The 241,458-nt window shown below is 36.9% G+C and overlaps 1 protein-coding gene and 2 long non-coding RNA genes across 5 annotated transcripts; all 3 read right to left on the bottom strand.

Annotated features, from left to right (window-relative positions):
* Positions 1–4,492: 4,492 nt before the first annotated feature.
* On the bottom strand, positions 4,493–6,222 carry LOC124412193. Its single transcript, XR_006929772.1, has 2 exons — positions 5,992–6,222; positions 4,493–4,883 (listed from the first exon to the last, which is right to left on the bottom strand). It is a non-coding gene; the product is annotated as an uncharacterized LOC124412193 (long non-coding RNA).
* A 12,877-nt stretch (positions 6,223–19,099) lies between these two features.
* On the bottom strand, positions 19,100–177,489 carry LOC124412232 (brain tumor protein). 3 transcript variants are annotated; one of them, XR_006929775.1, is made up of 3 exons: positions 85,474–86,266; positions 34,030–36,686; positions 19,100–19,663 (listed from the first exon to the last, which is right to left on the bottom strand). XR_006929775.1 is itself a non-coding variant. In XM_046891950.1 (3 exons), exon 3 carries the CDS (start codon positions 36,665–36,667, stop codon positions 34,373–34,375), a length of 2,295 nt encoding a protein of 764 aa, XP_046747906.1. In that variant the 5' UTR covers positions 36,668–36,686; positions 149,620–149,675; positions 177,332–177,489; the 3' UTR covers positions 33,452–34,372. The 3 variants fall into 3 exon arrangements, 2 of the variants coding, with proteins under 2 accessions (XP_046747906.1, XP_046747905.1); XM_046891950.1 differs by lacking the exons at positions 19,100–19,663; positions 85,474–86,266 and adding exons at positions 149,620–149,675; positions 177,332–177,489 and having other exon boundaries at positions 33,452–36,686; XM_046891949.1 differs by lacking the exon at positions 19,100–19,663 and having other exon boundaries at positions 33,452–36,686.
* LOC124412234 lies at positions 28,624–46,826 on the bottom strand. Its single transcript, XR_006929776.1, has 3 exons — positions 46,791–46,826; positions 42,466–42,468; positions 28,624–28,845 (listed from the first exon to the last, which is right to left on the bottom strand). It is a non-coding gene; the product is annotated as an uncharacterized LOC124412234 (long non-coding RNA).
* Positions 177,490–241,458: the final 63,969 nt, after the last annotated feature.

The following is a 241,458-nucleotide window of genomic DNA, read 5'->3' as shown; positions in this document are numbered from 1 at the left end:
AAGAAAAAAAGATTCCTTTTAAGAAAATTAAACCCCTTAGCCGTTAACGTAATACGAGATGTGGTAGAGATTTTTGCAAATTTTTTCAAACCCTTATGTTTTCAATTAACCAGCTGTAAGATTTAAAGGAAGATATATAATTTCTAGCTTGAAATAGACACATAGATTAAATTTTTTAATTTTGTTGTTTCATTATGAAATTTTTCAGCAATTTATTGTCGTTGGTTGTATCGCCTCAAAATTACAGGATCACCACTTCCCGTTTGAAATGTCGATGAAAACCCTCGTCAATAACGAAGAAGAAGTGCGTGCCGTTTTTTCCAACCCTCTTAAATCACTCTGCAGACGTTTTCCCGAAGTTTCGTGATGCTGTATTAAGTAACATCGTTCTATACACGATGCAGAGTCGAGCTAAATTTTCACGAAAAAGATCTCAAAGCTCACGGTTTGACGATGATTGAAGAGAAAAATCTCGCTAGTAACAAATTACGTCGCGTGAAACGATTCGGGCGCTCTTGACGGTTTTTCCATTTCAAACCTGTAATTTATACGACGGAAATAAGATGAAGAGCTCAACATTCCGGTAACCAATTGGACCATTACCTCCGTTCGCATCAAGTCACAATCTCATCTCGCATTACACGCATTATTCTTTGAAAGGTTACCAAATCCGAATTGAAGCACGATAAAGTATGTCTGTTGGAAGAAGAAAAAATGACGTGCAATATCTAACGTGCAATATCTAACACTGTATTCTGATTTGCAATGACTTCGTTGTAATTCATAACTTACGATTAGGCCACAAAAGTACGTGAACGCGAGTTCGGCGCAATAATATTGAGGGCTTGTTTTATTATTACATATATTGATAAATCGTTAATACGTTCAATTGAACCTGTTATTTTTGGATGCATAATTATTACTGTTATACATTTCGCACGTTTCTCCAATGCTGATTTTAAACTGCGTCGTTTCACGGCGTTAATTCATTTTATATTTCACCGTTTTGTGTTTTCCTTTCTGCAACCAGTGTCGCACAGCTTTCACAGCATAATACGGTTGAATACCTACGCGTGCAACAGGTATCAGCGAGGTGACTATGTAATTTGCGTTTGCTCTCCGTTTATGACGAAACCCGAGTAACTTGGGTGACAAAAACCAAGTATAAGGGAAAAAAGAAAATGCAAGCCATTTGTTGCGATTGACGGTAATTCAGAGCTAACCTGTAGAGGATCTTCGTGAACAGCCAAAAAAAACACGTTTTCTCGACACTTTCAGTTCTGTACATGGGAATAATCAGAAACTTAATTTTTTTTTCATTTGTTTTTGCTAGAAAAAAGTAACGATTTGGAATTTAATCTGATATGTTTAAATATTTCAGGGGTATAAAATATATTTAGAAAATTTGAGAGCAGATACCCATCTAATTATGATCTGGTTTTCAATCCATTCTGAAAATTTCAGGACATACTCCGGCAAGTTTACTTTATCAATTAAAAAATTCGGATCGTTGATTTTTTTTGTTACCTGAACGCATTTGACACTAAAAATAACGGAAAATTATTAGGTAGTTCCTGAGAGTCCAGCTCGACATGGATTTCGTATTCGGAAAGATTAAACCTTTTCGTAAAGAAAAATCGTATCAGATAAATTTTTTTTTCATACTAGAGAAAGTGTCAAAAGTTTTAGGCACGTTATAAAATCAACTTATTTCTCTTAAACAATGAGGTTTGAATGCTTGGAAAATTAAATCTTCATATCTTAACAATTGCAGTGAGATCTAAATTCAGACCCTTAAAAACTGACCGGAAGTTCACGGATCGGCTTATATCAGACAGGCAATACGAATAAAATCGCTTCAACAAGAAGTTGAGGGTTGTTTTTTCCAGAAAGCTTGAGGGCTCGATCATTACGATTCACACCCCAGCCGAGGGCAAGAAACGCCAACACCGACGTGCGAGAGCCTGGATAACTTCCATTGAACGGTAGACTCCCACGCTCGTTGTAACTCGGGGGTGTATTTCCCCCTTCTTACACCGGCGTTTTATTTCTCCTCCCTTTCGTCGGCTCCGTTACTTGCCCTCTGGCGTTACTTCGTCAAGAGTCGGCGATCCCCCGCCTTTAATCGCAATTGAAAATATCGACGCGTGCCTTGCGAGCCTAAGGGAGATGGCGGACGGGAAAAAAGGCGGTTGAATAATGGACGAGCAAAGTCTATCTAACGTTGACGTGATCCTGTCAAGGGGGAAGCGGTACGTGCCGGGTTGGCGAAAATAAAAACAAACAGTATGAAAGAAATGAGGGAATTCAGCATCTATGCGCGAATCTATACGGGGCTGATCGTGAGGGGATGTGAACCTTGTCAGAAGCTCAACCTCGTCGAGAGGTGTCAAGTCTTTGTTCGGATCTGATCGTGAACTGTAGTGACGTAAACAGGGAAAATTGTAGGTGTCTTTATTCCGAGGGGATGGTTTTAAGGCAATTCTAAGTAGAATCTATAATCTATTGAAAAATAACGCACGTTTATCACTTTCTTGGTGAAGTTTGTTCTGCAAATTTTTTATTCTTGTATTTTAACTCGAGAATTTAGCATTTGCGGTGAAAATCGTAGCAATAAATGATCAGATGTCAATAATAAATTTCTCTTGTGAATTTAAAAAATTTTCAGGAAATATGTTTTCAGTTTCTCAATAAAACATAAGATACCTCATTGTTACACCTCTAAGACACGTTATTGTGTCTAACATCGAACTTGAGATAAAACAGTCACAATGATTAGAGAGTTCACAAAAATTTGCTCACCTTCAGTTGTAGCACAGGATTTCCAATGTCTAATGGCATATACGTTAAGAACTTCAAACTTGTAGTCGCCTTATCACCACTGCACAGTCTAATTTCACTCGCGATCGTTTCTCAAGGATCCACAGCTCATGTGACGCACAGACAAGCTATCGCGGGTTTTTCCACGAAAACGAACTCGGCCGGTATCTGCTCTATTCGGAGTTCGAGCCGCGAATGTCACGCTCGCTTCTACGCCGCTCGAGCACTCTCGTTCGGTGCGCACACTCGCCGCCGCGCATGCGCAATACGGGTGCTAGTAATCCTCTATCCCCAGATGCGGGTACGCTACAGCAGCGCTTCGCTCGCGAAGGCGTCCAGTAGCGCTTAATCAAAATAAAAAGGGTTGCATTGAAAAATAAACTATGGATTTTATTCCTGAAATTAAGTTAAAAATTGTTGACAGATTGTCGTGAATATAATAGTATAAATGCTACGACCAGCACTTGTTGTAAACTTCGAACTGAAACTTCGACGCATATTCTGCGTCGAGTCGATTTCTGATATATCGTTTCTTATTTACCAAATCGATGATAATAACTCAGTAGGATAAAAACGCAGGAGTTTCCGCTTCTCGATCGTGAGAGAATTGCGTTGAAGGGGTCTTGTGGTTGCCCAAAATTATCCACAAGTGCTTAGATCTATGCGCGAATCAAAACAGTAATCTGTAGTTAATTACGAGACGATTTCCTCGGAAAGAAAAAATTCTCGATGTTAATTTCTACGCAAAAAATTAAATCGACAAGCTTCTCATAGTTCCGAGAATATTCAGAACGTTATTCTGACGATACCCGTTTTACTAGAATTATCTGGTGACTATCATAAACCAAATTTCTCCCAGTCGAGGGTTCGGATTCTGCTGGAATCACGAGGGTTGGCAGCATCGGGAGATATTTAACAAGGAAACCAGCTGTGCTTCGTGACTGACATGCTGCGGGTAGATTTATTCGGCCTCAAGATGAAGCAGCTTCGAGTTTAGTTGAGTGTCAAACACACGCCGGAATTTGAAAGCGCGATTCTCAGAGTTCCGAATATTGATCTTGAAGGCAATTAGCGAAATTTACTTGCCGAATGCTGCACGTGATCACGGAATGAGGTTCTCAGTGAATTCAAGTTGCCAATATCAGGGTCGCCACCGAAAATCAAATGTGAAATTTGATTTCTTGTTGATTAAAAATTTTTCACGGCCAAAATTCAGTTCTTTGACAAATTCGATATGAATTACCAATTTTACAGAAGGGGTTCGATGATTCGAAATTCCAAGAATTTTTAGTAGACTTAAAACAATTAAAACCATTCACTGGTAAATGAGAAATCGTTTTTTATACACTTGGCAAAATTTCCTGACCACAACCTTGGAATTAACAAATCGTGAGAATCAGGACGAAGGATTACACGGGTTGAAGGATAATTTGATGAAGGAAAAAAGAACTCGAATCACGTAGGTTTTTTTTCCTTGTTTTTTTTTTGAAGCAAACAAAATACTTTATTGTTAGATATTATTATATATGGTACAGTACGCGTAGTCCGTGACACATTTAAAAACAGACTATTTAATTGTAATATTCCTAAATAAATAGCCCTTATTATTATCATTATTATTATTATTATTATTTTTCCTTCACTTTTATTTTTATGCTTTATTTTTTATTTCTTAAATAACCAACCTTGATATGACAATCTCAATTATTTTTTTTCTTTCTTTTGTAACATTATTTCAACCGTTTATCTTTTTTTTTCTCAGCCAGCTCTTGCGTATTATAATAATAAGCCAATCGTTAAATCGTTATAACCGATATCATATATGTATAACAGTGACAACACATACACTCTTTCTTTCTCTCTTTCTTTTCTCTCTATTTCAGTCCGTTTGTTTTCTCGTTCAAAATATGCCCATAACAAGATGGAATTTTGTTTCTTTTTTTATTCGTTTTTCGTTTTTCTTTCCTATTATATTTCATATTTTGAACAAATTTTTTTTTTTACAGGCTACGTTCCATCCGTAATCGATTATCCTGTATTGATCAAAATATCGATCCGAAGGTCTCTCTCTCTCTCTCTCTCTCTCTCTCTCTCTGTGTGTGTGTGTGTTCGCATTATACAAGCATGAATAAAAGCCGGGGCGAATTTGAAGAAGACAAAATGCATCGGGGGTGGTATAAGTTTCAAGCTGAGCTTTCGTTCCTTCCGCATTTTCCTTCACCCGCGTTTACTTCGCACGGTGTGGTTGATTTTTGCAATAATTTATTTTTTTTCCTTCGCTCTCCCATTTTCTCTTTTTATCCCTTTTTTTTTATTTATTTTTTTTTTGTTCACTGGCCATTCGCACCGAGTTATAAAAATATTCGCGTCCGTCACAAATCTAGCGGTTTGACGGACACTACAAACAGACAAACAGACAAACAGACAGACAGACAAACGCGGGTATTAACAGTAAGTATAAAAGATTATACTCAAAGAAAAAACGATCGAATGATAATAATTGTTTGGTTACATAGTTTCTTGGGTACAGGAAATACATACATATATATTGTATCGTTATGAATTGCAAGGAATTTTCTTATTCTTACAAAGGCGCATGGAAAATCGCCCCGGCTCTTCTCTACTATGCACGTAATAAAGTTTTTTTCATGTAAAACGAACGGATGGCTTACTTTGTTTCTCACCTTACAATATTATATAAGTATGTAATAACGAGATGGGCAAAAATAGACACGTTATGTATATAACATTCGACCGTAAAATTTCGCGATATAATTATAATAGATCCATACTTTCGTATTGTTGTATAATACAATACATTATATGTATAACAGGTTTGCAGAAGTTTTTGAAAAGGTCAGACTATACTTGATCAACAAATTATTTTCATTCATGCTTTCCTATCGTTTTGCGTCTCGAATGGTAATATGAATAGTACTGTTATTATTACTGTCATTATCGTTGTTGTTATTATTGAATTTTTGTCTGTTTTTTTTTCAATCATTTTCTTTTCTTTTGTTTGTTGGTTTTTTTTTTTTTTTTTGTTTGTTTCACAAACATTACGCCACACGTATTGTCTATTAATTAACATGTGGGATATTTGACGTATTGATGTGGTTATAATTATACGCGATACCTATATCATGTATATAATAATATATGGTAAATAACGTGTGTGTGTATGTGTGTGTGTGTGTGTGTGTGTAGTGGACAATGGCACAACCTACAATAAATCCTACGTCACAGGGCAACATCTTCACAGTAAAATACAGCACAATCATTGTTGTTATCATTCTATAATTCATATATATCATATAGCTCATATAATATATACGCATGCATTCAATAGCTTATGGATTTATACCTCATTATACAATGTATGATGATAATGGTAATAGCAATAATAATAATCATCGTAATTGTCGGTATCAAATTAAATAATATAATATTGCAATAATATCAATAATATTAATGTTAATAATAATAATAATAATAATAATAATGACGGTAATAATATGCATGTATAATCTATATATATATATATATATACATATAGATCATACGTTAAAATTGACCTGACATATTCTATTGACTAGGCACACTTAGTTCATATTGTAACAAGAAAGTAAAGCAAAGAAATTATTTTCCTTTTCTTCTTATCCGTTAAATAACTCTCGAAATACATCACTCACATAACTTATCAAATATGACATATAAGATTATACTATATATTATATTATACACGACGTATATAATATACGCGTACGCAATTATCAATTCAGTAATTCAATTCTCCAATGTTTTCACCGGCAATAGTAGTGATAATAGTAATAATAATAATAATAATAATATCATAAATATCAGTAGTGATAATAATAGTAATAGTAATAATAATAACAACAATAACAATAACAGTAATAGATAATAATAATAATTATTATTTCGTATTACTAATGCGTACGTAATATATATATCCTATAATAATATTTATTGGTATTTATGTTAACATTATCGTTCAAGGGTTTACATTATAATTAATGTAATATTTTCCCTTTTCCTAATGATGATGATTACGATGATAATAATAATAATAATAATAATAATTCCTTTACTGCTTACGCAAGTTTTTTTTTTTTTTTTTCAAGTTTTTTTGTTGTTGTTTCTTCACCTCACTTACTCGTTACGTCGTATCAATAATATTATCATCCCTTATCGTACGATGGAAAAATAGAAGCTTCTGACAATTGAAAACCAAACAAACGTGAATATTATGTAACGCCTGTAGGGCTGGAACTGGGTGGGTCAGTTCGCCAATTAAAAACATTAAACTTGAAACGTTTTCTTATACAATATTTTCCATAATTTACTTTTACAGTGTATATTATATATATATATATATATATATATATATATATATATATATATAGATATCATATAAGATATATAGCATATATGTATAATATACGCCTTGACTTTGTCGAGATGTTTATAAAAAATTGTCGCGCAGTTGGTCGCCCTAATTTAATTACAAGATAAATATAAAAGATTACACGTTATACACCTAGGACGAAGAAATTATTAATATTTCAGCAGTATACAACAAATTCATAAATTGCTTCTGTGTAACGAATTCTTCTGTTCTCTCTCTCTCTTGTCATTAAAAATAAATTCCAACGAATTTCAGAATTCTGCATATAATGCCAAGGACGATTTTTCTCGCGCGTTAGCATATACCAATAATCACTTATTTAAATAACTAAGCATAAATTGAATTTCTTAAAAACATCTCGTCCTGTTACGTCATTACACCTATTCATATAGCAACTCGTTCGCGGCTGTGTACATATACATATAAATAAACGTTTAAACTTGTATTATTCAATAAATATTATATATCTAACCGTATTGATTTCAGGACTAACACACACCCAACTTCCTACCCCCGAGGACCTGCTTAACCATTTACATCCTATGTTTTTGTCTTCATTACTTTTTTGTGTTTTTTTCTCACTTTGTCACCTCTTTTTTTTCTAGTACATTAGTTATTAGTTGTACAAATATCGGTGGTATATCGATTCCTCACACGTAGGTACACATGTACGTGATGCACGTATAATTAATTAATCGTAGTGACTGTAGCTTATACACTTAAGTATATCTCACACACGATATTCGTTCGACTCGTGTGATACGTGCTTTACAGTATTTCTTTTATTTTCATTTCTCTTACAAAACCGTTTTCCTTTCTCTTCACTTCGTTACTTCGTATTACATGGAATACGTAAAAATTTGGAATATGTAAAAATTTCGAATCTATCAGTCCTGAAATTCTATAATTACGGAATCGATTATCGTTATGAAGATGGAAAAACGGCTTTACGTTTTCATACGTACAACATAGCTGATAAAAATGAATCAAAGGATCAGCGTTGCGTCCGTTGTGGACTATCGATATGGGTTATTTCCTGCTTAAAGTAATTACACCCGAAGGGTTGTTACTGGGATATTGATTAAGAATGAATGTTCGTCGAAATGTAGTTTAGTAAAAAAAAAAGTGGATCTGAAGATAGTTTGGTGAATGGAATTGAATGTACAGTCTGAAAATGAATTTTTAAAAAAAGGTTGGATGAAGAGTGAAACGTATGTTTCTTGAAGTTTGGAATAAAGAATATTCTTCATTATTAATCTGTATTGTATAGGAGAAAGGCAGGAGAAAACGTGAAGGGAAGGAAGTGGATTCAACCATTCGGTGCACTTTTTGGCCCAATTCAATAAATATAGTATATCATATAGTCTACAGTTTTCATTCATTGTATCATTATCGTTATTTTTAATACCTTCCGTTCAGAGCACGAATATGCAAATGATATATTGTTATTATTATTCATTATCATACGACCGATGTAGGTACTATTATTACTCGTGCATAACACCTGTAATCATTGTCAATATATTTACAAACTTTTGTTGATTTCTTTTTTTTAGTTTTCTTCCTGCCTCGCTAAATTGGTGTCCCAATGCTGAAAGCAGATTCAATTGACACATTTTTTGTATTGGTTTCTCAATGATTTTTCTGATTTTTTTATTGTTGTTGTTGTTATTGTTATTATTATTATTATTAACATTATTGTAATTATTATCACCATTATTATTATTATTGTTATTATTATTATTATTATTATCATCTGTAAAAACAGACGCCAACAGAAATAAATATAACGTCCAACGTCTAATTAATAAATGATTTGATCGTTGAAACCAGTTCCCAGCTAAACGACCTCATAAATTCGATATTATTTTGTGCATGATACAGTATTATATAAATATAATATAAGGACTTAGATAATCCATTGATTGTATGTTACATAGAATAAATGCGCGTGTGTGTGTGTATATAGAAAGACAGTTTACGTGTTATAAGGTCGTACAGAATATAGAGATTAAAATGTACAACACAACGTAAATCTTGAAACGTAACGCAAGCCTAATTAATAAACCTCAATTTTTCATATCTATATCAAATCGTCATCTCTTTACTCGTCACAAGTCGTCATGTGTGGTTTTACTTTGTTTGTCTCTTATGTTCTGTGTCATTGTTTAATTGGTTTTTCCTTTATTACTATTTTTATTTATTTATTTATTTTTTTTTTCTATTTTCATCTACACTTAGTATTTTATTCTTATTTTTGTTTTTGTTTCACCTCGTGTTTGAATATTCAAGCCCGCAACATTTATCATACTTCGTTAGAATATAATTGTATAGATAGTAAGTATAAGTCAACGTACAAATATAATAGAAAAATATAATCAGTAGTAGAAGAATATAGAGATAGAATAGAGCTAGAATAGGTTAATTGTTGGTATGTATACATATACATGCATATATATACATATATACTCATATAGTAATTTGTTAATCATAATAATTGGATTAGTAATTTGTAATATATCGCGGAATGTTCATTTATTTATATATATATATATATATATAATCATATTGTATGTATGTATGTATGTATGTATGCATGTATTTCAAGTTTCTCCTTTCTCTTTTCGACAATCCGACTTTAGATTCAATTTTTAAACGCCGCTATCAGAGTAAAGGAAGAAAAAATAAATTGTCGCAGCTAAATTGTCCATGAATAAAAAATTGTACAACGCTTTCGAAGTTTCTTTTCTGTCTGGCGCTCCTCTCAATTATTTTCTACTTCTCATACGAAAAAACAGTTCGGTCCCTTGACCAGTAAATTTTTTGTGCATGGAAATTTGTTCAAATTTTTTTTGCATCCGTAATTATTTTTTATTCTTGGACACGTCAACTATTTTAAAAGGGACAAATATTTTTGCACTAAATTTTCTACACAGCGTTTAATACAGATAGATATTAAGGGATGAGGGATGAAACGCGTGCAGGACAGTAATTTTTTGAGAGCTATATGTATAGGGGTGCAATTTTTAAAACACTTTTGTCATTTCTTTTCGCTCCATAACTGTAAATTACGATCATCTTAACATTTACGCAACACTTTATATTACTATGGTTATTATTGTTATCGTTATTATTGTTATTGTTATTATTCTTATTATATTAATATTATTCAATCAATATTACACGATAGATCATTATGACCATTATTATTACTATTACAAAGGTTAGAAGGATTAAAACTATTATTGTTATCATTATCATTATCATTGTTACTGTTATTAATGTTATTACGAATATGACTAATATTAACTTTTTTTTTTCCTTACACGATACAAAAATCAACTCTTCTGGCATGTTTTTTTTTCCCATTGGATTTTTCAACGCTTCGATTTATTTTCAACTTGATAAAAACGCGGATAACAGATTTTAAGGATTTTCTTTGTCCTTTTTCGATTATTATTATTATTATTGTTGTTACTAATATTATCATTATCATTATCATTATTATTATTATTATTATAACTTATATTTTTTGGATTTTTCGTCTATTTTTCATTCATTTTCCAATCATTCGTCAATACGTAATTGGTGCGTCAACATATATGTGATTGTTTTAAACCGAGGTTCTTACGCCGGTTTCAGACGTATTATAAACATTAATCGTTACTTACATATTAATTGCAACTTTATGATTTTTTTTTTTTTTTTCATTTTAAATATACACATCACTGGATATTACTGTATAATAATACATAGTTAACATACAAATTGAAGCTTAATCGCGCGTGATTTCCAAAGTCTGGGTACAATTTTGATTCAAGGGTTCAACGTTACGCAATTCGGATCATGACATGTCTACTATACCTCGTAGCGATTGTTTTTAGTTACTTTTTTCTTTTTCTTTTTTCTTTAATTCAATTTTCCTCTTCACTTTCGCACAAATCGGAGCTCGACTGATGGCCGATAAATTGCGAATATATGTGAACGACAATCGCGATTTTGCATGGAATCGATATTACGTCCATTGGCCATTCAGGCTCTCTTCGGAGTATATTTGAAATAATTTATCAAGCGTTTCGCCGCTGTTACGCAGCGTGCGTTCGTTCGTAAATCATGTGAAATCGAAAAGTGTTTACAAAAAAGTGATTTAATATAATATACGGTTTCTTCATTATACACGAGCTAGCGATATTAAATTTAAGAAAAAACAGTTCAGTCTTAGAGGGGCGGTAGAATAATTTATTATAAGGTGAGACGTTTAAAAAGTGTTTTTTTTTTCTTGCGTTTTCATTTTTTTTTTTTTTTCATCAAACTTTTTCACCGGTGAAAAGAATGTCTAATGTATAATAATGTGTTATGTAATAATAGAATAATGCGTATTCTATGTATATTATATATTATGTAAAACGAAGTAAGCAATGGAATTTCTATCTCGTATTTCGTAAATTAGAAAGCGATTCTCAGCGATCAGGGTACGTCGACTATAATGAAAATTCTTTGTTCCGACATTATAGCGTAATAAGTATCAACGTGTACCCCAAAAATATGAATAATTGAAAAGCTGGTCCCCGTCGAGTCTGCATAGCGTTGTTTCTGTTTTATCGGTATTTGCAATATCCAAATTTGGTTTGGCAATTTCGATGTAAAATAAAATGTAAAAAATTTCGAACAAACTTTTTCGAACAAGCAAGCATCTCGACAACGATATGATTATAAAAGCTTGTGGAAAAAATTTATCGCTTCGATTCACGATCATATACGAGATAGAGAAGCTACAAGTTGTAAATTATCGATATAAATTTATGCGGAGGAGATATTTATTTATTTATTTATTTATTTATTTTTTAAAATCTAGCCAAGCCTTGAAAATTTTTCACTTTATCCAAGAACCGGATCGATCCGGATTCTTTCGCTATGCGCTACCTCCACTATTGCTAAACTACACACTTGCTTGCGGCAAAATTATTCCCAATAACTATATAATTCTGCCGCCTAATCTACCGAGAAGATAAAATACGATATTAATTAATTCAAATATAATGTATAATTCATATAACATGTATGAAACTCAAGTGAAACGGTGAGTTTAGAGGAAAAATAATGAATTCAGAGATTATACCGTTGACGGGAAATCTTAAAATCTATCGATATTCCGCACATATTATTTAAACAAACAATATACGCGGTATATATCCGTATATTATGAGATGATTTACGCTTAACTTATAGAAACGCTACTCAATACATAGTCTAATACACGTGCTATTATTTTTATATATATCCCAGAAAATACGCTCGAGGATGAATAAGTTACAATTTGACGCATCTATATACTCATTTCTTGCAAGACCGCGAATATACATCGCGTGTATTTTAATTTCGCACCTCGTCGTTTAGGGTTGCGCCTCGGCCGGTTATAAACGGTAATATAAGGTATGCGTGTATTACTTCACATAAATTATTATTATTATTTTTATTATTATTAATATTATTACGCATTATAGAAAAAATAAAATTATCATACCAAGAGCCCAAGGATTCGGGGGGGAGGGGGGCTCTTTCGATAACAAATTAACAAAAACATTCCTATATGATAGATATAGGATTAGCTTATCTCGTCATCATTCACTTATCACCTATCATCATGTTTTCATCATGCCGTAATATTATTCAATATGCGATTATACGATTATTCTTACGTCTATATTAATAATCATGTTATGAGTATAATTTTTGTAGCATGAGTGTGTCTTCAATTACAATTACAAGCATAAGTCTGGATCTAGTTTATGCATGATCGTACTTTTTCGGTTTTCTTGGCAAGCGCGAAATTATTTAAAAAATGATAACGTTGAAACGATCAATATCGCATTGATAAATACACCGTCCTAACTGCATTATCGAATAGTAAGACCTCTCGCGTCGATTTTATAATTTTTATCTCACGTTGTGCATTTATTTACGATAATTTGTCAGATTACGAGTTAAAATTCCCGATAAATGGCCAGAAAAAGAGAAAAAAGAAAAAAAAAAACGTGATCGCGGGAATAGATTATTAAAAACTAATGTGAGATTATTTTAGATTTTTAATAACGGAGAGATGAAATCCAACTACCAACTCTTTAAACCATGGTTTTCTCAACATCTTAACACTGCGTTACGTTATGAGTAATCAACGCTCTGACGTAGATTCGTAAGAACGTAATTTCTCTTTTTTTTCCATTGAAACCGGAAAATTTTCCGACCATTAATACGTACACCGGAAATAAGTATCCGACCGTAAAACGAATCTTTAAAAATTCTGTGCAGAAATATCATTTTTATCCTTTATAAATTTTAGATGGAGGGTCAGAGGAAACCGGAAATTCCCCGCAAAATTTTTATACCGATTATTTCCATTCCGCAACTGTATATTTAAACGATTTACAGTTCGCGTTTCAAATCTCTTCCGGCGTTACAAAAACGTTCGTCGTTTTTATGAAACATGGAAATATTACTCGATAAATCAGAAAGCACAACGCAGAGTGAAGATGTGTTGATGAATTGCTGCTTTATAAAAAATGTGAAAGCATATTCGTGATATGTGAGAGAAAGTAAGACATATATACATATATATATATATATATATATATATATATGTATATGGATATAATTATAGTAAATGCAAATATATATTTTCATATTATTATTATTATTATTATTATTATTATTATTAAATCTTTTTACGGTTCATATAACGAGGCAATAATATCTTCATGTTTTCGGCAGGAATTTTATCTGACAATTCAAATTCATTCATGTATACTACGAGAGTTAAAATTTTATAACGTTGAAAAAGCTTGAGTGAAAAGAAAAGAGATTATCGATGAACAATCAGTTTTGCGGGGACTGTTGTAAAAATATTTGAATGATATTTAGATTTAAAAAAACTGTTGAAATTTTCAAAAAAGTCTGCGATAATATTGGGTTAATCAATAAGTTCCAAACAGTTTTAAAAAATTTTCTCAGGACTAATTTAACTTAAGGATCGGTGTTCCACATTTTTATTTTATATACCAGCGTTACATGGTCGTTGGATTTTAATCAATATCTGCAATTGTTCCAAATTTGATCGATTATTCGAATGAAATTGTTTATAACTATGAATAAAGAACTTGTATAATTTATGGTTATTTCGCTGCTTGTTCCAAATATGTGTGTATTTTATTCATGCATATATTTATAATGCAGGTATGTGCGTGAGATAAGGTCAATTAATAATCACGTTATAAGTGATGGGTATAATATATATCTTTATATAGTATTACGGAATTTAATTAATATAAATTGTTAAATTGTTAAATTGTTAAATTGTTAAATTGTTAAATTGTTACAAGGAATACGTTACAGCATTTGGTGTTCAGTTACAGTTCATCATTTGAAGGAGACCTAGCTAACACATTCACATGTTACGATATTAAATGATTAGTAATTAATAATATTAATTAATCATTATTACTATTATTAGTATTATTATTATTCGTATACCATTATGGTAATGCTAATTAGTTTTGAGTCATTCACTTGAGTATGATAACATTTATCATTATGCAGTATCGTTTATCTCACATTTCAATTAATATTACAGTTTTAGTGCGTGCGGTAATATGGCTTCTATTATAATATTATATGTACGTATGTATGTGTGAGTTGAGACGGTTAAATACGACGTACGCGCAGAAGACTAGACTTAACAACATTGCATCAATAAACATTTCAAATATTTCATAATTTGTTTGTGTGTGTGTGTTTTTTTTTTTTGTTTTTTTTTTTTTTTTTGTTTTCTTGAATATACCTAATTTTTCATTTACTTTATTGGCGATTCTTTCATTCATTTTTCTTTTCTTCTAACTTTGGTTCTGCTATAAGTAAGTGAATTGTGTGTAATAATTAGTGTTTTATGGTTGCACGTTTTTATTTCTTTTTCAACTACAAGAGTGTATCGGGTTTTTAACTTTGAAATTTATCGTTACCATTTGTGTGCATGCAATGGATTAAAAGCATTCCATCATTCGGCATTTTTTATTTGTTGAATAAATACGTTTACTTGTTCGTACGTTTTTTTTTTTTTCATTCTATTTTCATATTTTGTTTCTTGTATTTTTTTTTCTCCCCCCCCCCCGTTACGCAATATATCTATAACTTTTCTTCTTACGAACTATTCAATTTCCACATTTTCTTACAGGAATATCAGCTTTTCTTCTGTGAATTTCGGGGACTCTTGATTTCTTTTCTCGAGGGAATGTAAATGAACAGATGTTTTTATCAGATCTTTTTCGACAAATAAATATATATGTGTAAATATACCTGTTGAAAATATCGGAAAAAATTTGAACTCGTTTTGAAAATTTTATTCGATTTTCTTCTTCTTCTTTTTCTTCTTCTTCTTCTTCTTCTTATTCCATTGTTTAATTTCGGAAAAACGTAATTTGAAACATCACAGTCCGTTCTATAATATTACACAGGGTTGGGCGTTTTGGGCAAGATATTGGGTTCTTCACTTTTTTTTTTTTTTTTTTGCTTTTTTGTTTAGGTACCTTCGGTTTTTTTTTTTTTTTTTTTTTATACAAACGAAACGAATTATTGAACGTTTAATAATCGATTGCAGAGGAAATCTCGACAATTCCAAATACATAATTACTAGATAGTATATGTTGTTTTTTTTTCATTTTTTTTTTTTTCTTTTGTTACTTTTTCAATACTCAATTCAACAACACGAATTACCGTCAATTCAATTCAATCATCTAACATGAGCAAAATGCAGTTAATTAAAAAATACAAACATTTGACAAATACATTCAATAATAATTATTATTATTATCATACAGTATATCATATCTCATATATCATATATATATATATATATATATATATATATATATATATATATATATATATATATATATATATATGGATTTATGTTTATATATATATATATATGTATGTATATATATATATCAATAACTAATATTATCGCAATATTATCAGTTGATTATTATACAGATTAATGTTGTATCGTATAATATGGTCGCAAGAAACTATATTGCGCAATTTCCTGTTCACCGATCAACAATTGCATTCTTAATTTAAAAATATTTCCATTGTCTTCAATACGCGTCCCTAATTTTACCACCTCCCATACACTTGTCGCTTCTTTTCGTTCTCATTATTTTCCTCGACCATTTTCCCTCTCAATCCTTATTGGCAAGCTAAACTTTTCGCATCATTTCGTACGTGTCTAACAATATATATGCAAGCGATTCGAACTTATTTTAAGTAAGTATAAACGACTGGTCGCATTCGTATATACATATATGTGTATATACATATGCATATCTATATATGTATATGTATACCTATATACACGTAGGCCAAAACACATTAATTACATTACACTGTATTTCGCCGTTATACAATTCTCAGTTTATACGCCGCGTTATCAAGCATTGGCCAATATCGAAAACCTTTCGGAGTCAAAACTCGCTCACATCCACGTGTAGGTATATCAAGTTTCGAAAAAGAGTTGATGTCATCTCGCCTTTTTACACGATATGGCAATAACTTTGTCGCGGTTATAAAAACTGGGATAAAACGATGGTAAGTATACATATAACGTATAATCGAAATCACGCGTTGCAATTTCTAACGCGAACGTCACTTTCTTTGTGTATGATTTAGGTATATCGTATAGCTATTAGATTATAGCTTTCACGTGCATATGACACATTATATGTTACGTATAATATACATATTATACCCATACGGTTCACTAACGGCTAACAATTATTATATTATGGTAAATTCAACCCCCCGGCTGGGATACTAATTATTATTATTATTATTATTATTATTATACTTGGAACAAACACCTAGCTATAGAACTACGGTGTTTTTCATAATTGTTATCAAGTTTACCTAATCACCGATATTATTATTATTGTTATTGTTATCATTAATGATTAATGGATCATCGTTATTGTTGTTAATATTATTATACGTTAGTTTTAGCTTGAAGTGGTTAGGTAAAAGTCTATATAAGTAGAAAACTGGCATGTGGCTATGAAAAGTAGTAGTTTTTTGTGGTTTTTTTTTTTTTTTTTTTTGTTTCTTTCATTTTCTTTACACGGTTCATTTGCATTTCCTTTTTCACAATCTTTCTCTTAGCTCTAGTCGTTCCCAATATATATTTTGTTTTTTTTTGCTTTTCTTTATCTTTTCTCGTCTTTGCTCTCCTCTCCCCCTATCAAGTTTCGTATTTTCTTGTTTCTTTTTCCTCTTAGAATTACATAAATCACGAGTGTAAACTATACAATAATGATCGTTTTTGAACCCCGCGTTTATATTCTCACAAATTTATCAGTTTTCAAAGTTACGGTTTGTTTTTTATTTTTTTTTTATTTTGATGTTCCCTAGGTTAATTGACATGAATATACTTATATACTTTTCGCAACTCGTTCGTTCATATAATTCGTATTTCTTTTCATTCACTTTTCCACATCTCTTATTTTCCTCCTTACCCCTTACCCCTGCATTTCGTTCGTATAATAAAATTCCGACGCATAATCTGTGATATTTTCAATCTTGCATATATACGTATATATATATATATATATATATATGTATATATATCAAGGGTTAGAAAAAATTTTACACGTGTATACCTACTCGATTGAAATTTAAAATGAATTTTTGATTTAAATATTATTTTACGGCCTCGTACGTTTACTTAATTCCGCGCATCCACTGTAGCTTCTTAAATACAGGGGCTGTGAGAGTGAAACATAATCGGCAACTGTCTCGCAGCCCCGTCATATTTACACGTCACACAATTTTTATACACCTGCGTATGCAGAGTTGCCTGCATAGTGGAACATTTGTTGTTTATGCGACATGCGACAGTGGTCGACGAAATTTGCCGCTTTTACGGCAATGCTGTTCTATTTTCTTGCATTTTTATTTCTCCTTCTTCGTTCAATTTCAATGTTTCAATTATTGCATTTTTTTTGCAATTTGAAACTGATTGTTTGCGTACGCAGGTACGAATAATTGAAATTGTTATTACATATCATGGACGCAACTCTGTAATGCGCCGAAGTTTCACGTAATAAGCATTATGTTGGATTGAAAATTTTTCAAATTAGCCTGAAATATTTGGGGTCAACTTTTTGACATAATTATTATCAATTTCATTCATTTTTTTCTTCTCTTTTGTTTTTAAATTTATATCGCGTCTTAATTTATACTTTATCGTATTATCCTTTCAAATTTGAGTTTTTAGATCAGTATATTATTAGTATTTTTATCGTTATTAATAAATTGATTATTATTATTATTATTATTATTATTATTATTAATATTATTATTACAGTAAAACAGTGGCAATAGTTATAATAGTTATTACATACACATATGGTAAATATATAATGTATACCTACAAATATTTCTGTTCCCAGGTTTATTTATTTAGTTTCAAAATTTAAAAAAATACATATATGACAATCCGACCTCACAAGGATAATTATAGGGATCTGACTTATATAAACTCGCAACTTCTAACTATGTAAAACTTGTCAAACAACACTTTTTTCGTCTCTCAGCCACTTCGACTTTTAATAACCCCTAAAATATTAATTATCCTCATAAGTATGTGATAATAATAATAATTTATAGATATGAGTAGATTATACAGAGTATAATAATTAGGTTACGATAATCTTCATCATTAGCTTCATCAATTATTACTGGTATTTATTATTATTATTATTATTATTATTATTATTATTATTGTTGTTGTTGTTGTTGTTGTTGTTGTTATTATTATTCAATATTGTTATCATTATTACGTGTTTATATTATATCATTATAAATATATATTTTATATAACTATTCATTTATATTATAGACGTGATATATATACGAAATAGCAAAGATTCAAGAGGCCATGACTAGACATTTAATCAATCAATCAATCAATCAATCAATCAATCAATCGTTAAGTGGTTACGCTTATAATGTAATAACAAGATGGCGGGTGGGTGGTTCGACAAAATGGCCGACAAAAAACACTCGACTTATACGTTTACTTTCAATAAACCCTTGACGCCTACAATATGGAATATTATATTACATGTATAATTTAATGCATTATACTTGACTAAATATTAAAAGTTAAGGGTGTTACTCTTGAAACGTTCACAATAATTAAATACAATATACGGACATGGAATACTGGAAACTTTGACCATTAGTTTACATTAATATTACTTTACGTTTACTTCACGATACGATTACTGATACTCGAGGTATTTACTCAAACCCCATTTTTTTTTCTTTTTTTTCTTTTCTTATTCATTTTTTTTTTTATTCACCTTATACCTACTCGCTCGCGCCCTTTTTCGTTCTCCTTTATGTAATAATCGTTTCTCCCATCCGGAGATTTAATGCAATGTGTTCATTTTAAATCCACTGACACGTTAATACAAGCAGCTTTAGGTATTTTCATAATGTTCATTAAGGGGTTCTCAGTGTCTAATTATTAATTGGTTTTTTTTTTTTGTAATCAAAATTGAATTTTACCTGTTTATGATCAACGTATTGTTTGTTTCTGCTGTCACTTGCGTCACCAGTCATCATACAGATAAAATTTACTTCACGATTAGAAAGAAAACTCGTTCCAGTTTTGATTCCGAAAAATAAAAAACAAAATACCAAGCCACTGGATACCCATTAGTAATGAACATGACTCTGTACGTCTCCACTTCATAAATCGTATGCTCGATATCAAGCAGAGTTTGTTTCGCTGTTTGTTTTTTGTGTATTTTCTTTCTTTTTTCCTCCTTATTGCATAATTAATTTTTTTCGATTTTTTCATTTTCTTTTCTACTTAACATGCACCCCTAACTCCTTAAGATACTATACATATATATACCTATCATATACGTAACACATCGTAACCGCGACTTAATTTCACAATTATATTTACATCGTGTACATATATGTATATATATATATACATACGTATATATATATATATATATTATATATATGTATTATACACGTACATATAATGTTCACTTCTGTTATATACACGATATTTTTAGCAAAGAAGAAAGATATATCCTCGCGATTTGTCGCGAAGAAACAAATTTTCGCCAACTCATCGTCATCGTGATCCTCGTCGTTATTATTATTATTATCATTATTATTATTATTGTTATCATTGTTAACAGAGTTAACAAACACAACAATGTCACACAATTTCTCATTCTTAAAGATATGAAGTGTATTGTTTTTGTTCTTGTTCTTTTTCCTCTTCGTCTCGTCATCTTCCAGTCTTTAGAATTTTTTTTTTTTTTTTTTTGTCTCTTTGTGTTTTTTCCTTTGTTTGTATCATTAATCTCAATGCATTTTATTTTACAACAATATTTATCGTTCACACAGTGTGTTTCACACACACAACTACGTATGTAATGTATGTGAACAAAAATTCTGACCACACAATACAATATTTGGTCGTTTTACTACACATGTATAATAATAATAATAATAATAATAATAACACAGTAACTACGACTGTTTGGTTTTTAAAAAAGAATAAAATTTTTCTTACAAAAAAAACTTTATGTTGTTCTTTCTCTTTCTCTTTATCTTTCTTCCAATCTATATAATACCGCGACAAGATTTTATAATACAACAAACAACACAAGCTTAGTTTTTTTCTTTCTCATTCTTATTTTTTGTTTTCAATTATTTTTTCATTAACCTTTGATTTTTCAGTCTTACCGGCAATTAAAGCATTCAATTTGTGTCTGTATGTGTGTGTGTGTGTGTGTGTGTGTGTGTGTGAGTGTGTGTTTTTTGGTTTCGTTCGTCGTGTATAGTTTTTTAAAATCAGTTAACTCGAACCGTCGTATCGCATGGTTCTTTGATGGATTTTAGGGGTGAATATCGGCTGACGAAATGATCGAAGGGAGATTTTATGATAAAATCATTTCAGCGCGATATCGATCACCGATCGTTAAGGGCTTGTCTCGGGGAATTGTATCGCCGTAGTAACGCAAGGGTTAACGTATTGTATGGATTTATAGTCAAGTGTTATAGAAATTTAGTTTTAGATCAGCGACGCGTCTAATACCTTACTAGGTACGTAACCTAAAACCCTTAGCCTAAAACCCGATAGATATACTAAATTTTAAGCTACCGCCTAAAGCCTACGACTTATTCTATCTATCCTAATATACCTATCCTACCTACATCCTACATGTGGCGTTACAAGAATAGGTCAATTATGTCAGAAGTTGAGTTATCTACAGGGGATGTAATAGTAATATGTAATAATATTACACTTTGTATCTGATACGTAGTGTGGTAGGTATGACGATGCTTTTGTCGTTGTGAAATTTCATTTCCTACTTCTTCATTGATAATTTTCCGAATTTTGTGAATTTTTTCGTTACGCAAGGGATGAGGATGAACCCTAATAGCTTTGTTGAAAGTTCTGGTGACGAGAAATTTTACGGAGTTGAACCGGTTGATCGAATCGGAAAACGATCTGTTTAAGCTTGGATTTTCAAGTTCGAAATTCTTGTTTTGAGATTCGAGAATAGAAAGGTGGTGTCGAGTGACGATTTTTTGACAAATTGCGCGAAGATACCTCAGAAATAAGAAGGAAGCTTCGTGATGTCTGCGAGACTTTCATTTCCATCCACAAAGTTAATGGAGAATGATCAAAGATTAAAAAAGAAGAGTTTCACAGAAGGGTCGCGTACTTTCTGCCACCATACGTCATATTTCCAAGTAGGGAAGGGTGGGGTAAAGTGGGCACCTTAAAATTTTTGATATCTCAAAAAATTTGGGGGCAAAATGGACCTCTGAGATTTTTTAAATAACAAGGGATAAAATTAATCACCTGAACTTTGTATTAAATATTAATTATTCGGAAATCATTTGATCGAATAATTGCACAGCTTATAACGCGAAACGTTTCAAATTGTGCTTTACTCTCAACTCAAAGTCAAAGTCAAATAAATTTCCGAACTTGAATTAACGATTACTTCGTTCTCGAGAAAGCTAGATAATAATAAAATATAATTGTTCATATGAAAAGTAAAGATTTTCTTCTGACTTCAGGCATTATTTTCTTAAGGGGTCCACTTTGCCCCAACCACCCCTATATTAAAAACCTGCTGAAGGTTGCACGAGTCTGTATATGAAAAATGCAGAAATTGATAGGGAGTCGATATGAAATATCGAGGGGATTGAAAAATGAAAAGCTGATATCGAATGGAGGAAGTTTAGATTGAGGAACCGCAAATCTACAAGGATATTGGCTTTCGACATGCAACTTTCGAACATCGTAAGTCGGTGGTGCACTACAATACCCTGTTTACTACAGCTCACTTCACACCGGGGTGAGATGGCCAAAGCCCACGTGTCTTGGGTACAAGAAAATGTTACCTCCTTCTGACTCCTTCTCCCCCCTTCTCCCTCTCTCTGGCGCTATTTGGCTCGTTCTCTCTCACTTCCTGTATTCCATCTACTCTTTTTGTTTCCTCGTTCCTTTTTCCGGATTAAATTCTCAAGCTGAACTTGAAAAGTTTGAAGTTTCAATTAACTCCGAAGAGTTGCTGCGGCCACCTACGTCATTCTTATATAGGCATGTAAATTTTCTCGATCGACAATCATTTGTTTATTTATTTATTTATTTATTTATTTATTTATTTATTTATCATTCCGGTTATGTAACTACGAGACAGTTGATCGCTCATGATTTGATTGAACGCGAAATTTTTCACACGGAGATAATTCCGCAACACCACATAACGTGAAATCATTGGAAGATTTTTTAACGATCTTAGATCTGAATTTTACAATAGATATTACCGATTTTCAACTTGTTTACACAACAGCTCAAGTAAAGAGTGCATTTGCACTCACGTGAAAAGCAAAAAATCATTACACGCTAGAAGTAAAATTATCCTGAATAATTAACTAGCAAGCTCAAGTTCACAATCAGCGGTTGACTTTGTCATTAGACTAATCTATAGATATATCACTACATAATTATGTACGCAATGCAATATACATACTGTATACGTATACGTTTACTAGGCATGCAATACTTTATGACTATACCTATGATGCGCACATGGTCGTACAATATATATATATATACTATCAATACACAATGTTGCAGTTAGAAAGTGGCATAAGTGATAATTAGCCGATTAATTGACCGTTAATTAATCGATCATTTCATTTTCATATAAGTAACATTAGTTGGGCCCGGGAAGAGTGTATTTAATTATTCAATTTACCAGAATCGCCGCGCGTCGCGTCCTCAAGACGCTCGTATATATTATACATACATACATACATATATATATATATATACATATATGTATATATAATTATAGTCTACATACGTGTATTTATAATAGGTATAATGATAATAATAGTTGTATCGCGGACGTCTTGTTTTTCGTTTTTCTTTCATTCCTCCTTCTTCCTTTCTTTCTTTTTCTAACTTCACTTCGAAATTCTTTTCCTTCTTTTTTTTTTCACTTTTCTTTCTTTTTCTCGTGTTCCCCCCCCCCCCCCCCCCCCTCTTTCGTTTCGTCACGTTAATACAGTTCAATATTATAATTACAATGATTACTTAAGCGTCCCATTTATGCGAATGTACAAAAATATATCATCTATCCACACTATCAACTTCTAAACAGTATCTAACACCAGTTTAAAGACGATGGACTGATCAGGCCAACGGATTAATAGTTCTATTCAGGCATCCTCGTAACGGGGATTGATTTATCGATTTCATTTAATTTCACTTTTTTGTTGTTTTTTTTTTTCTCTTTTTAATCTAAAAATTTTTCACTTTCAACTTTTTACAGTCTAAGAAAATTTTCCTTCTTCGTCGATTAAAACCGTACGCAACATACATGTAAACGGTATGATTTAATCGAATTTTTGATTCTCCAGCGCTGCACGTTGCGTTGTCAATTAGGTATAAAATAACAATAAATGAGGAGATGAATTTTTTCGAGTGTACTTTTCTTTCTTTCTTTCTGGTTTGTCTTCTTTGTTTTTTTTTTTTTTTTCTTTTGTTCTAGTCTATTCTTTTCTTTTTTCTTTCTGTTCCAATCGTGAAGCTGACGTACGAAAGATTGAAACACAAGCACTTTGTTAATAAAATAAGAAACAAAAAAAAACATAAGACGATTCGCGTGCATGTCTAGTCCTACTTACTATTACGTATATAAATACGTCACTATCGAGAAAGTGGCGTCTTTCATTGATAACTGCATCGATAAATCGTGCCGACAGTTGTACAGGGTTTGGTTGTGAATCAAAGTTGATTTTTCTATCCTTTTCAATTTTCTTTCAATACTAAGGCTTGGGGAGTTTCTACAACCACTGTATTCCCATTTATTCAATATTCTATAACCGGTTTTCAATATTCAACTACCTTTCTTGACAGGGTAAAACAGATCGTTTTATTCAAATCATCCCTGCTCAACTGAAACTGCGAAACGTGAAACGCGTGCCTGAGATTAATTATAAAATTAAATAGTTAAAGTATCGATCGATTAAATTTTTTAACCGGTATAGTTGAATTTTTTTTTAAGAAGGTAAAGTTGCATCGAAGAAAGTGAAATTTAATACCGTTCGTCTCGTTTTAATTGTAATCATCAATAGAATAATCATTGTCGTTGAAAATTGATGTAAGATATGTAGAAAAAAAACTTTTTCTTTGTTTTATTATACGTTCCTCGACTTTTTGCGGGACTGGATATTCTTTTCGTTACATTTTTCTCACGTACAAGACAAAAATAGAAGGAGAGAAAGAGAGAGAGAGAGATAGAGAGAGAGGGTTTAGAATTACACCGACAGGAAGTCCGTTCATCGTTCTCCTGGAATAACAAACGTGAAGTTGAGTATATCGGCGTGTGATTTTAGTCCCTCTTTCACAAACTGTTTTATCCCTTAAAATGTTACACGTCTATACCTACAGCCACGTGTAATATCCGAAGATGGGACGAACGTTCGCATATTTTTCTTGGCAAGCACGTTTCCTGTTTCACGACTCCCCGCGTCTGCAGTTATTGTTATTACTGTTATTTTAGTTTTATTTTCTCACACCGGAATTCTTTTCAGTATTATACCTACCATAAGCTTTTGTTTCTTGTAAATTATTTTATTCAAGCTCAATTGAAAGGGAAAATTTTTCGCGATATTTGGAAAGAAAAAAAAAAAAAAAGAAAAAAATGACTCAACTCTACGAAAAAACAATAAATCTACATTAATAATTTACACGAAATAAATCAAACTTAAAATCAATGTATAAAAAATATAAAAATTATTCCTTCTTTTTCAATCGCGGTTAATATAAACGCATAATTAATTTATTTATACGAAATACAGAAAACGACCGGATTTTCAAATCGGATAATCCTACGGAAAAGTGAGTTTTTCTTCTCTTTACGTCATGTATACATATATATTGTATGCATACACAATATGTATATACATATTCGTTCAAGTAGTTCACTTACCTTTTGCACTACAGGTATAAGCTACATTAGCTTTTTTTTTTATTTATTTTTTTTTGAATACGAATGGAAGCCGCTGCTGAAAGACGCATATTTCATTCGTTTTTCGTTCTTCTTTTTATAGCTTTATGACTTTTGTCAACCTACTTCGTATAACGTTTTATGCTTTGAACGGCACTAGGTGCATATATACTTTTGGGGATTTTGTTAGATCATCGCGATTTATATGCCGAAGGAAATAGAGCATTGATCGATATTGTCGAATTGATTGATTCGTAATGAATGAATTTTCAATAATTCAAATCTAATTCCGGTTTGCATTTTGTGCACAAGTAAAATGACGATGAAAAAGATTTATTGATTTTTTTTTTTTTGCTGCTGCTGCTTTTGTTTACTGATCACTAGAAAACAATTAAGCAACAAATTTTTGCATGTATATGTATATAATCTGTAGCTTGAAATATTGTGAATAGTGTGTTTTTTCTTTCTTACAACAAAGACGCCACAACCGATATATTTACGCATGTAGATATTACAAGAGAATAAAAGAAAAAAAAAACAAGAAAACCACTGATAGCAAGTATAATAATACTGACAATGTTCTAATCATATACAACAAAGAAAAAAAAACCCACAAATACGCTACGAATAATAAATTACTTTGGAATGTGTAAAGCTTAAGGAGTGCAAACAGGGAATGGGGAAAAGTATTATTGTTGATCATCGAAAATAAAAATTGACAGAATTATAAAAAAGATCTAATATATATGTATATATAGTATATACATACATACATAAATGTATATGCGTAAGTAATTGACTTGGGAACGGAGAAATTTTTCAACACAAGTTATTAAAAATTTATCCAACTCATTTCTCCGAATAGACATTTAGCAATTGTTGAATATAAAACACGAGCAATTCGTCAATTTTCATTTTCACTCCAGATCACACGCATACATTGCATGCAGACTGCACTTATGCATACGTGTGTAAGGTGTAATTGAAAAAAGGAGCATATCGGGATATTACATTAATAATAGGGCATTCGTATAAAATAAGAAAATAAACACCAAAAACTCGAGGGTATGTATAATGTGAACTGAAAATATTATTAAAAAGCATTTTACAACAAAAAAAAATAACTAAAAAACAAACAAAAAATACGATTTACATTTAAATTAAGAACAATTGGGTTGTATCTTTTAAAAATAATAACATAACAAACCGTACAAAAAAATTATTTCTTCTATATGTAAGTATGTATATAATAATAATAATAATAATAATAATAATAATAATAATAATAATAATAATAATAATAATGTAACTAGCACATCATCATCTCGATTTTACGGCGTGTGTGCAAATTGTAGGGGGTAGAGGAATTTCTTATTTCTCGTTTTTTTGTCGCGTTTTTGGCTAGCTGGCACAGTGGGGGGACATTCTTTGTCATTTCCGACCCAACGTAATATTAATAATGATAGTTAATAGTGATATTAATGATAATAATAATAATAACTAGTAGTAATAATAATAATAATAATAATAATAATAACTAGTAATATAGGCAAACACATAACCAAATATTATATAATAGGCAACGTTATACATACGAGGACGATTAAATAATATAATATTAATAATAATAATAATAATAATAATAATAATAATAATAATAATAATAATAATAATAATAATAATAATAATCGTGATAAGAATAATTGTAAAAATACAAGACTGAGAGTGAGAAATGAAATGTGTATAACATGACGGGCATTTAAATAATATATATGTGGGAACGTCAATATGGTTTCTCAAAAAAAATATTGGCATTTTGACGCGCGTTGTCCAGCGTGATAATTAAGAATAATTTGATAGATTGTTATTATTCATTACGTGCATACGTCGTTTATATACGGGACGAGGGCGAATCTTTCGTCGTCGTGGTAATTATAATTATTATTATTGTTATTATTACGAAGCGTAATGCAACGCTTCTATTGGATATTGACTCTTATTTTTTACACCGCCCTCCCTCCTCCCCCACCCCGCCCCGCTGAATTTTTCTTCGTATACACAAAGCGGTTATTAGATATATTATATTTATATACACATAAAAGTTGAGAAAAATTGAATAAAACAAAATCGATATGTGAGTGTGTATAGTAGAACCGATTCAACCTCCCAGGTTCTCTTTCACATCTCCTTCTTTCTCTCTCACTTTTCCTACCACTTTTCCCGTCATGGCGCGTCAACATTATTCTGGCAAGTATTAATAATACAACAATACCATCAGTATTATACACACGCACACTTGCTGCATAACTACGTTCTTTTGCATGCGAATAAGAATAGCACGACTTTAAAACGATATCAATATTAATAGTAATAATAATAATAATAATAATAATAATGATAATGATAATAATAATAATAATAATAGTTATAATGGTAAAAATTAGCGGTAATAGTATCGACAATAGTATATAATAACAATTTTATGCTAACGCGTCTCACTGCATTCGTGAGGATTTTACGTCCCCTATTATGCCGCTTGTCGTTTTTTGTTTCATTTTATTTTCATTTTATTTTCATTTTTTTTTTTTTTTTTTTTTGTTTTCTTCTTCATCGAGATCGTTTTGTTCGTATCTATGACGATTTTTCTTTTATTTTCCGTTTTATTTGCAAATTCTTGTCCGTATACGCGTATACGAGAGAAGAGAGAAGAAATAATAATAATAATAATAATAGTAATAATAATAATAATGTACACGGGTAAAAAAAAAAGAAAAAAAAAAAACCCGAAAAGACGTCGTAAAACAAACACACGGGATGTAAATGTTAACAGTAATTAAGTAACAACGGTATACAGTACCAACAGTGCGCCGGCTTTTTTGATAGGATTCCTTACTCTCATTCTTTCCCTTTCCCTCCATCTCTTCAATTTATTCAATTTATTCACTTTTAACTGTCTCACTCTCTCTCTCTCTCTCTCTCTCTCTCTCCCTCCCTTCCTCTCTCCCTCCGTCCCTGACTCTCTCTCTCTCTCTTTCTCTTTCTCTCATACACTCTCTTTCGTCGTCTCGTTAATTATTCTTCATAATAGTGTGAGAATTTGTGTTACTGCATTACACGTTACAGAATCTATATATTATACGTTTATACACACGTTACTCTACAATTTTTCTTTTCATTCTTTCGATATTGGTTAGTTTCTTTGCTTTGTTTGTTTTTTTTTTTTTTTTTCTATTTCCTTCTTCATTCAAATTATTTCTCGTCTTTTCTTTTCAGAGATGTGTTGAGTTATCGACCATACAACGCGAATTATAACACCTATACCTGCATAAGGACAATAATAGTGATAATAATAATAATATTAATAATAATAAGAATGGATTAAATTTCGCCGAAAAACGAAGAAGAAAAAAAAAGAAAAAAGAAAAAAAAAGGACAAGTAAAGAAGAAAGTATACGGTTATAACGACCCGCCCTAATATTTATAATACGCTTAAATATATCTATTATACATGTGTATATATCTCACTGGATGCGATCCGAATCGATAATAAAAAAAAAAAAATTGATGTTGTCAAGCGTGGAGGGAAAACGCCCCTGTATTATCATAATAATAACGCCACACGAAGTACATATATAAAGTATTTACAAAACTGTGTTTTATTTTATAAGTTACTAAAAAGATTTCGTAGTTGTCAAAAAATAATCAAAATTTCCGAGATTACGGTGAAGAGACGAAGTTTGGACGCAAGTATCGAATTGAGTAATAAATTGTTTGATTTAAGAGGGAAGACGAAAAGAGACAAGAATAGCGAGAGAAGCATAGAAAATAATAATAATTTCACTCTTCTGATCGAGAGAAAATTAGAAGTAACGAAATGAAAAATGAAAAATAAATAATATCAATTGTTAATGAAATATGCGCTTTCTATCTCAGGGCTTACATTGTATATAAAAGATGAGAGAATCTCTCGTCTCGCAGGAATTATTATACGGCAGTGTGGATAACTCCGAAGTGGCCCGGAAGTTCTGGACGATAAGAATAATAATTATCAGTCCGCAAGTTCCGGGAATATAAATACACGTATAAGTATACGTTTTATATGTATATAGACAGAGAGATATATATGCAGAGTGCATGTGCCTACATATGTATATGGTTAGGCAAACGTACGTACGTACATGCACGGCATATGCGCCACGCCTAGAAAATGCTAGACTCGATCAGTTTGTAATATAGTAATAATAATTAAACTTGATCCTGAGTGTAGATAAAAAGCTGATGATATCCTCCAACTTCAATAATATTATTCTCCATTTTTCATTCTTCCTCAATTTCGCCCCCCTCACACCCTCCGAAATCGTCGACTTTAATAAAGACAAGGCATGATAATAATAAAAAAATTCTCTATAAGAATATTATATATATATATACATATACATATAAGATCTAGCTGTTTAATTTATGTCACAATCTATCAGCTCCCGCTATCGTTGTATTTTAATTAAAACAATTCGAACTGACGATTAAGAACAAGAGAGAAGAAAAACAATTCTGGGTAAAAAAAAAAAAAAAAAAAAAAACAATTTGAAAGAGAGAAAAAGAAAAAAAAATCACTGATATTTATAATTACGCGAAAAAAAATTTACGTGTAAATTAAGACATGTTATCGCTTCGGGGGTGGGAGGGGGGAGGCGACAAGTGTTGCTAGCTAACCGTACTTTCCCATTAATAATATGCAATGAGAATTTTCTAAACTGTCTGCGGCGATAATTAATTAGTGCGATAATAACTTTAATTCGGGTCAGATATTGTTATTCAATTATTATCGCAGCTGCAATATTACAAATTGTACCAACATATATATGTATAAGATATAATTCATACACCTACGATACGTGACATCTTTCACCGTGGTGTCGTCATACTGTCTATTATATAGCTGGGGCAGTAACCGAACATCGGGTTAACTGGGTAAAAATAATAATAATAATAATAATAATAATAATAATTAATAATAATTAATAATTAATAATAATAATAATAGTGGTAGTGAACATGCACGAAGTCGAGTTATAAGCCCGCGGATACGCGCTTCGGAATTTATTCACGACTCTCATCCAACAAAATATATTAATACTATATATTCGAATAAGGAGGAAGTAAAGCACTGCTAATACGATACAATCACTGGTATATGTAGGGTAATAGAGAGGGGGAGAGAGAGAGAGAAAGAAACACTTAGCAAAAGATGGCTGTAATAGAAGAAGAAAAAGAGGAGATTTTCGTCTCATCTCATCTCACCTCATCTCATCTCGTACTCACAGTGAGAGAATTATAAAACGAATAGAACTGGGAGCAAAAAAAAAAAATAAAAAAAAATAAAGGAAACGAGAGAGAGAGAGAGAGAGAGAGAGAGAGATAGAAAAAATGTCCAGCATATAAAACTAGAAAAGAAGAGAAAAAAAAACAAACAAACAAACAAACAAACGCTTAAATACGCAATAATTAATTCACTACTATATACTATACTCTCTATACGTGCTTGTCCGATATGTTTAAACTATAGACACACGGTATATATAGGTGCGCTGTTCGTGCTCTCATTGTACATAGGTATTAATATATAATTATTTATAAGCATGTGTGTAACGTGGCGGGGCAGAAGTGTGAGGGTGCGGAGGATGTAGATTCGATTTTGCAGTTTTCGGTGAAACGATATCGATAATCGGCGATATCGAATAATTATAACTACATAGGATCAACTGTCGTCGGTGTGATATACTCATATACCTGCATATACGTATACATACATATTTATGTGCATACAATGCATACGTGTGCTAATTGTGTGTAGGTTAATAGTAGAAGTGCGTAATACTGGGAACGATAAAGCTTATTATAGTCATTATTATCCGTTTACACGAGAGGAATGAGTGTGTGTGTGTGTGTGAGAGACAGAGAGAGAGAGAGAGAGAGAAAGAGAAGAGCAACGACGACATTCTTTATACGCTGAGAATCCTGTTGAACACGCGCATTGCAAACTTTGCTACAACAAACTGGTTAGGTTTGTATTTTCGTTTTTTTTTCTTATCTCATTATTTATCTGAAAAAAAAATAAAAAAAATAAAAAAAAAAAAAACACCCGAAGCGAACTGCAAAACTTCATTAGGTTTAAATTTAGACCCATCTTTGAGTAATGTCATGATAAACTCTCACGTACGCATGTGCATATCAGAATGTCAGAAAGAAAATGAGAATAATCACGATTATACGTGTGTCATTGAACTTGAGGAATATAACGCGAATTTTTCTCTTTACAAAATTCCGTTAACAACCGACAATTTGTTGACTTTTTTTTTTTTTTTTTTTGTCTGCACCGGTTGATCGTTTACCTCGGTATCTAGAATGCCTTTATTTTTTGCTCTTTCTTTTTCTTTTTTCTTTTCACTTTCTTTCCCTCACTTGTCGACGAACGCGCATAATTAAAACATGTATATAATACATATTTATTATGAAGTACTTTCTCGATCTATCGCGAAATCGCAACGCAACGCAACGCAACGCAACGCAACGCAACGAAACGCAACGCGTGTAATCTGAAATTGCGAGTACATTTCCATAAATTCGATTTCGGTGTATAATTTTCACACCAATGCATAATTTAAAATATTCCGTCGTATTCATGATTTTCACGTTTTTCTTGTTTTCCGTTTTTTTTTTCTGTTTATTTTTATTTATTTATTTATTTTTATTTGCTTTTAAATTATCCGATCAACTAGACAATATATAACAAATTCAGGTCTTGTTGCGGAGTAGAGAGAATTACGAGGGAGAAAGAGAGTCATCGAGATGTGTGTAGAGAGGATATCTTTCGATTTGTAAAAACAACAACAACAACAACAATAATAATAATAATAATAATAGTAATAGTAATAATAGCGATAATGATAATAATATTATTAATAATAATGATAATAAAATTAATAATACGAATGAATGAATGATAAAAAAATGTGAGACGATGAGGCGGGGAAACGATTTACAAACTTACATTTATTACGATTGTGTAAAAATGGTGAATATATAAACAACTTTCATTCGCACCACCGTTTACATCGCGGGGGAGGAACAACGGAAACGATATGTGTACGTCGGAACGGAGAAGAATGAAGGAGGGATGGAATGATCGCGTATGCGTGTAGAAAGAAAATTCGAAGTGGAGTTTTGAATTTTTTTTTAACGAGAGAGAGAGAGACGGAAAGAAAGGTGTAGTCAGATGTGAAGATAAAGAACGAAGGGAAAAAATTTGAGTGCAGCAGACGCCACGCCGAATGCCGATTATTATATAACAAAGTAGTAAGTATATATTCGTAATAATGATAGATATAAAATATGACGATGATTGTATGTGGATGAAAAATATGACGATCGTGGACACGATGATTGATGATTGTAATACACGAAAGATAATATTTTCTTTCTATATCATTAAGTGTGTGGGTGTTTGCTTTGTTATTTATGTTTTGCTTTTTTTCTTCCTTTTCTCTTTCTCTTTTTCTTTGCTTTTGAATCGTAACTTCGTTAATTATTTTTGTTTCGTTTATTCTTATTTTATTTTATTTTATTTTTTTATCTTTTTGTCTCATGCTTCTTCTTATAATCCATTAGTTTTTGTTCGTGTGGAAGATGAGATGGGAGCAAAAGGGAGAACAAGTGACTAGCGGCGGCGAGCTCTACAACTAAACAACAACAACAGTATTATCAGTTATAACAACATTAACAAGTAAGTTTCATTTCATTTTTTTTTCGTTTTTTTTTCGATCATTTTTTTTTTCTCTTCTCCTTCTTCTTCTTCTTCGTGGTTTCTTTCATTTCGAAAGGGATTTTACGTTTTCCTTTTATTCATACGCTCGTGTGGATGCACGTTATTAAGGGTGGCTAATACACGCGCGTCTGTGTGTGTGTGTCTCTGTGTCTGTCTGTATTTTTGTAATTTTTAATATTTTGTGCCTTGGCAATGTAATGCCGTGTCATAATAATATTAATTTTTGGAATCATCAACCTGCATGACCCAATAATCCTAGCATTGAAATGAACAAACAAACAAACACCTTTGAACGCTACATTTTTTTTTTTTTTTTTTTCTTTCTTCTTCTTCTTACTTACAGACACGGCATCTGGACACGTACGCACACACCGATTCAAATTACGTATAGTAGTAGCGTAGTAATAATAATAATAGTAATAATAGTAATAAGTAGTAGTAGTAGTAGTAGTAGTAGTAGTAGTAGTAGTAGTAGTAGTGGTAGTAGTAGTAAAATAGGGACAAATATAGTGTGTTTGTGTATGTGTGTTGTTTTTTTTATTTTTTGTTTCGTGTTCTGTTCCTTTGCCTGAGTGATGGAATAATGAAAAGAGACGAGACGGCCAGAGCTCGCGTGGGAGTCGAATTGTTGGCCGGTACGCTCTGCGGTTACCAATAATTAATAACAAGAGGACTCTTCCTCCTCTACATTCCGATAGGCGGTACCTGCACGTAACGATAAATATAAAGTCGATAATCCTTGCTCGCAAGTACGACGGAACCATCGTCCATCAATGCTACGTCGAAGCACTGTGCGTGCTTGACCTTGCTCTCGAGAGCGGATACGAGTTGTCCATCCTGAGTGAATATTGTTAAATTGAAATTGTTGTGATTGTCGGCGATGAGTATTTCACCGGCGGCATTGATCCCGACGCCGATTGGATAATTCGTTATCCCCTCGCCGCCGATTTGCCTTAGGTAGGCACCCTCGTAGTTGAACACCTTGACGCAATGGGCACGGTTGTCGCTGATGAATATCTCCTGCTTGTCGTTGACCACGACACCGTTTGGAAACTCGAGGTGCTTCGAGCAGCCGAACTTCTGAAGAACGTTACCAGCCTGATCGAATATTATCACTCTCATGACCTTGCACTCGACCACGACGATCCTTCCCTTCGAGTCGACGGTCACCCCTCGTGGATGCTGAAGTATATTGGCCCCGAACTTCCTCACGAACTGACCGTACTGATTGTATATCTGTATTTGATGGGTCGGCGACCTTTCGGTGACTATTATATCCCCGGAAGTGCGAACGACCGCCACTCTGTTGGGATAAAGTAGCTGACCGTCCCGTTTCCCGCACTCTCCAAACTGGAACTTGAAGCGTCCCTCCTTGTCGAATATCTGTATGCGATGATTGTTCGTATCGGCAACGATGATGTCGTTCTGAGCGTTGACCGCGACCCCCGATGGTTCCGTAAACTGTCCCTCCATGACCCCGAACTCGCCGAATTTACAGTGATAGATCATCTTCTGCCGTTTGATCTGTGACTTGGGTGGAAATATCGCTGCCGACATGAGTTTGGACGTGAGATCAAGGACCGAATCTGCGGGTGCTTGGGGTAGTGGAAAGTGTTCGTTAGCCGAAACCGGATAAGCGTCGCATCCGCCGTTGCTCCACTTTTCGTACGGGTTCATACCGTTCAGGTTCAGGTCGCTTATGGTGGTCGAGAACGGACCGAGACTGTTAGCCGTGCTGAACCTCTTCGATATGACGTTGCTCTCGAACGGTGACGGCGACGTCGAAACGGCGCAGGTCGTGCTCGTCGAGACGAGGCCATTGCTGTACGGTCTATCCAGTAGAAGTCCACCAAGGGATCCCGCGCTTCCGGGTCCGCTACTGCCGTTGCTGCTTCCGCTCGACAGGGCTGTAGGTCTAGCGATCGGGGGTTGCTTGCTGGGTCCAGCGTTGCTCTCGCTGCTGCTCCTGACGTAGCCGAAGGTGTTCCTGACGCCAACCTGTATGGCTTGATAATTGCTGACGAACTCTAGATCCGCCGTGTGGTTCGTCACGTCGGGCGTGGAGTTTATCAAAGCCTGGAGTTTCGTGTCCAGCAACTTCTTGACCATCAGTACTTCCGTGACCGTCGTGTACTTCGTCAGTCTCTCGACGAAGTCGCAGGTCTGTTGTATCTTGTCCGCGGTATCGTTTGCCTTCTGTGTAACGACACCTAGAGATATGTGCTTCGCGGAGAATACAGACTCCAGTTCCTTAAGGAGTTCCTGTTTACGCTCCTCGAGCATCGATCGGTAGAATTGGAAGGTGTCGTTGATCTCGTTCTGAGCCTTGTGGTATTGTACTTGAAGTCTGGCCGCGCCATGATCCGCGGCTTTGACCGCCGTCCTGATGTCCGAGGCCCTCGCTCTACCTTCTTGAACGGCTCGTGCAACCGCTTCCAACTGTTGAGGCCCAGCCTCCGAGATGTGCGCACAGTCGTGAAGCGGTGCGAGATGATCCGAAACGGTGCATTCCTTGCATACGGGAACACCGCAGGGCTTGCAGTAGTACTTGAGAAGTTCGTTTTTGTGCCTGGGACAGAGAAGTGTCTTCTCCCCGTTTCCACCGTTGACCACAAGGTTGTGCTTGGGCTCGTCGATCTTTGAATCGCCCAAATTCAGGACTCGGTGTCCTTCGAAACAGTGCATGAATTGGTGTGCCATCACGCAGTTTGGACAGAGAAAGTTTGCGCAATCGAAACACCGCGCAACAGCGTCGGATTCGGTTGATTTACAACCGGTACAGCGTACACCACCTAAACGGCAGTGCGGGCAAGGTGCGTCGCCGGGTTTAGCGTCGAGGCAAAGATCACAGCTGTCGACGTCACAGATCGCGGAGTCACTTGCTGGTGGAGAGCTTCCACTCACCGTCAACGGGGACAGCGAGGATAACGATCCAAGTGAGTTTGCACGTGATTCCAACGATGGTGTCGGTGAGGCCATCTTCAGTCAACCGGCATCCCTGTAACAATTAAAGAAAAACTACCGTCAGACGTGAAATTCGTAATTTGTTCAAAAATGGTTTGGTCGCAATTAATTTAAGAACGTTACGCATGATGGAAAGGACTCGAAACCATCGAACGGAATTGAGTATATATTTTCGGGCTTGGCTGTTATTTCCAGCTTTGCTAGGATTACATAACTTTCAACAAGGATTCGATAATGTTTTGTGCGTCTTTTATCATAGTGAAAGAAAAACATTAAATATTTAATATTCTTCCGTAGTTGTGGACGTAAGTGACGTAAATTTGGGGTTTCTTGGAGTTCAAATGAACGGTGATTATAACTATATTTGTCATTTGTCGAAGACGGTATGATTTTTAAATGTCTTTCAACTGCAAGTTGAAGTTACAAATTTAGTATTCACCTATCGACTTTCAAAACATAAATCGTTGTTGGTCCCAAGGACTGACATCACTTTTCAGAAATAAAAAAAAATCACTATCTCACTTGGATCACCCTATTCTAATCACTGGCATCAGACATCATTGGAACATGTTCAACAATGAGCATAATTTGCAAGTTTATATGTAATTTGTAAGGTTAATATGTACTGAAAAATGTCTGAAACTGACCAATAAAGACTAGGTATACGACACAAAAGAAGCTAACTTAAAAAATTCAATGTCGAATTTACTTTTGGTAGATAAGATCTGATAGCAAAGAGTGGTAAATAACTTTCAGAAGATATACATCCCCGATATCATCAGGAAAAAAGAATTCTCTGTAACGAGTACCGAAAGACGAAGAAAAAGACGAAGAGACATCGCTAGAATCCAAATGACCAAGAAGATTCGACAGTGGATTTGTCACGGTGACAAACGTGTCTGAATAAATATAGACTTCCATGTAGGTACTTTGCGTATATTCGGAAAGGATGCTGTAGACGTGAACGTGAGTTGTGAACTGAAAGGTGAAGAAATGAAGTTTCGCGGGATGTGGAACAATTATACGGCCGCATACAGTCTTTAACGACTTCTTCGGTTGACCGTAATGAGAGCTAAAACCTAAAATGTGAGGCAAACTTCCGTGATCGATGGTTAGCTGATGCGGGCCATCATTTACACCGTCACGTAGGCACCCGCACGTAGCATCCTCCTCCCAGGTGGTAGCCAAGGACACATTGTGCGAAGGTCATGGAACTCACGAGTTCTTGCTCCGTCGGCTCTCGAGAGGTTGAGGAGAACCGGATGGTGCGGGGGCCACGTGGCTTCGCTCGCCCGAGTCTCGGAGTAAGACGGGGAATTCACCTGGAAATTCGTCATCAACGACCTCGGCGTAAGCGTGATTCTATGTCACTTCACGATGGTCGATATAGTATAGTGATTCATTAGCCTACGTTTCATTTTACACACATGCAATATTTCTGTATGAAAAATTCACAAATCTTTTGTGTCTATACATAGTAACAATTCTCTCTAACGACGATGTGTAGAAACGACGATCGATAATTTCTAACCGCGGATTCGATGGGAGAGAATTTTAGAAAATTGTTTATAACATATATCAGTCACTATCAATTTCAGGAAACGAAAGTGAAAGTTGTAGGTACGTGGTGGGTATATTATAATAAGCCACTATATGAACACTTTCGCGAATATTATATTTCGCGCTCTATACACCTTCGTCTCAGGGACTATTAATACACGTGAGTATAGTAAGTTGACTGTTATACTCTATTAGTGTGAAAATAAGGAGAGAGACAATTCCTGCGTAGTTTCAGAACTAATGTATCACCGATTCGACGCATAGCTGTTCATACACATATAGCCTTTGTCTATAATATATGGTATGGGAATCAGTTCCAAGGACACTGCTAGAATCTAAAAAGTACGAAAAAGATTTTTTTTTTTTCCCAACTGATGATTAAGTTGGCACTTACTCCTTGGAGATATAGCCAAGAGAGGAAGAAGCGTTTCCTCACCTATTCCAGTTTTTCGAAAAAGAAACGTCCACGGTATAAACAGAGATAATTTTCCTTTTTTAATACGTATAAAAAGAAAAAGAGAGAGAGAACCATAGAATTCCGTCAATGCCCTGTAAAGACCAAGTTACCAACCCACAATATTTTCGAGGTTCAATATCCAACCCCAACAACGAATGGCTTTCTATTTATGGAATCACCCTTCCCTCATTCCGACGCATTAATACATGTATATATATACATATATTATATACATATATATACATATATATATATATATATATTAGTATGCGTTGGTATACGCATCTGCTCAGTAAAGAGAACTAACACACACACACACACACACACACACACTTGCATGCAGACCTAGAAGGACAAAAGCGTGCGCGCATTGAACCGGAAGGTTTCCCACACGCACTTACGCAGCTGCAAGCCGCGTGCACCCTGGATCGATCACCGGAGCTCGGGCGACTCGAGATCCGGATAACAGGGGCTGAGGGGTGGAAATTTCATCCCCGAGGGTCGAGTTTCGACGAGTAAAACCTCCATTGGGGTTCTTCGGTATCCATGGAATTAGGGAGACACTCTCGTTCGGTATTTTCTTTCACCGCTTGAACGCGTGCTGAGGCCAAGGAAGGTACCAATAACGGGAGAGAGAGAGAGAGAGAGTTTCGATGACAATCACAGGTATTTGGCCCAAGGATTGTGGTTTTTGAGGTCGATGTTCGCGTCGCTTGGCAAAAAAAAAGTATCCTCGACTTTTGACTATACTATCGATTCTATCGCTAGATAACCTTTCACAGGATTGAACAACTTCGCAAGGCAGTTTCACAATCAACGACAATTCACCTTCGACGAATTCATCGTCATGTAAGGATATTCAAGTGAATTATGAAAAAGTTTGTCATAGAATTTAATTCCAAGTCTGATGGAGGTTTCCGAAATTTAAAACCTCAACTTTGAATTGTGCTTGTTAATAATAATCTGAAACCAAATCGGATTCTTTAGTGACGGAAATAGCGTTATATTGTACATACTAATGTTCACAGCAAAGATCCATTTCCCAGATTTCCACCAACTTTGGTATACCTTCTTCCACCATCCATCCTAATTAGATTTCGGAAGCTATGTAGGTTGGTACTTCTAGAGCGAGGCTGTAAAGAACCGTAAAAGTTCTTCAAGTACTTCTATTAGGTGGCTGGTGGATAAGCTAGCTTCTACGGTAAGTTGTTGTTCAACTGTAGAGGGTATAACGTTGGCGTTACGGTCTTGGCTGTTTGGCGTAATTACACCTCGAGTCTTTGCCAGTGAGAATAATAATTATTGCTCGCGATGCGCGGTGATACTCACAGAGCAGAGACACAGCCTTAGAGTACCTCATCCACACACCACACGTCACAGAGCCAGACGTTTCGAAGAGCGAAAGTAAAATCTTTTACCACCACCCTCCCCCCCTTCCTCTTCTCGACTACGACTGTCTGCCTCACGACTATCATCGCGTCGGTCGATAAACCACAAGGTGCAACTATCGCACTCGTTTCATAATGTCAGACGAGATATTATCAACATCTGCGTTACGGAGGTAGATACTAATTGCAAAGTGCCCTCCGACGACGAGCTCGTTCCGTCTGCTGCATTGAAACTTCGACGAGACCGCGTTTTAAGCGAGCTGGCTGGTGATTTGCGAGAGAAAATATGCTCGGCAAAAAACTTGGTATATTTAATATTGGCAATGAACGTGGCTTTCTAGGATATTGAAGTTGGTAACATTGAAGAGAATCACTATACTGCGACATTGAAATATTTGACTTTTCTAAATAACGTTTTTTCATGCCGTCTTTCAAAACTATTAGAGAGTTAAGATCTGCAGTTTATGCAGATTTCCTCATCACACGACATCGGAATATATTAAGGTGTCATTTGACAGAACTTTCATCGTCAATCTTCACTAACTTGTACGCGAGGGGGTAGCATTCAGTCATAGATCGAGTGACGAGCGATTGCAATGATTTCAAGCGATTTAAAGTGGTTAAAATTGATTTGTGATTTCAACGAGTGAATGCACATACAATCCCACGCCATTTCATGTGATTTAATGTAACGTGCTTTCCAAAATGATCTGCGATATCAACAACTGAATACCCCCGTCCCTTATACCTAAATCAAAATCAACACCTCTTTATCATCTAACCAGTGCAGTTTTATAAACGAAGTAAAAAAAAAAAAAAAATTCGTACAGTTCAACAAAGAAAGAAAACTCAATCAATTCAAAATTTCTCCGTCATCCGAAATCCGATACTCCGAACGCCTCAACGACAGCCTTGGAATTGCACTGGCCTATGGATCTCGTGAGTAAAATGTCTTTGAATAAACCTAACCAACGTGTAAATGCTGTTTGAACCGTGAACCTTAAACTAATTGCCGTTTAAGATGATTATGAGAAGGAAGACCTCGTCTCCCGGTCCCTTCCAAGAAAAATCATGAGCATCCGCGTCTAGTCGTTCGCGTTACGATCGTCTCTCGTATGTAGCGTGCATGTGTATGAGTGCAGTTGAATGCACCAACCGTGGTGTGAGATATCGAGGCAGTCTGGAGGTTGGAGGTTGGAGGTTGGAGGGAGCGGCGACGCCGCGAAAGAAGGGAGAGGCGAGAGGCGAGAGGCGACGCCGTCGTCTCGTTGGCATGGCAACTGCATCGACCGCCCCAAACCCTTGCTCCCCGATTGTGCCGAGGGGTGGTTTGCCCCTGGGGAAAATCGGGTGGTGCATCGCCCTTGGCGTGTTGCCGTGTTATGCATTTGCCGCGGTGATGTTCCTCCCCATGTACCCGGTGTCCGAAAACCAAACGCACCGCTTGCGCTGTCTCGTTTTGTTCAATCTTACAATGACGAATAGTCGTGATCGACACTTGGATTGTTGGATTGTTGGATCGTTAGATGGGGGTTGAGGGAGAAAAAAGTTCCCAAGCTTTCGCCTTTATTATTACTTATTTTTTTTTTATTATCAAAGAAACAGATTTTTAATGGATTTTAACACGATTTTAAATTATACAAATATCATCAATTTCTACGCAAGTGTATCATAAATTCTATCTGCTGTTTGCTATAGTGAAGATAATTGAGTTGTTAAGCATATACGATGTTTCATGTGGAATGTAGAAAAAAAAATCCGAAACTTCCCTCGAATTATAAGAGAAAATTTTATTTGAACACATTTCCCTATATCTTCAGGTTAAAGGTGAAAGAAAAACAAAAACTCGTGATGATGAGAAAAAAGGATGAATTTTCCTTAGATTCGTAAATAATAATTTGCAAATACAAAGACCGTATACATACACAAGCTGCGCGCGTGAAAACGATGCATAACTTATTGTAGAAAATTAATAACCGTTCGACGAAGAAATTTCCATGATATAAGATCAAATCCAAAGACCTTTCGAAACGCAATTCATTATAACATCGGGACTAATTCGCATCTTTTCGTTTTATTTCGGTGTGTGGTTTCCGTTTGTAGTTGTTACATACGATAAGATAAGGTTTTCGCCGCAGCGGACAATTATAACAAACCGGTTGATTCTACGCTTAGAAATAAATTGTAAAATACTTATTTTGTGATTCGCAAACTTTCATAACTCACTGTGAATTATACAATTTTTTATTTTCAGAAAAAACGCTACATTCGCGTTTTCAGTTTTGAAAAAATGGAGGGTAGATCTCAATTGATAATCCCTCTCCCTACAACAATCAATTGCAACAAATGAACGATCCACTTCTTTTCGATTTGTCGAAATTGAGCTTTCACTCCATTCACGTTTCTACTTCCTTCTAGCTCCGACGCCTTTCTACATCCGGAGTCATATATTCGAGCCCAACGTCACAACCTGTTGCCAAGGCGACGGGGGGTGTAGCAGGGAAGGCGAAATACTGGAAGTCTTCTTCGACGAGAAGGGCGAGGGTTCGGTTATACCGGGTGATCCGGGTCCCGCGAGTCTGACAAAATTTCGCCATTTCAAACACGATATTTCCTCAGCACCCAGCGACTTTTTTTGTGATTTTTTTATGATTGAATTCGATGAGATTCTTGAGTAGGGTTTAGTCATCGTTAATTGATAAGCGTTTATTTATATCATTAATTTCCTTCCCTTTCCTTTCCCCTTGATGGCGTGCAGTGTGAAATAAATTAGCATTCGGTTGACCGATCGTATTCCGAAGTTCGAATTAATTACACATTCGGCTCGTCCAATACTCCAGCGGATGTGAGTAAAAGTAATTCAGTTACACGACGTTAATTGAGAAAACGATCAAACAATCATACGTTATCATATATTCGAGCAAAATTTTTAACCTTAAAGTTTGAAAAAATAAACAAATAATAAAAAAAAATCATATCTGTAAACAGTTCTAAACAAAGATATAGTAAATCATAATGAGAAATTGATTGATTGATCAAATGACTATTATAAAAAACGTGTACTTTTTACGTTCATTGTCACTATACGAGGAAATATTGTGTCTACTTGTCGGTATAAAAAAAATCATATCATCCGTGTCTACGCGCACCTATTTTACTGGATTAATAAATCCATCATCATCATCATCATCATCATCATCATCGTCATCGTCATCGTAGAGATATTATATATGTAGATACATATTGAATTACCACGCCTATACGAATATACATATACACAATATGGACACATTTATGTATATACATACAACAACGTTGGGGTAATTCGAGCCCAGAATCGTGAAGCTACACAGAGTCTAGGTGAAACGTGTCGCACAGGAAGTGAACTCGAGTTGGCCATTACCCGCTGTCCATTGCGGATACAAAAATCAATACACGCCTCCATCAGGTGTTTAAGAATGTTTCTTTCTCATGCCAATATAATAGAAAAAGAAACGGTATACGAATCTGATGATGATAATACTCGATGTAAATTCTGTCCGAAAATTTTTGCGAAAAGAAAGATGAGATTATATTAAAACGTGGCAAGTGTAGATTCGAAGAACAGATATTTAGGAATAAAAAATGTTTGCCACAAAAATCTGTTGGTTTTCGTGAGTTTTTCAATATATATATATATTATACAAATTGGATCCTCTAACCCAGATATTTATACATTATTTATTATACACAACGATGCGAAAGCTTTGCAAAATTTCTTCCACGTCACCGAATCGTAAATATATATATATATATATGCATGTAAATATAAATGTATATAGAACTTGGGAGAGAATTTAGTTTAATTTCATGTGATCTTGAAAATTATAATGAGGGATTTTAGATTAAGGTCGTCTTCGTCGCGTTGCCGAGCTTCTAAAGAAGCTGACTACTTGCTCTGCGTGTCAGTGTGTAAGTGTGTAAGAAATGCAAATTTATTTTCTAACTCGGTTAATCCGCGCAGGGATATTTACCTTAATTCTAAAGTAAACGACTTTAGTATTCCCCCGTCGCTATTTTCTCGTCATTTTCCATCCGTCCATCCCTCTCTCTCTCTCTCTCTCTGTCTCTCTCTCTTTCTCCGTTTTTCCGCACCTTGCAATATTCCTCTCCTGTATTACTTTTTTTTTTTCTTCTTCGTTTTTCCTTTTTAATCAAAAGACTTGGGACTCGGTACTGAATATTTTACCGTTAAAAATTACCCCCTTTTTTATAGCTTCTTATTAACATCAAGAATCCCGGAGCGGAAGAGTATAAATTCATTTATTAATCTGCAGCTGAGGAAATTTCCGCCCAACCGAGAAATAAACTCTCCGCCGCCGGCCAACCAACCCGCATGCAGGCGATCTACCGCTATAACTTCATTTTTATAAATATTATATATCATCCACAAAGCGTTGTTGCCGCGCAAACGTTGAGCTTCGTTTTAATTACTTTTACCAAGTTGCTTAATCCTTTTTTAATTGAAAAGTAAATACAATTAGCTTTATATACAAGCACGAGCTGGCTAACTCACACCAACCTCGGCCATGATGCATTATTATTACCTCGTGTGTAGGTACGTAGGTGCGTAGGTAGGTAGGTACCTATCACCTTATACCGGTTATAACCAAACGACGTCAACGGGAACCGTGGATCGATTTATCATTTCACATTTAAATAACTATAACGTTTGAATTAAAAAGAATTTTAACTCCAACAACGACTAGTTGAACGACGTGTTCTGATAATAACAAAAGCGAACTCGCTTTACGAAAAATTAACAACAGTCTGCGAATGACGAGAGTGTGCCTTATACATAAATTAAGGAAGTTGATATATCTATAGATATAAAATTAGGCTGATCATCGATAATCGATAATTTGCGAATAAGGCATTTGTAATATACAAAATATAATATTTAAATCCTGTTCTCGTCGTAAGGCGTAATATCATTTGTATTTAAATATTTTTCATAAAGATTCATTCATTTTATAGCCTGAAAGAATCAATTCTCGAACATATAATTCAGAATCGGTAATTAATTCTGCCTTGTATACGTAAAAATTAAATTTAGATGTATGTATGTATGAAACATAGGTATGATAGGTAGACGATAATACCTATACCTGATAAATTGTTACGCTATATGCTCACCGAATCAATTGATCTATATTTATTTACAACGTATGGATATATACGAGTGCAGCATTATTCTTTCGCAAAGAATAGACAAGATTTACGACGAGAAGAAGAAGCGAAAGAATAAGAAAGAATCAAACAATTTACGATTAGATTTAGAATCACACACGTATTATCATGTGCGGTAATTTGACATACTAATGTGAACGGTGGGAGGAGGCTATTAACTTCTTGTCAAATTGACGTAAAGATCGAGACGTGACAAGGAAGGGTCTAAAAGAAAAACCGAGGAAGAATAAAAAGAATAAACGTGGGAAAGAAGCGATAAATAACAAAGAGGGAAAAAGTGCTAATAATTTATCACATATGTATATATATATATACGAGTATACAATAATTATTTATCGATATGTCTTGCGAGGAACGATTGATAAGGGGATAAATTTTTTTTTCCTTCCTTTTTTTCCCTCTCTATTCCAGGAAAAATAAACGAAGGTTTCAGCCTGCTTTTACAAAAATGATGATAAAATCGTGGATATTAAAAATTAAAACATTAATGAAATACGCAAATGTAATTTATACCGTTTACATTAACGAGAAATAAATTGAGACGAGATTGTTTGTACGATATAATAGATTTTGAAAATTTTCTTATAAATATTATTCATTTAGCGATAATTTTTTCGGTTATAATAACAGAATACATGCATCGTTGCGTTCCGAATTTGTTGGTAGAACAGTTTTAACGTAAAGGGATTGAAAAATTGTGTCAAATAATATAATTGAGTATACTAGGCGGTTTTCTATATTATGGATGAAAAAAATCTATAGCTGAAAAAATAGAAAAGTAGTACAATTCTAGTATCAAAGAAGAAAATAACAAAACAAATACTTTTAAGATATTTTATCAGGTCGAAGTTTGTAGCGTTATTGTGACGGTACATTTTTGGAAAAACTCGTTGTTTCGCAATTTTAAAATCTTCTATAATACAGCATAAATAAACTAAAATTTGATAAATTCAACTCCTTCGATTATCCCTAAGCTTCAAAATGACAAATTTTAAATCTCAAAGTTTCGTTATACACACACTTTAACGTTAATATTAATCTCAGTCTCACATATTTCCATTAAAGTTATAATACATAACCAACTAAAATTCCGTATGTGTATAATCAAAAACTTTGCAGGAAATCCAATCCAACATACAATTTCAAGTTAAACGTGTCGAATTTTCATTCTACCATTTCACTTTTTCAACTAGACTGTCCACCTCTGACGGTAGTAATAAATATATCCAAAAACATTAAAATTTATTGATTCACTCGTATCTCCCGTTACCTCGTTGTACACGTAAAACAACCATACACACAGAAATTTCTAAGGTGTGATTTCAAACGAGTCACCCACGCGTGAACCCGTTCATCTGCTTTTCGCGCAATTTTGCAATTTAACCAGCGAAGTGGGCGCGAACCTCGGAGTCTTGGGTTTATTCGTTTTTCCTCAATGATATCTCTCCACCTACCTAAATGTGAGTATATAAGTATATACCATATATGAAATACACGCTCAAACTCTCTCTTTCTCTCTCTCTCTCTCTCTCTCTCTCTCTCTGTATTACGTACGTACTTACAGTTGTATCAACTTCGCTGTGCGGACACGCGTCGCACGAAATCGTCGAGGATAGTTTTTTTTAACGCTCGGAATACAAATGACATATTACACAATGAGCTCGCACATGATATCTGCACGAGGTTTACTCGGTGGCGTGCCTTAATCGCCTCGCCACCCACGCATGCCGCGAAGAGAGAAAGAAAGAGAGAGAAAAAGGGAGAAAAAGAAAATTACCCAAGAACTGCTCACAGGGTAAAGTGTTGAAAAAAAAAATACGAGCTGTTTCACGTTGACTCAAAATTTCAAGTATTAATAAAGTTTCACGAAACTTCCAACAATATTCTTTTGGCTGTTTCAATTGATATAAATATTCTGCAGTATATAATCTTCCTATACAGACATTGGTTCCAAATGAAATAGAAAATTGATACTGATTTTCAAAAGTTTTCGCCCTCTCACAATTTATTTATTTATTTATTTATTTATTTCCAGCAATTTGTATGTTTAGTCAGTTATTCTCGGTAACAGTATAAAGAAGAGCAGTTTCTAGATACAATTTCCAATCCGATGATCAGCTATCAAAATGTTTCACTTGTTTGCATACAAAAAAAAAAAACACCTTTAAATAACCAAAAATTAAAATAATAAGTAAGAAGGTAAGATAGTATTGTTAACAATAGTCGAACGTTTGTCACTTGAAAACTTGTGTGAATACTGCCAATTACAGATGATAAGTAGTATATATCAATTCTAATCAATCACGACGTTGCAAATTTGATGCAAATTTTTCTTTTCTTTGCCAGAATAACCGTGATATTTTTTTTCTTTTTTTTTTTTATTCGGCTCGAAAGTGCGAGGCAACAAGCTTTTCGAAGAACAACAATTTCCGACGATGTTATTACTTGAACAAATGTAACGTACCGAATGCAAAAAAAGGAAGAGAAAAAAAAAACACCTCTCAAAAGCACGGACAAATACTTGATTCGTGTAAAATTTTAATAATGGTTGAAATTTCACACGAATAACAAAAAAAAAATCTGCTTGTCTGCTGATTTGACGTTTACTGCAATATTAAATTGAAAAATTTTCAGAAAAAAAAAAAATGGACAGACCTTAAATACACACGATGGGTATATAATAAGAAACAGTATTTCAATATCAAAATGACAAGATAATAGCCGACTCGAAGTACAAAACGAAACGTGGAGACGTCTGTGTAATAAACGCTGTAATATTATACGTCTGTAATATTATTATAATATGTTTACAAGTGCGTAATAAATAATAACGTTAATGACAAGTGATGATGATGATGATGATGATTATTTTCACCTAGGATAATAACTTCGTTGCAAATTATGCCGTACATCATGCCAAGTGTTTGCATGATGCGTTACAGTCGACGGTTAGTTCCTTCATTTCCAACAAGAAATCAGAAGTATAAGAAAAAAAAAACGAATTAATATAAGAAAACAAGCAATGAAAATATGTTTCTTTAGTAATTTGTCACTATATGTATATTTATTACTACGCAACGGAATGAAAACAATCAATTAATTGATTAATTCGAACGTTTCGACGATTTTTTTATACATGCAACCGTACACGTTGCACATCTGACACAAATTTACGAAACTTGATACTCAATTTTGAAGAATAGAGAAAAAAACGTGATGACGGATGACGCGATTTGAAAAAAAAAAAAAAAAAAGACCTACAATTACATGTTTTATGGCAATAAAAAAAATGTTACACTTGCGTCTGTGTCTGTGTGTGTGTGTGAAAAAATTGTAAGAAGAGTTCAACGAACTGTGTTCTATTGGAACATTGCATTATTATAGGTATACCAACTATAACGTACATATATACACCATCCATTGCATGCGTGAAAAATTATAATCAATGAAAAAACTCGCTGGATTGTTTGTTGCATAATACGCTGATATATTGGCCGATACTTTCATACGAAATAAAGAAGATTCAAATATATGTATTTAATATGTATTATAGATATAATCTACGAACGTCGTGCACGTCAATTGGCGAGAGATGCCAAGTCGAGCGAGCGAGCGAGAGAAAAATGAGCCAGTCAGTATAGTTTATTTTAGCGATCGTTATAAATAATTATAATAGTCAAGTTTACGGTCGTCGAAACTCGCGGCGGCGTGTCAATGATCTGAAAACCTTGATACATTAGGTGTAACAGGTACGCGTAACTCTGCTTCGATATGTGTGCATATATGAGCGTCGTACGTTTTCAAATAAAAATTTCAACAAGTATTCTGCAATAACCGGAAAAGTGTATTTACATAGGTAGCTAAGAAGCGCGTTGAGCGTCAAAACTGTGAGTTCATCGATCCACTACGTTATAAAGCAATTAAAATTGTAATGTCGATTGGCTTTTCGTGTTTTTATGTTTATTTTTTTCTTACTTCTTTTTTCTTCTTCTTCATCTTCAAGTATAACGTGATACGTTTGCGATGTTAAAAAGAATTATCCTAGTAGGTATATCATATTAGCAAATTTCTCGATATCATACTATACATTGATACCTTAAATACGAAATTAAAATTGGAATGATTGAAATAATTGTTTTACACATGTATATGTAAACAAATGAGCATGGCTTATACCTCATAAATTATGCACTGCATTGGATGGAGTTGGAGTTAAGGATGATAAAGAAATGATCAAAAAGATATAATAAAAAAACTTGATAAGGGATATATTTGAAAAAAAAAACCAAAAAATTTCTTTAATAAGAATCGGTGTAACGTCGGTACACGGTATACACTTAAAAAAAAACGTTTAATTCGCGCTATCAAATATATCGCAAATCTGAACATGGAGACACAACGATACTTGCTTCGTTCAAGTTGCATTTGTAATACAGACAGCAAAATACAAGTTAGAGACTCTCTCTCTCTCTCGTGTATAGATACGAGTTGTTAATAACAATTATGATAACTTATAAGGTCCGTGTATATATACAGAAAACTACGAACTACTACGCAATCAATTTTCATCATTTGTTTATTAATTTTTTTTTCTTGATGCGGTTAGTTTATAACATCTGGCTAAAATACCATGGCCAAAAAACTATACATCGTTAAAACCAGATCAATAATTTTTGAGATATATAACTATATTTGTAATAATCCAAGTCGAATAAGGGGATCAAAAGCTTGGATATAGGTATGAAAACGCTGACTAAACCCTTAGATACAAGAGGAAAGTCACGTTCAAGAGTTTTCAAAGTCTAGATGATCTCTAGAAAAAAATTCCTACGAGCGCATATCGCTATGTCTAATAGTTTTTCCACAAAAAGCATTTGATAATATTAGCTGTCGGAGCCGCAACCGGCTGCTATGTATTATACATAATATATATGTATATATAATGAATGGCAGCGTAGCTTACGGTTACTTGTTCCACGGTATGCGCATATATATCTATCTAACATACATAGATAAGTCTGGAGTACAGTAGATGTACCATAAAGCTTAGACGATACGACTTGAACTACCAGCGAAGAGGTGAAGGAGGAGGTTCTCCAACCACCCTTACCGCGCTGCTTAATAACGTCTTCACCTCTCATAAATTTTAATAGAATGTATGTATGCATGTATGTATGTGTATATATATATATATATACATACATACATAAGCCCGCATAATTCTTCAACAACGGGGTGATAATTAAACCGACGAATTCCTTGATCGTCACAAAGACAATGCCTACTCGAAGATGTGTGTTCTGTAGATCGTGTGTGTTGCTTGTACCGACAATGAGTATATCTATAATGTACGTATGAAAATATCGTCGCGTTTGTTAGTGTTGTTTATGTATTTTTCTTTCCTTCTTTCTTTCTTTTTTTTTATCTGCATTATTACAACAAATTCATCCTATCGTGTAAGAAAATTACTTCATCATACAACGTATATGTTATCATCGTTAAAACACTACAAATTTTCTCTTTTTCGATAATTATAATCCATAGTTTTCAGATGACTGCAATATATGTTTTTATAATAATAATAATACATCGATACTTTGTCACAGAGGTTTGGAAAGTTTTTACAAATAAGCTTGAAGGATCTATACACATAAAAATTTGTAAAATATTCAATATTTTACGGGTATTTTATCCGTTAGAAAAAATTATTAAATTTTTCCCACGTTAAATGAATCGGAGATAAAAATTTAACGGAAAAAGACGTAGGGAAAAACCAAACAAAATGGGAACAATTGAGAGAAACATTGCAAAAAGAAGAATCAAGATCAACCCAGACATACTTATGACCACGTCTACACCAACTCTATTCGTATAGAAGGTATAAAAGGAATATAAGAAAAGAAGAAAAACGAAAATAAGCAAAATTGAAAAGTGACGAAAAAACTCGACACTGCAGCCTCGCATCGCGATCGGTTATAACTGTTCGTCAAATAATTGAAATTGAAAACGTGATATTATATTTGCATGTACACAATGTATGATTCACGATTGTTTAAACATTGTTATACGATATAGATGTAGGTTAGTGGTACAGACATAATAATATACGATGGCATTTGTCTCTTGTCCGTATGTCGACTTTGTTCTGCACGCTCCAATCAATTCGCGTGTCTACATACTACAAAATAGGCAACGTGGGTAGGAAAAGTTTAATTCAGCAGCAACGAGTCTCGCTCTCTCTCTCTCTCTCTCTCGCTCTGCAAAGGGGTATTATAGAGATTGTAACAGCAATACATAACGTCAATAATAGCGACAATAATACGTGAGATTGATAATGGCGTGCAACAATATTATCAATCTCACATCGTTCAACAACCGCATCGGCAATCGATCATTCGAGCAAGTATCGTCGTTATTCCGAGGAACAAGTCGTGTACTGCGCGTGGGTGAAAATAGTGGATGATAAATGTCGATAGAGAAACGAGAATATTGTTCATTATGTATACTCGGTGAGTGTAAACTACGTATAATCGTAGTAAAAAAAAAAAAAAAAAGTAATCAATAAAAAAGTTGTACTTTTTTCAAACGTAAAAGTCCTGGAAAAATGAATAAATAATCAAATTTATGTACGTAGGGTGATGTAAAAAAAAAAAAAAGAAAGAAAAAAAAAGTTGCGAGTGAAATTTTCTCACTACATTTAAGAAGAGGTTCGTTTGCGAGTGAAATAAATTGAAAAACTCGTTTTAACGACAACGCGACATTGTCTTCGTTGACAAATTGTATATTAATAATCCTCGTTCTCTCGGAAAAAATATATATACAATGCAGTATTTTCACAAACTTTTATTACTTTTAAACGAGGTTTCGCAATACACCTTGAAATTTCCATGGACCGTCAGAATTTATAACACGGAATATAATGATTCAAATTCCTTCTTTTTTTTCAGAGAGCAATTATATAACGTCGTTAGTTTGTTTTTTCACGATTAATTGTCAATTGCTGTTGCGGTGTACGTGGCCACAATAATTCTTAAAAAATATCAAAAACAAAAAAACAAAAAAAAAAAAAAAAAGATACCCGAGAATTTAGCCTCCCCATAATGGAAGCTTCGGTTCCATCGAACTCTTTTTTTTTTTTTTTTTTTTCTCTCTCTCCACCATAAGAGGGACGCCGGCGCCTCGTGTGACGGTGCGTCGAGACGACGACGACGTCGCGTCGGTTCGTCAATCACGCGTACGCGAGTCTGTGTAAATATAATAAAATAAAGTCGTGCAGGGAAACACGTCAACGATGTGGAAAACGCAATTTTCCGCTGATTGATTGATTCACAGGGTGAATGTCGCGTCGCGTCACTTTCCTAATGATTCGTTCGGTATTTTAATGGCTTCGTGTCGGCGTCTAAATGCGGCATTTCCCGTCATTCATTCGTTCATTCATTCATTCATTCATTCATTCGCCTACCGTACGACGCAGCTATTTCAGAGTCGTTAAAATCACTTAACCAAGTCATTTGAATTTCATTCGATTTAGATAAAATGTTTTTTCTCCATCACTTGAAACCTGTATTTTAATTTATGTAGTAAATTGTCATTTCAACAAATTGCCTCGAGTCATTTCATTTGGAGAATGACTTCAAAGTCACTGTAAGTCATTCTCCAGTTAGTCACTGATATCTGCAAACTTCTATGGTTACCTTTCATAATCCGTTATCCAAATTTTCTCAAAATAATTTAAAAAAACAAGATGAATAAGGTATTCCCAGCTGTCTAAACGACTCAACGAATTTGCATTGTTATACAACAACACTGGAGGTTTTTACTCGTTCGTTATGTATATATACATATATACGATAGAAAAACACACGCGTGGGCGACGAGGCGAAGGTACAACATGTTTAGGTAGAAGGTCGGTGTGCTCGGCAACTTGCGAATCGTTGTCTTTACTGTTTGCCAGCTAGCTAAGCTAGCTAGTTTAAGCAGTTCCGCTAAAGTTTGGCCATATAGATTAGGAAGTGCGCGAAGTGATTGTCGAGTAGGTCGTTGTGCGCTAGAGAAGTACCTACGGTTATCGGCACCTCCGTAAGAACCATTTGTCTAGTGCCATAGTCAAGTTCATGCAAAACTCTTGTTATACTTCCATTATGCAGAAAAGTTTCGTGCCAAATAGTAAATCACGAGCAAATCGGTATGAAAAAGGCCGTTAAGCGCGAAGGTTTACTTTAATAAGTTACAGAGTCCAGCTATAGCAGAAGCAACAATGAATTTCATTGTATACCCGATAACAATTTTGTTTTTTCTTGGGAAGCGTAAGATGTAATAGAAATTTTAAATGAAACGACAGTAGGTGGATTAAGTAGTTAATTTCTAAGCAGTATAATTTATGAATCGCACAAATAAAAAACACTGAGAATAAAACTAACTTTTGAATGTTATTAGTTGGCATTTTTATTAGATAAAGTTGAGAATCGTTGGAAGCGTCGATAAAACGTCGTGTAATAAACGTAAAGGTGGTCATTGACATTTGTAGATTATTGTCAAAGTATAAATTAACAATCGAAAGACGTACTCGGCGGGTAGTGAAACGTAAGTAATGATACATGATGTTGAAAAATCAAAGGACCATTATAAAACCGGTCACAAAACGTTAACGTCAAACGACGAATACCTGTCAGTCTATACTTCAGGACTTAAGGACACTTTTTGTACCCCATCTTGGACCCACGCCTTTGAAATGAAAAGAGATGAGAAGGTGCATCGAAGTGTTTTGATAACGAAGTGAAATTTGAAACCTTCCAAGTAACTCCATTTCACGTTCTCTCGTTGCAGCACGACCGTTGGTTACATTATAGTCGACGCTTGTGTCCTCGCATCGATTTCGCTGAAACAGGTGACGAATGGATGACGTCAGATGGCAAGAGAACTGTTGAGGCCTCCGGCAGGTAACGGTGGCCATATTGAATTTGCATGAGAGTAGCGCAGCCCGTGGTGTTTAGTTTCAATTAGTCGCAGCCGAGCGAACAAGCGCGAGGGCGGTGGCGGCGACATTTTGTTAAAGCGGGGAAAAAAATTCTCACGCCATTATACATTATTCAAACTCGTTAATACAACAAGCGTCCGCCGACGAAGAGGTTGGATTCAGGGCTCGACTCGGCTCGGATCGGCTCGGATCGGATCGAATCGGATCGGCACCACCTGGTTAAATACCTTCGCTGGGCCTTTAGAAGAGGAAAGCAGACGCACGATATGCAGGCAACCTGCACTCGACTCTGTGGCTTTACACCTGCCTCGATGCAACGTAACGAGAGACCGATTTGCAACTGCGACTGACTAGAGTTTGCGTAAACGTTTGCCGTTATGAGGTAAGATTGTAGCTGACGCTACGTAATTGGAAACGGTTTTACATCACCTTTATTTTACGTTTCGAAATTGCGTCAGGATTGAGCATCTTTTTCATAAGAGGTCAAAGTCATTGATGGTACTCGAGATTTGCCAGAAAGAAAGGAAAGATTAATCAATAATTACGCTCGCGATGGTTTATCAACGATAAACCGATTTCCAATAATTGAGAAATAGATAATTAGGCTAAAGTTCACGATTTCATGCTCGCCAAGTTTCAATGATCTCTCCAAAACTGATTACTGAAACCGAGTGTTATCGATGATCTGAATTTGGGATCAGACTTAATCCATCGATACTTCGGATAGCTTGGCGATCGAGGATCGGACGTGAACGCAGCTAACACAAGGCGATTACCGTTTTTTGGTCTCAGTATGAATCATGCAACTACTGTAGTTGTGTCACGTAAAGAGCATTGCCGTGTTCTCTCCTCCAAGTTTAAGATCGAGAAAGAGGGGGGGGGGGGGGGGGGGTCCTTCAAGGTTTTGCATGATGAACAGAACTGCTAAAAATGAGGCAGGTATAAAGTGTACTTTCATTGTCATCGTTAAGCAGTAAGACTATTCACACTCTCCATAAGTGTGCGAAATAATTTTCGGTTGCGACATAGATGAATCATACTGTCCAGGTGTCATCGACCGTCGCAGTTTATATCTATATGATAAAATGTTTGACGTGTCATTGAATGAAAGGACTGTTGAACAAACCGCACTTCTCAGAAAACACTATAATTCTAATTTATTCACTCGAGATCCTTATCGTTACCTGCAAACGACCGCAGAGCGTGAGAAACTCTGATCATCGCTACGTTCACCAGTTGAGTACTTTATAATGGTCGACGACGATAAGCTTCTGGAGCACGGTGGTGCCACGTTAAGCGTATCCGGTACAATATTATACATCTGAAACGACATTGAAACATTCGCCAAGAATGCCACGATGATCCTGCAACTTGTGATATTGAATATGGTTGACGTATCCTGAATCTCAACAAACAGTTTCCAAATTTTAACAACTCAGTAATAATTTCTCTCTCTTTCTTCGATTCTCGAGACGAGACACTTATCGCTTCTCTCCGCAAGCTAACCCTTCTCGTTAAACTTTTCATAGCTTACGTACAAACTCGATGAACGGACGTTTCGATCACCCTTGCAAAATAACCCTGAACAATATATATTACACCTTCTCCTGGTTTGTCGTGACGATCGATGATGACCGAGCAAGTGTTACACGACCATGAAGCGACAACAGGGATAAAACCTGCAACAGTGTGAACTATATATGCAGGAACGTACTTGCCGCAGCTCTTTGTGCAGCAGTTGAATATTTGAGAGGTATGGGCAGCAGTGAAGGGGGGGAATCAGGTAGAATAGTCAGGTAGACAAGCACAGGCAGTCAGACAGGTAGGCAAGCAGGCAAGCAGGCAAGCAGGCAAGCAGGCGGGTAGGTAAAGGTAGGTACTTTATAGCCGCAAGCTGCACGGATCGTGAAGCGTAGGTGACCGTGCATACTCGGCAAGTTCCGAGTTGCAGCAGCGGCAGCGGCACCAGAGCACCGACATGCTGCAGCGGCTATAGACCCCAAGGAATGCAAAAAGAGTGAATCAGCGAGTGGGAAGGAGGCATGCAGAGTTCGCGAAGCAGCAGCCTGCTAGTAGCCATGAGAACCGATCCCCACGTTCTTACTTTCAGGGTTAAGGTTAGCTTTTTATTCCCAGGATTAGCCGGTTCTTTCTTTCGTTCAGGTTTGTTTGGCGGGCAACCGCTGCAGCAACGTCTTGGAACGTTTGTTTTCCTTCTGTGTACAGTGAGTGATTCAAGGCGATATGACATCCTTCCGGATGTTAAGTATCGTGGGTATGGAGACATGTTTTTGGAAACACTCGGTCACATCGTGATTTAAAAGAAAAAAAAAAAAAAAACCAACATTATAAAGTTTGGTATCCTAGTGGATGTAAAATTGAAAGCCTAACCATAAGATGACTTGAAAATTGGAAGAAAATAAAAATACTTAATTAAGAGATTAATATCCATAGTTGCAGCAAGATGAGAAATTGGGTTTCGAGAATACAGCAGTAGGTACCATCAAATCCCAGAACAAGAAGTCCACACTGCAGCAGCAAAAGCCAATCAATCTATACACAACCGGATATCGTCCCAGTGACTAAACCCTAGAGTATAACAACAGTTTCGGGAGAGTTGAACAAGATTCGTGGTTGGCTTTAAGGCTGTTGGATAGTAGCGTAGTATGAGATGAGATGAGAGTCGGATGATATACCTCGGAAGCTTACACGAGCAAGCCTACTACGTCGGTATTAAACGTGGCGAACTCCTTTGTCCAAACTCGTTGAGAAGAGACTCTGTGTTCTCATCTCCCAGCTCCGTCTCTCAGGCTCCCTCGTCCTCTTCTTTTCTCTCACTCTCTCTTCTTCTCTCTCGTCTCTTTCCTCCAACTTGAACCGCGCTCTGTTGCCGGTCGAACAGCTATGAGTCTGCTGCTGCTGAGTCGAGTATCGTCAACTGCTTCTAACGAGCGTCGAGATGAACGGACAGACGACCGGTCGGTTGGTGGGTCCTGAGCTTTGAAAATTAGGAAGTGAACCGAGCAGGAGAGAAAGTGAGAGAGGGAGGGAGAGAGAGAGAGAGAGAGACTGAAGGCCAAGAAAAATTTCGTAATTCGAGGCAGCGGAGTGAAGAAGCCGAGATTCCTCTAACACGATTCACCGTCTCTGTTGCTTGCTCTTTGTCGCTCCCTCGACTCGCTCTGGGATCAGTTTCATCGGAGCCTGCGTTCAACGCAACCAACGATTCCAGAACTTATTCCGAGGACGTGTGACTTGCGTTTTCATATTTCTTCTGGCGTGTCTACCGGACAGACTTAGACGTACCTACGCCTCGTTCCACGGATACTTTCACGGATCTAATCTTTGCTGAGACAACCTCCATTCTATGGAGCATTCCAGACAAGCTAGATCAGCCACTCAAAAGGATAACAACGACGCGGCGGTCTCTTGACTCTAAGACTATATTTTACACATTTTATTTTATATTTTATCCTTTGACACTGCACCGAGAGGATTTTCTGTTACATCTCTTTTTTCTAGTCTTTTTCTACTTCCGAATTCTACGAACTTGTCATTCTAAAAACTATGAATATTCACGATAATTTTTCATTCAATGTATTATTACATTGACAACAAACCAATGAAATTAATAAATTTTCACAGTATTAATTGTCTTGCGGATGTCTTTTTTTCAGGTGTGAAATTGAAGCACTGTTAAAAATGTTAATATTTTACCAGTCGATGATTCGGATTCAAGGAAAAAACCAAAGCGCGTCAACTCACCTGAAATCAGAAAAACGAAAAATAGATTTAGAACTAGTAACTTAAAGAAAGAAGGCATAAAACAAATTCAAAAAAAAAAACAAAAAAAAAAAACCCCATCGCTACGTAAAAGTTTCTTCTCGTCTGAAAAGAACTCCGATGATTTGTCAAACCATGACCTACAACACACACATGGTGCACAAACGGAAGAACTTAAAAACTTTAGTCTGCGAGGACAAGAAGCAATCAATAGGGTATAATATAACAAGAAGAAGGACGTACGTCTACAAAGATTGTCGACGATGATAACGTAGCCGTATGAACACATACATATATATGTGTGTGTACATATATGCACCAAAGATTTTTCATTTCAGATATCACTTTCGGAATCCCCTTCATTCATCATCCGTCTCTCAATCCTTGGATACCTATAGATTATCGTTTTACCTGAGAGTATAACGTAAGACTAGCCGTCAAGGAGAGGGTAGAAAGAGAGAGAGAAAAAAAAAAACCAAGAATACAAAACGAGACTGCCTGCACGAATAGATCAATTTTCTATTACACGTCGTCTAAAATATATTCAAAATCCCGCAGCGAAGGAGCGCAGGGAGGGGGGAGGTAAAAGTAAAATAAAAATTTACAGCAATGATGAATAATGAATATATCTATATATATATAGAATAAATAGAGAGCAAAGCTCTTCAGCCGGCGTAGCAGCTCAAGTAAAATCTGAAGCGCCGTCCGTGCGGCGTAGCATATGGCTTCAGGTTATATGCCTTGAAGGTTTGCCTCCTACAACGCAACGCAACGCAACGCAACGCAACACAACGCAACGGCGTGAGTTAAGAATGATTGATACCCGGTCTCAACACAACGTCAACCAATGTATAGGTATGACGATTGATGATATGCCGGATTTGAATAATACCTAGGATGCTTTTTACAGCGACATGCGTGGCTGCCTTTGCGTAGGTACGCAGGGAAGGGACGACAGGTAACTGAACTTTTTCTTCCAATTCCGTCCGATCGTGAATATGTAACATATGTATACACGTAAAAGTTTCGAAGAAAAAGAAAAATACAAGAAAGATCGAAATTTATCATCTTAGTTTAATTTTTATCAATCCATTATCTCCACGGATAAAATTGATAAAATTTGTAATTTTTTCAACGTTTTTTCAATCGTCAACAAGCATCTGCTAGATTTTTTTTTTTTTCCTATACTTTTGTTTCACCGTAAAAAATTTTTTTTACTCATATTCTGGCGGACTTTTGCCCGAAGAATATCGGAAAATTACGAAAAGTCGTTTTTAGGTACATACATCAAGAATTTTTTTTATTCGTTACAACTGTCCCGACTAAATTTTGCTCAGATTATTATTATTATTCTTCTTTATGCCACTCGAGCAGAAAATTTTTCACATCCATTCTCTGTATTCAAGTGTATAATTTAAGGAATATTATTTTTGTTTTCAACCGAGCAAAATTATCTAAATCTATAATGATATTTCATCTTCAGGTATTTCCATGTTCATACATCGATCGATCGGAACTACCGACGATGCAACAGATGATCCGTCAGAGCTAATGTAGCGATAACCGGGGGCAGCGATGTCGCCCTGGCAACGATAATCCTCATCGATGGCGTTACGACGCTGCTTATTTCCCCACGTTTTTTCCATCACTTTTTAGACCATTGAAACGACGCGTCGGTTTATTGGACTGAAGTTATAATACATATATAATGAAGTATCGCAATAACGAATTATCAAAAACTAATTATTCGAATTCGAAAACGTAGAAAATACGAGAAATGCAAAGAAAATCAAAAACCAAACACGTGAAAAGACAAAATGAGGAATCGTCAAAACAAGTTCAAGATTCTAAAAACATATCGAAATTTCCTTCGTATTTTTTCACCTTTCTCCTTTTAACTTTTTCACTAACCGAAAAAAGTCCAGAATTTTAAGGTTCGATGAGAGAAACTTTCACTTTTTTTCACTCTCAACTTATCCAACGATAGATTTTTTAGTTCGTTTCTACTATAATTTACAACACATTCGTCATTTTTCTGCGTTGATTTTTCATATTTTTCTTGCTCGTTTTTTACTTCACGTAGGTATATATAGGTATAAAGATCCCCGAAACTGATCGTTCAACGCTCCGTTGCAGCCGTTGGTCGTTCCCACGCGCGTTGCTTCGTCCTAAAATCCACCTGCTTCTTACCTATACCGTTCGTAAGCGAGAAACCCTCCACCATAGCGACGATATTTCACACCCTCCTAGTATACGAGGCATGGAAAGTATGGATAGAACGAATAAAATTACACGTCTGCACAAGTTTCACCAGAAAGCATTAAATAACTTCCATTTCTCTGTTTTCACAGAAAAAAATCAAATTCCAAAATTGAATAAAAATAATCTTTTCTTCCCCACAAGATAATGCAAGAATAAAAGAAAAAAATAGCGAATTGTAATTATTAGAAAACTTTTTCACATACAAGTATTATATATATATATATATATATATATATATATATATATATATATATATATATATATATATAACAATATTGTACTTGACTAAAAATTGTTCAAAACATAGTGAAAAAAAAAAGAAAAAAAAAATTTAATAAATTATTTCATCGGTGAAAGAAAGTGAGAAGAAAAAAAATATCCCGAGGTTTTTCCGGTTTTTCCAGGTATCGAGAAAGCCTGATAAAGCTTTGGTATATATATATGTTACACAGACGCACGTTTTATCGGAGAAAACGCGTGGAAAAAAAAACATCGATAAAAAAAAAGAATAAGAAACAACTAGACACCCGGTACAGTATCTATAGACACAGTCTCCCCCTTCCTCCCTGCTATTTTCCCCAAAAGTTATCGGCGCCACGGAACACACCCGCTGTGCACATATCGTTGTGTGTGCGCTACTAATGTCCAGACGACGCCGGAAACTTTGCCTCGGATATCGAGTTACCTACACCATCCTGGATATACAGTCCAGGTTAATTCTACTATGGGAGAACCGGCGAAGGCCGGAAGAACGGAAACTGACCCCCATCACCCCACCACCCTTGATTAATCATTATCACAGACGATGACGATGATTCGATCCATGCTAGATTTTTCTCGACACGTTTTTTGCTCCATTTTATTCATATTTAGTTTTTTTTTTGTTGAGACGTTGTGGGTGAAATTTTATTATTTAAACTGTAGAAAGATTAAGAAAGATTAAAAACGAACTAAAAAAAAAAACGGGTATCTATATTCCGCATATATAAAAAAAAATAGGTGAAATATTTGTTCGTTTTTTATTTTTAATTTTCAACACCTTTGGCGATAGAAGAAAAGTATTGACTTCGGTCGAAGGAAGTAACATTTTGCTAATTTCAACGAATCTTTACGTTCTCGACTGAATCAAAGTAAAAAAAAAAAAAAAAATCGGAACTCACAGTTACAATCAAACGATGGGCACAAAAAATTTCCATGTCCAGTTTAATTTGAACTTCCGGTTCTGCCGGAAATAAATCGATCTTCAATATTTTACCGACAAACATATACTTTTTCCTAAATAAACATAGTTTACATAGCTATTTAGAAAAAAAAAAAAGTAATTTACAAATTTTTCTTCTATTTCTAGAAATATTTCTTTTCCAATTTTTCTTTCAAAATCTTTTCATTTGTCTACCAAGTCCGATTAATATTAGATCTTTTACTCGTCCATTTTCAAAATCATCGCGGAAGTTTGTCGAACAATCGGACACAAATTCTTTTCTAACGTTTATCGCGAAAAAACTCTTTTTCCCGCTAGTTTTCCCGTGTTTTTTTCCCTTTATTTTCGTTCTAAAATCTGTCCTTTGTAATGTGAAATAATAATCACAGTTTCCGTATAAAAAATGTAAATTCGGAAAGAATCGCAGAGTGTTCGGATAAAACTTGCCCTATAATATTAGAACATTCCGGCAAAACATCACGCGACAACGAACAAACACATATACGTCGTCTTTAAGAAGATGGCATCACTAATGCCGGTTCAAAGCACCAACAATAATCTGTTTCTTGGCCATAAGACCGAGCGAAGAACGCCGTCACGAGGGCGTACAAGATGATGATGCTCGTGTTGAGTGCGTCATTTCAGCCCTATCCAAGCCTAGATCTTCTTCACTTATTCTCCTCCTCCTCCTCCTCCTCCTCCTTTAGACGACGACGATGGCGTTCCTCGCTTCGCCCCGCTTCTTCCGCTTCTTAAGGAGAAGGCAAATGTCCCTGGTCTTCCTCCTTCTCTTCCCCTTCCTCTTCCTTCCCCTCCGAAAGATTCAGTGTAACATTTCGTACAAAGAAGGAGTAGAAAAAAAATAAAAAAGAAAAAAAAAAAATTTCGACTCGCATCTGTATGTATTGATCAGGCATGAGGAAGTTTTCCATCAGTTTCATTCAAGTATAGATAACCGAAGAGGAAATCAAGGAGATATTTAACGGCAAAGGTGAAGAAAAAAAAAATAAAGTGAGGGAGAAAATTGATTGAAGAAAGAATTATTACGAAGCTGGATCATTGATTCAAGCTCGGATTCAAGATTATTTCTCAAGTCAACTGAATCTGTTGCAGACCGATAGTGCAGTAAATTGTGTATAATAATAATAACAACAACAACAACAACAACAAGAGCAATAATAATAATAACACTACACGTACACCTTGTGCAAATATGCATATGTATAATAAGCTGTTCCGTAAAAATATTCCTTCCTTCTTATCGGTTCTAATCAAGTTAGATTCGTGAGCTTTTCGTCTATACGTAAATCAGTTATACATATATAACCTATATAGCATGAAATACATAATATTCGGTACAGACGGGTAAACGATTCTGCGATAACCGCGGGAGGGATTCCAGTGTACCGAGACAGGAAGTTCAGCAGTAGGATGAAAATGGTCGTCGCGACGTCGGCGTCGCCGTAACCAGACTTCCAGGATATACAGGAACGCCGAACGTGCCGAGTCCCACGGGAGATAACGCAGCGGAGAGACTCCAGAGATAGCGAGTCCTTTGCTTTGCTTATATATATATAATACGAAGGTATACATATATATATATATGAACAAGCGAATATGATAGAGTCATCGGTTATATATATATATATATATATATATATATAGATAACTTGAAACATCTCCACTAAAATGTTATCGGCCTCGTTTTTTGCCAATTTTATATAAGGATACACGTAATTTATTATACGCTGCGTTTTTTGTTGTTGTTGTTTTTTTTTTTTTTGTCAATAATTAAATTATTGGGGAGATTTCTCAATCTGTGAACGACGGTCCGGATATAACTCATCAAAAAGGGTCGAAACAATACGGAATTGTATGAAATTTAGGATATTGATTGAGCACAATTTTGTTAACCTAAAATTAACGTTAATATATATAAAGACAAGTATAACGACAGCGATTATTATATAGGTAAGCAAAATAAAAAAAAAAATAAAATAAAATAAAAATCTATCCATAACAAACTATTTTTCGCCAGCATAGTAATAACTTGACTATTCTGTTTGTAAAATATTTCTTATAAAAAAAATATTCTTTTCTGATACCTGAGTCATATCAAGTGTATTATTGCACAAAGAACGATAATAATTTATCGACAAAGATCTGCAGTAAAAAGAATCAACTATAACAGCGTCTCGAGTGTTCTCACGTGTTGAGAAAATAGAAGTAGAAGTACGTTCTTCCATCTCAGGATATACTTATCTCGTTATCGCGTATTCGACACTAATAATAATTAAACGCAGACCTTTCGCACATTCCGCGTTGCCGTTGCACAACGCAGTCGGCGAGGCGACGACCACATCCGGTTGGTACCCTTCCTTCTTCCTCTCACCACCCCCAACCCCCCCCGCGCCCTTCAATTTACCCCCCCGACTACCGCAGGAATGCGACAATTACTCTGGATCGGAATTCCTAACCGTCATTGTTCTGCTTCTCAACCGTGAGAGGATCCCTGCCTCCGCACCCTTTCACCGTTCATGGTAATGAGCTTACCCGGTGTATAACAACAACAGTAACAACAACAATAATAATATTGTATTGGCATGTTAATAAGAATGGATCTCTCAAAATTTTGGTAATACTTTGTTGTAACGATTCTTGTCTTTCACGAGAGATTATCGTAAACTTATTATTAAGGATACAAGGTTCAAACTAAAAAGAAAGAAAATTGTTTAAACATGTATTTATAGATGTAAAAACAGTGAATTTTTTTTTTTTTTTTTTTATCATCAATTTTGAGTGCATTTCTTTCTTTTTGTTTTATAAACGAACAAATCAGAGGCGTGTAATCTTGGGCAAATAAAATTGCATTTCGATCAAGCCGTTGATTCACATTTTCGTTAAATAGATTTCATTTTCTAGAAAACCTTTCACTTTTAATTGTTATATAAACTTGTTAAAATAGTTTTATTTTAATTTACAGCCTTAGACAAAATGTGACTAGACTTTGTTTGATAAGAAAAATAAATAATAATAAATAAATAAATGAATAAAAAAATTTATACTGTCAAATTGTATATGTATTGAAATTTGCAAATAAGATTGAAAATGTGGATTACAAGGTATTGATTAGATATTGATTCTCCGGCGTCTCATCGGAGAATGCCAGCTCGTAAAACTCATTTATCCACGCAGACTACTTGTATTTGACTATTTTTATTTTATATACCGCACTATTTAAACAATTCTAACTTGTTGCATTAATTCCATAGTCCCGTATAGTTAACAACTTTTGGAGTAAAAATAATTTAGCTGTTTTGAACTGCTAAATATTTACTTTTTACTATACAGAATCAAATGTGAGTAGTAAATTTGAAAGTTTATTAACAGATTTGATCAATAAAAATTACATTATACTCTGATACAGATATATTTTCACGCGGATTAGATTTCGCATTGATTCCCAGTACGATGTGAACTAGGTAAGGTAAACTAATTCGTTCAAAGGGATGAGAAAATTTATTCACCTCTGTGAGCTGCTTAAGGGTAAAATTTCCTCGCATAGCTCGCCCTTATTTTGCAGGGTGGATATGAGATGAGGAGTTGGTTGTACCTACGGCAAGAATGCATGATTCACGACTGTTTGGTTATTCAGAGGTTGTGCCTCTCTCAGTCTGGATAGCCCGCGAATCCCGGAATAAAGATGGCCGCTACCTGGGAGATAGAGAGAGAGAGAGAGAGAGAGAGAGAGAGAGAGAGAGAGAGAGAGAGAAAGAGATTCTGCGGGTGTAACTTTAAGCCTGGAGGTTATAAATACCTAATGTCTATACTCTCTGGTTTGTTTTACCTTCAAGGAATCTTCCAGCTATATAGTTATATATAGGTATAGATCTTGTGTAAGGAACCGGAGCTTTATACTTGCCTAAAAGCTGATGAGTTTTCCTTCGCCTCGTTACCGTCCAAAAGCCTCATTAAACCCTCATTTTACAACATTGAAAGATAGAACGGAAATTAACAATTCAATTAATTACAAAAAGGCTTCATGTGCCGATTCGTTCTACTTTCATGCGATATGTTTCGTTGTTCGCGAAATCATTTTCTCATTTTATAATGTGTATATTGGATTATCGAGTTTCGAAGCCTCCTTGAGGAAAAAGACAAAAAATCTTATAGCAGACAATATTTCAAATTAATTATTAAATAAATTTAATCACGTCAATGTACCGTGTAAAAGATTTAAATTTTTAATTGAAAATTCCCGCGATTAAAATTTCAAATTATGATTTCAAATATTTTCAAGAAGTAAGACAAATGAAAAGAAAAGAAATGGAAAGCAAGGGGGAAAAATCCGGTTAAGCAAGGCGAAACCTGAGGTTGGATTACTTCAGTTTATTTCAAATTAGACGATTCATGTACCACTTCTTTCGTTATATACATATATACACCAAACCACTTGTGTACCTGCTACTTCATGCTAAGCATGAGGTAATCAGCTGAGCCAATATACGTAGGAATATACTATATAATACCACCTCCGGCTGTTGTACTTCGCGTGTCTGACATGAGAGGTGAAATGATTCGAAGCTTTTCTCTCGAACCGTTTTGTTTTGTTAGTCATGAATTTTTTGCATTCTTTTTCTAAGCATTAATTTCAAAAAACGATCGCTTCGAATATCACGATGCTGTAAGAGATTAAGAGATTTCGAAAAGAAAATAGAGCTAAAAATTTGTTTGTCACCTGGAAACGTGGATTTGATTTTTTTATCTCCACTGATTTCGAGTTTTTGCAACTAGATCTTGCAAGCCTGGAACTAAATACGATTTTCACAATTTTCTAAAAACGTTCAAGTAATTGTGATACATTATACACTATTCGATCGATCAAAAGCGTTATAATTTCTTCTCGTACTACGAATTTGCATTTTTTTTTTCGTGTTGAAGATTTCGAAAAAATAATTTGCGACGATTTATTCTGCACATATTGCGTAAAATCGTGAGATTTACCAACACCAATCAAGATGACTAAATATGCACGAATGATGAAAAAAAAAAAATCCAAAATTCATCGCAGCTAACTTTATAATCTTTCTCATTTTTTTTCCTCATTCTTTAAATTTCCAAAAAGAGCATTTTTACATGAGCTTTTCGAAGTAAAATTGAGAGCAAGAAGAAATAAAAAATTGCGAACAAATAAAACTACAATATAGAAACAATGACGGAGGTAAATCTGTAAAATAAAATATTGATCATCGAATTAAATGTTAAATTCAGCGTATCCATACGCAGGAGAGGGTAGTTTCACCCTTCTACCTCCACCCCGCGACTGCCTAGTTTAGAGACGCGTTTCCTGAATACAAAATTGAGCCTAAGGCGACAAATTAGTCCTATTCAATATCCCTTTTACGTATATAGAATAGCGTATGTGTATGTATATATGTATATTCGTAATTCGGTGACGTCCTTTAATCCAGAAGCAATCAGGACCTGACTTTCGAGTGGATCGGTACGTGTTCGATTTCACTGATGTAGGATGGGGTGGAGGTAGTAGAGTTGAAGCTTGTCATGTCGTAATTTAATACCTCGTTGCGTTTTTTGTAAAATAGAATTTTTCCTTTGCTTTAGAAGCACAAGCTGAGAGAGAAAGAAAGAGAGAGAAGACTTCTCGAACATGCTCAAAATCTCTGAAAGAGACGCGTGATCGAAATTGATTTGCTGTATAAAGAAAAAGTAGAACAGTAAAATGAATCCAAATAAAACCCAATAAAAAATCAGTTTAAAAAATCGTTTCGCAATCGGTTTCTAATCTTCAATCTGATTGCGCGACAAGTTTTGTAAATTCGACAATCGATTTCGGGGACCAATAGGAAGTAGGAAGTGCCAATGACGATGAGTGGACGCGTATATCCTGTCCAATCGGTTCTGCATGCTCCAGACGATGATGCATAGATGCGACTAGACAGGTTCGTTAACGCGACGATGGACAACAGGAGGTGTAATAACCGATCAAGCAGGAATAAGTGTCGTGCGTTGGTTATGGATCCCGGGCGTCCGTGTCTGATCGTGAAATGTCATGTAGCTTTACCGCAATCTGAACACACAATACGAGTCTCTCAAAGTCCTTTGTGTTCACGGCTGTTCACGACTCGAGAGCATCGGCGGATCGTAATTAACGGAGTTGGTAATTAGCGTTGGATTAGGATGGCCAAAGTGAGAGAGAGGAGTGGATGGAGGAGGAGGGTTGGTCGTCTACTTGTAGGTACATACGGCGATTAGACACGACAAGACGAGGAGATAATTGTGATCGCATTGCGTATTGCCGAGTAGGTATTAAGGTGTGGGCTCATCTTATGGTGGAGGATCATACTTGAACACCTTGCTACGTGCCTAAGCAATAGTTAATCACGAAATTGATCGGATCTGGATGCTCCGTATCACTATTATCATCGTTGTTATTATTATTTGCATTTATGTCCAGTGGATTGATGCATAAACAACCAACCGACAGTCTCTGAATTAATTTCCACATGTGTATCTACGTACATCACCGAGCAATACTTGCACTCTTTGAAATTCGTCACGTTTTCATTATCCTTCATTGTTTACGCTGCGAGTAATATTTTTTTCCGAATTTTGCATAGATTTGGTTTGATGATGTGTTGAAAAGCAATTTTTATTTAATGGGAAAAAATTACTATTTACACACGAGATTTAATAATTATTGATTTTTCATTTTAAAACATTTTGAAATTGAAAATTGGATGTTTTGTTTGAAAAAAAATCATTTTTCATCCCACTTATTGAAACGGGATTTTTTTTTTTTTTTTTTTACAGTCAATTCAAACTTGTTGATAAAAATTAATAGATACCAGCGCAATGTTGAGAAATTAAATATACAACAAAGTACGGATCTCCAAAACTAATTGAACAACAATCTCCCCTCTCTATGAGTTAAATTTTTTTTTTATTCTCGACAAAGTATTTTATACCGTATAAATTTCATCAAAATTGATTGTAACTTGTAAAATTGATTACTTTGATTCAACGCTTACAAGAAAACCAATTTTTTTTCCCCCTAAATTACCCAAAAAATTCTGTCATTCTTATTATCTCAATTCGTTTCGTAACGTTCTTGAATCTAATCTTTAACAAAAATCCATAACTCGTGAAAACCAATACCTACATTCGGTAAAACTAGATGGTATACGCGAGTCGTTAATTGCCGAGTTGCGGGTTGTTGTCAATATGGCCGATTAACTAATTCCCATCGTGAATAGCGTACAACAAATTCTACGGTTAAAGTTTGCGTGTTCGTTTTAGCTCGCCGGGTTTCACCCGTTTGTATCTCATCACCATTCCCATTACCGAATTCCAACCGCGGTCCATTTCCGTTCGGAAACCGCAATCGCGTCCCAAAAACGCAAATATTCATCTGCAAGCACGTGACACAGGATATGCGGTATGAAATCGCGTGATATATATATATATATATATAAAATACATATAAAACGACTTACGTTAACGATGAAATAAAGAGTAGAGAGTTAAAAACAGCTCCAAGTATCGTTTTACTTTTTTCAAAATAATTCCTTTCCTTTCTCTTCAAAAGTGAAAATAAAAATGTAATTTGTCGAATGTATTCTTCGTCTTCTTCTAGCCCTAGTCTCCGCATTTCGCACGCACCATACTTTCAAAAACTGAAAGGTAAAATCGCCTCGTCTCCTAAAGGGATTGATCACCCCTTACGCGCTATATGTGTAAAGTGTATATATATATTATATATAGGTATCTAGTTATATACGATGTAGTAATATAGATACGTATATATATAAGAAGCGACCCGCCAACCGAATTCAACGAATTTTCCCACGGGGAAATATAACGAGACCCTCGAAGCCCGGTTTTTTTTTCTTTTATTTTTTCCATGGCGTGGAGGGGTGGGGGGGGGGGGGGACGGGGTCTACGGTTTTCAAGCACATAGAGTCTAATTTTCAAGAACTTTTTAGAGCTCCGCTGTTCGTTTTGTTTTGTTTGTTTCTTTTTTTTTCTTTTTTTTCGTGGCGCAGCATTCGGGTGAGAAAAAAAGAACTTGCCGTCATTACTGTTTATTTGTGTTTTTATTCTTTTCTCCTTTACTGAATTAAATGAATGTGATTTTTTTTCACCTGGTATAACAGGTAGATTATCCGTATACTACACAAAATGTCACACATGCAGCAAAGCGCGTCACGTGCACAAATAATTTTAAAAACCAATGAAAGAAAAAAACAAACAAACGAAAAAAAAGAATGAAATTATGACAGTTATACAGCTGTGTAAGTTTTTTTCGTTGTCTACATCGACCGACTCGTAGAAAAAAAATTTCGGTTTTCTTTCACGATGGTATTAATTGTAAGAAAAAACTATCATTATAATATTGATATTTACAAAAAGAAAAAAAAAAAAAAATAACAACATTGATTCGTGAATATATTCTCGTATCACACATGCATGAAACTCTCATCACTTTATTTATCACATAAATTTTTCATCCATCTTGATTGTTTTTTCCTTCGATGTATAGTTAATAAATAAATAAATAAATCCGAGCTTCTTGTCACGCGAATTTTAGTGAGCTGTAAAGAGATTCTTCCATTATCTATTTACTACATCTATACTTAAAATACTTTAATTGCACCGATTAGGTTAACGAATGTCACAAATTCCAAGCCTAGCCTCGTTACAATAAATAATAATCGTCCCTCTTTCAGTCGAGGAATTTACTTCGTTCCTTTTCGTGCAATTCAATCAATAATCTCACGATATATTTCCACCGTCGAGTAACTAATGCTTCTTTCTTTTTTCAAACAGTGATAATAAATAAATTTAATATATTTTATTTATTTATTGTATTTCATTATTGAACGTTACCGTTCCTTTTTTTTCTTCCCAGACAATACACCGATTCCCGATGTGATTCTTTTAAATATCACGATTGTTCTATTTTTCCGTTACTTTCCATCGCTAATAAAAGATTCATCAGAGTTATTAATTAAATTCGATGCTTTTGTCGCTCGGTTTGCCTTTGCAGACGGTTTATAGGCGGCAAGAAATACCCGCAGATGGTGAACCGCTTCTAAACTCACATATCATATATCTAGGAGGAACTATACATATATATAATATTATATATACCCACGCGAGATAGAAATCCCCAGAGTATAAGGTTATATTATACGAATTCTCATTAAGGATGGTGATTAAGTTCCTCTGAATTAATTGACAATCTGCTCCCGACGATGACTTGTTAACTGGGTAACGATAGTTGCTACTCTTCGTATATAATTATTAATTATACTTCAATTTTATTAAAAGAACAAAATTTTTTTATAAGTTTTGAAAAGGTCACGTTATTATTATTCAGTATTTTGAATATAACATCAATGATGAAATATATATTCTTCGCACAAAGATTCTTCGATGTATAGGATAAATAATTATTATTCATTCCGATTGACTGACGAGATTTCAAGCACAAAAAAACTGTTTCACACGAATTTAAAGAGAATTCGTTAACTAATAAATAACAAGTTATATTTTTCATTAAAATTCTATCCAAGGTACAAACTTGACGGTAAAGAGAAAAAAAAAAGGAAAAAAAATGGGGTAACATTCTGTTGAAAGAATTGGAAAAACAAGGGAAAAAAAACAAAAGAAAAAAAAACTTCCAATTAGAAACTTGTATTTGCACCGGTTACGGCGAGAAAAAAAAAAATTCGAACTTTCAATTAAAATCAATATTTCAAACTCTTCCCGAATTTCACCGTAATTTATAATTCAGTCGACAAATGATATTTCGATACTTCAGAATTGTTATTATTCATTAAACTATATATCATCTTACTCTAATGGCGAAAAACGAGGTTCACATTTCGCAAACTCGTCTGACACACATATTATACATAAATTGTCAAAATATTGATTAAGCGAATAAACTTTTCTTTCAAGTTTCGATTACATATATATTATAATTATGGTTTAGCGACATCAATAGCAGCTTGAAAATCTCATTGAAATTCGTATTGAGTATATACGTGTACCTACGTAATTAAAATCGAGACATCCGAATTGCGCGTGAAGTGAGAGAGTGAAAGAGAGTAAGAGAGAGAGAGAGAGTGTGAAAGAAAGTCTTCGTCGTCGTCAATAATTTAGTCGCACGTTACGCGTTATTGCACAACGCGTTCAATTCGATTTTGAAAGTTTTTCTTTACCAGTAAGATACGTCACGAGGTTACGATGCGTGTCTATAATCTACAATATTGTATAAGGACGTGTTAGGCGCAGACGAGACGAGACGAGACGAGACGAGACGGTTAGGTAAGAATCTCAACTCGACGCGTGCCTCCCCCTTAATTCCTCGACGACGACGACGACGACGACGACGACGACGAGAGCTCGAATCAAAATTCCATTTCACTTTCATCCGTTTAGTGTAGTGTGATGTATAAACACATCTTGTCTATCCACCTCTGCTATATCCAGAGGCACACACGTCTGTATCTGGTATGCCTATATATTCTCCTGTCCTGTCCTCCTTCCCTCTCAATTCCTGACCAACAAACTTCACATTTGCATAATTTATTTCCGAATCAGATTCCGTTTCACCTCCTTATAAAATAAATAAGCAGGGCTTTATTATTAGACATAAACTTTGAATAACTTATATCGTCATTCATCGATGTAAATAGAAATGATGAATGAATTTAGTATACTGTATATTTAAATTTCAATTATTGTATTTCATTAAACGTTTTCGTACCTTCTTTTCTCTTCAGACCACCAAAAAAAATTTTCACAATTTCAATTGGAACTTTTAAAACTCCGAATTTCAATCCCACCCCAATATACAATACCAACCCCTGAGATCCCCACAGACTTTCTTTTCGAAAACATTAAATATCAAATACTCTTATCGCTGTTTTATCATCACCGCCGGAATGGTTTAGCCGATGAACCTGCACCGCACTAAGGAAGGCTTGGATAATTATTGTCAGTGAGTTAGCAAGCAGCCACGTTGGTATGCTGATACTTCCTCGACTTGAGTCCTCACCTTCTCATCGTGTGTGTCTATAAATATATTATTATATATCCAGTTCGCCATCGTCATCGTATAGTCAGATGGGTCATAGAGTGTTTAAGCCGCGAAAGATTTTGCACAGTGACGCATCAGCGCCAAGCAGACTACATATGTTTTGAGTATAATAAACTAGAACAACGTAAGTCGGAAGAGGCGAGGCACATAAAGAAGTGGGGAGAAACGAAAACAAGAAGAAGAAGAAAAAAAAAAAAAAAAACAGAGGAAAATTTGCCAAGGAAAAAAAAAACAACTTTTACGTAAGACGTGTCCGTGCGATTACGATTTTATAAATGGAGCGGATCGTCGCACGTTTCACGGTTTTAATAACACTTGAATAAACATTACTCGAGTGTGATGAAAGAAGAAAGGAAAAGAAGAAGATAAAAAAAAAAAAAAATAACCAATCGAAACTTGTAATATTGGAAAAGAAATATGCAATGAATATGAAACGAGTAAACGTTCCTTATCGTTTATACGATTTCAACGATTCTTTCTATCCACGGCACAATAAAGTTTCAAGATTTATCGAAACACGCAAGCTTGAAAAAGTGTAAATCTTTGGTAAAACAAAATCTCGCGCAATGAGATATGATGTTGTAATATTTTTGCAGTATCGGGGTAATAAAAAACAAAAATCGATATTATTGGTATTATATACTTTGTTTGTTAGCAAACGAAAATTATAAAACGTTTATCCTTAAATTATTTATATAATTAATACCTAAGAGAGAGAGAAAGAGAGAGAGAAAGAATCGTCGCATGTAAGGAGAGAATTTCTTTATTATCACGATACGAAAATTAACGTCACAAAAAGTTTGTTCAAAAGTTCAAAGTTTTCAAGGTAACTTATAACAAAGAATTTATATCAAATATCGCGTGACTGGTTCGAAGTAAGTAGAAACTATTTTTCATTTGTTCCATTTTTATTATTACGCTTTTCGTTTCGCGTTATACTTTCGTCGTTTAAAATATAAGCAACAACGGAATAACGATACCACAGTAAAATGATTTGTCCCAATCGAGATTAATTTTTTTTTCGTATTACATACTGCTTTTGATCAGAGAAGTTAATTGATCGATATATCATACAAATTAACATCTCATTTAATATTTTTCAATAATATTAAATTACCAACAATTTTTCTTTATCAGACGGGATGAACTTATCCAATGTAAATGTGGCTTCAGAGTTTGAAGTTGGATAAAAACAAACAAAAAGAAAAAAAAAAGATTTAAATAAAGAGAAAGGAAAAAAGAACCAACAACCAAGGCAAGAAACGTACTTTATAAAATTAACTGTTGTTTATTTATTTTCTTCTTAAGTTTAAAAATACGCCTCTACATCCCACTCAAGAGTAGCTCCCTCCGCGTTTCGAGATAGGTATTTGCGTAATAAATAATGTGTGAAACGCGTCGCTCAACTATAACGAGCTTCTCAGGCAAAGACTTGATATTCTACATATTATATTATATATATTATATATATGTATACCAACGTGTTACTATGTACTGTACAGATAATCATTAGCTATAACAAAACGTTCGAATCGTGACACAGAAGTGCGTAGATTCAAGTGAAATTCGATAGCAATATTTCAACTCTGATATTATTAATTACAAGAATATATAGCAAAGATATAAATATATATAATAAAATTAAGGTGGAAAATCGATGCGCGACACGTTTAACGACGAATCGCGACGAAGGCAGTTGGGCAACGTCGCTACGTAAGAATCATTATCATTCGTTATTACATATACGCGTAATATCAGTTATTTGACATAATCCTCATCCTCGTCAGCGTCAGGGAAGAAAAGGAGAAGCAGGAGACGCATGCCCAGCGGCGAGACTCGTTATTGCATATCCTTTCACTATCATCATCATTATCATTGTCGTCGTAATTCGAATTTCACTCTCTTTTAACGTGAGAGGTGTGCAACTTTCATAAAACGCCCGCAGCGCCCGATTATTCGCAGAGAAAAGAGCGGTCAAATATATATATATATATATATATATATATATATATATATATATATATTACACACATGTGTACAATACATGTTTGTTCTCTTTGGAAATTTATTTTATTTTTTATTTTTTGTGCAACAAGAAAGGTTTTATTCAACATTCAAGTGATCGGATACCCTAAAATTTCGATTTATTATTATACTTTTGATAGGTTGCTGTGATATACTAAAAAGAGAGATGGAAAATTGACATTTTCGAAATCACTAGGCTTTACCGTTAAACAAAAAAAGTAAACCCCAGCGTATTGCATAGATTGTATATATAGTTTTTTTTTTTTTCTTTTATAGGTTAACTTCAGTGACACACCGTGTGAATAAAACTTGAGGTCAAATGAAGGGATTCGTTTTAACAAGACTTCAAATCCTTACGTATATATGTATAATGTATATTACGTCGAATCAATCTGCCTAGCGAAGAAAGTACCTTCGGCAACTAATCAATCAATCAATCAATAAATCATTCAATCAATTATACAACCAATCAACGATCAATCATTGTGTCTGAATAGTTTACACTAGTTTGAACACATTTTCTTTCATATTTCTCGATCTTTAATTATGCAAGTTTGTTCGATCGGCAGTGTTTTTTGAGCCACTCTATGATAGTGGACAAATAATAGAGCAAAAAAAATTAAAATAAAAAAGAGAAATGTACAACGGAAAAAATTGTTACCGAATTAAAACGACATTATGAATTAAATTTATTCAAACTAAAATACAAACGTTTACGATTATGTGTCGGAGAAAGAAAAAAGAATAAAAATGTGAAATGAAAAGAAAAGAAAAATCGCTGACGGTTCATCGCATGTTTGAACCGGATATAAATTATCTTTTTCCGGGACACATTGATTTCACGAGTTTACGAATTCACGCGAATCACTTTAAATGTTATAAATATAGTACGATAATGGAAAAAATCAAAACTAAACGATAACTCACGTGTCGTAAATCAAAGTGAAAAAAAAGAAAAATTTGAACAAAATTTTAATAATCCAACAATAACATACATCCACACATAAATATTATATATATATATATATATATATATATATATATATATATATATATATATATATGTATATGTATAGTATTAAATCGCTCGAACAAGACAAACAGTTGTTATCTAAGGTCAACGGTTTATCGCAACATTGTAAAGTGTGCTTAAAGCGTTTATATTTTATGCATTTGCGATATAAATTTTAAAAATTTTTACGCAATAGGTGCGCATAATTTCTTAACGGGAATATACGAGCGATTAAAATTCAATATAGTCATTATAATATCACACACACACGCAAACACACAGCGCGTACAATGTATCAACAACGTATTATGCACATAGCGTATATGTATTGCTTTCAGCATAAAATAAATCACATATGCATCGTATGTCATTGCGTTTTAGTCGCCTTGCAGTCGCATGTCGAGGAGATGGCTCTCTCAATGTTGAGATAACGATGCAGATGCAGATGCAGATGCAGCAGCTGCAGCAGTGACCGCGTTTGCGTCCTATTGCAGCAGTCGTTTTGCAAACGCGAATGTGAGAAAGCGAGAAAAAGAGAGAGAGATAGATAGAGAGAGAGAGAGAGAGAGACGTGGTGATCACACCGTACGGAATTGCAGCTCTTAGTCATCGTGAAATCATGAAATAGTGTATAATAAGCAAGACTGCAACGCAGGCTGCGATTTGCAAAGTTGCATATGGCCGCCGCGGTGCAGGTTGGTTAGTTACATCAGGTGTAGTTGTATGTAGTAGAAAGGCGTGTAGTAGTTTAGCTGTGCTTAATTTTAATCCCATTGCACAAGCTTTGATTACATTAAATATATTATGCATAACACCTGACGAACGGAAAATTATTAATAAAAAAAACAATATCGAGTTTAAATATTAAAATGTGTAAAGAAATATAATTAAAATATATATTAATTAACTAAGTAATAATACGGTTAATTGCATGTAAATAGAATTAAAAAAAAAAAAAACAAACATTGCAAGTAGATTTATAAATAATTTAAATCAATTTTTATGGTATAATACAAAAAAAAAAAGTGCAATAATCCAATCGATCGTTCAATTAAAAAAATCCAACGCGACAAAATCATTGGGATTAATATTTATTATACATGTAAATACAAACAAAACGGCATAAAAACGATCGACGTTTATTTTCAAAACGAGACCATGGCTCATAGATCATAGATCGCAGACAGCAAGTTTCCTGCTTCTATTACTTGAATCGGCAAAGTGATCCGAGTTGCAATATCTGCAAGGACCTGCGTCACGACTTGCCGGAAGCTAAACTCGAGGACTCTGACTCGGATGAAAGGATTAATCACGCGGTGCATGTGTGTAGTCGAGAAGTTAGCCTACCTGTCAAAGTGCCGCAAGCTTGTTATCATTATCATCGTCATTATCATAATTGTAAATTTGTCACGTAAGAGGAGTGTAGATACAGATCATCCAGATTAAATCTATATCTCATCTTGATGATGATTCGTCGATTTCTTCGCGTCCGTCGATGTCACGATTACATATATATATATACATATTATATATAAACAAATGCGTGTGTGTGTGTGTCTATGTATATACATATACATCAATTTGTTCACGTTTCTTCTAGCAAATCTATATCCAACCATATATATATATATATATATATATATATATATATATATATATATACATACTGTGTTGATGTATTCATTCGCTAGACTGAACACAACGGCTGTTATCACGAAAAATCGTATAGTTTTATCGTTTTCACACACGATCAATATGATAATTATTATCGTTCATTCAACCCTTTTCTCGAAGATCGTTTAAATATGTTTGTTACGTGTCACAATGTCGACAGATTCGATTTTGTAAAGAAATCGAATCTGTATCGTAATCACGCGCGTAGTTGAAAAGTGAGAGATAAATACAATTGAAAAAAAAAAAAAAAAGAAAAAACTTTATACCAATCCGAAATAAAATTCCAATCAGTAATTGTAAATAAGTAAATAAATAAATTTGTTGGCATCATTCAATCAGTTATTATTGTTACTATTATTATCATTACTAAGTTTCTCTTTTGCCAGTGCAGAATTGGATGTGTTTAGACTGTCGAGACAATCGTTGGGATATACATTATTATACAAAGTACGTAGGTAATAACAACATGCTGTTAACAACAACATTCGTTGATTGTTGATACGCGGAAGTGATAACGAAGCAGGCGTACATTATTAAATATTAAATATATAATATTTAATATTTTCACCGACGAACCGCGAATCTCGAGGATAAGCATATAGGTACTATAAGCCTATAGAGTGTTTTAGAAAAAAAAATAATTTACGAATTTCCACCACGTCAATCCTTGAAAAAGTTTGTTCAGATTTTAAAAGAAAGGTTCTGTCAAAATATGATCGTTCTAATGTTACAGTTACGTGGAAGATCGCGTTCGATTGATTGTTTTTCTTTTACACATTTGTTTAAATTCATACATCAATCATTTATTTATATAAATTTACGTCAAGGAAGCTGATGTTTGAATGATGTATTAAACCTTATAAAATAGTAATAATTTAATATGAATTTTTAACTTAGATGAATAAGATTCTAGGATGATAAATTATTACGTTATGGATCGTGATCATTGGATTGAATATAAATGTCAAGAAAGAAATAACGATTAAAGTGGTAAAACGTGTTTCTTCGGAAAGTCGAAAAAAAAATTTAAAAAAAAAATGAAGAAACTGAAAAAAGTGAGAAATCAAATGACCGCGATCTTCCACACAACAACGTAGATCCCTCATTTTTTCACATATAATAATCTCTCTTTCATCCCAAAGAAACTTTGCATAGAATATCAGGGTGAAAAATCGTAGATTATTTATTTATTTTTTTTTCCCTCAAATACCCTAATATATATATATATATATACATAATAAAACATCAAGTACACAGGACGATGAGTGTATAATACGACTTAGGTACGCATGATTCGCGCAGCGCGTGTTACGATAGCAATCTCGTCGTATCGTAAACTTCCTGTAGGTCACATATAAGGAAGGAAACACGCTTCTGAATAGCACGTCAAGTTATGCACCGAGAGACGTAAGTAAGTAAGCAAGCAAGTAAGCAAGCAAGCAAGCAAGCAAGCAAGCGAGTGAGTGTAAGACCGTAAGTATAAGCAACGAGTTTTCTTGCGCAATCGGTGTTGGAGTTTCGCGCAAAGAGAGAGGCCGATAGACCGACGACACGTCAAATCGCTTTGCTCGCACGCACGCACGCACGAATACCGCGTCAGTATTAACGTGGGTGTGAAGTGAAGTGAAGTGAAGTGAAGTGAAGTGAAGTGAAGTGAAGTTGTTGCAGGCGTATAAATCGGCCGTGTGTGTTACGATGAACACGCGAGTGTGTTTCGCACTTTCTCCCCGCGCTTCGAGAAGCAGATTTCCAGCATTCGCTGCACGCTGCGCAATTGCGAGGGTGGCAGCAGCATTTCTCTCGGTCCAGTGATCGGCCGATTTTCACTTTGCATATTCAACGCGTTTATTTTTGCAGGCGGTGCAATTTATTGCGGCACGTGTATATACATTTATATATATAAGTATATTAATTTTTACACCATTTATACGCTACTGTACGTATAATCGAGAAAAAAGCAAAGAAAGTGAGTTTTGCAGAAGAAACTGAGAATTTGGAAAAAACAACCAAGAAAAAAAAAAATAAAATAAACTAAATAATCTCACAATTTTAATACGTATAATTTTCACTTATCGTTAAGAATCATTACCGTGAAATGATGCCAAAAAAAAAAAAGAAACAAAGAAAGAAAAACTCATAAAATAAACGCAATGCTGTTAATACCACGATCTGCTTTGTAAAGATCTTTAGATAGACTTGCACGTAAATTAAATTAATTGGATTTTTTTTATTTTTTATTTTTTGTCAGGAAGACTTGCCTCAGTAATCATCTCCGTAAATGATATTACATTATATCGTTACGATATAAAAAGAGAAAAGGTGGAATAATAAAATATGAATCCAATATATATATATATATATATATATATATATATATATATATATATATATATATATAAGTGGTAAATTAATTAATCATGCCTGATTAAATGAAAAAACTAATTATACGAAACTCAGATGAACAATTTTAAAAAGTTTCTTTACGACTCGCCAAGTGCCCCAATTAATGTTTCTACAATTTTTTGTGTGTCTTTTGCAGAAAATTGTTTTTTTTTTCAATCTGGAAAAGAGAGAACGAAACGAAGAATGGCAAAAAATTACTACGGCGACGAAAATATGCCTAAAAAACAGTTGAAAACAGTCGACCAACGTACGCAGATAAAAATTGTCGTTAAATTTCCGAAAAGGATCGGTTTATTTTCTTTCATTTATCTAAAGATCATCACAAGATAAAGAAACTTGCAAAACAACCAAAAATAAATAAATAAATTTAAAAAAAATTAATAATACAAGTTATGCTACAAGAAGTCAACAATTTTCATCAACTAGTGAATCGAGATGATTTCTTCAATGAGATAATAGGCGTTATCGAAAGGAAAAAAACCAGTCTTTTTTTTTTCTTATCTCAACACTCAATGGACGACGATAGAGTTAAATTTGCAATGAATTGAAAATTGAATTCCGTAACACGTCGTGGTTACATGTTGAGCCGATTTGTCGAGTACAAGAAGCTGTGCAAACCGACCGGTTGAATCATGCTGCAGGGTGAAAAGTATAAATAAGAAGAGAAAAAAATTAAGCACAGCGCATACACACAAAGATTATTATAATAAGCGAGATTCACCTACTTTTGTATTATTATTATTATCTATAATAATAATAATGTATAATAATAAGCTATATTTCATAAATTATTATTTCAGCTCTGTCCAGTCATGCAAGACACCAGAGATTAAAATATTTACGTTGCAAGTGCCGATCATATTTGTCTCATATCAAGGAAGTGGAATATTTTACGTAATATTGTGTTTCCAAGAAAATGATAATTATAAATAATCGAAACAAGGAAGTACAAGTTCATTGGTGGTTCGAGTAACATTGCGGAATAGATAATTATACAAAGAATTAATTAGGTTAATCTAATTTTACGTTATCGGTCAACCGATTCTTAACATTTCGTTTTTTTTACGTATTAGACACAAATTGTTTACGAATAAAGTTTCAAATCGCGATTGGCTATCGATAAAATGTAAAAACGAGAAAAAAATAAAAAACAACAACAACAACTAACGAAGCTGAAATCTCATACGAGCTTATATATACCTACTATTTGTAAGTATGACGAAGAAACTACAATTACGAGATCGGCTGGCTGGCTGGCTGGCTGGCTGGTGTCTGATGATTATAAAGAAAGATAATAAACGTGAACTAACGCTTAGCAAAGTTTTCTTGTTTCATTATTTTTTTATTTTTTTTTTCTACAGATATATATGTAACATGGTGTAACATAACGTCAAGTTATATGAATAAATATACAGACAAAGCTGAATGTTATTTTAAGGAATTATAAATCCAACGAGTTTAATTATTCGCAATCGAGTACAATGACCGGAAAAATTAAATCAAGTATTAAAATTTAAAAGAAAAACCGCAAAAATAAACGAAAATTCTACACGTATTTAACAAATAAAATATATTTTTCAAAACTTATTTAACATCGGTATAAGTACAGTATATATGTAATATTTTTTTAAACATCAATATCAGCTGTACTCGATATTAATAAATTAATTGTCATCTTTTTATTCCCACAAAGAATTATTATTTATATATAATTAAATTCACATCTGATTTACAAATTTACATATTACATTTTATTTACCGCCACAAGTTTTCTGTCTTTTTTCAAAATTTTACCGAGCATAAACTGATTAGTATTTGTGATATTTACATTGATTTCGGAAAGAATTAAGTGGAATTGAAAGAAAAAAAAAATGCTAAGCGTTGTTCGCGTTAGAATCATTTTCACTGATTTATTTATACACTTACTATCATCGAGTAACAACATGTAATATATATATATATATATCTAGGTATACACATCCGTATATTCTAGCAACGAACGAACGAACGAACGAACGAACCAACAACTTATGTACACGTCATTCGGGAATAAGAGGGGCTATAATAATAGGTACGACGCAAAGAAGAGAAGAGAAGAGAAGAGAAGAGAAGAGAAGACAAGAGTTCGATAACACTGTAAGGCTGAATTCCACGTGCAGCCCCGAAAGTTCGTTCGAACATTTGATTAGAGGTCAGAACAACGGTCGACAGGTTCATGGCCCAATCAAAGAATAAAACAACATACGAGTACCACGCGGTTCCGAGATCTTTTTCGGATAAAGGATTTAGATAGATAGATCCGATCCGATCCGATAACGATTCCATTTTTTCCGCCTGTCGCGACGAAAAACAACAAAAGTAAAATTGACGGTTAAACAGACAAGGAATCAATAAAAAAATATACATACGTATAATAATAATAATAACAATAATAACAACAATATGATATTGATATGAAAGGGTGGAAATAAAATAAAAATAATGCGCAACTTCCGATAAATTTTTGTTTCTCATCAAGTTTTTGTGCCTTCATTTTAATGACGATTTCAGACCAAATTGTTTTTTTTTTTTTTTTTATCGATTTCTATTTCATTTGTTGGTTACTCCGAAAAACTTTACGAGTTGATTCAAAACTTTGTCGACAATTTATATCCAGAGGTTTTTTTTCTTTTGACAACCAGTAGGGAGTAGACACCCCGTATAAATATCTCACAATTAGTTTCTTCCGTTCCTCTCTCTCTCTCTTTCTCTCTCTCTCACACACATTATACTTGCTTTGTATCTATTTTGCCCCAAAGTGTTTTAGGGCATAAAATATACGATCTATCTATCTATCTATCTATCTATCTATCTATCTATCTCTAATCATTGCACGTGCGCTAAAGTAAAAAAAAAAAAAAGAAGAGGGGAAAAAAAAAACGCACGTGTAAAAATAAAACGAAGTCAGAAAAACCGAGAGCGATAGTAAAAAAAAGATACAGAGAAATAGTATACGGACGGAAATGAAAAATAAATGAAAAAATAACGAAATCCGGAGAGGCGCCGAGAATTTGGATATATTTATTTTCATTCCGCTTTCGTTCTCTTCTCCTCTTCCTCCTCCTCCTCATCCTCCTCCTCCTCATCGACGTCCTCTACCATTTCATTCCTTCAGGCTGCGTTGCGCACATCGCCGCCTCAATCCGATTAATATTGTATTCAGAATCCAGAAAGATTCGACAGAGTTTCTCGAGAATATCAAAAGGGGATGAGGAAAACTTGACGAATGATTTTTTTTAACGAGATAAATTTTATATTTAAATCAGCCTCAAATTATTGTATAATATACGACATTGAGCACGGGGGGGGGGGGGGGGGGATTCAAATCAAACATTTATCTCTCTCGCTCTGCGTCAACCGGAAATTATTCCTATGATTGAAAATGAGACTGAAGTTACAGTAACGTTGACGTAACGAAACATTGTGGGCTATTATTTTGCAAGTTTATAGTGACTTTAAAGTATTCATAAGTTTCCAAAAAAATGATCAATTTTTTCTATATATATATTATGATTTTATGAATTTCAAGCATTCGTGCAATTGCGAAATAACGATTTTCCAAAACGTTAATCATTACAACACAACCTTACTTATATATATATATATAGTGAGTTAGTTCCAAACTTTATAGAAACAGAAACTCGCAGAGAAAGACGATTATTTTGAGGTGAAATTTTCTAGTTTTAAGCTTGAAAGCCTGACGCCGTCCAAAAATACAACCGAGTTGTGTACATATCGTACCAAGTCCCGACGGTGTATGTATACACATACATGTATAGAATACAACAAATACACACACACACACACACACACACACACACACATACACACACGTGACATACGTTGTAGGAAGGATGGGTCGACGACACGAGTCAATAGTCATTACGTACGTGCAACAACCTTTTTACTACGTTACGACGACGACGCCGAGGCTGATACTGATGAACATGATCATGATGATGATGATGATGATGATGACGATGCGTACCTTGTAAAATACCTCGGGCACGTTTTACAATGTCCGGTTAAAACCAATCTTCACAGGTTTTCGCAGCCGTGTTAAACCGTGCGATTGTGCGGTTAGTTTTTTTTTTTTGTTTTTGTTGTATTGCATAATTTTTTTCATCTGTATTTCTATTCTTTTACGGAGAAAATGTAGAAGGTCGAAATTTTTCTTAGAATGAAAAAAAAAAGAAAAAATAAAAAAAAAAAAGGGTCGAGCTTGAAGTCGGAACAGAATTTCTTACCTCCCACATTTCGTATCAAAACACACTTGACGATATTGAATTGAAAATATTTCTCAGCGATTTCGGTGTTCAATATTTCGAAGAATAACTTACTTTTTATTCCACTTTCAGTAGGTATATATATATATATATAGCTTGTTTCGTTATTATTTACGAATAGATTCTTACATTTACAGTGATGGAGTATTTTTTGTTGGGCATATTAGTCGAGCCTGATTCGACTGATCGAAATAAACAATGAAATAAATAAAAAATTATAGCGTTACGTGTATTGGAAGGTAATCATTTGAAATATTAACCTACGAGAGTCATTTTCGAAAAGGAATATAAAAACTTTTCTATCCAACGACGATTAAACGAGGATTCAACCACCCATTGAAATCGATCAAACGACATTTCTTTACTTTTAAATAGATCGCATAATTTCTGCAAAACGATATTCAACAAGCGTGTGTTCCTACTTTCTGTCTCAATCGTTAAAGCTCGATACTCAAGCTAATATTCAGAAATATTTTCCCACGTTTTTGGCAACCTTTCTCCCCATCGTATTCAGCATTTATTAGTTTCATCCTCGATATCGCATTCCGCAATTCATTTGTGTGTGCCCTCGACGGTTTATTCGGTCGAAATTCCAAGAAGATGGGAAAGGAAAAAAAAAAAAAAATAAATAACAAGATTCCGGGAATCCGTGTTTATCTCGTTATTCGCTCATTAATGGCTGCAATGTGAGAATGTGAGAGTAAAAAAGAAAAGAAAAGAAAAATAAATAAATAAATAAATAAATAAATCCTCGCTTGTCTTTGAAAAGTTACGTACGAGGAAGAAAGAACGAATTACCCGAGATTCGTTAAACCTTGGTAAAAAAATAAGAAAATAATAATTTTATCACGATGTATCGTCGTACGATAACGCTACTAACTAATTTAAACCTCGTCAAAAATGCTAGACAGAAAAAAAAAAAAATAGATTCTAACATTTTCGCAGTAAGACATCAAAATTTCGTTGTTCAATCTTACAAACTAACTTCCAACGCCAGTCAAGTACAGTAAAATTGATAAAAATGCATCGCGTCTAAGCGCAGGAAGAAAATAAACAAAAATTTAGTCGTTCCGTCGGATGTTGACGTTTCTTTCGTTGTCCTGCAATGAAAAAAAAAAAAAAAAAAAAAAAAAAGGTGCAGAGGGGGGAGGAGGGAACCAATCGCTTCGAAATAATAATATCAAATATTCATAACATATATAATATCCCTCGTCCTCGTATATATATATATATATATATATAGAAGAGATAAGGGATTCATCTCTCGATGCCGCCCGGCGTTGTTGTCACCGACAGGCAATAGCTATAGAGTAAAGAAAGAAAGAAAGAAAGAAAGAAAGAAAGAAAAAAAGAAAGAAAGAAACACGTGGGCAGAGATCGATTTGGTTGTTACTCACCGTATATACGAGGATAATCCGCAGCCAGAGAACAAAGGGACAACCGGAATGGCACAAAACCCAGTGAATATTTGGTGAAGAAGAGACGATACGAAGAGAGAGAGAGAGCTGGAAGCCAGCAGCCGTTTACATCGAAATATATTCGTTGATACGAATATTATAGAGGATAGTTTTAAGAAAAAAATAGAGTTTATTTCCGGTCTTCTTTGTTTTTTTTTGTTTTATTTATTTATTTTATTTTTTTTTAAATTTAATTTAATGAAAAAATATTTATTTTTTACGTATCAGCCACTGCGGAACAAACGATTTACGGACACTGGTTTTGTTTAAATAAAGCTTTGATGAAAGCACACTGGTCAAAGAATTTAACAACAACAACAACAAGAACAACAATAGTAACAACAACTGGTCATCGTCGTTATACTCCTCACTGGATTTCTATGTATATCCTTTCTTCTTATATCATTCGTGAAGATATTATAGAATTTTATATTTTATTTCATCGTGGATTATATATATCACGCTTCGGTGTAGTGTCGTTATTAAAAAAAATTTCTTTAACACGAAATATTTATCTTTCTTCTTTATAACAGGTTAGGGAGGATGAATGAAACGAATCAAAGAATTCCGGTAAACGTTTCTCACACTCGCAAGTCGAAAGAAGATCGATTTTTTTTCTTCCAAGGATTTATCAGAATTAGCCGTAGAAATTAATAAACATTAACAGCAATAGATTCGTTCAGTGATTAAACGATGCACGATGAATAAGATTTATAATAAACTCACGTACGTTTCTCGTCACCTTAGCGTAATTAGAAGGCCGAGGATCTCGTGTCTCGAGTTTTTTTTTGGTTAAAACGAAAAACGAAATATTGTAAAACAAACAGATGAGTGTAATTAAAACAAATGAAGAAAAAAAAAACAACACAACAAAATGAAGGAACGAAGGAGAAGCGCGACGCGGTTGGCCGAGAATTTTATCGGTCCGTGTTTTTAAAAATGGACAAACGAATACGCTCGGCACACACGAAAACACAAACACAAAAAAAAAAAAACCACACACACACACCCACCAACAGAAGCCAAGAATCCAAGAAGAAGACAAAAGACGGTGCAAAATAGTTCGTCAATTGTCGTCGTCGTCGTCGATGATAATGGCGGGATATTAAATCACTTTCACGTGGTACGTTTCCTTGTTTTAAAAATCCACTTTATACGCACCGAAATTCAAAACGGGGGTTCAAAATATTCCTCCCACCCCGAAAGGTAATTTGGATGTGTATTATTGACGGACGACACGAAATTATCTCTTTATGCTTGTGTGTCCTGTGTGTTATGGGGTTAAAAAAAAAAAATATATATATATATATATATATATATTTATTCCCCGTTATTTATTTATTTTTCTTTCTTTCTTCCTTCAGTGATATTTTTTTTTTCCAAAGAGCCTATGAGCGCGCGTACAAAACTCGTCGACTGCTTTTTCTGCTTCTGCTACTTCTACTTATGCTCATGTCTATCCTCTCGTGTGTATATCTATCGTTCCGTACCGTGGATAACGTGCGAACGATACCGCGGTCTGTTGGTAACTGAGTAAGCCTCGAATGAAACACGTTTAGCGCCGCAGGCCCGGCGTGAAGGGAGGGGGAATGCCGCGGCGGCGGAGGAGCAACTTTGGAGGGGCGAGGAGGAGGAGGAGGAGGAGGAGGAGGGGAAACCAACGAGCCGAACCACTTGGCCCCGCGCATTTCTCCTACTCACCCCCCCCCCCCACCTCCACTAAGCGTGGCTCCCCCCCCCCCCCCCCCCCCCCCCCACACACACACAACGCCGCAGCCGCCGACGCGAGACCGGGACGTATCAGCTCCCTGCATCTTTGTTCTCTCCCCGACTAAATCTCTCTCTCTCTCTCTCTCTCTCTCGCTCTCTCTCCTTTCTCTCTGTCGGTCTCTCGCTCTCTTCGTCTGTCCGCCTGTCTGCTAACCTTCTACACTCTCTGCAGCAGGCGTTTGTCTCGACTATCCTCGAGGACGCTATTATACACGCTCCTCGACCCGGTACTCCTGCTCCTTCTCGTGCCCCGATCGTCCTGGGCCTGTTTCTGTGATGATGATATTGCTGTTGATGTTGCTTTGCTCCCCCCCTTTTTGAGGTTCTTCGACTTTGGCGAATAAGCCTTATCGTCGCGCATGGTAGAGAAGAGATTTTGAAAATATGTATACCTGATATTTTGATTTTTAAGTTCTATGACTTTTTGTTTTTTTTTTTATAATCGCTGTGAGGGGGGATCGATGGTTGGCTTATAATACGTTCGGTATGTCGATTAAATTTTGCGGTAGATTCGGCTGCTGTATTGAATTTACGGTTTAACAATGGAAGATATTGATCGCAGATAAGAAATTTTTATAAACAAAGTTGTAGGGAATTAATTTTTTTGCAAGTCTAGTTATTATAATAGTTTTTGTCAAAAGTTCGAAACGGACTAGTTTAAGTTGATAACGATAAATTCTTCCGTATATTCAAGATGGCGGTCTATAGTATTACAGAATTTAGCAAAAATTTTGGATTTAAACTACCAATGACTTCCCCCCACCTCCTTCAACGATTACAAAAGACCAAAAATATCGATTTCAAAAGAGCTGATGTAGTGCCGACGTGATTTTAATGAGAATATGAATTATAATTAAGATTCTAGCGAGTTCTAGTCTTTATTATAAGTAAGATTTGATGTTCTGTCAATGATGCAGGAAACGTGGAAAATGGTGAAAAGTCTGGGATTTTTGTTCCACTTTGAAAAATTGTGGAAAGTTTAGAAACATTTTTGTCCAATATACGGAAAAACTAAAGGATTTGTATCGAAATACTTGCAGTCATTCCTGCGCAGCATGCTATTCTTGATTTAGTTTTGAAAGGACAATGAAAAATTTACGTGAAGAAGACAAAGTAATCAGAGTTTAAAGTAAATTAAACGAAATTTGTAGCGATCGAATATACTTTTTTCGTTCGTTATTGACATTTTAAAAGACACAAAAATTAGAATTGTGTTAAAATCAGCCAAAATTAGTGGCAACTCCGAATTACTTAACGTTTATTTAAGCACAGAGTTCTTTTTTTCCGTTGTTTTATGATTTCAAAAAACAGGTTTTTGTTTTATCATGCAACTGTTATGAACCAATTTTGGTAATCATGTGTCTAAAGATGTATTAAAAACAACTTGACTGTTCTTTTAAAATTTCATTAGTGACGTTTCCATGTGTACAAGCGTGAATAAACATTTATAGTAAGCTACGTATTCGTTTCAAGTTCACCAACACGACCAAAGATATGAATTCAACGTCTGGGCGAAAACGAGTTTGTAAAACTGGAATATAAATTAGCTAAGAATTAGAATTTCGTTTGAAATATTTCATAATTTTAGTCGAAATATATTCATAGGAAAAGTCTCTCAACGAGGTTGATTCTGTATAAACAAAACAGCTTATATACTTTTACCAAGGTTTGTAAACAAGAATTACGTATCCGCGCACTGCATTACAGAACAAACATCGCTGTTTGACTTTAAATGACGCTGCAGGAATACGGCAGTTGGCACAAGTTGGAATAAATTGCGGCTGGAAAAATTGGAAAATTACAATATTCACCTATGATAAAGTTGTAAGAAATATTACCAACAACCCTGAGTGAATTCGACGAATATTTATTGCTCACAGAAAATTCCGCATCTCTTCATCTAGGTGAGATCGTTGTTATGCTGTAGGCACGTAGTGAGACTCTTCAGAGTTTGTTTATTTATTTATTTTTCTGTTGGCCATTGGTCATCATTTGCAAATGTTTAAGTACACGAGTGAGGTATAAACGTGTCGATATCACTGCAGTCAGACTCGATCCAGCTAATCGTCCGAGTTTCTTAAACTCGTTTCTCATTTTCTGATCCCACACCCGCATAACAGCGTTCCGTCGATGGGGAAATTGTAATACATGGACAACGGCGTGACACATTCGTTTAATTTATCACCTATGCAGTGACAGTTTAAAAAATTACCGATGAACCGACTCGAGATAAATAATTGAGTAATAACGAGCGCCTCCACCGAAGCGGGTCAATTTATTATTTATGATCAAGTCTTATCGCAATTTCCTTTTTATATAGATAATCGAGGTGTGGACGGTTCGATCGAATCCTACAAATTAAATTATCAAAACTGAAAATAAATATTAACGATTTGTTCGAAACCATCCCTGAAGAATTTTTTCCTATTTTTAGTTGTAAAAAATGTTATGTACCACGAAATACTCTGATAATCGATTCTACGCGAATGTTTGTTTTTTATTCAAACATTATCCTTCGATTAAGGATTTAAACACTTGTTTCGAAGTGTAATATCACTTTAGAGCCTTGTTGGATAAAATATTTATGAAAAATCGATCAGAGCACTTCACGTTGTATAACATTTCGTAGAATATATGTATATAGTTGCGGCGACGTTATTGTAATATCGCTGCTATTCTACCCGGGGGTTCAATTTCGAAATAGAAATTAACCCCCCGCCGTTCGCGAGGTACTTTGATGTCGGGGTCAGGCTGCTGGCTGACTTTTTAACCTACATACCCGCAGCTACGACTTCGTTATACTCGTATCTAGGTACACGTATATCCAGACGTGAAGCCTAACTTAAGCTCGCGAGTTTCTCTTCAATTCCCATTTTCGTCAGAAGTTATAATCAGCGCATTTTACAAAATTCAGAAAAAATGAAAACTCGCACTTTACTGATCTTCGATTTCGGTTAACAAAAAAAATTCACGTTATACCATCGGGTTACCGAAGTTTGAAGTTGGGCAAGACTTCATCTTTCCATGAGAAAATATTTACCATTTTCACAAGGCCTTGTACTTGAAATTGATTTCTAAAAACAAGGACTGAATCCAATCTTCAAATCGGTCCAATCGGAAATCAGAACGATAAATTGCACGTCAAAAGTTGAGAAAAACATCATTTGAAATAGTTTGATTAATTTTCGGAATTCTTCAACAAAAGATACGGAGATTCTAGAGAAAATTTCTCTGTTGAACTACGTGAAGAAAAATACTATATTTTCTCATTTTTATAACTCTCTTCCGTTCGGGATGTTCAAATGTTACGTTCTTACAGATTTTCGTCAGCGAAGGTCTCGAGACCCTTGAGACCCTCGAGCTGCCGAAGAGTTTGCGCGGCGTTAAAACAGTTTCTCCATTAATAGTAGCTACTGGAGGGGCTACCGCAACTTGGGGTAAGAACTACCGGCGAACAGGGGACTTGGTGAGAGAGAGAGAGAGAGAGAGAGAGAGAGAGAGAGAAGCGATCAAGCGTGTACTTACAGGGTGTCCGTTTCTAAACTCATCATGAGCAGCAGTAAAACAATATCTCTAAAAACGAACCGCACCGCGGATTTTCAAAAAACAATCTCGTCTTTCGTGTGGTTATTCAAAAGTTTGCGGATTCGAAAAGAGAGGTTAAAAGCCAGGAATTCACTTGTGCCGATCTCTTCATCAGGATAATCTTATTAGGTACCTGTAGATGTCCGAGCCAAATTAATATTTAGTGTAATTCCCATAATTCTCTATTCGAAATTGATTTGTAGAGATGATGTATGCTTGCGGAGCTGATCAAACAAATCCATTCGCAAGTGACTATCTTAAAAGTCTAAAATCCCAAAAAATTACTAATTTTGATAACAGTTTCGCGTTTGCGGATCGATGAATCGAGAACGCGACACCGTGTACATAACGCAAGAGGGAATTCAGTTCCTGCATTTGAGTCGAGAAAAACTCCACTGCAGTGGCTCGGCTGAATTAAAACTGGAATAGGTACACTCGTACCTACACCGAGAAAACTCCAGGTTTTTTCCATCCCTCCCTCTCTCCCTCTCTCCCTCTCTCTCTCTCTCTCGACGCTGCCGCGTTACTTCACATCACAACGAGTAGCTCTATAGCCATGCTGCAGTACTTAATACTGATTGTGAATACTCGAGCCTACCTTCGCTGGTGCGTTCTGACCCTGCAGGGTACATATAAAAATTGTGGGGTGTATTACACAGAGTTGTATAATTTTTTGGGGTGGGTGAAACGTAACGCGCAAACTCAGGCTACCGGAGCGTATTTTGTGTGACTCGGAGTGAAAAAAATTTCGTTCTGTATAGTTTTTAGAAAATTGTCGTATCATTAGTAACTTTGTAATAATGGTTTAAATATATACCGTTCGATTGATTTTGGTACAAATAACTGTTTATCGTGTAATTATTATATTAGTTGGTACTACAGTTACCATTTACACTAATTAAATACAACACATTTTCATTTTGTACTCAGAACTGTGTTTTTCGCTTATGGTAAGATAGGAATGAAACTGGTAACCGGAACTCGGGATTTGGTTTGGTGCAGGATAGGAACAGTTTGGGATCGCGAGAGTTTGTTTAATGATTTAACCGGTTTACGATATCCTTGATTAGGGTGTCCTGGCGTTAGTTTTTCTTGTTTTTGCTTTTGAAACAATTGTAAACGTTGATTTTTCACACGCGGAGGTTATCCTAAACAAAGATTAACGTGTTTCACGCCTTTACTTTCCACTCAAACAACGTCTGAAAAATAATTTTTTTGCCCTTTTAATTTGTCAAAGTACGTCGTCAGACGTTTTATGAATATTAAAATTGCATGATATCCAAGGTTAATGTAACCGATTGAATATTTCCGCGAATGTGAAAATCAATAACGTGTTTCGTTTTTGAATGCACGATGTGTACAGAGAATTTTTCTTTTTTTTTCGACTTTCTATAACCTTTGACACGATACCAAAAGCATCTGAATTCTGCCACTTGAATTTATTCGTTGATTAATTCAAAAGACACCATGCTTTCATAACGTGTCAATTTCATTTTCATGTATAAAAAGCAAAAACACGATTGAAATTAAGCTCTGTAAAATCTCCAATCTTCACCATGCAACATCTATTGTACGTTGTATATGGGGATTTCCATGCGAATCCAATCATCGGCTGACCCTCATTTTTTGATTTTGTTTAAAAAATTTTCTGCAATTTTCTCAACTTTGAAACAGTACCCTGATTTTTTTCAGATTTTTTATTTAACTGCTCAATTATGTATAAGTATTTAAAGTGGCTCTGAAAGGGATCTTTTTTAATATTCTCAAAAAATTTTGAAAAACTATTTTCTTTTGTACACGTTTCGAGACCGGCCCTATTTTTTCTATTTTTTTTTTTTTCAATACTTTTAACTTGTTTGACGAAGTAAAACGTTGATACCGTCTGAAAGTTCCCAAAAAGTTTCTGAAACTTCGGTTTTTCACTTGGAACATTTCTACACCTGTTGGCCAAAAAATAGAGCAAAAGTCCTCCGTAATGAAAACATCATTACTGAAATGTTCTCAGTGAAAAATAGAAGTTTTGAAATTTTCTTAGGAGTTTTCAAACCGTTCAAACACCATTTTAGCTGATTAAAAAAATTAAAAGTGCTGAAGAAAAATGGAAAAAGGGTGCACCGCGGGCCCGGTTATGAAATGTTTGGAAAAGAAAATACAGTTTCTAAGAATTGTTTTTTCAAAATTCCTCAAAAAATTGACGATTAATTAAGGAGTTGAATAAAAAATCAGAAAAAATTCAGGACACTGTTTCAGAATTGAAACAATTGCAGAAATTATTTTGAACAAAATTGGAAATGGTGAGGATCGGACGTTGGTCGGGTTCTCATAGAATTTCCCATAATTATATGTATATATCTACAACCACCATATGTGACATAAGGCTACCGTTACAGTTGCTTTTTTTCTCCTTCCATTTTTGTTTCTTCTCTTTCGATCAGCTCGTGCACTACAAGATCCGCGAATCGCTATGCACACATCGGCTTTTGTGAGATCGAGGTGCGGCTACTTTTCGAGGGAAGGAATAATATAAAGGATCCGAGGCAGGTTGCTGCCAGACACGTTGGTCTGCCTCCGAGTCTCGAACCTTTCGAGCTCATCTTTCCTTGATGGTTTCTCAACAGCTGGTTCTTGTCCCTTAAGTTCAGGCTCCCTAGCAGCTGAAATTATTTTTTCGAAGACTCTGAACTTGAAGCTTGACGCTACATCACGAAAATTACGTTAAAGAATTGATAATGTCAACCATATGTGGATGAGAATTTCGAAAAATTTTATTTCAGGCTATTGCGATTGGCAATAATTAGTGACGGTGAAAGCGAGAATATAACTGTTTTTGTCGAAATCACTAGATTTTCTCCTCAAAACTTCATTTAATTGATCGTTGCGTTAATTTGAATCATCAAAATCTTTAACAACTGATCGTAGAATTTTGAAAACTCTTATTGTTGAAGAGGAGGAAATTTGAACAGATTTTTCATTCAACATAATTATCTCTAACATATTACAAAAATATCTTCGACATCTGATTAAAAATCTGTCGACTAAAATAGAGAGCTTCGGACACTTTAATGATCAAAATCGGTAAACCGATTGTCTTTGAAATCGCTGAATATTCAACCGGACAAATTGCGTTTTTTAAGTTTTTCTGTTTCAAGACAAATGAGGAAAATCGGAGTACATATTGCGGTTCAATCAGATTCAATCCCTTTATTTCTCACTTGCCTACACATAGCTGTTACATTATTATACAACAATGCAGGCGCTGATGTTGCAAAGTTGCGGACTTGGAACCTTCTTTATCCGACAGTTCTGGGTTTGTGTAATTAAAACGTTTTATTCCGGCGTTAAAACTTGCTCGGGAGAAAACCGAACTCGATAGATTTTAATAATAGCCAGCCTTCAGACTTGAGTTACTCCATTGCCTATACTTCGCAACGTTGCACAGAGCTCAAGTACGACATGTTCTTGCACATATCGAGGTGTGCAGGTAGTGATTTATATCCTTGAATAACCGGCGGATTTTCATTAATCAGAATTACTTGCTCGCGTTGGTATCAGGTGCGCGGGATTCAAGTTCGAAATAAACTTTCAGTCTTCGTCAAGTCTCGTCTGAATCGCGAATACGAGACAAAGTCGAGGGTAAAGTGAGAAAATTAACGTTTCGAGATCCATAGTTCGCGTCAATTAGGTTCAAACAAGTTTCAACTATCGAACAAATTAAGCCTCGTACATATTTTAATCCGAAAAATTTCTGAGCTTTGGAAATTTCCAGAGTCAATTTTTATTACGAACGGGAATAAAAATATCGGTAAAAATAAACTTCGGATATTTGCAATTAATTCAACTTTGATGAATATGTATCTTTGACCAATTTTTTTTCTGCATCGATACACTCGAAGCCTTTGCTGGAAAAATCGTTGAAAAATTTTGTTTTATTTTTCAAATCCTTCCATACGATTACGAGCAGCGGTACACGGACTAACTTCATCAATGGGATGCCTGATAAAGAACGACCTAATTACGCAACCCCGAAGCTTGAGCCATGCTCGAGGCGATTAATGGCGCTGTGCGATACGAGATCCCTACACCGTTCACAAAATTGCAAATTTACAGAATTACGCCGGAACGTGCATCATCAATTTGATCAGTCAATGATCCGGGTTTATTTGAAATTGAAAATGGTGGGATAAAAACGTTTAAAAAATGTCCAACGATCTCATTTTTGCCAGTAATGGTGAACGCGATTGAAGCGACGTTCTTACTACGTAATAGAAACGAATTCAAGTGAATTTGAACAACATAAGCTAATTAGAATATCAACGATTTGAGGAAAGAGTTTATAGTTAAATAGAACGATTAAAATTATTAAAATCTCGTGTTTTTTATATGATTTAATATATTTAGGCTCGTTTTTCTCGCTGACGATATCGTCGAAAATTGTTTGAAAAACATTCAGCGAATTTGAAACACGTGTAAACGTTGACAAGCACCACCTTTAACGTACCTTCGCAAATCCATTCGGAATATAATTCTAAAAGCATTGCGATCGGCTGAAAAACACGGGAGCTCAATCATTTCTAACATTAAAACTGTAAAATCTTTTCTCAAATTCTTGTTACTTGAATTAGTATCATTTGAATTTTCTAAAATTCATTTCTATCGCATATATTACAGCAGTTTTTGTCCTCTGTGTTCACAATGACTGCCATAAAATTTCTTTATACAATTCTTCTCTTCTCCTAACTTCTGATGTATGCTGATTTGTTTTTAACGAAGTTGAGTCCAATTGAAAAAAAAAAAAAAGAATTGTCACAAGTCCTTGCGTCGATGAGGATTGTTCTGTAATTTTCATTTTGGAATTCACACAAGTCGAGGGGCAGGAAGTTGCTGGAAAATTTCCAAGAATCATTTCTCAGAGCAAGCAAGCACGGACTTTCCACGCCGTTCAGGCTGCTCGAAGCCTCGCAGACCGCAGGTACTCGATTATCCTTCGAGGAGGATCAGGTATGTATCTTCCTCGACGCGCGGTTCGATCCCGAAAAACCGGGCCTCAACGGACGTCCCAATTTCGTTTGCCTTCAGCCGGGTAAGGTCCCCGTTTTCCCGCACCTACCGCACGGCCTTGAAGGTACCGGACCAGGATCGAGTCCTCAGGGAGTCGTTTTACCCGACAGGAAGCCTGCCCAGGACGGAGGCGAAACATCAAAGAAGTTTCGAGGAAAAAAAATGCCGAATGTTCGAGTGGCTGAAGAAAAACTCGGTCTGGCGAGTGGTGGAATTTTTTTAAATTCAGATTAACCGAATCGGAGATTCTTTCATGATTTCAAAGGATTTTCATTTCGAAAGATAAAATCACACATGCAGATGCTGTAACGATGGATATGAGCTAGAGATGATTTGATTAAATTTTTTAATTCCTTCAACGGATCACAGAATTTGCCAAATATTCTATAAATAGCTGTAACTGAAAAATTTGGTGGGATTGCAGATCGAAATTGGAAAAGATTGCGATATTTGAAAAAGGTTCGAATTGATTGTGAAACATTTAAAACGTTTCAGAAATGATTTTCTGGTCATTCGAGTACTGACGTATGAAATTAGAAGAGAATTTCATCGGGTATCGAAAAAATCGTGATTTCACAGCGTTTTCGAAGTAATTTAAGATGATTTTATCAACGACGAGTAGGGTTCATAAGACTTCACGAGTAGGTACATACATGAATGACTTTTATTTGAATAAAAAAATTTATATATTTTGAAAAATTTCAACGTTCAATCGGCTGAATAAAATTTGTATTTAAGAAGATGAATTTTTTCATCAGATTCACATACGACCGGACATTCAGCTTCCTCCAGGCCTCCAATCTTCCAGGTGTGCAATCACGCGAATTCCAAGTCTCATCGCAACCAAAGTGTGTGCAATTAACTTAGCGAGCAGACAAGGAAGGCGTTGATCTTCAGAGCTGTTGTTTCAAGAGCCCGTGAGAAGGTGGAGACCCTGGACCCGTGGGTCGGAGCTGCGGCGAGACGGAATTTCGAGATGACGCTTCGGGCTCGCCCGCAAAAAGAGGGAAGCAGAGAGAGCGAGAGAGAGAGAGTGAAGGTAGGAAAAAGAAAAGCAGTCGAGTCGTTGTAACTTAAAAGATAAACCGAAACTGGCAACTAGCTGCAACGCGACCGGCATTAATCTCGCCCAAGCGACTCCCACAGGGGATGTCGGCGTATACTTTCCTCCCAGGGTGGGTTCCACAGCTTCCGGCAACCCCGGCTCCTTAGGAGACGACAAGTAGGTACGCCGCGCCGCCTCCTGGATTGCGGATGGTTTCGCATCTTGGTAAACAGAGTCATGCTGCGGAGAAGTGGCCGGAAGAAGGAAACTTTTCTCCCTGACTCGGGAAACTTTCAGCAAATCGTTATGTTATCGATGACGGTTATAATGGAGACCACCCATCGATTCACGGATTTTTCACATTTTATCACCGCGAGTATATATTCCAACCAATTTCCTTCTTCAGCCTAATTTACAATAAAATTTTTGCAAATTATGATATATGTATATTAATGAAAATGGCTTCCATATTGGATCTGTTATTTTAATTTTTTCAATTCTGACTGCAGAACCGTAACCAGCGACCTCAAAAACCTATAATTTACTGATGATTTTTCTATTTCATGAAAATGAAAAATGTGCCCCTAAGAGGATTAATTTTCGAGCTGATATCCTGCTGGGTCCCGTTTCGGTGAATATGTTAAACTGTTGAAAATTGACGGAGGTATCGTATAGACCACAGAACATTAGGGGGATGGGTGTAATTGAATTGAGAATGACCAACCGGCGCCGAAGTCGCTAGAGTCCACGGCGCGGAACAGCCTGGAAGCCACACTGCAATTGACCAGCTGACTTGACAGCTGACCATAATATCAAATTGCCATGCAGGGATGTATTTCGTAGTATCGCGTCGTGTGACGAGGGTGCGGAAAACGGTTATTCCGTAACGCTGTACCCAGAAGTAGGTATACCAACCATAATTCTCAAGACGGTACGTAGGTACGATGGGCGAACCAGCAAATTGGCAGCACTGCAATTAGGTACCTCAGGAGTATCGAGCTTTGACAGTCTCAGTAGGTACTTCTGAGATCCTTGGTTTCGAGGATCGCGGAGTGTGGCTTTTGGCCAAACACACTCACGGTTTCATGTGGAAATGGGTTCTTGGTTTGATGATGGTATGACAACCGTGTTGGAGACGAAATGCTTGGAATTCAAAATTGGAGCCGAGTTTTTAGCGCAAAGAGGACTCGCCAGCCCGATTTTGTATCAATTCTGGAAAAAAAACATTCCAACACAATTTCCTTTAATGCAGATTTAAAAATATGTTCGAGTGTTTTTGTACAGAATTGTGTATAAAATGGGGCTGTTACCTCATCGTCGAAATCGAGTAGAGCACCTCCTTATGTTTGAATGAGTATAACAGGTGCCAGACTCCACCGATCGTCTAAAACGTGAAGGTGCGATCACACGCGTGATGAATTTGTCAGCCAGCTGATAAAATACGTCGTTAGACGAAAAAGAAGACACACAAATATTCTGGCACCTAGGTGTGTCAAATAAATTCACCGACTCTGCTGCAGGACTGCGGAAGCAGGTCGAACCTTCGAGGAATCCATGGGAATCCCACAGAAATCCTTGAATCCTTAAATCCGGGCTCACCTCGCCCTGAGGTTCGGTCTCGTTTACGGTACCGCTTATACCTGCCCGTGCCAGGAAATCCAGTGTTCAAAGAGCACCGCAATTGGAGGTGAACTGCCGGTGAATCGCTAATGGCGTCTTACTTTTATTTCCACGTTTAAAGGCCAATCAAGCATCATCTCACCGGCTTACGTCCATCGTGACGACATTTGCCGGTTTTTCGTTTTCTAGGTTCGCGTATAATGATGCATTTTGTTTTTTACTTTCACCTTTCCGTGGATGACGTCGAATTACGGACCACAAACGAGAGCTTTAAAGTCCACTCTTGGTCAGCTGTGGATTCCAAGCACCACAAAAAATTCGAAGGCTTTACGATTTCGCAGTTTTATCATCCACTGTGAAAGTATCGCTACGCTTCCGCAGTGGCATAATTCATGATATAAAATAAAAAGAGGTGGAAAACCAAGGGAAAAGGGTCCTCCACCCAGTTCCTTCAAGCTGTGCCAAGACGCGTCGCGTCGTTCTGGTCAAAAAATTTTTGAGCGATCGAGGATATCTTTCGGGACGGTTGGGATGGCTGGCAGTAAATATCGGAGCCGGGTCTTGGTCGAACTCGGGTCAGGCACAGTGGCCGGATGCCCCTTAAATATTGCTTCAAAAGGTCCACCGATCGGCCGATGAAATATTTGAAAACCTCGAGATACGGCAGCATCTGCTTCAGCAAAATCTGAAATGACGGAGAAAAATCGAGCCACTGGATACTGGAACAGAGATCAGCTTTTATTTTTCGAATCCTTGAACGGTCAACATGTCAAGTGTTCTTAATGATCTCGAAGTCAGACTGCAGGACCAGAATAAGATCAGGTATTGCGCAGCTCGGAGAACTGGTTCAATCATGGATGAACATAGCATTCTTGAACCACTTCATCCAACGGATGTCACAAGGATTTCCATAGCCAAGTCGTCTCAATCCTGTGCCTATTGAAGAGGCAGAGCCTCAGAGGCTGTCAAACTTCTCGCTTCTGTAAATTCACCGCTTCGGATTTAATGCAGGTCTATTTTACTGCAGTGTTTCTCAACCAATCCCTGGGACCAATAGTCAGAACAAAGTTCGAAATTCGCAATATCTCGAAGAAGATCTTCTTGCCGATTTCCATAAATAAAACAAGAAAGTTTCTCACGAAATTGAAACTGGATTTGGCGGTTCTTATTGTTAAAATAATTTTTGCTTTTGCAATTTTTCATCCAAAATATGCTCACTTTATACGGTAAAATAAAAAGCCAATAAATCCTGATGAATTAGTGAAACCAACTGAATGTTCAACTGCAAAACGAAAACGACGAGTGAACACATGTACATTTAAATATTTTCCTGTTTCATCCAGCATCCTTGATGGAAACCTTGAGTCGGCTGCTTTTAAGAATGGGATTCGCCAAAATTCAACGGCATGCATTGATACGACTTCGGGTCGAGCAATAACATTAAAATCCCTCGAACCCGTTGAAAGACGGTAGCTTCTGGAAAGCAATTGGCGAAAAGTTATCCCTCCAGAAGTATCAGTTGAGTGCCTCTGGGCGGTGGCTTAAGATGCTCCGGGTAAGGCCGGAATATATTTGGACCTTTTGGACGGCCGTGTGTTCAGGGAGTGAGTTGGGCCGTTTTAGATTTCTGGAGGTCGAGCCGCTCGAGCGTATACACATACAATATTTATCTAACTGTTGCGGAATGCCCTATATATACTAGTTAGACGGATAGACGGGGAACGGGAGGACCGCACACTAATCGGAAGACGGACGTTCGCCTCCATTTCGAACCCTGTTTCATCGCCCTCGCGGACAAATTGCGGCCCGCGATTACACGAGATGACAAATTAATAGTCGAGACTCTCGGAGCACCGGTGTTCCAAAATTGATTCCGTTCGCCATTGTGCCGTTCGTGTCACGCAGCCAAAGTGGCTTTGATCGACAGTGTTTTTTATGCAATGCATCGCAACGTCCCATTTTTTTTTGGTTCGACGATTTTCCCTGAGATGACGAACGCAACGATCTCCAAGAATGGAAACCTTGTTCGCAACGATTTTCGCCATTCGTTTCACGTCTTTCGACCAAGTGATATCATGTCAGAACTTTGTTTGCACACACGGTGCCGACTTTTTCTAGTAAAATGATGAAGCGGATGAAGTAAATCCATTTACTGACTAGCTCGATTGATTAATTAGAATAAGGATTTCATGGTTCAAAGTGAAGAGTTGGAACAACCGTTTGGAATGCCGGAGAACAAATTATTTCTTTCTCTTAACACTTGAAGATGGATCAGCAAGACTGATGGGCAAAATGTTCCGTTCATCACTTCGAATCGTGAAGAATATTTGAGAGTAAAATTTTGGACTACGAGTCGAGTGTATTAAAAATTTTGCAGTATTCTCTATCGAGATAGCTTTTGATGTTACATCGAGACCGCGAGTCTAAGATGAAGAAGATAAATTCAACGAAATTTTCTTCTCACTACAGTTTCTGTTGAATCTTTCGCTCTCGCTGCGGAGCTTTTCTAAATATCGAATAAGGTGTTGGCCGCAGGGGTTCTGGGGAACTTTTGTGGGCTGATCCGAGTTCCATTTACGTCAGACATGAAGCAATACATCAATATTTGCTCCCGGCACACAAATGGTTATAGGGCGTTAGAAAATCCGGGATCAAATCAGTTCTGTCGTTGCAGCAGCGGCACCGGAGGGATCAGGAATGGAATTCCCGGGAGATCCTGCGGCGATGGGGGGGGGGGGGGGGGGGATCGGAGCCTGCACGCAAGATCCAGCTGTTGGCACGCTATTCAAAACCCGTGTAGGTATAAAAGTACGTTGACCGTAATTAATTGGCTATGCCCGACGTCGCGTCGCTCCGTCGATAAAATAGACGCGTATAGGTATACCTATATTATAACGCAGAAGCTCGTCCAACGGCAGAAGGACCTCCGTTGTTCGTCATCCGGAGATCTAAATTCCAAATCAAAAATATCGTTCGGGTTGCGGTCGAGAATCGGCGGCTCTATGCCTATAAACTTGTATAATTCCGTTCCCGCTCTCACAACCGCAGTTGGACTTGATTTGAATAACAATTACCAAACTATGAAGGTCGTGGGTATAATAACCTGCACAGATCAGATATCTCGGCGGAATCACAAGCATCCTCGAAGTTATTCGTATTACGGTCGAAATTTTTTCGGAAACTCGGGATCCTGGGATTAGAATTGCGGTATGAAGATACGGAATATTTCTATCGTTTGGAATTCTGATCACGTAAAAACCTCCGTGTTTAAAATATCGGGGATGATGTGAATTTTTTTTTTTCGTTTTTTTTTTTTTTTCATTTAGATCCTGTATATATATATATATATATATATATATATATATATATATACCTACACGTATTACATTTAATAATATCGCTTGTAGAAATAATCTAGAGTAAACTTATCAACATCATATGCGTTAATTGGAGTATAAAGATAATCCAATTTTCTCTGAAACTTTCTCTGTAGAATCCTGATTACATACAATTATCGAACTATTGTATATTTCGCTAAGAAAAGATCAAATTTGGGATACTGGAAAATATGTTGTTGTTTTTTATTTTTGTCTTTTTTTTTAATATCTTTGAAAAGTTTCACGTCTCGGATCAGGATCTAAATTAACTTATGAAAGGTAAGAGAATTTTAAAATGCACAGAAAGTAAAATTATCTATCAAAAGATAATTCCAGAATTCCGACTTGAACTTTTCTACATTTATGATTTTCTGTATACTCGGACTTACCACGTAGTAAAAAATTTAACGAAACAAATTTTGGCGTTTCAAAAACTTCGATATTGTAACCCATACCCTTTCTGATAATTAATTGTTACCTCCACCCCAACTTCTCATAATTCGATCAACCTTTCACGACAATTTTCGGAGGAAACTTACAACAACCCTCGAATTCCAAACAGAAAAAATCAACTCTCCTGACGCCTCGATAATCCGCCCCTGGTGTTCAACAGCGCGACCGGTGGGTTTGGGCTCGGGGCACCTGCTCAGTTCGGTTGGCATCGGCCGGGGAAACATTGCAGCAGAAGCAGCAGCAGCAGCAGGGTAAGGCGTCCATAGACCGGCGCTGTGTCGTTCCGGACAAGCAGACATGCCCACAGGGGGAGAAGCCGTGAATGAGGCGGGGGTGAAGGGGGGATGAAGAAACCTTGGCAGCTGCCGGCAGCGCTGAGGAGAAATAGTCAGCTGTTCGCCAGGACGGCACACGCCGCCGTCAAAGAGACACGGAGAAGTTGCTTGTCAGGGGATGGAGAGGGCGATTCGCGACATGGGTATCGATTATGGGGCGGGTTGAAAACCGCCGAAGGAATTTCAGTTCATCATCAACTTTCACGAGCTTTCGAACTTGGTTCGGACTTGTGGAGGTCTAGTAGAAGCCGTTTTCAAAGTTGTTTCTATCAATTTTAAAATGTCTTCAAATTTTTCATGCATGGTGTTTGAGTTTTGGGGTTTTTTATATTGCAGCGTTTTTAGAGGTGTTGGGGTCGGAAGATAGAAGGGTCAATTTTTCGATGAAATGAAATAACGAAAGATGAATTATTCGAAATCTTGATTTTAGGAAGAGTCAGATTAGAATAATTACTAATTTGGGCAACGGAGGATATTAAATAACTCTTGAAAGAGTAGTTTTATCACAAAATGATAATAGACGTTATTTGTAGAGCGTTCGATTCCCTACAAAAATACGTTCTAGTCTTATCAGTACAATAATGCGTTAATGAGTTATGAAATTCCAGTTTGAAAGAAATTTTTTAGACAGAAAATGCTTTTCTCGTCGCTTGGAACAATATTTTCAAAAAGATTTTTGAAAAAAATAGGTGATTTTTTTATACCATCTGAGTTACGTAATTGCGGGGAGATAAGACTGTCTTCTGACCTCGCCAAGGTTTGAATTTGCGAATGATATTCGCAATCCGCGAACATGACCTCAATTAAGAGCTTCAGGCGAGTGGAAAATTAACCAACGAGGTTCAACATCGCTTTCCATCATAATTTGTCCACGGCATGAAAATCCACCCTTCTCTTTTGGCCTAAGCATGCATAAACTTGTCACCCTACTACCAGTTGTAGCGCCCCATACGATTCTCCGCTACTGCATAGATCTATGCCATTCTAAGCTATACTGATCGTGTAAACGGTTGCCTAATTCAGTGGCACAATATCCTTCTTCTGGGGTCGTATTGTGGAGAGTCTTTCAAGTCAGTCTACTCGAAAAAAAATACACACTCACACCGTTGAAGTGTTTTTTCAGGTTTCAATCGGCCGTGTGGTTATCACCTACTTGTATTCGTCACAAAGGTAACGGAAACGAGTCTCCTGCAAGGAGTAACTGGAAATGGCCAGGTGCACAAGTGTAATTACAATAATATTAAACTGTAACAGGAATTTGTGTGATCGTGAAATTTTTAATCCTTAATTTTCAGTGCTAAACAAAAGTTCGTCCTGCATTTTAATCGCGATACTGTTCAATTAGGGCGTTATTATGACCAGAGTTCACTAACGATATCATCGTATGTAGCAAGTTCTTCGATAATTTTGACCTGAGCTTTGGTTCATTTTCGAGACTCGACCGAAAATGCAAAACACCTAAAGTGTACTCCTAAAACCTAGTTTAAATAAAGAACTAACATAACTATTTAACTAATCAAATAACCCAATATCCTTAAAGATATAAAACCTTTGGACTACATTGCCAAGAGTCATTTACTCTCTAGGACCTCGTGATCGGAACTTTAAGCCATGATTGATCGATCGAAATTTCATGTGTGTCACAAAGCGTAATAAGAACGCCTAAAATGAATAAAGACTCAATGAGAAGGAGAGACTCAATTGACGACAGCGAGAGTGACGCGTCAGGTGTTACTGGAAATAATGCTGGTTAATAATTCCTTCCACGCACTAGTCCGACACGAAAAATACTGTCTCCGAACTTTGCCATGTGCCATTCAATTTGGCGAGTGTGCGATCAGCGAAGCGAAGCTAATCGCAAGTCATGTCGCGACTTCTCGCGGAATCGCTTATTCTCACTACGTGTTTACTTTTGCGTCATATATTTATACGGTATACTCGGGTCTAACGGCGCTCTGCTCGTTCCTTGAGGCATAGAAAAATAACATCGACGAGGAATATCTTATTACAGGATAAATGAAATTTTCGTGCTAATATTAGCACAAGATTATTGATTGTATGTACGTTCATGCCGAACGCTTACGGATTATAATAAGGAATGAAAGGATAATCAGCTTGTGTCATAAACTCTTTTCTTTTTTTTTTTACAGGCGACACGTTATTGGACTCCAAATTTATCGATTGTAACGAAATTTCAACGGTCCATCAATTTTTTTTCAAAACGAATATTCCCAGCACAATACAGTTATCGCAAAAAATCAACTTAAAGTTAACATATTTGAGCTGATTTTCAAATCAAATAACAATTGAAAGTCGGTTTTAAGTCGCTTAGCTTACAGCAGATGGCGCTAGTGGCGTGACGCCCGAAATGCATTATGGGTAGCCTGAGCAACCTCCGTTAACTCGAACGCGACGCGGAAAATGTTATAAATTTTTATATCGAAGAGGCTTCAAGCCGGCTGACGGTTATTTGTTAAAGTGTGTTTATAATCGTGAGATAAGAGTGATTGAAAGTGTTTCAACGACCGAAGTTTGGCCGAATATCCTCAAAAGGTAAGAAGTTTTATCTCATTTGTACATCGACAAAATTTACACAACATGAGGTTTTTCGTGGAAACGTAACCTCGTTAGTCATGCGTTTGATGATCTTTAGTATTGATGTAACTTTTTTACTTGCGGAATCCACCAATTTTGCGGTGATGACGAGATGAGCGTGATCTAATGCTGGTAAATCGGTGGATTTGAATGTTTTTTGTAATCGGAAAGGATCGAGGCAGTCTCATTGATTGTCAACAAAGTTTGACCTCCGCGATCCTTGTCAAGACGGTCGCCGATGTTTTTCATTTTAGAAACAAAAGACAAATTCTGATATTTATAAGTGTTATTTGTAAAAGCAAGGAAAACAACGCCGTTCTGGTATCTTAGAAGAAATATTGTCTGAAAATAATATCTAATGTTAGGCTAAAATCTTCTCGCACATCATCAAGTTCTTAGTTTTTTTCTCTAACCAGCAATCAACTGAAATCGTAGAATTAACGAAGGCGACTAATTTTGGCGTGTCGTCGGTATTTCAATATTAGAATTAATGGTATTTTGGTGAAGTGACGCACCTCTAATCTGCTTAGCTTTTTGCAAGTCGATCATGTGTCGAATTTTAGTCGACTAAGAATATTTTCATATATTTAAATATGGTCGAAAACTGGTATAATATATATGCTATTCAACAAAAACTCCTTATCTCATACCATTCCTTGTACAAATTTGAAAAAATTACACAATAATCTTTCGGATGCATAACAGAATCGATAATTCAGTTAAATGCAGTCGAATGTTGAATGGCTTTAAGTATAAGTCTTGTTTGATTATAGCTTAAAAATTTATCCAGACAAAATTATAAACGCGACGAGTTTGACTTCGTACGTTTTCTCTGTGTATTACATACGTCTTGTTGTACAGAATGAAAAAACTTTCCGAATACTTACTTTGCGAGGTCATTTTCTAAGGCACATAATATCAAGACACGGTTTATCAGCAATGCACCATGACGTATGGTGACTGGCTGTAACCTAGCAGGGGGGTAAACAAGTTTGAAATTTCATTTCTTTCTCCCAGCAGGTATTTATTCGATGGGAGTTTCTCAAATCAGCTCTGCGCTGCCGCACTTGGTTTCCACCCCCCCTTTCCTTAGCTTCCTGCTTTGTTAGCGCACTTCCATCGCGTTAAAACGCCCCTATTATTCTTCCGACCTCCCTCTCATTCACCTCTCTCTTTCCCTCTCTTTCTCTTTCTCCCTGCAATTCTGACCGTTGTTCTCTTTTCCTTCCAACTTGGATAGTATGGAGCAGCGCCCTTCATGTTACCTACGTTTTTATTGCAGGTGATTTCTTACGAGATTTCTTTTTGATATCGCTAGGAGACTCGGCTAAGGGTGCCCAGGCGTCAGATTTCCTGCCTGATATATATATATATATATATATACATATATACACACGCGTAGTACATCCCAGAGTTAGCGGGTAATCCGAAAAGCCGCGTAATCGCCGTGTGATAAAAAACAATGGTACGACAGCTATATAGGAGAGAAAGAAAATATATATGTGGAATACAATATCATCAATTCGATCAGACGTCTCTTGGAGTCGATTATAAAAGTTGAATGAATCTATTTTTCTCATTTAATGATAGGAAAGTGGCGTTTATACTTTGAAATTGAAAAGGGAAGCAAATATATACTCTTGGATTGCGTTATTCCGACGGAAGGATGGCTCGATGGAACATAAAATTTCTTTTTCCAAGCGCGATGAGGTTTCGTTGCAAAAACGAGAGTCAGAACTCCCTCGAGGGATTATTTCAGCTTCGCAAACGACAAGCTCGACGGAAAACCAGCGATGTTAATTCCCTTCAAACTGGCAGAACTCTTTTATGCTGCATTTTGTTTCATATTTAGCTGCTTTTTGTCGTATTCTCGTTTCACGTTTAGTAGTTACAGTAGACCTACGCACTGTTGTCTCCTCTTTAACGTTCAGTTCACGAGCAATTTTTCAACAAACTACGTTATTAGCATTATTGTCATTTTTCTACCCAATGAAAAATGCTTTAGACGCTTTTTTTCGTCTTTCAATTATCACCACAATACAATCACAAGAAATTTTTTCTTACGTCAGATTTTACTATTATTAATGAATGTTTTTTTTCATACGGTATACAAAACGTGAGCAACAAAAGGCGTAACAATAATCAAAGAAGTTAATTCTTCTGCCCTGTCGATATTGGGGGTCAAAGTTAATTAGCAATATTAATTGACTGCTTCAATCGCTTTGTAAAACGTTTCAAACTGCTAGTGTATGACTGAAAATCATTGATGAATATCGCGGTACATGAACTCGGGGGGCGACAGATAAGCCTGACCCTGGTTCATTATAACATTATACTATACATCATACGTGTGTGGATGTATTCATTCCTTCGCTTATACACGCGTGACATCCGTGACACTGCACGCGTTTGTAACGCGAATGATAATTAATTCAATCGTGTTAATCAGCATGTAACTCATACATGTACGCATGACATTTCTACGTTATACAGCTTATACTTTATCTTTTTTAAAGTATCATTTTGACTGCAGCAGCAGAATGTAGGTCATTGATAAATCAGTGCCGTGGGTCACGTAGTGATTTTCGTTATGAAATTTATTTTGTAGATAAAGTTGAATTTCATCAAATATTACTTTACTGATGATCAGCGTCGAAATGAACATAAAAAGGTGGACCAGTAATCGAACCCATAATTTTTTATCGGAGAAACAATTAGTCTTATGACGACATCGCTCTCCTAGGAGAGTTATGATCTCGCAAATTGAATTTAAAGATTTCTTCTTTGCCTCTCTCTCTCTCTCTCTCTCTCTTGGGTCATCAAACTTATTTCTGATACTGATGACACAGCCTGCAAGAATGATTATTTAAGACAAGTAATGCAAAATAATTAAGAAATCACGTGAAATATTAAACGTTGGTAATAATCGCGGACGCACGTAGAATAGGAATCACGTTTCATATACGAACAAGTTTTACGCGAATATCGTTGAACCTGATAACCGTATCTGCGCGCATAATAACGTATCCTTAATTGTTTGTGAAGAAAAAACGGTTTCCTTTCAGCCACGAATGCGCAAGACTTTTGATACGCTCGTTAATTATATGACTGTGTTTTATATATACACTTGGTGTAAAATTCGCTTATTTTTCTTCGGTACTAATTACTATATATCAAGGCCAATACTTTCACCTCGCTGGCTATTCGTACACAATACCTGTGCAATTTGTCACACCGGTGAATAGGTACATTATCATTTGTCAACGACTCGCGATCTGCACATTGTTACATAAATTAATACATTGCCTCATGCTTGATGAGACAAAATTTGCAATCCAGCAAAAACCGGGCTCTAATTGTAAATACAAGAAAATTTCCAAATCAAATCTAGTACTGTTTGTGAAAAAAGTGCGCATTGTTTTATTAAAAATAGCTTATTGTAACCAAAAACATGAATAATAAATTATAAGTCGACTGAAATAAAATAACGATAGAATTAGCGGTTTGAATAAGTTTTAAATCCTCGTCACCTTGGATAATCTAGACTCACGAATTCTCGAATTATTTACCAGCCGTATATAATACAGTAGAACCACGAGTGTTGACCGCAAAAGGCTTCCCCTCCACCGTTCTGACTGCGCATTCCGGGTGCGCAAAGGGCGCGAAAATTTGAATGCCTGTTACAGAGTGAGAGAAAATTAAGCGTTGGCGTTGAAAAATATGTCCGAATGACCGTCGGTTACTTCATTCAAGTTTGTTTTTAACAAAAACGAGGAAAAACGAAGTCGAGTTGGTCAGGCCTGAGCGGTTATTAAATCCGAACGAGTTGCGTAATATATTCTTATGTCAGCTCACTTAGCACCGGTGGCAATGGCCGTATTCGAGGTTCGTGCTGCGGGTGAAAGTACCTACTTTGAGAAGTTCTCATTGTCTGGCGTATCAATTTGCCGTTTCACTTCTCTCCTCGTCTCCGCTCTGGCCGTCCTTTTCTCTTGGTCTCTGTCGCTACTGCGTCTGCCTCCGGACTTTTCGTTCTTCTCATCTCGACTATCTCGGCTCGTCTCCTCGCTTTTCTCACCGCTTATTATACACACTCTTCGTTACGTAAAAATATCTAAAGTGTGTAATATATGCACGTATGTGTTTCGATCTAAGGATATTTTTACCGCGATAATTCGCGATTCCACTACTTCCATTTGGTGACCTGCGATCTCGTATCAGAATCACGTGAACATGGCAGATGTTCATGCACGTGCAACTGATTAAAAAAAAAATTTTGCACGGTATTTTTCCGCTCATCGATTCCTCTTCGGAGTCGATGATTGAGCAAGCCGCGGTTATATTTTGATAATACTTGTTTTGACACTTTTTACTTTTAGAAAGAGGAAATTTATCACATTTGTAAAATTAGACAATCGTTTAAGTTGAATTTTCGAATCACAACGTCTATGAGTAACATTTATTACGCCTTAGCGAGACAAAGAGTTGCGTTTGGAATTAAAAAGCGATGAATGTTGGTGCTTTAAAAACTTGCATATTCGCTTTAATATTCTTGGCGTTAATATTTACTTTCTCGTTCTTTAGTCGCGGAAAATAAAGAAAGAAAATTTAATTTCTCTACTCGAGAAGTCTCTCGATGAAAAACAAATTTATTTAGTTGTCTCAGAAAGTGTTTCAAATGCAATCGGTCAGTTACATTAAAATAATATAAAAATCCGAGAATTGTAACATACACAATTAAAATTTTACTGCGATCGTTACTACATGAATTTGCATTGCATTTCATTTTCGATGTTCAAATGAATCGTAATATTTTCTTTTTACAAAAATCAATGGAATTCGTGATTTATCCTCGAATGAATTCTCTTTCGACAATTATTAAAAAATATTCAATGTTCGAATGGATGTTTTGAATCGACGATCTGGAATTCGAGAGGAGATCTAACGCCGAGTTCTCCACATCACATGGCTCGATACCGATTTCCACGTCTATCTAATTTCCGTGTCACTGTTTCACTGAGGCGCGCTGGCATGAAAAAAAGTAGCTCAAAATGGTAATTCCGTAACAACTTGGTGCGCACGCGTACATACAGGCTCCTGCATAAACCTAATACGTGCGAGGTAAATCGATTACGTAATCGAATTCGTTGCATCGAAAGTTTATCCTTGAAATTGCGAACAACGTGTTCTTCGCAGCTCCAAGGCTGATCACGTATGGAATCGAGCTGATAATTCGTGCCGCATTTATCGGGTTGGGCAACCCGACTGAAACTTGTATTTCGCCAATATCGATATCTAACCATCGTCCTTCCATTGCCGAAGAATATAAAAAATTTCAAACACAATATATCAGTTCCAGAAGAAAATCAGCTGATTTTTTCGCGATCTGATCGTGCGAAATTGAAATTATAAAAAATTGGGTAAAGATATCGCAAAGTTTTCTGCAACGGAAGACCTTCAAGGTTCGCGATTCATTAGTCGAAACTTTCCTCGTTATCGACTCAGTCTCGACTATACACTTTTTTCCCCGTGCATTTTTTTTTTTTTATTCTCTTCTTATTCTTCTTTTTCTTCACCTCACGTACAACTTTCGAGACGATTGTTATACCGATCGCTGGAAAATTCGCTGATACACAAGATATTATATTCGATTTTGTTTACTGGATTCAGTTTGATACGTATCGTACGGTGTTATTTTGGCAAACAAGTAATGCGATCGTTTCGCAACTTGGAAAAAGTTGGCGGATTCGTACTGTGTTTTTTCACTTCCATTCTAACACGAGACAGAGTTATCACATTTGGAAAAAAATTGCTAACGTGGTACTCCGTCATTGTTCTGCACGTATTTGCGAAAGGAATAATAAAAAACAAATAAATAAAAGAAAAACAAACTGAAGAAGAAGAAGAAGAAGAAGAAAAGAGAAAACTTTTTTCCGACGATCTTGGATCCTACACTTAAATAATGTTACACTTTGCACCGGTCGTTGAATGATCTATTTGCTGCAATCGTGTCGAATGGAAATCAGCTTGCCATGCCATTTTTATCATCGTCACGATCTCATTTCGTTCTTCAGTTACCGCGATGTATTTTACCTACCGAGGAATCAGTTTTCCTTATACGAGAATAGTATGTATATCAATATATTCTATCGGTACGATATATTATAAGAACGAAGAAAAATAGTTGATCATTTAAATTCTTGTTACAACTTCAAGTTTTTTCGACGTGCAATTTTCATCGCGGCGTGGTTAAAATTTAATTTCGATAAGGCTGATATTTGCGTTATTTATTTAACTGATTTCAAATTAGGTTCTCATAAATTTTCTCCTACCATCACTGATTCCTTGGTAATTTTTTACCATTAGAAACAAAAAAAAAAAAGAAAATCGCGGCGGTAAAAGTATCTTGAAAATTAAATCTCTTCGGGGATTTTTCACGGGTTAATTAATTGCCGGAATCTCGAGAAATTATTACTGGTACTTTGAACGATGCTGGGAGAATATAAAAAATAATTTCAAAAGCCTATCAGCGGAGAAAATTTTTCTGAATCTTCCGTTCGGTTTGAACGTGAAAAATATGTACTTGTGTGTGTAAAATGTGAATTATGGCGCACCCTCAAAATATTTTTGAGAAAGACTTTTAGGTATATTATACGTAGTGAACATTCTGCGGGGTAGTCTGTTGCAGCTGATTTATATATAATGCGTGGTAGATTGATAAGGAAGGAAAGGAAAAAAGTATCCTCGCGGAGAAGAAACAATTATCCTTTAAAGCGAAATGTAGACTCGGAGTATTCGTTTCCCGTCCGTCCCTTCTGCATCAACAGCGGCAACAGCTCGCCGGTATTGATCGTTCTTTAATATTCTTGAAGCTTGAGAAAAAATTCCTGTTTTTCTTCAAATTATGGTTATACCCACAGACCGTGTCTCCGGCGCCATTGACGTCGAATTTTAAATAAACTGTCGAAAAATTATTCGAACCGACCGGAGTGTGTACCTGAAATAATATTTTACCAGAGTGTAGAGGACGAATTTTTGAATCTCTACAACGAGTACCTACTCATCAAAAATGTAAAAAAGAATCTCGTTCGGGGAACTTTTAAAGCGGATTCGCCCCCAACCCGTCCGTCGCGTAAAAGTAAATAAAATATAAGATAAAACAGAAATCTCGGACTGAAAATACGGTATTCAGGAAAGAGGTAAATAAAATTTCCGTCACACCGAACGCTTTGTCTCGCTGACCAATTTCATAAAACGTAAATCGCTCTTATCATTTCATTTTTTTTTCTTTTTTATATATCTCGTGGCCAAGAAGTTGGTATTTAGAAAGCCAGATATATATCACAAAGAGTGAGCGGGTGTAATCGAAACTCGAATTACAGCCGAACGACTTTTCGGTAAAATATTACTTTCTCTTATAACTCCAATGGCGAATTTGGAATTTTGCAAAGATTTTGTCTCTCGCGCATAAGCTTTGCGATTTAATTATATTATACTTACACGAATTCCCTGGCAGAAATGTATTTCTGCGTTTAATACACAGTTAAAAATCAACCGAGTACACGCGTCGCTTTCGAATTTGAGAGTGAATTTATATTAATAACTTTATCCACTCTAGGCTCCGCAGTACGAAATTCATTAACCATCCACCTCTGATGTTCTCGTCAACAGAAACTCCGCGTAAACTTGATTTTCGGTACCAGTTTCGAGACCCTCGTCACTGCCCGCTTATTCTCAAACGTTTTTCAGAAAATCTCAATTACACGATCGTATTCATTGTAATTCTAAATTTATTGCTTCATGTCGTTCCCCATTTTTTTTTATTACAAAAAAAAAAAGAAAAAAAAACGATAAACGACAAGGAAAGAATAATCAAGTAGCAAAATTGAATCTCTCTTTAACATAATTAGAAACACTTCGTTATAAAAATAATAAAAAAATTTCAGTCCTACAGATTCGCATGATTCGAAATCGAAGAACGTTTTGCGGCGTTTCATGACTTTGTAAATTTATTGCAGAACTTTTGGAGGGACGGAAAATTTTTGGAAAATAGACACTGAATAAATATGAGCTCTGCGCGTGCAGCGGAAGCTTGATAAGTCGCGTTGCACGACCAGGGCGAATAACTCACGCTACTTACCGAGGCTGTAATTAGTGTAACGCCGAGTAGAGCCGGCGAATTTAGGTGTAAACCTAGGAACTGGCGGAACTTCCGCCGCGCTCGCCTCCCTTTGAATGCTCTTGTTTTTTACTCCAGCGCTCGTTAAAGCAACGCCCTCGTGATTCGGGATCTCCCTAATTATTTCGTTAATCAATAAAGTCAGAAAGCTTTGCTCACCCTGCTGTGTGGATGACTAATTCTATTTTCTTTCTTAACTGTGCCAAGCACGTGATGCTGTGCGCGTAAAATGACTCGAAATTATTTATACTGACAAGGAAAAGAGCAGGGATCTCACGAGAGAAATTAATTTAAAAATTTTTGTATATTTATTTATACTCACAGAGTCTACAAAGTGGCAAAAAAATTCATTCGTAAAAAACTTGTTTTCATAACAAGTCCGAAATTAAGTCCTTATCAAAAACCATTCAGTCAATAAGGTTCGTCTAATGACGATTCAATTAACACATGCCACAGGGTCATTACGTTATTGCAATTGGTTTTTGCGATGCTGATTCGATAATTTACATCATTCGGTTAATTACACGAATCGTAGTTGTAATGTAGGAATAATCCAGTGTCCAGCTAACGAATTTCAACCTCGTTATTACATTTGTAACATAACATGGGATAACGAAGCAAGTGTTATGGCTTAATTAATGGTTAGCAGGCTATGAAAATAACACGTCATTGATTACGAATCGTGGAATAGTTGCTCGTTACTGTTCTGCATAAAATGCGTACCCAGAAACTAACGGGTATTGGATATACGTTGAATTTTGCGCAAGAGGAGATCATAGCGTCGAGCTGATTTAACAAAATTTCATGGAAATTAATTTATTCCGTCTGCGCGTCATGTTATATCCATCGAAAAGTAACGGTGAACCATCAAAGCTTGATGATTGTACACGCGTGAAGCGAGCAATGACTGATTGGTTTCTGGTCCGATTGTTCCGGGTGCAAAAGTAGCGTGTATAATAACAATTAAAACTCGAATCACTAGCGCAGGGTAAAAATCTCGATTAACGATCAAAGTCAATCGCGTGTATAGAACCGATCGAAACAACCTGCCAATGACTAATTGGATTATTATTCAATAACCCGCGAACGTTGAAAGAATAATCAGCACTGATTCAAATTGCTATAACAGTACTGAAAAGATAGGTTAGAGAAAAGAAACAAAAACAAAAAAAAAAAAAAAAAAAAATTAGAAATGACTAACGATTAACGATATATATAATTGTGAGTTCAATTATCGATCTAAAAATTATTTGTAACGAATTGAGGTTGAAGTTCGGAATTTGAGAAGTTCTGAAAGCGCCGAATTCCGAATTATTTGGCAGTGAAAGTTGAAGTAAAGAAAACAAATTTTTACGAAACAACAAAGTTTAGAGTGGTCGAAAAGCCGACGGCTCAAAGTTCCAGAATTTTAGATTCCGAAAATTCAAATTTACTCACACAGCGCAGTTCACCCGACGAGTGGGTGTAAATTATCAGAAAAACCGAAAATCAGAATGACCAGGATTTTCAGCGTAAAAATATCAAAAATCGAAAACAAAGAAAGATCAATGTGTTTAAATTTCTTCAAGCAAGAAATTCACAGAACTAAAAATCTTGGATCATTCAGAAATTCGATGTTTCAGATATCTAAATTTTCTCATTTCCATACTTTCGGAACACTGACTTATTGGAGCTATTCGCTTTCGGAAATTCGCAATGCCGGAGCCTTGAACATCAGGGTTTGGACTATTCGAAACTTCGATGTTTCGTCATAAAGTTTGGTTTCTTCTCTTCAACTTTCGTCACCAAAGCATTCGGGATCCGGCGCTTTCAGAGCCCTTCAAATTCGGAATTTCAACTCCTTGCCCCGAATCGAGCAGCGATTCGCGAATTCGTCCTATTTGCAAATCGTCTAAAACACTGGCGATCGATTTCACGTTCATACTTATCAAATAAGCGACGATTCCATCAGAAGTTTCCAACAAACCGCTCGTCATGCAAGTATCGTTCGTTCAAGCAATAGGCATGACGGATCGACTGAAGACCATGAACAATGGTAATTAACGCATGGGAAATCTGGGAACGATGGTCGACGAATCTCATTTTCGATGGACCACAGATTCAACGTCATCGCGAGGCTGGATCAAGAGCGCAATACACTATATATATCTGTCGTCATCCACTTGTTGTCCTCGCTTTGTTGTGCTTCCAGCCGACAAAGTCGTCGTTCCGATCGAGTGGCTATGTAGGACCTCCAGGAGTTACTCGGCAAGGTGCCAAGGACGCTGGCAGACTCCATTAAAAAAAAAAACAAAAAACAACAAAAAACAAACAAAACGCCAGAAAACAGCTCAGGCCTGAAGAGTGAGAGCGCGCCGCACGCTGCAGACTCGATGTAATCAACTTTTGAACAGAGTTTCTTTACCGCACGGATTATACCTCAATGAAAACCGATCTCGAAGCAAGGTTGCGCGGAATTGTGATACCCATTGTCTGCCGATTACGCAACGTAACCTCTTTATACCGCCGAACTGTTTGTCTGCAACTGTTTCTTTATTTTTTTTTCCTTTTTTCTATTTATTTAAACACTGTGACAGGTTTTTTAAATTCCTTTTTTCTCTACTCCCAGCTACGATCGATCGATTCCTAGCTTTTTCTAATACTCATGTCTCAATTCTCAAGGACGTTACGAAGCCGTTTCTCAAATTAAACTTCGGATTGCACCTGTCTGATTCCACCGGCTCCTCAATAATTTGTTTCGAAACCTTTCGAAAGTTGGTTGATTTTTACTATTTTTCCCGCTTCTCGCAGCTGCATGGCATTAATTGGTAAAATATACGAATGACAAATTATTCTTAATTGCAAATCTATTAGAAAATTAAATACACCGAAAACTGGTAATTTTTCGCGCTTTCTGAGATAATTGTCGATCATATTTGAAGGTTTGAAACCGATGAATTTTTCTGTAATCGAATATTCGTATCTATTCGTAAACTGTACAGAACGCAATATACAAAACACGATTGAAACTACGCAATATCGTTCAATCATTGCTCAAAGCTAATGGCATTACTTGTCGTTGGCGCTTCTCTGTGTTCAATTAATTATTGGGCTAAAGCTTATTGAGTATCGGTGAACCAGACAAACAAATATCGCCAGCTATATAACGAATCATCAATAATCCGTTAAGTCAATTACCGTTTATCTATTCGGAATTTTCGTATTTGTACGATTTTCCACGCCCTCGAACTTCTTTGAACCATGCAAGCGCAGATTTTACTTCACATTCTAATGTCGACTTCTCTCTGTGGATGTCGATTGGTTATAAAGTTTTTTCTCAGTTTTGTACACCGTGTAAAAATGGCGTCTGTTCAACGACTGGGTAAAATCGCACTCAAGGGGATAAAAATGAATAAAAGTACCTAAAGGATTATAAGAGGGGCGAAGAGAGAGAGAGAGAGAGACTGAAATCGTAAAGTATTTCTCACTCTGGATCGTGGGAGGGATCGCCTAACACTTTATCAACTCAATCACTCCTCCAGGGCACACATGTTGAAGAAATTAAATTTCTTGTCGCTCTTAAAACGCACTAGGATGGATAAGGCCTCGAAGGAACGCGACGATGCCTTGAAAAGAGCGCAAAAACTGGGTATATCAAAGCACGCTAGGCGACCTCGGGACGTCTTTAGGCTTGCATCGGGTGTTTGACGCCACGGCCACGGTCCAACATCTGGCATCTCTGAAAATCCCCCGCTTCGCTCGGATAAACAGTTTCATCTTGAAAACTAACCGTCTCTTACGTTGTTCACCTTATATTATATTCACTCGGCGACAAAACCTCCCAGCTCTTTTTACCAACATTTTTTTACAATCACCTAATTACGGGCTCACCCTTCCATCACTTTAATGCACCGAGTTACTCTTCCTGAATCAGCTTTGCTTACCTGAAACAGAAGACAAAAATACGCTTTTATTAAACAGCGAAAATGGCGTTTTTGACAATTAATATAAAGACTTCGCCGATTCATTTCTTGATATAACCAGTGGCACTAACAATAAGAGACCGATCTACTAACTATTGATGTAAAGTTGGTACGGTAGTCAGTTCAGGAAAAGAATGGAACCAGAATTTTCTGTCAGTAATGCAGTCAAGCAGTTTCGTTATTCTTTAAGTAATTGGACAGGATGCGGTAAATACTTGCTGTACAAATTTTCACAATTACATAAGCTGTTAAACTGACTTCAATTAAGTGATTATTTGCAGCTTGTTACAACAGTTCCATAAGTTTAATTGTTGAAGTTTGTATCACTCGGTTCCCATCATTTCTGATACAAAATACGAACCTCGATACTGTAAATTCTTGCCAAAACCGTTCTGTCCGCAGACTTTGTTTCACATTTGGAATTTACAGAATAGGAGTTGATTATGTTGAATCATCGTTGTCTGTTTCGTAGAAGGACGATTCAACTTCGTGATTTATTTTTTGAATAGTGAAAAAAATTCAAGTCAAATATCGAAACGCCGTGGCGAGATTGGGTCGATATCATCCAGGCGTTATCTCGTTTGTGAATAGAACAGGTGGGTGTGGTAAAGTATATTTAATTGCAGGTTAAAGCGGCTAAAGAATTGTCTGATGGTACCTTTTTCCGTGCCGTTTGTTCCGTTCCGTTCTGCTATTAGAGGCACGCACCGCTTGGCATAATTACCCAGGTAATAATCACGCCGCGGGATCGCATGGAAATGGATTCATTCTCACAAATATCAACAGAGAATCGAATTTCGAGGCGTAATACGATTTAGGACCTTCGATTGCACGAATAATCGTTAAATCAATGTCCCTTCCACACTGACTTCTGGAATATGTTCTTGTTTAACAATTTTTTATTTCGGGTATCGAGTACCGCGAGGGTTCAAAGACCTCTCGGATAATCTCTATAAAGGATAAAACTGTTTTTATTCGTATAAAAAAAAAAAAGGTCAAAAAGCTCAAAATATCAAAAGCCAAACATCTGTGTTCGGATATTCTCAATTCAAAGTATGCGAACGTCAGAATCTCATTGATACAAAAAAGAAGATAGAAAAATAAAATGATGTAAAAAGTTTCCAATTTCAATTGTCAAAAACTTAAGAGCCTTAGACAATGTACGATTATTATTATTGAATGAGATCGATCGCGAAGCATCCGGAATTAACTTTGCTATTGTTTTTTTCTTCTTCTTTTAAGTTTACGATAAGAAATTAGGTAACAGTTGCGAACCGGGAACATTTATCATATATATCTGACTCCTGCAGTAAAGAACCTGCAAAGCTGCTCCGTTTCTCTCATATTTATTTCACTTCTCTCCTCAAGCATCGCGGGAGAAAGTCATTTTAGAAATGAGCCACTTGACTAACCAGTAGGTAGACAGTTGAATAAATGTCGTAAAAAACAACCGAAACCAAATCATTATAGTAAGCACAAAGCACTCCGGTTATTAGGATCCATTAGGAGGGCTTACAGGAAGCCTAAGTACGACGTTGTTTCTGAAGGACGAACCTAATCAAGGTGTCACGAATGAGAATTCAGTCATACATTTACGTTCAAGTCGGTCGGAAACAGCGAGAATATATAAAAATGGCTACTAAATATGGATGTGTGTGTCGGACGTTTATATTTTATACATGCCTTTATACATACCCGATCGCTGCCATAGAGTTGAAATAATGTGAAGAGATTAAAGAGACGAAAGGTATCGAGAATGTCGTACGTGGTGTTTCTCGAATACCTACGAGTATGTGACTTGATGAAAAAAATAAAAGAAAAATTAAAACATCAGCATCGAGTGAAATATGCAATAAATATAAGACGGAGATTGAACGTTAGTCATTCATCTTTACTTAGATAAACATCCTCCGACTTAATAATGCCAGTCTGCCCGCGATCCAAAGAGCGAGTCAAACATTTCCTTATAGGATCAGCTGACGTCGACTTCAGAGCAGCAGCTATGAAAGACTGACTACGTGACAACAGTCTCATCCTCGGTTCATCTAGAATTCCAACGTTGAAGAGTATTTTTCAAAATGAGACAGCAAACTCGTTTTCATCTCACTTCACTTAGTTCACTGGACGGTAATTGCGAATTTAGATTCCTGCCTGTAAGCATGTAATCAGAAGTCGTTGAGGCACGCTGTTATTGTTTACTGATTACCGGAAGAGTTGAATCTCGACAAATTTCTCTCAATAACGAGTAATAACAACACCGGTGTATTATTACAAACAATAGTTGCAACGTGCAAGTTCCAGAGTATCGACACCTGTTTCAAACCTCAACTTCCCCGACTCTCTCTCTCTCTCGACAGCAGGAGGTGAGCAATAATAACACCAATTATAATCAAGGCAACGCGCAACACCGAGTACTTCGTAAAATATGAAGAACTCTACTTTACTGTCGAAGGTGTGTCGGATGGAAGATGATCGAAAGCAGCTTGTTTCTTTTTATGCACAATTGCGATGGAATCCTAGTGCATGAAACTTTCTCATCGACTTCTTTGACACTTCGAAACATGTGTGTATGACGTAAGGTCCGAACTTGTGCCGTGGAATTTTTTCATACTTACTCATGTCAGCAAATTCCACCATCCATAACGATCTAGCGACGTTCACATGCGGTAATTTTCCAACGAAATTATCTCAGCATTGGCATATTAAACCGGCGTTCTTCTAATGAGAGATTAATGACTAGGCAGTAAGTGCAAAAAAAAAAATAAATAAAAAAAAATAAAAAAAAAAAACACCGGAACAAGAGAAAAAGAACTTCAGCTTCTGGTTCATGACTACAATCGTTGATTATCGCGATTAAAGAACGGACGCTTGCCGTGGTTTTGCAACCCGTTGATGAGCTGAACTACTCGTGAAATTAGCATACTACGTTTCGTCGATGTACGTGCATGTACGTAAGTGAAATGTTCCCAACCCGTTCCCCATCGGTTCCGTATGTCTGTGAGCAATTTAGTACATCCTGCCCGCGTGTGGATTGAAAAGAAACTTCACCAATAGCTGCCACAGGTTTCCGGTGTACGTCTATCCGGTTATGTACATAATGTAGGTACAGTATCTCTTCGAACAAGTTCACTTTCTCAAGTAGTTTGCAGGTTACGCAACAGCTTCGTCGGACCGACGGATCTTACGTCAGGGCTTCATGTACACCGTTCTTTGTACCATTTTGTCATCTCTTCTCGCAGATGGCGCATTTGGAACATGCAGATTTCGGAATTCGGAAAAACCGGTGGCTTGTAGAAAGCAGCGATTCAACCACGTGTCAAGTCAGTCGGAAACATCCTTTGTGAATTTCGAGCTTTTCACACCATCGCGAGTGAGCGACGTTAGTATGAAAAGTACCTCGAGTAGGAGTATCACGTACGCGAGTACATAAAATATATATCCTACATACTTATATACTTATATATATATATATATATATATATATATATATATATATATATACGTAAACGTCAGCGAGAGTAAATGTCAAGTTAAAGACTGGCCTGGCTAACGTCAGCCTCTCATCTCCGAGTCCACTCGACGCGGAGAGAGACGAGCTCGGTGCTCGGAAGTCGTGAGCTGTGATGGACCAGGGAGGGTAGGTATATACGAAGTAATTGGTAGGTCGGTTCAGTCGGGTCAAAAGTTTTCAAAATTCTATGGAGAATCGTCTGGTCCGCGCTGTTCGAACTTTTTTTTAAATTCAATTGCGCAGCTTTGAATGGTCGACGAAAAAATCTTGGACATTGAAGTCAAAGGGAATGAATAGCGCTCAACTTGTGACCGTTTCCCAGTGAGCTGTCAGTTGTGCGACTATAGCAGAGACAATGCAGAACTCGGTCCTCGTGAAAGAGAGGGGAATGTTTTTACGCGAATTTGAAAAGCTAGTACGAGTAGTGAGTACAAAAAGGATACGACGATGCAGTCCTCTTTATTTTCATACTCTTCGTTCTATTTGGTGCAATTTTTTTTGTGGAACAAAGCTTTATTCTTTCTGGCTTATTAACGTAGCCACGGATGAATCTGGTTTCATTAAAGTTAGTAAAAGTACACGGAGTTCGTTTTGTTTAGACGCAGAGACCGGTTTGATATTCTTTACCATTTCAGTTCAGTGCTCGAGTGAATTCGTTGAACAGAAACGAACGGACAGTCTATGAATATAAATACAAACAATAAAAATCTACTTTGATATCTGACAGATTAATGGAGGACAGATTCCGTGAACGTTTTGTATCGGATTTTGTTATCGATGTATAGTTCTAATTTTATCTAATTAATCTATTAGCGTAAATTGGTGTTTAACCATATTTTTGGTTCCTCTGATCATTCACGACATCGTCGAATTGTTTTTGTGAGAAAAAAAAGGAAAAAATGCTTCACCATAACGAAGTTACTAATGTAATACTCAAGTGTCGATGATTGGCTACTTTGCCATCAAAGATCGCAACGTTTCAACGATCCTTCATTTAATGAACGACGTGGTTGTGGAATTTGGATGGCAGATTTTTGCGAGTACATAACCGGTGTTTGTAAAGTAAAAGCGAGGATTTTCTTCTGCAACAGGAAGGCGCAAGTTGCCGTTTCTTTTTTCGTTTTCTGTTGAACTTTTAGTCCTCGAGTAAGAGAGCCCGAGACTTATACTTATGTAGAGGTACCTACACTGCAGTAACAGTCGCTTGAAGAGATTTCTAAGTTTTTTTTATCCTCCTCCAAAAGCGCACCTCTTCACGCTGCCTCTGTTATTCGTTTCTCGCAGGCAGTGGATTCTTCTATGCGAGAAGAAATCATTCGTTTTGAGTGACACGAGGTCCCTCTCGTCTGAAAATTTGAAGAGGGATGATCGAACCAGATTTTCCACGACTGATAAAATATTTCAGTGCATTGTATCCAATCACTTCTTGATATGCTAAGTACTAGAATCTTTCAAAAACACAATGTAGAAGGTGAAACGTATTGCGCTGGATATGAAAAGCAGACTTGGATTTTGGTTGGCTTAAACTAATTTTTCCTCAGCAGTTTAAAATTTTAACTCTTTTAAGTTTTAAGTTTTAGAGACTTTACAACTCTAAATTCTAGAATCAAGATGGAATCGAAAATTAAACGAGCACATACCTCAAGCAAATCGGTCTATTTCCGTGCACTAATTCTTAATGATTTATGTCAGTTTTCTTCATAACTCAGAAACCGATAAATCATTCAATGTTCGAACTTTTGATACCACTAGAAAGAGTTGAAAAAAAATTTTCATTCAAGTTCGTCCGCAAACGTCCTGAATGAATGAATTTTGTCTCCTTATATCTCCGTATCATATTTAAATACTTAGTTTAAAATTTGGCAAAGAAACGGATAGGTAATATAATCGAGAGACGCAAGATGAGATTTGAAGAAACGATTGAACGTCTCTTTACCTCGAATGAACGTAAATAATGACGATATTACGCCTTCTCTGCAGATTTGGAAACGAAGATGTTCGATATATCATCATTAAGCAATCCGTGTCCACGCCAGGCAGCCTTCTTAATTAGAAAAGACGTGAACGTTTGGGGACGTGAACTTGACCGATGATTGATGGTAATTAACGGTCTAACTTCCCGCTCATTAGTCGTTCACACGTATATGTATATAGCGTGTGTGCGTAACTGGTACGTAATTACGCGTCATGCGTGACATGCAGTCTGTACTGGATACGTCTACTCACGTTTCAGAAGCTTTCAGTGTACTCAAAGCATAGAATCGTAGTAGCCGCAGACGCAATGCCAAGATTGCGATCGTGAAAGGCGTCGTGAATTCCCTTTCCCACCCAGAAGATCGGATCGCGGCGGCGGCGCAGCAATCCGATGAAAGTCATCCACGTAACACGATTTTAGTCTTGACATTTAGCGAGTATATTTTCAACTTCCAGGAGGATCACAATTGACGGCAAAGAAAACGAAACGAATTGAAAAAAAGAATTCGAATGAAATAAAAATGTGATAGCAGCGTGTGAGTTCATTAATAACTATAATCACTGTTGTTAAAAAATATCCAAGAATATATATATATATATATATATATATATATATATATATATATATATATATATATATATATATATATATATATATATATATATATATATATATATGTAACACTTTTATCTAAATCATAAGATACGCAATCAACTTCTACTATCAGTTTTTTTTTTTTTTTTATGCAGAATCTAAATTATGTATGCAAAAATATTATCGCATATAAATATTTGTTGGTTTCATTTATTTTCTTAGTTTTTTATCTTTTTTTTTTCAATTAGTGGTGAAATAATTTACAGACACGGAATGAAAAATTCATATCCATAGTTCAAGGCTTAAGCCAGAATTTGATCTTTGAAATATTTAAACTGCTCGGGGTCTAGAATTAGTATAGATTGCTAGCTGGGGATTAAAATGTTTAGATTAAAAAAAAAGAAGAAAAAGAAAACACGAAAGGTAATGAGCACTAAAAGAGAAGAAGAAGAAGAAGAAAAAAATAAAGATTCAATTCAGGTTGCTACTAGATCAACTCATAATGTTCCAAATAAAACGCGGCCTGTATTCGTTAGCGTTGACTATATAACTAACAAAGAAAACGTATTTGAACGTTTGTGTGTGTACAAGGATATCATTTTCGCGGTTGAATTAATTGACAGTTGCAAAAGCGGGAGAAAATTAAACCTGTGTGTGTGTGTGTGTGTGTGTGTTTATACGTGACGCAGCAATCGTATTGGTTTTCTGCGATAAAAATAATCGCGTTGCGGAATAAATACGCTGTACTGTATCCACCTATCCACTTATATCCACATTCAGGATGATCGTTACGTTGACAGGCAAGTCTGCATGCGCAGAGACGGGATCGCGATCACGTAAGACGACGACGAGTTTCCTTTCGTGCAGCAGCAAGGACTATAAGTCGGGAGAGTAAAAGTAATCTTGCAGCTTTCCTTTCCTCTTCAGCAATTGCTCACCGCTGCACCGCGAGTATATATAACATATATTCATACATATATATATATATATATATATATATAATATACTGCATACATAACTCGACGTCGTCATTTCAACAATCTAGGCTTTTATGCCGGCAGTCTAGATTCGCTTTTGCTACAGCTAAAACTTCCACGAAACAGTTTTCATGCAAATTTATCTGCTCACTTTCTGCAACTTTGAAATATCAGTCAAGCCGGATTTTTCGATGGTAAACTTTTATTTCTTAAAAGTACTACGACTCATAACGAATTTTTATTACGTAATCGATCGAATTATTTGGTAGGCATTCAATGCGACGGATTGACAAGTCCGTGATAGAAAATAGACGAGGGAAGTTGGTGAATTCGAAAACAACTACTCGTTTGGTCATTGAAACAAAGATATATTGGCGTATTGTTAAAAAAAAAAAAAAAAAAAAAGAAAAAATTATATCTTCGTTAGATATATCGATTTTTTTTTACTTCAAATCATTTTCGAATAGTTAAAAATGTACTATTTTTATTTGCATTATTTCACTCAGTAAGACTAAATTAATTGTCTCTATGATCTGATCGAGAAACTTTTTTTATTTGTTTTTTTTATATTCTTCCTCACGTTAGTTGCGTTTCATTTCCAATTCATCTCGATTGCACTGGTATTCAGGATTATCAACGAGTAGGAATGAAAAATACTATATTGAAAAAATATCTGATTAAGTAAATTTGTTAAAAAAATAGTTTTTCCTACAAAATACGCTATATTTTTGAAGATTTTTTAAGCAATTCGAAACGAGGAGTGAAAATGTAATCTGACCTCATGCTAATGTCTTTGTTATTTCTTTTCGTGAACAGCTTGATCATATCGTAATAAAATTGAAAAAAAAATAAAAAAAATTGCTCTCCAATTCGCCAACCGTCTTATAATCAGCGAATCAACTCGCCGGGCAAACTTCATGAGTATATTACATCGTTACGTCACATTTGGTGAAGTCATTTTCGAAAGCGTATAAGAATTTGCGATTAATCGTAATTTCCGGTCTGCGATGAGCCCGCGAGCAAGATCAGCCTGATAATATAGCGTTTCTGTGTAATCGCGTGCAGACTTTACTTGTAAGCGGAAACAACTTCGCAAATTTTTCGAGTTTATGGCTCGTTGTGTACGTTTTTTGTCCCTCCAATCGCGGCACGATCACGCGATCTTTAGCGAATGTTAAAAATAATTATCGACCAGTTTTAATTCCGATACGGAAGTTTACGAATCGATTAATTTTTTTTCTCTTTCTTACTGGACGATAGTTTTCTAGCTTAAAATAATATTTGTTTGTTTATTTATTTATTTATTTATTTATTTATTTACCCGCATTTTTTAAACAATTCTTATTCTCTATACTCATCAGCCTTGTGACGGGATGAACTTTTAATACTGCAGACACTTTGAACGCTGCGCGCATTTGACCTTATTTTCATTGCGCGAACACGCTTGCTCGTTACGTAATTTATGCTGCTGGCTTTCACCTAACCAACCGGAGGGTGCGGCATACGCCTTAGGAGTTTGTAAGATCTTCGAGAAGGGATCTCGCTCATCTTTATCTCGTAATCGGTTCGAAGTCTCTCTTCGTCCCTAGCAGATCTCCGTTCGAGCAAATTATCTCAACCTCGGCATTTGCGGATATTGTCCTTCAAGTTATCGATTGCCAAGTGTTCGATTATAATGTGCAAAAAAAGACAATTTTTTTCGCATGGATAATTATATCCCTCGCAATTCATATCCGTGTTGAATTTACCTTTTTTTCACTCTTATTTTTCACTTCACGAATTTATATTGAGGTCATTCGACAATTTGAATCACTTATCAACAGTGTGATATAGTTTTGAAGGAAAAAAAATGATAAAAAAAAACATTTCGCCAACATCCAAGCAAAAAAGTCTTTTTTTACACTATGAAAAATTTTTCGACTCAGTTAGCAAAAATTCCGTTACATTAGAAAGATTCTTCTTCTCTTACCTGATCGATCAAACGTTCAATTCGAGGTTCAATTGATCTAAGCGCATTTATGGATTGCTGAACTTTCGCTGAAATAACTATTGTTTATTTGACCAGAAATTTTGATCGATCGGCAAAGTTTAAAATTATCACATCAATAAAAATACGTGGAACATATTATATATAATATTCATTGGTTTTATTTTGGAGAATTTTATTTCTGTTTTTCATAATAATTTTCTCATTCCGTTTCTCAAATTATTAATTAATTATAAATTAATCTATGCAGGAAATGAAAAATTCATATCACTCGTCTTAATGCGCGTAGCAATGAATGAAATTTCGTAAGAATTAAGGTGGCTGCTGGATGAGTTACGAGGATTATCGCAGTCCGATATAAATTTTCTTGGTAAATCCGTTGATAATTGACAAAGAGATAATTCATCGGTAAAATACGTACACACATCCATAATACACCGAGCCTTAGGCGGAACCGAGAAATATTGTAACCAGCGGTGAAATTCGCAGTCATAACAATGTCGATAACATAAATAATTGCGTAATTCGATGGTTGGTCGTTAGCATAATTAGGGGGTGCGGGAGTTTTCCTTGCGCATGTTATCGGGGTAACTGCCTCGTATAAATGCCAAAGCTCAACAAACCGATCCGGGCTCTAAAATTAACTGATTTTCCCTGAACTCGTCGAGAGCTTTTCAACGTGTTTGACGAGCAGCTTTGAAAACGCCACTTTTCACATAACTTTTCGTCTCTCGTCGCGATCATTATTTCGGGCTGAATAAACAAAGATCTTTTTATAATTTATGACTCTTCGTTAATTGGCATTTTTTTTACACCTCATACATGATAATTATTTACGAGTCCTCGGGAATTACAGTCTCTTAATAATTATACATACAATATATATATATATCGGAAACGTGATTTAGTTCCAAAACTTAATAGCTACTGGCTGTTAAAATACTTCGTATATAATTGCTAAGGAATCTCTCGACCTCTTATAATCTCGGTCTTAGTTTTTTTCTCAGTTTGGTAATCTGTCGGAAAAGTGCTTATCGTTTTTCATGGCTTTACGAGCGAAGATGACTCCCGTCAGGACTAACTTTTAAAATTAAGAATCGACAATCGGAGAAATCTGATAAAAAATTCTTTTCAATTTTCGTATTATGAGTAACCTGTGAGCGTTTTTAATATTTACAAATACACAAAGGAACGTGCTCAACACCGCTGACATGTGGAGGGTGGATAATTTTTTTCCTTGTCTCATTCTCGATGACAAATGATTGTTAACGGAATAAAAAAAAAAAAAAAAAAAAAAAAAAGAAGAAGAAGAAAAGTAACGAGCAAAAGAGATAAAAATCGTAATTTTGAAAATCATTATTTTTCCACGAACAAAGGCACAGCACGTAATCCATCACGTGGGATTCGCTGAAAACTGAGAGGAAACAAACAATACAAAAAACTGAAAAAGATTTCAAGGAAATAAAAAAATCGTCACGAGTCTGGAATGATGCACGACGGGGTGACGAACATTAGCCTCGCATTCTCGGATCCAAAGACACAAAAGTGCCCAGAAACTGTGCTTATAAAAGTAAGCTAAGGATATGCCTAAAGGACAGAGTCGTTGATTTCAATTGTTATTGAGTCGCGTGCTTTGCAGATGTAAAAAGTCTCCGGTTATTTCCTTCTACGGTAAGTATCGTTCAATTCGATCCGAAACACTTTACGGCATGATTTTTATCCAACGGCGATCGAGATCTTGAAATCATTTCTACGATTGCAGGAAGCGACGAGGAGAAAGACTCGAGGGACGAAAAAAGGATGAAGTATATTCCGCAGTCGGAAGTAACTCGACGGTGAAATAAGGTTTCGAGAATGATTGTCGTGAGCTGAACTCGATATCCGTCACCTCGAAGCACATGCAAATTTTGTTACATCCATTTTCACCGATCTTGCACAATTTTCGCAAAATTACTGCTGCACGCTCTGCGGTTAGTCCCTGAACAAATAAATGTTACAACGATCCAGTTGACTATGAATTTTATAGACCGTTATAGACCGAAAATATGATCGAGCATACATTGTGGAACACTGCCAGCACTCTGAAACAAAGAAATAATCGTTACCGTGTTTTACTTACAATTAGTCGGGGTTCTCGCCGTATGAATAAACGATATTTCCGGTACCAAGCGGCGAGTGGGCAAAATTCCAACAACGGAATGCAACGGTGCGGAGTGAAAAAATTCACTGCTTCAGGAGTGTGAGAAAGAAAAACTGCGTCATTCCGTGCGTTTTACAGTTTAACAGTTTTCATAAGGCAATAATTTTTCGTAAACATTCCAAGTTACGAAAGTGCTCTATCGGGTTCAAAATCGTTAATCGTGTTCGCCAATTATTTTACAATTATACATTCTACCGTACGAAAATAGCTTCTTTTATTGTTCAAACTTTGTGGTTTTCAATTTTGTAAAAGAGTGTAAAAGAGCAATAAGTCCTGGCGATAAACCGGATCCTCGAGACTCAAAGTTTATCGACTGTGAGTAGTTTTTTAAAGATTCTATCCAAAATTATAACAAAGATGACGGGTAACTGACAGAAATCTATCTTAAAGATGCTCGTTTCACGATGCAGAGTTTATCGGTATAAAACGCACGAAACGGTGTACAAACGCGTTTCTCTAAATGACGGAAAGAAAAGCAAGGATTACCGTCTCCCCCTTGTGTAATGAAGAGAGAAGTTCAACCTCATCGTCACACCGTTTTGCACTTGTGATTTTCGCGAGTGTTTACTTCCGCTCTGAAATGTAAATTGGGGGAAAAGTTTATCGGGCAATTTTCTCGGTTGCATTTGAGAATGAATCGTAACTCCTAACTCCAAGCAACAACGGTGAAAATGTTTAAGGAGCTGCTGATGAACAAAGGCAGTTAAACCGGCTCGTTCAGTATCAGTTCTCTCGCCGTGAAATCGTGACGGTGATATTTCGAGGATTTCATAGCTTAGAGGAGATCTCGCCAGATTTAACCTCCGCCGGCCGGGGAGCAACGAGTAAACTGAGCCAAAGTTTACCAGGACTAACATTTTGAGAGGTCGGTATAGTTTCGTCCGACGAGAGAAGCCGCCTCTAATCTTGATCTGAATATCCTCGCCCACGCTTCTCGGGACAGACAACTCTGCCTTCACCCTCACCCTAAACCTCACCCTCAACCTATTTAGGACAGGGATCCGTCATGTGGTTTACTTTGAAAATCGTTAACACGATTGCAGAGTTCGCGTACCTAATGCATAGGCTATACAGTTGTTGTAAATGTGACCGGCGATTCCAATCACCTAATGGATATTCTGAAACTGCAAATTCAGAATTCGGCGAAGAATCATAGAAATTTTTTTTTAAACAGCGAAAATCTTAGTCTTGAAATTGATATTGAAAAAAATCGTTTCATGGATTTAACAGCCTCATATTTCCGAGCGCTTTTGTGCGTAAAATCTTGTGTTTCCTACTCACGTATGGTGTTTTCAAGATAATCTAAGGAAACGACTTTGAGAAAATAACGAAAAAGAGAGCTTTTTATTTCAAAAGCTCCATAGCTTAAGGAAGCTTTGCTTCTCGCGACTCGATAAAAATGCGAGCGTTTGAACGTGAGCTGATTGTTAAGTAGTGCTCGAAGGTATAAGGGAGAGTCTGAAAGAGATTTCACGTTATCTTGAACTCGTACTGTGTCGACTTTAGCTGTAAGATTTGCTGTAATCGCTGGTCATCTGTCCCTCTTGTTTTAATGAAATCGCATTTCACTTAAGAAAATATACTAACGCTTTAAATTCATAAGGTGACGATGAAACAAAAAAAAAAAAAAAAAAAATTAAAAACTGGTTCGAACACCACGGTGAAAAAACGCTCGTATTTCTTGACAAGCTCTGGGGAATCATTCCTATGTATATGTATGTATACTTGATGGATAACATATCTACCTACCTACATATGAATCTGGGCCAAGTTAAACTGGTTATGGAAAAACTTTCTTGTTGCAGAAGAAGAAGAAGAAGAAGAAGAAGAAGGAAAATAAAAGGAAGGAAAGGTGAGGGGAAAAAGTAAAAGAAGAAGAAGAACAAGAAGAAGACCTGAAAGGCGAATATGATGGGACGCTATGGGATATAACATAGCGACGTTTTCCTCGCGGACGATCAAACTGGTTTTAATCTAAAATCGAATTTATCGAAGCGTTTAACGTCTTCCTACCCCCTCCAAGTTTCTCGCGCCTCATTCGAGGTAATATAACGAATTCAATTCGTCGTGCGAGGATCGCAAGGGCTCGTCTCACGAATTATTCCGAGGGTCCACGAAGTCGGCCGAATGTTTTATCCTCGTTGCACGTTGCGTGAGGTAAAGCTCTAGACATGAGACAGCTGTTGACCTAACCTCTTGATGTTGCGATAAAACGAACCTGGAAACAGGTCACGTGAATTTGTGTCGGAATTTTTAAAATTCACTCATTTACATATTATCCACTATCCACTCCGTTTCACGTCGTGACGACGTTTTCATACAGACTCGTTTTTCTTTTTCCTCTTGCGAAGTGGATTGCTTAGGTCTTTATAGTCAGAACGATTCATTTTTTCTCTGAAAAAATCGTTGAACAACTTGTTCTAATAACTCAAAAAATATACAAACAAGTGATATACACCGAAATATTCCTCCTCTTTCGAGTCAAAAAGTCAATACACATCAAAATCCGATGTATAAGCGTCAGGCCTTTACGTCGACGCATCAGCCGATAGTTACAGAGGCAAATAACCGGAGTATAAAGTGGCATAAAACGTCGTGCAAGCTGTCGGACTTCTTTCCCGTGACATTGAGTAAAACCCGATTAAAATCCGGTGTAAAAATCAACGTTTAAAACTAAATACGAGCAGGCGCGCGGCAGGCTTCCGCCACCAGATGGCGTCTCAGTCTGCATTTCCGCGCATGCGCCGAGGCGGGAACGTTTGAAACGGGCCACACGCCGCGGGCCTTTCTCCGCTCGGAAACGTGACAAGATTAAGTCCCTGCGTATAGGATCGAGTGCCATAATCGTCGGACAACGTCACACATGCCGCATCCACAATACGTGCACTTAAATCGTAGAGTTACGAGAGCAATGCCTTTGACAATATATACGGCGACACAATGCCCAGGCTGTGTAATATCGCTACGCGGAGGTCCGTTTCGTGGAAGTCCCACACGATCGCCGTCAGTCGCGTCGACGCTGCAGCACCGACGCATCCCGTCGACCCTCCCCCGCACAGCTGCACCACTCGGGCTACATTCCATTCACTCGCCGAGCTCTCGGACGCCCTTAAGCCTCGTGCACACGACTTATGTACGTCCGATCCAACCGGTCCAACAAAGAATTGCCCGCATGTGGCAGTCCGTGTGTGTACACCACATCCCATGTCCAACACGCTCGCGTCGTCGAGGTCTTCCTTCCTTCCTTCCCTCCCTCCGACCCCCTCCCTCGTCGATGCTCGTACGTTATTATCCTCACACGCGCTCCTCTCTGCTGCGCGTCCCAAGAAATTTTGTTGTTACAATTTTCTATTTCGTGTTTTTTTTTCGTTTTTTTTTTTTTTTTTTTCTATCAGTTCAATTACTCTTTTTTTTTTCTTTTTTGCTTGCTTCGCCACTTCTTATAATTTTTACCCACGTACGTGTCATTGTGGTACGATCATCGATATACAGGAAGAACGTTCGAAGATCTGTGTGATGCATCGATATGCTGTAAAGTTATTATGTAATACAACGTCTCACATTCCTGTGATTATTATAAACGTTGTTTGAAGTTTCATCGAAAATTTGTACCGACTTTGTTCAGATTCAGTGACACAACTTGTTGTAAGCTGATTAATGTTTTCCGAATGTTGGAAAATTACGAGCTGCTGTAGAATATTCGATCTGATTTTTTGGTGTATTTTACTTTTTATTTCTGTTCATCGTTTTACTTATCTAGTTGGTATGCTTCTTTGTTTGAAGAAAAATTTAACAGTGATTTGAATTTGATGAATACAAGTTCTTTGTATAATTTACCTTTGGAATACTTAATTGACTTTGCTTTGAATAACGTCAAGAACTTGGAAGATTTTTCCAATGCATTTCCGTTGATAAATTTTATAAAATTTTTAAGTTTTGTATAATCTTTCGGAAGAGTAAACGGTGATGAAAAAGTTTTAACAATGAGAATGATTATCGCGAGTTTGCTAGTATTAAGTACCTATAAATTTGACTCAGATTCAATTTAAACGATAGCGTTAAAAAAAAATTTTGAACCATATTTTAAAAGTAAATCGTAATTTGAAACTTGGTTAACCAAGTCATAAAATAATCGAACAAGTGCTCCAAAAGTTTGAATGAAAATAATTTAAACTGTTTTGAAATTGAAAAGATCGCATAGGAATGATTACAGAAAAGATTTAGAATCAATGCGGAATGTATAATAAATCAACATTCTTAACCCAAACGATTGTAGTCTTGGTTAAAAAATCGGGATTCTTCGATCAGCTTTCGAAAAATCGATTCGATAACCTTTCTTGCCGTCAAAGGTAATACTCGTCTCTCCCTTAAACAGAGTGTCCAGTTATTTGTGAAAACGTAATTCCGGACAAGAATCATTATTTATTCAGTTTGTTCTCATGTAAATAATAAATGAAAAATGCAATAGATCTTGTGAGAAATCGCTTGCACGTACAATTTTTAAGAAATCAGGACATTACCTTAAAGTTGAACGAAAAATTTCTTTCTCACCAAATGGCTAAATTTTTATCAACCTAGGATAAAAATTTGTATATTCAAGAATACGACACGAAATTCCCTCAGATTTCCAGGTTTTTTCTACTGGTATCAAATTCCCTGAAAATTTCTAAATACGTAACGTTTCGCATTGGCGAGCCTGCGATCGTCCGTCTGCACTGCGGACTGAGAAAATTGGCCGAAACGACGAAAGTTCTCGGGGATTTATACCGGGACGTTGCAGGCTGCACTCACACTCACACTCAGTTCCGAGTGCCAGGGCCGAATCTCTCCTCATTTTCTGCCCTCCTCGTGCTTCCTGGCTCCCTTTCCTCGGCCATCCTGCAGCCTGCTTACATTCCATTCAACGTAGCCTCTCCGTGACTTCTCGACACATCCGGGCATCCGCTCGCCTCGAGTATTTCAACCTTTCATACTTGGTGCATAAGAGCCGTACCAGGTCTTGACTTATCGTTAAATATATCGACGAGGAGGTGTGAATGCATGCACCGTGCAACGCTGTCTAACTTCGCGCCTGCCACGGCGCGGCGGCGGGATATTCCTGCAGAATCACGTCTTGCGAGATTCGTATCGTTATTGGAAATTTACCGCGCTTATGATTCTCCTCAATGCTCCTTTCAGTTCAGGGTCGATCGACTTTACGCCTTCGGTCTTTCGCCTGTTTTTTTTCTTTCCCATTAGCTCTCGGCGCAAACCTATATCACCGGGTTAAAGCTGATTGAGAGGAAGATTTGCAGCGAGGCAATTAAGGGGATGCTGTACAGTCAGTTTTTACCCCCACTTAATTAAACTTTGACTATTATCAATGCCAATGCATCACAGGTGTGACGATCCGTAATAATTACCGAATAAGTTTTCTTTTATGCAACAATAATGCCAAGAAGTTTATTCTTATTATTGGATTACTACGTGTCGCAAGAATACATTTCTTGGTGCTATTTTAGCCAGAAATAAACAAGCTTTATTCAGCGTTGCATGTAAAATTGCGCCAGAATTTTCGCATCAGTTTTGCGTTGTCTTTTACAGTGGTCAAAATAAGTGACATTTTACTCAGTCGGTAAAAACCGACTATATAATCAGAAAATCTTCAAATCAGAGAAAGTATTGAACGAAGTTGATTTTTTAATATGAATCTGATCAAGTTTCGAAGTAATGTCAAAACAATATCGTTCCTTGAATTTTCATGAATTGCATCTGAGCGTTTCGGTTGTATAACTACTGTAATACCGAAATGAACTTTTCACGATTCGTCTGACAATGAGATAGATCTTGGTTCAAATTCGTAGCAAATACAAATTTTAAAATATCTGGATACGAGTGTTACTGTAAATGTATTTCGAGTCTCTTGATTGAACCAGTAGTCTTAAACATGCTGATGTTGATAAAATCCGTACAAAAAAGAATTTCTTTGAATTCAAAATTTTTCACGGATGCTACGTGTAAGCATATTGTCATCAAAACTTGTCGATCCTTAAAAGAATTGATCATCAGATATTTCTTATATATCTCATGCTCACTTATTTTTCAGGAGAAAATGGAAGAGAAAAGACAAGTCAAGTGAGGGAGGAAAAGGAAAACACACGTGTATATATATATGGAATGACGTAGAAGCGAGCTGGACGGTCGGAAGCTATTCGGAAATCGATCGATTATCACGAAACTGGTATGTAATATGTTTCACATTTGACGTGACGTTTTTTAATCGAAGTCTTCAATTACCTACTTGGGAAAATTGACCAGCGTGAGAAGAAATGCGGGCCATAACTTATACGGCAAATATCTAATTTATGAATACCTATTTCACTCGCGGGACGAGCGTCCTGTCTCGTAAATTTGAACACATGTCCTTGCGGCAACGCTGCACCATATATATACATATATATATATATATATACATATATATATATATATATATATATATATATAAGTATGTAAGCAGACGAGACACGGTCATGGGAAAACAGCCATGGGAAGTTGAATCCCGGGGTGGTATAGGTGTGTGAGGAAGCAGGAGGGGGAAAAAGAAGACAGAGAAGCAGGAAGAAAGGAGAGAGAAAATAAAAAAATTCCCTCCCCTCGTAAAGTTATTTGTGCTCTTTCAACCGTGAGACGCATCGAGCGAAGTGCTAATCGATCATAAAGAACTTGCGCTTCTCTATATGCAGTATAAATTAATTTTAAACGACGTTTTACAAGGAAATCTATAGAAACTATTTATAAAAATTTTAAACATACTTTAAACCCAGGAAATATGTTACAATTATGAAAATAATATTACATCGGATAATGAACAAAATAAAAAACAGATTTACAAAACTATCATATATGATTTTTTATTCAATTCTGGTATCAGTGAAAAAAAATCTGTGATAGTTTGGGTCTGACTTTTGAACTCAAATAATTTGAAAATGCATTTTCATTTCTTTGAGAAAGAAAATTTGAATTAGGACGAACACGCGAAAGCACTATGCAACCAATAAACGTTTGCTTTTTGGTGAAAATTTTCGTAAAAATTTCAGAAGATCTTTCGTCAATGTTTAAGAAATTACGGATGATTTGTACCAACTCATTGTCAAGATATGGCAAATTCTAAAAACAATTTAGGATAGCTATGGAGAAAAAGGAGCTCGGTTGAGTTTACTAATTGTAAGAAAAGTCTGGCAAGTTTCATTAAACCATCGAGTTCTGAGAGCGTTCATCCAGTTTGTCTGCGGTTGCTGCTGGATGGAGTTAGAAAAATAATTCTCTTATACCTTACACGTTCCACTTGAGACTATGGTTTCTCGAGGAGATAGGAAATTTTACCAAAGTATTCCATCCAGCAGCAAGAAGAACTTGAGACGGCTACGCGACGCTACGTGGCGTGGTTAGGGTATGAGAGGAGCGCTGCTTCGCCCGCATATTACATTCCCCGTGCTATGTACCTTCTTTGTACTATTGATAAAGAAAGAGAATGAGGAGAAAAAGAATTAAGTGGAAACAAGAAAGAAAAGAAGAAAAAGAGAAAAGAAAAGAAAAGAAAAGAAAACACTTGGGAAAGCGTCACTAGTTGAATATTCCTCGTATAGCTTCTGCGGTATAATATTAGTTTACTGAAAATGATGTCATTCATTCATTTTCAATTAGGGAGTCAGAATCTCAAGACACATAATGCATATATTTGAGAATATTCTGCGGATGATGAAATGCAAACTTCATTGAACCGCGGAAACGCGGTGACAAAACATTAAAGAATTTATTTACACCAGCGGTCTGATGTGTGATGCATTTTTATTGAAATTGTGATTGTTTTTCGAAATGAAGAATTTCGTAAACCAGATATATATATATATATATATAGCTTCTCATCTCATTGTTGATCGCGTTAGTTTTGTTTTTTTTTTAAATTTTTTTTATTGACATGTTATTAATGATTATTAATGAGATAAGAAGCTATATCTGGTTTACGAAATAAGCGAGTTAAATATATTCAAGAAGTTTCGAAAAAGAAATTGACATTTCATATATTCTATGTTATAAATTTTTAACAATGTTTGACAGAAAAATTAGAATAATGAAATTTTCTTTCGACCTGTGGTTATCATTACGAAACTATTGGCATTTGAGAAGTTAAAAGATCCGAGAAAAGTGATTCTGAGGGGTAATTTTAGACCTCATTTCGATCAGTGAAAAATGTCGGGGTTTTCTAGGCTTACGCGAGAACTCTTTATCATTAGATAAAAAGATTCCGGGTAGAAAAGTTCCCGTTTAAACCTCAACACTGCGTACAAGTCCCGATTTCGATGTTTGAGGTTCTGATAAGAGCCGAAATTGGAGGACCCATTTGACTCTCGGAAGCCTCAGTTGCAATATTCCTAGTTTAGACCTCAACTAATCCTTGAAGTTTTTATTTTCTTCTCGAATTCCGTAGATTCAAGATTTTATCGAGTGCTATTGATTACGTGAGGATCTGGAGGGTGTAAATGAAACCTAAATTCGAGTCAGCATATCCGAATTACAAAGTAACGAAGGTTCAGGAGTTTCAAACTAGTTCTAAAATCTTAACTCCGGAATTTTTTCGTTCACAGAGACGCCGATCGTTTCGCAATAAAATATGTCGTATCAAATTTTTGGTTACATGAAAAAAGGTTTAAGATTACCAAGCTATTACCAACGCATAGAAATAATTTTTGAATTCGACCCGGTAGAATCGCCTCTTGAATTTCGTGCCTCGGCGGTCCGTGGCAAGAGAGAAACCGAGTCGAAGACGACGCCTTGACGCGGGTTTTCGTCGAAGGACCTGGAAGGCCCGGCCGAGACAATAGAGGACCGTTAGACCCGGGCTCGAAGGGAGTCTTAGAAGTGAAAGAGAACTGGTTGTGAAGTGAACTCCGGGGGGAAGTCGAGGAATGCGTCCTCTTGGACGCCGGCGATCATCGTCTCGGAACTCTGCCCTCTTCGTCTCGCGTTATGGCGTTATGCCGCGATGCGAGAACCTTCGGGAACACACGCTATACGGGCCTCTGACCGAGCTAAACAAAGAGGGACATGAGCAAGGCGGCACGATGATATGGAAGCCGTTTGCCACCGGGTTCAGAATGCCGGTACTTATTGCTTCAATCGCTCGGGGTGCCATCGAGAAATCGAGACACGCCACTTCCCTTCCCACAGAACGATAAAAAAAAAAAAAAAACTCCCCGTTATTTTCCAAGTGGGGGAAAATATTCTGCCCAGGGGTTCGAGCTTCAAGTTCGATCTTTTCAGGGGAAGTGACTTTCGGATCGAAGTTTAATCGGTTCCTCGGGAATTCAAAGAATTGATTGTTGAGATTGAAATTTGAATTATTGGCAAATGAAGGTGCATTAAACGTGTGTATCACACGAATGGATATCAAACACAATATTTCTACAATGGAGACACATGATTATATACTATTACGCTTAACGATACTTCACATGTCGTTTAGAATTTATTTATGCCATCGAGACTCGCCTTTGATTCCGAGCGTGAAAAGTAAATCCATGCAGGATTAAAATAGCGAACAACCGATTCCCATGACCGATTTTTAGGTCATTTGAATCTATCTTGGCAGAATCAAATAATCATTCATTTATAGGTGCGGGTCAATTTCATTTTTTAATTTTTTAATGCCTCTATGAATGATATTTCAAGTACAGAAACGGGAGTGAAGAAGGAAACGGTTTTTTTGCTCATTGTAACCAATTCGTTTGGCATGGACCGGAAGGTTCAGTTTCGGAACAAGTTTGCACGTAATTTGCAAAAATTATTTCCTGCCTCAGGGGGAAATGGAAATACTTGGATCGGATGGCTGCGTCGGACGTTTGAGTCACCGAACCTGAATCTCGTTTCTGCGGAAAAAGCCGTCAGTCAAGCCTCGGTGGAGGGGATTATAGCCGAGATGAGCGGAGGAAAACGAGAGGGAAATAAATTTCAATGCAATACAGGGTTAGTACAGGATGCTATTAAATGCACGAGACTTAGCGATTTTAAAATAAAATGGCGAGTCTTTCGTTCTTCGTTATGGGGTACCAAATCGGTCATTACATTCCGATGGAATAAGAGGTGGTGGGCACATATTGGGCCCACGACCCATTGTTTTATATAGGTCGTGGGTAAATCTTCCGGGTAAACCAGATCCCACACCAGTTATATGTGTACAAATGTTTCAGTTGAGCTGGTATAAAGTTTTTTGAGTGAAAGTTGCGTTGCTTGTTTCACGCGAGCAGTATGGAAGGAATCATTAAAGCTCGTTGTCTGAAAGACTTGTTTAAAAAAATTTCAAGCGTTGGATTTACGATCAGATGGTGGCGATATCCTTTTTCAGGATTAGGAACAGAGTTTTACGGTCTTTTTCAAGAAGAAGTACCTCAATATGTGGACAGAGTGTTAATCCGATGGATGCTTCGAAGTTCTTAGATAGTTTGCCCAGACGGTCGGGCAGACGAAGCTCGTTCAATCAGTAAAGTGAGTATCCTCCTTCTTCTCCCGTCTTCCGAGTGGTAAGCTTCACCCAATTGCGACATTATTGTCATTGGAAAATATCCCTCGACGACAAGCAGCCTTTTCTTTTTCCACTTGCCCCGTTTCAAAACATCTTCAAAAGCAATTGATCGCAGCTAGAGAGTCGATGTTCTTCAAACGAACGACGTCATTCGTGATTTTGTGAATTGGGTCATCGAGTCAAAAATTTGTCATCGCCATTTTGAATTGGTTTTCATCTCCTTTTTATAGTACACTAGTTGATAATGGAAGTAAAAATTTTTATATTTTTACAAGAATAAAAAATTGCAAGATAGAATCGGAGAGACTTCGCACATGTTCCAGATTCAATGTGAAAGACTTTTCCAACTAGGAATTCATTACCGAGACCTTGGCAGCCTGAGAGACTTCGGAATTTAGGAATGCGTTAGCGACAACATCGTGATCATCGGTGCACCTGAAGTTGGTACGATAAATCAGCTCCACCCGCGGTAAAGCGATCCTAACTTTGACGCAAAATGCATGTATAAATTATGCAAAGATTTTTCCGAGATTGTTTTTCTTCTATAGGTTTGTTTATTTTCGATTTAAATATATGTATACTTGGAATATACGTGCAGCTGACTTCGGAGCTTGGATGCATGCGACAGAAAAGTCTAGAAGAGAAGCTCGATGCATATGCTGATCGTAGTTCTCGTAAAATGCATCTCATGTATTTATTCATTGACACAGCATCGCGGAATATATATTTTTGCCGCATAAAGTATCGTTGATAAAAATAAGACAAGGTAAGAAAAGAAGAAGATAACAAATGTGAAAAAGAAACGCGCTACAAAAGGTGGGTCAAAATATAGATTCTCCTCCTGTCCGTATGTTATAATAAATAAATAGAGCTTTGACCTCAACGCAGTCACATTTCAAACCATGACCATCAATCAAGATCGCAATTTGACGTAGTAAATGGTTCTCAGCTGTCGTCTTGAAACTCTGAATATCATAAGTCGCTTGTTTTCTAATCATCTGTTTCATTGGACATTGGCTTCCTAAGTCGACGGTGGGATGGAAGAAAAGAACCAAAGGGAAGTCGATTGGAGAATTTTTGAAAAATTACGAGAAATGGCTGCGCTTGTTAGCGCAATGGGAATTCGCAGGGGTTATTAATTAGCCTTACTCGCTAATCAGCTTTGCCGAGAGCGCGCTGCCTGCGTGGGTGCGGACGTTATTCTACTTTCTACGTCGAGGAGGTCTCGGAGTTTAAATGTGACCGTTAGGAAGAGGCGGCTGGTACGTCAACCAGGAAGCACCGGCATCCCAGATATCTTATTGAGAGCTTATGGGGCTTCACGTACAACTTCTGGTGTAATTATGAATTACGTCATCTAACTTTTCCCATTAATTATCTCTGCCGAACATCCTGCAGCCGAAATATCCCAGGGGACCCGTTAACTTAACGATAGGAAAGCCGGCCGACCGTTACTATAATATTGCTAACTAGATCCTCGCCAAATTAACCATATATATACATGGATATTGAAGGCAAGGCGGAGAGACGTATGACGAGGATCGTAAAAGGTTGCAAAAACTTATCAACTTGAGGAAAAAATTATTGAACAAATTTCTATACGCTCGAAACCGTGTCCCAACTACTTATACTAATCACTCATTAATTTGTGTGTTTATTTAACTTAAAATCGTTGACGTACACCTCAGGGTCCTTTACTAATTATAAGAGTTTAAAAGCTATGACTTATCGTTACTTCAAGCCCCGATTTCCGTTTATATTTTACACACTTTGGCGGTTAAATTTTATTGTCTCACGTATCGCAGGCGGCAGAACCGCTTCCTAGTGTCAAATAATTGCGAACTAGGTAAATCGCGATCGCAGAACTGAACAGGAAATGGAAAATCGATTGCTCGGAAGCTATCAGCACCCGCCTGATCGAAGGGTGTTTCGACAGGTAAGCGAATCCTGACGGGGGAGGAAAAGGCTCGCAGAGATGAACTAACGCCTCGGGAAGATGCTGTGCTGCAGGACTCGCGCGGTGAAAGGAGGACGCGTTTCCTCAAGTCCCTCGAATCTAATCCGAGTAGCTGACTCGGGGAAATGGATACGGAATGAGCTGCCACTGGACAAACTGGACCTAAAACCAAGAGTCGATTAATTAACTCGAGGATAGAAATTCCAGGACCTACTGAACAGTGCGCGTGACTTTATCGCCTCGTCGAGATTAGCCGAACGTGTGTTTTACCTGTTACACACTTCTTGTCTATAAATATATGTATACTTACGATTGGTAGTGAGAAAGCAATCACACGCTGGATGCTACCAAACGTCGGTGTTACAGATAGAGTTCGTTTAACCCTTTAATTCACGGAGTTCCACCTTTTTTTATTGGATTTTTATTTATTTAAATACTTTTTTTTGCTTACAACTGTCGAGTTTTAATTTGCTTCCGCGTGGTTTCTGAAATTTTTCTAAGTCTAAGAAACTTATTTACTTACTTATTGCGAAAATAGCACGTGTGAAGAAATTGTCGAAATTTGCACTTTTGAACGACAAAATACATTTTTTGCTAATCTATCATATAAATCCGAATTAAATTAATAGCTAGTATAATTTTTTTTTTTTTTTTTTTGAGATGTTACTGAAAAATTTTCCGTGACATGTTTTTCTTTCACAATGCGATCGAATATCTTTACAAAAGTTTATTACGAACTCGGAATTTCTGATTTTTTTTTTAAATGTTATTTACCCTCTACTTTTTTTCGCTAAAATCATGACCTACTCCAGACCCTTGAAAATATATTTAGCGTCATTGGCTGCACTTGCTGCATCTCTCCAACTATTTTCGTATATTGAGTCAGAAGGATAATTCGCAGCCTCGATACATATAGTTGTGCAATTATTTTCCTCGCCAAAATGATTTCACAAACCGCTGTTCGACTCTCGTTTTAATATTGCGATCAACGTTTCGCTCGCGCTCCGTTACAGTTTTGCTGGGCTAAATTATAAGTGAGCGCAGAATCGAGTGGGCAGAAACGGGCTTGACAATCGCTTAACAAACATGGTTTCAAGCGATTGAGACATCGGGTTACTTGTCTATTAATAACCATTGCCGAAGGTCAGTTGCTACGATTTTGCGAATCGCTTATTACCCGGACACAGCATGAATTTATACAACGAAGTCGGCTCCGTTGTTGCTGAAATGACTCGGCATATCTGCTTCGAAGTTTATACTTAAATTGTTCAATTTTTCGCACGTTGAATGGTTTTAGCGTTGATAGTTGCAGTCAATCATTTTCCCGCATTTTCCCATCGTCGTTTGTTCGTCTTCTTTTCCTCTTCCTCCTTTCTCCGAGTCCTCGACAAAGTTTTTAATTTACTGCCGGCGCGTTTCCCACAAGAACACGGAAAGTTTCTTACCGAGGAAACTGCCGCGACTTGAGAAAACCGCAAACTTTTCTCGCGGTGCTTCAAAGGGCTGGAAAGATTCCGACAAAACCCAGTTGTTCTGCGGCCGAGAATCTGGGCTTCCACAAGTGGTTGACCCTGAATGGTAAAGTGATGTTCCAAGTGAACTCTCCGCTAGATTCTGATCTTTCGTTTCGTCTCTTAGGCGAAACGAATCAGACTCTGCCTCCTCGCTCATAAAACGTTTGGCAACATGTTCAGATAATTTTCATGTTCAGATAAAGCCACACCTTCAGAGAACTTTTGACGATGAACAGTCCTGCCTTATTCATCTTTACCTCAGTTTCATGCATTCTATACCCAGATGAAGTGTATATATATATATATATATTTCAGTCACGAAATGGATTCGAATTCTAATTTTTACTAATCAACTCTGACGAACAAGACCGAGACTGTAATACAACTATTTAGAGTTCATTGATCCTCTTCACTCGGAAGCTTTCGTGATGATCGTTCTTTTTGTATCGCTGCATCTTTTTTTACCGGGTACAAAGTCCTATCGCTGCATAACCGGCACTCCGTCTGCGATAATGAAGTAATTTGTAAACTATTCAGGTCGAGTTTCGGTGATTGTTGGCAATAAAAAATAAAAAAAAAAAATAAAAATAAAGACCAAAAAAAGAAACAAATCCACCAAGAGATCAAAGAAAAATAAACAAACGAGTGAAACACGGTTGTACAAAGTTGTGGATCGGTTAAAAAGACGGTTAACATTACGTAATCGTTACAAATCTTAATCCGGCCATTTTCAAAATTGAACCAAATTCTCCGCTCAATGTACAATTCTTCAATTTTTCTATTCCGCTAATGAAAGGAAGAAACCGAGTACGATGATACCTGGTAATTAAAACAGTCTCGTCACGATAATGGAATGCAGGAAATCTGTGATTTTGCTCGTCATGTAACGCGGGCGTGTTAAATTAAACCACCGAGTCGTCTCCTTTATACCGTTACCTTTTGCAACGATCTTAAACCGAACTTGAAAATCAGCTTTTATATTTAACCCGGCATGAAACGCGCGTCATTCGCATGTCGCCAGAAGTTTGAATCAATGTACTCGAAAACCCGTCTCCTTTTCTCCTCATAAGTTCATAGATAAGAAATAATTTTGTCGACTCGTTAGTTCAATTCGATTTTTTTTATATTTTCATTATACGAAGCAACGCCCCTCTATATATCATTTGCGCTAAAATATTGTCGTGTGAAATTAACATTTTCTTTTTTCTAAGGTAGTTTTTTGTTGATTTTTTTTTTTTTTTACTTTTTTATGGCTTGTTTTTTCTACACTCAGTCGTCGCTAGCCGTGAAAGAACTCCTTGAATTACCTCGGAGCGTATAACATTTCTCGTCCGTGAGTGGGCAGTAGAGTATCTCGTTCAATTAAGTGTTAATTAATGTTACGATATGACGTCAACTCCAACGCCTCCCAAGAAATAAATGGCTCCTCTCGCCAGGGTCGATGCCTCTTTCTTGACTCTTTATTTTCGAATATGACGCCGAACTCTTGTTTTTCCACTAAGGAAACCTGCATCGATCTCTATACAACATGAAATCATAACGGATCCATATGTGTCTCCGATGTTCCACGAAAACAGTTTCAAATGGACAAAGATCACTTTTAAAGTATAAGAAAATAGACGGCAAAGTCTGAATGAATCATAGCGATGGGGGAAAATCGTAAACGGCTATGGTCTATTCTCAAAACACATACTTCTGAAGACTAAAGAAATGGCTCATCGAAAACTGGACTCGGCATGCAGTATCGCGTTGCTCGTGTTTATTCGTCCTTTTTTCTCATGCGGTTTCCGGGCCGCTCCAGGAGTCCGGAACTGTGCGGTAGCCATAAAAGAAATGGGTCAGCAGCTCCGGCGTTGTCGCTAGTCGCCACTTCTCGTGCTTCAGTGCGACACTTCCGTTCGAGAGTGGTCAGCTCCGGTCGGAACGGAAAGACCCTTTCTCACGAGAAATAAACCCCTCCTGACGCCATATTGGAAATCATGCAAGGACGAGTGTTTGTAGCGTTTGTTTTTAGCAAACACATTTGGAACACTTTCTCGCGATATCTTCGATTCTCGAACTTGAACTTGAATAAAGTTTCTTTCGTCAAAGGTACAGAATACAGAAAGAAACTTTTTATTCCACGTGAAGCGAAGATGGATCCAACGGACTTCCTGGGAATCGACTGTATATGCATTGGAAGGCATCTTCCACGCGTATCGCAGGTCAAAAAAGCGCTTGTCGACTTGAGCCTCGTGGAGCGTTGCGGCAGCTGGATGTTGAGGAAACTCTCACTTGACCTTCGGTCAATTATCAATGACCGTATATGCTTTTATCTCCGAGAATGTGATGATTCACTTGATTCCTCTGCGGAATGCCGTATGCCCGATGCCTCAGAGACAAGCGCGTGGTGCTCGGACCATGGCACTTTAAAATTCCCGACTCGAGACACTTCCTATCGCTCGGTACTCAGACTTGTACAAAAGCTAAGTGTCGAATTCCGTGCGAGATATCGAATCGTGAGTTATCGAATCACGGATGAACTTACTCAGAGACAAGTTTTTGGTTTTAATAGGATTTCTGGATATGTCGTTTCATTCCTATGATCAGAACAAGATTTAATTGTTTTTGAATGATTCAAAAGTAAGTAATTACAATCGAAAATTTTCGCATCACAATGTTGGCTGTTGATTATGGATTAACGATAAATCATCAAAATGCAGTCGCTGGTTAAATGTTGCTGTTTCAGTGCTTAACCAAATTAAAGTCACGAAATATTATAGTTCAATGGCATTTTCGCGATTTTGAATAACGATTGCGTCATTATAAACAGATTAAAATAGCAAGGAGCGATGATTCAAAATCTAGTTTTATAGATTCTTGGCGTACATATTGTATTACAAATGCACAGAATCGTTGCCTGCGGTAAGAGAAGTAAAGCGTGAAGGAAGAAGCTTGCGTACACAAAATCGTTTAATTTCTTTGCGACCTCGTGCAGATCGTCGTTTTGCGGTCGCACAAATGTTTTAATTACCTTAATTAAGGAGTGCTCCCTAGTACTTACGTGGAACCGCGTTTACTCGGGGCTAATTATCCGTGGCTGCTATTTAGAGCAGCCGGTTATTGTTTTCATTATTTTTCAGACAATTTCGTCCGGTCTAACCTACCCGCGAACCTTAATTCCAGAGGAAGGGTATGCGAGATGATATTTTCGAGGGACGAAGTCTGGGGAATTCTATCTCGACTCGGTCTCATTACGAAAAGCTTACACGCTTCAGTCCCCTGAGGTTTATTTAGAAACGAGTCATAGTTCTTAGCGATAATATAGGATGATGTGCGTGAAATTAGGGAAAGAAACGGATATATCCGACGGAAAAACGATTTGCTTTTTCAATTATGCAATTTTAACATTTAATTCTTCCGTGGTTCAGCATTCCATGGAAACACGTTGCGGGCGAACCATCGAGTGAAGAACGGAAGGCTTTTACTAAGGGGATTACAATGATTCCGGTATTAACTCCAGGGTAAGTTTGTTGAACAGGAACTTCTGCCGCGTGCACTTACCAAAGTTATTACTATCCTGCTTAGGTGCAGTAAAACTTGTACAACAACAATATCGATCACGGAGCCTTCTACGTAATACGGTATTCAATTCACCTCTACGTTCCTTTTTTATCCCCACAATTTTCGTCCACACTTCCTCTAAAACACGTTGAGAGATGATGAAACTGTGACTCGTCAAGAGTCGAGATTTGTGCGATTTTTAACTTCTTCAATCGAACAGATTTATAACGAAAGTTTGGTTAAATGAAAGATTTTGAGCTTAAATAAATTTCTGAACCAGTTCTAAGATTCTTTCACTTTGACACCGTGATCCAAAGTTGTTTTTTCTTTTTACATTTTATTGCTTCATCGTATGTTAAAATACCGAATATACATTCTTGGAGAGAAACAGCTTCTTCGACTGCGTGAAACATTTTAGGAATCTTGGTTTTATCTTACGGAACAGGTTCAAACCTCCTTAAATTCAACTTATGGATTGTTGGTGAAAAATGGTCAGATTGCACGAGAATATCACGATTTCTCTTCACTTCTTGTTCAAAAATTTGAAAATACAGTCTTCCATCGTCTTTTTGGAATACCACGCTAGACGCAACCCGGACCTTTGGAACAATTCAACTCAACTAGTCCTAGTCGTGATCTTTCTCAATGGTTGACCTTCGTCTCGAGTTCCCAGCATCCGTGGCGTCTCGTCTCAATTTATTCGGCCGTTAAACCGCAGCGGTAATAAGTCGCTCTCTTGGCTCGCTGATGCCAGCTATTGCATTATCGTCTGCTCGTGACTAGCGGATCGAGAGGATCGAGAGTAAGCAGATCCGGCGATGTTACTTCGGGCGAAAGCGCTGCAGATACCGACGTTACCGATCGGCTCAGATGAGGCGATGACGTTTTATCGTCACGTAACGAAGCGTCTATTGCCCATTGCTCGTCGCAATTGCCTCTTGCTCAGGATCCCGAGTGCCCAACCAACTTCAGGTAGTTAACAACGCACAAGGAAAATCCCGGACGCGATCACGCACCGTCCATATTTATATATAGAAGGTTGTTAGGATCACTCCGGGTCAGCGCACCTTGCATTAGCCACGCACCAGCTATCCACCTCTAGGTGCCCATTTTTAGCCAAGCAATTCGCCAACTTCCGGTGCTTGCCCGCGAACCGTGGATATTTTTACGGTTTTTGATGCCCCGGCGACGCGGAGCCGAGTTTTTCGACTCAAAATCATCGTCGCTACTTCGATTTGCCAGAAAACTTGCACAATATGCTTTTATTATGAGCAGAGAAGGAATTCGTTTCAGGTTTATCTGATATATCTGCCGGGGGAAATATAATATCGTGATTGAAAATTATTCAATTTAATGCCGTTCCTTTGAACCGAGTTGAATTCTTTTTATTATAGAAAAAAGACTCGTTTTGTTACGGATTTCAGCTGCCTTAAGGGCTCTTTTTTCTTTATGAAGTAAGATTTTGACAGATTTTGGTGGATTAAAAAATGTTGTTTAGCGAAAAGGTTGCTCCATAAGCGAACGAATTCTATTGGAAAGTTGAAAAATGGTTTGATCGAGTTTTACTGACAGTGGAAAACCGACGAAATGTTACGGAATTAATACAATATCATAACTTTTCGCCATATTAAATCAGAATGGAAGTATAGCATTGAAGACCAATAGATTGTTGAAATTCATGATACATTTCTTCTGTAAATTCGATAATTTCGTCTTACAAATGTGCAAGTAATATCAGTTGGAATATATTTAAATGTTTTTGCATGACAAAGAATCTCTGTGATGTCAAAATGCATTTTCAATATATATAGACGCTAGAATACGCAGTCAATATATATGTATAAATGAACCGGAATTTTTACTACGAACCATATAATTTCTTTGGCAATTTCTTGCATTCCCATCGTTGCAGGTCAAATCGACGAATTCGAATATCTCTGCATCCGTCATGTATTTCATTTTCATTCTTCTTTCTTTCCCCTTCTCTCTATCTCTCTCTTTGTTTAATTACACACAGTTTTCTCATAGCTTAGATACATGAAAAGTTTTTATTCCGAGCTCGTTAGTCGCGTACAAACATGATATGAAAATTTCACGTGTCCTCATCACTCTGAGGGCTCTTTTTGAGCATGATTGAACAATAAAGAATTCTTACGATGCCAAATTTTTCCCTCTGTCTTGGCTTGTGGCGTGCCTTCTATTTTCTCTCAGATCGCACTGAATTATTGCTCGCTAGGGAAGCTGAGAAAAAATAAAAATAATATAAGAACAAGAAGAAACCGAGAAAGGACTCGTAAATCTTCAGTTTTTTCTGCGTACACGGAAAGACTCGGAAAATTGGGAATGATTTGATAGATGATTAATGCGGCGGTGACGATTGAAGTTCAAGCAAGATTCATCATTTTACAAAGTAGTTAAGAATAAGATAAAGCAAATTTCCGTAACTAGATGATAGATATTTATAATTATTCAAGTATACTGCATAAGATTGTTTTGCATTGGAAGCTTGTTTAATTGCTCGTTTAATTTGTTTCAAACAGAATTAAATTATGAAATTTCTTTTCTTCCAATCACAGAAAAACTTGGAAGTCGTTTCAGTTCATTCGATTGCACACTTTTGCAATAACATTCAATTGCTTCACTGTCAAAAATTCCTTTTTATGCAACAGAATCTGCGTATATATTGAATAAATTATAAACTAGTAAATATAGAGACTAAAAAATATCTCTTGACACTTTTTTGGGATGAAATAAAATTTGAATTAGCTGCAGGTATATTTAAACATTGTAGCTTAATTACTGTTCAAAGATTAATTTCACTGTAAGAAAGAGTCTCAGCGAATCAAACGAATCATTACGAAATCCAGAATTAGTAATTTAAGCGAACCTCTTCGTACTTCGATTTCTCGTACTTCCGTAACTCCTTTTGCACCCCATTTGAATTCAGATAACCACCCGAAGTTTTGATTGAATTAAACATTTTCAACACCAAGTATCAATGCACGAGCCAATCAAATGTCGGAATTCATTTGTGATTTTCATACGCTGAATTGGCTTGTGAGCTTTTTATGCTCTGTACTATTTCGGACAAGTTCGCAAATTATGGTGTTTCAAGGGTTCCATGTGCCTAATTATTGACAACTGGGTGGCGGTAATTTGGACTGTTTTTTTGTACTGTGAAAATTGGCACGCGATATTCGCATATTGATGTCAGTCCTCAAAGGATCACCGGTGAAAGAGAAAAACTAAATGCTTGGCGACTGTCGATGTAATTAATTATCTTTTAATTACCTGTACTACGGCGGCCTCTTCCTTTACAACATCCCTTGCTTTGATCACTTTCGATTCTGCAAACAAATTTCAATCATATAATTATCCGTTACTTTTGCGAATTGCAGTGTCTGATTTTAAACGTTTAATATTCGAGGTACATACATTGCTAGAATGAGGTTTTGTCGAATGTCTAAATATGAAACTCTCCGTAACAAAATCAATTGTTAAATTGAACATAATAATTCAAATTTCCAATATTGAATATTTTTACATTCTATGAATATGTAATTATTATACGTTTTTTTTTTTTTTGTCATGTCCTTTATGGTAAGAAATTTTTTATCCTCTGCAATTATTTACTGTATATGTATAATACGCAGCATCGGATTATTGTTTTCGTGTTTTTAACGATAAAACTTCTTATTGTATTATTATTAATCTTATTCTTTTTTTTTTTTTTGTCAGTGAATACATTTACGTCAAAAGACTTAACAATGCTAGAGAATAAGTTTGACGTAAATCCGTACGAAGTATCGAAATACGTAGACTTGTGTCTCGGAGTTATTTACTTCACGTTATAATTTTCCAATTCAGTTTACTTTGCAACAGTTTTTTGTTACCACTAAAAGACGGTTAATTAATCAATGAATTGCCTTGGAGTTAATTAGGACCAGGAATATCTCCTTGGTTCTTCATTTTTCCTACGTTAATAATGAAACAAATAGAGAAACATGCAAATTCTTGTCGTTTATTGGTTCGTCATGCATTGAATGAAATATTCTTGGCCGATTGAGCGATGGCCGCGGGCTTTTGGCGGGTGCCAATTAGCGATGTTTGGTTCGTGTCACGTTGACATTTCGATTGATAAATACGTGTTAATTGGTAAAGAATCTATTCACACAAGTTCTGTACAAGCAGCTTTACACATGTTGATAACCGTTGATATATGTGGGACATTTCGTTATATTCATCTATGAATGTTCAATTTTTTTTTTACACCTACTTGTTCAATATCTAAAACGTACTTACATTTCATTTAACGATTTATTCTTCTTTGATTGTTTTATTCTAATTACGGATTGTTTCAGTGTGAAAAAACTGCGAATTTATAATAGTACCGTAAGCATGAACGAAAAAAATTGTCGTTTCCGGAATTGGAAATAAATTTTCTATCCCTTAATCTATTTCAATATATATCGTTGATAATTATTAAAATTAGTATCAGTTTAATGGATGTAACGTTTTTCTGGATTTTTCAGAATTAAATATTAAATTGATTCATGTTACTTAAAAATCCAAGTCAAGTACCTTAGCAACAATAATTTGGCATATTTAATAAAATTTTGTCGAAAGGAGTGTAAATGAATTCTGCTTTTGAAAAGGGTTGAAAATTTACACCAATTTATAATCTGTCGCTTATAATTTCAAGAAATTTTTCAAATTCTCGCGACGTGCGTGACTTTGAAGCTGAAAAAAGTTGCGAACTATCAACCCCTAGAGAAAATGATACAAAAAAAAAAAAAAAATAGCAGTGCATTTTAGAATCAGACTTTGATGTTTTGAAATATTACCGAAATTCGAAGTAGCATCAGGGTGAAACGTCGGTCAAGTTGCCATGAATTAGTGCCCGTTAGGTATGTAAATGCTTGATGTTGAAAAACAAGGTTTGAAATGAACATGAAAATGATTTTTGCAACTATTTCCTGTGAATATTTCACTTTCTATTATACTCTTATCTATACATAACCGCTCGTAATAAATGGCGTAAGAATTCCTGCCGAAGGACACCTTCGGAAGTTTGACGTCAGAGGTAAATGACATTTGAAAACAACGACTAAAATCAAGGGAGAAAACGTTAGTCGACGAGATGTATTATGAAAACGCTTTAACAGCATTTGAGATCCAAGAACGAAATTAAAAACCTGATTTCGATCGTCTTGATCGATTATCTAAAAAATATCATTAACTCTAGTTCTTGCTTCCTGTGACAGGTTGTTGATCGATTTAAAAAGACGAGATGTTATTGACCAGTTAATTAATATTCACCGGTAAAAAGTCTCGATGACATAACAGATAAGCAGGTTTCATTTATATTTAAATATTGTAACTTTGAGTTACTATAAAATAAAAGGGTTCTCTGATAATAAAGCGTTAATAAATTTTAATATCATAGTAATTGGTGCAAAAAACCAAGTAATTCATCTATTCGTAACATGCTTTTATCTTAGAGGGCTAAGAATCTCTTTTTTAAATATACAGGGTGAGAAGGTAGTTCGGTTAAAATATACAGCGAAGCCAGATCTCTCGTTTCCGGCAAGTTCAATGCCTTGACGGTTACAAATTGGACGGCACGTATTTCCGGGAATAAAATGCTGATAGTGAATTGATTTTTTCTACCGTTATAAATTCGATTCCGTCCGATTTTTTTCCTCTTATATTCCTTCTTAAAATATCTCGATCGTTAGTCCCAAGTTCCTTGTTCGTATCGACCTTGCAGCAATCATGTAGCACAGAAGTAGAAAGCTAGTCACAGCAGCTTGCCATTCCTTGATTAAACGAGGCGCGGCATCAGTCTCGCACTTCCGTAATTCGAGGGCCAATCGATTCGTAATCGGTTACGTCATGTCAATAGAATTTTATGATTTTTATCTACGGAGATGTTATAATATTGTCATGTTACAGAAATGCATGCGGAGATTTTTCTGATATAAAAATTGTTAGTCATTATTTATTTCAGTTTTTGAACTTTTTTTAAAAAACATTTTTCCAAAGACATGCTTTTTCTAATTTTACGATTTAAATGAAACATTTGCATATTTTCATATTTCCTTTCAAATATAATACTAAGTTATAATACTAAGTTTCTAAGCGACTGTCTCATTAAATTCCAAAAAAATGGTTTAATTGCACCGTCACATCGATGTTGGCATGCATATGTGATGTGATATATTTTTTTTTTTCTGTGTCTCTACAACTTTCCGCGAGTGCTTATAATACGTACGTTATAAAGCTCGAGCTTTGAGTCCGCGTAATTTTGACCCACATTTGAATTTGCTTTGCCAACTCGACACCGTTGCTTTTATTTCTATTCTATTTTATTTATTTATTTAGTTATTTATTTTTATGGTTGTATTCGAAAGGCATCGTTGCACAGCAATTAAGACTTCATCTGAAATTGCGAGGAGACAGCTTGCGGCAACGCAATTAGGTCGGAATCAGGATAACCGAGGTTGAAAGCTTTCGGTGAAAAGCTCTCCTCTCTATTTGCCAGCCCATCCATCGCTGCAGAGTCGAGGACTCCTGCTCAGGTCTTGGAGAGAACGAAAGAGAGAGAGAGAGAGAGCGAGAGAGAGGGGCTTCTACTAACGTACTTTTCTTAAATTAATTTCCATTTGCTGTGTATAAGGTACAGTGGCTCAAAGCACGCGACTAGGACTTCCACCTTTTACAATGGAGCCAATTCAACCGAGCAGCCCTCGCCTCGTCACTTGGAAAGAAATTATATGCGCGCTCACATACTGCGGATGTGGATTTAAGGGCCAACGCATTCGGAACAAAGGAACTACTCGTTGTAGGTAGGTAGGTAGGATCCACTCCTCGCTCGGTTTTATACCGTACATTCTGCTCTCTGATTAGCCTCGCGTATTGTACGTTTCGTTTCTTTTCTTATTTTTTCCTCTTTGGAGAAAGTGAAACAAAAAAAAAAAAAAATATCGCATGTAAATAATTCGCTCAATTTAACGATTCGATAATCAAAAATCAGGGAAGTTAGGTCGGATCTTTGTCGCAGGTTTTTTTTCTGTGTAGAAATCGTGCAGATCGTATTGAAAAATTATCAAAGAGTAAATTTGCAAAATTTGTCTTAGGAAAAATTCGTTTCTTTCCTCTGCGGATTCTAACCTTGTTGTAATTAAATTTCAAACACAACTGCATTGGCGTGTTAGCGGTATATAAAAAAAAATATGCTTCTCTTGCTATTTGGAAACACAGAGACGTCATCGATTTTGATAATTGCATCCAACAATATGAAGGAATGATTAATGTAATTTTGTTTGCTTACTTACGGATAAAACATCCGGACAAGTTTATAAACTTTGCAACGAAATTGTGTTTTTTTTTTTTTTTTTGTTTATTACGATGCATAAAATGCGATATTAATGATCGTCGGGCTCATCCGCGAGCCTCTGGATACACCCACTTTTCCATTATACTTGAATTTTCTACGTCATAAACAATTTATGCCCCCGAAGAGTTACCTTCTTCCTGCATATCCCCTTCCGCAGGTATAAGGTAACCTTTAAGTCGTTTAAGTTCACTGCACAAGCGAGCCTTGAGTCGATACGTGAAGGTATAACGATTACGGGAATACTTGCTCGAACAAACCTCGAAAGTTAACGAAAGACGAAATTTTTTAAACTAGGTTCAACGACGCGATTAATTGACGGAGAATATCCGAAATTTTTTATGAACTTTAAGCCGACTTGATGTTTGATTGGGGAAAAATGGTATGAAAAGTTCCCGATGAGAATTGATTGTCAGGGATAATTTTCATGAATCATAAAAGTTGGTTGGTAAGAGATCGGAACAAAAGGCAATTCACTGTGTGTATTCGATGGGAATTCAAATCTTTCGGTTGAGGCTCGTTGATGCAATTGTCTAGAACTCGATTGTCCTTCGGATAAAAGTATACATTGGGGATTTGGTTTATATACTCGATGGCAGGAAAATCAGACTTGCAGATATTGTCTTTCACTGGATTGCAAATGCGATTTATGAAGAATGACTTTTGGAAACCTCGAAGGGAGGCTGCAACGATGATCGCATAATATTTTACAGATTCAATTTGATATTCGCATAAGTCATACGCATATTCCACATAGATTGCGGATATTTACATGATTTTTATCTCTCCTCGTGAACTGGAAATGTTACTTTCAGTCAGGGTTATGAAATTTTTAACGAAAAAAATAATACATTGGACATTAAATTTATTTTTTTCAATGAAAATTTCTTTTATTCAAGAAATAAACTTGATGGTTAATGGAAATTCTTTTTATTAAGAAATCAAAATTAATGATTAATAGAAATGGCAATGCATTAAAAAATTTAATGCGTTATTTACAACCATGCTTTCAGTGAATGGAATATGTAGATTATTTTTCAACGATAACTAACGAATTGAAAGGTACAAGACTGTTACTAGATTATTTTTTTTTCTTTTGTTGAAAAACCTCTGAAGTCCGCGATTTCGTATCAAATTCTATTTCGGAACTATAATTGGAAAATTTCTTGTTAAATCGACATTTTCACCATCAAGTTTCAACAGTGTCCTATAGAAACTTTCGTCGTTGAAGCAGCTGTTTCTCTCCAATGTATGTATAATATATGTCTGTATATAACTATGTATCTGTATATACGTATGTACGAAACCGCAAAACGTGGCGGGCAGATATATCCTCAATTTGCTCGTGCAGCGTTGTGTCACGATCAGATATCTGTGTCAGTTAACAGATGAAGAAAATTGCGAGATGAGCCTGAAGCCCCTCGGGTGGACGCCGTTACATCATATCCCATGATGCTAACTGCAGAAGAAGTCATATCCCACGCCCAGCCACAGATGCTGCTGCTTTTGCTATAGGAAGAGAGAGAGAGAGAGAGATTTGTTCCATTTATTAATAATTTGACGAGAAAACTAATTGCTCATCGTAGTAATTTTGACTCACACCGTGTTAATTCCATCTTATTTTGCGCAAGTCTCTCGACGAGAAATTATTATCACGCGGATTCCTTGCAGACGCGATGAAATTTTCTTACGGACGTCACTCATGTTTAATGCATTGACGAATATTTAGAAATTCTAATTTCTTTCACACCTCAAGTGTATATAGTCACCGTATGTGTATTTGGAGAAAGTAGATTCGAGATTTCACGTAAGATTATGAAAAATCGTGCGGTACATCTGAGATATTGTTTATAACCAATAATTGTCGCCGTAAAACTGCGGGGAGAAGTCTTTTTGTGTCGGTTTTTAATTATCATTTATCTTTCTTTTTTTTCAAAAATAATTACAACCATCGAATCTTTTGAACGTGAGAAAATTTTTCATGCTTTGGAAGGTTTCCCCGACGGTGATAAATTATTGTAAAAATAAGTGTTAAAAGAGTGCGATAAAGATTTTTTAAACAACGTGAATATAAACTTGCTTTCGAATTAGTATAGCAAAATAAACAGTTTCTGATGAAATTTTGCAAGTTAAAAAAAAACGATTGTCTACAATAAAGAAGAAAAAAGTAATTTTTACAAAACGTTTCAGTTCTCGTGCTTGATTTTTGCAACTCTTGTTTAAAAATTTCTGTAATCGATTGTAAAAAATACGTTTCTATGAAAGATGAAATTATTCTAGGATAGAAACGTTAACTCATACCTATAAACGTTCCTTTCCCGAATCTAAATGAACAGATATTGAATCTGAATAATAAATTATGATTAATCATTCCATCGCATTCGGTGTCTAATTTGCAATTTCTGGAGAATATTTATCTCGGCTTACAGAGACAGAAGAGAAATACGGATGCAGTTGGTGCAGTGTGAGTTTGTAAAACGGTAGTTAGATTCTTGGAATGTCGGATAGACGTAGACTCACGTCGCGAGTTACACCATTTCACCAATTTGAAAATCAAATCTCTGAAAGCGGGCACCGTACGGCGGCGCTGCCTTGGCGATAACCCACATTCGGTAAGTTAAAAACAAAAGGAACTCTTCGGGATATATTTGCAAGTCAGATTGCGAAAAAAGAGTTTCAAAACTAAATCGAACCTAACGAGAATCGGCCCGCAGACTTTTCGGCCGATTAGGCGAATGCCCGTTGCCCGGGTTCTTGCCACGTCAAGAATAGACAATTCTGAATCACTTGAAGCGAATTACAATCGTCCAATGCCAGACGAGGACGTGGCCTGAATGATTACACCGGTGCTGCTGTCAGGACGAGTGAAGTGTATCCGATTTAGCATAATTACGTTAATAACCCCGGTCATCATCCCAATTCCGATGCCTGGCTGCAGTCAATTACACCAAATTGATCTGATGTAACGCACTGCTGTAGCTACATACTCGTCGCAGGGTTTTGATATTCCATTTGGGAATTACCTACGTATTTTCAGATAGAAGATACAAACGGCTGTCATGATACTTGGATTTGGAATGCAAAATACTTGATAACACTTGTGCTCGAATCAGATTTTCCAAATTTATAGACGATCGAAATAGAAAATTCAAAATTAAAATTCATTTTCTTATTTCAGATAACACGGTATCACGAGCATGGGATTTGGTTATCCAAAATATTCCAATCAGGCCTCTCAGCGGACCGATGAGTCACATCTCGATCGATTAAACTGGAAACGAAACAAGCGATCATGGATTAATCCTCCGAGGATTGAAGTAATGGTAGGTAAGCAATAATCATCGGTTCAAACGCTTCCCACTTGATCCATTTGACGTCCTTTCACAAGCCATTCAAATGCGGTTCAATTAAATTCAGATACTAAATTTGACCAGATAGATTTTCGATGGACGTAGTCGGTTAAAAATACAGGTCTACACCTCTCTCGTATCGAGATAGACGAATTTGTATTACATAAGAATTGATTAAGAACTCGTGTTGCCAACGAAAGAACAAAACGATATTGAAAAATACGAAAGGAGTACGAATTTCATTTAGAATAGAATTTTATGTATTGGGCACGTTTCAACGGATCGATTACACTTGATGTGTAAAAGAGATAGTAGAGTGTTAATTAATTATAAAAGCTGACCGGATTTTTAGTGAAATATTTGACGATAGATTGAGGAATCGTGTAAAACGTTGAATTTTCTGTCGATAAAATTTACGGAACGTGGACGAGTCACCTAGATTTGCACGATGAATAAGTGATGAGAAAATGAATTTGAATAAACGGTCGTTGACAAGCGAACAAAAGCAATTGCGAGGCGTGCATGCGAAACCATTCAGGCGCAATAAGTTGTGCCTCGCAAATATTTAACTGCGAAAATAAGGCAGGTCTGTTGGGTGGGAAAAATCAATACGATAACCAGCAGCCTACGCGTTAAGGAAAGTTCCCGCAAACTGATGTTGTCAGGCGATCCGTAATTCTCGCGAATGTATCTCTTACACTTGAAGAAAGTTCTTCCTTGCAGACTCGAAAGCGAGTTTCTTGTCTTACATTATCGTCAAATTGTTTTGTCAGTATTTGAATAGAAGAATTTGGCAAATTCAGGTTACGTGTAATTAAAATTATATTTTCAATGAAATAAAACATTTCATTGTTGGATTTTGTACGCATGAGGAGTTGACGAACAGAATAGTGCGAAAAAAATTCCCGTTTTTCGTGGTTCAAGAAAATATGTTGTCGCTGCGCCTTAGACAGAGTAATAAAATAAGTTTGTAAAAAATTTTCATTTTCCTTCTTTAGATAAAGTTTGAAGAATATTGTGCAGCAAAAAAATTACGGAGAATGGTTGGGTAAGTTATGGGTATCTGAACGAACTTTGACAAAGTTTACAAATTGCGTCTATTCAGAGGAAATTGTTGAAGTTCTATTGTAAGAAATTCCGAACTAAATATGTACGTGCAATTTTCCCTTCAAATATTTTACAGTTTCCATAACGTTATTCTCTTCTTCGTTCATAAAAAGAGCAATGATGGCAAGAAAATCAGCAGAATACTCGAAATTAGATGGAAATAATAAAAATTTTGAATTTTGAATTAACCGTAAAGCTTGTAAAATCGGATTTCTATCTTTTCAACAGCTTGATCAACATTACATCGGCGGATTTTGAACTTCGTTTTTTCATGTTTTTGAATTTCAATGCCAGGGTGACTACACACCTGGAAAATCTGAAAAACCTGGAAATGTCTGAGAATGTAAAAGGGGACATGAAAAACCTAAAATTGTCATGAGATTTTTAATTTGGTCCTGAATTTACGCGCATCCATGAGTCTGTTGAGTCGAAAAAATGTGTCGATGCTACGGTTTTCATTACATTTTCTCCGATCGTGTTAATTGAACTACAAATACCCGTTGCTGAGAAAATCCGAAGGAAGCGGCGATCATTTGAAGTAAGTACCTACGCAAGTCTTCGATAAAGGCGTGTAGTGTCAGTGGCTGAATACCGAATTTAATACAAGCTCTCTCTATCTCTCTCTCTCTCACTGGATGGCGTCCCGGGAACCATTTACCACCCACCGCAGAACCGCGTGGTTCGATAATAATACAGGCAATCGTTGATACATCGAGGCGGGAGCGAATGGAAGGAAGAGGCGGGTCAATTGTGCTCGCAAAACCTTTCGCCGCTTTGTTACCCACGAATGTAGGCACCTACCTTCTAAGGTTTCTCCGAGCTTGCGAGCCAAGGGTCGGACGAAATTAAAGCCTCCTATGTTTCCTCGGAAAACAAAGGCATGCTGAGTTTCTTGAGGGACCTGTTAGCCGATTGGATAACTCCGAGCTACGTGGGGTTAAAGCTAAACCTGTTTAACGATGCCTCTCCTTCACTCTTCGTCTCGGATCCAACTTCACCTGGAATACTTGATCCCTCTAACCGGTGACTGAAAATATTTGTCAAGCCCCAGGGACGCGGGGGAAAAAAAAAAAAAAAATAAAAACTTGAGCAAGAAACGAATTTCTATTCGTTACGCAGATCCGCAGCCTTCCAACTTAACAAATGAATCCGTTTTTGCACGAGGCTTGCCAAGTCAGTGTTTCAACGGGTCATTAATGCACTTGTGTTGAAACAAACTTTCGGTTGAACAGAAACTGCGGACGGTCAAATTTACTCGCTCGAGCCCGGCGAGTTGGCTTTCCTCGTTTTTATTGCAACCTATTGCTACAGCAAAAAATAACCGCTTTGCTGTACGACCTTTTTTTTCCGATGGCTTAACTGACTCCGAAATGACCAATTTTCGTCTGGAATTTAACTGAAATCGAGAAAATAATTTTTGAATCGCGATTGCGCTGATTCATTACGCTGGAGAAAATTATTTCGAAAACTAATTCATTTTTTACTCGAAAAACATTATTTGGTTTCCCTATTGACGATATTCAATCGAAGGAAATTTCGTTGAATTATGTGTTTCAAAGATGTAAAGTAACGTCATTTCAAAAAATTACTAACCATAAAAAAGTTCGATTCTTTGAATTCTATAAAATAACGAATTATCGTGATACCGATCGCCTCCAATCGAATTTCTCACCTCGCATTAAGAATGTACGTGTAGTTGTGCGTTCAAGTATAAGAGCGAATAATACATTCCGAGGATTAGATGAAGTAAGTAAACACAGACTGAACCGAGAGGTCAGACGAAAGAGAGTGAAGCAGTACGCAAACGAATGCGAAAGTGATCGGTCGTAGTGCGTGATTCGTGAGAAACTGGAAAGAATAAATTGGCTCGATTGTTTATCAAGGTGAACAATTTGTTAGTGTTGTTGACTGTGACTTTTGTTAATGATTTCTGTCGCGTTGTGCTCTGAAACGTGTGTAACAAACTTCTAGTTATTGTATAGGAAATATTATCCACTTGACTTTTGGGTGATTCTGAATTTCGATGCTGCAGGTAGACGAAATGGAACAAGCAGCAGTCCGTGAAAGGTGAGTGCCTAACAACAACAAACAGTGAATTCGGTTTTTCCCCTCTTTGGTAGACGAAAAGATCGAGAGAAAAGCTGAGATAAAAAATTGTCGAATTTATGTCGCATTTCGTTTCACGCTCGTTTGCGAATCGCTTCGTCGGACTCCCGTCCCTGGAGTTCTGGATTCTCTGGCGTTACTTTTCTCTTATATACATAGGCAGGTACATTACGAGTTTGGGCTTTTCGCTTGGTTATGAAACTCGCATTTCTCCACAGCTCGTGAGATAATTTTTTTTTTCCTTCCTTCCTTTTCCTTCTGCCTGATGGCTCGAATGATATCTCTTCGTCTTATATACGCAAACTCTCGCAACTTTCGCAGATCAGTCTCGAGGTATCTGAAGTCTAGAATTTTGGCAAATTGAAAAAATATAAACTTAATTGTGTTGTGATTAATTCCCGAGGAAAGAGGTGTCGAAAATTTCTTCAAAACAGTTTTTCATACTTTCCTTGCAGTTTTTTGGTCGTATGCAATTTTTACATTGCGTAATTGCACAATAAAAATATTGTAGGATTAACTCGGTTTATTTTCGGATCATAATCGATGATCAAATATCCAAACAATTTTTGTTCCGTACTTGTATTATAGTTTTTCTAAAAATCGTTCAAAAAATCAAGTGGGATTGAAAACATCTCTGGGGAAAAAAATCTGGGACCATAGTTTTCAGTTAAACGTCTTTGTTTCTGAAGAAATCGTAGACCCTGATATTGAAATGAGTGTAAAAATAAATAATTTTTATGCGACATATGACGAAAAATTCTTGCCGATCGATTAGCTGAAATGAGATTCCAATTAGCCAATTTCTTTGAATGGTTGTGAATAGTTTCGAGGAAGACAGACGTCAAGGTGACCGAATTTGTGCGCATCGACGCAAAATCGTACTGCGTCTTTGAAATGAAACCTGCAATGAGAATAACTCAGGCATCATTGAAGACTATTCAATCAGATGAGTTGTTTTTCTCCATATCGACGTAATTCTGAAACTGTTACGTCTTTTCCGGCTGCACCTGGCGTTTCATTCTCGCTTGATACATTTCAGACGTGATTATACATTATTATGTAAAATAGGAATCGCATAAGTTTATACAATTTCATTGGTTCAAGTTCGAGATATAATTCAATACAGATTCGTTACATTATTTTGAAGGTTTCGATGAGTAACAAAAAGCTTTTATCTTAAGGTTTTACAAAATAAGGGAGGGGTAGGCAAAATGGGTTACCCTTAAAATTTCATAAAAAAATTCTGTCTATCAAAATCTTTTTTAAATAGTCAAAAACTACTTCGATTTAAAACATTATCGAGCATTACTTTGAATTTTCGAAAATTTTTATAACATTTTTTTTTTCTCCAACGTCCAAAAATCATTTTTATTTCTATTTGGTTGCAATTAAAAAGAAAAAGATTTAGCGTATTTGAGTCCTCGAAAACGAAGTATTTCCTTAAGAAACCCCTTCTGCCCCCCCCCCCCCCCCCCCCTCCTTCCCCCCTCCCTTCTCTACTAGGAAATTGAACAGTTTTTTTATTTCGGAAGAAGCTGGAATCTGCTCATACCCAATAGGTACACGTTTATTTGACAATTTCAATGAACTTTAATTACGAGTTCGTAACTTTTTTACACCAGAAAATTGAGATAAGTTGCGGGCAGAAATAAGGATTAAAATCGATCAGACCACGATTGCTTTTATTCTTGTTTGTCGATACTTCGAAAAACGCAGCAAAGTCGGACGAAAACAACATAATTCAAGTATGAATGATGCACTTTGGGGATGAAATTTGGCGCAAAGTCAGCGTCGGGTGTTATCTTCGCATAATTGCAAAATTAACGAAGAGCCCGAGGTCATTTCACGGTATTAAGCCGCGTTAGCGAAGGCTTACCCAATTTGCGAGAATTCGCAACTTACAATTAGCAGCGGCCCGCCCTGCTTCGTGCGCAGTCAATGAACGAGCCGCAATTGAAATTCTAGATCCTACCGGCGATTAGAGTCAGCTTCGTCGCTGGGCCTCCAGTCACCTTTGCAAAACTCAATTAACCGCGGTTAGAGGTGATGCCGAATTACGTACTCAACCTTCGGACGAAATAAGACGCGTAAAAATTACCATTTGTATCATTGATTTAAGAGAAAACCTGGATTCACTTGATGAAAATTCAATGTGGAACTTAATTAACCTCGATATTTGAGTAGATAAATATATATACCGATGATGTCTCAATTTTTCTAGCTATTTTTTTTTTTTTTTCCTTTAATTATGTTGTTACGTTTATTTTCACACAATCCAATTTTCTTTGCTTTCATAATTATTATTATGATATATTTAATAATTAATTGAAATATTGGGTGTTTTTAGTAACATATTATTTCCTGATTGGCAAGACTTTAATTTCAAGCAGAATATATTGGTTCGGAGTTTTTCTCAATAAGCTTAACTTGGAGGGAAAAAAAAAGGAATTGCTTGAAATTCATCAATGACGAATTCACTTTTGAATATCTATGTAAACCGGTGTTTAGAATTTTGGGAAAATTTCCGTCGGAGAGTGAGGGAGAGAGAGAGAAGAATCGCATGTAAATTGTGATTCCCGAAACACGGTAACCCTTTCCAATTTAAAATACAATTAGTGGTGCAAATAGGTCCGAGGGCCAATCCACGAGGTGGGTGATAGGCAGGAACTTCACTCGCAGAGCCAACGCGATCCACTTAATGAATACGTAGCATTAATCAACGCTTGCCTCGGCACTCTGTGATAGCGAAATTAACAATTAGTGAATGTTGAATGAGATTCTGAATTACCTCTCCGGTCGGTATTTACGAGATAGGAAGGAAAAAGCCGAGGGCCAAAAGGAAAGAATATTTTTCCAACGTAGCTGCGTTGAATAATACAAAACTTACACTCTTTCTCTGGGAAAAACACTGAAAACACCACAAATGCCGAGCAAGTTGAAAGTTTCAAAGCTTCAACACCTTTACCGATTTTAAATTCATTCATTTGTGTCTCGTATATCTGCAGGAATAAAACGAAACGTAAAGACCTTGATTTTTTTTATATATGAGAAAAGAATATCATTCGGTTGAAATTTTATTCCTTCTAAATTAAGATTTGTTTATAATTAACTAGCACTTTGGTCAAGTATGTACCCTGAAGAAGGTTTTTTGATGTACCAAATCGCAGCATTATAGGCAGATTTCAAGGCATCGGATCACTTTTTGAACAATAATTACAAAGAGAAAAAAAAAAAAAATGTACAAAAATTCTATTCAAATATCCATATATTTTTCATCCGGGATAATATTCATGAGAAGAAATGCGTTTCAACTTGTTTCACTTCGAGATCGGAATTGCTATCGAGAGTATAGAACTATTTCAATACGAATCAATCGAACAATTTATTCGTAATCGTAAGTGAATTTCTTTTACAATAAAAGTAAAAGAAAAAAATACTTTTGACGCACGGGAAGAAAAATTCTGATTCCAATGACTTGGATATATTTTAGTTACATTCGAGCAGACAATTTTGATTATTTTCTTCAGGATAAGAAAAAAAGTCGTGCGAAAAAGCGTGGCCTCACCTTGTTGTTAATTAAGATTAAACAAAAATTTCAATTTCAACGGGGTGCCGAAAAGTGGAGGTTTATGAGGCCGAACTTCGTGCCACTCCTTTTTTTATTATACCTTTACCTTTCATCACCTTTGGTGATGTAAGAAGAGTACTGGTTTCGGTAGAAAATCACGTTTTCTAATTTCAACGAATCTTTACGTTTCCGAACCCTTAGAATACGAAAAACAGGTTTTTTTAAAAAATGTCAGTTCGTCAGTTTGCCCGGCAAACTTTTGCGGTGATCTCGGAAACGGCCTTGATGAAAAAAGTTGAAACTTGAAGGATTTTACAATCAAATGGTGGACATGAAAAATAGCCGTATCCCGTTGAATTTGAATTTCCGGTTCTACCGGAAATAAATCGATTTTCAATATCACACCGCAAACGAATACTTTTTATAAATAAACAATTACATTTTTCCCAGTTTATATATTTATCTAAAAAAATAATTTTTAAGTCTTTTCTTTTTCATAAAATTTTTTTCCCAATTTTAAAAAAAATCCTTTTCAATCGGCTGCCAAGTCCTGTCGGTTTCAGATTTTTCACTCGGCCGTTCACGAAATCGTCCCGAAAGTTTGTCGAACAGACCGACAGACTCTTCCTTTTTTATGGTGATGAAAGGTATCGTGAAAAAACTGTTTTCCGAGTTGTTTGTCCTATCATTGCATAATGGCGTCCCTCGCTGAGAAAATTGAGTGGACGGAATGCCAGAATTCGATCCCGAAGCCATTTACTCGTACATTGAACGCAACAGTGTAAATCATCGACGTGTGTGATTAAGCTGTGTCATTGAAAAATTTCATATTTTATACATTTTTTTTTATATTTCCATTGTTACAATTACAAGAAAATTCAGTTCAAGTTACTGTTTAGAGTGATTGCTTTATAGTTATCAAAACTAAATTTTCTTAGAGCGATATTTTTCGCTTGTAACAATGAATGAAAATTGTTACGGTATTTACACTAACCGTAACTAGAACTTTCTTTTCAATTAAAATTTCCGCCCTTCGTACGATCGAAAAGCGTTGTCAAATCGCGCAGCAGTCTTCAAATTCTTTGACAATCATTCTCGTTGGCAGTTGAACAGAGAAACGAGGACCTGTTTAGAAGAATCTGTAGGTAATATAAGTTTTAGACGAAAAATTTAATACAGCGGGAAGTTATGAAAATAATGGCTTTATACATTTTATTTTATCACAACCGTGAGGATGACGAGAGGAAATTAGAAAAAATTGGACCGATATCGGAATGAATATTCTTCAATTTTCCCTTAATCCGAAATCTTTGTAAATTGAAATTAATCAATTCCCTTAACTCCATTCGGTGTTTCAAATTTCCTGTTTCAAACCGTCGAGAAAGCCATGAAAGCTCAGGTTATTCAATACTTTCATTGAATATTATTAGTGCAGCCAATTACGCGTACCTACGCAGCTTTGTTCCACTGTGTAAATTCTAGAATACATTCTAAGTAATTCGATGTCGTGGTATGAAATTGTTCAGTTAGAATAGATTATTCATATTTCATGTAACTCTTAAGAAGATAATATTGCTTGCAAAACGCCTAGTTTGAAATAGTTTTTCAAACATATTTTCTAAAATATTTACAACAGACCAATTATCGGTTAAAACTAAAATTGTTCATAACAAGACCACGAAAGTTTCGATAATTATCTGAGATTTAGATTTATCAATAATTCAATTGCGTAGTAAACAATTGAGCACTATTTTAAACAGTGTTTGTAAGAAGATTCTTTGCAACAGTCGATCCCAGAATTATTCACTTGCTAAATTATTAATTTTATATTCAATTGATTTACGTATTACAGTTTTGAGGAATCATGTTTCCATCGTAATTGCAGAAAGCTATTTAACATCCGCGTTAAGTCTGGTAGAAAAAAGCTCGTAGAGGTTGTATCAATTTCGTGGAAGCTTTTCGGTGCTTCGAAAGTGCAAATTGCACGACCTATAGAAGGATCAGAGAAATAATAATTTTTCAAACCGCTAAAAGCACGGCTCAAGTTCTCATTCGAGGGTTTAAACCGGAGCTACATCGCACCAGCGACTGAACCACAACGGAATTTCATTTCAAATCCTGCGTAAGACGCTCCTTTTTACCACCGATCTTATTCCATCTGTGTAGTACCTACGCTTTGGGATTGTACTTTAAAGCCACGGTATCATCTCCTATCCAGTCTTCAATTTGTGCTTGTCGGATACAATTTCACGGTATATTAAGGAGGCATCGCCATTGCCTTTAGATAACAAAAATAATAAAAAGGAGAAACGATGAGCCAGAAATGCGATTTGTAATCGTGAAACAGAATCGAAAAATCGTTTATTTTAACGAACGTTTGTCTTATAATTTTGAGGAACGGCAACTTCTTTTTCTATTATAAAAGTTAGTTAGAAATTCTACGAATAATGAACTCTCCTCTGTTTCTAACGCATGTCAGCAAGTGATGAAAATTTTTTCAGTTCATACTTGGCGAACACAGATTTGCTTTTTTCAGGCTTAAAATTGTGAAAGGTAATAGTCATTTGGCAGTTTTTTTAGTTCGGTGTTTTTTTTGGACGGGGGGGGGGGGGGGGGGGGGGGGGGATTCCAGAGTTCCCCGGAGTGTGACAATAATATATCGAGTGTTACGTTGAGAAGGGTTGACGGTGAAACAGCCTCATACATTTGGTCTGACAATTCGGGAAAAGCCACTGCCGTAGGCCGTCGGGCGCAGTAAAAAGGTGAAATAAAAATTGCAGAAGTAGTTTGCAAGGGTGTGTATTAATTTTTTCCCCGGTGCAATTTCAGCCCTTGACATTGGGTGGAACGAAAAAGACCCGTAAAAAAATTGTTGCGAATGAACTCTTTTAAGTTGGGTAAAATATTTTTAAAGTTAAAAAATCTCGAGCATTGTTACTTGGTCCAATAATGGTGAATAAAACTTAATCAACATTCGAAATATGTAACAGTAATGAATATGAAAAAATTCGAACGATATAATATAGCTAAGATATCAACAATTTGAGGAAATTTTTTCTAATCAGAACGTTTGAAATCGTCGAATTTTCCTACTTTCGATTTGATTATAATATACTAGTGGTTTGGGGCTTATTTTTTACGTCACAAAAGATCTCTAGAGATCGATTGAAAATTTTTTACAAACAAGTGAACACTGAATAAGTTTGAAGAATAGATGTTCGAATGTTCTCAAGAATCGAATTTGCGCGTTTTAACCATACGGAAACGTAAAATTTCTTGAATGTCCTTCAGACGATTTATAAGGATCTGATCACTGAGCAAAACGAGTTCAAAGACATTAAAATCAAGATAAAAAAAACAGCAGAGATTAATAATTTTGAACTTGTTATTTGCTTGTTAAAATCTACTCTGAAATAATTGATTTCTTAGCTTTTTGCTATTTGAATTTGTTCAGATTCATTTTCATTCCAAATTAAGAACGTTGTTCAATTCGCGATCACTGTAATTAGCAATAAATAATATTACAGTAGATTTTGCGACGCATCTTCTTCTGTTTGAAAAAAAAAAAAAAAAAAAATGAAATCAAATCTGTAATTCCTGGGACAGATATGCGCTCGAGGTAAAATCAATGCAGGATTCCGATCGCGTCGCGTCTTTGTTACGACGTCACGACGTCACTGAAATAGATCATCGTCATCATCGAAGGGCGGTAGAAGAAAATATTTCACCGTTATGGGGGATGAAGGATCGGGCCAGTGGTAGAATTAATTTGCTTCGACGTTGGCTAAACTCGAAGTTGAACCAAATTTGTGTGTCGTTGGTCTAACAACGTAAACAGGAACCTCCAGGCGCGGCCCGTAACGATCAGCAAAGTTGAAAGCCTGGGACCCAGTTTGTCAACAACTGGTCGCCGAGTAGTATGCATATCCTCCTCGAGTGATTGGTCAACGGTTTCCCCTCGGCACCCTGAAACGCGACACAGTTCGGCACCCTCGACGGCCGAATGTTAACAAGCCTCTTCGACAAATCAGGGCATCGCACCCACGAAGATTCTCGATTTTCGATAAACGATTCCGCTGCTTGAACGGACGGACGGTTAGTTCTTGAAATAATCCTGGATCCTCCTTCACAAGGGACCTCAACACTCTGAAGGAAGTTATAGTCGGATTTAAAATTGATATTGATCGCAACAAAAAATCATCTATTCAAATTTTCTAGATGACAATTTTCGAAATGCATTGAATTCTGATCCTTAGGCACAAAGATGTCTGCTCGAGTGGATAATTTGCCGGAAATGCGCCGATTTTGGTTTCACCTTATGTCTTGGGAAAAAGGAAGTTTAGTTATAGGATATGGAAGTATGATCGATGACTAAAAGACAGAATGTGTAAAAATTGTAAGATGAAATCTCAGAATCGTAATTATCGAATCACAGAATCATGATTCACTCAAATTCAAATCGAATATTCAGAAACGAGTAGTTGACAACGTTTTTTTTTTTTTTTTTTTTCAATCAAAATGATATTGTTTGTAAGATTTCTTCACAGATCAGTGTTCGTATCGTTGATGAAAGGATTCTCGAAAAATCATCTCAACCAAATGTTCAATAATACACTGTTAGAAAAATTTAACTAAACGTAAAACGTCACAGCAGTTCTACTTTATACTTGTTTTATTTATTACATTTTCGTTGGTTAATATGACACAAATTATTGTGATTTCAACATTTAAAAGGTCAAATTAACATTTAATTTGCACTTTATTTTTCACTTTCTAATACGTTAAAAAATGATTAAATCAAACCAAAAATTTTAGTGGACTAAACTTAAATTTTTTTTTACTTTACTTTACCGATTTTGTCGAAAAAAATTGGCAGACTATTCGATGGTCCAGTTCGCGTATCTTCAAGCAAAGAATATCCCTGTCGATGTCCGTATCTATAGATTTTCGTTGGTCCAATTTTTTTTCCCACTATTTTTTTCAACAAGATATCTTTGCGGAGATGACAGAAGGCGAGCGAGGATAATACGTAGCGGTTTTTAAAGTCCTCAGATCTATTCTCTGGCCTGTCGACACCTCTTCGGCCGTGCTGTCATTTTGTCGACATCAATTTGTAGCCACGAAATGTGTGCTTGCTCAAAAGTTTTCGTTTAGCCTCGAGTCTAGCTGCGGAACCAGCTTCTTCGGCCGCCTACAGCCACGATGGCCAGATGCGTGGTACCTCTGACGGCTATTAATATTTCGTCTATTTTCTGCTCCCCAATGTTTACACTCACTCCGTACTACTGCACAGTCAAACGGAAGTACCCACCACGTTGGTGCAGTCGCCATTAAGAGAGTCTAACCTGCCCTTACAGGCGTCGAGAAATCGGAATTCGCTTTTCTTTGTCAGGGTTGTCAAAGCTTGTCGAGGGTTAGAATTTTTTCAGGAACAATTGCACTTGGAACTTGTATAATTTCTTAGACATTTTTATTGTAATAAAATTCACCGTTTTCAATATCTTTCTGGAAATTTGTAAAAGAAAGTCTTTTGAAAAAGTCTCATTCGAGTTATCACCGAAATTGTGACGATCCAATTTGCAATTGTTATTACACGAAATGATAAGATCAATGTTTAGCTGCGATATACATCGATTCCAACAGGAAAGACATGACATTTGACATGTCATACTTCTATGATTTGAAAAATTATTAGTGAAAATTTATGGCTACTTCCGCGTCTGGTCTTTAGAATTTTAAAGAGACAATATGAATAATAGCTCGAGCACTTTATGGGGCTGACGATGAATTCGTATGGAGAAAAAACTGCGATGGTACAGTTTGCGAGGAGCAGGTTGGTCCGACGTTTAACGCTGCGTATAATAATATAGGTATAATGAGAGGTAACTTTGTCAACGTTGCTAAAAGCAATAAAGTATTAAGGTCGTTTATAATTAAGCTTCACTTCTTTTCAAAGTTTGTCGTAAAAGTTTCGAGAAAAGCTTCGGCCATCTCTTTTAGTCGTAAGTCTACTTAACGTGGGTGAGATATTTTAATTAGAGATCGCGATTTAAAAAGGTGAGGTGCGGAAACTATGAGGTGCGAAGAACCGAGACTGTACACCAGGGTGGCGAAAAGCGAGTGCAAAGTGACGCCGGATATCTCACAAAGACCCAGTTTGCCTATTTCAAGGTGGCTAATTAGTTTTTATTCTTGATTTTGTCGTCTGCTGCTCTTTTCCATGGGGATAAAAACGCTTCTGGTAGTATTTTTGGTCTCGGAATTGAGTAGGTTTTGTAAAATTCGTTGATTTTTTTTATACTGAAAATCCTTTCCTTGCAAATGTAAGAAAATTTTTCAATGGTTGGCATTACGTTACATTGTGGAGAAATGTAAAAATGAACTGATGGGAATGAAGGCAAACTTATTTCAAGCGACGTTCGCTTGAAAAACTTCGAAAGAGAAAATTAAGATTATGAAAAAAATCCCAACTCGTCAGTCTCGAGTCGATTCGCAAGCTTTCAGAGTTCCTCGATTCTTCTGTACGAAGTTTATCCGTAAAATTTCACCGTAACTTTTCAATCGATTCGAATCCCATTAAATTAACGTCAATCTGGATAGGCTTGAATCGTTATCAAAAGTTAGTCGTAGCAAATGAAAAATCTTATCACAAAGCGGCGAATATTCGCGAGACGAAGACGAGTTATTACAGGATAATAATGGTGGTTATACGTGGGTATAAGTGAACGTAACAAAAGCCTGAACTTTCTACTCTACGTACTGCGGTAATATCAGAACACAAAAGACGCGAAATCCGCGACGTTAAGACGTTCTTTGAAGAGCAACAAACATTTCTGCAAATTGATGCGGTGAGACGGGGCAGATTCCATTATATCGTTAGATCACGAAACTAGAATCTCGAAATCGAATTTCGGTTACGTCATCTAAAAGCTGGTACTGATTTTGGCTCAATCAATGAGAGAATAATTTCCGCTGGGAATGATTCGGTATAAGTAGGTTCGAATCAAAACGTGTGTAGAGACACGCCTCGTTATCAACGATCCTCGAGCTGATCTTGGCTCGAAAACCAAGGGTTGCATCGACGCAGGGTTAATAAAATAATAATATACCACCCCGTTGGCGTTCCAAAGGTTTCGAAAGGCTTCTGAACCATGCAGGGATCACCGACTTTTGCCTCTACTTTAAAAAACGAGAGACAAGGTGAAAAGAAAATGGGAGGTAAAACAAAAGGGGGAAAAATTATGAAAAGGGGGGCAAAGATAGGCGGTGGAACGGATTAGGTAGCTGACAGGGAATTCGAGGGGTGAATGAAGAGATTTTAAGAGTGAATGTCGGGTTAATCCTGCTTGACCCAAATAACGAGCACATATAACCGAATTATTGTCGTCACATTGACGCTGTAAAACTCTCGAACGATGAAAAGCTCGGGAAGGTGAACCCACGTGTAAGCACAGCTCAGTTCAAAAACTGAACAACTTTATTCAGTTGATTTTCAAAACGCTGGAGACGATTTTTTATGAGATAAATCTTGTGGTTGTAGGATATATGTCCCATTTTTCAAAAAGGTTCTTAAATGTTTCAAAAAGTAAAACACTATCGCATATATATATATATATATATATATATATATATATATATATATATATATATATATACGCGTGAAATGATTAACCATGGATTAAAAAAAACTGAACGCATAACTGCAAATTAATTAATTAATTACATGCCTTGAAATTTTTCCACTGATCAAGATTTCTCCACTTTCGACATCCGTGCAGCAATCATGTTGCAGAAATGTGTTCAGATTCATTGAAACCGTTCCAAGTCGACGGAAAATCACGAAAATAATGATTCCAACGGAGGCTTACATTCGCTATGAAAGATACAAAGTGGCACTGTGATTACGAGGCGTCTTCTTCGAGTCTGAGTTCGACATTGTTAGCCACAAAAAGAAGCCTCACTCTGCGAATGTTTAATCTTTTCTTTGGCCATTCAGCAGCGTTCGCAATTAGCAATTGACAATTGTTCTCTCTTTTACCACGAATCAGGTAATAAGCAAGATAGACAATGAATATCAGTGAATAAAATATACCGTCGACTTTCTGGATCCTTCGTAATTTTTGCCATTGCCGTTTGAAGGACTGTGACGTCAGACTTGACGAATCTTTTCAATAATGCTAAGAGATTCGAAACTATAATTTTTGTATATAATTATAGGTTTCTGTCTCTAATAGCCTAAAGATCCATCTTGAGATCCAATGCCAATGATATTAATTAAGACGAGATTTATCTCAAAACCGGAGTTCATTTTTTATCCGAAACAATTTGCATATGGCTATAATCAGTACGGCCTTGCGTTAGTCACGGGCAAAATGGCCGGCTATTCAATAGTATTACGAAGATTCTGAGATCATCCCTCAAAATGAGATTCAATCTGTTTCCTGACTTCATTTTCAGGGATGATGGAATCGAGGTCAATCTTGAGGAATAATGGCAGACTCTACCGTCGTCGCTCTAAAGTCACGGAGATATGCGGCTGTCTACATGCTTTCAACACCGCGGCTTGACCCTCAACGACTACGTAATTTACCACGCGAAGTAGCAGGTTATGGATTCGCAAAAAAGTTGGTCAGACACATTGGCGATTGGGTGTGACGTTCCGTGGATAATAATCGACGAGTATTCAAATTTTCAAACGACTCGTGCGAATGTGAAATTTCGATATATTTATGCCGTCTCAAAAACCCAATTTGAGTCAACAGAGTTAGATCCGTTGAAAATATTAAAAAAAAAAAAAAAAAACTCCTTCGTTAACAACTTTGAGGCAGTTCTCGATATTGCGACAATTTTGTTCCGAACTTCAGATGTAAAACTGTTGTTTCAATTTAAAAAAATTCTAGTCATGTTTTTTTTTTTTTTTTCAATGTTCGCACTTGCATACATTCTTGTAAATATTCCTAAATCTTAAGAACTATAAAATAATGTGATCTCTTTTAAAAATTACAAATTATGAAACCGTTTCAGGGTAAATTAAGGTTTTACTTTATTTGAATCACTTTTCGTCGAATCAATTTCACTATTAGATCGTTTTGTGCGTAGATTTTTGATCAGACTGTACGCGACACGCGCATTGACCCACCCATTCCTAAAGCTTTCGTGTTCCTGGTCGATAAAAACCCAGTCCAGTATACAAAAATAAGAGTCTAGTTCATTAGCCAGTGTGTCTTGTGATCCTTTGTAAGTTCTTTCGTGGTAATACCTTCGTAGAAATATTTCGGGTGTAAGGATGCACGATGATCGTGCTTCGTGATGATCGGAACTACCAGACTTTCGTGTTCACGATTGAGAAAATTGAGGATCAGCATCGATTACAGGGACGTACGTGTCTTGTGAAAGATTTAAGCGCGTCACTTGTACGAACATTTGTGATCATTTCTAGACAAAGCTGTTTATCGAGAATCCCTGACCCACACACACACACACACACACACACGGTTAAAAAGGCTCTTCACATGCATCCTCGATCCGGGATGCTGTGCACACGAGGCTCGGTCGAAAACGCGGTGTAAACATTAAAGGGAATTATCTAGCATAATCTTGAAAGAAACCGTCTTCCGGCGCCTCTTATGAGTCAAACAAGTAGCAGCCGACGATCTCTTAACCAGGAAGCCTGATAGCTTGAACAAAGAATATTTAATACCGGGCTGGATCGAGGAGGCATGAAGTTAAGGCGAGGCGAGGCGAGGCCTGAGCAAAGGCTTGTAAATTACCTTGTGTGCAGGTGATTATGGTAATGTAACTCCTCGCACATACACGCCTGGCTATTAGGGACACATTTGAAACCGTATTTATAGCTATCTACACAGCCGTTAATAAACTGTCTTTGATCTTTGCTCATCCGCGCCGAATACGCACATTCGAGTACTCGCAAACGAATTTTCATCGCTTCAAATTTTCCCAGTTTCATGCGGATTTTACATGCTGATAGACATTTTTTACTCCTTGGATTTACAAGGTGGGTATAATGTGTGAACGGTGAATTCGGTATTCTTACTTTCTCGTTAGATCGAAGAAGAGAATTATTCGATTTTTTGGATCGCAATTTCAAAGACAATCGTACATTTTACTGACTTTTGGATTTACGAATAGATTTACCGTACAGCCAAGGCAATGAAGCTGCGTCGTGTAAGAAGCATTATGATATATTCTAATCGTCATGGTCAGTCGAGGACTAATCGACCTTACCGTCTGAATCAAAAGTTTGGAAACGAGAAACAAGCGTTAAAAAATCTCTAACAGTTTGTATTTATTTATGCCAATAATACTAAACACCAATGAAACATATACGTATAGGTGCCTACTATGTGACCGTATTTTTAATGTAAATCATTTTCAGGCAAATTCACCCAAAAACAGTAATTAGTTGATTCGTTCTGATTGTAAAACTTTTTGTAAAAATTGTTGATTCTTAGCATGTCGTGCTCGAATTTGCTCAAGTGCATTTGCATTACTATGAGAGGGATTTTGTTTTATTTATTGACAAAAGCAGGGATCGAGAAACCGATTCACACATACGATTGTCGTGCTGCTCTGGAATTACGTAATTGATAGTTTGAAATAGCTTCGGATAAAATTCCTCGCTCAGACGTTTGGTCTTCCAATATCCAAAGACAAATCGATCCGGCAAGTGGTAGTCCAAATATTGAAATATGAGAGGATCGTGATCTCCGCGTAACATTCGATCAACAGCGAGGACTTTTACTATCATTTGTACGATTCCTCACGCAGGGGAATAAAGAAGAAAGAAAATTTCACTCGAAGTACTTTTTGTCGGTGCTAGTAAGCCGGAAAATTTCTTTCTACTTACAACGGCAGGGGTAAACGGCTCACAATCGGTTTTCTTGGGTTATACACACGTCATGCTCCTGTCGAAAGATTGTCTGAGGACGGTGTGTATGAAAGAGGGAGAACTTTAACTTGAGAAAGTAATGTAACGAAGTGCTAAACCTTTTAAATCCTTTCTTTTAAGAATTTGTGCGTGGAAATTTTTAGACTTAATAAAAGGAGGAGCGTTCAAATCAGAGGAGGAATCCAAGACGAAATGACAGTGTCAGACTTTTTTTGAAAATTTTTACGTTTTTTTTTTTTACCGCGTAATTCAGTTTCCCAATGTGGTCCATCCACATTGAAGAATGATCGGCAAACCTTTGAATCAATGAAAACGGAATGCGTGACCCTGGAATCTTTCGAGAAGGCACAATGAAGGGCCCCGTAAGTCGTAGACCGCAATAAATCTCTCGGAAATGAACTTGACTCGAAGACACGGTAGAACGGAGCCGAAAGACTTGACCCCGAACGAATCTCGCCTGCAAGACGGTATTTTAGGCGTGAAAGGTGATCGAACCCTTAAGTCGCTGGAGACCCGCCAGGCACGAAAATGAGAAAAGTTTTTGATCGGATTTTCGCCGGCGGGGGGGGGGGGGGGGGGGGAGTGGAAAATAAAGAAGAAACGAAATCGTTGGGAGAAAGCGAAATAATAGCAACGGGCAACTTCCGTTTCTAACTCTTGCTATGATATTATATGGAATAGAGGGAAGAAGAAATCACGCCATTTCCCGTGTATTATATCCTTTGAAGCCACAACTTCGGTATAATAATGGTGACATCGCAAAGCCCTTGTCTCGGTTCCGAATGGCGAAAACTTTTCTTGTTATTTTCCTTTTTCTTTTTCTTTTTTTTTTGTATACTTATATATGTATGCAGATTCCGAGCTACCGTGTCTTCAGAAATGGGCGGAACAAGATTTGAATCCCGTGGTAAAAAGTCTCGAGAATGAATTTTCTAGGCTCTCTGTATAAATAAGTTTCTCAACCCCAATTTTCTGGACCTGAGTCGAAAAAGTTTTAAGCGGTGGTTCAGGCTGTCGTTCCCAGACGAATTTCTTCCGCCGAGAACATGAATGTATAATAATACAGTAAAATTACGTTTTGGATCTTCAACGCTCCGAGTAATTTCCTTGATTATACGGAACGATAGAATCGAAATAAATTATGAGCCGGTGAAAGCACGACTGTAAAATCTGTCTCGGAGTTCGGTGCGTAATTTTCATACGTGGAAATGCCGTTCAAGAGTCTCGCACGCCTCACATTGTTGTCATGTCGTATGACTAAGGCTGTAATTATATTCCACAAATCGATAGTTTGTGCGGAATCGATACGCTCGGGTTCTACGGAATATGATTTTTCTTTTCAAGTTCAAATTTCATGAACAGTTAGTCCAGAATTTTGATTGAAAAGAAGAAGGGTCGACTTCTTTGAACGTTAAAATGTGAAGAGTGATGGTGACAATCGTGTGTAAAAATAAGTTATAGAATTCTAACGAAAACGTTTGTCAATGCTTCCGTAACCATCGGCGATATTGAATTGACTACTTGAAAAATAAGAAATAGCTGTTTCAATTAATTTGCGGAATAGAAAGTCTTTTTAATAAAATCAGTTGGTGTAGATTGAAATCGATTGAATGTACTTGTAGAAATATCGTCATTTTACGGCAATTCGAAACGGAAAGTTAATTCATTTTAAGCTTTTCTTTATAATTTCACTGTATTTTTGTATCTTTGAAAGAATAATCGTGACTTGCGAATATGATCAAATTGAGCTCGTAATAAAATGAACAAAAAGTGTCTATTCATGATTTAAGTTTTTAACGTAAGTTTTCACAAAAATATTACGGTTTTTCGAACGAAAAATTCACCAGTAAAGGTGAAAAGTTGTCGGAACTTTCGGTGAACGTTCCTCGACATGGAATAAGTTTTTTTATTTAAAAAGCTTCGTTCAATTGCACGGTAAGGCACTTGAAAAATTTCAAACATCAATCGAAACACTCGAAAGTGATATTAAATCAACTACAATTATCGAAAGTTGGCATTGCTCAGTCGGTTCGAGTTTCTGAATACTCAATATATTTTACGATCAGTATATCGTTCGAAAATATATCTATCAAACTGTATCTTCCAATGTCCTTTGCTGATGACATATAAAAAGAGGTTACATAATGACTTCGAACCGTGTCTGTGACCTTTGGTAAAAATAACCCACAAAAAAAATTAAACTTTCGTAATTATCAAACGGCACTTGAATCGCAAGCTCTAAATTGGATACCACGCTGTTCGAGAGATGGAAACCATCGACCGTTATAAAGTCGAGGTCTCTATATACAACGAAAAACGTATTACATATTATAATTGCGCAACGTTTTTTATTTACCTAAAAGCAAACAATAAAATCGAGGAAATTATTTCCCCACCTGCATCCCTAAACCAATTCCGGAGTCGGTACGTGCTGTTTGGCCATAATAATTGGCAACTGCTCACTTTGCTCGCTAATACGCATTGTCGGAGTAAAAATTATCCAAGTTTCGACAAGGCAGCGGACCAGGAGCTTGGCGAACGAACGATGACCTTGAACTAGAGCTTACCTCGTAACAGCCATCCGTCACGAAGCATGGAGGCGTGGACTCCTTATGCCAGGGCTGTTTTCTTCCGTGGCCGTGAGTGAGCAGCCTTCGTTGTACAGTGAACTGCACAATCACGTCATTCCTGAGCTTGCAGCTTTTGTAATTTGGCACGACGTAGACGACGACGACGACGACGACGACAAAAAAGCTCCGTTCCGCTACTACCAGAGGCACCACCGTCTGAACACGTGAGAAAACTTGACACGTCACTCTTGAGGATGAGGAAATTATGAGAGAATATGGAACAAACAAACAACAACAACAACAACAACAACAACAACAACAACAATCGCGAACTGAAAAGCAAACTCTCGCAGCGTTTGAAGTTCTCTTTTTTCTTCTTCAACCGTGCTTGCGAGCACTTTTAAACCTCTTTTTACGCCCGAGGTCTATCGATATGTCTCTTTAGCTCACCTGGCTTGGCCAAGTCGCCTGTTCTGCGTGTCTGAAGCGCGCAACTGACGCCAACGACGCCGGCGACGCTGTCGGCGTCGGCGTCGCTGCAAGCTCAGGGGAGTGCTTTGGGACTTGGGCGCGTGCCGCGCGGCTCAAGCTCCACCGATTTCAAGCCTCTTCATTCTTCCTTCGACTTGGCCCTTTTTTATCTTTTTGCTTCTCCTCGTTATGTTACACAACATGTTCAGCATGCAGGGGAAAAAATAGTTCGCTGTACAAGCTAATTTTGACGGTAAGAGGTTGCTGTGCTTAGTCCTTACCGACTGAGTAAATAGTCGATTTATTTTTACTATTATCTCATGGCTTATGCAATACTGATGCAAAAATTCTCGAAGTAAACGCAATTCTAGGTACAATCCGAAAAAATTGTGGTTCATACAATAAGTGGTAATTCGATTATAGAAATACGTTTCTTGCCATTGTTGTCACATAAGACAAAACTTTTTTTCATTTATTTGTATTCGGAATTGCGACGACTGCCGTATTTTATCATCGGTGATGCGTAAGCTTTAATAATTGTAAAAATAAATGACATTTAACTCGGTCGGTAATGACTCACTATTAAAGCATCCTCTTAATGTAGTCACAGCCAGAAAATTTGTTGCAATAGGTGAAATTTTTCAAGTTTAATTAACGAGTTTGCTACATCGGAACTCCACTCAGATATACGCTGCAAAATGTTTACTGTTGCGGTGAAAAATTTTGATATTACTGTGTATTAACACTCAAATTTACTTACCCAGCGAATCATTTTTTTGTTAAGTGCAAAAAATTTAACGTCGCAATATGTAGAAAAATTGACACAGAATAATGTTCATTCATTTTTTGAAACCATTTGCGACAAAAATGTGGGATAGAGTCTAATTTTTAAAATTATCAAGGGAATTCAAAGGCAAGAAAAACAAACGTTGTATATTATAGCAAACGAATTTCTTGGGTGAAAAAATAAATCTGTTCCACACGGTGCTTTCGTGTTTGATTCGACTGGAGATTAATTACCCTACACATTAGGTACTTAATTTCTCTTGGTGTTGGATCTAGGCTATTCGGTGTCCCCTTCGCGCTTAGATCTTCCACACTCATTGCCTGTTGCGGGCCAATTTGTACGGTGTAATCCATCAACGTACATCCGATGCGAATGGAAGATAAATAATAAATCAAACCGGAATCTTACATCGTTATTATTATACAACCTTGAATAAAAATAAGACAAAATGAAAGGTGGAAGATTCTCGAATCCAACAGTCAAAGACACGTGTCATTAACACGCTGAAAGGTTAATCGATTCCAGGGACATCGTGTCCGATTATTTTCTGGCGTTTTTGAGAATTTTTTTATCCTTATATAATTCTCGATGGATTTGCAGGAATGAATCGATCAATTCAGACCACTGACCTTAATTCGTACTGAGAACCTGATTCTGGACGATTCAGGATTTTGAGTGGCAAAGAGATTTTTTTTAATCGACCAAATACCAAAGATCAAATAAAACCGAGCAGATTTCTACTTACGAAACATTTCGTCCGGTATATTCGATACGAGGTTTAAGAACTTTTTTTTGTCTTTATTTGATAAGGAGAACATTCGACCTCCGGATCAAAGACTTTACTGAAACTCCTAGGAGTGTTTCTTCGGCTCAAAATACGAAGCTTCTGATGCGAATATATCAGATTATCGAAAAGTTGCAGTTTATCTTGAATCTATAAGAACCTGTAATCGAAATTTCAAAATAAAACAATAAAAATCAATATTCCAGTCAAAAAACAAAACCGGTTTCGTTTACTAGGACATTTCACTTAATTATTAAACTACACTAATCTCAATCAATTTCAGAACGTCTAACATATTTTCCAGCAAGAAAACACCCCTGATTAAAATTCACCAAAATCCTTCACCCGGATGTCCGATCCTCCATTTCTAAGCCAAGTAAGTCGAGGCACCAAAGCTCCCAAAGCCACCCCTGAGTCGCGAAGCTTCCCGAAGCGCTCCGAAAACTTTTGGAGCTTTAGCTGCGAAGGCGCGCGCATCCTTCGGCTCGGTTTCCGGGGGCGGGGGGCGGAGCGGGCTGAATATTGACGCGTGCCGCAGGAAAGCCAGGGGTGGCAGGTGGCGGTCGGCAGGTCGACCTGACCGAGCGAGGCCAAGGACTTTGCAGGCGGCCGCCGTTTTTACCACCCTGTAGATGAGCTCGAGAGTGAGGGACTTCAGGCCTTCCGGATATTGCGAAGACGGTGGATCGATTTTTTCCCAAAATCGATCGCCGCGCTCGCCGATCATCGTCGTGCAACAAGTTTGCTTCCTACGGACTTCTTCTTCGGTTTGCGGTTTGTCGGCTTTTCGCTCTTTCTTTGATCCAGGGAACAGCGATCACTCGTTAAACCGCTTTTTTGGAACCGTATTTTTGCACTGCTTTTTTAGCTTAACTCATTTGTTCGGAAGACGTTTTCCGTTTCGTTTTTATTTCCGTAGGTTTTACAAATTGCTTCTTCGGTTGAGAAATTCATTTATTGAACAGGTAAACTGTACATGACGTGATTTTTGAATGGTAAAATTTTTGATTCTTTCGAAATAAGATTCTGAATCAAATTACTAGCAATTAGAAAGCCGGTTTTATATTTCGATAATTATATACAGTTATATACAGTTCTGTGGAAAGATATTTAGTTAATAAATAATAAAAATAATCGAAAACAATTGAAAATGTGATTGTATCATTGCGTTCTTTTTTTATCTAAAAGTTACAGTCCCTTATTCGAACAATTTTTACAAATCCATGAGAGTTGGAATTATATATATCATGCTCACTTTTACATGCGAGCTTAAAACCTAAATTACTTACCACTAAATTTCCTTCAACTTGGATTTTTTCTCAAGATGTCTTCGCCACAAGCAAAAGGAAAGTATATAAAAAACTTAATATCGTCGAATTCTAGCAATCTTTCATCATATTTTGCTTTGAGTCTGGAGGTAATTTAATAAACCCACGCATATTTAATTGAATCTTCTGTAAAGTGATTAAAATTAGAATATTTCTACAACTATATTATCTGATTCGCTGTGTTTAAAAGATTGCACTGATTGAGCAGTTGTAAATAAAACGAGTTGGAACCGCCTCCGGACTGTTTGACAGTCCAGAAACATCCACCACATCAAACTGCACACCTATTATACGAACCGCAAAAAGGGACGGACTTTTCTATAGCCCGGTTTCTCGCAGATCCTGACTTTCAACTGATTATTCTTGAAAAGGCCACGTCGTAAACTGACACACCAGGTGTACGTTATAGAGAATATCTCCGGAGACACGCCAGTGCCTCAAACATATCTTCTCCGAAAAGTCGATCGAAGTGGATTTCCTCATTGATCAGTTCAAAGCCCGGTTCCAATTTATTGGTGGGATTTTGTGCAGAGGAGCTGGGTAAAAACTTTCCTAGAATTTTTGACACATTCCTGAACTTTGAATTCGGTTTAACAGGCGAATTGCGGAAGTAAAGCTACACGAAATGAAAAGTCTTGTCTAACATCATCGGATGTTATAAATTAATTCCGATAACATCGTCAAAGCCACTGGAAAATTGTATGAAAATTTGGATAGCAATTGCAATTCAAAGACAGTACTTGATACTTGACTTATCATCCGATGATCGCGTTGAAAGCTTTTGAAAAGTGTTCATTTAATCAGACAGTTCGTCTGAACAAGGATGTTCAACGGGTGTTTCTGTGCCGCGTTGAATAGACTCGACAGAAGCGGTTTGTTCTTTCAACGCAGGCGTTTCACTGCTGTCTCTTTCGCTTTAAAGCTCCCTGTGGACTGGCTGTCTATCTGGTTGTCCTTCTCATCAAGGCGCCACACCGCTGCGGTTCCATTTAACACCTTGAAAAGCAAATCCACAAAGGCACGAACGGCTAAAAGCCATTACTTCAGTTTCCTCGATAGGCAGGCGGACAAACTGTAGTTAGTGCTACATCTTGTATTTCTAACATGTACTGCAACTAAGCAGGACAGACGTTTGAACCATTTCTGGAAGATGGTTTCACAGGGTAAGACGTTGAACGATTTACGCATAATTTTTGAAATTTTCCAATACGCATCTTGATTTGTGCTTGGAGCGAGGTAAGAAAGGTATCGAAAAATGTGACATTTTTGGATTTTGGTGAGATTCTAACGCTGACTTTATTCTTCCAGTCAATTCGTGTTCGTTGAAGTGAGTTGTTTTAAACTTTCAACACTGTAAGCAAGCTTGAATCCTTCCAATTTTCGAAATCATTTATTCATACACTTCACGTCGTATTGTGAAATAAAGCGATACGATACAACGATATCGAAAATGAATACAAATGGTGCAACGTTATTATATTTCCTAAAAGCTTTCACATTCCCCTGAGTTTTTTTTTCACCCTCACCGATTCATACTTTCAAACACGATTAATCGCGATACGTTTGAGAATAAAGAAAACTGGAAACATTTGATTTCAAAACGGTAATAGATTTCAAAAGTACGGATTTTAAAAACGACACCCAAAAATTGTGATGCTGAATGCGAGATTCCGAGAGACTTGAATAATAAAAATGACGCAGCATATTTTCACGGGCAGAATTTATGAAGGAAAATTAAAGCTGATAATAAATATCACAGGCCATACACACGAATTACTCATAATATTTGCTTACGATGAAAAAAAAAAAAAGAACACTCTAAAAACGTTTTATCGACAAGTTGAACTTACCGCAAGCTTTCAGATGATCTCTGGAAGCTTGTCGCCTTGACATTCAAAGGGGCGAATTCCACCGCATGGTGACGTATATAATGACGTGTATTAATTTGGCGAGATGTCAACGGTTTAAGGGCTGTTCAAATCTAGTCAGACCGACAAACGGGACGGAGGTTAACGACGTTAGTTGTTTGCCCACATTGGTCTCACCGTCTACGAGCATGGTTAACACCCACTGAATTTTCAATAAAGCTCTCTCACGTTGTTCCGTCATTGATCGTGGAGCTTTGTTAGCTCTGTTATCATAATTACAAGGTATTCCAATAACTAAGGTGACGGGTGAGATTTTAAGTCTCTATGCAAATAATGTGGAAAATTTTTCGAAACTTCGATAAAGAGTTGAGATAAAAGATTCACATGTATTGGAGTAACAAATTTTCTTCAATCAGAATTCACGCCAATTGAATTAAAATTCGTATAAATGGTAACAATTTCCTTCTGGGAGAAAACCTCGGGAGGATAAAGAACCGAGATTATTGATGAAATCAATTTGAACAGACGTGAACTCCTCTCGTAGCTCCATTGATAAGCTTTTCAGTGAACCCTTTAACGTACCAACTACCTGAGCATAATCAATGGCCTTAACTGACGTAGACGAACAGGGTCTTCCTTCAAGGCCTGGATCAGGTTCGCATACCTTATTCTCGGTATCACCTGTAGATTTCAGACTCCTCCCTCGATGGCAGGCAGGTATCTGCTTATCCTCGAACCTTTGACGCAGCCATCAGGCAGTAAGATACATAAAGCACAAGGTGTTCAGTGTTAAACAGCCCGCAAAAGTATGCTTATAATGTATTTGCATTGGCAAAAAATACATCGTCAGAACGGAGTTTTCACGTTTTAACGTTAGTTAATTTCGTGCATTCTGAGGTCTGGAATATAAACTGTATTTTTTGTTTATTCTAATTTCGTTTTTACTCGTTATGAACTCTAATTTTCATTCCTTGCGTTTTCTACTTTTTCCTCCTCTGCCAGATGTTGTGTTGTGTTATATTTATATATACGTAGTGCGATTTCTTTCTTTTAACTCAGAAGTATCTTAGCTCCTGGGCTTATCATTAATTGAACAAATAAAGAAGAAGATAAATTATTTGCAAAACAAAAATTAAAATTGCAACGTCAAGTCCCCAAAGGTCCGTTGGAAGTCTTGTTGAAACCTAAATTGGTTCTGAGAATTCAGAATACATTTAACTTCTGTCTGACTCCAATTTTCAACTGAACAAAGAGAAGAAAAGGACCGTAAGGAAATTCTGAATGGAACTTTTGTGTTTTTAAGGGCTCTAAGGGTGGTTCGGTACAGGTCAACGGAAATACCGCGGTCCACAGGCTTCTATCCAGGACTTACCGAAACCCCAAGACAAACAAGGGGAAACCAGAAGAACGAAGTACCTGCAGAAGCAATTTTTTTTATGGAAATTTCGAATCGCCTCACGTACAATGTAGCGCCGGACAATACAGTTGTTTTAGGACTACATCAATTGCTGCATCAAAAACTCATCGTCAACTCACGTAAGTTTAATAAAAAAAATTATATATTCCAAAAATTTGAGCTATCAAGGGAAAAAAATGGTCGAGATATATTTTCATTTTTTTCTTCTACCCATTATCAAGTCAGTGCTTTCAATTTTAGATATCTTTAGACAGTTGTAAACTGAAAAATTTTTACCCAATCTGATTTGAAAAATTTTCATAATACTCTGTGATATTTGTGTGACGTTCTAAAAGATGCCAGAGAATTTGAAGAATTCAATTTTTAAAATTTAAAGACAATGTACGCCGAGATTAGTGTCCCTAAATCGTATCGCAAGCTTAGAAGCTTCCTGACGAAACTGCGATCGGAGTATGGAAGTGGATAGAAATCTTTTCCGATTCGATCCGCATTCCTCGGAAAGTATGAATGATGCCTGAAAAGCTGGCCCTAATTAACCGCCCGTGAACAAACTCTGACAGGCCAGTTTGTGTCGGAATACATAAGGTTTAGGTAGGCGAATAGCCTGGCACTAATTTAATAGTGACAAATATGTTTCCTGACATTTTGTCGCGACCTAAATCATGCCTCATCTTTCGGCGTGTAACAACAATTAGTCTTGCATGGTTATATATTGTGGGTATATCGGACCGGTAGAATGGCTGGTGAACTTTGCTGTCCAATGTATCGTTGAGGCTGAAATGATTCTGAATGTATATTTCATCCCCCAAAGGCTTACGCGTCACGTTGGAAATAGAGAGAATTTAAGGGTAGTCCGGTAAACCGTTTGAATTGCAAGTTACGAAGAGAGAAGGAACCGTTTAAAAAATATCCAGAAACGTTATTTATTTCGCTTATGGTAAATGTAATTAAAACAACGTATCTTACTGTGAAGTAGATATGATTTTTAGAAAAAATACAAGCTAAAATATCGACAATTGGATAAAAGGGTTTAGAATTAAATCGTGTTAAATATTTAAATTTTTGATCCGTTTTACATCGTACTTTCACATACCTATCAATTGTATCGTAACTGAAAGTAACATTCTAATTTAAAAACCGTATCAGAGCGTTGTTGATATCTTTCGATTATCTTCCATCATTCGAAGTTTCTCGAATTCATTTCTATTCGATGATAGGAACGTTGTTTCATTCGTCTTCATTGTCATTTAGGCAAGAAACACGGCTCGAGGCTCGTCCAATGGCTTCTTGTCTTTTTTCTAACTTTTTATTGTCAGACGTTCAGGGGTCCGTCAGTCCGCAAAGTGCCTGCAGGGATTATTTCAAACCTTCGTCAGACTACCGCGACTACACCGGGATACATATATACATATACATACTTCTCATCGCACCTTGTATCCAAAAACTTCATGCCAATTTCCCGGGATGCTTGTGTTCTCGCCGGATTGTCCCAGGAGTTGGCGACCCGCGTTCCCCGGGGCGGGTAAAGGCGCGACCGCGGAAAAGTAAAGTGCCCCTAAGCCAAAGTGAAGCGTTAAAAGCAAATAAATGATTCCGGTTGAGAAAAAGGCTTTCGTGCGAGCCAGAATCCTGGATCTCGGCGGAAATTCCCGCTTCGGCAAAGCTGTTTCCGGAATTAGAAAGCCACTTGACTGTCGAGATCAGTTGCATTCGTATAGATTGAGTTCGCAGATTTACACCGCAATGCTTCTACGACTTTGATATTGCTTTTGCGTGGGATTGAATAACGGAATGCTCCTTTCTCCATTCCTTTATTTTTTTTTTTTTTTATTTTTTTTTTTTTAATTATCCGGTGCAGCTCCCTTTGTCACGAATATTCTAACCAATTGAAAAGTAAGCATGCATTCAAAATTGGATCAACCGATTACTCTTGCATTCCATGTTATCTTGAAACTTCAACTTCAACCTCAACTATCGATAACTTTTATACTTATATTTTGTGACATGCGGAGAAACGCTTTGTTGAAGATTTATGGATAAGATGATCATAATATTTTAAAAACTGATTTTCTGATTGTTTCAAGTTATTACTCAACTACAGTTTCGATCACAGAAAATATAAAAAATGTCGTTTAATGTCGTCTTTTTTTTCTGAGGTGTCTCACAAAGAAAGTCTGTAACTGAAGAACGAAGTCATATTAAAATTCTCATGTTTAATTCTGATCATTTTGGCCGGGAGAAATTATTAGCGAAATGCTTATTTTCAAATGATTACTCCATTAGAGTATTAGAGGCTTGCTTTTGACGTGCGGGCGAAGATTGTGGCACCAAAGAGATTCGAAATGGATAGGTACCGTCTTGTCCTTGAAAGGAAGGAATTCCTTACTTAACTTACCTCAAGGTATTAGTTTATCCCTCTCCAGCCGGGAATTCGTCAAAGTTTCATTCTGTCCTGGGAGAAAAGTTTCCTGCTTTCAAACTCGATCCGACGTCGTAGGAGTAGCTCAGGTTCCCGACCTCTTTGGACAAGCGCGAGACAAAGATGAATGAATGCCATCACCCCGGTTGATCCCGTTTAGATGAACTTTGTTTTACTAGGACAAACTTTTTATTAGGAGGTGTTGGATCGCCGGCTTTGTTCGGATACCCGTTCCGGAAATTTCTGACTTCCCGTTTCGCGCAAACAGTCTCTGTTCTCTCATTCCGGATGAAACAAGAGTGCTTCATGCAGCGATGGCGGTGTATTATTTTTATGCAAAATTGCATCCATCATCTTGGTATATATTATAGAACCAGCGGTTGTTGGTTTGAATTTCCTGAAAGCAAACGAAGATCCATTGCCAGAGTGGAGATGCAATTTCCATGATGAAACTGCATGTCTTAAGTGTATACCTAGCCTATTTGTATAGCTTCGAGGTAAGACTCAACCTCCGAGTCTAGGTCAAATGGAAATTGAAGATATTTCCACGCGAGCGATCTTAAAGTGATGTTTCAGTCAAGTACGTTTTCTATTCTTTACGCCGCGGTGAGATATATTTTATACATCACGGGTTTTTCCGGCTCAATTGCTTCCTCTTGAATTCATCGATGGATCGTTAAGAAAACAAATTTTACTCTATCACTTGTTAAAGGCTATTAGCAACAATCAAGCAAAAATACTTTCACTGACATTCCGCATCTTCGGTCCAATCAATTTTCAAAAAATATCTCAAGCGTGATAAGACTGAAAGCAACCGAGACGAATAAAACAAAAAAATTGTTCGCCATCTCGAAAGAAGATTGCAAATAGCCTTATTCCGTAAATATATATCCAGCAGTCTGGCAAAGCTTCTTAAGGTATTTTCCGCCTCTTGGCAGGTGATTTAAATTATCAAAAGAGCTGCGGGGTTATTCGGCGTCAGCTAAAACGCTTACAAAACAAAGTACAGCAATAACCTAAAGCCTAACGTCCTTAGCTACGACTACCAATGAGAAATAATTGTGAAAAATTTTCTCCGAGTTACGTCATCTCGAAAATATTCACCGCAGGCTTCTCTTCCGTGACTCGCCATCTACCAGTACTCGATGATTTAACGACGTTCGAGACCCGATCCGGCTGTAAATGGAAAAGTCGAATTCCCCATATAAGTTCGCCTCTATCGCTGTCGGTAACGACACGCTGCAGTCTCAATTTCTCCGTGTCAAGATTGACTGCGAACCGTTCCTGTCGACGACACACCCTTCGATCTCCAGCTGTGTCAAAGGTCACGGGTAAATCCTCCCGCTTCCACCTTTCGAAACTCAACCTCTTACAAGGGGCGATTAAACGCGCAGTATCAGCGCGCCATCTTTGTTCCCATAAGCCAGTGTTTCGCGATCCACCTTCAGACCAACGCACTCGGTGTTTCCGAAGAACCGAGGGGCGCGAATCTCTCTATCAGTCGTCGGGCTCGAGACTCAATTTGAAAAAGCTGAATATTCACTCAGGGAGAACCACAGTGAGCTGTGAAAAACGCGAGGTGGGATCCGGCGGAGCTTTCGTTCGCGTCACTCTTTCCACCTTTCATTCATTGTCAAGTTATTTCGGCGACGTGTCCGTCGTCGTCGTTCTTTCTCAAATGCCCCGATCAGGCATCGCAGCTTTCGAATTCAAGTTATTTCGAGGCTCAGCTGTCACGGAATAACTTTTCTAACCTAAAACTTCCAACGCAATCTTCCGAAGACCTCCGCCATTCACGCCACTCTCAACAATCGGCTTAACGACCGCTGGTCGTTATATTTGCCGATAATTTTCCATGTTCGCGGAGTTTCGCAGCGGCTAGATCCTCGTCTGGAAATCACGGAGCCTCTCAGGCGTGTCTTGACAATTACGGGGCACCGCAGCAGCGCTCCTTACTCCTGCCTTACCTCGTTCCGAACTCTGCAACTTGCAGGCGGATACACCGACGTGTGCATAATGCGTCTATAAACACGACATAAGCGAATGACGTAGTCCCTCGAGTACACGTATATCTACTAGCGTGGGAACCACCGGGGACAATGGTGCTCACAGGACATGGAGTCTTTGGTTTTGGTCTGCGGTGGAAGTTTTACCCTGCTTATAAGGACGAGATAATACCAACTACATGGAGATGAGGAGGCGTGCTTCGTTTTCTCTCCGCAATTATTGATACGATACGTTATTAGCCTAGAAATGAATCTCTTTGATACTTTGATAATTTTCAAAACTTTTGAAGTTCGATCTTTTCTTTTTTTCTCATTTCTATATTTTTTGCTTGTTTTAGAATCCATTCACACGAGCTTAGATCCACTCATCTCAATAAACAATTTCCGATAATATTTCTGAAATTCTGAAATATGTCCGTAAACTTGTGTCAATATGGAAAGTTTGCGACAGTGATTAATTGAGTCGATACCCATGCGGCAAAATTTATTCACCGTGCAGGAAGAGTAGCCAAAGAATAATTTCGCATCGATTACGAATGTCCAGTTCTTTGCCCTCGCCACTTTCTTTTTATATGGTTTTGTGAAAAATCCATGAGTGCTGTGAATCCCTTTTTACAAATTTTAATTCACAATCACACAAAACCACTTGTCTAAATTCATTCCAACAGTAAATTATTATTTACAGTTATTATAGATCAACTGCAGAAAAATTGCAAGAGTTTGCAAAGTTCATGAATTATCGAGGGAGAATTTTTAGCTGCATACCTGCATAAGGAACTGCAGTAATTACCGGGTAACATAATACACGCCATTTGTCATCTCTATACAAAGTAGACGGTGTGCTAAGGCTTCGTGTAATTTGCCTATTTGTCTATGATGAAATGGCCACTTTTACTCCACTTCTCACAATGCGGTCGTCTCCGATTGTATAAAATTAGTCATCTATCTATCCCGACTGCAAGAAATGCACCCGCGATGCAGACGTACCTACGTGAATTATTATTGTTGCCCAGAGGAAAGACTGCCAGCTCGTTCGATATAACTTGCATAATCAAACTTTTTTCTGATAACTTCCTGCACGGATAAGGTACTTTTTATTTTGATTTTCACCGCCGCGATGGCTTCGCGGACAGACTTCGAAGCCTGCAGGTTACGCAAACGAGAACCATGCAGAGTACAACCAGATGGTCGTTATCGATCAGCGCAACGCAATACCCCTCGTCGTTGTGTCAGTGATACGCCTAGTTACACGATAAAATTGGCAAGGGTCAATTATACCGGTGTACACAGGCCGTAATATCGATCCTAGAATCACCCCCGTCGGTCTGATTGATTGGAAACTTTCAGCTTTAATTATAGTATATTTATTTAACTGACAACCACTCAAGGCTGCAAATATCCTTTCAGCTTGTTTTATATGATATTTTTGTAATTTAGTTACGAAATGTACTTGAAATTTTTGTGCTTCTTTGTTTTGTAGACAATATATTTTAACGTAAATATTTCCGATTTATTGTTTATTAAACACGTTAAGCTAAAAGTGATGAAATTACTTGAAAATCGCGAGTCATTCTGGTGGAAATATTTTATTACAGTAAAGTCTATACTTTCTCGAAATTTACAACAAAAAAAAAACTAGAACTTTTACTTCGGAGTTTCTTGCATTTAAGACGAGTACTCAGAAAGATAAAATTAAAAAGTCATAGAATTCTGTCGATCTTGTCAAATCTACTTCCAACTGTTCTGACATGGTGCTCTCAAGATTTTTCTATACAGTTAATGAAATATTTTAATCTTCCAGTGAATTTTCATTAAATTCTGAACGATCGAAAATTTTTTTTTTTCAAGAATTTCATCAACCAATCAAATATATTTATTCAAATTTTTTGAAACTTTTTTGATGAATATATCTAAATGTATACCAATATTGGAGTAGCTGCTTTGCATTTTGTATATCCAACTTTGCCAGCTGAGAAACGATGTCCGATATCAATTTCGATTGCAAATGCAACAACATTTTATATTACGTCCTACGTCCTCAATATACATTCGTAAAAGCATTCTATCCAGCGATGGAACTGCGAACCGAAACGAATTACTTTGACACCGGGTCATTAAATTGACAATCCGAAATTATCACCTCTAATCGCGAAGGAATATATTAAATGCCTGGGTAAGAGGTAATGACCGTAAAATTGCAAAATATAGTAGGTATAGAATACTGGTTTGTCCAGTTGAGCGGTAAAATCGCACCGACATACCAACTATCTGTAAATTCAAACCTCTCGCAATCGTGTAATACAAAGAGTCGAACTTTGTATCAGAAAGTTTAGCTTTTTTCCGACCAATAATACTGTTCCCAAATAATTCATCATTCTTCCTCGGTTATCTGTAAAAAATATCTCTCCAGAGGCTCGCTCAATGGAATTTTGAAATTCGTAAACCATATTATATTTTTGAGAAAAACATTTCGTGCAGTCAAAATTAACCTTCAACGTTTGTTCAATCCGCAGAGAGATTCTGAGTCTGCTAGTTCTTTTTACGTTCTATGGTATAAAAATTCTCGGCAATCCTTCATTTCGAAAAAGGATTTACTGCCGTGACCGCGTAGCGTAATCTAGTTCTAGTCAATCGTGGCGCCGGAGATACCGCCGCGTTTTCACTGTCGACGGAAACGCTATCGAAGACATTATCGGTTTCGAGTTTATATACCCTCGTAAAGATATGACGAAACATTCTACGGTGGCTCGCTAAGCCTTGGTATCCACACATATACATATATATATATATATATATATATATATAGATATATAGATATATAGATATATAGATATATGTTGGCCGTCGTTCTTACGTATCACCGGAAAGTAATGAATAATTCATTATCGCTGGGACACGTCGATTATCTATCTTATCCCCGAAAGTATTCCTAATGGCGTGCCAAAGTATATATTTAACCTGTCGGAAATTGGACTGATGAAAATGACACATTTCTTATGTGACAAATTAGCTGTTTCGAGTAGCGATGAATGGAACGTTTTTTTTTTTTTTTAAAGAGCTAATGATTAGCTAAATTATGTGTCATTAAAACGATTTGTGTGTTCCGCCGAGAGTGTTCAACGTATTTCCAACATCCTCTGCAGAGATCGGTAAATACCCGTTCAGTTGACCGATCAAACCGTAATCGATCGTAAAGAAAAGAAATAATCGTGTACGTAGTAATGAATTTCTGGAGTAAAATACCGCTTTGCCGATATCAATTTTCAATTTACTTTCAGCTAAAGCTTGGCTCCGAAAACTGATCCCAAGATAAAAAAAAAAAAAAAGGAAAAAAAAAAAAACTATCAAAGAACGTCGGGTCATCTCTCCACTTAAGTGTTTAATCTGAATAAAAAAATGCGCGCGGTTTAAGGGGGATCAATTCCCTTGATCGTTCCGCCTTAATTGCCAAGGATGCACATCTGTTGCACCTTTTTGGCCAGAGGAACTCGTGAGAGCTGAGAGAATACGAGCGTCCAATATGGCGCTCGTAAATTACCTTCTCTCCTCCAAGATTTGCAACCGCTTGCTATATACTCGGTAATTGAAGCCCGCCGCTTCTTCTTCGTTAGTCCCTCGGCTCTTATTTGCCCCTTCAATCAAAGCTGTCTACACAAATGCGCGTGTATGAGACACGTAACACGTAACACGGTGCCTTTGCTTTATTCTTCACGAGTCTTTGAAGAGTCGAGCCGAAGTCTGTGCCGTTTTACTAAAGATCAGCTCTTCCGCCTTTTATTTGTGATTAAAAATTTTTCTATAGGATGAGGAAAGCGTCAACGACTTCTAGAGATCACGATCACGATTACTGAGGGATCACTGATCTTGATGTACATATTTGAAATTTGAGGTGAAATTGAAAGCCCAAAAACAGCGATGCAACAAAGAGACAGAAACGAGGGTTTGATACAATTCACGAATTTTAAGGACCCGCAAATCCCGAATGCCTTTGAAATTTCGCGAGATTCGGGGAAAAAAATCTCACCAAATCTCCGGAACTCTCTAAAGCTTCGGGAGATTTTGTCAAGTCTTGTGAAAATTCTGGGGCTATTTTGCTTGAGGTTTTCAAGTAAAAATTTTGACGCTTTCAAATTTCGGTCTTTTATAATAATTCTACTGAAAATTACAAGTAACAATATTACAACGACGGACAATCCTTACCTTAAAATTTCACCACGTACTTTCATTTTTATACATTATATAAAGTAGAAAATCACGCGAACTTTGCCAATCGGAAGAGGGATGGATCAGAGTTCCGTCAATCAATAACCGGGCAATACTCTTTTCTTCTGTATTTCCTTCGTCTCTCTCTCTCTCTCTCTCTCTTTCTCTCTCTCGGTGGAAAGTTTCGTGCTCGTGTACTCGGGCTCGCTACACATGTAGGTATCGGAGGGTGGAGTCTATCCGCTTTGGGGGTTGATTCCGCCCTTGTAGCTCAGCGTGTGGCTGAGCCCAAAGCCGAAAGATGGAGTGCAGGTTATAAATACAATCTATGCCCGCTCGTTTTCCTCGGCGAGTCCTTGTACCGAACTTGTCGAGGATTCCTTTTATTCTTCATGCCTTCCCGACTCCTTGCCCACGTATTCATACCCGACGTTTCTCCCGCAGGCTTTCCGGGGGCTTCGGTTAATTTAAAACGTAACCCGAAACCCACAGCCACGTTTTTCGCCCCCCGGATATCGGACTCGAAGCGGTTCGGTGGCACTCGAAGAGTTTGCTTTTTCGCAACACTCGTCTTTCACTTCCGGTGAGGTTCGCATGCGGGTCTGATCGCGCTCATCAGCCGATGTTTGACCGTGTAATTGTCAGAGGAATATATATACATACATGGAATAACGTAACAGCCTTTGAAGTTAAAGCAATTTAGTCGGTACCTGCAATTTGCCTCAGAAATCAAAGCCTGTATATATATATATATACGTATATCCTTTTCTGGGATGTGAAGTGAAAAGAAAAATTCTGTATATATTGCATAAATGAATACAAAAATAAAATTTTGCTCACCACCGAATCGAGGGGGTCAAAGGAACGCGGCACGGTAGTCTTTACTTTAGATTCAATGAAATACACTCTTGAGCTTCAAAGAAACGTATGTCATCAAAGTAAAATTTGAAAAATAAGAGATGAGTTGGATATGAATTCGAAAAATATTCAATTATATTTTCCTTCGCGTATATTATGCGACTCAATATGTTTATTAACCTGTTTTCCAAATATTTACCTCCTTTACAATCACTTTTTATGCCTATCATTTCATCAATTTGCAAAAAGTTTACATTCGGTAGAATTCGTTTGTTTTTATTTAATTATTCATGTTATTTTTTTTTTTTTGACCGGTTTGCAGTTTGCACGAAAAAAAATAACAAAGTTTCAAATCAGTTTCAAGGCACGTCGAAAATTACTTTTATTAAACAATTTGTGGATATAGTTTTAATCCATAAAAGCTTTTTTTTGTGTTATTTCTATTGAACATCAATTAGTGAATATTATAGTTTAATTTTCAATCACCTACGATCAGTTTTATAATTAACTTTCACATTTTCTCTAATTAAAAGAAAAACGTAAGGTAACTGTAGCAAATAAAATATTAGTCGAAACGTTTCAGTTGTACGCAATATTTGTTATAATGAAATAAAGTATTGCTTCTGCGCAGAGAAGAGAATCTGTTCAGGTATCGTGGTAACTAATTCCCAGTCTTGATTAAGGGAAAACACCGTAGAAATCCGGCGTGCGTGACGAGCCAAATGTCAATGGGATTGTCACGGACGGTGTAGAAAGGTGGAAAGTGGAAACGTAAAATATTAATAATTATGGTTGAGAGGGTTAGCCGTTGTCGGCTGTTTGCGTTGAAATAACAAGAGTGGATTCGTTGGATGGGGGGAAAATTTTTAGGCATAATTACACGGAACGTGAAAATTTTACGCCGGTGGAATAACGGCTGAATTTCAATGGGGGTTTATGACGAGAATTGTTTATTCATGGACTCAATTGCTTGCCATTCGTTCAGGAAAATCTGGGCTTTTGGAACAAAATGGGAAAAGATGCAAAAATTCAATCGTACAAAAATCGTGGGTAAATATTTTCTGGACGTATTTTTGGAACGAAAATTCGTGGAAAATGTTGAAACTGCAGTTTTTCATCGCTGCGAAGTTAAACATACGAACTGAACGCATATTATGTTCTGAAAATTTCTGTGCCGTTTTTCTTTTTGAAAAGCTTAAAAATGTGATAAACGGCACCGCGAAAAACACTTCAAAAAATAAGGAGAGTAAAAATAGTTTTAAAGATCATGAAAATATGATAGCTATTAGAATTAAATACTTGAAGTTTACCCGATATGATTTAAACGCGTATATATAAAACGTGTTGATAATTTAATGAAGTTTTACTTATAAATAATCCTTAACACCAGACAAAAATATCTAACAATAATTTTTCTTCTCGTATTTTTTTTCCTTTGATCCTACAATAAATCAGAGTATATTTCTAGGAAAATTTCTTTCCTCGGAGAAGCTTAAATACTTTATTATAGTCTGGTTCGAGGGCTACTCCGTTTACACATTTATCCACTTTCCGAACAATCGGAAACTTGCGCAATCTCAGTTCATATTCCCATGAATAAATCACTGAAAAGGCATCGCCGGGATCAGAGGAGAGGATAAACAAGAAGAGGGAGAAGAAATAATAATCCGTTCGTGCTTCTCGGTCCGTTAACCTTAACGCTCGCTTATCGTTAGGGCCGGATTAGATCTTATTAGATTAGATTAGATTGTGTTAGCGTTCAGCCTTCGCTGGGTTAGGTTAGGTCAGCTTTGGTTAGTCTTAGTAACCGACAACCTGTAAAGACACGCTTATTACAAACGAAACGGCCATCGCGAACGAAACCAGTTTATTAATGATTCTGTATTCTTGTTCACCAGCCTTCGTTTGCAGTCTTCGTAGACTCGATTGCCTCAAGGAAAATAACACAAATTTTTGGCGAGTGTTGTTTCAGCGAAAATTATAATTTCAGAAGAAAAAAAGCTTATATATAAATAATAGAACAAGAAATATTTCTTATTCTGTACCTTCAAGCAGATGCTTTTGATTTTCAGGTTCTAAATAAAGCGATCAAATTTTCTTCTCGATCCAATTGATACGCTTTTAATTGTTTTAAAAAATTCTGTTCATAGAACGCTAATCATCCAAAAAGGATCAATTTTGTTAGTCCGAATTTTCATGAGAAATTTTATTAAAATTGATGAAATTTTGTATCCATATATTCAGTTCTTATTTGGCTAAAAGCGATCAGCTTCGGTATACCGAAGTCAAGAATTCGGATTTTTTGAAAATTCTTATAATATTTTCTACGCTTAGTAAATTGTGAGAATTCGAAAGATTTTTTCATTCTTCGAAGAGTTTCTTCGCATATCATTTTTTCAATTCTGATCAAATTTGCATCGCCTTACGATTCGATAATCCGAGGGTTTAAAAATAGGTTTCTCGGTTAAATTCAATTCAACATACCCGAGATCTCATATCGGTACCGCTGATGTTTGTGAGAAAAAATTCAATTTACAAATTCCAAAATCGTAGGCAACATTTCTCACGCAATTTTTATTCCAATGACTAATTCAAATTTAAAACAATAATTCAAGTTTTCAAAAAAGTTCTTACCCCATATCAAATAAAAGATTCTCAATTAAAATCGATAGATATACGATTATCTTTTTCACGTGATCTCGCTTACGTTCCTCAATAAAAAAATATACTAACTGAGCTAGAAATTAAGAACTACAACCGCGTTCAAGATCCGAACATCATAGTCACACACGCTTAATTACAGAATCGATTTGTGTTTAACGGTGCGCGGTTGAATGCGCGTCGAAAGATCTCGCGGCACGATACGGGGTGTAATCGACTGGCACGGTGTGAACACACCTGCACCCTTCCATAGGCGGCGTTGTGGTCGCGTGTGAAAATCCATTAGTAATAAATCGGTAGTATCACATACCCACTTTATTACTACGCAAAAGTAAGGCTGCTATATATGCTGGAAACCAGCCCTCCTACCTTCTTAACTCTGCCCGTTCCACCCCTGCGTATGTAGAATGAGGAATACGGGGGTGGAGGGTGGGTACAACAGGCGAGGCGTCACCTGGCTGGAAACAGCCTTCGTGAACCGTAAAACTTTGATTTAATAACGAAATAAATTTCGAGGACGTGCGAGCTGCGCTGAACGAACACAGGTAACGCCTCGGGGCTCAACTTTTCAGGAGGAGCGAACTCTTCTTCGTTTTATTTCTTTTTTCCCTTATTTTTTATTCGTTTATTTGTTGTTTTTTTTTTTTTTTTTTTTCTCATCTTCTCAATATCTCACCTTTTCTCGTACCTTGGTTTTTCATTTTACCACTTTCGTCGCGAAAATATTCGACTTGCCTCATTTTGTTTCCAATTTATTTTTTACTCGTCAATGTCCTACGCGCTGATGTGATAGTTTGTTTTTCTTTCGGCGATAGTATGTTTTAGATTCATTTGATATCTTTACGTTACGATTTATTAACACTCGAATTTCATGTTTCTGTATTATTGAAAGAAGAGAGAAACTTCATGTTATTAAACTTGTCGAAATCAGTTGACATGCGGATTTTTTAAATTTGTAAATTACTAGTGTTAACTACTCTTCATATACTTGTATAACGGAGGGTGGGGCAAAGTGAGAACCTTAAAATTTTTTGAATAACAAGGAATAAAATTAACACCTCAACTTTTTATTAAAAATGAATTATTCGGAAATCATTTATTCGAGTAAATTGCACAGCTAATAACGCGAAACGTTTCAAGTTTCAAGTTGTGCTTTACTCTAAAGTCGTTAAAGTCAAATAATTTTCTGAACTTGAATGTCTGATTACTTTGTTCTTGAGAAAGCTAGATTTAACATAATTGTTCATATGAAAAGTAAACGTTTTATTCTGAGTTTAGGCATTATTTTTTTAAGGGGCCCACTTCGCCCCGCCCACCCCTATTTCCTTACCTCGATGATGTTTATTCTGCAGATTATACACCCTTGCAGTTCCTCGTTAATTCGTATTTCTATCACGATTTACGTCATATTCTTGAAAAGTGCATGAAGCAAGAATAGTGCCCGAAAACGAATTCTCGTCACGCAAAATTCTGTAACCAGCCTTTCGATGTTTTCAGAAGTGAATTTTGAATTTTCTTTCCTCGCCAACGTTTGCAAATCGTGATCTCCAACCTTCGACGAGTTTTTTTATTTTTCATATCTAAAAAGTCTTCAAAACTGTCTTTCCGACGTTCTTCTATATATAACATATCCTTGCAATAACACGGGCAGATGACTATACATATATATACTAATACACACACATATATACCCGTCCCAATAACCTACGCAATTTTAACACCTGTTGTCGGGGGTGTTTTCCTGAATACAAATGGGGCAATAAAGCCGGCTGTTCAGAGCGGTTCGACGGACCGCAGGATCAGCCCGCGGAGTTCGCTGCGGACGAGTGAATTTATTTCTAGGCTCAAATCCGAAAAGTTAGATAAGTCTCCAGGCTCTCCAGGCTCTCCAGGCTCTCCAGAATCCCGATTCTCTTTCCTCCTCGCTTGTATAAATTTGCCTACGTACACATACGCACATCCATACTGTATATATGCTCAGATACATCGAAGTTATTGGATCCTCAGCTGCAAATGTTCCTTTTCGAAGACGAAGCGACGCTTTTGGGAGAAAAATATTTTCGTTGTTGTTGTTGTTTTTGTTGTTATTGTTATTATTATTATCCTTATCCTTATTAAATAAACCGAGGAATCGATTCGCAGAATTACGTCATTGGTGGAAAATTTTTACGCCCGGAGCTAGTCGAGGCTGCTGAAAATCGGTTCTAGATTCGATTCACGATCTTGCATCTCTTCTTCTCGATGTCGCTTGTCTTTCGCGACAGTCGCTGATCTCTTTTCATGCTTCCTGCGAATTACGCGTCGGCACGCATTTCGCCGATCGATCCTGTCTCACCCTTCGTCATTTCATCGTCCTTCTTTTTTCTTACCACCATCCTCGGCCTTTTATCTCCTCAACGTCATACTTTTATACGGAAATTACGTGACTTTTGCCTTAATTTCCATCCCCGCATTCCACTCAGCCTGCAGCTTCCATCATTCCCGCAGATCGTTTTTTACAACTTTAATCTTCTCCGTGTGTTGGAAAATGAGTGAATAATTTTCATACAGGTTAAACAAAACTTTATTCTAACTATTCCTTTGTTTTTTAACATATTTTCCATATTCAGGGTATATTTGTTACCCTGTTTAACATCAATTCATATATTTCGCGAGAGGAATAAGAATCGCTATTTTAACCAGGAGAATCCCACTTAACTATGAACATAACCGGTAAAATATTTTTTTTTACTTGAGAAAACAGAATTTCAGAGCTTCTCGAAAATGACTTGTTAAGACTTGATACGAAAAATCTATACTTTCTAATATTATTCTGTACTATAATATTTTTAGAGTACCCCCCCCCCCAAAAAAAAAAAAAAAAAAAAAAAAAAAATGATGTTTAAATTTTGTTTCAATGATAATTCATTAACAAAATAAAATAACATATCCGTCTATCCGTGAGTAGATATTCGGCAAATTAAGTAACGTTTTCCGTTCTTTTAGCGACTCGCGACATTTCCTCCTCTCAGATCGTTGCCCGGGTCGAAAAGGAGGGGCGCCGGCTTTCCCGAGGCTAGGACCTTCGTGTCCTTATCTGACCTTTCCCGGGCGGCAAAAGCCGCCCTCAAGAAAACACAGAAATAACGAATCCTTTGCCGGCTGGTCCCGCTTCTTCGATGCTCGGTGTCGCAGCTTCGCTCGCTCTGTCATTCTTACGCCCCCGCAAACCGCAATCTTTCTTTCGACTTCACTCCGCCTCCGAGCACCAAAGAACAGAAACAAACACTTTCCTGCCTCGCAGCGTTGCTTCACCCCTGATGTTTGTCTATGGAAAACTACGTACCGAAAACTTTTTTACTTGTTCTTATTGGACGCGGTATCTAGATACGACTCTGCGGATTTGATTCAGGAAAAAAAATTTCGAAGGGGTGAAAGTTCCGATTCAAAGTGTCGATGCAACTTGTCGAATCATTGAATTTATTTAATGTTATTCTTATTGTGATTATTTTTTGCTTTCTATAATACTTGTAGCTTTTTTGGTTTTTGTTGTTAAGAACTCAACGATAACTGACGAATTTTTTAAAACCCATATTTATAATTTACATTGTGCGAAACGAAAAATAACAGTAATTGAAACAGGTTTTGTTCAGGTATAACAACTTTTAGAATAACCTGCCTGTGCTTCAAACTTTTTTGTAAAGCGGAGGCACTTGCAACAAAGTTCGAGTAACGGAAGTATTTCTTTAACGCTTTTTTATGGTTCGGCTTTTATTTGGCTTGACTCTATTTCATCTCATTTTACGTTCAAGTGCTAACGCAACGTGGCATTAAAACGATGGAGATTAATCAAAGAAACAATTTTTTCATCGTTGTTAATTAATTATTGTCAATTTGAAAGAATTTTGAAAAATTTCATACATTAGTGGTACTCGAAAATTTTTGTTCTATCGGATCTGAATTCAGTCGAGGAAATTAAAAAAATTACCGAAGGAATTCAAGTTTTTAATTTGCGCGGATAATTATTAGATCCTTCGAATAATCAGAAGCTATAAATTGTGATAGGAAATTCAAGGCAATTGTAATTTTTTTGTAACGTATAACGTTGAAATTCCAAGAGTCATGATCAAAGAATCACTAACTACAATCATTCGATCGCATGTCTCGCATGTTTTCATTCTTCCTCTAACTTTCTTTCAGCAGACTTTTCTCCTTATGCAGGTTTAATCACGAAGGAACAATTTATCACCCCATCACGTCGGATCTAACAATAAGCTAGGTATGAAATTGCAGTGGAAGTCAGAAAAAGTCGGGCTGAGTATTTATCTATATCATCTAACCCCATAAATTGCTATCGTAGAATCCCTCCGGGTTGAGGGAGGGGGAATCCGAAGTACTTTTCTGCACACCTCGCTTCAGCGATCCGACCTTATCACCCCGCGTTATCAGCTTATGTTTTATGAATTATTTACCCAGCTCACCTTTCACCTCTACAACAAACAGATCGTTTTCACCCGATTATAAAGCTTTTCTGAGATATTTTACGGTTTGCCACCGCATGAAAAATCACGTTTCTTTTTAAAGCTACTAGTTTGTTTCGTGTATTAATTTCTTGACGATTGGTTTGAAAATTTTTTTTTTTCACCATGTAACGTTTAGCTTATAACTGAGGGCCACTGGACTATCCCCATGTATATGTATATATATATAGCATCCTGCAGCATCGGTTGTTTGCGTAATAATTGGATTTCCTATAATCCAATTGAGAGGAATTAAGCACACTGCTCGTTAGAATGCAAATGGGCAAATGACCGGGCGGCCGAATCGGTAAACCGAAAAACAGGAAAATGGGAAAAGGGGATCGACGTTGTTGTTAAGCGCGACGGTTATTGCCTCTTGTACACTGCAAGGCAAGGATAACCAGCGCTTTCTCCTCGTCCTCGGTAATTTTGCGATACATAAAATCATGTATGCAGCTCGACGAGTTTCGATAACGGAGAAACGTGACGGTGTCGCCGATTTTTTCCGGCCGTCTTATAGACGCGTCGGGGAATTTTTATCTCAGTATATTATGCTAACTGAAAATATACTATATATGTATACGTTATAGCGCTTGGCAACCTCGGAAACCCTCAAGTTTCGGGGTGGAAAAAAAATCAATGAATATCCCATACGTAAAAATATGTATAACCGAGCTCTGAGATCGTACGGTAAGCTCCAGGGGGGATGCGGGGGGGATAAAAAAAACCACGGAAATCAGCTTGCAGACTGTTTTGCAACACGCGATATCGTTAGTCTGTTGAATAGATTGAATTCAGAGTGCGGGTTGAAGGGAAACTCGATAAACTTCTATTTGCAAACGTTGGTATTCCAAAGTTTCGAACAATTGTGAAGGTGCGAGTGCGTTTGGTAATATTATAGTTCCGGAATATTAATTTTCGTAATTCGTATGCCGATCATCGATCGAAGGATGAGCGCTGGAAATTGGATAAATATATTTTTATGGAAAATACAGGCTATAGTGACGTATATTTTAATTTGAAATCAGATTTTACGATAGATGCAAAAAACAAAGAAGTATATAAACGAACAATGTTTCAGCAAAGGTGGATGAATCCTACGGTCATATATTCAATAGATCTCTTTATTTTATTTCACTTGCTCAAAATCAAATAAATTTCAACAATGTGTGTGTGAGTGGGAAATGTGTAAATTTAATGCTGTACATTTTATAAACATAATTTATTCATCATAATAACATAATTCTTACCAACTTTTCACAATTTTAAAACCTTGCTTTTGAGTGCAAAAATTATCTTATCAATTTTACCATTTCGTCATAAGTATCAGGGAAAGAAGTAAAAAAATTTATACGCGATCTTCTTACGTATATTAAATAATAATAAAAACAAGAACAAACCCAAAACTTGATACACCCAAATTAACTGATGTCTCAAAATTATCTAACCTACAGGAAAGCGAAAAGTGTCAAATTTTGGCACTCGAAAACAAACCCTAAATTCTCTAGTTACTCAAAAATTCAGCTGCATAGATTTCGGATTTCGCAAAAAAAAAAAAAAAAAAAATTAATATATATACATATTATTCACATTGAAAAAAAAAAAAAAAAAAAAAAAAAAAAATATTCCTAAATTCGACTCGATGCGCGAGAAAAAATTTAATCTTCGAAAGAACAATCTGTATTTTCCCGTCCGTACGACTTTAAATTCAGGCTGATCCCCCTGGAAAAAAACGGCACGTGGTACTATGGGTGTATAAATTTTTTGCGGGCATATTCATGGGTCACCCGGCAATATCATGGGAGAATCATATCCCTATAACATACCTACCTCTATAGTCCGAGTTAGGAGACGACTTGAGAATCGAACAAGGGTTAGCGGTTCTCCCCATAATATATTGGCACGAAACCGCGAATGGAATTCGCCGCTCGGTTTATTGGTTTCTTTTTTTTTTTTTTTTTATTTTTCTTACTCTTTTTGCGTGTTTTTTTATTTTCAATTCTTTATTCCCTTTTTTTTTTCCTGTCAAGTTCCACAACGTCGAGGGTGCGAGACTTCATGCAGTCGAGACTTGGGACAGATGGCAGCGCTCGGATGATAATAATAATAATAAAAAAATAACCACCCTTGGACCATAATTTCGATTTCGGGACTTTTATTGGGTTACATATAGTTCCGCGCACACCTCGAATACCCACCAATTTTAGCGGCCTCTTCCCCTTCGTATTTCGACGCTTTGGAGTTTCCGAGAGAATAACTAAAAACTTCTCACTCTTTCTCGCTTTTTTTTTTTTTTGTCAATCTCCCATTTTTTCGTCAAATACTTTTACACCTTCTTTTTTTTATCATGATTTATATAGGAGATTGTATAAATTTGCCGTATCTTCTTACGATTCTTCGACTTGTGTCAATGAAATAAATTCTTGTTTTCTTTTTATCACACTTTTCACTGTATATTGAACTGAAAATTGTGGCAGACAAGGTTTTTTTTCAATTTTACCATTTTTTTTTATTCTTTCACCCAAGTTTGAAGCCAATTATCGGGGTCTATATATAGCGAGAAATATCAGTGAATAATTAATTATTGAAATAATTAGCGAATCAGCGTTACAGGAAAAATTTGTAAAATGAAATAAAATTGCAAAACAAATCAGAGAGAAAAAACAACTTATAAATTGTCAAGGAATAGCAGTCCAGTTAATGAAAAAATAACAACAAAAGGAAAGAGAAAAAAATCATTCATTTCAGGCATTATCGTGGCTTGGAATTCCTAACGAATTACAATTCCGTTTATATTGTGGGTGAAAATGTGTATACAACAGGGCTTCCAAGAGCTTTATCTGAAATATCTTCTTTCATTAAAGCTCAGCGGAAAATGAGCTTTGTGCCCGCCACGTACGTTGATATTGTTTTTTTTTTCGTCTCCTACTTTTTTTTACCCTTCTCTTTTTCATCAGACTTAATTGCAACGCAACGCAACGCCTCTGGTTGATTCCTTTAGGTACTTATAATTAAACGACCGTTTAAAAATTTATCGTGCGTTAAATAAAGCCGCAATTAGGTAACGTAAAGTACATGGGAAAACGAATTGTTTCGTTGACTACATTTCAACCGTCCAGGGTGAAGAATTTCAAGTGCGAGCTTGCGGAGCATCTATTTCCCAGTTGCATTTCTGATTCTATTTTTACCTCTCGCTGGAATACCTAATTAAACGAATTTTCAATTAAAACAACTTTCTTCTACTCTTTGCTTCGCCTTTCTTTTCACACACACACATTTATATATATAAATATGAGTATTCGTATTTTTTCTCCTCATATCTGTCGACGTTTCGCAAAGCTGACTACACGAGCCAGTGCTTTTATCCCCGAGAGCTCTTTCGGCTTCTTGCCCTTTTCCGAAGCCCCGTAAAGTCCTCGGGGAAATTAACCAGCTATAACGCAGGTATTAGAAAGCATTACCTTGTAGAGGATGAAGAAGGGTCTCTGAATCACGTCGCGATACCTCGTATACGCCTTTCGCCAATTCGTGTAGCCGTAATAATCGCGGCTGCACAGTTTCCCTGAACTTTCACCCAGAATTACTGACGGTTTTCATGATCAGCTACAGACTATTCGAGCTTTGCTTGATTAATCGAAAAAGTTTACGGAAATTTGTCAAGATTTCTCTGACGAGTTTTTGCTATCATATTATCTACCTCAATGATGTTTAATCATTATCCAATTATGAAGACGGTTCTTGGAAATTGTTGAACTAAAATCTCAAATTTTTTTTACCTAGTCATAAATTCTTGCCCGGTGGTTTTAGTCAAAGAAAGCTTATCTCCCTCGTGTCACACGACAAATTTATGAATGTGATAAATCCAGTCTCACATTAAATTCGAACCTATTCTATCCTGATATTGCATTATTTTTATTGCAATTCTCTTACGTTCGATGAAATTTTATTTCATTGATACCAAAGGAAATGAAGACAATGACATATTAATTAATAGAATGGTGGACGAATTCATTATGTAAAAATGAAAACTGATTTCTTGTCTTGAGCACTTTGCGTTATTAGCGAGAACGGTAGAGAGACAATGGATTGTCTGGAAGATTGAAGCATTTTAAAATAGCAGAATTGAATAGCTTAGAACGGCCGAGAATGATGAATCGATGGAAAGGAAAACAATTTCACCGAATCCCGGGGGTCGATAAAGTTCAATAACGAACAGATAATACCCGTAAAGTGAGATATTTTTTGCTTCTTCTGCTCTGGTGGAAACGTAGATACCTACAACCTATAATTCACGACGCCAGTTTAGAAAATACGAGCGAACGTTGGAGGGAAAAAGTGTTTAGGGTTTGACGTTTTAACGCCCTCGCCGCAGCCGGCCGTTATAAAATAATCTTTTTCCGGTCCATTTTATTTCACTTTTTGGCAGACTGCGGAGGGGGGAGAAGAAGCAGAGACTCAAACTCGGGACTTTTTTTCTCCCATCGTTGCCGGCGGGGGATAAATGAACGATTGAGTTCCATTGCGCGAAAGAAACGCGCCGGCGAAGGTATGGAAGAGAAATTCGGGATGAGTTTCAATCGTTGGGAAATTTGGACGCGAGAGATGCTGGAACTCTGAAGAAATTCGATGAGATTCGTTTTTGAAAAAAATTTCTGTGTTGAGAAAAATTGTTGAGAATCGAAAGCATCTAACAATAAAATCATTTGAAATTACATTAATCCAAAGTTTGGACGTTGAAAACATTTATTTGCAAAGATATTTTAAGCGCTCGTAAGCGGTTAAAATTAGATGTGAAATCTGCTTAAGATTCTGCTTAGTAAAATTATAATAAAATGAAAGGTTCCTCGCTTTGCGGAAAATTTTTTAATAAGCCGATGAAGTTCAAGCTGCTCAATTAATTTGCTGAATTTTATTTTTAAACTGAAAAGACACTGCATCGTGTCGGTAAAATCAGTGCACAAATCCGAACCCGTCGAAGACGTGACGAAGGAAAAAAGGAACGGTAGGAAAGGCGAATAAATTGGCTTTGAAAATACGAGGGAATTGAAAAGTCCCCGAGACCAAACCCCGCCCCTTTTCTTTCATCAATCAGAAATAAAGAGGTCCTTGGAATATATATAAAGGGTTATCTGGAGGCCACGTCGGCGTCAGAAGGTTTGAGTGTTCCGTCAGCTCGACGTCGAAAACGTTGGAACAGCCGGGCCTCGCCTTGTATTTCAGACTTCCGTCGTTCCCATCGAACGGAAATTTTCTCTCCTCGTTTACTTCTCACATCGAAAAATAAAAGATAAAATTGAAAAGAAAAGTAACAGGAAAAAGGAGAAAAGGGACAGAGAGAGAGAGAGAGAGAGAGAGAAAGTGAATGGGTATATCTAAGGGAATACCATGGGGAATCGAAAATGTATCTCTAACGTCTTTCCTTGACCATTTTTACCCATAACTATGGATAGGAACTCCTTGGTAGGTACTATAGATCATCCTTCGTCCGCAGCTGAGGGGCGAACTTTTTTCGATCCCTTCAATTCTTCGAACGAAATCCCTGATGGGCGAATAGTTCCGAGGGTAACGTGATGGAAACTTTACTAAGGAATGTTATGCTTGGAATTTTGATGAAACGTGAGTGGTTTCGCTTTCTCAATAACGGAACATCGCATCGATCTGTAGGGAATATTGTGACGATTTAAAAATAAGAAAAATTTTTTTTTTCTATTCTGGAAAAGAAAATTTGCCATAATATTTTTTTGCAGAACACGTGACAGGCATAATTTCTATTGCAGACGTGTTCAGTGAAGAGGTTGGCAAAATCGGAGATTGATAAAATCAAGAATTGAAGAATAAAGCGGAAGTTGATTGAGATGAATTTAATTAAAAGGCATATTTCTCTTCGACAAAGCTACTAATCGAGAACCGAAAATTCAAATAAAAAAACTTCTCCAGGGATATCTTAAGAAAGATTAAATTATTTCCGTGTTTTTTTCTTTTTTTTTGCTAAAGCTCCTTCTGATTCGGAATTCATTTTAATAAAATCACTCGATATTAATATTTATCAGCTTTAAAATTTCCTCCGAAAATACAAAAATTTATCAGTAATCACAGCCTCTGTTTATAACAATTTGACATAACGTATAACGTTTTAACGGTTAGCTGAGAAGTTTAATACTAAAAGTGTACGCGAGGAAAATTTATTGATCTTTCATAAACAATATACGATATAGTTTATTAAAAAGTTGAATAATATTACATATCACAGTTCACAGTTATGAAAAACAAAATCTGACACATTTGTCCGAATACCAATCTAAATCTCTATAATATTTTTAGAGATTTGATTGAGACTGCGAAAAAGGAAAAAAAGAAATACAAAAGCAGAAGAATTTCCGGTGCTGTAATCCTGTGTGTCCTGAGATCGAAGAAAACGAGAGAAGGAAGCACTCGCTGGCTTTCTACGGATCTCGTGATCGTAGATGGTCCCCATAATATTGCCGATGCAATAATTCTTATGCAATCGATACGTGGATTTCGCAGTGATCGATGAGAAATCGAAAGCCTCCTCTCTCTCTCTCTCTCTCTTTCTTTCTTTCTTTCTTTCTTTCTCCGTCGCAACCATGGAACGATTCGCAACCACATGAAGCAAAGTAGCGATCCTTTACTCGCGACTACACGGCTTAGCAAAGTTCAATAGAAATCAATGACATTTAAAAACCGAATACGCGAGCACGTGAAAGGCGCAGGCTGAGAATTTGCCTACTGCTTCTCTGAAAAGCCCCGCCGCGTCGGTTGTTTCGCTCGTTGTACGTTGATTAACGCGCACTGAATTGCAGAAGTTTCAAACAAGGGAAAAGCTCGATGGTTCAGTTCCTTGGCCGATTTTCGGTGCTTCAGACAATGGAACAAAGGACGAAAAGTTGACTGACTGCTTGAGAAGCGAGTTGATTTTCTGAAAAAGCGAAAAAAAAAAGAAAAAAAAGAGAAACTATGGCAAACTCATGAGATAAACTGAATTTTACAGGAAATGTATATTTATTTATAATAAGGTGGAAGAAATTATTTTTCTAACTTTTCACGAGTTTCCGGTTCAACTTTCTGAAAGCTTTTCAAATTCAATTATCTTCCAACCGTTGTGAGTAAATTTTTACCAACACCGGGAAAAAACAACGCGAATTGTTGATCTCGTGAGAAAACTGAGTTCGTTTGGATATTCTGATGGTTTCTGAAACACGATAATCTCACTCTAAATCAAAATGTGTTACCGCTATTTATCACTTTCATAAACAGTCAAGCTACCTTCCATTAACTTCGGATTAGCCCTTTTCGTCTGATTAACCGGATCAACTCGCATTATTCACGTAGAAGATGCTTGTCGAGGTGAAAACAGAACGAGCGTAGACTTAAGCGTGAGCACAATGTATCTGATGTTAAATAGCCAGTTCAACAACTTCCGTAAGCAGAGCCGCTGTTTCTTCCCGGAGCTCAAATTGCCATTCACTCTTGTCCGTTGTTCGTATTCAGGCGTTTATTCTACGTCATTCAAACCGCCGCTGAATGATTTTATGTTGCATAATTAACCTCATTTACTCGAGCAGCAATTTTTCCCGTGAAAGTAAATCACTCAAAGGCTGCTTCTTCGCACGCTGCTTTCTTACTTGTTCACTTTGTTCACTCGTAGATACGTTCTATCTGGATTTATATCTGCTGGAAATACCTAATCTTCTTACGTCATCTGCTCGAGTCACTTCAACCCGCAGGATTGTACGGTCAAGGTGCTTCACTTGCCTCAAATTCTACTCCACGTAAGTAGAATGCTGCTGTATTCGGGTTTGATTCAAAATCACTTCATTTTAATCGCAAACTTTATATATATATCCAAAATGGCAGGACATGTTTCTTGGTCCGAATGATATACTTTTCTAACACCTACGCAAATTCTTTGTTTTGGAAGATTAGAAGGAAAAGTTGTGACAAATGTCTGCCGAAGAATACCAGACTTTGGCAATGCGATTGCAAATTGTCCTAAAGCATTTTCAAATTTTTCCTAAACTAATACGGATTTTATATATCAAGATTAAAAAACATAATCTTAAATATTATGATAATTCGTTCAATCATTTTATTCTATAATTTTCTTAATCTCTTCAAATATCTTTTGAACATCATCATCGACGATAACCTCTGCGAAGATTTTACAGCTTTTGTGTATCTAATCGTGAAAAATGTCACGACGGGGTACGAATAATGCAATTCGCGCATTTCTTAAAAAATATAAGTATACATCGACTTCTGAAGGTGATTCATCGAGTCCGATGAACTTCGCGAGTCAGCTTTCCAAGGGTGAATCAGAGTCTTAACAGAGCGCCCCGAAGTCTCGACTCTACGCCCAGATATCGAACTCTCGTATTCGGCGCGAGTTTATCTTCCGGGAATTCTACGTCATCCGAAAGAATCTTGCAACCATCACGCGATTTGTGAATCACCCCCTATTTACCTGTGACTAAAGCACCGTCCTCGTCCTCGCCTAAACGCCTTATACCATCTGACGTAACACCAAGCACGTACCTACCTGATGCTGCACTCTGGTTTTCCTTTGTTCTTGTTCACCAGCGCGTCAAATTGATCAACCATCTCAAGTTGAGACCGCGGCCGATGACGTACCGCGTGTAATTACGTCCTCGTGCAATTACAGAAAGGGAGTGAATAAATATCGCTCTTGGGCAATTTTTTTTGTCCCACGAGTCTTCGCCTGAATAAAAGTAATTAACGCAGGATATTTCAGACGAAATCCTTTTCCTTTGTTTGATTAACTTTTTTTTTCCGTTTTACCTCCGGTTTTTTCAGTTCCTTTTCTTTTTTTTTTTTTTTCATTCATTATGAGTATTGTACTCCTTTTCTCTCTCATATAAGGGTGGCCTTTTTTTTTTATCGTGATCGTGAAAATTTTATCGTTAGAACAGAGATCTTTTTCTTTTTTCGCTTCTTTTCTCCGCGCCGGGTTTTAACGGCGAGTTTTACAATGAATTTTTCAATTCTAAGCTACAGGTATTATGCGAACGTTTTTTGCATCCTGCAAGAATGAATATATACCGGAGAACTATACAACTGTTTGTTTGATATATTCGCCAAGTTTTAGCACCGGTGCTCTTGGGAAATCTTTTTGGTTTCTCGTTTTTTTTTTCTTTTTATTTTTTTTTTTTTCCAGCCGTGCCGTTAAGTTGAAAAAGTCGAGGATGAGGCGGTGAAATATTGTCGACAGAAAGGCCTAATGGTAACTCAAGGAGAGAAAGGAGGGAAAGACAGAGAAAGGAGTGAAAGAGGAAGAGGAAGAACCGGAAGTGGGCGGCTTCTTTCGGCCGCGATTACTCAAAAATGTCAAGTAGATAAATCTAACGAGCTGCTTGTGGAGATGATTCCGGCCTAAAAAGCTCCCTCTACATTTTTTCTCTCGTAATTTTTCGCTCACTTATTATGTGTAATATATTATACCTATAGACGAACGTCTCTCTCGTCAAGCGTGATAAGTAATTGGGTATACAACTATACATACGTAACTTTGGATTTGCTGGTTAATCAGCTCACCAACCTAATTCAAGAACGCCTTAAATTATTTTATGTATCTCGGAATCTCATTCGACGTCGATATCTCTTCCCTCTTTTTTTTTTTCTTCACCATGTCGAAACTTTGACTTAGAGAACAATTAATCGAACTAATTTGACCCAATGAATTGGAAAGACGATTATTCTTCTTCGACGATTTCGATAACTGTACGATCGAAGGGGGATTTATTTTCAACATGTATGGAATTTTTCTGCTATAAAATCACTAGAATAATCAACGTAAGATGTACACGAATTAATTGGAGAAATATTTAAATAACAAACAATCTCATTCACTTCATACATTTTGACAATATTTGCGATATCGAACATAGCTTACAGGCACTTAACAGATTAATATTTGAATTATTTAATTTTTAAATTTGACTCGATGAAATATTATTTTTTACTAACCGAATACCTTCTGTATGTATAAGTTCAGACTATTTGACTAACTCGTGTTGTTTTATCTACTCAAATATAACTGCTCTTTCTGCAGTCTCGATAAATATTAGTTATAGTTGTACATTCAATGTTCAATATTGGCTGGAATAAAGTTCATTCCATTCGATAGATTGAAAATTATTTTAACGAATGAAGTTTATCAAAATATTTGACTATTATAATTCAAACCACGGTAAATCTGACGATTGGAGTGTACTTTTTATCAAATCCAAGTCCACCTGACAAGTCGAATTCGTTAATAATTAGTTACTCAGTAACGTAAATTTAAGGAATTTAATTGCTCTTGTTCTTTGTCTCTACAGTGAGGAAAGGGGGTTTTCTTTCAATTATAAAAGACTTGCGACAAGTTTGATCCTCGCAGAGAATTTTTGTTATTTTATTTTTTTTACTTCTCAGATTATATGTCTTACATTAATTGGTCTTACATAACTGAGGTTCCGTTGGATCGACAAAGCTATGTTACTTTTTGTATTTCGAATAAATAACATTCTACTCAACGAACTCCGTGGAAAAAAACTGCCGTCCCAGAATCAAGAAAATGATTTTCAGGGTGATTTATTACCGCTACAAACGATACGTCATTCTTATGCCCCATTTGTCTTGGGCGATAAACGATCGCTTTCTTGAGACGTATTTATTTCTATGAGGCATATAAGGTTTATATCATATACATTATACATATGTGTGTGTATATATATACCGGCGAGCAAGGATTGCCTTTGACAATTGCAAAAAGGAGGATAACAAGCTTACGTCATCGAATGAATCTGAGATTCACTATTCGGAGCAATCTGCGATTCAGGCCACGGTAGAAAGTTCATATTACATACACTTTAGCCGTAGAACGTCTTCTTCTGTGCATCGCTTTGCGAGCGCTTAAGCCTCTCAAAGCCTCAAAGTTACGGATGGCACGGGTGAAGGGGAAATCCAGCAAAGCTGGTAAGATTATCTTCTAAGTAAAAAAAAAAAAGGAAATTTATGATCAGGAATTGTGTATATGATCATTTACTAACTTTCCATCGATTCTTACCTCGGATTTCTTACGATACGTTACTTCGGTGATTTCAGTTCGTTGCAGAATTAGAGAGATACTTTCTTCGCAATTACTAATATAATATTCGAAAAATTTAACGGGCTCTAAAATTTGCAAACATCATTTTTCCGAATCGATAAACATTAATGTCGACAATCTTATTTTCACTTTTTTAATAAACTATAGAAACGTATAAAAGGAAAGAAACTTATCCAAAAATGAAGCTTAAAATTACGTGCCGCAGAATCCCCAATACATAATTTTGGATCGATTGATTTTTCGCAAAAACCAAAATTCGAAAAAACCGTAAAGATTTTATAATTCTCACCAAATCCACAAACGTTTCGATTTTTCATGTGTTCAAAATTTTCCTCGCTTATTATTGTTTACACTATTACTACGAGCGAATTTCGTCGTCACTTTTTCACGCATCCGGTGCAAATATACGGCTGCACAGAACTGCACATACGCATAATTATACGCGCGATCACGTAGGTATGTGAGATGGGATAAACGCTGCAGTAACCGTTGGCTAATTCACGATTATACGTGATAGGTAGGTGCATATAATAATTTATCATTACTGCATCTGGCTTAGCAATTATACCGACAATATTAATTAACCACTGTGCAGCAGTGTCTGCCCTGCGTAACGATACACCCAGTAATATTTAACGAGAACGAGCAAAATATCCGTGCCGCCATGTGGTCGAAAGGGAACGTGTAAATCTAGGCATTGAAAATTGACAAATACTTTCCATTCATTTGATCACCGTAATCAAACATTTATCATCGAAAGCTTATGGCTTGTTATAATAAAACGTTGAATTTTCTACCGTTTCGATCAAACCTTTGTCTCACCGTCGAAGAATTTTTTTTATCACTTTTGTAATTAAACAAAACAAAAAAAAAAAAAAAAAAAAAAAAAACGTCTTTTTCGGAGCACAGGGTTATGCGTGATTTTCTATGGAAGATAATATCGCGAATGTATCTTGATTAATTAAATTTAATTTCATTTAAATGAGATGTCATAATTCTTGTTCATTCTCCAAAATTTTTAAAGCTCCAAAACAAAGAAAAAAAACATTGATTGAACGTAAGATCAGGTGGATACGGAAATAAATTCGATATGACTTACGTGCTCCTTTCCCCTCTCTCTCTTTCTTTCTATCACTCTGAGAGGTAACAGGAAGTGAAGGTGGATTTCCGACATGAAAGGTGTTACGATAGAGCGGTGTGTTGCGTAAAGACGAACTCTTTACTTCATGTATCCGTAAATCACTTACCGGTTTCCATTCTTCCCACTACAAGAAGCGTTTATATTAATTATCGTCCTGATATTTCGTTCCAGGACTGGAACGATCGATCTGAAAAGTATATATTTTTGTTTCCGGTAAAATGAATGATTCGCCAAATCAACAATCTCGAAAATTCGCGAAGAGACGCTGCAGAGGGAATAAAGTTTAATTGAGTTTGTTTAAAACAAATGAATTATACAACTTGACTGTGTAATCAAACAGTTAGAAAACTTATTTGGCTTCAACAAGTTTCGTTTGAATGTATTGAAATTTATTCACCGTCATAATCAACATTTCAATTTACAAAAACAAAAAAAAAACAAAAAAAAATCTTTCCTCGCTGTTTATACTTGAGCACATTTTTTTCTCTGGTATCGTATTTGCCAAAGTTTCTTAGCGTACTTTAGGAAATAACAAATCGACCTCATCCGATGTATACACGCCTCAAGTTACCTTACATGTTTCTTAAAAGTAACTTTTTCAGATCTTTTAGAGTTTCCAACGCGAGACTTTTCGTAGGCGGGTTTGGGGGGGGGGGAGGAAAAAAACTTATCGTTCGCTGGATGAGAAGAGTTTTGTTGACTCAATGAAAACTTTTTTTCGACGCAGAAAGTGATCAGTTTAATATCGATACGTGCGCAACTTTCAGTGAATATCTTTCGCTGTCACCTGTCAGTATTTTTCATCCCAACTTACTCTCAGTTATAACAGTTTTTTCAATTCAACAGAATGCAGCGGCTGAAAAAATTTTTTTATTAATCTCCTTCCCCTCACAATTTTCAGATAGATTTTCCACTCATAATTAGCCCATTTGGCGTACATACTTTGTACTACACAATTTGGTAAAATATTTTTTGTCCAACATTTCAGGCGAGCTAGTCGTTTGCTTACAAGGCACAGTTGCACCGTTGTGCAATTGCGATTCTGCCGGAATTAATTATCCTTTGCCGAGCAGTTTACATCCCGCAACATACCATACGATCTAAACTCTGACCGTAAACTATCCAGCTACTAACAAATTTCACAATCATGTTGGAAGCAGCCCCTCGAGTCAAGTGGCAATTTAGTTACTCCAGAAAGTTGAGGAGTCGCGCAACCCGAACACCATCCTCCTTGTTGTACATTCACCTTCCCCTAACAAGGGTCAATCGTTTCCTTCGTGTCACTCGTCAGGAATGAAACACCATAAGTATTCCGTATATTTACCATGTACCAGTAACTGAATCCAGTTGCAAACGATTTTCGGCACCTCTATACTTTGTTCTCAAAGTCAAGCAGCTCGGTAAAATGAAACAAATTATATTTTCAACCTACAAGAAAGCTTCCATTAATTACGTAACGCGCTCGAGGGGATGAGAGGGTCAAGGAATTCGTTACGCTTTGCTACACAGGGAAGGGGGGGGGGGGGGGGGGTTTGATATCGTCGTTACATAAGGATATTTTTTTTCGTTTGCAAAATAAATTTTATCTCTTCTCAATAATTCGCTTGAAATTTTTTCTCAAAAAAAGGAGATCATTAATGGAAAGTGTTATGTCACATGGGAAGGGAGGGATTCATGTAATTAATGGAAGCTTCTTAATAAGCTTCGAATTCGAATGAGTCGATAAACTTCTGAGAAGGCCTTCCATGTACATTATTTCTAATAAAAAACGCTTGGTTACTCATCGGTGCAATTATTACGGACTTCATATTAGCGCAAGGTTTCACAAATGATATGCACACTTCGATTTTGAACCGCCAGTGCCAGTGAAAATATGGCAACAAAAATAAAATCGCTGAGAAAAATGAAACTTGGTAAATTGTGCAAAGGTATATTAAAACTCTGGGTAATAAACGGCGAACGGTAAATTGCGCACTTTCTAAATCGTTGAGCTCGAATACATACATTTGAATGTTATTGCCGTTAAATATATCATTATGATCTCATGCAAAACGCGGTGCCAATCTGTCATGCTTGATACTCGTGCTGTACACTCTACGTTTATTAAGTATTCATACACATGACTGCTCGTACTGGGTTCAATTATGTCACACTCTGAAGTTTTCATAACGGTCATATGCATAGCGCCACGGCATGAGGTACACACACACACACACACACAAACACGTGCTTTTCCAACCGACGGTTAGAAAGGGACTCTCAATACGAGGGGACATTTTAAGGTTCCCGTCGTCTGTTTGGAGAAATACTTTCTTCGGATTTCCCGTTATTGGAAAGAGGCAGAGGTGTTGATCGCAACGCGGAAAATTATTCGCGGCTTGTCGAACCCCATTTTTCAAATGTAAATTACTTTTGGCAGAATAATTTCACCCTACGCGAGCAGTAGGTTTATGCAATGAACTGTGGCGGATGTTTGATTGCGCGGGAAAGAAACTTCATATCATCGACGCTTTTTTCTTCTACTTCTTCTTCTCTCGTATGTATACGTAAGAACGGTTTTTTTTTTTAATATCTCGAGGGATTTCCGAGACTTTGACACTCGGCAGTTGGGTTCACTGGCATTGATCCTGTCGAAGGGATTTTGCAGTGACTTTGAAAAATCGGCGAGGGACTTTTGAGTCGAGGGGTGAAAAGTTTATTCGTTATTTCGAGTCGCGAGAGTTTCCAGGATTCGGGTAACAGTGGCGCGCGGTATTTTCAATGAAACTTCCATCCCTCCTTGGGCTCGTTGGATCATCGTTTCATTTCGTATTCCAGATCCTTGACCCCGCCACAGGATCATCCCGAATGTAGCAGCACTCCATTGCCAACGATAAGGGCGAACCCGAGCCACGTGCCTCTTTCTCCTTACCCTGCACATCTTTTATTCAGGAAAGAATTTAAGCTGTTCATATTGAGGCTTAACGGATCGCTGCTCGCATTATAATATATTCCCCTTTACTCGTGCAGGGAAGGGTCTTAACTTCAACGCTTTCTCTGGTGCCGGGTAAACTCTCGCGTGAACCTGGAACATCGTGCTCGCAAAACCTTCCTGCGAAATGAGAGTGAAAGATTTTCTGGTGTTTTCATGATTTTTAACGTCAACGAACGAGATTAACCCTTTCGAGAGTCAAGAAATGATTAAAAAATAGCAAATTGTAGTTCAAGCTTGATTAAGTGGTGTAATTATTATCACTGCAACGCAGGAAGCATCTCTTAAAATTTGAAGATTAACGGAACCGAGGAGAAAATAGCTGTAACTAAAGTTTTCGAAGTCAAAGTAAGAAATGGGAAACGACAGGGAGAATCATGGTGGTTTAAATATTTCATGGAAAGTTATCAAGGCGTGGGACAGGATCAAAAGCAGAAAACCAAGACTGCCAAATTATCATGAAAGTTTGTAATTAGCTGGAATTCAACGTCGTCGCACGATTAAAACTCCCCCTTCGTCGGTTGCCCTTTCCCTTAATTCTCCTGCAGGCTATCATTACCGTTCGCTCCAGTTCGCTCTGTCGGCTCAACCCGGCAACCTTTCCCACACCCGAGGTACAAAAATAATCCTTCACTATTCGCTCACGAGGAAAAACCAATTTCCTCAATGTCCGCGCCTTGTCGTGTAACCTTCCTTATTTCTTCGTGTCGGTATACGTCATAACCGTCTCTAAGATTAACGGGAAAACAGATCTTCACCATCGTATCGAACGTTATACGTATACCTGCAACCTGAGATCGTTTCAGTACCACGATTGTTAGATTCTGGTGTTTCATATTCCCCGGAATGGATTTCTCGTTATAACAGTTTTTTCTTTTTCATAATCAATAAAAACGGCAATATTTCCGGGCTGTAACTCGACAACTGTCTTTACGCAATGAATAACAAAATGAAGATTGTGAACCAGAAGCTACTACTCCTGTTCCCCAAAATTCAGATTCATAAAGCTGATCAAAAATAGCCGAAATGAGTTTCAGTTGAGCCTGATCAAACATTCCATTCGTCAAAACCGGCTCACGTGTTTCATTAATAAAACAATCACTTTAAAATTAAACTTTGTATTGTCCTGAAGGATGAACTTTGGTCATTTTCTATACACCTGAAAGACAAATTTCGAATCAGCAATGGGAGGATTGTAATTGACGATTGCCCTCGAGTAACGATTATTCTAAAACAGTTAGAAAGTCATGTAGCTAGAAATTAATAATTCTGTAAGCAAGGTACCTACCTGCAGTTTCGATTAGTTTAAATGAAATAAATGTCAGTCAGACGCTGCTTGAAGAAGACATAAACTGCATTTTTGCAGCATAAAAAAAGAAAGAGGCCTTAAATCTCTACCGAATAACAACGAAGAACTTTTTCACTTGTTCAATTCACAAAGAGATTTCTACCCTGCCACTGAACTTTCCCAACAACTATCTGCAGAGGCGTTGCTCGGTCAGTTAATTAGCATTTCTACACCCGGAAACAGAGTTAGTCAGCATCATAAGACTCGGGAAGTACATATAAACTTCCTTTCTAATAAGATTGTTGCAATTTTTACTTGCGTTTAAATAATGCCCTCGACGAAACCAACCTCAATGAAATGCCCGACGAAAACTGCTGAAAGAGTGAGACAATGCACTGACAGAAAATCATCCACATTCTCTTCATTCAGTTCCTCGAACTTCTACTTTTTACTGCAAATGAACGGTGCAGAAAATTACATTCAGCCACCCGAGCTTCCTACGAGGCAGTGTTGAAGTCGACGTGAAGATAAATGTCCAGGTTAAATCTCACCCCTGGATCATTCTCATCCCGCCATCTGCAGACTTGACTATCATTCTACGGTGTCTCCTTGTTCATCTGCAAAAACATCGCGAAACTCGAGATGAGGCAGGTGAAGTCGTTTACGCTGGTTGGCCTCCCTTGACGAGACTGTTAAATCAGTTTGATAAAAGTAGAAAAAAATCTACATCAAATGATCCACACCAAAAGTGTATTTCTCTAATCACACCGTACTTCTTTGTCGGTTTGGTACCGTCTTGAATACGACTGTACCTCCACGTTCAAGAGGACGAAGTCAGTGGCGCGTGTGAGTATTTCTTACGACCCTTTATTTCGAAGCGTGTAATATCAGTAACGACTTCCAGCCACGATTGAGATCAATTATCACTTGACATGATAGGTGGAAACGCCAGTTTCCTGGAAAAGACAACGTCTACGAGTGCAGATGAAAGGATAAGCTGCTTCCTCACCGTGTCTCGACATCATCAAGTGCATTACATAAACACACGGTTTCATACGTAGCGAGCGATATATCAAGGCTTGATCGTCATCGGTAAGTATCTACCTGCCTTGCACACCACACCGCGAACGTATCTTCATCCAGACGCGGCTTCACGAGCGAAGAGGATGTGACCGAAGACGGTGTTGTGCAGAGGAGCGAAACTAATATTCTGGTGAACGCCCTGGCTACCTTGACCTCTGTCGACCTCCGTCACACTCCAGGGACTCAAGATCCAGTCAGACCACAGCCGTGTCTTGGCTCTATCTAAGTTGGAAGGAACACTTGTTCGATACCTACTATTTAATTTCAACGAGACCACGTTTATAGCCTCAAGCCTTGTCGTGCTCTATTGAACATTTCCTTCGGAGTTGTCGCCACCTGGCTTGATCAAGGGGGACACAACTTCTCACCGATAGAGAAAATAAAGCAAGTACAGTATATAGTTTGGGCAGTAACCGATCAGCCGGAACGATTCGCGAGATGTTGAAGAAGGGAAGATTCATTTAGCAATAGTTTGTGATTGTGCGTGTGTATAATCAATACATGATGCGTGCCTAATGATTCGAATGTTGACGACAAGCTTGGTAAATATTAAAAGTGTTTTATTCTAGTTTATGGTAAGGATCCGCTGTTTTTTTTTCTTTTTTTTTTTTTTTTAGCATGATCGTGTTATCATTGTGTAAATCAGCAGGTTTTCACACTTGTAGAGTTTATCTTGTTACGTTTAGACTGAAAATCAATCAACGTGCAGGTGCGTGTCATGCTGACTTTTCTTAATTAGCATACCTAATTAAGATGAATCGACGGGTTCGTCGCCTTAAGCAAAATCAAGCGTTATAAGGGCTTTGTGGTCGTGGTTTTTCAACTTCAGCGGTAGAATTATGGTTTTGTTGAGTAATTTTTTGTACCAAGTCTTTTACAGTAGATATGTGGCACATACGCTCGAAACAAAACATAATGGTTAATAAATCTTGGCATTCATACTTATGACATCGATTTATTCTCACGCGGTTTGGATGCTTTCACCCGGAACGTTGTTCCTCTCGCCGAGGAGGACACGTTCAAGAAATGTTTTGTATTGCAAGAATGTGCAAAAAATTTATCTGCCAGACGTATGATGAAGTATTTATTCACCCGTCAGTCAAAAGAACGTCTTACGTCTCTTTAAGACAAAGTTCTTCCTTTAACCAGAGATTTCCGTATCAACTTGAGACATCGGCGGATGGTTAGCTGGACGATTTCCTATGGTGAAAGGATACAGGTCAGGACTTATTACAGACATATGACGTTATGGATAATCGTTCAAGTCTTCACCTGGAATGGTTAACTAATCGTATCGCTTTACACAGAACATAAAAGAAGTGTGATTAGATTGAGGCAGTGTTCTGGTTTAAAGGCTTAAAAAAAGTGACCGCAGTAGTTTCCCGGTTATATTGTTGGTAGCTATGGAAATCGGTTAGCGAAGCTAGCAAATTTCTGCTTCCGTAGTCACTGTGTGCAAGGTGGTGCGGAGTCAAACGAAATTGGTACGTTGTTGGTTATGGCACGCGTCGTTTCCCAGTTTCCCACCACCCGTCTCCTGTTGACGGTTGGAAGTACTCGTTCACCGTCTGTCTCGAGGGACAAAAGGCGCGGGTGACTAAATACGCGTGCAAACTATCATGCTAGATGCCAAGTAGCCGTTACCGCGAGACATTCTCAAGCCCTCGACTTCCGTCGACGCTCGCCTGGCTCTCGGAGTTTCCTCAAGTTTACACAGAGCGGTTTAGCACCTCGTCCTAATTACCTGCCATCCTGACTACCGACTGCTCGTACACCCTGCAAACGTGCTCAAGGTCAAATCTGATCACTTTGAAATTGTCTTTCGAGCTTGAATTCGATTCATTCGAAAGGAATATGTTCAGATGCTCCTTTCATCTTTGAGGACCATTGAATACTCCCGAAGGCTTTTCATGCACTTGGCACTGCTACACTTAGTTTGTTCACTACTTTTTTTTTAGATACTATACCACAGCGTCGTCGATTCATTCCCAGAGAAACTAAACTAAGCCGTCGCGTTTTACTACGCGAGCAATGGCGCAACGTGCAATCGTTTCAACCACATTGTACCGAGATGAGATTCTTCTTTTAACGAATACAAAGTGTCACAAGGTTGAACGAACGTGCTGGAGAAAGAGATACATAGAGAGAGAGAGAGAGAGAGAGAGAGGCCTTCTGTACCTATTGGTACATTCGACTGTTGCATACCGTCCTCGAATTGATCGGTATAGAAGATTGCCGCAAGCAACGACTGAACCCCGGACACTGGCAAGTAGGAAAACGGTCTAGAACCCCGTGAGTAATAAAATGCCGGAAGTAATGTTGTAGTCTGTCATTGACGGACTGAGACGACGGAGAGAAGAGAAGGAGATTCGGGGAAGGAACGCACACAAAGCTTCGGGGATGATTGCTCGAGGCGGTGAGTTGAATTGACTCACGTATAACGCGAAGGGAAGGGTTTCGCTTCTCACACCCTTTCGACAAATGGTGAATCAATAAAGGCATAGAAATTGTTATATGTATGACCGGAGCCGGTATCTCGATCATTTCCCGTAAGGGGGCGAAAAAGCTTCCGGGAGGAGAATATAAATAAAGCAGAGGTCAGAGCTTCGATGCTAAGGGGTGCGTGCGTATCTGATCTCGGCCGTTACCATCTGTCTCTTGTGGTGTTGATTTATCTCGATGAGACGAAAATTTATCAGACATTATCTGACGGGCGGAAGACTGCTCCGATCCTCGACAAGTCAAGCTTCGACACTGAAGACAAGTAGCTTCGCGAGGTTATTGATGTGATAACACAGTGAGTCAGGAACTACTTTGACTTCTCGATATTCATATACGTACATGATCCTCGAAACTCTTCGATGCAGTTTTTCAACAGTAAAGAATAGCTTATATAATACATCTGTAACTTTCATTGATCCCAATTAAGTTTTACCGAAAATGCCGATGTGTTGGTAACTATTTGATTTTTTCTAATTCTGATGTTGTCTATTTATTCACGTCAACCACGTGACGTTAGTGTCAGTTTTGTACCACAAAGCACTGCATATTAGCGTGTTGAATTCAGATTCCTGGCCCGCTCTAATGAAACAAACAGTCATTTTAGTTAATTGGATGAACGAAGTGTATTGTTATCGATATAATCAATCGAAGCTGAACAAGTAATCGACGCGAATGTAGGTTAATTGTTTGTTTGTATTATACCAATAGGAAAAATTATAACAGAAAAATCAAAATGGCACGAAATATGTAATTCAACAGAAGCAGAGATATTTGAATAACGATGTATCAGGTAATGTTCAAGAATTCAAGTCACGTCTGAAAGTAAACGTCTGACTAGAAGGAAGAACATGCACGTTACAGAATAAAGTTGGACAGAGTTTGAGAAGCTTAGGATGGAAATTTTTTAGTACATAATCTAATTACGACGAAGTTCTGCGAGTGATCTTTTGCGAAATTGGAAAATGACAGAAACAATCTTTTCGAAGCAATAAGCGACCCTGACAGCAAGATAATAACAACGATGACCGAGGTGAATTGAGGAGAAGAGAGTTTTGAAAGTCTGCGGTTGACTCGAACACGGAAATAAATAATATTTCATCACACCGGAGGGAGGAAAGAATGTTTTTCAAGGGGAGGTCGTTGAACACGAGCATCGATTCGTGGTGAAAAGAAACATCTTTTATACGGAAGAATATCTGGGCTAAGAAAAAACATATTTTACTTGAATTCAACACCATTTGACATTTAAACGTAAACGTGTGTTTATTCTGAGTTTGCGGATTCTTCACGCAAATGCAAAGATCTAAAGGCACATTTATGTCAATTCGGTTGGCGAGTGTAAATTTTAAATCAACGGAAACAAAAAAGATGGAAGAACGAGATATGAAAAAGACTGTAGCAAACGAGCATCTTAATCACCTTGAAGGATTTGCTAGTCAACCGTTGAGATTTACGACAACTTACAAATATGGAAGCTGGGACAGCGGACTCTGGTTCACCTTTGGAAAGTACCCTATACGGCTTACCTTCTGAGCATAAATTCAATAGATAGCAATAAATTCTAGCCGATTAATTGAGTGTTCAAATTCAAAAGTTTGACCTTCTTGGTGACACAAACCCTTTTTCGTATCGTCGTTCTTGTGCCATTGAACGATCTAAATTCATCATCGATCAATGCGGTGATTCACGATAAGTAGTCCATGATGGAGGAAATGATTTCACCTTCATTTGGCCTGTGCTATTTCATGCTGATTTTTCTCAAGACAATTGTGTAAAAAAAAAAAAATCAATCTCGGTGAAGAAAATTTTATTCCTATCGTTAGAAAAAAAAGCTATTGCAGAACAAATTCATTCAAATGACAATTCATATCATTCGCCTCAAATTTCGAAATATAGAACGACGTAACAGTGCGATGCACGTGATAAAATAAGGTGGCGAAATTCAATCATCTATTTCACAAGACGCAAATAGAGTATTCTGGTTCAACTCGATTAATAAGTATCCGGCCGAGATTGTGCCGGACTCGTTTCAACCGTCAGGATTGTCTTCTTTCATAATTTTAAACACGATATATATATATATATATAATAAAGTTGCGTAAGCGTACACTTTACGACAATCATCAGTTCTATATCTGGCGATTAATCGGTATGTTCTGTAAGTTTGATGATGTAGTTTGGATGGTGAGTGAGGCTTCAACTTTCCACCGTCAATGGCCGGCTATTCGATTATTAACCCGACCAGGGCGCGGCTTCTTGTTACTTCGAACAAGAGCGAGCCTCATTAAATTTGTTTCGGGTGGACTAGAATCCAACTACTTCAAGCGTAACGGGGGGGCGAATTACGTTTATCGATCCTTCGTGCCCGAGGAAAGGCCGATAATTTTCATGGTTCGTAATTTTTACACCGATTAAGTGGCAAACTGTTTAACATTCTTTGGAATTCGAATGGAGCACAGAAAATTGCCACTCTGATGTTTCGGCAAGAAAAAAAACTTTACTTTTGACTTGATTTTATCGTAAAATGTTGACTGAAGAGTTTTACTGATCGGTTATGCAGTTTTTCAAACAAATTTCTTGTGCATGGAAAACATTCATCGGTTTTAATATTTCTTTTCGAAATTCTTATTAGTTTCTAAATTTCAGAGATAATTGTTTAAAACTTTATATAAAATGAATTTTATTATACAGTGTTGCATAGTGAATTTTGTGCAAAATTTTGACGCAAAATGTTGAAAACACTGCAGCTCATTGGTTACAATGAAATACGTATAATACAAATAATTTTATTGGACAATTAATTTACAACAAGGGTAAAAATATTCGAGCTGTTTTCTTAACGTCGTCATAGGCAGTTACGCTATTTCTCTCTCTATGTGCTTTGCTCCAACAATCGAGAACACGAGCAGGGAGCCTTCGTACTCAGCCGTACCTATTTTTTTTCTCTAAACGTGACCGAGGCCAACGTCTGGTTATTTCAAAGCACGGGAAATCGCGAATTGCGAAATATGAATCTCCACAGAGTTCGCCGGCCCATAAAATATAGAAAATTCATTCCCACGAGCGTAACTACGCACGCCGAGAGTTGCCTAGAGGCTAGAAAAACGAGGAAAGAAAGAGGAAGAAAAAAGTTTATACGATAATTAATACCTTGCATACCTGTAACGCTGCTTCAGTAACGGCATACGCAATGTTACGAGGCATTTAAAATTGTTATGGTCATCGTTTGAACCCTTCATTGTTCAATGCAGCACGTTGAATAAACACCTACTATATACATGTATACTTATACCAGCTCATATACTGTGTAATAAATATTGCTCAAATCAATAATCATTCTAATTCCTTTTCTCGGGTTAGGAAATTGTTGAGAGAGTTTTTAAAAGTTTTTTTCACACATTCTTACCCTTTAAGTACGAAATATATTTGAAATAGAGTGGGGGAAAAAAAAACTGCATCAGACGTTGAACACCAAATATTGTCGAGTAATTGAACGCAACAGTTGTTCGTCTGTTTGTAATTTTCGTACAATCGATTCCAAACTTTTTGACACCCATTTTGGGGAACTTGGCTCCAACAAAAATTCAAAATTTCTCTGAGCAGAAAACGCGCTCAAAGCGTCACAGCTAGGCACAAAGGCTTCTGATTGTTAAACTGAGGACATCGCCAATGCTCCACATTCCGATATCCAATTTATCGATGCAATTTCACTTTCAACGGCTGCATTACGGCTGATGAAATCCGGTCCGCCACAGCAAGGCTGAACCCACGCCACCATTACATCCTCGAACCAGGCTGAGAGTGAAAGTAACGTCTGAACCGGTTGCACGGCGAACACTTGGGTCAATTCGCGTATTATATATGTGCGTATATTTGCAATAATCGGCTCGCGTGTGACTCCAGGCCGCGATTATGCGTTATGTCGATCGAATTTCATACCCACGATAACTTTTTGCTCTTCTCCTTGAGACACGCGGTTAAACGGAGATTAAAACGAAGTACAAGGATATTGTTTTTTTTACCATATTTTCACTTTTTTTTCCCCGCATGATTGACCGATTGATTAATTATTAAGATCGTTTTTCGGAGGATGAAAATTAATAGGACTAATTTAGGGGCGGAAGATTCGGTACGATATTTCTAATCGTAAATCTTGTGCATCTAATACGCGTATTTCGTCAACCAGAAACCAACCAGCCTCGGTATAACGCGTGTGCAGGTAATTAATATTCAAACTGTTTGGTCAGCACGCAAATGGCGGGATGATTAAGAGCCCCAGATTACCTATTGCCTACCTCCACCTCTGACTACGTTAAGCTTTGCCTATGAATAATAGAGAGAGATTTTCTAATTAAGATATTAAATTCTATTTTCAAGCATACCTCGACTCGCTAAACCACGGAACAAAGGAATTATATTACCCTCAATATTCCGAATGGACAAAACCGAATTGCATTTGCGCTGATATTTGGAGATTAAAATAATGTCCATAACAAAATTTTATGGATATTAATATTGTAGAGAACTTTATTGTCGCACTGATCTGCTATCTGCTATAATAATAATATATAACTATATTAGGGTGGTCGTTGGATGGTTTTTTTTGGAATTTAAGTATAAAAAAAATCAGATCTCTAATTCTTTAAGTTTTTTATTTCGAGCTTTGAGCTTTGAGCCTTCCTGCTGCGAAAGTAACGGTGATTCGAAATTCAACGAAGATTGAAAAAAGGTATGAAATACGACGTTATATAGCTTGAAAAATGAATAAAAGGTAATATACTAAGTTAAAACACTCGAATACGATCTACAGTGAGGCTCAGGGCTGAGAATAAAAGTCTGAAAAAATTGGTGAGCAATTTTTTCTACACTTGGATCCGATCTGCTACCCTCCAATATTATCTTCCATTTAACGAAGACCCTAATATGTATATATATATATATAGGTATATAAACCAGAATTCCGGTTTCAGAAAAACTGGGAAATTTTCTAGACCATTCTTTCGAAAATCCTTGAAATTCTTTGTGATGAAATAAATATTCTGTAGGGTTATACAATGAAATATTTAAGAGGAAGATGAGAAAAAAAAAAAAAAAAGGAAATTCACTGTGGCTTTCAGATCTGACAGGATATAACGTGAATTTTTCAGTACCCACAGAAGCTCACCGACAACTTCTTTATATCCGCAAAGCTACGCGCATTTAGTTCTGCGTCCCAGTTTCGTTACTAGAAACGAGCTTCTTACTCTGCAACACAGCAAGATAGCCGGATAAAACGGGGCCGAGCGCCCTTGGCAATCCCGAAGGGTGTAATTCGCATCCCTCGGCATGCGAGGATTCCGTCCGTCTTCCAGAAAGAAACGAGGGTAATTGGAACAAATTGTTTCTTACCGACGGAGTGAAAAGCAGTCCGTTGATGGGTGGAATTTGTAAAACGTGGTGGACTCACGCACCGGGCGAAAATTCTATTCAGCAGTAGGCGAATTTCATTCAGAAAAGCTTACAACAGTTTTTCGCACTTTGTTCGGAAAATTCTTTCATCATTTTAGTTTTAAAAATTTAGTACTTCGCGGCTTTGATTTTTTCGGATGAGAAAACCGACGAAAGCATTGAATAATCCCACCGTCGTCGTCGTTATAGCGTAAGCGATAATTGAATTGCTGTGATTGAATTACTGCACGCGGTGGAAAAATAGCAGCTATGCGATGGAAAATGGGAATTTCCGCATGACCGGGGAAAATTTTTTTCCTCGTCGACTCTTCGGATTCTACTACAATTTACAAACGTTGAAATATCCAATCCAATTCGATGGAGGAATTATGTGGGCGTTGTATGTATGTGCAGTCTATAGTATAGGTTCATGTATGAGTGTAAAGCGTTTAACAAACTTTTAATATTGACGTATCGTGAAGATTCTTTCACGTACGGGGAAAAGTTTTGAAGGATAATGAATTTTGTAAAAATAATAATTGCACCGAAGTGCATGTGTATATATATATCCTTGCGTTACCTCAAAAAGTCATAAAATTGACAGAAACTAGCTTCGCGGTATCTGTTTAAGGGTTTTCAAAAGCAACACTTGTTTTACGTATCACAAAAAGGCTGAAAACTGTTTCTCTTGGAACAAACGGTTAGCAACAAGTGGCTGTCACTGAGGATCGGCTCCGTGTCTGCCACGAAGCAGCTTTGCATACTTCAATCACACCTCTTCAAGTTGGAATTCTTATGGTCACAATTATGGAGAAGAAATTTGTAATCTTTGATACAATTACGAAAAAAAATGTATGTTTATTTTCATTTTCTTAAAGAACAGACATGTTTGAATACTGTTGGAATTGTGAGAATAATTGCATGGTACAAGCAATTATAATTCAATTTGACTTCAATTATCCGTACTACATAATTTGATTGATTAGTTTACTACATTTAAAAGTATAAAAGTATGACCGTGAAACTGTTTACTGATTTTTTTCATATTGAAAAAAAACCTTCTCATACCTGAATTCCGTGAAGCAAAGAAAATTCTGCAAAGAATTAAGCACGTGCCGGAATATACAACCGAACATCGGATCGGCATTGCTTTCAGGTGCCGAGTGAACACTCACGTGTCAGCAGAAGCCGTGACGTGATAACTGGAGATGGCAGATTAATTAAAATCCATAATTTCGTCGACAATGTGCTTAGATTCTTTCTATACATATAACGATTCTATATTTCATTTAGGCGTGGATAATCAGGAAATCCGGCGTCTCTCCGAGTCCAATCCGAAAGCCAAGAATCGAGGAACGCCTGCGTTTTACGTTATACGTGACATTTAACGTCGACGGTTCAACCGGCAGAGGACCTCCCCTATTCCTCGTTAACGAGTGGCCTGCTCGTCGCACGAGCCAGTCTCCGTTATATACGGTAATTGCATTGTCCGATACACGCGGGTTTCAATTCTGCGCCATCGTTTCAAAGCCAAGCTATACAGTGGCGGCCATCGCTCCGCACCCCTCACCCCCATCCTTGAACCTGCAAATAATAACGGCGTTGTTCTCTTCTACCAAAGCTGCACTCTTGCCACAAGCAGACTTCGTCTTGTCACCTTTGCCCTTTCCGATTCGTCTGCTTCGTCTTATCCTTGCTTCCAAGCCTCAGAATTCAACGACGAATCGTCAGATCCCAGCTTCGGTCATTCCGCAAGCTCACCGGAAGTTCGGTCGCTCACTTTTCGCCCTTTCTCGTGGCTTGACAAGTAGCAGTCACAGATTTTTATTTCCAGTCCGAACTCACGACCCTGATGCTGCATGATTTTTCACTTTTCCATTGCTCGTTGACGTCATCCAGACGTGACTTATATATATATATATAGGAAAAAATGGCTGAGGCTTGATTACTCACGGTTACAGGGTTACTTAGAGACGATACTCACAATTGCAAACGCGTTCTTGAATTCGCCGACTCATTCCCGGCTTCGGAATAATGGGAAACGTGGCTTTTTATTATGGTCTTAAACGGTGAAGTGCTCTTTCGAGCAATTCGAACTGCGCCAAAAGTTTAACCAAGTCTGGCAGCTGCATTTTGTTCGCCAAGTGTGTGTATACGTGCAAAGTCAACCATTTTCGATGTAAATTAAGCTCTCAGTTGTTTAGGGTATTTAAGCACTCAACTCCGGAGTTTCACAACTTACAGCACGTATGTATTTCTGAATGCTTTATGTCACTTCAAACCTACGATAACCTTATGAAACTGGAATAGGTTTGTTACTTAAAATCAGCTTCACACAGCCCACGTTGCCATGCATGCACCTGCTCTGACACTCGGCCGATATTTGCTTATCTCACACTCTAAAACGTATAAGCAATGCCACCCACGTTACTAAGCGCACTTCAAGAGACCTGTTTGAACATTTAGAATACATTTTCATAGTCTTGTCAATTTCTGCATTCCGATTGAAATCGTTTAACTTCAACATCATCATCGCTCAATTGTGAACGAATGATTTGATTGGGGAGGTTAGTGATTCGAAAGTCGATACTTCTTCTTAATAAAATTAATCCATCCGTAAGCAAAGATGATTTTCTTAGTCATTATTTATTCGATTTTACGTCGGGATAACATATTTCGATAATCCGACCAGAAGACTGTTCTCTGAATTTTTACCAGGAAGCTTTACTTTATCATACCAATGTCGTTGAATAGTTAATTTTTCCAGAATGTTAGACACTGTTGTTTCTATCGACTAATAGCGACATAGAATTGGCTATTGAATAAAAAAAAGAAAAAAACTCTTTTCGTTAGTTTTTTGAAAAACAGCTTTCCAACAAAAACCAAACCATCCTAAAGTGAAATCGGGCGAATGTACCTGATTTTTTACCATTTCGAAAAAGTTTGAACGCGAAATCAATATCGAATCTAAATATTTTCTACCTAAGCTAGAATTCAACCCTAATCCTTCAATCTTCGGAAGTAATAACAGAAAAACGACCCTTTGTTTCTTACAGATGATCGGATGTTTTTATGCCCTGCCGAAGAGCTTATTGTCCGATTGTGCCTGCGGTACCAGCGACGAGATTCTGCCCACATCTTCTACAGCTGCGACGCACAAAGCCCGGGACCCTTGTCGAACGAGAAGCCACCCACGAAGACGGGACAAGTGCTTAGACCCGACGTAAACATCGCCACGTTTTTCAGAAGCTCGGGGTAGAAGCAACTGGTTCCATCGCCAGTCTCCACGCCGTGGCTATTCCGGAGCTAAGACTTTGTTTTGGTTACGGGAGATGGCGGCAGTCCCCTTTTAAACAAAAACTCACGCTCAAACACACCGTGGAAGATATAATGGACTTTCGGAGATATGAAAAGCAGCAAAGTGTCTTCGCTTCGAAAAACCGAAAGGTAAGATCAACTGGATACTTACTATTGTGTTCACTGTGAATTTGAAGATTCTAATTTACCTACCACTAAACGATCTTCATCCTAAGCGTATGGTAACCGCATCATTTATGCTTACCTTGTTATCAAAGCTCTGTATTCATTATTTCACTTTGAATCACTTCAGAATCTGTCTTCCAATGGGTTTTAGGCACAAAGTTTTAATACCTGGTACATTCTATGGTATGAAAATTAGTCTTCAGATGGGCCGAGGAACCCATGTACCATTTTTGACTACTGTAACCTTTACGATTATACGTGTAATAAATATGGCCACAACTGGATCAAACTTTAAGGCGAGGTTAAAATTGGTTTAATGATGGTTCGTATACTTTACCGTTGTATTTCCGTGAAGATTGATACTTTTCCGCCAGTCGAAACTCATCGCTTGCAACGGCTGCACTAAAAATATCAAATTTTCCCCGAGTGGGACAGGTTATCAAGAAAATATTAGGGCTTTCCGTATTTATACCTGCACCCTTGGAACTTAAGGCTAAGCAATATATGGCAAGTCATACGAGGAGGTCCGCCTCTTACCCCCTCCAAGGAATGACATTTTTACGACGGCTTGTCTCCGGTAATACTTACGTTCCACCCGGTATATTCTTTTGTGCTCCGGAGTACTTTCGGATGACAATAGTTTTAGCCTGATTATTATGTTTATTATACCTCCCGGTGGAAAAACAAAGGTCCTCTTCAAGTTTTTTTGGTTTTATTTTTTTCTTAATTTCAATGTAAATGGCTTCTTTTAACAAAATATTCATTGATTTTCTTCTGGCGAAATTTTATTTCGCTCACGTTAAATAAAACCTTTCGTATCCGAGGTAATGACCTACCTTTCATGGTGAAATTTCCAACAGCTTGTACCTCGAAACGAATTCCTGGAAGGGCTAATTTTAACTGGATTTTGATCTTCCCGAAGGGCAAAAGTTCGTTTGATAATAATTAGTTGGTACAAAGCTTGTACCATCGTCAGTCGACCGTCGAGCATTTTATGGAGTGTATATTTGTGACATGATTTAATTACGACAAGGGAGTAGTAACGAGATCTTCCCCGAAACGACCAGTCGGGGTATTTTGCGTTTGAAACGAAGCTTCTTGTTTCCGAGAATTTTCCATCCGGATACGCGGCGAAACATTACACGGTTATTTGTTTATTCAGAATGGGTATCCACTCCAGTATCTCATTTGCATCGCAGTTCGTGCGATTACAACGTCGAACAATGTTACAATATTATATTTTGTGGTATAGATATTACGGATTATGGATACCAATATTCCATGCTTCGTCTAATTTTAATATTCAAAATAGAAATATTCGGGAATATTCAGAATCGCATATTCTTAAGACAGTAAGACGAATGAATTGGTAATTAAAGCAATGTTTATACTTGAATGAAATAGCTTGTTTTGCACCAAAAAAGATTCACTTTCTGTGAAAAAATGGTATCAATTGAAGCAACTGTTCGTTTCAGATCATAGTAGGGAAAAATGTCATTCCAAACAGAAAATGTAAACGTGTAGCAGAAAATATTGAGGCACTTTTTTCACTTGTCAGGAACTTGTGCTGAAATTCAAATTTCAGTTTATTTAATATATGATACAACAATGGTCATGTCAAGTTAGCTTTTCTGATATCGTTGAGCGTTCGAATCAGTCAGATTCCATGTTTCATGGTCGAGAGTATAATCACTTTTAGATGTGATGAATTACTTACATTTCGAGCAATTTTTCAATCGATCTAAAATATCGTCCTAGTTCCCTAAAATGAGCAGAAAGGATTCCATGCCTGAAAGATAGTTTTATAAAATGAATTCTCTTTTAATTGTACATCATGATATTTCACAAATGTATCATTTTCAATAATTTTCTTCGTGTAATCAGACATCATTTCCTGTGGAATTCGAGGTATCCAAGTAATGATGACTCGTGTGTAATAAAATGATTTAAGTAGCAGCGTATATGGCGAGAGCAGCGATGGAGAGAAAAAAAACGGCGAATCACAATCAACCACTGTGGTTACTTACCATGTAGATACAATTTTCTTACCTCGTAAGAATTTTAAGAAAAAGAGTGTCGGATCCTTGCCTCTACAAGGTCGTCACACTCCGCGTGGCGTAACGCTGATCGATTATCGGTACGACACTGAATCCGGAAGTTATACTCCCAATGCTGCAGCAACCAGAAGTTAAACGCGCGATCAATCTTGCTGTTGAATCGGTTCTAGAATGTATGCTACGAAAAGAAAATTCGGTTCGTCAAACCATCGATTACAATTATTCGTTAGGGTCAGTCGGCAGATAGTGGAAAACAGAGTTCAGTCTACGGTGACCTTGATTTTCGAACTTCAACCCCTTCGGCAGATGCCGAGGATTTGCACGCTTCAGATGCAAATGTAATATATAAGGAAGAAGCTACCAATGAGTCGACACGAGGGAGCGCAGACCCTCAATGCTACCAACTCCAGAACGCCACGGCTATGATGGTGTGTATTTTCACGAGATCCGCATTACAATACTCCTCGTCAGAGGAAATCAAATTTGTCCCGAATCAGTTCTGAGCATTGAATTCAATTCAGCGTTTCGAGGCCGTGCTGAGAGGTGAATTCTGTCCGTGTGACTCGGTGACACCGCGAAGCTGCAGTGCGGAATGCGATATCAAGTAGGTTCAGACACTCAGAGTTTCACGTTGAACTGACGAAACTTCCGGCCTGCAAGTTCATTGGGTTCACGAATTATTAACATGTTTCTAAAGTGCTGAATGGAGTTTTGCGATGTTCAAAGTGAAAATTGACGGACCTTTTTAAGAGTGCCCCTTCGCTTGAAATTTCAATTTTCAATAAATTGGAGTTAAAAATTACCGATGTCTTCCAGTAACAATTTTGTTGACTATTCAATTTTTCAATTGATTTTTAAGGAACGACTGAAGAGTATATATATGGTAGAATACACGTAAACTGGATTTGAATTCATGAACAAGACCGTAAAAATGCGAACCAACGCGTTTCCAAGAATGACGAATTAATTGCGATTAAAAGATCCAGGTCCATTCTGAGATAACATTCCAGCAGCGGAAGCTGCAGGCTCGTCAATCCACACTGCGGCTTTTGGTTATTCAGTTCGAGCACTTAGCTGATGGGAGAGTGAAGTCAGTAATCCAGCAATTCGTGGGCGCATTGAATCCCATTATACCGCCTTCGGGATCGGGAGGCGCAAACACAGACCCTGTAACACATCCCTATATAGTGAAGTACAGGAGTGCAGACAGTGGGTTAGCACTTCCGTATCATACCGGTGGAGTGTGAAGCAACAAAGTGTCGAAGGCACACGTACCATAAACGTCGAGCATTGTGGAGGGTGAAAAGGTCCTCCTACGTGGTGTGCTTTCATCGTCGTTTCCCCTTCGCCTTTCGCGCGGAAAGCAGCATTCGAAGTAAAGTTGATATTCTCGAGGTAGAATTTTCACCGCAATACCGTCTCGGAATAAGTTTTATCGGTCGCGTCGTTGACTCGTGAGTAGAACTTGAGTGGGAATGTGTATGATGCCTGATGAATACCACAATCCGGATTGAACAGTATTTGTCAACTCTTGCACTGCGTGGGTGAATATTCAATTCGGTTGTGGTGAAGCAATTGACGAAACAGAATGTTATGCCAACTTCATGAACGGTGGATAGTGAGGTTCAACGAGCAGCACGGTATCGTCGATTTATCATAGAAGTCAAATTGATGGAATTTCATTTGTGACGAAGGAAACCTCGATTGTCAATCTAGGCTGTTCCCATTATCTCACCGAAAATGGGAACGTAAATTGATTGAGACGGTAAACCGAATAGAAATTCCAATCACACAATGTGTACGTAATCAAAATATGAACCTGAAATATTTGACAAATGGTGATTCTTCGACATTGAACCAAGCTTTTTTTTTACGAAACAGTGAATTTTGGCGAAGCTACTTTTATCGGCACAGCCGGTGGTGCAATCCAAAACGTTTTTAAACAGATTACAGCCGAGGGCTTCGCGTGACGCTGCGATTGCAAAAACACCGCTGATGTCTTCATAGGCTGAATCGCCACGGAAATTACCAGATCGTGACTGGAATACGAATCTTGAAATATCCTTCTTCGCCATATGGAACGGTTGCTTGACTTGCGTGACTCGTTCTCAAATTGCGTAACCTTGTTTTTCTCGATTTTCATCCCTTTCGCGTCGCTTTCATCTTCCACCCTTGACAACGCTGCGGTATGTACCTCGTGTCGAGAGAAATCTATTTTGAATTTTCATACGTCACAGGCATCTGAATTCTTCAAGGTCCACCCTTTTGTTTTTCGTTTCTATTTTTTATTTTCACCTTAAATTGTTCGGTTGGAAGTTTTTTTTAAATCATGTGCATCAAATATTCAACAGGACGTTAAATCGGGGACCATGTAGTTGCAGTTTTTAAAAAATAATCAAAAATACGATCTCTTGATTCACAGTCTAAAAACTGATTCGCGATAGTCAGCCAGGGTGAAACGAGACGCGATTCGCAAAATGCGTAAAAGCCTTGCATTCGCTTTGACGTTTTTTCTCTGTCGAAGATTACGACACGCGCTGCTTTCATGTTACGCATCCGTGACTTTCTTCATTAACATCAGATCGCAAAGCGCCCCCACGAATAAGGATCACAACGATATCATCTGTCGACGCGGTCGACCCGACCAGCCGATATTGTAATCCTTACGGGGTTGGCCCGAAAAAAAATTCATTCGCAACGCTTCTAACCCCCGGTTTTTCAGTAAAAAATTACATTGAAATATGATCGTGGAAAGGTTTTTCGCGAATTAACATTTCACCATGGATTTCATGGTACGACAATGCGAGTCCTATGCATCTGATACACGATCTCAAACTAGGAATAAACTCGATAAAAACATCATATTAATTTGAGAAAATTGTCTGGCGCGTATTTTGCGGTATATCGGTCTAAACAAAAACACTGACAACTTTGACAAAGTCATATAAAAAGCGCTTTGAATCATATCTGTTACCAATGTCTAGACTTTTGCAGAAATTTGTAAGATCTCTCCCTTTCCCCATCAAGGAAAAAAAGAGTTCCAACATAGCTGTGTATATTTTACAGATGTTGCAAAAAATCTGACTGTATAGATTAACAGAGGAAGTATTCATACCAGTGACGGTAATAAGCCATGGAAATCGAATGGAAATTTCTGTCGTAATTGGATGATTTGTATTTCGTGGCGAGATTCATACCGGAATTCTACGTAAGCTGCTGCTTCGAGAATTCGACAGAGCGTCTAGTACATTATAATAGCTATGTAATATACAAAATTAAAATCGATGAGGTCGGAGTCAACAAGTGTGTACATAATATCTTCTTACTTTCAATTACATTGATGTTACATATGAATCGATTTCACCTGAACTCCGTTACGATATAACAAAGTAGATAAGGTATTCACGGAAGTGTGAATTCCCAACATGCGAACGATGGATGGATTATGTATCTCGGATTCGAGATAATGCAGATGTTCGACTCGAGAGAGTCACGCTCGATTATTTATATAAGCTTATAAACGAAGGGTATAAGAACCGAGTGCTCTTTCCCTGGAATAGCAGATATAATATGAATTGAAACCAACAGCCCCTCTACGTAGCATGGCAACCTAGCACATCTGCACATTCATCTGCTTCACTGTCAAATAAAATTCACCCTTCGATCTGAGCCCGGTAATATACTATATATTAGGGTGACGCAAAAAAACCAACTTTTTTTTCTTTTTTTTTTGAGCCTCGTGTGACAAAATTTTGTTTTTTGATGTTTTAAGAGCTCACTCTAAAGGACAGCGCAAAAAAAAAATTTTAAGAGGTCGCTCCAAATTTTTTAAAATGTCAAAAATCGTCAAAAAAATTATATTTTCAGTATTTTGTTTGATTTTTAATTCATGTCGTGGTGTATTGTTATCGATTCTTTCTTATTAAATTGAAGAAAAAAAATTTATGGAATTTTAATATGAATATTAAAAGGTCGCTCGAAAAGATCTAAAGAAATGCACCAAAAAAATTGAAAAAAAATTATGAGCGACCTTTCGAAATTCAAATTTTGAACTGAAAATTTCGAAAACTTATTTTTTTTTTGTTTATAAAATTATATCGTAACGAGAAAAAAAATTAAAAAAAAAAAAAAATCGATTTGTTAACGATTTCTGACGGTTTAAAAAATGTGGAGCGACCTCTTAGAAATTTTTTTTTGAACTGTCCTTTGGAGTGGGCTCTTAAAACATCAGAAACTAACATTTTGTCACACGAGACTCTAAAAAATAAAAATAGTCGTTTTTTTTGCGCCACCCTGCTATATATACATATATACTACACTTAGGCAAATCACGCCAAAATTGGCTGCCATTATAATGTCGTATGACAGAGAATTTCAGTCCTTTAATCTCACAAGAGTTTGGACGAAGTCACAGAAAGGACTGCAGAAGCCAAAGCTCGACCTCAGATACTGTAAAATTATTACAATATTGTTGGACGCTGAAAAATACTTCACGGGGAGTCCTTTGAATCTATTTGAATTCCGGTCAAGTCACTCGAGGCTATTCAAAGTTCTCTGGAAATTAACCTACAACGGTAAATCGTTATGTCATAATTCTCCTGGAAGCTAGGATGAAATTGTCATTGGACTGACATTGACAGCTTCTTACAGTCATCATTGCCGGAACTATATAATGTGAATTTGGCTTTTTGGTTTAACACCGTTTTACTTAAGACCTCTCCTGCTGAGTAACGGAAGAAAAAACAAAACAAGAAGTGGAATCCGTATAAAGCGGTGGTAAAATGCAAGAATGATGGTTCAGTAACGAGAACGATTCTCCCGATAACAATTTAACAATTTACAATCAGGCAATGGGGCTGAAATACGTCCATTTGTCAGTTACTGCCGTCAGCCTGAAGCAGCGATAGCCAAAACCACGCGAACATTCGGCGTGTTCATCGTGACGCGTGGCTCCCCAGAGACAGCGCAGCAACGTTTCCCAAGTGATTGACAGAAATTTTAATTGCAAAACTGCGAGCGTGGTGCAGAATTCTACGCGTTTATATCACAACGCAGGTGTATATAACTGTATTCAGTCACAGAAATGTGACGTATGTACGTGGAGGGCAAACAGTTTCAGTAACTAGCGTTCTCCAAAGTTGCCAAGAGGTGTGATCGGCAAACTGATGCGATTCTTGAATATTTTTACATAATACACGTATTTAATGGTGGCTGGAAATGATCCTTAGAAATGGTTTCCAATCGATTGAAGAACCAGATAAGAGCTAGAGCTGATGGATCCCACGAATGGTGTATACGCAATTTATTTGTACAACAGCGCAGAATTACTTATAAGCAAAAGTCTGTCATTAGAGAATGAGTGATTGAAATCTACGAAAGCTTGTGGAAGTGTTGTAGTGATGTTTTGCTGATACTTAGGTGAGTAGTTAACGAATTTGCATAGAAGATAGGAAACAATGAAAATGGTACCTTGACGCTCTCGCTGGGTTCCAGTTTGGGTTTCCTAACCGTCAGGAGCTCACGCGCTTAGAATTTTCCCTGCCTTGTGTATAAGAGAGGTACCGAAAGCTCTAACGAACTTCATGAATTATTTACCATTTAATTCTCTCCGTCACGCGGAGCGAGAAATCGCTGAAATATGCATACGTCCTGCGGCAATAAGAATGTTAAACTAGATCAAAGGATTTGTTTCTGCGCCAAGTCGCCTTCTCGATTGCCTTTGTCAGGCTGCTGTTGGTTCGCTTTTAGGCTTCACACCACTCGTTGCGCTCAATTGTGGGTAAGAATTTTTTTTTTTTTTTCGGGTTAATGATAACCGCGATGAAAAAACGCGATGAAACACCAAGAGAATTTTTACATCTCATCGTTACTTCGCCAAGTCACAAACTTCACCATTTTCTTCTACACTGCTGCAGCTTGATAACTCAAGACGAAAAATCAAACCAATTTTCAACATTTCAATTGAACATACTGTCTAAAATAACAACGATTGTATAAGTGAACGAGATAGTAAAAAAGGAAGAAAAGACTCGGTCCAAGTTTTCTTCGCGTTCCGTCCTGAGTGCGCTGAAATAATTCCGTTGAATGGCTGGCACTTCATGACTCCTGCAGACGGACCCTTTCACCCTATTCACACGCTGCTGATAATGGCAATAAGGAAGGGTTTAATAAACTTTTTCAGACAGCAAACACTCCTCGAGTGTTGTCTCGGGCGAAATGCCACCTCTGGAATGCCCGGGCAACAATGAGCGCTTCTTGAACAACCCCCCCTTCCTCAGCAAACCCTCGAAAGGCTTAGTCCTCGACAACCACTGCGGCGTATTCACTGATAAAGAAACTGAGTCTCCCAAGTAGGCATATCCGCTAATGCCATCGGCAGACGGATGGATTTCGTCAATCGAATCAACGGAGAAGAACAGAAATCAGGAGCTTCGTGTATTTGTTGGTTCAGAAATCGAGAAAGTGAGTGTCGAAATATCAAATTCTACTTTTTATCCTACTTTTTCGTAGATAAGTATCGTACTTTATAGATAATTGCAGAACAGCTTTCATTTGCGTGATCGTTTTTCCTATATCAAATCTTGAAGGTGATATAATTTGTTGTAAAATGTCGGAAAATTCTCGTTCAGTTTCCTTTACCCAACACCAGACCGCCTTGAACTACAGTCCGAGTATCGAGTTTCTGCAAAGCGTGCAGTTATATTCACGCTAATTCGAAATATGAGTTGAAACGGCAGCCACGTACCATCTACAGCAATTGAAATAATAATTTTCACAGTAGGTACAAAAGTGGTTTAACTTTCACCGGATCGTATTCGCGGAAGCGAATCGAAACGAAACGAAATTGCTGGTACGTACTCTGCGAATTTTACTGATCCTAAAACAGTCTTATGCACCGGCTTGCCGTGCCATTATTCAAATAAGAGGAAATAAAACGAAGAGGTGTAGAGATTGGTGCACCGGATCTCAGGCTGCGGATAACCGCGATGCTTCCTGGATATCGGTTGGCATGAAAAACTAGCCGGTTAATGATCGATAGTGAAAGTCATGATCGTGGCTAAAAACATTTTATTGCATCGCGTTGAGGTCGACAAAATTGGCATTGAATTAAGCACAAAATTTTAGTTCGTTACAATGATAATTTTGAAAAGTGAAATTGATTTCGTGTCACTTAAAAATTTATACTATAAATTTAATTCGGACTAATCAGAGACTAAAAATGGCAAAAGAATTTTCCAATTGTTTATCATTTATATATGTATTTTTTTTTTTTTTGTTTTGTTTTGAGATTCCAAATGAACCCATAAAATGTTAAGAAACGGAATTAAATTTTTTTCAATTTTGTCATTCAAATAACTCAAAAAATACATTACCATAAAAATCCAAAAATTGGAAAGCTCTAAGCTTAGAAAAACTGCATCAATTCAGATCAAAATCATGAAAAAATCCGGTGATCTATTCTCTCTAGATTTATCTAAATGAGTCTCGAACCACTTTCTTGTTCGTTTCGCAAATGAATTGCACGGGGCAAATGCAGCCGGATCAGAGGAAAAGCTCCTAATGCATTTTGAATGGAATGCAAGTGCGATATACACACGGTATAGTATAAGTGAAGCTTTCGCCGTAGTGAACGCCGGAAGGCTGCAGATTGAAGAGGTGCAGAGCAGCCGTGCGTCATTCCATTGCAAGCTCGTGTAGTCAGCTGTTTGTTTACACCGATGTAAGCTTCCCGGATTTCCCGCTGCACTTGCCTCGAGCATTCGTACAGTTCCGTCGTAAATTTCTCAAACCCGGGTGAAATATATCAGTTTATAATTAATTATCCGCTCGAAATGATTACGAGGGACTATTTATTCGTGGTATTTTGTCCTTTTTACATTCCATCCCAACATTTTCCGACGAGATTCTTAATCGGAATTTTTCTCTAACGTTGTAGAAAATCGTCAGACACCTCAGGAAAATTTTCTCAATAATAATTACTCTCGTCTTTATATCTGGGTCAATTTTTTAGCATAAGGAATTTTCTGTATATTTAAAAAGCTTATCTTTGATACTTGGAAATTCTCAAAACTCTCAGGTGATTTCGATCAAAATGTTAGTAGTAATTATAAAAGTTTCACTCTCGTTTCACTGTCTTAACATTTTCAATTAGGTGTATCGGAAATTGAAACAATTTTATGCATGAATATGAAAATAAAAATACAACAGAATTCGCTTTCAGGAAAATGTTTATTGAACTTTGTCTCATTGCATTAAATATTCAAGGTTTTTCGTTATTAAAATAAAGCAGTTTCGTTTAACATATTTTCAGTAAACTTTATTGATCTGTAACTTAGATTTTCAGAGTGTTGACATTTTTTTAAGACTTATCAAAGTATTTTACAAATTCGTTATACATAGTATAAGAGAAATAATTGATTACGAAACTTCTGCAATAGTTGGTATCGCTTGATAGATTTAATTGAGATTAGATATTCTATAATCTCCTGTGATAAGCTAAGGATCTCAGTAATTGGGACACTTTCCTTACTACAGCAAATGCAATACCGCGCAATTATGTTGTACGTTCATAGAGTGAGATTCTGGTTAAGCCCTGAGGTGTCTAGGGCCTCTTGCATTATGGCTAGATACGTGCTGGCGGTCTCTCCAAACTCCTCTCGAGCACACTTCAGAGGGTTAATTATCCCTCCAGCGATCTCCTGGTCTATTTCGTTGCTCGTGTGGCGATGTTAAGAAAAATAAAAGCAATTTAATCTTAGTTGCACGGAATACTCCATCTATTAGAGAATAGAGGTCCGCAGAGGATCCACGGCTCCATCAAAGGCTCATATCCATGATGGATCCCTGATATACGGTCAGATTATAGCTGGTGATAGATAACCATTAGATGTCTATGAACATTCATGCATGTAAGTGGAGGTTCCATAGATCACCACCAGGTGGCGAATGGTTGCTCTCCTCTCTCGTCACTAAAAACAAATCCCAAATTGTATAAGTGCTCAGCGATTCGGGTGTTTCGTTTACGCCAAATTTCGTCCGGTATCTACGTAATTGATCGTTCTCTAGTTCCTAGTCTATATTGCCTAGGCCTTGGATGTTTGGGTAGAAGTAAATAACTGGCATTGCCACAGAATATCAAATTTTCATAGACGAAGGAATATTATTCATAAAATGAAAAAAAATTTGGAAAGTTAAAGTACAAAAAAATTTACATTTCGACATTCTATGCTTAGACCTCTCTATTTTTTTTTACTTCTCCATACTTCTAGTTTCAAAATTTTTATACTCTATAAATGCGGTTTTCGTTTCTTTAAAAATTCGATATTGTAGCCCTTTTATTTTTTAATCTTTCTATATTTTAACCCCCACCCGGATTTTTTGTATATATCATAACAAAATGTGCACATTATAGTATCTAATATTTTTCACGACACGTCTTTAATGGACTAAAAATAAATTTTTTATGCGGGTAAGACCGAGGTGCATATCAATAATGGATAAAAAGAACGACCAAATTTCTTCTTGAAATATTTATACGGCGTTGCTTTCCACGATTGAGCTTAAAAGCTAGGATGTATTTCATTGAAGGGAAAAAAATAATTATCAGCGTTTTGTATCGTTATTCAACATAATTTTCAAAAACAGATTCAATATAATTCGTTGAAATGCATATTAAAAATCGCCAGGTCTGTATGACGTATAATTGTACAAGAAATATTCAACTGTTAACAGCAGCGTTGAGTATG

The sequence above is a fragment of the Diprion similis genome, chromosome 11, assembly GCF_021155765.1.
Source record: "Diprion similis isolate iyDipSimi1 chromosome 11, iyDipSimi1.1, whole genome shotgun sequence".
NCBI classification, from domain to species: Eukaryota; Metazoa; Arthropoda; class Insecta; order Hymenoptera; family Diprionidae; genus Diprion; species Diprion similis.
Note: the sequence above shows the minus strand (reverse complement) of the source record. Positions and strands in the feature narration are given on the sequence as shown.

What these genes read in the sequence shown, in the direction of transcription:
- LOC124412232 (XM_046891950.1), bottom strand. Translation starts at nt 36,667, where the DNA reads ATGGCCTCACCGACACCATCGTTGGAATCACGTGCAAACTCACTTGGA.